At 39.3% G+C, this 288358-nt stretch overlaps 1 pseudogene; it reads left to right on the top strand.

The window, feature by feature from the left end:
* The first annotated feature begins 55715 nt into the window (after nt 1-55715).
* Nucleotides 55716-242015, top strand: LOC142855369 (non-histone chromosomal protein HMG-17 pseudogene; annotated as a pseudogene).
* Nucleotides 242016-288358: the final 46343 nt, after the last annotated feature.

The following is a 288358-nucleotide window of genomic DNA, read 5'->3' as shown; positions in this document are numbered from 1 at the left end:
ACTCCACCCACCTATGTTCTAACCAATAAAATGGGCCAAGACAGTTTCTTTATTAGCCAATGACCTTCCTCCATCATGTATAGAAGAGAGATGTGTATGTAGGAGAGATTATGTGAAGGAAGAAGCTGTGTGGAGAATATATGGAGAATGTAACTTTGTGAAAATAGATGTTAACTATGCATAGAGATGTATGTCTGTGTAGAAGAGACATGAATGTATGTAAAGAGAGATATGTAGCTGTATGTTAAGAGATGTAACCGTGTAGAGACTGTCAAGAAAGATTTTTTTTTCAATATAAAGTGAAAGAGAAGGTTACAATCAGGAAAGTGTGTGCCTTTTCCTTTTTTCTTATGTTACCATCAGAAAGTGTGTGTGTTTCCTTATTTAACCTTAGAAAGAAAAAGTCTAGCACTCAGAGCAGAAATTTTCCTAAGTCCTGCTGCTCTGAAGGCATTTCTTTCTGTAACCCTGGGTGCAGTCCTGTGAGCTGGTCTTCATGAACTTTGGTAACTTAAAGAATGTAATGTTGCACCTGGTAAAACAGACCCAAAATCTCATTTATCTGGAAGGCTGAGGAAGGAAGATCACAAAATAAAAAGTGCTGCAATTGTTGCTTACTGACAGAGCTTCTGCCTACTGTGCAGGAATCCCCAGAGTCAACCCCTAGTAGAGGACAAATGAACAGACAAGCAAGATAAAAAAATATCAACTGTAAAAATTGTTTTGGGTTAAAGTCTGTCTTAGTTAAGCTTCTTACTGCTCCAAAGAGACACCATGACGACGGCAACACTTATAAGGCAACAGTTATTATTATTATTATTATTTAAGATTTATTTATTTATTATTTATTTTGTATACAGTATTCTGCCATGCATGTGTGCCTACAGGCCAGAAGAGGGCGCCAGATATCATTAGGGACGGCTGTGAGCCACCATACAGTTTCTGGGAACTGAACTCAGGACCTTGGGAAGAACAGCCAGTGCTCTTAACCAGTGAGCCATCTCTCCAGTCCCCTAAGGGAACATTCAATTGGGGCTGGTGTACAGTTTAGAGGTTTAGCTCATTATCATCATTGCAGGAAGCATGGCGGCACACAGACAGACATGGTCCTAGAGAGCTAGCTGAGTGTTTTACATCCAGATTTGCAGGCAGCAGGAAGATAGTGAGACATTGTCTTGAGCATCTGAGACCTTAGATCCCACCCACCAGTGATGCACTTCCTCCAGTAAGGCCACACCTCCTAATAGTGCCATTCCTTATGAGCCTATGGGGGACATTTTTCAAACCATCACAAAGTCTACCTGTAAATGATATATGTTATATTCAGTAATGCACACACTATTGGCTTTTGTGTGTGTTCATATGTATTCATTCGTGTATAGGTGTGTGTGTGTGTGTGTCTGTAGATCAAAGCGTAACTTTGGGCTGCCATCCACCTCTTTTTGTGAAGCAAGATCTTCCACTGGTTTTGGCCTCACTCATAAGGCAAAACTGACTCACCAGAGAGGCTCAGGGATTTGCTGCAGTTACAAGTAAGCATATTCGGCTACATCCAGCTTTCTGGGAATCAAGCTCACATCCTCGTGTTTGTGTAGCAAGCAGTTTACTAATGAAGCTTGATCCCAAATTTTCACTTTATGTTGGACTGAAAAATAAAATAAGCTTCTTGTGTTCGATTATGATTAACAACTTGAGAATAGGAAGGCATGGGAAGAGTCAGAGGCAAGGGACTTAGTAGGAGCTGGAGGGAAGACAAGGAAGGGGAGAAGTGATATGATTGTATTTTAATTTAAAATGTAAAAATAAATAAACCATTCCTTTCTAAAATAAAATTGAATAATATTAAATTTTGTTGGCTCAACTTAAGATGGTTTCCTTTTTCTCCCCCAAATCTATCCAAAACTTTGATTATTTATAGGTTTGTAGGGAGATCTGCTTCCCTCTACACCCCCTCACTCTTACATGAGCAAATTTATGTGCTTCATTATCTTTCCAGTACCGACCATGTACACATACACACCTGCAGATGGATTCCCATGGAATATATTCATCAAATTTCAACTACAGTCCATCACTATGTGATGGATGCCTATTACTTCTCTTTTTTTGGCACAGTCTGGGGTCTGTGCACACAGTAGTTTATAGTGACAGTTCACAAGAGTTCCTTCGGTGAACCTGTCATTTATCCATGCCATCAGATTTCAGACCTGATAGCTGAAATGTAGAACAATAGCTGTCAGAAAATGAAATACACCACTCTCAACTAGACCTTGTAGAGAAACAAAGGCATATATTTAATCCTAGTGGCCAGCAGAGACCTAAGAAGAGTTTTAGGTGCTAATCATGTGGAAATATATACCTTAATCACTGCTAGGTTTAGACTTAGCACAACTTGTGACATAAAAAAAGGCTAGCAATATCCCAGAGAAAGAATCAGGTTTTCAAACTACATTATTGTGGCATAATTCATATATAAAATTTACTCATTTTAAAAATTAAGTTCAGTGCTTTAAGGGTAAGTAGCTACCATCCCCTACCAGAACCTAATTTCAAACCATTCGGTCAGCCCTGAAGAACAGTATACTATTCGTAACTACTGTCCCTGCTCCAGTGACTTCCATCATCCCCATAGCCACCAATGAATTTCAGACTCTATGAACTCTGTGTTCTGCACACCAGATTTGAGAGGGATTATAGAGCAGGCAGATTTCACAGCTGGCGTCCTCCACTGTCTTAAATCTGATCTGTATTGCCAAGTGGGATCCCTCATAACTGAGTACAGCACATTTTATATCTAAACTCATATCTGCTTTTACATTGGACCAAAAAATAAATTTAAGCCATTCGGTCACCATGAAAGAACAGTATACATTAGTATAGCTCATTTAAAGTCTTGGAATTTTTGACTGTTAATAAAATATGCTGCTTTGAGAATCCACAAAAGTTTTGTATGTATCTGTCTTGTCTATTTTGGAGCACATATCTAGAAAGAGAATCACTACATCATGTGATTATTCTATATTTAATATGCTAAACCAATTAATGTCTTTTCAAAATAATTATAATAAAATTGGTGCATTATCATAAGCAATGAGGTACACATTGCATACACTGCAATATTTTGGACTCTTACAAGCATAGTTTATTACATATACACTTTCCCCCTGACAATAGATGGATTTTATATAAGATTACTGATGATACATAACAAGGAAACAATTAGAAGAAACCAGATTTTGAGAATACAATTATAAGAAAGTATATACAAAGGTACAACAGAACTTCCAAAATTACAGGTCTCCAGAATACTACCTCTCCAATAAACTACATGTTCCTCCTAAAAGTCATGGAAAAGTTATTTTATAGGCTATTTCTGTTTTTAAATGGTCCTACTTATCCAAAGCAAAAGGATGTTCTCTCTCTCTCTCTCTCTCTCTCTCTCTCTCTCCCTCCCTCCCTCCCTCCCTCCCTCCCTCCCTCTTTTCTTTCTCTCTCTTCCTATCTCTTTGCACCCTTCCCACCCTCTTTTTCTGTCTCACTGGAGACAGGGATTCTCTATGTAGCCCTGGCTGTTCTGGAACTCATTCTGTAGACCAGGCTGGCCTGCAAACTCAAATTTCTGCCTGCCTCTGCCTCCTGAGTGCTGGAATTAAAGATGTGTGCAACCTCCCCCCACTCATAAGGATGTTTTTTATCTTAATGAAAAAGATCTCTCTCCAAGCAAACACACAGAAAATGGCCCCTTTGTTGATAACCTTTAAGAAGAACTTCTATCCCTGTGGAAGGGAATGGAAGCTCACATCCACTGCACCTGTGTAAGACAAATGAAACCCAAGACTTAGAAGGGAGAAGCCAAATTGTTATTTGCCGTAGATATGATTTCATGTACAGAAAATCCCAAACCGTGCTGATGAAACACTATGCTTAATAAGAATCTCCAGTTGGTTTTCAGGATAAAAGATTAGGAACAAAAAGTTATTAGTAATTTTTCATGAGTAGTGAATCAATGTAGCATGTAACTCTGTGTTATAACAGTATCGATACTTTTCTACTTAATCCTCAACAATGAAATCTTAATGAAAATTCAATCCTGAATCAAGACTCTCTAAAATATATCCATAAATACAGAATAAATAAAAACCTAATCTTAGTTTAAGACAGTTTTAGAAAATGGAGAATACTCAAAGATTTGTTGCAACAGGATAAATGTAATCTTAAAGGCATTAGACCTAAAATGGTGTGACATTTGCCATAGGGCTGTGGCAGTATCTGAAAGGAAAAGAATGAAGAACCAGGTAGCCAGCCCCCAGGCATTTAGGAAGGCTGTACATCACAGAGCTCAATTCAGAGATGTAGGGAAAGCCTGGACAACTCAGAGTACAATTTGAGGCTGTAGAACTACTGGCTTTGTCCTTCTTTGAACCCCCTAGAGCATCATCAGGCCTGTGCACTAAGAAAGCTATTTTTGAGCTTCATCCCTGGAAATAGAAGAAAAAGCCAGCAAGCTTACTAGGAACTTACTCATCAAGAGGGTACCAAACACAGCTTCCAGCTCTTGGTAGGATTCTTGAATTTCTCAGTATTTCATACATTTATTTCTTTTAACTTTTCTACTTCCTGTCCTTCTTTCCTCTTTTTTGTTTCCTTTTCCATTTCCCCTTCTGTATTCTCTCTCTCTCTCTCTCTCTCTCTCTCTCTCTCTCTCTCTCTCTCTCTCTCTCTCTCTCCTCCCTCTATCCTCACTCTCTCCTACCCTCTCTCTTCCCTCTCTCCTCCTTTTTTTTCCATATAGCCATTCATGCTCCGCCCCCCCCCCCCCCCCCCGTTTTGTTGTCTTGTCAGTCAACACCAGGTAAGTCCCTACAAAGAGAGTTGCAATGTACTGGCCTTAGGTGAACAACCAAAAAATACTGGATTCCTAAGAGGGAGGAGCCTTGATAGGGGAATAGTGCTGTTGCTAGCTGTGGCCACTTCTGTGCAGGAGGCCTAGATCTGTGCCCAAAGGTTAGAGCTGGGCTTTCTACCCACGTGACCCAAAGCAGCATGTAGTGCTGTGTGCTTGGGGAGGAGGCAGGGAAGCAGACCCATCATCCGCCTCTGCACTGAGCTGGTGCCATCCTGAAGGCATTCTAATGAGGACAAACAGATGGCAGCTGACAGTGTATTCTAGATGTTTCACTTATGCCTGATATCCATGCCGCATCCCTCCTGGACAGAAATCAATTTGCTTTCTGTTTACGTCAAAACTCATGTTCTCTCCTCAGAGTCTAAAAATCGCTGGGGCTGAATTTTCACACCGAGATCTCATTTTGTTTAGAGAAAGTGGAACTGCATAGAAATACCTCTCTGTTCAGGTGGCAAGCAGTTTTGATCACATCCTAGAAAGCAAAATTCTTAGGATCCAAGAGATCTCAGAGACTCGAACAGAAGACGAGCAAGATGCAGGCCCCAAACATCACGGTTCTTACTAGAATTAAACAGTATTTAGTAAATATTAGCCTGAAAATAAGTAGAACTTGTAGGTGTTTTTTTCAAATTGTCAATTTTATCTTAGAAACTGTTAGCAAAATGGAAAAAAGAGCTTCAACTGAGTCTTGATAGCAATAGTAGAAAAATATTAAGTAGATATAAAGAAGAATCAAGCACACTTAAATCCTGTGGAATTTACTGTGTAAGTTGGGCAGTTGTGGCATAAGCCTCTAATTTCAGCATTTATGAGACAGAGGCAGGCGAATCTCTGTGAGTTCGAGGCCATCCTAGTCTACAGAACAAGCTCTAGGACAGGATCCAAAGCTACAGAGAAACCCTGCCTTTCAAAACAAATAAACAAAATAGTAAAAAAAAAATGTACTGAGTTTAATCCTATAGGATAATTAATCAATCAACTGCAACAAGTGACAGGAGGCAGGTAGGACCTGGAGTTGGTACCTAAATTTGCCCCTGGACATGGGCAGAGGAAAGAATGTCAGTCTAGTGTAGCCTAAAGCAGCGACTGTTCCCATTCCTGAACAAACTGTGTGATGCTGCTGGGAGCTGCAGGGAAGCGGTCAAACTCAGAGTTTTCTCTTAAAATGAAAGAAATCGCCAAGTAGCAGCAAGGTCATGTGTGGTTGGCCTGTCTCTAATAGAAACATTGCAGCCCCTGAACCGAAGTTTTATGCTAGGCATCACAGCCTTAGATGAGAAAGTGCTGGTGGCACTCACCAAGACTGTAGAGCAAACCAGAGTATGGCAAAGCAGGTCCTCAAGTAAAGCACTCTGGGCTCAAGAATGCTGAGCTGGGGCCACTCTTTACTCTTCATACAAAGTGAACCTTGAGAAAGGCAACAGCCTACCTTAAAGACCAGGCCAGATCAAAGACAGTGTAGCTGTCACAGCAGAGAAGGAACAGTGATAGGAGATGGTTGGGCTCCAATTATGCTAGTAGAAAAATGGTGTGAGATTAGGGTGAGAGCTTTTGGGAGGAGTGAAGTGGTCCCACCGCCCAGGTCCCAAATTAATTCACAAAGAGTCTTATTCTTTCTTACGAATGCCCTGCCTTAGCTTGACTTGTTTCTAGCCAGCTTTCTTAAGTTATCCCACTTTTTGTGCCTCTATTTCTATATATATTTTCTTTCCTTCTCTTACTCTGTGGCTGGCCATATTGCTGAGTCATTGGTCCCCAGAATCCTCCTTTCTGCCTTTTACTCCTCTATCTCCCTTCTCTCTTTTTCCTCTTCCTATTTATTCTCTCTGCTTGCCAACCATACCTATCCTTTCTCCTGCCTTGCTATTGGCCATTCAGCTCTTTATTAGACCAATCATGTCTAATAGGCAGACGAAGTAACACAGCTTCACAGAGTTAAACAAATACAACATGAAAGAATGTGACACATTTTTGCATCATTGAACAAATGTTCCACAGCACAAACAAATGCAACATGTCTTTAACCTATATTCTACAACATAGGAGCCATGCAGAACTTGATGTTCAGCAGCTACATGAGGTGACCTAGTTTAGAAATGGGTAAGAGGATGCACAGCTTAACTCTAATCACATCAGTTTGATGTCTAAACAAATTCCAGGATGTGCTCAGGTCATGGGCTCATGGCCTCTGTATTGGGAAGCTGGCCAGAAGAATTTGTCCCGAGGCTCGCTTGGGTGGGATATTTCTGAAGAGATAAGGGCATTAGACCACTGGTTCTTTCAGTTGTATTATTTCTCATTGTGGGAAGGGATTAGATTCTGATCCAATGAAGTATGAAAAGAAAGGTGGAAATCTTGCGTTATCAGGACCTGGTACCAGTGACTCTTCCAGTTGTAAAAATCTAGGTCCATATCTCTTTGTTGAGCTATAATAACAAAGTTTTATCTAGTAAGACTTAAATGGAATATCAGAAACAGCCATCTTTGGCTGTACTTGTTTCAAGGTTGAATATTTTTCTATTTTATCACAACTTCCATTCTCATTGTTAACAAAATACATACATGTGTACATACATATAGGTAGACACAAAAATATATGTGTGCATTGGGTGTATGTGTGTGTTCATAATTCTTCTGTGTTTCTTAAGGATTCTGGCATAGCCTGAGAGTTATTTCTCTGTTTTAGAAACAGCATCTTTCCAGGTAGTCATTTGTTAAGGACACATTTATGCGGGCACCTATCATTAGACAATTGGTGAACTCAAAGCACATGAAAATCACAAACACCTCATCCTGCCTATACAGGACCCTTTTCTGCATTGCTTACCAGGGGAGCTGGGTTTAGAAGTTTCAGGAACACAGGGCTCTAGCCAATCAGCATTCTATGACATCTGGACCCTAGAGCCAGGTCTGATGTCAGAACTATTGGAAGCTACTGTGATAAGTTTACTTTTTAAATGAGGTCAAAAGAGCACACATACATTCATGCAGAAAAAAGATCCTGAATAATTTTTTGGCTTTTCTTTTCCTTTTAGCATATTGTCTGAGTATCATTTACTCTGTAACTAGGAGTTGAATTTTGCTTAATATTACTGTTCAGAAATAGCAATTAAAATTATTGTTTAGTTGAGAGATATATGAAGATTATGAAATAAACTAAAAACCATCAAAGTGTGTGTGTGTGTGGGAAACATTAAGCTAAAACAGAGATGAAAGCTGTAAAGGGTATTATATGCAAATAAGCTGATGTTGCCAGGCAGCAAACATCTGTACCACTTTCTGAGGTGAAGTTTTGAACCAACAACAGGATGTTTAGCCTGTGCCTTCAAAGTGAACCAAGTGGGAAGGAAGATAGTGACTCATACAATCAAGGACCAATAGGTGGAACCCAGGAGAGCCAGTGGCCTAGGAGAAGTCACATGGTTCTGTGATGACACATTCTCCTTTGCTCAAGAATGCTGGAGTTTTTGTTCTGTTAAGTGTTTGGCTGATTGGCTATAACCCAACAAAATTATAGAGGCCTGTTCAGAAACACCCTCCAAAAATATTCCTCACACTATCAATAAAACTGTCACAAGAGGAAAAAGTTAATTATTTTCAGATGATATGATTTTCTACATAGAAAATATTAAATGATCTTTAAAATTGTAGCTCATGAAAGAGCTGAGAAAGTTATAAATCAATTTTGAATTTTATACTTTTATTTTTTAAGCCTTCTAGTTGAAAAACATTAATTTATTTGCTGCTGCTATTATTGACTGCTGTTGTCGGCTAAGATAATGCTAAAATTCATGTTAGATTGATTTTGTATTCTTTATGGTAGGAGAAAACTCAAAGAGATCTTAGGTAGCTCTTGTGAAAGATGATGCATTGGTTTACCTGATAGCAAAGTGTATTTCTCTAGTGACTAATACTCTCTATTGATTTCATAATAAAATCAGCTAAGAAAGAGAATAATGAACTTACAACCAGAGCCAAATATTTATGGAAACATGATGCATCATGGGAGTTGACTTGATACTTATTTTTTTTAATGATGAAATATTCAATGAATGGTGCTTGGGGAATTAGTTCAAACAACAAAAGAAAATTAAAATTGTATTTCTGCATTTTTGATGTGGTGTGCTCACTTTATCCTCAGTAAATGTACAAATCAATTCCAGGGAGAATTAAGATTTTATTATGAAAAGGAAATCTGAAAATGTATGAAAGAACTTAAAAGAATAGATTTATAGAAGGAAGGTTTGTTTGTTAAAAGAGACATTCCTATATAGGCAAAGTAAAATAAAGATCAGTTGCTTCCCAGACAAAAACCAAACAGACAAGTTGCAACTTGAAGAAGATACATGCACACATTTAATTGGAAAATAATAATACTGCAAGTACATTTGAGAAATGTATTAACAAGGATATGACAAAAATCATATATAGATAAGATGAACAAGAGGCAAGAACAGTCTTGCCATAGGTGATACATCAATAAAATATGGGAAGACGTCCAATGTTGATGAGAGAAATACAAATTAAAGCAGCAATGATAAACTGCTGTCCTCCAATTGCATTGGTTGGTTTTTAGAAGTCTGATAGGTATCAAAGGATGCTGATGAATGTAAAGTCTCATACACATGGTCCAAAGAAGAAAAGTATATAATTGCTATGGACAGGAATTACCTACATCACAACCTTCCTCTTTTCTCCCTTCTCACTTTCCCTCCCTCCTTCCGTCCTTTACTAGTTTCTTTCCCCCTTCCTTCTTGAGGGCACCAAGCTGGAACTGACCTGAATGTTTCCATCCTGACTAGTTTTCATGGTAACACAAGGTGACATGCAAACTTCCAAAGGAGAGAAGCAACCTGTAGACCTACCCAGCTATAATACGTATCAGCTACAGCAATGGCTAGTGTGGCAAACTAACCCTAAGGGTGCAATAATGGCATACATACCTTGGTGGTAACCAAGAGCTCCCTAATTAGACTTTAGGGATTTGTCTGAATTACTTCCATCCTTAGAATTAATATTCTAACCATGTAATCAAACAAAAATTTCAAAACATTCTGAGTCTACAATCATATATTTGCATCAGAGTCACAAATATTATTTAAAAGATACTTTTTGAGAATTCTACATAACTTAAAATTTTTTTATTGAGATATATATTTTTCTCTGCTCCCTTCCCCTCCTTCCCTCTCCCCTTTTACTCTCTCCTATGATCCCCACACTCCCAATTTACTCAGGAAATCTTGTCTTTTTCTACGTGTCATGTAGATTAGATCTGTGCATGTCTCTCTTAGGGACCTCTTTGTTTTCTTGGTTCTCTGAGGTTGTGAATTGTAGGTTGGTTTTTCTTTGCTTTATGTCTAAAAGCCACTTAACAGTGACTACATATTGCATTTGTCTTCCTGGGTCTGGGTTACCTCACTCAATATGATCTTTTCTAGATACATCCATTTGCCTGCAAACTTTAAGATGTAATTTTTTTATGCTGTGTAGTACTCCATTGTGTAAATGTACCACATTTTCCTTATCCACAGTTTGGTCTAGGGGCATTTAGGTTGTTTCCAGGTTCTGGCTATAACAAACAATGCTGCTATGAACAAGTTTACTTCCCACTTTCTCTTCTATGAGGTTCAGGGTGGTTGGTTTTATGTTGAGGTCTTTGATCCATTTAGACTTGAGTTTTGTGCATGGTGATAGATATAGGTCAGTTTTCATTCTTCTACATGTTGATATCCAGTTATTCCAGCACCATTTGTTGAATATGCTTTCTTTTTTCCATTTTATATTTGTTGCTTCTTTGTCAAAAATCAGGTATGTGGATTGATATCCGGGTCTTTAACTGGGTTTCATTGGCCCTCCTGTCTGTTTTGATGCCACACAACTTTTTTTTTAAATCACATTCATTCTGATCTTCCCCTTAATTCCTCCCAGCTCCACTCCTATCTCTCTACCTCCACAACTTTGTGACAGCTTTAAAAAGTATTGAAATTTTAATTTAATATCCCAACATCTCAAATCCATTCTGTTCATATACTCTTAGATGTGAAGCCATTTGCCACAGCATGGTTGACCTACCTGAAGCCATATCCTTAAGAAAAAACCTGACTCTCCCTCCAACATAAGATATCAGCTGTCGTAGTTCTTCAGTTAGGAGTGTGGGCTCATGCATGCCTCCCTCCATGCTGGAATGGCTTGATTTTGTGTAGACTTTTTACAGGCAACCACAGCTGTTGTGTGTTTATGTGAAACAGTTCTGTCATGTTCAGAGTTGCTGTTTTGCTCTGGTCATTCCTGACCTCTTATTCTTACAATCTTTCAGTCCCATCATTTGGGATGGTCCCTGAGCCCTAGGGAAGGAAAGTGATACAAACGTCTCATTTGTATCTGACCACTCCACAACCACCGAATCTCTGCATGTGGACCAGTTTTTGTGTTTACCACCATCCACCACATAAAAAAACTTCTCTGATGGAATCTTAGAGCTGCACTAAGGATGTCTTGAGAAATAAAGATTTTCAGTGAAGTTTGATACGTTCATTTTGCAAAATAGTAGTGGTTGGTTTTCCCTTAGGCTTGGGAGTTCTTAAGCCATGGGTTCCTATCCAGATTTACCTGGCATTGATTTTTGCTATGGAGTAGACCTTACATCCAATCAGAAAATAGCTAGTTACCCCTATAACCTTTGCATCACTAGACTTTTTCACCAGAATTGTCCAAAAGACTCCCCAAAGTATTGTCATTGTTTTTGGTTGCCAACACAACTTAATGGTTAGACCTTATTGCTGCAAACACACACACACACACACACACACACACACACACACACACACACACAAGAACTTTTCTTTACATGTTCATAAAAGTCATTAAAATACTTGCTTTGGAGTTAACTGATTACATGTGACCAGAATTACAAAAATATTGTGCTAAATGTGTCACTGTTTTTTAATTTCTGTGATTACTGAAATGAAATATTAAGATTAAAATATTGTTAAAAAATCAGTATTGAGTTGACAAAAATCATACAAAAAGCCTCCCTTACTTCCTTATCTGATCCATATATATTGCTGTGGTAAAGTAGCCTTTATCACCACAAATTAGTTATTAGGGAAGTTACTTTTAAATTTTTTATTGACCTTTTTGGAGAATTTTGTGTAAGTACTACGTTTACATCACCTCCCCTGCCCCACCTCTCTCCTTTCTTGGGAAGAGAGGGAGAGAAGAATGATAAATAACTGTAAGGATGTCACTGGGAATAATATTTAATGTTTACAGAGAGAGAGAGAGAGAGAGAGAGAGAGAGAGAGAGAGTCAAATTACACCATTATACCACTTGGAGCGACAATGTTCCTCTCAAAGCTGTAGACCATCCAACAAAACTTTAGTGCCAGGCCTAAGAAACCATTTGACTTGTTTGTCAATAGAGTCCAAGAGATTCCTAAACAATACAGGTTATCACCACCACGTCTCTTGGTTGTCTTTAAGATGCTAATGCTGAGGATAGCATGCACTTTAGACAGAATAGTTAGAGGAAATGACACATTTAAAGAAAAACACCTTGCTCTGAATAGTCTCCTAAACCCTAAAATATCAATGGATAGCCTTATCCTTCTGCTGCGTGAGGGTTAGAAAGGAAGAAACTATTTGTACCACACAGAGGGACATTATTCCAGCATTACTAAACAAAATCTCACTCATCTTGGGAAAGTTACATTTCTTCACTGGTTATTTGCTTCCCTCAAACACTTCAAAGTTTTGCTAATTAGAATTTGAAGATTGAAATAAAACAGTCAATTAGATTGACCAAATCTTTCATACCTAAACTAGTAGAAGACTAATGATTTTTTTTTGTAGTTGTAAGGCAGTGGTTGAACATGGGTTTTGCTCATGCTAAATAGATGTTCTACCATGATAGTATACCCCTAGGCTTTCTGTCCTTTTTATTTTGTGACAGGATCTCACATTATTAAGCAATCTTGTCTTAAGTCACTATGTTTCCCAGGCAAACTTTGAACATGTCATGCTTCTGCCTCAGCTCTGCAGATATCTGGTCTTGCAGGTTCATGTGATGGCAGGCTTGTCTTCTCAATCAGTTTCTCAAGTATTTCTTTGCATCCAAAGTAAAGTCTAATTTTCAAGGTGATCCCTAGTGAATACTTTCAATTTCCTGGTTCCTTCTCATCTATAATGGATTGAACCATATCTATGACATATGACATTATGATATTTATCTGGAGGCCCAGTCCACTTCTCAGTTAATTCTAAAATTGACCCAATCGTCTAGGCAAGGGCAGTTTGGTTGCCCTGTTAACGTCTAACATTAGCTAAGATTTGTACTTACAACACTCCTCTGAGATTTTCCTCAAACCTGAGTGATCTATTGTTAATTGTCATTATGAGAAATTTGACATCAGTGTTGCCCCTTTTTCTTACCCAAGTGAAGGCATCATTTGATATTTCAAAAGAGCTAAACCCATCCTCTTCACAAGCATTGGTCACATCCTATCAATACTGATTACAATTAATCACTACCCGCTCTGTCCTCTGTGGATGAGGTACCATCCCTCTTTCCTCACTTTTGTCTGTCCTGCCTATTTTAAGCCCTGATGTTAGGTTATTATATAGGGAAGAGAAGAGAGAAAAGACTGGAGAAAAGATAGAAGAAAGAAATGGTACTGTATTTAAAATGCACTAGTTAATTTTTTAATATTTACAAAATTATATTAGAATGGAAGAATGGATCCAACAAGATATTCAAAGAATCTGTTGATAAACTGCCCCATGATTATTAGAGTTTTGTGAGAACCTACTCCATTAATATGCGAGTTGACAGTCAATTTATGATTGGCATATGATACTTGCTGAAATACAACAAAAGACACAGAGAACGTTGCCTGCTTTCTTGGTATGTGATCCATCGAATGAAGAAAGGACTAGTATTGGTACAAAGGCCCAAAGAATGCTTCTCTTAGGAAACAGGAAGTAACTTCAGAGAATAGCTTCAGAGAATTCATTGCCAATATTGTCACAAGTCATGAAGTTGAGACAAGTCCCTGTCTTAGTTGAGGTTATTGTTGTTGTGATGAAATACCATGACCAAAGCAACTTGGGGAAGTAAGAGTTTATTTGGCTTATGCTTCCATATTGCTGTTCATCATCAAAGGAAGTCAGGACAAGATCTCAAACAGGGCAGGAACCTGGAGGCAGGAGCTGAAGCAGAGGCCACGGAGGTGTCTTGCATTCTATCTTCCTCCTTATGGCCAACTCAGCCTGTTTTCTTATGGAAGCCAGGACCACCAGCCCAGGGATGACCACACATACAGTGGTCTGAACCTTCTGCCATCAATCACCAATAAAGAAAATGCTCAGTTTGCCTATAGCCCAGTCTTATGAAGGCGTTTTCTCAACTGGGGTTCCCTTCTCTTAGAGGATTCTAGCCTTTGTCAAATTAGCATAAAATTACCCAACACAATTGACTTCTTCTCAACTTGACACATAATGCTTTTTAAAGGTATAATCTTTCCCTTTTTTGGTTCATCCCCCAAATATCAGATTAATAAATACCACAAATAGAAAGCATTGTAAACTTAAAAGTCCCACAGTCATTACCAATTCAAACAGTTTAAAATTTACATCTCTGTTAAAATCCAAAGTCTCTTTTAAGATCCCAAATCTCTTTTATTGTTTTTTTTTTTGTTTGTTTGTTTTTTTTTGAGACGGTGTTTCTCTGTAGCTTTGGTGCCTGTCCTGGAACTAGCTGTTGTAGACCAGGCTGGCCTCGAACTCACAGAGATCCGCCTGCCTCTGCCTCCCGAGTGCTGGGATTAAAGGCGTGCGCCACCACCGCCCGGGCTCTTTTAAAAGTTTAACATCTCTCAATTGAGGACTTTAGTAAAAGAAAAATAAATTAAATATTTTCTCACTTTAAGAGGGAAGAACCAGGGCACAGTTACAATCTGAACAAAACCAAACCACCCTCCTAACATTGTAAATGATTCGTTGCTAGTTTTGTAAATGCTAAAATGATAAGGGGTGGAGAGGTATAATTAGGCCTGGGTGGGATTACCAGATGATTGCTATCATAATATGTTGTCTCTGCAGTCATTACCTGTACCTCTTAGAGCAGTTATACTCAACCTGTGGGTCTTGAGCCTTTGGTGGTCAAATGACCCTTTCACTATGTTTGCCTAAGACCACCAGAAACATTAGATATTTACATTACAATTCACAACAGTAGCAAAGTTACAGTTACAAAGTAGCAACAAAAGTAATTATGGTTGGGGAGTCACCACAATTTGGGGTCATCATAATATAAAGAGTCACAGCATAAGGAAGGTTGAGAAACATTGTCCTAGAGGGTGACAGCAGAGGCATCTGTGAAAAGCCTCCAGTGAACAAGGGCTTCAATATCTGTGTGGGTGTTCTTGAAAGACTAAAGACCTGGAAATACCAGTCAGTACTATGTGGCCACTCACATTGACTCCCAAGGACCAGAGTCACATTGGCACCATGCTATCCTGGGGAACAACGTGAGGAAAACTAACTATCAGCTGATAGAGAAGCTAAAGTGGCAATTCTAAGCTGCTTGGTGTCTGTGGTACCTTTAGCTAGAAACTGTCAGGAGCAAGGGCCATTATAAGCAGTGCTGCAGGATGTGTGTGTGTATGTGTGTGCATGTGTAGGTGTGCACACAGGCAACATCGCTGCTCAGTACCTCTTCCCTGGGTCACCAAGCTTCTAGGAAGGTGAGATAATTGCTTCTCTATGTGGGACTTGGGTAAATGTCTCTCAAGGAGCATCAGGTTTGGAGACCTTGGCAAATGATGGGAAATATGAACCAAGCTCTGAATATTGAATTATAAAAAATATCTAAGGGGATTTGTCCTGGGCCATATGGAGATTTATCATGGCACATGTTTTCCTACTTTTATGCTCTTTAGACATGCCAATGCAAAGTGCATGGCATTGAGTTTTCAAGAGAGTTAGCAGGTAACACATGCATTGTATCCTTGTAATTGGACTAGTGCCTGCCATGGACTATGCTTGCTGCCAATGTGTGTTAGTTTCGCTAACCTAAACTAAGAGCAATCTTTCTACTTGATCACACACAGTAGTAATCAGTGGGGAAGATTTAGACCAAGATACAAAAAGAACAAAAGATTAAAAAAAAACCAGAACAGACCAAAAGCTGACAGAAAAGGTAAACATCGGTGTGAAGAGGTAAGCATTGGTGAGAAGGGGCATGTGTTGGTGTGAAGAGGTAAACGTTGGTATGGAGAGGCATGTGTTGGTGTGAAGACAGCTTAAATGAAAAACATTCCATCAGCCAAGGTAAGGAATTAGAAGATGAATCAGGAGGGAGGGAAGGGTGAGGGGAAGAACCCACACAGTTGTGTGATGGTTGGGCCACTAGCACTCAGCTTACCCTTGGAGGCTGCGACCTTCACAGATGCACTACACTTGCAGGACTGGGGAATACAATCCCCATTTCACATGAGGCTCCTATCTGTAGGGATCATTAATCTCCTGGCATTTCCTGTTTGCCCCACTTATGAGGCCAATGGCTAGAGAGCTTGCTTTCTCTCTCTCCTTTTTCCCTTCCTTTCTTTTTCTTTCTTTTTTTCCTAGCCTTCCTTCCATTCTTCTTTATTTACTTCTCTTCCCCCTTCCTGTCCTTCCTCTCTCTTGCTTTCTTCCACGGGGTTGCACCATGTAGTCACAGGCTGACCCCCAGTTGTTGCTTCCTGCTTCAGCCTCTGCAGTACTGGCATTACAGGTGTGAGCCTCCGTGCTCAGCAGAGAATTCTCAATCACAAGATCTGGGGTGTTATCAAGAGAAAGTAGTTGCTTTTTAAAAGAAAGATGAGTTGGAGAAGCAGCTAAGACATCAAGCACCTGCTTCAAAAGTTTAGATTAGTCTGGTATTGACTCTAACTACAGTCTCAAGACCTGGACCCCATCATCCATATCACTTCAAGCAGTTTCCCCAACACCAACAAGGTAGAAATTCACCTCAACCTCTAAGCTCAGAGATGCTGTGTTGATCAAGCATAACAGAGAATGTAAGCTATTTCAAGGTCCTGGATACCCTGAGAAGAATTTCCTTAGGCAAATAAAAACTAAGGTAATAAATAAAGGACACAAAACTGGGTAGAAGTTAAACTTAATAATGTGTAGCAAGTTGGCCAATGGAAAGTATCTTGAGAAATGAAAAAGCTAAAGGGCTAGACTAAATTGTTATGAGATTGACATCTTGTAGCTCAGAAATAAGACATTAAGAGAGAGGATAAGAGGGAGAAATACTGAGAGTGATATTATCAACAGGAGAGGGATTGAGGGAGGATGGAAACGATAGAGGATGGGGAAGAGGAGAGACACAGGAGAAACAGAGAATGACAAAGAGACAGCAAGAGCAAAAGAGAGAGAGGGGAGGGAGAGAGTAGAGATAGGAAAGACAGAGGGACATACAGAAAATGAGAGAGGGAGAAAGAGAGAGAGAGAGAGAGAGAGAGAGAGAGAGAGAGAGAGAGAGAGAGAGAGAATCCTTTGAGTATCTTTTGGCACATATGTGTCTATCTTATGTGTACATGTGTGGGCTATACACAGATGTACACGTGTGTGCGCAGGCCTGAACTGATGTCAGGAATCTTTCCTGATCACCTCTCATTCTTTTTCATGAAGACAGGGTTCTGTGACTCTGAACTCTGCTCCCGAAACTGTGAGACACTTCATTAACTGAGCGGTTTCCATCTCCACAGTCCTGTTTTTGGTCTTTTTGCGGGGAGGGAGGAGGATGGACTGACTTGGAACTTGCTATGTAGATGACACTGGTTTCAAACTCACAGGAGTCCTCCTGACTCTGCTCCCTGTGTGTTGGAGTTACGGACATGTACCACCATGCCCAGGGACTGATTCCCAGTTGGTGCTTTCAATGCTGCTCAATAGGATATATTTACAGCGAGCAGACCTTTTCCTTCCTCCTTATTAACCAGGTGGTGTTCTGCTTCAGAGTTTCATGAAGTTATTGTGTGGGCACAATCAATCGCAGAACTTCCTTCTCTCTAAAGTCCCCGCAGAGAAGTCCCACAGCGACTGCAATTTCGGAAGCAGAGACTTTCCATCACTTCTCCCCCAAAGCGAGAATGGAAATAGTCTCAGAGCACCCATAAACCCTCCTCAAATGCTGAGACAGGGCTAACTATGAAGATTAGTGCCGAGAACAGTATTAGACATGATTTTCTTTCAGCCAGCCCTTCTTCAGGAAATGAGCTTGTTCACGCCCCCAGAAAACCAGGCCCTGCTGTCCAAGTCAGGAGTGAATTACCGAAGAAAGAGTGCAAAACTTCGCAGCCTGGAGGGAAAACCCCAGTTGCAAGGAAGTGGAACTGTGAAATGACTCCTGTATTTCAAGAATTATTTCATCTTTTTTCCCCCCTAAAGGCACTGAAATAAACAAGCACTTTGCTAGACTGTGAAAAAGAAAACAGAAAATAAACACTGGGAACACTCTTTGAATACTTGGTGCTACTTTCTGTGGGAAAATGAAGACTGCGAATAAACATCACTGCCTGGCTGCAGGATGCAAACACAACAGGGTGGTTTCCCAGTGTTGCAGACAAGAACCTGATGCGGAGGTGACTTTCCTGCGGTCACAAAGATGGAAATCTGTGATGTCTGATGGGGGTTCTTGTCTTCTAAATTTCAGTTCATAGTATGAAGTCCTTTCTGGAGATGGTGGAGAAACATTTCAGAAGCCAGTTTTCTTACTATAACTCTGAATATACTTTTCCAGAATTCTTAGTAGTTTTCTTAGATTGTTGCTATTTCTATATTAGGCACCAGAAAACTTTGACTTCGCATTTATGTGTGTGCTGCATGTATAAGTGCATCTCTCCCACTGAAGGACTCGGGGTGGGGGGCAGGATTGGAATCATATTAACATGTTGAAGACAGGTTCCACATTCAATAGTTCAGCAGCTCGCTGAGTCTCTTGTGTTCCCCTCATATATCAGCAGTGAACCATCTGTGCCTTGGATACAGTCTCTCTAGAGCGGTGGTTCTCAACCTTCGTAATACTGTGAGCCTTTAATACAGTTCCTCATATTGCAGGGTCCCTTGGTTGTTGCTATTTCATACCTCTAATTTTGCTACTATTATGAATTGTAATGGAAATATCTGATTTGTAGGATATCCTACATGTGACCCAAAAGGGGTCTTGGCCCAGAGGTTGAGAATTGCTGCTCTAGCACCTACTGAGCAGGGCACAGGCAATAAATGACAGCTGCCACTTTCATTTCTGTCCCAAATCGTGTGGCTATGCACTGTGTTTACAAAGAGTGTTTAGAACCGAGTTGCACACACAAGACAAGACACCAGAAGGAAGACAAGGGGAAGGTACTGGATAAGCTGCCACAGTCACAGTGTTGGCAAAGAGTTTACACCCAGCTTCCCGGAAGCCAAGAAGACGAACAGCCAGGATACCTTCACTGGACTAATAGCCTCATTTCCAGCATCTCAAACTCCCCTTAGCCTTCCACATGCTTGGGGTGGTGTGTGTGTGCCACCAAGATTAAAATTTTCTGAATGAATAAGAGTTCTTTAAGACTGATTTAAAAAATATTAGCAATAGAGAAGACAAGAAGATAAATGATTGACAACGAAAATTTACAAATATATCAGTAAAAACAGTGAATGAATCAGTCTACATGAATTATAATACAATATAATTGTGGCACATGGGTTACTGTAATCGTCCCCGTTCGTTATCAAAGCACACACATTTAAACAACCTCACAAAGATGGTGGTACAAATGGATGGAGTCAGCTTGAAAACCTTCCACTGATTGAGGTAGGATTTCAAATGTCCTTTGATAGATGAAGAGGTAGGATGAGCGATGTCTCAGAGGCTGAGTGCATATTGCTCCTTCAGAGGACCCAGGCTCAGTTCCAAGCAAGAACAAACACACTGACTCCTAGACACTTGTAATTCCAGTTGCAGGGGATCCGATGCCTTCTTCTGACATCTGCAGGCTCTTAAAGGCATGTGGTGTACAGAACCCCTCACAGGCAGCACAGGCACACACACACACACACACACACACACACACACACACACACACACACACGAGTAAATTTTTTTTAGAGCTGAAGAAGTGTTCCCTGAGAATATTTGGGTGACATGTTCTGCACAGTGGGAATCATTTGAAATACACGGCTTATCTAGAACAGGTGAAGATGCAGCTAGTGTTGGAATAATGTATTTGGGGCCCACGGTGAGAATGCAGCTTGTAGGATCAGTTGGAGGGAGAGTGGAGGGACTTCATCAGGCACATAGCAGTTTTGAGGTGCTCTTCTTAGGAGACAGGAACCTTCCGAGGGACCCCGATAGTGCTTTCAGCACACAGCTTTACTTGGGAAGCTAACAGTAGGGTGAAAAATGGACTGGATGGGCACTTAAATTGTTTAAAAATATTTACGTGTGTGAGGGGAGACTGGTGGTGTTGATGTGAGGAAGCCGGAAGATAGATTGCATTCCCCAGAACTGGAGTTTTAGATGTTTGTGAGCCACTAAACATGGGTGTTGTGAACTGGACTCTGGCTCTTTATAAGAACAGCAAGCACTTTTAAAGAAACGCTTACAGTGATGAATTTAGCTTGGGTGTGATGGAGGAGGTCCACTATGGTGAATAATTGAGCTGGGGTCTGATGGAGGAGGTCCACTATGGTGATTAATTTAGATGAGGTCTGATGGAGGAGGTCCACTATGGTGATTAATTTAGATGAGGTCTGATGGAGGAGGTCCACTCTGGTGATTAATTTAGATGAGGTCTGATGGAGGAGGTCCACTATGGTGATTAATTTAGATGAGGTCTGATGGAGGAGGTCCACTATGGTGATTAATTTAGATGAGGTCTGATGGAGGAGGTCCACTATGGTGATTAATTTAGATGAGGTCTGATGGAGGAGGTCCACTACGGTGATTAATTTAGATGAGGTCTGATGGAGGAGGTCCACTATGGTGATGAACTTAGCTGGGGTCTTATGGAAGAGGCCTACTATGGTGATTAATTTAGCTGCAGTCTGATGGAGGAGGTCCACTATGGTGATTAATTTAGATGAGGTCTGATGGAGGAGGTCCACTATGGTGATTAATTTAGATGAGGTCTGATGGAGGAGGTCCACTATGGTGATTAATTTAGATGAGGTCTGATGGAGGAGGTCCACTATGGTGATTAATTTAGCTGCGGTCTGATGGAGGAGGTCCACTATGGTGATTAATTTAGATAGGTCTGATGGAGGAGGTCCACTATGGTGATTAATTTAGCTGCGGTCGGATGGAGGAGGTCCACTATGGTGATTAATTTAGATGAGGTCTGATGGAGGAGGTCCACTATGGTGATTAATTTAGATGAGGTCTGATGGAGGAGGTCCACTACGGTGATTAATTTAGCTGCGGTCTGATGGAGGAGGTCCACTATGGTGATTAATTTATCTGCGGTCTGATGGAGGAGGTCCACTATGGTGATTAATTTAGATGAGGTCTGATGGAGGAGGTCCACTATGGTGATTAATTTAGATGAGGTCTGATGGAGGAGGTCCACTCTGGTGATTAATTTAGATGAGGTCTGATGGAGGAGGTCCACTATGGTGATTAATTTAGCTGCGGTCTGATGGAGGAGGTCCACTATGGTGATTAATTTAGATGAGGTCTGATGGAGGAGGTCCACTATGGTGATTAATTTAGATGAGGTCTGATGGAGGAGGTCCACTATGGTGATGAACTTAGCTGGGGTCTTATGGAAGAGGCCTACTATGGTGATTAATTTAGCTGCGGTCTGATGGAGGAGGTCCACTATGGTGATTAATTTAGATGAGGTCTGATGGAGGAGGTCCACTCTGGTGATTAATTTAGATGAGGTCTGATGGAGGAGGTCCACTATGGTGATTAATTTAGATGAGGTCTGATGGAGGAGGTCCACTATGGTGATTAATTTAGCTGCGGTCTGATGGAGGAGGTCCACTATGGTGATTAATTTAGATGAGGTCTGATGGAGGAGGTCCACTCTGGTGATTAATTTAGATGAGGTCTGATGGAGGAGGTCCACTATGGTGATTAATTTAGATGAGGTCTGATGGAGGAGGTCCACTATGGTGATTAATTTAGCTGCGGTCTGATGGAGGAGGTCCACTACGGTGATTAATTTAGATGAGGTCTGATGGAGGAGGTCCACTATGGTGAAAATTGAGCTGGGGTCGGATGGAGGAGGTCTACACTCAGAGGCTGACAAGGATAGTAGAGACAATGACAGAATTGGATAAGGAGCTTATTCTAGGTGCACTGGGGCAGGTGATAACTTCTATTAAAGGCAAAAATCAGTGAAATTTATATCTGTTTCCATAGTAGTAAGAAAAAAGGAGAAAATGCTTTGGATGAAAGCCCATACTGGCATCCCAATTTAGGAGACTTTAAAAAAGCATAACAAAAATAACATATACTCATTTTGTTTCTTAAAGGGCAGATGGAAATATACCATCTCTCAGAAAGAAAGAAAAAAATGACACTGGTCTTTTTAAGGTGGGTTTTTATTTTAGTAGAACAACTATAGCAAAAATTACCCAAGTCCTCCAACTTTTACAAGGAGTAGAGGAATTACTGATCTCAGCAGCTCCCTTATTTCAACAATCATGAACAAGTGGCAGGCAGTGAAGCCAGGTGATTTGCAGAACTTGGTTTCACATATTATAAATTCTGAGAGACAACCTACTGTTAGAACAGAGTCTCTAGGATTTGAATTAAATGATTTATATCATACAGACATCAAAAGTCAGTGCATTCTCAGCTTTGTAAAGTATTTTTTGATGTGTCTCCATCAGACTATTAATTTTCATGTTGCTTTATTTATTGAACCTGTAATTAACACTTACCATTCTCAACCTTTATTCTGGTTATGACCAGTTATTTCACGAAAGGTGGATATTGTAACATAAAAATGAGAAAAACATCCTCAATACATGAGCTGTTCATTCTGTGCCAAATACAGCAATTTACATATATCTTAATTTTTTTAATAGCTAGAAGGTAAATGGACTAATTGTAGATTAAGAAAATGAAACACAGGAAAGTGGAGTGCTGCATCTAAGATCAAAACCACAAATGGGCAGCAAATATGTTTCAATGGCAGAGTATGTACTTAGCACAGGACTGTGAATTTAACGCAATGCTGTTAAAAGCAAAACAAAACAAAACAAAAGACTACACAAGGAATTAAACTTTAAGCATAAGGTCAAAAGCTATTCCCACTATTTTCTGCTTTCTTTAGTTACTAATAATCTTCTACCACAATACTTTACGAGAGCAAGAGTCCTGAATGCCTCTAAAACATAAATGAAAATTAATTAATAACTGAGTCATTGGAAACTTCAAAAAGTGTGGACCCCATTTTATCCACATTAGATTATAGAAGCTATAGTGAAATATCCCAGAAGCCTGGAACCCATGGAATTGAATCTAAGCTCCTGCCACTTTCTCCCAGAGGCTGATATTTGGAATAGACAATATTTGCTATAGATATGGGAATATGCAGCTTTTCTTGCATCTGGGAAAGACACGAGCATAAGTATAGGATCTTAGGAAGCTAAAAAAAGATCCTAGCTTCCATCAGTTTGTTCATATACCTCAAACACAGGGAACTGAACATTCTCTCAATCTCCCTGGTTAGTTAATGAGAAGAGACTAAAGCATAGCAAGGCATGTTAGTCTGGTAGCACACACAGGACAGGGCACAACTCACGGGGTATTTATAAGAAATTATTTCTAAAAAAAAATTATTTCTTTGCTCTTAACATTCTCTTTTTTCTTCCAAACAACAACAATAACACAAAACAAAACAACAAATAACAACCAAAACCTCAGTGGGCATGAGTAGTTATTCTACAGTCAGAAACCAAGCAGATTAACTTTGTCCATATTCGCACTTAAGTTGTAGACAGAGAACACAGCTTTGACATTTGAAATAATCAAGAACTATCTGCCCTCTATCTTAGAGAGTGACAGCTCCACCCTGGGTAGGAAGTCTTAGGTACTAACAACTAAATGATTTTGATTTTACATTCCAAATACAAACACAAAATCAAAGTCTTAGTTGTATTTAGTGGCCAACAGTTGTATTCGTTGGTTGTTTGCTTTGAAATCCAAGAGGTCCCCCAAACAATGCAATCTTTTGCCATTGTGGTTGGTGGCTCGCCAGAATTTGATTCAAAGAATTTATTGTTGAAGAAATAAATCACACACTTTGGATACAGAACACAAAGTAACCATGATGGAACTTGGCTAGAAGCTTTCTTATTGCTGTTTCACTTCCATAGTACCAGAAGATGCTATGTTGCTGTGGGTAGAAAGTCATCAACTGTCTTTTCCTCCTGTGTTGCTTCTGAGCTATAATACTGACCTGCCTATGCAGGGTGTGCCCACTGGAGCAATAATGGCTTGGTTATGATGAGGGAAAATCAACTCCTTTCTGATTAGATTTGAGGTTCGTTTCATTCTAAGGAACCCATGTTTGGTACTTTAAATCTCTTCAAGAGCACATGTCTAGTGTCTTAGCTGCATTTTTAATACTGTGATAAGACACAATGACCAAGACATTTTTACAGAAGTGAAGGGGTTAAATCAGCTCCCTTTAGAGGGCGGGGTTTGCCTCAGGCGAATCCCTGCCAATAAAGGGTGCCCGGAGAGGTGGCTCGCCCCTTTTGTTCCTCGCTACCTGTGCTATGCTGGAACTTTGGTTCAGTAAGTTTAACAATAAACTGGTAAATATTCTTTGATATCTGCATTGCCTTTATTTTGTGCGGGTACATCTGGCGCCTGCCCCGTGGGGCTTTGCCGAGAACCGGCCCCGAAATCGGAGTCTCTTGCACCCCCGGTCGCTGCGGCGGTCTCTCTGGGCGCGCGCGGAAGAAGTTGAGATTCTGAGCAGTCTCTCTGGGCGCGCGCTGAAACAGCTGAGATTCTGAGCGACTCGATTTTCCCTGCTGCTTGTTAGAGTATCAAGCAGTGAGTTTGATATCGACAGAGCCTTTTTAACAGCGCCTAAGCCTCTGTTCCGAGCCGCCCCGGCCAGATTTCCCGTGCCCGCCCGCCGGCGCGCGCGCTGCCTGTGTCTGCTGCTCCCCCTCCCACCGCCGCCAGCGCTCAGGTCACGTGACAGCGGCCTGAGAGCCCCGGCAAAAAATACTTATCAGCCTGGTGTCTGTTTCAATTTTGTTTTTGAGTCGTTTTATTTCAGATTTAGGACACGTGGATTCAACTGGACTCTTTCGCCACCACTGGCAGGAACCAGTTATTACAGGTAAGAGAACTTTTTCTTTTCTAAATAATGTCTGAGAACGTGACCGCAGCCTATTTCAATAGTTCTTTTGAGTGCGCCATTTGGGAGATCTTACAAGAGGTGTCTACCACACCACATATATGGATATTCCTGGGATTCTTAATTTTCCTTAGCACTATTTGGTTTGATAATAGGAAAATGATCAAATCTCTTAAGGCAGAGGTTGAACGTTTGAAAACTATTGAGAGCGACAACAATCTTCTCAAGAATCAGTTTGAAGTTCTCCAGGAAGAAAACAAATCTTTGTTTAACATGACTCGGTTAACTGAGCAAAATCTAGAAAAAGTACAGGTTGATGTTAAGGAGAAATTCATTACTATGGAAGAAGGAACAGCTGAATTAAATCGTAAGTTTCAGCAGTCCCTTTCTGATGTTAAGGAGAAATTCATTACTATGGAAGAAGGAACAGCTGAATTAGATCGTAAGTTTCAGCAGTCCCTTTCTGTAGGAACTGAAACGTTAACTGAGAGAATCAAAACTGCTGAATGTGACAATCAAATTTTGTCTAAAGCTTATGACAGATTGGCGGAAAGATTGTCAATACAAGAAGGCACGGTTTATGCCATAAAAATTATGTCCAAAGATGACAAGTTATCTCTACTGGACAAATTTCATACTCTAGAATCCTCAATGAAGGCTTTAGAACATAATTCTGGGCAGGAGATTCAGACATTACAAAAAGCAATGGTGAATAGAATTGAAAAGATTGAGGAATTTCTAAATTCTGATGAAGAAGAGCAAAGGGTAGAAAGGCAAATTTTAACTACATCTGTGGATAAATCCCTCCGGGACAATTTTCACAAAGCTCTACCTACAGCCCTACATGCTTTTCCTGTAATAACAACAGAAAAGGTGGTTGGTTCCAGAAACCCTAGGGTCATCAAGGAAGATACATGGGAGCCTGTCCGTATGAATGATCTCAAAGAAATTAAACAGGCCATCATGTCTTTTGGGATGCACTCCCCTTTTGTTAAAGAGATGCTAAAATCTTGGGCCACAACAAGCAAAGCAACCCCCTTGGACTGGTTCCAGCTGAGCTCCGCGGTCCTTGAGAGTGGACCGCAATTAAAATGGAAATGCTTATTCAGGCAAGAGGCTAGACTTTTAGAACAGCAGGAAAAGGCGAAGGGAATTGACGTTTCCCTAGATAAAATTCTAGGTGAAGGGCTCTTTTCAGACCCTCAGGAACAAGCTAATTTGGATGAAAACATACTCTCCATGTGTACTACAGCAGCCTTAAGGGCTTGGGACAGAGTACAAGACCCAGGACAGAGAATGGAATCATTTGTCACAGTTAAACAGGGTCAGAGAGAACCCTTTAGTGACTTTTTACAAAGATTAACTAAGGCTGTACAAATGGGGATACCTGACCCAGAAGCAAGACGTATAATAATTGAGTCTTTGGCTTACGAAAATGCTAATGTGGAATGCAAAAGGATCTTGAGGCCTTTAATGTTCAGATCAGCGTCCTTGGAAGAATGGGTCTTGCATACACTAGATGTTGACACATTTGACTATGGTACTGAAGCATGGGTAGAAGAAGCAATTTCCAATGGTAAAAGGAGACACCAGAATACCAAATGTTTTAATTGCGGCAAAATGGGTCATATGAAAAGGAAAGATGAAACGGTTTTTTGATCATTACAATATCAAGCATGTTACAGGTATACCATACAATCCTACAGGTCAAGCAGTCATAGAAAGATCAAATCAAACTATAAAGGATATGTTGAACAAACAGAAAGGGGTGGAAAACACCCCTAGAAATAGGTTACATAATGCTTTGTTAACCTTGAATTTTCTCAACGCTAACGAGAAGGGAACGACGGCTGCAGAAAGACATTGGATAATGGAAAAGTCTGCTGAACTAAATAAACCAGTTTATTTCAAGGATGTACTGACCTCACAATGGAAGCCAGGAGATGTGCTGCGTTGGGGAAGGGGTTTTGCTCTTATCTCCACAGGTGAGGAAAAATTATGGATACCGTCAAAATTAATAAAGGTTCGGTTTGAGGAAGAGAAGTCACTTGGAAAAGATAAATAACAATTCATTCACAAGGATGACCGACATACAGATGGTAAGGATTACTAATAGGATGGGGGCAGGGTTCTTTTCTTATCTCCACAGGAAAATATTCATCTCCAAAGAATTTGAGGGACCCTGAATATTTAATTACTGATGGATGGAAAATAGTTACGACCCATTAAACATCAACAATAAAATTCTATACATATCGTAAGTATTGATTTTATATATATATATATATATATATATATATATATATATATATATATGTTTATATGTTTTATTGAACACTTCTTTTTTTATAAATGTGTAGAGCTGGTTTTGGAGTTGGACTATGGCTCAGTCCTTCTTCAATTCCAAGCCTGTTGATAAGAGATATTTCAAAGTTTCTGTCTCAGGTCAGGAGCCATGAAATGGGACAGAATAAGAATAATTTTATACTTGATAAACTTTCTTTGCCTTCCCTCACATCTGTGTCTTTCTTTATATGTCAGTATAAGTCCTTGTTGTTAATGTTTAAATTTCCCATAACAAGCAACATATTTTCCTACAGTAATTTTTGAAGTTTCCAGGATGAAGATGGGGCCCCACAACATCAACTCAATCTGGTTTTTATGACGTCATGAATTTTTTTTTTAAGCACTAATTTTAGACCTGTTTTTTGGTACCAACTGCAAGAGACAATTTCATATGATGCACATTTTTGACAACGCTCTGGCCGGACCTTCTCGAAACACACAGAGACTAGTTATAATTTTCTTAAGTCAAAGGTTAATTTGGGAATTTTACCATTGTTTGCTTTCACAGGGGCCCCTAAGAAGAACGTCGCCCCCATGTCAGCTAGAAGCAATCTAAGAGGACGACGTCCCCTCTCCCAACAGAGTTTGCCCACAGGGTTAGGGACATCTTTTAGTGGTTGGTTTAGGAGTGAGGGGATGGGGAGATATTGTATGTAATTAGGGATAAACAAAAAGGGGATTAACTGGGTTGATGGGATGATTGGTATTTGTGACTTACTGTTTTTAGAAAATTATGTTGGTACTGTTTCTTGTATATTGATATATTGAATATTGAATGTGAATGTTCCTACCTCTATTTTGGTATAAGAGTATGCTTATATTGTATGGATACATCTATCATATCACAATGTACATTTCTACCTCTGGTACTATTTATGTAATAACATTGTTTACATTTGATAAGTAATGACATTGTTTACAGATGAAGATCATTGTCTTCATACATTGCACAATTGTTTATTCCCTTAGTTTTCAAATTAGATAGGTATTGAGAATTACATGTTTGTCATATTATTTTTAGGTTAATCAGGTCTTTTAGATACGTAGAGATTATTTTCAGTATAGATAGTATAATCTTCAGCCTCTTTGAAGAGCTGTAGAAAATGGCCTTTAATCTAACCTAGAATTCTGTGCCATCGAGACACAATTTACTCCTGGCAACACCACTCTACTCCCAAGAGAACGTTGAGCACCAAAGACACTCCACTGGGAGCTTGTCTTCCTGGCAGAACTGGCCTTTGGGTTAAGAAAAACCCATACCTCAACTACTGACTAAGATATAAACAGGATTGTCTTATCTTGCCAAGACAGGGTAGGATAATCCTAAAAAAGTTCCTTGCATTTGAGAATGGTATGTCAGTTATGTTAGGCCTTAGCCAAAGTTGGTTGACTCAACATTGCAAACGAGATTTTGGGTGATTGCCCAGGCAGTCAGTTGTCTCTGTCATTTGTTGCACATTTTGGATATCTCTTTTTTGTTAAGTAATATTTACTCCCTTCTCAGATCTTTGATGGAGTTGAAGATTATTTAATTGTAGTTACTCTTTAGCAAAACTTTTGCTCTCAATATTGTTTGTTATATTTATCATTTGTTATTATTGTTATAGTTATATTTGGTTTAGTTGTGTCTTATTTAGACAAAGGGGGGAGATGAAGGGGTTAAATCAGCTCCCTTTAGAGGGCGGGGTTTGCCTCAGGCGAATCCCTGCCAATAAAGGGTGCACGGAGAGGCGGCTTGCCCCTTTTGTTCCTCGCTACCTGTGCTATGCTGGAACTTTGGTTCAGTAAGTTTAACAATAAACTGGTAAATATTCTTTGATATCTGCATTGCCTTTATTTTGTGCGGGTACACAGAAGAAAGCATTTATCAGGGCTTACAGCTACAGAGGGTGAGTGCACATCCACATGTGGGCACCCAGCAGTAGGCAGGCAAGCATGGCCCTGGAGAAGTACTTACAGCTGAATCACAAGTAGGAGACAGAGAGTGAGAGAGCTCACTAGGAATGGCTTGGGCTTTCAAAATCTTATAGCTTTGCTCCCTGTGAAACATCTTCTCCATCCTTCCCAAACAGTTCCACCAACTCGGGTCCAGGCATTCAAGTTTATGAGTAACAGTACCCTAGCTGGAGAGGTCAATAGCTCTAGAAGGGTACCTATTAGCAGTGTTTGCTAAATGGACACTTTATTAAACTGACTTCTAATGTTCTCCCTGCCTTCCTCAGAAAACCTTACAGAAGCACTTAGGGCAGAGTCTCAGAATGAACTAAAGTGCTAACAATACATGGTGATGGAGTGCTCATCAACCATTCCTTCCAAGGCCCAGGGAACACTAAAGAAGAAGTGGCAGAAAGAACGCAAAAGCCAGAGGACAAGAGAGTTAGCCATGGAAAGGGCTCCTGGACATGATAGAACCACTGCCCCCAAGAACTTCTACAGATGGGGATCAATACTTGCATAAGACCTGTACAGGAGTGGGTGTGTCATTTTATTGTGGATAGAGGGTCTTATAAGACCCCACCTCTCTTGGAGAGGTCATTGGCAGTTAATGTTTGCTGGGGAGGGTTGTCATTTCATCAGCTGTACAGCTACTGAAAAATTGTTTGTGTGCCAGTAAGTTATCTCTTGTCTATGATTGTGTAAGCAATATTAATTAAATTCAGTAGTTTTTGCCCCCAGACATAAAAGGTAGAGCTGGAGGAGGATTCCTTGGGGATAAGGAGGATTTCAATGGAATGGATTGTAGCTGATAGGGAAGGACATGCGAATTACTGAAACAAGTGATTAACATTCATAAAACTCAAAAAAATATTTTAAAGTTTAGTGGTAGTTATCTAATAGCTATGTTCTTGTCTCCATGTATAGATCACTTTCATTATAGTTCTTTATGATACAATCAAATAACAGTTATTTAAAATTGTATTTCAATTGAGAAGTCAGTTTGAATCCAATTTATGCCATGGTAACTTCTAGAAAAATGTCAAAATTTTCTTGCACACTAAAATAATGACTTTTTTTTCTTGAACCAAGCTTACATTTTGATCTTGTTTTCCTCCCTCATGCCTCACAATCTAATGAATTTTTAGTAGCTCATATGTTCAACTTAAGATCTTATTTAACCCTAAGCTTGCCTCTACCATGCTACTCCCTGAATACTTTCTTATTCTCTTTCTCTTTTCTTTTGACCACATGTATTTTCTCTCTCAAAGGACCAGTGAAATACACCCTCTTCCCAGAAAGTTTTTCCCCTTTCTTCAGCATCGTGTATCTGTGACAAGATACATCAGAGTCAAGCATAGGTCTCTTGCTATACTTGCCTGACTACCGGTATGTTTCTTTTCCTTCCTCAGTGTGGAGCGTAGATTACAGGAAGTGGTATTTGCTCAATAAGCATTTGCTGAAAGATGCTAAATTGCTCACTGTTGTCAGAAAACAGTGGGATATAATATAGGAAGCATCAAGCTTGAAATTGCAGGGTCTGTGTTCAGCTCTCGCCTTCATCAGAGAACACTGTAACCCAATAAGAGTCGCTGAATGTTGCTGAGACTCATTTTTCATGTGCAAAATCTGGGTAAAAGATTCAAAGACAGATTTATGGTTCAAATGAGTCAAGCTAGCACTTTCATAAAAATATGGTATAAACTGTAAAGTTCTGTGTAAATCTTTGATGTGAAAAGCTTCTAGATTTTGGGCCATGTTTGATCAAGAATGCTTATTTCGCAGGCGAATATGGAACTTTATGCTGTTATTTTGAAGTAAACAAGCTGGCTGGCTTTGCTTCCTCTGACACAGACCCCTCACACATCCCTTTCCAGCTGGATAAGCTTACTTTCTGATTCAAAGTCTTTTCATAGCCACTTTTCCTCACAAGCCAACCAAACAGAACACACTCTTCTTGCTGCGAATCAATGCCACATGTAGCACAATGAGCAATTAAGGCAAGAAAAAGGAAGAGGACATTAATAATAGAATGCTCGATCGTGTGGAGATTAGCACCTGAGATTGGGTTTGAATGCTCTGTTAGAAGGTATAATTTAATTATTTGGTGGGGAAGGTTTTAGATGTGACAGGAGACTAATCTTCTGCTTCTGCAATTTCATGTTCCCCCTTTCCTCTGAAAAGTCAGAAATACTTTCCGAATGAAGTTTATAAACACACAGATGTGCCAGTATCAACTCTGGTGAATCCTCTTCCCCCAGCATGTGTCTCCTCCAGATCAAGGGTCATGAGTAAGAACAACAGCTTTCACTCCCTCTCTGTTCTTATTTTTCTACTTGTCTTCTTAGCCAAATGCACCACAAAAGTAGACAGATCAGAGACCAAACCTTATGGAGATGTTTTGAGAACCTAAGCTTTTAAAATGTAGGCCAATAAAGAAACCCTGGAGGATTTAACTTACTTGGTGTTACCTATATTAATTGAACAATACAATACCAAGATAGTCTAATTGCAACAAGAATACTTCAACATCCCAATTCTAAGAGCATTTGTGGTATTGAATTTGGTTGTAAATAGCTAGGAGAAATTAGTTTATGAGGGATTATGAAATAAATATGAGAAAGTTGAGCTTATATTTGTGAGGATCACTTTCCTTGTTAACATGCCTGGTTTTGGAATCAGCTGGAAGACACATATCTAGGGGCCATCTTTGAGAGTGTTTTCATAGAACTTCTACTAAGTAGAGATGATGCACCCTGAATGTAGAACAAACTGTCTCATGGCTTTGAGTCCCAGAGTGAACATAAAGGGTAGAATTAAAATGTCAATTGAGTACCACCATCCCCTGCTTGTTATGTTCTGGTCTTCCCAGATACAAATAATCCTAGCAGCCTGCTCCTGTTACCGTAACTCTGCTATGTTTTCCCTGACATGATGAACCGTACCCATGTTAACTACAAAAATTTACCTTCCACCCCGAAGTTGCTTCCTGTTAGTTGTTTGATGACAGGAATTAGGAAAGTAACTATTTTAGTATTCATGTATTGGGCTCATCAACAGTGGTTATGGTGGACAGCGGCTGGGATTCCCAAACGAAATACAGAACACAGAAAGTTAATTTTGAACTTCAGATAACTGATACATATTTTAGGATAAGTATCTACAAAATGATATGTAATGTATTTATTCTAATAAAGATATTTCTTAGACCAGGTATGGTGGTGTACAGCTATATTTTCTGCCCTTGAGAGCCAGAGGCAGCCAGGCCTCTATGAGGTCAAAGCTAGATGATTCTACATAGTGAGTTTCAGACCAACCAGAGCTACTACATAGTGAGACCCTGTCTCAAAAGAAAAGTGGAATTTGTTGTTTATATGAAATTAAAATACCCCATTTTGTTATTTAAGAAATAGAGATGTCTTATTTAGAAGAATGACACTAATTTTTTTTTAAATGGAAACTCTCAAGTAGATTATATAGTCGTGCCTAAAAATGGATTTATATGTCCTGCTAATATCCTAAATCTGTGGATACAATTGTCTGGTTGTGTGACACTGAATTTCTCAACACTAGATTATAATATAATCACAGTCCAGCTGACTTCTCTATGATACAGTTTACCCATCTACAAAATAAGAACCATAATAGCCTAAATTGTCTGATTTTTTTTATTAAATGAATAAAACCATGTCATATTCTCTTATCAGGACACGGGTAAGCTCTCAGTATATACTGTGGAAAAACAGCCATTTGCCAGGCGGTGGTGGTGCATGTCTTTAATCCCAGCACTTGGGGAGGCAGAAGCAGGCAGATATCTGTGAATTCAAGGCCAGCCTGCAAGAGCTAGTGACAGGCAGGCTCCAAAACTATAGAGAAAGCCTGTCTCGAAAAACAAAACAAAGCAAAAACAAAAACAAAGAAAAGAAGAGAAAAACATCAACTTACTTATTTCATCAGCTCAGCACCAAAAGGGCCATAAGATGTCACATTGGATAGAATTTTGGAACAAAGTCAGGTCACCTTGGTAGTATAGCCTTTGAACATCATTTCACAAGGATATGGACTTCCAGTCCCAAACTGTTCCAGTTTACTAGTATGAGGACTTAACATAAGCCATGAATGTATATGGTATCTTTGCTTGGAAAACTGAGGCAGTAACTCTACCTAGTACAGGTGGAGCATCAGATCTGTACATGATAACTAAGACTGACCATGCCCATGCTGCAGAGAGTAAAAGCCTGGTGATGAGAACATTACAATATGGTAACTTTTTAATGAGCCAACTCATTAGCAATCCAAGGAGACTATGAAACAATGAAAAAATTTCCCCCTCTCTTTTCATGCAATATGAACAGATGATTCAGTGCCCTCAGTTCCAATGACCCCAGCCTGAGCTTTTTTCCCAACCTGAGGTTACAGCCTTAGCTTGCTCTCCTTTCATTTTGGCTGCCTGAATCCAGTCTGTATCCTGGACATGTAATCATTCACACATTCCTCTTTTTATCTCTGAAAATAAGTACATATGGTCTTTGTGGTTTAAAGGATTTTGAATGACTCTTTAAGAGAGCTGAATAATAGAACCATGACACCTTTATGGAATCAAATGACCACTAGAACTGACAAATACAATTTGAATCTGCTGTATTGCTTAGGACTACCAGCCCATGATATGGTACTATGTTGACCAGTTAGCCACCTTTAACTCAATTTCTCTGACTGCAAAAGAACAATAATATTCCTGGCATCTCATGGGGCTTTTGTGAAATTCTCATGAAATGATACATGTGAAACAATTATGTAAATTATTAAAAACAAGAAGCTGTTTTTATTGTTATTAACTTTCACAGTCAGTGAGAGACAGTGTTTTGCGAGAGACATTACCATATGTTTCCACACACTGGGTTTGGTTCATTATTCATTGTAAGAGGAACAGTCAAATTAAAATGTTAAATTCAAGTGTACTGCACTGTGTCTGAATCAAATATTTTTATTTCTGTGATGTGAGTGAAATTCAGGCTGTCACCCTTAAAAGAAAGTGACTTTCTCTAAGTTCTTCTGACTCATAACACTCAGGTATTACTGCCAAACAGTTGCTGAGTTCTATGAAGTGGAAAAATCCTCTCGGTACACTCTCAGTATGTGTACCGAAATAATGTTTTAATTTCATATGGACAGGACACATTCACTTTATTCTCTTTGCCAATATGACCAGGAATGCTAGAAGAACAAATAGGGCTAAATAAAAAATAATAGTAACCCAAGACAAGGCTCAACTTCAATTCAATGACCTTGGTTAGCCCAAGTCAGAAAAGCTTCCTTCCCCACAATGATTGCTTAAGAGACTCCAGAAAGACTTTTTTAAATAAGATGGACCTTTATAGATGTGTACAATGGTTAATTTAGAGTGGAGCGCATCAACTTGACTAGGCTGTGATATCCAGTTGTCTGGTCAAACATGTGTCTAGCTGTTGCTGTGGCGGTATAGTAAAAGATGTAATTAACTTTTAAGTCAGTAGACACTGAATAAAACATCATGCTTCATAATGTAAATGAGTCTCAACTGGTCAGCTAAAGGACTTTGGGAGAGAAGACTGAAGACCCACAAGAAAAAGGAATTCTACTTCCAGACTGCCTGCAGACTTAAGCTCTCAAATCAGCTCTTGCTTGGGTCTTCAGTCTGCTGATCTATCCTGGGAGTTTCAGATTTTAGGGTCCTACACTTACCTAATAAGGAATTTCTGTTGTAACCGTTTCACATTTTAGCCTTTAATATACTGATGGTTTAAATTCAGATTTTAACCCTTGGAAGACATGAAAACATGGCAGTGTACTCATATTGCTTAGATAAAATATCAACCATGTTGAGGACTTTTTTTTTCAGGTTGGTTGTCCTCCAGGGAGAAGGCACTGGCTTTAGATCCTGAAAATGCGAAGGTGTTATGGAGAAACTGGAAATGTGCGAGGCTCATGTCAAGGACACAATGATCTATTCTGGGGTTTAATATATATTTGTTTCCATAGATACCAGAGTAAAAAGACTAATTATACAAACATTACCTCCATCTCTGATTTGGTGAGCCTCCCAACATCTTATTCAATTCCTTCATTTCTCTGCTAATAACATGCAAATGCTTTATTGAGCCTGTAGCAGAGATGTTAATGAATAGAAATTTGGTATTCTCTTAGCACAGAGATGGAGATGTGCATCTACTTTTGGGCAGCCGGCAGTTTGTTTCAAACACCTAAAAATACATAAAGAAACTTTCTTGAATTTTCAGGGCTATTTATAGAAAAACATTGACGTCAGATCTAGAAATCTAAGTACCCAGAAATGCTCCACTGTGTGTTTCATAAAGGATCAAATAATATGTATAACCATAATACTATATAGATTTTATTTTAATGCTTATGGTGTGTGTGTGTGTGTGTGTGTGTGTGTGTGTGTGTGTGTACCATGCATTAGAGGAGAACATCAGGTCTGTTATTTATCCTTCTCTGGCATCACACCTGGCATCTACGTGGGCTCTGGTGACACAACCTCCAATCTTCAAGCTTATACAACAAACATTTAAAGCCATCAAGCCACCCTTCTAATCCCTACATTTTATTTCAGTGAGGAATTTATTCCTATGTTTCTCAAGCATCTCCGAGTTTGAGGCTCAAATGTGCTATGAAAGAAATAAGAAATATGTGCAGACAGATAAGCATCAAATGCACAAACACACCCTAAATTTCATCACATTTTTTCCTCTTCATTTTTACCCATTTTGAGAGCTGATTTCCCCTGGAGACACTTTTAAACATGTTACCTCAAAATAGTTTTGTCCCTTGATGATGAATATTTTAACTTCAATAATGTAAAGAGAAAGTTTTCTCCATTTCATCAATGTCAATTTCTTGTCCATTTATATATAGGACTCATACAAAATTAACAAGTAACAATTCTTTTTAGCAATTACAGTGTATTTAAACAACTATGTAATTATTTACCTATAATTGTGATTAGATAACCATAAAACACCTACATGTCAATTTTAAAACTAAACAATTTTTTAAAAATACATTTTAAAAAAAGAAAGAAAAACTAGCAAGCAAAAAGGCCTTTCTTCTTAAGATAATGCCATCTGGGAGAACTGGAAAGGGAGTCTGAGTCCAAAAGTTGTTCCATAAATCCCAATTCTGGGAGATACTAGTCAGTCAGTGCCTTTGGGGTGTAGAACAACACGTTCACAGGGGCTGCCTAAGACCATCTAGAAAATGCAGATACTTACATTATGATTCATAACAACACCAAAATTACAGTTATGAAGTAGCAATGTAAATAACTTTAAGGCTGGGGGTCATCACAATGTGAGGAACTGTACTAAAGAGTCGCAGCATTCGGAAAAGTGAGAACCACTGTTCTACAGGATGAAATAGAGAGCGAGCAGAGATAGCTGGTAGAGCCTCTATCGTTCTAGCAATTATGACCCTGGAGTTCGTATTTTCCCCTTAGTGCCCATAAATCTTTCGGGTCCCCATGTAGTGATAAGAAGTGACGTTTAACCACCTGGGAGTTGTTAAATATAAGAGTTCCTACAATATTGATTCTTCTTCACCACCATTTTAAGTGTGTGTATGTATGTATGTATGCATGTGTGCATGTTCATGCATATGAAGGCATGTATGTGGAGAACAGAGGTCAGACTCAAATGTTATCCACCTTCAGTTTTTGAGTCAGGGTTTCTTACTGTACAGAAACTCATTAATTCATCTAAGTATGGGCTGGCTGATGAATCCCAGAGATCGATTTGTCTTTCTAAATTAATCAATTCATGTTATTCTGATGGTGTAATAGTATTTAATTATACTTATATATCACACACTCTTGTCTTACCCATTGTTTACCATCTATGTTGATTTCATATCTTAGCTATCATGACAACTGAAGCAATAAGCATGAGTATATAGATGTCTGCTCCATTAATTTTCCATTAATTGTCATGCATCTAGAAGAAGGGTAACTGGATCTTAGTACAGATCTCAATAACAATAAAAATAAATGCTTTATTATATCATAGTAGGTAGCTTTAATACGACTAAGGAAAAATCAACAGAGAGAAGGAAGAATCTCTAGAATTGAAAATATGTTTTTGCAAATCATGCATCCAACAGAGACTAAAAAGGCTATACAAAAAATTTAAACATTCAATAAAAGATGTGAATTGTCTTGAATGTCTTCTACTGGCCAGTCAACAAGCTGATTGAGAAATGACACCTACCAGCCTCAAAACATCATTGATCATTTGACTTTTTGCTGCCTTCTTGCCATTCAATAACAAAACATCCTCACATAACCAAATTTAAAAAATAGACTTAGGACATGAATACGTATTCATCATCAGGGGAAATTTAATTGGCCAATGAATTTATGAAGAAACACTCCACTTCTTTAGCCACTAGAGAAATGCAAATGAGATTTCTTCTCTTTCAGTCAGAATGGTTATTACAAAAATGAATTAATAGCAAATACAGATGAGGATGTGGAGAAAGGATAACTCTTAAGCATTCCATCTTGGTAAGAAGTCACTGTAGCTGCAGGGGAGGATGGGGTGGTTTTTTCAAAGCTCTGGAAATGTGAGTTGACAGGAATTTTTTTGCCTTGGTATCTTCATATGTAAAATAGAGTTGAAAATAACACCTGTGACAAAGGGTTCCTGTGCTGACAGAATGGGTTAAGACTCAGAAAGTTTGGGATTACAGACTGGCTGCCACATTTATCCTGCTTTCACATGGTTTGGGGATCCTAAGTGGTCCCCATGTTTGTACAGCAAGCTCTGTGTCCCCTCAACTGTCTTTCCAGGCCCAAGAACCAAGATTTAAGGGGAAGAAGAAACATCAGTATGCAACTAAAACTTTTGGGTATGAATGGAGAGAAAGGGAAGGGGGGGGTAAAAAAGAAACAAAGAAGGGAGGAAATAAGGAACGGAAAATGAAACATGCTTCAATGTACAAGAACGATGGAACAAAGTATTCTGGTTTTGTTTCTGCACTAAAGATGAGGTCATCTTGATCCTGTACAAAGCCAGGTTTTATTAAACAAGCGATCTTGACAGTCTATAATGCTTGAGGAAATTGTGAGAGATAACATACAAGAATTTTGCTATATACTGGGCTTATCTTTTCTCAACTTTTTCTTATCTTCTTTGAAAAGAAACAACGTCTCCCTGTCCCCCATTTGAGTTTTATATTTTCTTGGGGCAGAAAGGCATTGCAATAGGACTTCACCATTTCCCAGGTGTCTCATTCTCTGACACTGTAACAATTCAGCATTGAATTGGTGGCTTCCTGCCAGGGCTTAAATGTTTCCCTGCTCACATCCTTTTGGGGGCTTTGAGAGCTTTCTGGATGGGAGAGGGGGAAGGACTAGTTATTGAAAGGAGTCATCCTAGCTCAATGCTTTGTCACAGGATAATGCTCTACACACAGGGTTGGGAATGGAGGCCTCAAGTCCTGTCACAATGACAGTCACCTGTTTTTGATTCACTCAGGCTGCATGACAGCTCTGTTCGCCTTACTTCCTTTCCTAGTCCCATTAGGGCAAACAATGTTTACCTCAGAATGTTCGTCTCTTAGTCAAATGTTTGCTGCTTGTCCCTCAGTCAAAACCAGGCATGTGCTATAGTGTAAGGACCCCCATCCTAAAAGCATAAACAGGAAATGTAAAGATGTCATTTCCAGCGAGAGAAGAGGTGTGCATGTGTGAGTGTTTATGTGTGTGCCCGCACGTATGTGTAGTACTGCTTTCCCCAGGGCCCGATGCCTCTGTACAGGGACAAGTTTCTGAGGGTCCATTCCTGGTATCGGGATGTTTGAGTTGACTGTTTCACATTTACATTCACCTATGTGAATCACAAATACGTAGTGAAGATAATATCTCAAACAAACCATTTCCAAGATGGGAACACTATAAAACCTCTTGGTGCTTTTTCAAGTGTCCTTTCACCACAAGATCTGCTCACATTGCTCATTTGCCTGACTTTGGGTCTTTTACAAAGTATGATCACAGTGCCCTTCGGGCCAGAATACTAGGGTCATGGTAGAAGGCCAACAGCAGGAGGTGTATTCATTTCCAGCTTTTCTCTCACTCCAGCAATTCCTGTGAAGAGAACAGCACGCCCTCTGCTTTGAAAACTCACAGGAGGCCCTCGGGAAGACAGTGTTGTCGCTGAACCTCAAGGCTTGCTTGATGTTGCTGAATGATTCTCTTTTCATCCTCTGCACTCAAGAGGTAGGATGGCATAGCTGACACTGTGTGTGCACCTTGTACACACGGTGCATCTTTGCCAAAGATCCATTGGGATTTTTAATTGTTTTCTTGCTTAGAACATCAACAAATAGAGGATTTCAGTGGATAAATATGGAAAGGATTCCTTTGCTAGGGGCATCAGCAATTCCGGAACAGGTTATACTGATATGACTTTCTTCTCTGGGATTTATCTAATTGTGCCTCAGATAGGTCACTTCACCCCTGTAAGCCTCTTCCTATAATATCCCCAGTTCTGTTCTCCCTGGAAGACACAGCTATCTGAAGATTGTGTGGTTAATTAAAAAAGTCAAAGACATAAATAGGACACAGTTCAGGAAGCAGTTTATTGCTTCTAAGAATTTGCCATATTGTTTATGATCAAGACAGTGCCATTAGGCCTAGATCTATTAGCATCAGAAATGCTCCATTTCCTAACTGTAAAAGCAGGAGAGAAACATATATGTGGTCTTTTCTGTCTCCATGTATCATTTCACAGCATCCAAATTTTCTAAACATTATAGAAATGTAAAGGCGAATGATGTGGGAGTGTCATATATCAATCTGTTGATTTCATTGGTTAAGTAATAAACAAACTGCTTGGCCTCATAGCTTAGAACATAGGTGGGTGGAATAAACAGAACAGAATGCTGGGAGGAAGAGGAAGTGAGCTCAGAGAGGCCATGCTCCCCTCTCTGGAGAGACGCGATAGCTCTGCTCTCTGAGGCACAGGCGATGAAACTCCGACCCAGGATGGACATAGGCTAGAATCTTCCTGGTAAGCTCACCTAGCGGTGCTACACAGATGATTAGAAATGGGCTAAATTAATATGTGAGAATTAGCCTAGAAGAGGCTAGATAGAAATGGGCCAAGCAGTGTTTAAATGAATACAGTTTGTCTGTTGTTATTTCGGGCATAAGCTAGCAGGCGGCCGGGGTGCTAGGGACGCTGCCTAGCCTCTCCTACTACTACAGGCGAAGATTTTATTTTCTCTCGTCTTTGGTGTGTATGTATGTGTGCATATTTATACAGGTTCGGTGCATGTATATGTGGAGGGCCAAATGTGACATTGGGTGTCTTCCTTGATCACTCTCATTTTATTATCAAGGCAGGGTCTCTTTCTGAAGCCAGAGCTCACCAATTTCAGCTAGTAGGTGATCCTGTCTCTGCCTCTCCTGTTGTGCTTTCCCGTATCTTTAAGGGACAAGCCACACCCACTCCCATTACCTCTGCTGTGTGTGTGTGTGTGTGTGTGTGTGTGCCTCTCTCTTTCCCTCCCTCCTCCTCCTCCTCCTCTTCCTCCTTCTTCTTCTTCTTCTTCTTCTTCTTCTTCTTCTTCTTCTTCTTCTTCTCTCTCTCTCTCTCTCTCTCTCTCTCTCTCTCTCTCTCTCTCTCTCTCTCTCTCTCTCCCCCTCTCTCCCTCTCTCCCTCTCTCCCTCAATAAATGTTTTATGGCTTCTTTCTTTCTTTCTTTCTTTCTTTCTTTCTTTCTTTCTTTCTTTCTTTCTTTCTTTCTTTCTTTCTTTCTTTCTTTCTTTCTTTCTTTCTTTCTTTCTTTCTTTCTTTCTTTCTTTTTTGGTTTTTCTAGACAGGGTTTCTTTGTGGCTTTGGAGCCTGTCCTGGAACTAGCTCTGTAGACCAGGCTGCTCTCGAACTCACAGAAATCCGCCACTACTTTCTGTGTCCATGGTCTGCTCACATCCGCCACGCATTGGGAATTCCGCCGCGTGGCTCCCTGCTGATGGGAACTCTGCCGTCACTGGGGTGCCGGCGTCTGGCACCGCTGGGGATCTGCAGGAGCTTGTTGCTGCTCCGTGAGCCCGCCGGGTGGGGGCAACCCCCGCATTTTAAGAATAACTTCTCCTGTGCTGGGATGATGAGCAGCTGCCACATCTGCTCTGCTTTGAGATGAGTGTCACAGATCTAAACTCTGGCACTCAAAACTGTGTGGCAAGCACTCTACCCACGGAGTCATCTCCACAACCCAGTTGACAAAAAATATCGCCTCTTCTTTGAAAGCTATCCCTGCTTCAATCTTACTGGTTGTTATAGACCTGTTTAAGTTGTTTAAAGTCTCTTGGTTTGATTTTGGGAAGTCATGTGTGTGTAGGAACTCATCTACTTTGACTAGATTTTCTAATTTTTTTAAAATAGGACTTCTCAAGTGCTTCTTAATGTTTTCTGGAATCCATCATTACTATCCCCGTTTCATTTGTAATTTTATAAATTTGTGTCTTTTCTCACTTCTTTTCAAGTTGCTTTAGTCAGAGCTTGGCCAATCTTTTATTTTTTTTTCTTCCAAAAATTCAACTCTTTGACTGATTGTATGCATTTTTCAGTCCCTCATTTCATAGATTTCTACCTAGTATTTATTAGTTCTTGCTTTCCTAGGACGTGAGGAACATCATTAGGTTATTTATGCAGGATCTTTCTGACTCTTGTTATAAACATTCCATGCCACAAATGTTTCTCTTACCACTACATTTTCTCTTTCTTAAAAGTTCTGGCTGTTACGCTATTATTTTCTATGAATGTTTCAATTTACTCCTTGGTTTATTTAATGATGGGTAGTTCAGGAATGTATTATGAAGCTTCTATAAGTTTGTGTAGTTATATAGCTTTTCTTGTTATTGATTTCATGCTTTTTTTGCACTATGACTACTATCTAATAAGACACCAGAAGTTATTATTATTATTTTTTTTAGCTATTTTGTATTTGATAAGTTTTATTTGTAATCTAGAATGTGGTCTATTTTAGATAAGATTCCATGGCTTGCTGAGAAAATTGCATATTCTTTATCTGTTGAATGAGATATTCAGTAGATACATGCACTCTACCCTTAAATCACATTGTTGACAATCCCCCAGCTATGTTATTGACTTTTCTATGTCCTGGATTAGCTTAACCTTTTGTAACCTCTGTCTTGGCACTGCTCATTTTTATCGGAAAACTTTTGGATTCCTAATCTAGTGCTTTCATTTAATCGTTAAGAAGCTGTAATTGTTTAGAGGAGTCACACTGCTTTGCCTCTTCCTGTTTCTTTGCCGTGACTTACACAGCTGTGGTTGGACAGGTCTGGACTTGCATGTGTGTGGGCTTCTTAACAAGTGGTCTACTCTGGAAGGTTTGATCTCCTCCCATGCCACAAAGCAAGGAAGAAAGCAAACTGCTTTAGAAGCTGTTTGACCATGCTGAAATGAGTATATTGGCAACAGAAATTGAACTTGGTGGGTGTTTTGGGGTGGTGCAAGAATTGGAGGGTGGACCTGAAAGGAATGGGAAGTAAGTATTATTGGAGTTTAGTTTTCCTGCCAGGGCATTGCTTAGCTTATGCTGTGTTTAATTCACTTATTTGCACTACATTTCTTTTCTTTCCCCCATCATCTCATATTCTTAAATCTTAATCCCAGAATTTAATTTAGCTTTCAGCTTTCTGTCCTCTTTACCTATATCTTAATACTCAAGGGAGAACTTCTACAGGAAAGGAAGTACTTTTTAAGTCTCATAAAACCTGAAAACAGGATTTCATTCTGGTCCACTACGCTTATGTCTGTTGAAGTTGGGCAAAGAAAATGACTTTCCATGTTGTTCTCAGGATTAACTGTGATAATCCACCATATATTTTCCATAGGAGAGATATTGCCAACTTCCTTGCTGCCCATGGTTAGCACTGTGGATACCAAAGCACAATATGAGTACTCCAGCGTCACTGTAGCTAAGAGACGGAGCCCAAGTAAAGAAAGTGTAGCGTTACAGGCAAAGGGCTCTGCAGAGCTTGTTAAGAGAATACTCGCTAATCACAAAGCAATTCTAAACCCTTCTCAATAAGCAAAAAGTGGTCCAATGTAATGGAGTAGCATTATCTACAGTGGGAGACAAAAGAAGGCATCAGACAAAGGTAATGATCACACACACCAGTCAAATATCAAAGGGTAAATACTAGTAGCAACTGCTCCTGACAAAGGGCATGTAGTCAGCACTCTGATGACATTATCTAAGCCAATACCATAGACTAGGAGTTTTTGGAGTTTCCCACCTATCCTTGAGCACAAAAGCAGGCTTGCAGGTGTTTTTGTGTAAGCTGTCCACACTGCTAATGCTCCTGGAAATAATAGCTGGTGACAATTCTGCTCAATCTTGGGATTTTTTTTGGGGGGGGGGCGTGACTGTTATATATCAGTAAATGATGGATACAGAAGTCTGTTAGTTATCAAAGGAACATCAAAATCCATAGAGCTCGTAAGTAAACTAGTCTTGGAATTTCCAACAGATGCTCCCACTTCAAGGCCTGTTACTTTAACCTCCTTGCCAGAGCAGTGGATGAATGAATATGAATAAAATTTGTCTTTGAGGCTGGATCCCAGGACAAAAATGTCAACTGGACTCCAGAGACCCAGAAAAACAGAGATTCTGTTTTCTTAGCATTTTGAACATCACAAGGAGGGCAGATGGTCTACTGCATTTATTGAGCAGCTGGCAGAAAGTCTGTTTGAGAACTGGTTCTCATCCTGTGGGTTGCAACCTCTTTGGTGGAGGGGTGTGTCATTAAAACAATTTCATATGGTCACTTAAGACCATTGAAAAACAGATACTTACATTATGACTCATCAAAATTACAATTACGAAGAAGCAAAGAAAATAATTTTATGATTGGGGGTCATCACAATTATTTTAAAGACTTGCAGCATCAGAAAGGTTGAGAATAACTGCTTAGACTAATTGTCCACTAAATGTTTGTTGGGTTTATTTAATAAATTCACCTTTCACTATATAATTTTTATTTGTTGTAGAATTTTAATGAAAATGGTCAAGTTCATTTGGTATATAGGCTTAATGAGATTCAACACAAATTACAATACAATTTTTTTATGCTAACTCATCTCCCAAGAATCTTTCAAAGAAGTTAAATGGTGTAACATCAGGCCTTGACTTCCAGCCCTGGGAGAGGAGGTAGCTCTCTCTGAGCACTTATCTGTAAACACCAAGGGGCTGCCTCAATAAATTCTAAATTATGCTTCCTAAAGCTGTTGGTAGGATATTGTACTGGACAATTCTGGAACAGATAGGAGGGGTGTTCCACATGGTCTGTGCTTCCCAGCCTCTCCTCAGACATCTTGTCCTAAGTTGTGTACTGAGTTCTAATTGGCATATTTTTGGTTTAACTTTTCACAAAAAACAAAAAGACTAAGCAAAGATGGCAATAATTTGTGATTTATTTATTTTTTCTCTCTCTCTTATATGTGCTTCCTTTGCCTTAGTCCCCCTGGGAAGTTTAAGAGTCAAAATGACTGAAAAATGTAATTGGCTTTGTTGCTAAGTAGCTGTTTGACATCAGGGCAGCCATTCAACATGCCTGTACCCCAGCTTCTTAATTTTCGGAGTGGTAAAACATTGTAGCAAAAGTTATATCCAAAATATTTTTCCTCCCCTCCCAAAAATTTTGATTCTACATCCATCCATAGATGAAGATTGCCTGGAGGCTGGGTGAGTATCCTGAGTTTATCTTTGAATAATCATGCACTCGGTACTGTGCTAGAAAAGGCAACACAAAATGCATGCAGGAGGGGCCTTCATGGACTTAGAATACATCCAAAATGGGACACGAGGACAGAACACTGCTGATTCTTTCAAGCTGAGAAGCAGCTGGATGGTATTTCTAGACCCAAATGTTCTAATGGGTCCCAGAGAGGAGGGGAAGAGGAGAACTTCATCAGTTATGTGCCTGCAAGTAGCTTGGAACAAAGGTAAGCTCAAGCTGTCTGAGCAAAAGGACAGCCATTGTCGTGGTTCAAGAATGGAAGAGGAATGATAAGCTCCATCATGAGCAATAAAGCTGTGTGGCCTAGGGACCCCTGACTCTAGTGTATTAGTTACTCTTAACCAAAGGTCTTCAGTGAGTCCAAGACTGGAGAGGATGCTGGGAGAAAATGGATCAGAACAGTCATCTGACTGACTTCATTCTTCACTATCACTTCATTCTTTTTAACTTGAACCAGCTTTCCAGTAATATGTATTATATATTAGGACAGAGGTAGCCTTTGCTACATCTCTGTAGGAACAGCGAACAAGAGTTACCAAATGTTGCCTTTGTATTTTCCTTTCCGAGTGCATTTAAGCGGACCCATGCTATCCTCTTAGGAAATAATATTTGGCCACTTGTGATGGTAATTTCCAGGCTAGTGCTATAAAGCCCATATATGACTTTTCTGCTATAGGAAGTCTTACAGCTAGCTAGTGGTTACCTGCCTACTGGGGCATGGGCTCTTATAGTATATATGCTGATGCAGAACCTACGTCTGCTCTCTTTTCTGGCCTCTCTGTTCCGGTTGCGGATTTTGGTTTCTAATCTCCGTTTGAGCAGAGAATTCTGATTTGTGAGTCTACCCCTAAATAAATAACTACCTATTTCTCAATTCTGAGTTAGCGTGGGATTTTTTTTAAGCGTCCTTCTTCACTTTTTAGTCTAGATTGATCAAGAACATAACTGAAAATTATGCCTTTTAATGTAGCTATGAAGTAGTAAAGATATCTATGGATTTGGGCCCCCAGGTAGCAACCTAGTGCAGAACTAAGTATAAGACATGAAGTAATCATTTGTTAGGCTAAACCATCAAAGCTGCACACTGCTGTAACTGCTCCTAAATAATACAGAGTGCCAACACAAAGGGATACTTTTTTATGAAATGAGAAAATATAGCTTTCTTTTCTACACTCTCTAGTTTCTCTCCCCTAACTAATCCTCATTTTATATTCCCTAAAGGTACATCTGGTATGCAGAAGTGAATTTATATTTAGTCCAGTTGTTTGTGGCCAGACTATCAAACTTATATTTTGAGGAAAGTACAATATGTGGTCATTTCTTCCACAAGAAAGGTGGTCATTTTTTCACAAGGGACCTGGGCAGTTTGAAGACTTTTTACAAAATTTTCTAGATCTCAAGAACTCAAGGCAATCATTTTTCACGGAGACATCAAATTGAGGCTTAGAAGTCACCCGTCTTGCTTTTTAAGACATTCCATCCACTCTTCAACCCAGTTTCTTGTGAAGTTTAACCCGCACAGAGGCAGTGGCAAGGGACTCAGGAATGAATCAGAAGCCTAGCAGAATAAAGACACACTAGATTTGGTAACATTTGCAAGAAGGTGGCGGAGAATTAAGTACAAGGAAATTGCCTTTGGCAGAAGGCCAGTCTTTTGGGAATGACATCTCCTTTACGGAGAATTCTGGAAACATCTCAATTCACACCTTCCTTCAGCAAATACCTAGTGTGAGCCCTTTCTATTCTCAGGTCACTTTACTGAAATAACTGCAAAAGCAACATTTCCTACTTTTTCTTCTCCATCTAGAAAGATATATCTTAAAGAATAGGCTTATGGATTTGAGCACTGCTATTTTGCAGATAGTCACGAATCCAGGCATGTGGTCAAGGCAGTGCTAGGAGAAGAATGGGTAATGATTCTACCAGACCCTGCTATGAACTCCCACCCGTCCTTCTGCAAGGAACTAATCTTAGCTCTCAGCAATGTAATATCCCAGTGAGTAGACAATGGAAAGGGAATGAAAAGTGCATTGCTGCCAACAGAAAAACACTGAAAAGAGCCCTTTGCCTCAAGGATCACTCACTGATGTCAACTTGGGCAGAATGATACTGCAGTAGTGCAGTTCTTGATGGGTACAACCCTGGCACCTCTGCCAAGGAGATGGGATGAGAGTAAATGCCCTTAGCTCTTAATATCTGAGATGGGCAATTTACCTGTTAAGTTAAAAAATAAAATTGGAGAGAATGACTTCAAATTCATCCTGAATCACAAACTGCTAAGAACTTTTAACTGAATTCTGGTGGCATAACTACTGTAATTCATCAATCAGAAGATATTCTTGGCACTAAATAAATTCCAGAGGGAAATCAACAGAAATCTTTTTCTTTAAAGGACTTATACTTGTTCTAGGGAGATAAGACTACTCTACAGAAAAATCATCAGTGAGTATAAGGAATCTAGACCCAAGTAGAATAGTGTTGACATGGAGAAGGGTTTAGTGGTCAAGAAGACAGACAGTGTAACTGAGAAGATGGGGTTCAGATTTTAGTTCCTACATTTAATAGCACCAAGCAACTTATTTACATTGTACATTTTCTTCATTTAGAATGTAGGAATAATAGCATTTAAAAGTGTTCCAAGTCGTGTGCTTACAGCAATGACAAAATGTCATAACAACTGTTGGTTATAGTAGCTATTGTTGTAGGCAACTGAGAAGTTTAGGCACATTTAATCTTGTGGCTCACTTTTTGTCACATATTCTTACTGCTTCCTATGCCCCTAGTGGAATTTGTTTCATTCGGATGGCACTGACTTTGTAAATATGACCAGTCTGGACAAATCCAGTACTATAGTCTAGAATCTAGGTAGCTACATTGCATAGCTGCCCCATAGAATCTCTATGGTCTCTCCATGATTCAGATGAATGAATCTAAATATTTGGGGTTTCCTCTAAGATAATCAATGCTTCCTCTTTAAACATCTGTATTCTTTTATATGCCATATCTTCTTTTTTTTCCTCAAAATGAAAACAATCTTTCTTCTCTTCTCTACCAACAAACTCAAATCCATAGTTTATTACATGACCATACATCAGGGTAATATGGGAGAAGGGATAGACTTATTGAGCTGTGACTTGTCTCTAGTCAGTTTCCATATGTCTGAACTTCAAGGTTTTCTCTATAAGTGAGACTTTACTTCATTTAGAAAGGGGTAATAATTGGAGTGGTCAGTTATCTTTTTTGAGCTTTTTGGTCAGATATATAAGAAAGTACTCTCCAAGGCCTTTTACATCCCTGATTTAGCCCCCAAATAACCCATTTTTCCTTTTAAGACTTTTGATTATTGACCTTTGCTGTGGTACAATGGTCTGTACCATGTCACTTGTATTTTAATAAAACACTGACTATCCAGTAGCGAGGCAGGAAGTGTAGGTGGGATGACAAGAACAGAAGAATTCTGGGAAGAGGAAAGAGTTAGTCTGCAGTCATCACCCAGACACAGAGGAAGAAAAATGAGAATACCTTGCTGGTAAAAGGTACCAAGCCACACGGCTAACACAGATAAGAATAATGGGTTAAGGTAAGTTATAAGAGTTAATAAGAAGCCTGAGCTAATAGTCCAACCAGTTTGTGATTAATGTAGACCTCTGTGTGTTTCTTTGGGACTGAAAGGCTGTGGACCGAGTGGGGACAGAAACCTCTTTCAACAGACCTTGACTCCTAAGACCAAATGTTACTCAAATAGAGAAGTTCTCTAACCATGATGTGATGGCTATGGCGGCCTTGTATCCACTGCCATATTTGTTGCCATCAACGGTAAGAACCACTGCATCCTTCATGGAAAGAAGGACATTGTGGCATATTGTGCACTGCCCTGTCTAATCAACTTAGAGCCAAACTTCAGTCCCTGCTAGTGATGTCCCAGTACCCCAGTGAAGCCATGGTCAGGGTAAAGAAGACAACAAGGGACAGGAAAATAGGTGAGATGCAAAGAAACTGGGTTTTATATTCCTTTCCACTTCTCTCTTTTTCTTTGTGTCTTCATTCAGATTTCTCCTTCTTTGCCCCGACTCTCACTGTGTCTGGTTTTTACTGAATATCTACAGCAATGCCTTGTGCTAAATCTATATGCTTTAGGAGAGAGAACTAAATTAATGGACTAGTCTCAGCTTTACCTTACTCTGATATCACTGTTCTTTCTTACATACATCATGAATTAAGGTACTTACTTGAGATATATCAAGGCTTCTTTTCTACTAGTAAACTTGGGTCTGTAGGTCTACAATATTGGTACACAAATCAAATATTTAATGTTTTAGAAAACATTTTTAAGACAATTTTTGGTATACGCATAGTTTTACCAATTGTTAAAGATAAAAGCAATTTTGAATACTAAGAAAATTGTTGGACTTGCTTGTTTTTATATAAAGAATTACATTTTGTCTGAATATTGGTAATCAACCTAGTACAGAAGATTTTTGTGTCATTTAAATATTTTGACCTTGTAACTGCTTGAATTCAAAATGCTGCTTTGAATAGATACACAGTACAAAATGATAAAAAGCATGTTTAGGGCAATTTCAGGAGTTATTGGAAATTCTGTCTGAATCTCAAGCCAAAACTCACTTATGATTCCTTATGAAACTCAAGTCAGGAACTTAATTAACTGTATTCAAAGTCAAGCAATACAATACTGACTTGATACTTATATGCCAAAGAATGGTAGTGGGAATATTAGAGTCTTTCATGTATGTGATGAAAACATATTGAAGGTATAAGAGCGGAAAACCTTGTGTGCACAAAAAAAAATTGCAATTTACAGTGTATAGCAATATAGAATCTGAGCTGAGGTGTTCAGGGAATGTATACGGCTGTCCAGGCATGACAGTGTGAGCAGAGCAAAGCTCACCTGTAGTATGCTCAGGAATAAGGGTCCAGCGAAGCCATATGATGCAATTATCCCCAACATCTTCACTTCATTATGTGGTCAGTTCTGAATTGATTTGGGTCATAGCGTGTTCAGAAACCTTTTACTGGTGCAAGATTTGTTGCTATCCCATATTCAACTATGTGACCGCAGATGGAGTTTTGAGCCATATAGTTGATTCAGCTAGGATTTAGATGATCCTTAACTACCATTCAGTTGTCACGGCTGATGGTTCAAAAAACTCACATTCTGCTCCTAAAACTAACAGGAATGTACCAGAGAAGATCTCAGCTCTCTCCTCTGTTTTCAGAACCTTGTTTATGGTGGTGACTAGTTGCTTTCCAATGTCCATTTGTTTTTACTGTTCTAATGATAAAACTCTCTAAAGTTTAATAGGGAAATCTGGAAGATTTTATAAATCAGCATTACTTACAACTCTGTGTATTTGGGGTTATATTCTGGGAGGCTGCTGTGTGACATTTCCAGGTGAAGTGAAAATCTGTTTAAAATTCAGTTCTTGTTTATCTACTGACGGCTTTAACCCTATATAACAGAGGCACATGTCAAGCAAGGCAGCCATGTATTTTCTCTGGCATTGGCCTATCCATTGTCTGCCTTTCACAAATTAATGAGGTACAACTCATTTTATGTGAACCAATGTTTAAAAAATGCCTTTTCTCATGGCAAATTAGCCTAAATTAAATTTAACATTGTCTTAGATGGTAAAATATTTTCAGATTTTGATGTTAGACTTCTAATCTACCTGTGAAATAGTTTCAACAGAGAACCATAAAGGTATCTCAAGACTCAGTACCGTAGAATTTGAATTCTGGAAACCTTTAGGCATGAAAAGATCCCTTGGGATGGGTTTCCTTCCATGGAATTGACTACTTGGTCTGACAAGAAGAAAATAAAATGTGTCCTGATTAGATAGATTGAATTTCTTTTGCTTAGGCATCCTGTCTAGACTTCTTAATTCTTTACTGTAGAGACTGGTAGTCTAGAAACCTAAGTAGGCCTGATCTAGCATAAGAACATACCTTATCTTTAGAGACTTCAATCCCTGAGAATTGTCTTCCTAGTTCTAATGACCAACTGAACTCTAATCTACCTAGTAGGTAGATACAGAATACTAGAGATTAGATAGAGATGGTACCCTGTAGATGTTTGTCTGCTCCGTATGCAAAATCTGACCTTCACCTACAATAGCCTTTCATCAGATTTCACCCACTACTGGTTTTTGCCCATTCTCAAGATCTCCATTATCAAATTGACATAAGGAGAAGAATATCATGCCACAGAATTTTATAGCATTGTTGATAGAAAGGAAAATGTACGATGTTATTTTTAAAAAATAAAGTCTATTTTTAGATAAGGTATTTTATGTACAATTTGAATCTTAAAGTACAATAGCACAGCCTCTATGGTTAGCCAGACAAAGAGAGATAAAACCTATATGTCTTTAGCTAAAGGTCTTTCTTCTTGCTGATGTCTTCAAGACCCCTGGCTACTGTTGAGAACCAATGACCTATCTCAAGTTTTCCAGTTGTTACCTGGGAAGATTAGGAAGGATTGAAAGGGATAATAGCTTGTTCAAATCTCCAGATTCCAAGACTAAGAGTTTCCCACTAATCAAGCTGTTGCCCTCCCTTTTCTCTCTATTTAATTTAATTGTACCGATAGCATAAGATTTAGGAAACTTTCTCAGGGCAAAAATACACTGGAAACAAAAGTAAGCCTTTTGATGGTTATTTTCCTCTATGACTCTTCTAAGGTCATCTGAATGCTATCCTTAAAACATAACCACTGAGTCCTCACAGTTTATTTCCATCACCAGTGAAATTATTTTAGCCGACATATATCTTCAGTGCATTCAGAAGATGTCGTGAGATGACTTTTCCACAGTGCTGGGTTAGGTGAAGTCCTAACTGAAGACTGACAACAGACGGAAGCCCTAAGTACAGGGACCTATGGTATAGAGAGAGTATAGGGTACACACTGTCTTCTCATTAAAGCTGGTGCTGTTTGAGCTCTGGTTTTTTCTTCGTTTACCTTGTTCTGCCATTGCTTGCTTTTTTAAGTTAACCACGACAAATGACTCTAGCATGATTGTCAAAGCATCACAGAGTCCTACTGACTTATCCTGGAGGCTTCCATTTTCATCTTCTAGGCCAGAGGAGGCAGTTCTTTTTAGTTCTATAATAATAGCAATTATTTTAGACATATATGTTGCATGTACCTTCTATCATACAATATTTTTTTTCTCTTAAAAAAAAGGCATACTTCTGCATGATAGCTCTCTGGGTTGCCATGTGTGGACCCAGCTTTGCCCTCTTCCCGCTCTTGCTTATGTTTGTTAGAATGGCCATGGGATGAACTGGGAATGCAGGGTCTGAGATACGGAGTGACTTCCTGGTCCTCTGAAAAAATAGAACGTCTGTGACAGAGGTAAACTGCCTGGGACAGTCTGGATTTTTGTCTTTTATCTTCCATACCTTGAAAGCAGGATCTCTTTCAAAGCTTGGCCCAATGAACCAATGGGTGCCAGGCAGGCTGCTTTAGATCCACCCCTACACAGGGCCGTGTCCTGTTAAGACCATCCACGAGTCTTTGATACTGGGAGGGAAGGTCATCACAGATCTGCACTTCCTCTCCCTTATGCCTGTGAATCAGCAATGTTCTCCCCTGATGTCATCTACTTTGTGTGAATGTGCCATGCCTTATTTCTTCACACAGTTGACAAAACTGTAGTCACAGACACAGTGGGTGGAAGTGGTTGGGCTCTGATTCGTGGTGATTGGTGTGGTAGAAATCTTAGCTTTTCTTCTGTGCCATGGGAGCTCTCTCTGGTGATTGCTAATAATGTCAAGGACTTCCTGCAGAAATCTTGGAAAAATACAAAGCATCTTTAACCCTCCATGACCCCAAAATTTGTTCAATCTGCTATGGATCACTTTTAAGAAGCCTAAAATTCTGTTGTAGCTTTGTAAGAGTTCTCTCAATTAACTTCTCATCATGTGTTTTCCTATGAAAAGCAAGAAAAAAAGGCAGCAGTTTGGACAACCCCACTGTGAAGGACCATGCATATCTTTAAAGAGTTTTGCTTATACATTGTTGCAAAAGACAATTTCATTACATTAACCCTCTCTCCACTGTAGTGGGTTATAACAAAGCAGTCCCACACTAGCCCAGAATGGAGTACAATAAAGGGTTCTTTATTTAGGGCTAAGCTCATAGATCAGCAGTCCTCTGTACAAGTGGGGAACAGGAACTGAATCCAGCAGCCAAGAGAGGGTATGTACATTTCTACATCTGTTTTTATAGTACCCAAGGCCACGCCCAAAGCAGTCCAGCATCTCAGAGGTCATTGGTTGAAGGAGTTTCCCCAACACTTCACTATTCAGAAGCTTGTTTTTTTTTCCCTCCAAAGCTCTTGTAAGTCCATTACAGAGGTCAAGTGCTCAAGGTGCTTAACCCTTTTTGTGCTGGGCTCTCCTTTAGTTTCTGCCTGCCATCTTCTCATTGCAAAGATGCTGCTATCCCCTTAGGTTTTTACTCCTATCAGCATCCCACTTTTAGTCACAAAAATGTGTGTTTATTGCCTATTCCTGAAAAATACATCACCCCAAACAGATCAGGTAGAATAATATCTGTCTATGGTCTTGTGATTACCAATGGCATAATGTATGGGGTTCTAACAGCATATCAGGCATGGTGTCTGTCTCTTGGGATGCTCAGGATCCTCTTCCAACCTCACATGGATGTTGGATAGAAAATCTTTTCCTTGAATGTGTAGAACGCATCATGAACTTGCTCCTTTGAGACAAGCAAATGAGTCTCCCTCAGGATCTTTGACTTCTTTAAGCAATTCATTTGATTTGCTGTGCTCAACTAGGAAAATCTCCCTTTTCATTAACTCAAAGCAAAAGCCAGTCAGTTGATTAGAACTGTAATTACATCTGCAAAATCCCATAGGTTTTTATCGTACGCAGTCAGCTAATCACTGCAGTTATATCACACGTCGTTCATGCCCACCTCCAAAGAGCAAGGAGTATAGTCGGGGACATCACTGGGTGGGAATGGAACTCTGAGCCACCAGAAAAATCTGTCTACAACAATCTAAAAAGATTTTCAAATGAGGTCTAATGTGTCTAGCCTTACCTCATTCTTCCTAGATTTCTTTTTTTTTTTTTTTTTTTTTTTTTTTAGTTTTTGACTTCATCATGCAGATTATAATTGGTTTGGTGTATGGACTTAATTAAGCCTCATCTGCACTATTTTAAATGTCAGACTTAATGCAGAGTCCTGATCTAGGACTCAGACTTGGGCAATTTTCATTTTAATCACAAGCTGATTCATTTTAGTTTCTGTTTCTGCTTCCATTGAGCATGCTCAACCATAGTTTCCTTTCTAAATCATTGATTCTGTAGCTACAGATCTGTGTTTCTGAGGACATAGTTCTTTGGCAGGAAGTCCTGAATGAAGACCAGAATATGTAGGTCATGATAACAAGAGCAGAGGGCCTCGAAAAATTAGAGCAAAGAATGAAGGAAGATGAGGCGAGCATCAAGTACCTGTTGTTTCCCAGGCAAAACAGGCCCTGCTTCATTTGCATTCAGGACATTTTCCCTGGAGAAGCCAGGGGAGCATGGGTGCTTACAGTCTCCATATTTGGCCTTCCAAGCCTGAGGCTGGAACCACCATCATGGGGATAGAAAATGTGCACGCCAGGTCGCTGTGCAATTTTCATGTGGTTTTATGATATAAGAAAGGCAATCCAAAAGGCTGGCAGCTTGGAAGCTAGAGGACTGCATTAATCAAATGTAAAACCAATGAAGAAACCCGTAATTCCTGCCTCCTGTGCGGTTTTCAGGAAGCAGGGTTCTTCATCGGCTATATGGTGCAGCATCTCTCACAGATACGGCAGCCGTGTTAATGGCTAAAGATTTCCTTCCAAACAGAGTCTGCCTGGCAGATGCAGCCTGCAATTCACTTTCAAGGGAGACAGAGCACTGCCCCCCCCCCCCCCAGTTAGGAGGCTGTGTGGAGGAGCTGAGGTTATTAAATGTGCCTGCTGTGGGCCTGAGGTGGAGATTACAGACCCTTTTCTGGTTTGAAAAATAACATATTTGGAATGCTAAGTAGCAGCTGGGGCTGGTTGAAGTGTTGAAGATCAGGCACACTGACTGACTCCTCCTTGCAGACAGATGTCAAAGGAAGAATCGTGAGGGTACAAAGAAATTTATGTGCTGTTAACAGATTTAACAGATTTACTGGTGTTACAGAAAAACCGGGGCTCGGGCATCTGTGTACACAGTTACACTGTTTCCTGCAGAACAGTGCCCCCTCCATTTGTACTGATGAGGCTGGAAGCAAAATCGGCATGGAAGCAATCATAATCTCTAATTTACGATGAGATCACGGAGGCAGAAGGGAGGTGACCACTCCGTTGTTTGCCGGGAGGCTGGAGGAGAAGGTAAGTGGAAGGTGGGCAGAAGCAGCATTGTAGGTGTCTGAAGAAACCTTTCCATGCATTCCCTTGAGGACACAAACCTTGTTTCTGAGCCACATCATTAGGGGGGAAACAAGGCTTCCTCCAACCCTTTCACGATAGGAGAGCCTGTGTCAAGGGCACAGCAAGCTAAGACATATGCAAGTTAAATCACAGTTGAGCTGCCAAGAAAAATCTAGCTAGTCTTTCACGTCTATGAGAGTCCCTACAATAACGAGATTTCACATTAATAAGATTGTCTGTCTCCCTGGTAATGACTATGACCCCTGTGACCTCTGACATCCAGATGTATCCATATTTCAAGATTTCTCAACAGAGACACTTGGATGCTTTGGACTGGATAAGTTTTTGCTGAAATGGGCCAGTTTGTGCATGGAATTATGTTTAAGGACATCCATAACTTTTTTCTAGAGATGCCATTAACGTGTTAGACTTGCAGTATTTGTCTCTCTGGGCTCCTTTAATTAGGTTCTTCCCAGTTCTACTCCTTTTGCTAAAATTTTCCCAATCTCGTTTTCTATATTAACAGTAAGTAAAATTACACTGTGTACAGACAGCAGCTTCATCATTTGTTCTGTGTTGATGGACATCTAGTCTGCTTCCATTGTTGTCACAAACAGAGAAGAGACAAACATAAACATTCATGTGCCTGCCTGGTAGGATACAAGATCTCTGGCTCATCTATTCTATCATGGGGATTTCAGTCATGAGTTTCTCTACACTGTAAAGAAGAAGGCTGTAGTCATATTAGAAACAAGTTGAGCAATTTCTTCATCTTCATAGCTTTCTCTTAATGTAGGCTGAGGCAGATGAGGTGACGAAAGACAGACAGCGGCGAATATGGTCGTGATGTACCTAAGGCAGAGACAGAGGTTTGTGCGGTGGGGGACTTGTCTCTTAAATCAGGTTCTCCTAGACTCTCTGAAGAGATAACAATCAAATATAATCAGAACGACTTAAAATCTCTGGCACACGGTGATCCAGTACACAGAATTCCTGGTAGTGAAACATCACAGGTTAACACTGAGATTCTTGTGTTCTAGAACAAAGAGAAATAGCAAGAAGCAAAAAGTCAGAGAGCCTGGAGAATCATAGGGGCCTGTTAGGTTAGGCGATCACATGGAGGTTGAATTGTTTCTCAGTGTTTGTAAACCTCACCAGAACATTTTACCTAAGGAAGCTGTTTGATGGGAGGAGGAAAAGATAAGAAAGGATAGTGGGGGAGAATAGAATTCAAGTTTTACACATACAAACACACATACAAATATGTATATATTCAAATTATGAAAGAATAAACAAAATAACAAAAGTTAAAAGATTGTACCACGTAAAATGGATTCTGTGGGGGGTAGTTTGAAGGTCCTTTCTAACTGCTCTTCAGAGTGGTTGGGGGTTGCTGCTGGAAATTCTTCAGCCAGTAGCCTTTAATTTACCCACCCACTTGAGTATAAATGCCAATGTAAAGTGCATGCTCCTTCTCTCTCCTGGCTGCTGGATTGGGTTGTTGTTCCCCATTCGAGCAGAGGACTTTGATCTGTGAGCCTAACTCTAAATAAATAAACTCTTTATTATACCCAATTCTGAGCTAGTGTGTGATTTCTTTTTAGCATCCGTCTTCAGGGGGTAGGTGGGTTGATGGAAATTCGCAGATAGATTTGGGGCAGGAAGATGCGTGCTGGTATGTTTCATGCCGTTTGCTAAGTATGCCTCCCAGTTCTGGACCACGGATTATGTGCAGGGTTGCTCTAGTCACTTAACCGTAGGTTGATGCTTTAGAGAAAGTCAATTTACTCATTGTCATAACACGTCTCCTACATTGAAATATTAGGTAATTATACTCTCAGAGAGAACTGCCTCCTCTGCCTGTGTTTACGCCTCAGGAAGAGAAGCTGATATCATCTTACAATATTACAGAACAATTGCACACACAGAGGCATCGGGTTTTACATCTCTACAGGGCATGGTTGAGTAGAGTGCTGTACAGGACCTCGCTCCCTTCGGGGTCCTGGTGGAGGTGGAGAGCTTGGCATACTAATTAGGGCCACTTTAACTGAGACTTAGCATCTCCTGGAGCTTCTTCAGGCTGCAGGCTTTAGAATACCTGCTGGTTTTTGTTTAGTAAACACAGCGATTAGCCCCTAGTGGCTCTAAGGCAGAACTTTACTTAATGTTCTTAGAATGTTCATCAAACAATATCAGGCTGGCTCCCTCTCCTCCACACACAGAGGTGGCAGTAAATGAAGACTCAGCTGTACTCCGAGCCTTGTTTGGCTCTATCGCTGCTCATACCTCCTGGATACTTCCTAACTTCCGAGGTCCCCAAGGATTCGAATGTCATGCCATGTTCCTTAGAGCCCACCGCAATCATCGTAGAGCTCTTCATTTCTCGGAGAAACCGAAGACACTCAGTAGTTTATTTGGGGTACCTTTTTATTATGAGATATAATAGAACACACACATGCATGTTCTCTCTCTCTCTCTCTCTCTCTCTCTCTCTCTCTCATGCACACACACACACACACACACACACACACAAACCAAAGGGTATAACCTTTTGACATTCATTCTCTCATCAAAACCCAAGTATAAAAGAGAGGTCTGGCCAATTCAGATAGCTCTGCATGGCCCATATCCCAATAAGGGCCAAGTTATTTTCCACAAAAGTTATCCATAATCCTATATTTTATAGTAGTCATCTCCCTGGTATTTTGTCACCCTTGAATACAGGCTTGCACTGTATAATTGAAGCCTCGGGTTTAAAAATAGGTTATATTTTTAAATCTCTTTTCCCCACAGATACCCCACCTCCTTTTGTTTTCTTATATTGGTTTAAGAAACTGGGTCATTTGGTTTTCAGAGCTTTTTACAATCCAAATATTGCTGATTGCTCACTAAAGGACCAATCCAATGCCTTCAGTATCTTTTCGTATTCTTTTTATCTAGGTCTACAGTTTTATTTGTTTGTTTTTAATGATCTAGTATGTAAAGTCCTTTGCAGTTCCTTAGATTCTTTCCACATGTAAGAGTTATTCATTTGTTAATTTAGGAATTATCAAGTACCCCCTTGCTATGATTTAAACATTTGTTAACTTACAAACTCATTTTCAGTCATTATGGCCATTGTAGCAATGAACATTATGAGGTGATTAGGTCTAGAAACCAATACCCTCAGGGATGGAGTTTCTACTATCCTACAAAGCTGAATGCAGCTTCATTTTTGTCTCTTGCCTTTAGACCTTCTATTGTGGGATGGCAGAGCTGGGAACACTCTGCTATAGGTTAGTCTCTAGGCCTTGGGTTTCATAGCCTCCAAAATATGGGCCAATAAAATTCTGTTTTATCACAAATTATCTCATAGCAGGCACTGTTAGTATAGCAGAAAGAAACTGAGGCACAATTTCAGCTTTGGATGTTGGATCCAGTGGCCAAGGCAAGCTCATATTCCTATGAGGGAACTTTTAAATCAGGATAAAAACTATTTCAGGCAAGATTAGTGCTGTGCTATATTCCAAATAGGAGAATGTACTTAAGAAAAATGTCTTAGACTCAAGGTTATAGACAGCCTGCCAAGGTCATTATCTTTTTCTGAGAACTCAGTAATGTGAAGGAAACAGCTATCAAAAGACGAGGCTATGGAGCTTGAGAAACAAAACGAGAACTGATTTCAATGCTTATGACTAAGGCGACTGAGCACAGAAAGCGGGCAAGTGTGGTGAGGGGTGCATGAGAGTGGGGGACTGGTAGTGAGTGCCACCACAGAGTATGGCTTTTCGTTATTATTATTATCTAAAATAACCAATTTAGGAAAGAGCCAGCTCACCTCGACTCACCATTGTGGATGTTCCTACTCATGGGTAGTTGGCCTCCCTGCTATAGCGCCTGTAACAAAGGAGTAAACCCTGGCATTTTGTAGATGGAAGAAAAAGACACTTATCTCATTGTACGTGAAAAACAAAGTGAGAGAGGAGGACATGGAGATGCCTGAGGAGGAGGCTGGAAAGGTGGCTTAGCATTTAAAGGTACTTTCTGCTCTTGTAGAAGACCCGAGTTTAGTTGCCAGTATCTAGACCAAGCAATTCGCAGCTGCCTTTAATTTAAGTGTTCCAACTCCCTGTTCTTGTATCTGCAGTCTCCTGCACCTACATGGTGCACACACATAACACTCGGGCACACATATATACACATAAAACACATAGATAAATAAGATAAATATAAGAAAAACATGGTATTAATGAAGCACACCTCTGGGCACTCTACTTAGCTGAGGGGTTGCACCCTGAAGGGAGGTGACATCAGCGCTTGGGCATGCCTTCCTCTCCATGAAGGACTGTATTCCCAAAAGGGCAAGTCAAAATAAACCCTCTCACCCTTGAGTTGCCTCTTGCCACGTATTTGATTACAGTGAAGAGAAAGGTAAATAATAGACAATTCTGCCATCCCTAAAAGGACATACAGCTTAGAGGCTCCTATTGTCTTCCAATGATGCCCATCTGAGGACCATCCTTTAGCACAAGAAGCTTTGGAACATTCTGTATCCAAACTATGTAGCAAGAGGAAACTTGGATTACAGAGCAAAGGGCTTTACATTCCAGGAGGAGTTGGATGTTTTAAAGAGAAACTAAGTATACGGTATAGCCAAACATCAGTAAAATTACTGCTAGAGTCCAGGAAAGATATGGTAAAGGAAGAGAAAAGAGGAGCTGAAAAGAGAGAAAATATAGTACTTAAAAGAAAAAGTTCAGGTTATGAATAAGGGCAAAGATAAGATACATTCTAGTGACCTAGATCCAATATAGTGAAGAACATACACTTCGATAAAGAAGGATGAAGGAACTACTGGCAGAATGCTTTGGAGATCGGACCAAGGCAGAGTTCACAGGCAATGTTTCTGTGGGATGATGTCACCAAGGACAAAGCCAAGGTTTTTGGCTAAATTGGAAAGATAGTTGGGATTTTCCTGAGTCCAAAAAGATAAGATTGGATCAAAATATTTATTTTTGGGTATGTGTGAGTGGTGCCAAAAATAATCTATAGTTTTGTTTCAAATAGGTTAATTTTTAGTGGTTCTTTCCTTATTTAAAGGGATATATCAGAGATGCCTTAGATATACAAATTGTAGTGTTTTCTGGAAGAAGCCCAAACTGAGATGTATTATGTCCTTGACACACAGCTATTACTTAGCATTAATTAATTGAATTGTAAAGATTACCCAGGGAAAGAGCATTAGAGAAGAAATATATTGATTGAATTGGGAGATGAGAAGAAACAAGAGAAAGAGGGAAGACTGAGAAAGTCAGGGCATTAACGAAGGGGGGAGATTGGTATAGTGCCCCAAAGCCAAGGGAATGCTGGATCTTTATATACTTGGACTGGCCAACATGGAATGGATCGGGGAGTTTGAGTTAGTTAAACTCCTATTAGGGTATCAGGGTGATAACAGTAGGGTAGTGCCAAAACACATGATTTTGGGTTTATGTGTGTACCCCCGTCTTTCCCTCACCATGCTCTCCCAACCACCAGGGAATGTATCATCTATTAAACATGGGCATTTGATTTGGTTTAATCTGGTCTGATTGGAGTTCTCTTTTGTTGGCAGAGAAACTCATCTTAATATTTTTCCTAACATATGGTAGGTACAATAACCTCACTGCCACCATGAATGTCCACATCTCAATTTTTTGAAACTAGAGAATGTGGCATGTAAGATAGCAAGAGTGAATTAGATGAAATTGAGTTGCTGATCACAACCTGAAATTAAAGTATTATTCTGCTTGATTCAGTGGTCCAATATAATCACAATGATGAGTGATGTCCTTCTATATATGTGTTGCTTTTATTGGTTGATGACTAAAACTCTTTCGGCCAATGACTTAGCAGAGTAAAGCCAGGTGGGAAATCCCAACAGAGATATATAGAGAGAGTTGGTGGAGTCAAAGAAACACCATGTAGCTGCCAAAGGAGAAAGATGCCAAAACCTTACTGGTAAGCCACATCCTCATGGCGATATACAGATTAATAGAAATGGGTTAATTTTAAGATATAAGAGCTAACTAGAAATATGCCTGAGTCATCAGTGAGTTTATAATTAATAAAAGCCTCTGTGCATTTCTTTGGGACTGAAGCCTTGCAGGACCAGGTAGGACAGAAACTTCCATCTATATCACAATGATTTTTTAAAGATGAGACAGGGTAGGAGAAAGGCAGAAGTATAGAAGGCATTTAAACTTCTCTATGGGTTTGAAGATGGAGAAAAACTGCAAGAGAAGAAATGAGGGTGATTTCTTGAATCAGTATAGTCAAGGACACCTTTGTCACAGCATGGTCCTCCAGTTTGGTTCCCCTTGCCCATCGATCCACATGATAAAATGCCACAGGAATGGCCCCTTCACAGGAAAGGTGGGACCACACTATTTTCTAGTATAATTTCATCATCTTTCCCAAGATGAAACATACTGGATTTGCATAAGAAGCAATTAGACTTTCACCATATTTTCCTTGTTCTACAACCCTCAGGCCTGCTTGATTTTAGTCCATGTAATTCAGACCTTTAGGGCTAAAAGACAATACTTGTGTTGTTTACCAGACTCTAAACTTATGATTATTGTTCCAAAGGCAACAGAAATTAATATAGCTCTCAGCCTAGACCTTCTTTCTCAGGCTTATAGGAGGGAACCAAATGCAGATTTGCAACACACACCCACCTTCCCTGGCTTGAGAGAGTAGAAGCCAACTAGTGGCTTTCAGAATGATGCTAGAACTTCTGCAAGGCTCTGGTTGTAGATGTTAAGAAAAATCCTAGGACGAGCTGCTCTGCTCTGCTGGCATAAAGAAATCCAATCAGGCCAAATCAAACCGAATCAAAATGCCTCTGTTTTATTAAATGTAGCACTCCAGGGTGGCTGAGAGCATGGCAGGGGAGCAGATACAAAACTCAGGACCATGTGTTCCTCCTCTGGGTGCCCACTTAAATACCCTGTGGGAGTGGTCCTGACCCTCCCCCGGGGAGGGGGTCAGGCCCTGGCATGCTGGGATTTTGAGTCCAGACCAACGCAGTTTTCAGGCCAGGGGAGTCCAGACTAATGCTACTCCCAGGCCTGGTGCCTGAGATGGGGGGGGGGGGGGGGCTGGGATGGATGCCAGGAACTGGGATGACGCTCCCAACTAAACATCACAGTGGAGTGAGGTGAGGTATTTCTACTTCATACTCAGAGGAGAAACTGGGAATATCAAAGAAGCTGTGGAGACAACAGTAAGTCATATAGGTCCATTAATTTTTGTTTAATTAAACCCTTATTATAATATAAATTTATATTCATGATTCAAAAAATTAAAACGTAAAATGCAAAGGGTGAAATTGTTTCTACACTATCTCCAAGGACCCACTTCTTACTTTCTTTGGTCAGTTACCAGTTTTTAAGAAAAATCAGCATGGGGTGCATTTACTTTGAGTAGCTGGGCCTAGGCGGTCTCTCTGATGAAGTAGGAGCTGAGCAGGGGAGTATGTAAGAGAAGTGGCAATGCAAGGAGGTTCCTAGGGAAAGGGTGGCAACAATGTCAGACACATCATGCAATGACCCAGCAAAATGAGGAACTCAAAAACAACAAACCACTATGGAGTTTCTGCTTCCTAAGGGGTCAGAAACTGTAGAAGGAATACAGTCCCTCCGTGTTCAAAGGAGATAGCATTACCTATGCAGAATAGTCTATGATCACTGAGAGGAAAAGCAGAGCCCAACTGATACTTGATGAATCATTTCTTGATGGTGAGGCATGCCTTCCTGCTGGGGCTAAGGAAAACTCTCCTGGAGAGGCTCAGGTGGGTCAAACACCAACAACTCTGAGGCTTGTGCTCCCACAGACCAAGGTTGCAAGGCTGGAAGAGATGGAAACAACAGCAACCAGATGTAGTGGAATCTGCAAGATTCGGGAATGGATTAGACTCTGCTCCTTCCACTGTTTCGGGACCAGTGTTGCTACCAACCTTTCTTGATTCCCACTCCATAGAATCAAACAATGTGCCAATGGAGAGAACAGATAAACCTACATCCTATGCAAACTCAGTGTGTCTCACTCTCGGAAAGATGATGAGATTGCTTGAAAGAACAATGTAGTCTTCTAGAAAGGAGATGTTATTTCTGGTCCATTCTTTCATGTGGATTAATGGATGAGAAGGACCACAGCTGGAGAAACAGCAGTCTGAATTTCATGATCATTATCCCTTCTGAAAATATCTTCAGGTTCTCCCTGCAGTAGAGAAAGCAGGGCCCTTCCACTGGGTTAGAATCCAGAAGTTTAAGCATCACAGCCCATGCTCAGGCTCATAGCAGCCATTCCCAAATGAGAAAGACAGTTCACACTCACCAGGCTGTCAGGGTGGGAAGCCATTAGTGGTGCAGAAATGCAAACTTATGTAAATACCGTTCTTGGAAGGAAAACAACAGGATTAGCCAAGCCCTGGCAGGGATGTTGCCAAAACCCCAGCTTGTGCAAAGAGCCACTCATTCTTTGGAAAGGCAGTGAGTTTGCAACTGGAAATCAGGGCAAATCCCGATGGGGCTTGAAATAAAGACTAGGACTTGGGGGTGCAGAAAAGAATGAAACACTTGCTTCTAATTACTGCAGTCAGCAAGGAAAGGTGACCCATTGCAGCCATTATGCCATGGGTGTCAGACAGAAAGGACAAAGAATTTCAATCCTTCTCTCAATGCACAAAAAAAGGCCTGAACGCTTGGCCAACCAAGAAAGTCTGTGTGGCTCCTTAGGGTCTACAGTGCACTGTCAAGATGCAACCTCACTGGCCTCTTTGTAGAAGTACCTGAAAGAATGGTACCTGGATTTGTCCAGGGGTTTCTACACAAGGAAGCTGTAGACTCATTAATGTCAAGCAGGTGACATATTGTCCCTTTTCACAGGCTATCACAGTGGCCTAGAACATCACGATCAGACTTGGAAGGACTTTGGCTCCAAAAAGAGGAGGTTTATATGAGACGCAAGGTGATTCTTGCAAAGAGACGCTGTCTCCATGAATGCGCAGCATGGTGCATGTCCATAGCTGCAGTAAAATCAGCAAGAATGAGCCCGTGCAGGAAAGCCATAGCCTTGTGCTTAGAGGTTGTCTGTCACACCAACTCTCCTCCACAGAGTAGTCTCCAGGGGGCCATGTCTTAAACTCAGACCAGGTCTCGGAAGTTCATTTTGTGCAGATAGTCCTAACAGATGGATTATTTCCTGGTATGAAAGTATAAATCTCAAAGAAAGGAATGTATGTGACATAGCCTGCTGGAAACGTACCTCACCCCTCTCCTGGGATCGTACTTAAGCAGGTCCTCCACACAGATCGAGCAGCCATTCCTTCCTCTTTTCAGCATTTACCTCTTCACCCTAGAAAAGGTAATTCATGAACACAAGGAGCCTAGGGACCCATTTTAAAATGCTCAATTATCTTGTGTTAGTAGAGAGGATCTTTCCATCTCGTCTGAGGACTAAAGCAGGGGGAGGAAGAACAGAAATTCTGAGATACACATCTTCAGCAGCCCTGCCCTGGGAATGGAGGCCAGGGGATCACATCTGCAGGTGTACTTGCCTTAGGTCACTTTGTGTTGTTCTAACGAAATACGCAAGACCAGTAATGGTATAACTAAGGAATTTATTTGCCCAGTGAGTCTGGTAGCCAGATATCCATACAGCATGGTGCAAGCATCCTAGCTATGTTCATAACATGGTCAGGGCATTATTATTTATAGTGTCATAATGTGGTGGAGACGAGAAAAGAAAAAGAAGAGACCAGTCAATTACATTAAAAACGACCAGAATTGATTCGAAACATTCTTTGTGCAGGACCATCCATTCCTAAGGATGGATTTTTTTTTTCCTAAAGCAAAATGAGGCTGAACTCAAATTCTCTAGCTAGTCAAGGATAATCTCTATCCCAGTTTAGTTTCCATTGCTAGAATAAAGCCCTGATCGGAAGCAATCAATGAGATTATTTGGCTAATACATCCAAATCACAGTCAGTTGTCAAGAGAAGCCAGGGCAGTTCAAGGAAAGAACTGAAATAGAGACAACGGTGGTGGGGGTGGGGGTGGGGGTGGTGGTGCTTGCTAGGCCACTCTAGGCTCCTGATATAGCACAGGTCTGTCTGCCTAGGAATGGTACCACCCACAATGGTACCTTCCTACATCAATCACAATTATGAATATTTCCACAGACAATTGGATAGAGGTAACACCTCAACTGAGATTGCCTCTTTTATGTCAAGATGATGGTTGACACCAAGTATAACAGCCTTGCACCTGTGATCTCCTGTTTCCACCTGCCAACTGGATACATGTGCCTTGGCCTAAGGATATCCACTAGGCCCTGACTCTTTATTATACCCTCATCTCTTTACTGCAGTGCTGGACACCAAGCTTCCAGCAGTTGAGTATTTGGGTGACTAACTGCATATAAACCACCGTAGCACTGAGAAAGGTAGTTGCACAGTTATGAAGAACTTGTGCATACAGGCTGAGGCCAGCATTCAACAGAAAGTTGCTGTGTCCCTCTGGGTTTCTCATTGCTCATTTGTACTTAGGTAAAGATGAACCACTTCTATGAGGATTAAAAAGCATATAAAACATTTACCACATGACCGGACATTGACAAACTAAATATCAAGTGTTTGACTTCTTATGTGAGAGTCCCTAAGGGAATTTGTTGCTATGAATTAGAAGTGATAGCAATGCCTTTCTTCAGCTAGCATGTTAGTCCATGCCTACAACCCTAATTCTGCTTCTTTGTGTTTCCTTACCTTTCATAGAGTATAGCTAACTCAAGATGCATATCTATATATCTCAAACCCTAGATGTATAAGATCCTGGAATAAGAGCTTATTCACAACATTTTTAAAGATTAGATTATATACTCATTGCTGTGGAAGCATACCAAGGAGCAAATGGTTGTCAAGCTATGGTTTTGGTATGGTGATATGGTGTTGAGAATGCCCATCATTTACTGGAAAGTGGAACTTCTTGTTGATTGTAAGAGTGCTTTATATATTCTAGATAAAAATTTACTGTTATACATATGATTTACAAATATTTTCTTCTATTCTGTATATTAGCAAAACATGTTTTATTTTATGTTATTATTTATTTATGTTTTAAAATTTATTTTTATTTATTTGTGTTTATTATTTATTTTATTATATATATTTTTATTTTATGTTTATTTCATATTTATTGTTCAGTGAGGACCAGATGAGCAGAAAGCCATATGAAATATATGCTCATATGAGATATACATACATACAATGAATACATATAACAAATCCTTAAAAGATAAGGGTAGAATTCTCAGAAGGATATATATATATATTATTCTTGTGCCACACTCTAATTATTATGGCTTTGTGGTTAAGCTTCTAAATGGAAAGCTGTGTGTCCTCCAACTTTGTACTTATTCATATTGTTCCCACTTTTTATTTCAATGAGAATGACTCTCGTCAGACCAAATCCTGCCTGGATTTCTTGAGTACATCTTGACTTGTGGATCCAACCATTCCAATGCCTGCTTTTTTTTTCCTACATTCCCAATGTGCCCAATTTCTGATTTATGAATCCAGTTATTGCCTTCTCGTGTCCTTCACATCATATTTGCTGTACTCTGTCTCAACGGTTGCCTCTGACTTCAGTGTAGACGTTGTCTCATGGTACCATAGCACATTGCATGCTGGTTGATATTCCACTGAGAGTCTTGGATTTTGCAGAGTGGAGCTACGTCCTGTATGGTCCTTATCCTGAGCTTTTAAGAGCATTTATTTTCTTTAAGCTCTTCTGAGAATTCTACCCTTAAGGATTTGTTATATGTATTCATTGTATGTATGTATGCCTCATATGAGTGCATATTTTGTATGGCTTTCTGCTCATCCAGTCCTCACTGAACAATAAATAAGAAATATTTCAAGCTGTTCCATAGAACTGTCTTTCTTTGATCATGGCCTGTGCCTTCTGGTTCCAATATTTCTCTCCCTTCAGCATCCCCATTCACACATAATATTTGTGTTACTGTACCATGCTCTGGTGTCTCTGTTCAGTACCCAGCCCCAGTCTGCCCTACCCTCAGAGATCTCTGCACTAACTTTCTCTATATTCTGCAGGGGTGCCTGAATCCAAAGCCATGCTAGGAAGAGAAACAGTTCAAAAGAATTTGATAGTTCATAGATACAGAATTGTAGGACCTGGAAAAGGACGTCAGATCCAGTCATCTGGTCTTTTTGAGCTCTGGAGCAGCTGTAGAGAATCAAAGGAACCCCAGGCTACAGCCCACTGGCTAGTTTAGAAGTGCAGGATGGTGGGGCTTCCGAGTGAGAGGGTAGGGATGTCCTAGAAAACATGGCTAAAGTAGGACATGAAAAAATCAAGATTCAGTCCATCAGATGAGGCATGGCGGGACCAGTCAAGCACACTGTTAAATGTCTGGTGGGCTCTGACTCTGGTGCCTACAAAACAGTATTTGCTTTCCGGAGACCTGAAAGAGTACTTCCCACTGGGCTTCTTCTGTGTCCTGGATACAAAGCTCCAGGCAGAGGACACTCAGATGTGCTGTTCCAGGTCCATTAGAATTTAGTGCTGTTTGGTGGCAACGAAGAATCGCCAGGACTGCCTATTCTTGATTGCTACCATTTCAAAACTTGTTGGACTTTGAGCAATGATAACCACTCAAAGTTTGAGCCTTTGATTTCTTTTGTTCCAAAGGAATCACCAGACCACTGCCCATTTTATGTTCATCCATCTGTATTTACTATATTCATGTGGTTTGTCAGAAAGGAGGGAGGAGAGAAGGACATAGTCTATAAAAGGGAACAGCTCCCAATTTCCTCTCTGCTGTCCCGTGGTAGTTTTAAATACTTCATTGGTTCTGTTCCCATTGGAGAGAATTGAGCCTGCCCAACAGACTCCGGAGTTGGGTTTGTGATGGTCTGGATTTTTTGTTGTCATATTTGTTTCAGACATTGTAATGGTCAACCAGCAAGTTCCTTTTTCATATTTGTTATGGTTCTGCAAAAACGTTTTTAAAATTTGGATTACAGTTACATCAGCAAGACAGTCAATCTGACTGGGAGCCAAATCTGATCAGCAAGGCTACAGACAGACAGACTTTCACAGCAGAAATGTTCTCACAAGATCTTAAAGAAAGGGATGAGGAACTACAATATATTTGATAGGGCCAACACTACCATTAATCATAATGTTTGCTACTTTGCCTATAATAGAAGGTAAGATGGCAAAATAACTATAGGCTTTGTCATAAGCTGCCTAAACAAAAATTGATTCAGAAAAATACATTAAACTTTAAAGAAAATAAAGGATGCATTTTTCTCTGAAGAAGGAGATTGTAGAAACTTGAGGTCAATTTTTTGAGGCTCGCCGTCAATAACTGAAAACTCAGTTGGATTTTACTTATTGATTGAGTTTAGTTTTCTTAATAAGTGAAACATTGGCATTTTCTGACTCTTTAGTTGGTTGGAGGATTTAGAAAAATTGATCTGTTCAACTGAAAACAATTTTTATAACCTAAGAACACGGGCTTTCCCCAGAGTCCTGTAGCATGATGCAATTGGGTTTGGTGAATGAGTTGTATCATTCAGATAAAAGCTCTGGTTACCTGAATTTTACCTCATTAGATACTAGAATATATATATATATATATATATATATATTTGTTTTACAAGTGCTGATCTATTTTCAGAATTGATTCCATCTTTCTTCCCTACAGTACCTTCTCTATAAATCTATTCACATGGCTTGGATTTTGAGAGTGGGTTTGGACATTACTGGCTTAAATCCACAGACACCAAAGGGTTTTGTTTTTCTTTAATTGCAGGAGTTTTCTGTATGCTGATATCTGCTAGGAATTGCTATAGCACATATAAAATGTAGGATTTCACACAGCCTTGCAAGCTGGCTCTGTGGTTAAAAGCGCTTGTTGCATAATCATAAACTTGAGTTCAGATACCAGTAACCACACAACAAATCAGACATCTTTCCCACACGTCGATAACTCTAGTACTGTGAGCATCAAAGACTGGTGCTTGCTGATAGCCAGCTTAGCAAAAAGAAAACACAAATGAAGAAATGAACAAAACCTTGAGCTCTGAGTTGGGGGAGAGACTCTGCATCAAATGAGTAAGTCAGAAAGTGATTGAGAAGATACTTGACCTGTCTCTGATCTCAATATGTACACATATTTGTGTATATCTTCACACACATGTGCATAAAACACGCACACAATCTTGTATCAGGACTCTGGCCTTGTTAGCCATTCATCTTTGATGACCTGAGAAGTCATAACACATACTTAGCCTTATATATAACCTCATTATAACCTTTCTCTACTTTCTAAATAGACTGAAAATATTTTGGGGCACGGATCCAATTTTTAATTATACTACAGTGGATAATCTTGGGTGCTGTTGAATGTGGGGTGAATTGTTCCTACATTAATATCATGTGGTGTGCACATAGGCACATGTGTGTCGTTCTTCCATTTATTTATAAGAAGAAGATGGCTGTAAAGTCTGGCCAGTGTTCACATACTTCAGAAGTGATATCTCTGTCCCTTTGAGCAGTTGTCTATGAGCAAGCTTTTTGCTATGCCTTTACCATCTGTTATTTTTTGTTTCTTAATTGCTGGCATTAGGAGGCCTAATAAAGGATAACCGGAGGGCACAACATGTCAGGAAGACAAGACAAGCAGCATCATGAAGACCTGAATTTAAGATCTGGTTCTGCCTCCCATTAGCGCTGGGCCTCTGGGCAAAGCACCATGTGTTCTAAATCTTTCTACAGTGAAAAGTAGAAGCATCTGGAAAGGTAAGAAAGCCCTATGCCTTCTTCCTTCCCAGGGAGGTGGCTGTAAGAAAGCCCATACTCTCTTCCTTCCCAGGGTTGTGCCTACTTCACCTAGGCTTTCTTGTCCCTCGAAAGGTAAAAGAATGACTTGGTCAGATGGCTCAAATCTGGTGTTCTGAGTATGCTGTATTTCATTACTGAAAGATTCAATCTGCATTTGCATAGGCACAGAGATCCTACCTGCTGCACTGCCAGACACTTGTGTCCCCCTTTCCTTTTTTCCATTAGGAGATCATGTATTTTCCTTTTCCTGCCTCCATAATTCTGTGTTTTCCCCCAAGTTCCACCTGGAATCTCAAAGGAAAGTTGTTCTGTAGAGTTGGGTGGACTTTAGACTTTGGTCAGATTCCCAGGAACTCTCATCAGCACATGGGCCCTCGTTTGCCCCTCTGGCACACTCATTGGCTTAGAGGTTCTCGTGCATCATCCGGGCAAGCTCAAGGCAGGAACCTGGAGAATGGGGCTAAAGCAGAGACTGCAGAGGATCTTTGCTTACTGACTTGCTTCTCCTGGTTTACCCAGCCTGCTTTTCTATATAGCTCAGGGCCACTTGCCCAGGGACAGCATCTTGCACAGTGGGCTGGGTCCTCTCACATCAATCGGATCAAGAAAGTGCCCATTTAGAGACGTGTCTGCAAGCAAATCTTATGGATGTGATTCCAGTTGAGGTTCCCTTTCCAGGTCTAGGTTTGCACCAAGTTGTCAAAAATGAACTGACACATTCAAATTCACCTGCTTCACTCTCTGTAGCAGTATCATAGCTAACATTAAATAAAGTAATACTACATGATTTGGGTTGTTTTTGTTTGCTTTTCTCTTTACATAGACAGAACTTCTTGTCACAACTACTTCTAAAGTAAAGATTAATGGATAAGAATAAGTTCATGGTATTTCTTCCAATAAATAAGGTACATGTGATTTCTGTGTGGACTTCACAGTGTATTTGGTTATGTAGTTGGTTATCTTTACAGACCACACTGAAACTACACCTGAATCAACAGATACTGTTATATTTACAATGTTTTTTGGTAGCCAACAAGGGTTTGCCAAAATGTCAATGGATAATGTAAATCAGAAGAAGAGATTGGATCGCATCATTAACTGCTTGCCCTGCTTAGATGACCACAATTAGAACAGCTAGAGTCACAGGCTACAATGACTGGTTGATCTTAAATAAGTCTAATTGATTCACTTACTAGCTATGTGTGGGGTGCTGTTTGTTCTCTAACCTCCCCTTGGGAGGGCTTAAGTGGTATATATTTGATCAGGAATAGTGTCTTCCCCTGAGACACAGACAAGAATAAAGAAGCCATGATAGCAGATGAATCTCATCTGTGTGTCTGGTGAAGAAATGCAGATGCGGACAGAAGGTCTGCCCTCTATGTCCCTTTATTCAGTCATGTGACAGGATTGGGACTTTTAAAAATAAGAAACACAGCAAAGAGCTAGAGATAGGGTAGGTTTTAAAAAAATGGGTTTATGTTGGCCTGTGAACTAGGAGTGACAATGCATTCTTTTCTTTGATCTAGTACTGCTTGTTAAATCTGACCTTTTCACTTGCGGGAATAAGCACTTCTTACAGAATCCACTGAAAAAATAAAGCTCTCCATAGTACCAAGAAAAGTGAGATAAATCTATGTTTTTGAAACAAAATGTTTAATGCGTATTAGCTATACATGTCAACAGGATTCTGGGTGGTGTTCCCACACATGCATGCAGTGTGTGCTGATCATGTTCTGCCACACTCCTGTGCTAGGCTCCCTAGCTTCTACCTCTGGAATCCTTTCCAGCTCATACTGACCACTGGTCTCCTCTCAGGTTAGTATTTTTAGCTTCCACATACAAGGGGAAAAATATGGCATTTGTCTTTCTATTCCTTCCTCATTTCACTGAACAAAATGTCCTCCTGTTCCATCGTCTTTGGCACAAAGGACAGGATTTCATTTTTTTTCTTTATCGCTGACTTATAGTCCTGTATACAAATATAGAATACTTTCTTTATTCATCTGTTGTTGGGATGAGTCATGTTTGAGCGTCTGTGAGTGGTGCCACAACAAACATGGGTATGCGGGGACCGCCTTTTCAGGCTGAGTGCGTTTGCTTTGGCTATTAACCAGGAGTGGGATAGCGGAATTATATAATGGCTCTATTTTTAGTAACCCCCATGCTATTCCCCACATTTCCTCATGGATGGACTAATTCACACTCCCACCTACAGAGCACACATGCCGTTTTCTTCATACCCTTGTCAGCATTTATTAGGAAATCGAAAGTTAGTACTCTAGGAAAATAAACTTAGCAGGGCTATGCTGCTGGAGCCTTTTGTCAATCACCTACCTGGAAAGTTCAATGCCTTCCTTAACGGAGGACTTTGCACCACTTTAATAATAGTGACAAGGAGCTGCGGTGAAAACCTTGTTACCCATGAACATATATTTTCCTTTAGTAGTACATTTATTCTTCTATTTATAAATCTCTATCACATGTGATCTTTAACTTTATTATAACCTTGTGTATAGCAAATTTTAATAAGCATCATTAAGTTCTGAGGGGTTAAGAATCTCGCCCGTGTCATCCAGCTATTAAGCAGTGTGAACACACACAGAAGTGGGCAGGACTTCTGAGCCTTGAATCCTTTTCTCCTCTAAGGCACGAGGATCTAAAAATATAGAAGGTAAATTGATCTCTGCAGTTCCATTTTAATATACGGGTGATAGATCAAAATCAGTTTACAAACACTACATTTGTAGTAATTTTAAGCAAGGTGGTTAAATGCACAGTACCTGGTGGTTTGAGGTGCTTGGGTAGAGCCTCATTTAGGAGCCATTAGAGTTGATGCCCTAAAAACATCTTTCCATGCAGAGCTATGTCACATAACGAAGAGGCCATGAGGAGTGCCAAGTACGTGACCCTGCAGTTACCAAGTATTGGGATGTTGGTACCTCTCTCTTCCTGAACCAACAGTGCTGCCATGGTTGCAAATTTTAGGTTCTTGTTTAGCAATCTGGGAAGGAGGCATGGGCTTTCTTGTTTCTTTCATCAAGAAGAAAGAAAGACTGAGAAGTCACCAAAAGTCTTTCTTAACTGGCTCTTGGATCCTGGCTGGCATCCAATACCCAAACCTAATCCATGCTTAAGAGAAAGAGAATTTGGGGTCAATGAACACTTGAATTAGCAGTGTCTCTTTTAGACAGTAGTGGTTGGTAAACTGAAGGAAGTTATCCAGTAAGAAGTCAGTGAAGAAGATGTTGATAATTTGAGACTGTTTCTAGCATCCATAATGGCAGGATGATGGAAGAGAAGCTGAGGAGGGGTGTTGAGGGACAGACCTAATCAAATATCAGGGTCTCGTGTTAGAGCGGCATCTGTTGGGGTCCAGGCTTGGCGGGTTCTTACGTTCCAGCGCAGGGGTATATGGATTAGAAATGTTAGGCAGAAAAATACCAGATATATAGAAGCAAAGGACAGAAACACAGAATTGTCAGGAGGGCAACCAAGTGAATACTGAATCTGTCCACATTTCTTTTCCATATGCTTTGTGTGCCCCAATCCAAAAGGGTGGGGAGAGAAGGCAAAAGACTGCTGTACCATGATACAAAGAACAAACAAAAAAATTACCTCTTTAATACCTGAAATATCAAGTAACTATACACTGATATAAATATTATGCTGTTTAGGCAGGACATGCAGTGGCCATACCATAGGCCAAGCACCCTGTAGGTAGCCATACCTTGGGTCAAAACTCCTGTCCTAACCTTGAATGAGCAAGAATAGGCTGCAACTCTGACCTTTTGTCAAGGTGGACTGGATCCACATTCATGAACTCTGACAATCAAAACAAGTTAAATGCATGCATGACATTCTCAAACAGTAATTATTTCTAATAGACCAATTCTTTTTGTTATTTTTATTTTATTTTATTGAGGTATGCATTTTTCTCTGCTCCCCTCCCTGTCTCTTCCTTTCAACCCTTTCTCATGGTTCCCATGCTCCCAATTTACTCAGGAGATCTTGTCTTTTTCTACTTTCCATGTAGATTAAATCCATCTATGTCTTCCTTAGGGTCCTCATTATTGTCTAGGTTCTCTGGGATTGTGATTTGTAGGCTGGTTTTCTTTGCTTTATGTTTAAAAAAACCACTTATGAATGAGTACATATGATAATTGTCTTTCTGGGTCTGGGTTACCTCACTCAACATGTTTTCTAGATTCATCCATTTGCCTGCAAATTTCAAGATGTCATTTTTTTTTCTGCCGTGTAGTGCTCCATTGTGTAAATGTACCATTTCCCTTATCCATTCTTTGGTAAAAGACCAATTCTTAAAAACCATCTTCACACACACACACACACACACACACACACACACACACACACACACACACACTGTAGAGTTAAATTGCATATAGGTGTTTAGAGACAGAGTAGTATTGCACTGTAGAAAAACAATGTGTGTTGTTTTCTTTGTTTGTTTTTCGAGACAGGGTTTCTCTGTGGTTTTGGAGCCTGTCCTGGAACTAGCTCTTGTAGACCAGACTGTGTGTTGTTTTCTTAATCCACTTTTCTGGCAATGGTCACTAGGTTCTTTCCACATTATACTAGTGAAATAATGTTGCATTGAATGTGATGATGAAAATATTTCTCTGCAATTTCAGCCAACCAACCTACCTTCCTTCCCTCCCTCCCTCCTTCCCTTCCTCCCTCCTACCTTCTCTCTCTCCTTCCCTTCCTCTTTCCCTTCTGCCTTCCCTCCTTTCTTTCCTCCCTCCCTCCCTCCTTCCTTCTTTCCTTCCTCTTTCTTCTTCTCTCATATAATACACACCAATGGCAGTTTCCCCTTCTTTCACTCCTCCTGGTTTCCCCTCCACTCCCCTCTTCCCCAGATCTGTTCCTTTTGCCTTCAGAAAAGAGCAGGCCTCCCAGGGATCTAAGCAAACACAGCATCACAAGGCACAAGGAGACTACAAACCTCCTCTATTATTTAAATGAGATTGGCAGGCAGATAGAGACCCTATTTCAGTTCCATTGAGGAACAAAATTATTTTCTCCAGCTGCCACATCATCTCACACCCCCACCAGCAGTGCTCAAGGGGCTCTTTTGTGTGCAACCTTACCAACATTTATCTTTTTTTGTTTTATTTTTGGATAGTAGTCATTATAATAGTGGTAAAGCTTGGAGGCATTGTGCTACATAACATAAACTAGTTGCATAATGACAAATATCAAATAATTACACTTATGTGAGATGTCTAAAATTAGATTCCTAGGAATGAAGAATGGCAACTGGCCTTGGGGGCTGTGCTGATCAATGGATGTCAAGTTTCAGCTACTCCTAATGAAGAAGTCTAAGATCCCTGATGCAATAGAGTCAGTAGTTCATAGAGCTGTGCTGTGTCCTTGAAAGATTCATAGAACAGTCTTCTTCTCACAAAAACATACTAAAACATCACACATACATGCATATACATACATACATATATATATATTTATATATATATACACACACACAGTCTTACAAAGAAACTTTCAGAAATAATGGCTGTGTTTATTAATTTGATCATTGTGTAAGTTTGTTAGGTTTTTGCAACTTTCCAAATCAATCAAATTATACATATTTAAAATATACAGGTATGTCACATGTTAAGAACAAAGCTGTGAAAAATAGCATATAACATTTACTCTTAGTGAGAAAATAAATTCTTTCCTCCTCGGTCTTAGTAAGTGTTTTATTAGTGTGAGAAGACACCATGACCAAGGTAATTCTTACAAAAGAAAATATTTAATTGGGGCTGGCTTACAGTTTCAGAGGTTTAGTCCATTATCATCATGGTAGGGAACATGGCAGAGCACAGGCAGACATAACATGGTGCTGCAGAAGTAGCTGAGAGTTCTATATCCAGATCAGCAAGCAGTAGAAAAACAGAGACTCTGGACTAGACATGGGCTTGTGAACCCTAAAAACTCATCCCATAATGACACACTTCTTCAACAAGGCTATACTTGCTAATGCTTTCAAATAGTGCCAAGTACTCACATCTGTGAGCCTACTGTGGTCATCTTCATTCAAACCACTAGACCCTCCTTCTTCCACCACACAATTTGCTTCTATAAAGTTCTTTCTGAGCATCTTTGCCACAGAGAACATGATTTCTTCTTTGGGTTCTCTTTGGAGGAGCATCAGGCAAATCATTGACAATCAGGAAAGTTCTCTACTATGTGTTGATCTCTGTGCCCAACATGTGGTTTTGTTACTTTGACTACCGACTTCTCAAGGTCCAGAATTAGGTCTCAAACTATTCTTGAACCTCTGGCACCTACAATGAGGTTAGGTTCATTGATTTTTCTCAGCTCATTTTGGCTCTTGATACAACCTAAATCTTCTCTACCAGTCTAGGATATCTGCCACTACACTTGACCAGAAGAAGAAATAAGGGAACAACGTTTCAGCTTCGGTGTTGTTGCTGCTCCTTTTGAAGCTGGAAGAAAATATCACACTCCGCAACCAGAAGATTTGCTTTTAGCCCGGCTATCTGCTTTCAAAATCTTAAGAGAAATTCTAACCTAACTTCTTACCAACTGTTTATCTTTCCTTGTTAAAGTTCTACACTTTAATGTGCAAGTCACATAAAATATGGCATTTAATTCCATTGTATTAATTTTAGGGAGTTCTTGTTTTCCTTAAGAATATGAAATCAAAGAGGACCAGAGTGATATGTGTGGTTTCATCCTAACCTTGAACACCAACAGTGAATTCCACTCTTACACAGAACTAATCCGTATTTAGAATCTACAGAGTCAAGGTTCATCCCCAAGTAAAACTGTTGGAACATGTATCAGAATTGGCAGAATTACTGCCCTCCTCTATTCAAAAAAGACAGAGAGAGGAGTATTAAAAAAAATGTCATACTTGAAATTCAATGTGAGTCCTGCTCACATTGGGATTTGGCCAGGGAAATACTGTGAAGTAGCAGCATTCTTAATTAATACACTTAACACCTTAATGATGCAAATTAATCTGTTTAATCCCATTTATACCAAAGGACCAAGAGAAATTAAATGACTCATTCTTAAAAGCCGAAGGAAACAGACTCAGGCAGAAGTCATTTGTACCTGGACCATGTGCAAGTTAAAATGCTGGATCAGTTCTCACAGCATCTGTCTCAAACCCTCCCCACTGTGATGCACTGCTCAGGGACCCTTCCTCTGTTTCTTCTGAAGAAAGAATAGAAGCCTAGACAGGAGACCTGGATCCAGCAAAGGAAGACTAGGAAAACTTTCCAATTTCATTGGAAAACAAGGGCTCAAATCTTGAGTGACCTCATACAACTGACTTTTGCCCCAAAGGAAGAAAAAAAGACTAAGGGTTCCTGATGATTCTGAGTACCTTGCTATTCCTTGATAATGTTCTTATTCCATTCAAACTTTTCAACTACCCCATGTCATAGACCCATTGACCTCATTTGCTATAGAGCCAGCATCTAAACATTGACTGAAGCTATTAAGCAGCAATATTGTGTGATTTGACCTGATTCCACATGTTATCTTTATTTTGAAATAGTGATACACCATTTCCATACAGGGATTTGGAAAAATTACTTCTCCTTTATATACCTCTACATGATCAAGTGGGCAGAACAGAACTCTATTACATGCATCTATAGGTCTGGAGGAGAGTGATTTTTTTTTCCATTTAATTCATCCCCAGGGCCAGCTCTATCAAGAATTGAGCAGCAGGTGAGATTTCACCCCTGCAACTACATCACAGTTGTTAATGGAAACTATGACACACATGGTTCAGAGGCACACACAAGGCTGTCTTACTCATAGCATGTGTGAAAGGAGGGGCTTCAAGCTTGCAGGGAGTTTCTTTTGTCCTCTGAGCTCTTGGGCAAGAAGAAGGTACTCCCATGGCTGGGCACACATATTGGGATCATATCTCTGCTGCGGACCCTTGACTTAGAGAGCCTTAGTGCTGCCAGAGACCATTGGAAAACACCCTCAAAATTTAGGAAGATACACTTTGCAATAAAGAAGTATCTTTTTATAATGGAGGAGTCTTGGAAACAATAGTGTGGAACAAAAGCTAATGAAGGATGTACCGATGCCCGGTAAGGAATCGCATGTAAGTGGGCAGTGGGCTGAGAAGGATGATGTGCTGTGGCCAGGTTTCAGCCCTGGATGTTTTCTGGCTCATTATCACACCATTTGATGTTACCTAAGACAGACTGATGGAATTCCTTTAGAAATACCAGTTCAGGAGACATTCTGTACAGTTCCCAATGGAACATGCAACAAACGAGACATTGGGTATTTTTTTCTTCATTCAAATGTCCAAAGTAGCTTTACCACATGGGTCCCAAATCCCCTTCTTTCATAACAGCTAATACCCAACATACCCAAAGTTCTAGAAGATTTTCAGAAAAAGCCATATATAAGCTATTTTTCCAGGATGAAGAAATCACATTACTGAGTAAACCTGGATATAGGTTTTTCTCCTAGTTTTGTATCCATGTTCTGTTGCTGCCACAGGAAATGTAGGGCAACTTCCCATCTTTTGCAGCATTCTTTCCTGTGTTAGACAACATTATCTCAGTTTCTCTCCCTCTATCTCTCCAATGTAGTATGTCATTAACCATCAAGGTGCTTTATTGTGCTTACTTGAGTATGTGCACAGACAGTGGAATGGGTAGAAAAGGTGAGTATGTGCACAGACAGTGGAATGGGTAGAAAAGGTGCTAGCAAACGCTGAACTCCAAATGATGTCTTCAGAGTGTAATTTTGAGTCACCGGTTAAAAATAAGGCAGAAAAAAATAAATCTCATAAAGAGTGTCTGATTTTTCACTTCTCTCCACCGAGACAGGTCTGTACAGACTGTACACGGATTCAAATTTAGTTACTCCGGCTATTTGTCTCTCAGTGGGGAATTGATAAAATGTTATCAAGCACCATTCTGTATTGCATTGTGGGAGCTGCAGCATTTATCAGCAATAAAGGGGGCAAAGTCGGAGGAAGTGAGTGCTTGATTAGCATTTGAAGACACGCACGGTGTGCTCTAGAGCTGCCAGACAGCTCCTGAGAGCAGCTCTTTGTGATCTGATAATGAGTTTATAAGTGAACTGTTGAGGCTCCTAATGCTTTTAGTGAGTCCCTTTACTTGTCACTAAAGATGGCTGATTACAGGTTCAAAATTTGAACCTATTCTCTGTTCAGCTCAGTGCCCCATTTTATAATTGGGTTGATTAGCCTTTTACGGTCTAGTTTCTTGAGTTCTTTATATATTTTGGAGATCAGACCTTTGTCAGTTGCGGGGTTGGTGAAGATGTTCTCCCAGTCAGTGGGTTGCCTTTGTGTCTTAGTGACAGTGTCCTTTTTAGTGACAGAAGCTTCTCAGTCTCAGGAGGTCCCATTTATTCAATGAGGCCCTTAATGTCTGTGCTGCTAAGGTTATACGTAGGAAGTGGTCTCCTGTGCCCATGTGTTGTAGAGTACTTCCCACTTTCTTTTCTATCAGGTTCAGTGTGTTCGGACTGATATTGAGGTCTTTAATCCATTTAGACTCGAGTTTTGTGCATGGTGATAGATATGGATCTATTTTCATTCTTCTATAGGTTGACATCCAATTTTGCCAGCACAATTTGTTGAAGATGCTCTCTTTTTTCCATTGTATACTTTTAGCTCCTTTATCTAAAATCAGGTGGTCATAGGTTTGTGGGTTAAAGTCAGGGTCCTCTATTCGATTCCATTGGTCGACTTCTCTGTTTTTATGCCAATAATTCTCAACAGAAGAAGTTCAAATAGCCAAAAGACACTTAAGGTCATGTTCAACTTCCTTAGCGATCAGGGAAATGCAAATCAAGACAACTTTAAGATACCATCTTACACCTGTCAGAATGGCTAAAATAAAAAACACCAATGATAGCCTTTGCTGGAGAGGTTGTGGAGAAAGGGGTACACTCATCCATTGCTGGTAGGAATGCAAACTTGTGCAACCACTTTGGAAAGCAGTGTGGCGGTTTCTCAGGAAATTCGGGATCAACTTACCCCTGGACCCAGCAATACCACTCTTGTGAATATACCCAAGAGAGGTCTTATCATACAACAAAAGTATATGGTCTACTATGTTCATAGCAGCATTGTTTGTTATAGCCAGAACCTGGAAACAACCTAGATGCCCTTCAATGGAAGAATGGATGAAGAAAGTTGGAATATATACACATTAGAGTACTACTCAGCAGTAAAAAACAAGGACTTCTTGAATTTTGCATGCAAATGGATGGAAATAGAAAACACTATCCTGAGTGAGGTAAGCCAGACCCAAAAAGAGGAACATGGGACGTACTCACTCATATTTGGTTTCTAGCCATAAACAAAGGACATTGAGCCTATAATTAGTGATCCTAGAGAAGCTAAATAAGGAGAACCCAAAGAAAAACATATAGACATCCTCCTGAATATTAACCTTTATCAGGCAATGAAAGGAGACAGAGACAGAGACCCACATTGGAGCACTGGACAGAAATCTCAAGGTCCAAATCAGGAGCACAAGGAGAGAGAGCACGAGCAAGCAACTCAGGACCGCGAGGGGTGAACCCACACACTGAGACAATGGGGATGTTCTATTGGGAACTCACCAAGGCCAGCTGGCCTGGATCTGAAAAAGCCTGGGATAAAACTGGACTCGCCGAACATAGCGGACAATGAGGACTACTGAGAACTCAAGAACAATGGCAATGGGTTTTTGATCCTACTGCACGTACTGGCTTTGTGGGAGCCTAGGCAGTTTGGATGCTCACCTTACTAGACCTGGATGGAGGTGGGGGTTCCTTGGACTTCCCACAGGGCAGGGAACCCTGATTGCTCTTTGGGCTGACGAGGGAGGTGGACTTGATTGGGAGAGGGGGAGGGAAATGGGAGGCGGTGGCGGGGAAGAGACAGAAATCTTTAATAAATAAATAAATTAAAAAAAAAGAACAGCAAGTGCTTTTAATGGCTAAGGCAAACAAAAAAAATTCGAACCTATTATGGCTCCCCTTTTCCAATTTCCTACAATCTTGATAGTAGATAACCCCTCTCCCCCCCAAAAAAAGACACTTGAAAATTCCTTGTAAGGGTGAAGTTTGGTCACTCCCCCTAGTGATGAAAACAATTCATTTGTCTCACTGTTGTTTTAAAGAATTAGTGCATAGAACATGCCCAGTATTTTTTTTTTGATCAAGTGTTTGAAATATTCTTCAAATGGTATCTTTTGCTACAAGCTCAATTCAAACATCATTTATCTGTGGGGTTGCTAAAAGAGCTCTCAATATAATATCTATTTCCTTTAAAGTCTTTCCCAATAACCAGAATCATGCTTTAAGTAAATTGGATTGTGTGTCTGCTTTGATGATTGTCCCTGAGTGGCTTCCCTGTGCCTCAGATTATATATAAAGGTCCAGTTGGCCAACTCCCAATCTGTCTCATTCTTAACATTGACCTTTTATCCATTAAGGAGTAGACTGGCTGCCTAGCTTTTCTTCCCCACATGTGTTGGTTCATATTCTTGTCACTCTGTCAAAAATATTTGACAGAAGCAACTTGAGGGCAGAAGGATTCATTTTGGCTCTTTGTTTCAGGGGCATCTCAATGCATGTCAAGTGGGGAATAGTTCATGGTGGCAGGACCTTACAGAGACACAATCAGAACCCAAAATGGGCATAACCTTCAAAATTCCACCCAAGTCACCTGCTTCAGTTAGCCATGATCTTCTTCTTGAAGGCTCCATAGACCTCAGAATACCACTACAGGCTAGTGGCCTGGTGTTCAAAACATGATTCTCTGGGAGACACATAAGATTCAGTCCATAACATCTTCAAATTCTAAAGGCTGACAACTCTATGATGTTCTCTCTATACTCTCTCCTTGTTCTTCTCATAATCATTTCTTACTTTATATCTTTCTTGCTCAGAGGGATGTTACCCAATGTGAGCTATGCCTAAGTTCCTGACCCTTTCACCAAAGTCACGATCAACTACATAACTCAGGAGTAAGTATGTGTTTGAGCACACACATGTTTGTGTCCTTATCTCTTTCCTACTTCCATGGAGAATATCTATATACGTAAAAAACTCATAGCTATATTGGCAGTATGTATATCATATCTTTTTGGTTAATTTTTTGAGAATTTTACATATGATTATTGAATTTACATTAGATCAGGTACCCTATCAGGGATCTCTCTTCTCTATTCTCTATCTATAGAGATTCATTGCTGTAGCTCTTGATCTGTGCATGGAGCCTTGAGAAATTTCCCCAATCCACACTGACATGTCAACTGGAGACACGTTCTTCAAAAACCCTTGGATATGTACTTTCTCTTCTGTTTTCCTTACTTTTTAAAAAGTATCTTCTAAATCTTCTTTGCGAACTGTGCTTGGTTTATTAAGTATGCTGGCCCCATGTGGGGGAGTTGCCTGCCTTTCCTTTGATGTGCCCTCTTTCTGTATATCTTCCTTTTAAGCCTGACCCAGTATCATGGCTGCAAATGCTGCCTGTCTGTGGGACACGTACACAGTTTCACTTCGTGCCTTTCTGTTCCTGTGACATGTAGATTTTTATGTTAAAATATTGATGTGCAGGCTTAAGCCTGAATGCATATGACCTTGTACAGGATCTTGTTCCTTTCCCAAATAATGCCTAGGAGTCTCAAACAAGGCTGTAGAGAAGGTGTCTTGCTTTCCTGTATGCCGTGTGCCTACGGGGCTTTCCTGTGCCCTGTGCACCCGGAGTAAGCTTGTCCAGTGCCTCTCGGGAACCACCCAGTGATAAGACAGTGGCTTTTAGCTCCACCCAAATCCTGTATATGACTTGTGAAAACAATGAGTTGTGTCTGTCCCTCGAGGGCCCGTACCCACACTTGAGCATGATTTACTTTCTCTGAGCACCTCTTTTTCTTCCAATCCTCTTGCTTAAGCCCTATATAAAAAAAAACTCTTTAGTAAACCAGGCAGTGGTGGCACAGGCGTTTAATCCCAGCACTCCGGAGGCAGAGGCAGGCGGATCTCTCTGAGTTTCAGACCAGCCTGGTCTACAAAGAGCTAGTTCCAGGACAGCCAAGGCTACACAGAGACACCCTGTCTTGAAAAACAGAAAAAAAAAAAAAAAACTTTAATAAAAGCTCCAATCTTTTGTAGTCCTCAAATTCTTTACAGTGATAAAGCAAAGAATCCTGATTCATCCTGAGTTGAGGTCCCTAAAATTTGAGGGGAACCCTTGGGGTTGGTGATGGCTGCAGTGGAGATTGTACTTCCTTTACTTGTATCCCAAAATACTGGCAGAGGGGGTGATGTTGAGGGCATCGTTGCTAGTCGGGGCGGGTAGAACCCAGCACAGCTGCAGGGGCTAAGCAGATGAATCCATGAAACCAACACAAGGGTCACATGTATGGCTTGAGCAGGCACAGGCCGTGGCCCAGAGTCTTGGGGACTCAGTAGGACTTCAGTTCAAGCCCTGGAACCCGAAGGTCTGGAGCATGGAAAAGCCCAGGCTCACAGTGCCAGATTCTCAAGAGTCAAGCTCGGGCTGGGCCAGGAGGCCATGCCAGATGGGCTTTGCTGCTGCTTAGACTGGGATTGGAAAGCAGAGCTGAGCATAGGACTCAGGCACAGGGCATCACCCTTTGGGGTGGAAAAGCAAAACGATTACCTGTTTCCTATGGGCAATAAAGGCCCAGGAGGCAGTGCTGAGTGTTAATGTGTGGAGCTGGGAGTGGAGTGGAGCCTATTGACGGGGCTGTAGGGGACAGATCTCAGACACTGCTCCACCTGGGACACCTTGACCCCAAGCTATGAAGAATCTCCACACCTATCCAGAACCCTGGAAGCTTGGAGGGCTCATCTAGTGAGGAAAAGATAACTGGTAAGGAACTCCTTCCAGGCTCTCGTAGGTGGCGGCCTCTGAGAGGACATCCCATGACTCTCTTGATCATTACATATGGTGAAGCCATGGACCCTTAACAGACAGGCTCACTCTTTAGATAATGACTCTCTTAAGCCGCAGTAGGCAATGACCACCTTCGCAATCACCCACCCCCCAGATCTAATGGCCTCTGCCGAATGTCAGGAGGGTAGATAGGCCATGGCCAGCCAGGTATACCCCGGAGCCTACCCGTCTCACTGAGGCATATCCCACCAAGTGTCTAGGCTCCCCGGTTGCAGTTAATCAGAAGGGAACACAGACTGTGACCCAGGAGTCTCTTGATGCCACCTCTCTATTTGGATAAGCCCTATCTATTTAATCACTAAAACTCAGAAAATGGGCATTTTGTCATAATCGTCTGCCACCGACTCAGGTCTTAATCTCTTATGTTTTCGTTTCTTTGCAGTTGTATAGTAACTGCCCTCTATTGTGTCCTTTCAAGAAAGACATCAAGAGGCACATCTCTCATGCTGCTCATGTTCAGTCAGTCACACATGCTCTGAACTGGCTGCTCTCTCTCTGTGGTCTGCTACTTCTAATCCAAGCTCCACTTTGAGTGAAAGCTAAAACACAAAAGATAGCATGCCAGTCTACTTCGTATCACTACCAAGCCCATCCAGTTTCACTTAGATAAACTCCCAACTGCTTATAGTTATGTTCATCAGCCATTCACATAGGTCTGAGTTTGCTTCCTACTGGGATAAGGACTGTGGGCAAAAGCAACTTGGTGAGAAAAAGGTTTATTTAACTTTCTAGCTTACAGAGCATCAAAGATAGAAAGCAAGGGCAGAAACTCAAGGCAGAAACCTGGAAGCAGGAATTGAAGCAGATCGTGGGGGAGCACTGTTTACTCCTTTCCTCCATGTCTCTTGCTTAATCTGCTTCCTTATATATACTTCTGAAAGACCCTTGGAGTGGGAAGACTCTCACTCAAGTTTCGGGATAACACCATCCCCCAGGAACTCATGAGAGACTGTTCTTGCTGTAATCACACGAGGTTTATTGACAGGATAGGAACCAGTGCACTGGGGCCGAATTCATTTCCCATGTAGGGGTAGAGTTTGACCCCAAGTAGCTAGAAGAAGGGGTATTTAAGGGAAGAAACCATAACCCAATAACCCAAAGGAGGTAGGGAGGGCGTCATTGGAAAATTCTGAAAATACTAGTGATAATCACAAGGGGCTAACTCCCTGTTTCTCATGATTATTCTCAAGATTATAATCTAACTTTATGATCAGCTAGTTCCAGAAAAAGAGTCACTGAACTGGCTAACTTAGATATATTATTGTTCTTCTCTCTCTGCTAGATTTTTTTTTTTTTGGCTCTACTCTTTCTGCTAGAGGGTTCTGAATTTATCCTGGTCTTTCACTTCCCTTATATACTCCAGGGCCACATGCCCAGAGGTGGAACTGTATAGAGTAGGCTGGGCCCTCCCACATCAGCTATTAGTTAAAGAGTCCCACTGACTTGTCAACCAGCAATCTAATGGAGTATTTTCTCAATTAAGGATCATCTTCCCAGATAACCCTAGCTTGTGTCACATGGACAAAATCAAAACTAAAGCAGGACAATATAATCAACTGTAAATAACAATTATTATGTAAAATGATAAGTTCTAAAGACAGAACAATGAAAAAGTAAAGTGTCTATCGTAGTAAGGTCTACCACTAAAGAGTCAAATGCGTATGTACAACAGTGGAAAACAGGGAGGGTGGCACAACGAGAGTGAGGAAGAATAAAAAGCCCACCATGGCAGGCATGATGCGCGGTACTCAGGGAGGCTGCCTGTAGGAAGCAGTGTTGAGAAGACACATGGATGAAAGGCGGTAGGAATGCATGGCTATCTGATGGGAAGCATTCCAGATGGAAGTAAACACAGGAACAACGTTGCTAGGTGCAAAAGTGCTTATCATGTTTGAAGGACAGCAAAAGCCAGTGCTGTGGGGTCCTGGTGGTGAGGGTACCATCCTAGCTTTGCCTTCACCCTCTGGGGTTGAGGGCTTCTATCTCCAATTTAAACACCTCAATTGCTCATATGGTCTCCTGTTCCTGTAGTCAGGTTTCCCACTGTCCTGCAGATCTTGTCCTCCCCACTACTCTAGTTGACTCTCATCCAAACTTCTAGGGTGTGAATAAACCTTGTTCAGAAGCAATTTCTCTTCTGAAAGACAGTGGGATATCCTGTGTCTGAGGTCTCCCTCTGTACTCCTCTTCATCATAATACTTAAGATAGAGTCTAGTTATTTTTTCATTTGCAAGTTCTCCTCATCAGTTCTGTGAAGTATTGAATGTTTCAGTTATATCCCTTTATAACAGAAGTAAGCAATGGAGGAAAGATGGGACAGAATGAAGAAGGCAGCCTTAGAAACAAATCATAAAATATTTTCTTGTCTACATTTTTTTCTCAAAACCCTTTTTTTTTTTACTGGTGTTTGGTTGCTTATGGAGATAAATGCAGAGGGCCCCAGTGCTGCCATAGTAAATGAGAGCATGGAAATCATCGGATCGTCTTTAGTCCCCACAGAGCGTGAATACGTGCTCGTGGGAAATCAGGCAAAAACCAGCAATGGCAGTTTGTATCGTGCAGTTCAGACTCACCTATCATCTTAGAAAGGCCATGTTAGTTGCCACAGTAACCTGATCTCTATCAGACACCAGAAACTGACTTGGAAAAAAGGAGTACACATACAGTATGGAGCGCTCAGGCTGAGTATTAGTGCAGGTATTGAATTAGTTACACTTGGGCAGGCTTGGTTCTTCACACAATTCTTGCTACTACTCAGCAAAGTTGGATTATGAATTTTGTGTGGTGACTCTGAGGATCCACAATAGGAACTTACCAAAAGTTAATATTAACTATGTCTTTATCCTATGTAGCCTTGGTTGCAAACATTTGGATTAATTTTATCTTCCCAGGTATTATTATGATGAGTTTATATAAAAACTCTCTCTTGTTTTCTCTAAATTTTATTTCTTTTGCCCATTTGCATTTTCAAAGGTTTCCATATCAACAATTTATTGATATAATTTCTCAAATGGCTCTGTATAAATTTGGTAATTTGGATAAATGATACTGCTTGGTTGATCTTATTCTATTTTTTCATTTTTTCTCAACTCATATTTATGGTTAACTCATTTTACAATAGATTTACTTTATTTATTTAGTAGATTTCTTGATTATGTCTAACATGCCAGTGTCCCCAACAGTGTCCAAATATTGTCTTTCTATATGCTACCCAATGGCGTGCCAGAGGGACACAAGTTTCCTGCGAGAATGACAACATGCTAACCCCGTTTCTCTCCCTTACCATTGTCAGTATCATCGTTTCAAGAATCTTCACTTCAGTGAAGAAACAGAAGAGGGCAAGCTTGAGCAAACTCCTATGTCATAACTGTAAGAAAGGAAATATCTAGCTCTGTAGGAGGGAACACTAACCCCATATAAGACAGAGGGCTCATCTCCAAAATACACAAAGAACTCAAGAAATTGGTCATCAAAAGAACAAGTAATCCAATAAAAAAAAATGGAATACAGACCTAAAGAGAAAACTCTCATCAGAGGAATCTAAAATGGCTGAAAGACACTTAAAGAACTGTTCAACATCAGAGAAATGCAAATCAAAACAACTCTGAGATTCCATCTTATACCTGTAAGAATGGCCAAGATCAAAAACACTGATGACAACTTAGGCTGGAGAGGTTATGGAGAAAAGGGAACACTCCTGCATTGCTGGTGGGAAGGCAAGTTGGTACAGCCCCTTTGGATGTCAGTGTGATGATTTCTCAAAAAATTAGGAAACAACCTTCCTCAAGACCAAGTCATACCACTTTTGGGTACATATTCAAAGGATGCTCAATCGTGCCACAAGGACATTGGCTCAACTATGTTCATAGCAGCATTGTTTGTCATAGCCAGAACCTGGAAACAACCTAAATGCTCCAATACTGAAGAATGGATAAGGAAAATGTGGTACATTTACACAGCAGGAAAAAAAAAACCGACATCTTGAATTTTGCAGGAAAATGGATGGAGCTAGAAAACATTATTTTAAGTGAGGTAACCCAGACACAGAAAGACAATTATCACATGTACTTACCCATAGGTGGTTTTTAAACATAAAGCAAAGAAAACCAGCCTACAAGCCACAATCCCAGAGAACTTAAACAACAATGAGGACCCTAAGAGAGACATACATGGATCTAATCTACATGGGAAAAAGAAAAAGACAAGATCTCCTGAGTAAATTGGGAGCATGTGGAATTTGGGGGAGTGTTGAAGGGAGGAGGGGAAAGACAGGGAGGGGAGTAGAGAAAAATATAGAGTTCAATAAAAATCAATTAAAAAAAACAAAAGAAAAGGCACAGTTGCAAAAGAGATCATCACATCAAACATCTCATTTGAACTCGGCTCTTTTACAAAACCAAATCAACAGCATGCATCCAGAAAACCAAAAAGTAAATGCTTCAAACCTAACAAAGAGATGACAAATAAGTCAGAAATTTAAACATTAAACACGTAAAATAACCAAGAAATAAGTTGTGACTCAGTATTGTAAGAATTGATAGGACTCATGAAAGACAATGAAGAAAAGTCAAAACAATCTCAGAAAGGAAGAACAAATTAAATGTTTGCCATTGGATAATAGATGTAAACACAGTGTGGCAGGACTGAAGAAGGATGAGAGCTAAAGAAATAGTAATAAGACAAGAATATGAACAGCGTCAAATCAAAAGTAATTGGACAGACAGTACAACGGGAATTCCTGACCAATGCTTTGGAACAGATTAATATTTCAAACTGAAATCTAGAAAACATTTCAAAATAAAAATAACATAAAGATTTTAAATATGTAAAAATAAGCAAACTGAAATTGTCCATGGGAAAGTTGACACAGATCAATTAACTCTGAGATGCCATCAAAATCATAAGCAAACAATAACTTTTTAGGACCTTAAAACCCAAGGAAAGGCAATCTAGTCCTCAGGCTCCTGAGAACAGACATAGAGCAGCAATGCAGCAGAGACTCTCTGAAGACGTTCTAGAGCATCCGATTGCACTGACACCAAAGCAACAAGGCTTAAGGGTGCTTTCTCAACATGGGAGGATCCAGGGTATGCCATACTCTCTGTTTTTAAAGTCTTTATTAAAGATCCAGAGCAGAGCTGGCTGTGGGAGATCCCTATGTTATAAACATGCATATAGTTCTTGTAGAGCCAAGAATTAAGTAAGGTTGGGCGGGGGTTGAAAGAGTGGTTTGCAAGTGTTTTAGTCAACTTCCATTATTGTGGAGAATCTTGAAAAATTAAACAACAGTTTAATGGAGATCAGTGTTACTTGAGCTTATGGTTTCAGAGTCGCTAGACCAACCCAAAGGTTATTGTTGTGCATTCATGACACAAATCACTCCTTAACAGCATCGCCATCTGGGGACAAAGTCTTCAACAAATGAGTGCCTTTGTTTTCTTATTCTTTTATTGGCAGTGGCATTTCATTTGTATTTTAATAAATAAAATTTGCCAGAAGATAAAAGAGTAAAACAGCCCCACTGGTCGGCCTTACAGACCAGGTAGTGTTAACACACATCTTTAATTCCAGTAGCCACACTAGTTGCCATAGAAACCTGGTTGTGCCTATCTTTAATCGCAGAGGTGTGCACCTTTAATCCCAGCCCTGGAGAGTATTATAAAACAGAAGAAAACAGCTCTCAGTCATGGTCTTGTTCTGAGATTTCTGGAAGCAGGATTGCCATTTCAGACTGAGGTTGAGGTAAGAGCTGACTGCTTTGCTTTTCAAATCTTCAGGTTGAACCCCAATTCCTCTCTCTGAGTTTTTATTAATCATGCTTCATTTACTTTTGTTTTTGTTTTAATCATAGTTTATATATAGCAATATAATTTAAATTTTATGTAATATTATTACAAAGATTTTATATAGTTTTAAAACAAAATTGAACATTCAGGTTACTAAACTCTCTGCATAGAACGAATTTAAAAAAATAATTAAATTTTCTAAGTGGGTCAATTCGACAAATGGATTATGGGGGCTTTTCTTATCTAATCCCAAAACAGCAGACAAACATATGATTTTGACAAAGTGGAAGATAATTGAGGGAGGTGTACAAGAAAGAGGAATAGAATTTAACACTATTATATAATCAACAGCTGAATACCAAGCTCTATAATAAAATATTATAACACTGACAGCAAATTTCCATAACAAAGAGCAACTAAAGGGAACACAACACCACTTGCTTAGTGACAAGAACAACCCCAAATTCTAAAGATGAAGCATTTTAAGATTCCCAAATACATAAAACTAAATTCATAGATACTGACTTCTAATCATAAAAATACCCTTCTACTATTACACAGCACTGTGCTTGAGGCATTAGCTGATGTAAACAGATAAATGCAAATGGCTGTGGCCTGGTAAATGCAAAAATAACAGCCAGGTTATCAGTCTTTGTCGATGACATACCATTATACTTGATAATCCTCTTGTGTCAAGGATAAAGATAATTTCAAAAGCAAATAAGGTAATGGGATAGAAATTAAAATGCAGAAGCCGCTGTTCTTCATTTGAAGCGTTAGTAACAGTTTGAAAAGCATTATGGAGTGCACCATAGCAGCAAAGATGTGCAATACTTAGGAACAAACTTAACAAGAAGTATTAAAACTTGTATTAGGAAAACAATGACAATTAGAAAGCACTCCCGAGGAACACATGTGTATACTTAAGCAAAGAGAAGGAGTCATCGATCATCGAGACACTTCAACTGAGCTGTCTGTTTTCCTAAATGCAACTTGAAATTCGATTAACCTTAATAAAAAATACACTAAGCCTTTAATTAGCCTTAATAAAAAATACACTAAGCCATTCCATCGCAACCAGGGAAATTTGTGTTAAAGTTCATATGGAGAAAGTAAACTATCATTACATAATGATAGTTATGGTAATATGGAAGGAGAGGACCTGCCTGTGAGAGGCTGAGGTCTGATTTTACTGAATGCTATCATCCTAATAAGGCTACAACATTATTGCTTACATGGATAGAATAACAGACTTGAATAGAAAGTGCATCATTACCCAGATCTGTGTAACAGAAATTGGTATATGAGGAAGTTATTATCTCGGGGGTTGAAGAGATGGTTCAATGGTTAAGAATGAGTATTGATCTTGCAGGGGACAGGAGTTGAATCTCCAGCTTCCACATTGGACTGTTCATAGCTTCCTGTAACACCAGTTCTCGGGAAATTGATGTCTCTGGCCTCTAAGGTAACCAGCACTCATATGTGCACATTTCAAGACATATAACACTTAATTAAAAACCGAAATAAATCTTTAAAATATTAACAACTCAGTTACATATATGCAATGTTTTAAAAGGTCATGAATTTGCAAGAAAGCAAGGAGGGTCTTATGGGAGGATTTAGAGAGAGGAAGGGGAAAATTATGTGACTACTTTTAAAAAGTAAAAAAATAATTTATGAATTCTAAAAACAATAATCTAAGTCAGTGAGAGACATTTTGGGAAGCTGTGTTAACTGGACAGCCATATGAAAGTAGTTCTAACAGGAATCATTTATTCCGTCATTTGTAAGAAGAAATGATCTCTGATACATTACAAAAAATCCTACATATATATTAGCTGTCCTGTCATTATCTTCATAACCTTGATCCTTTTTATAATTATTAATAATATATCTGAAGATATATTATCTTTAAAACTTAGTAGGAAAGCATACAGCTTTCTGTGTGAGCTGACATCCCTTGCCCTGCATGAAGAGGGACTACTGGGGAAGGGTCTAGAGGAAGTGATGAAGGCCAAGAGTCTGCACATCTTGATTGATGTTTCTGCTGGGCCTGATTTAGTGCCTCCTGCCCTGCTCTGTGATTGCTTGAAAAGGAGAAAAAGAGAAAAAAAAAGAAGCAAGCCCCCAGAAATGGGGCAAAAGTTCTGTTTATCAAGAAATCAATCCCTTTGAAGTTTCATGTTGGGAGAAGTCACGAAGGTTCAGCACAGGCACTCTGATCTCATTAAGGGGAAAGGAAATCCTTGAGCAATGCTGTTCACAGCTTAATCGTGTAGGTCTCAGCACTCCTCAAGGAAAGTCTTGGCCACACCAAAGAGTCATTTTTTTCTTTTTACAAAAAATCTGACATCTGTAATCTTAGACTGAGAAACACAATGATTTGTGGAAGGAAAAAAAAAAGAGTATATAGCTCCAAAAGTGCCTTTGATGGAACATTATTCCCCAGTCATACCACACAGTTTACACACACACACACACACACACACACACACACACACACACACACACACACTATGTATAATATATAATACAATATATTATATATCACATATAATGTCTAATGTGTGTGTGTTTATATGTTAGATCTTTAATTGCACTCAACCCTGAGTTTTCAACACCAAAAGCACTGTAGAGAAATTGGATAAGAATGAAGGGGCCCAAAGAAGAACATTAGAAAAGGGTGGAGGTCAATTTATAACATCTAAATGCATTCAAAGTCCATGCTCCTGACCATTGAGACAACATATATTCTATTACCAAAATCTCCTTGCACAAAAAGCTAGCTCATTCCAGGGGTCCATGGAAGAAGTAACACTGATTACAAACCACCAACAAAATGGAAAGACTTAGTAGAAAGGTGTTTAATATCGAGTCCTGTATCTTCAGGAAGAGTTTCTTGAAGTAGCTTGAAGTCTTGATAACACGGACTGCCTTTCATTGCAGGCTTTTGGGACATACCGGAGACAATATTTCACTGTAACCCAGGAGAGACTCTGGTCCTAGATAGGAAATTCACTACAAAGCATTTTCACAAGTTCTGCTCTACTCTCAGAATCACTCTCAACAGATTGACTTAGGTCATTTTAATGGGTTGTTCGCTTGTCTGGAACTGTCTCTCTGATTAGAAAGCAATTGTTTCACTGCAGCTTGAATAAAACTAAAGACTCAATTTATAGATCCATGGATGTATTATAGATCAGAAAAAAATCTGCATGTGTAAAGATGGTGAGTGACTCAAGGTTGCACAGCAACAAGGACTCAAACATCTGTGTCGGGGCAGTGGTTTTACCACAGTGGAACTCTTCAAGGTGATTCCTTAATAATCCCAAGATGAACATGGTGTTATTGAAATGCAGTAACCACTGATAGACCTTCCTCATGTACAGATGTTCTTGTTAAAATATGTGGATACATGTGGATACTTGACATGAAATATTAAGCATAATTTCCCAGTGACTAAAAAATAGAATTAAACAACAAATACTGCTCGGACATCATGAGAGTCAGGACAATTTGCTGGATGAACTTGGCCCTGGGGACAGACTGTCCAGGATTCGGGTGTGTTAATTTACTCCCTATGCCTCTGTTTTCCATTTGATAGTGGGGATATTTATGGCTCTTACAGCATATGTTATGGGGAGGAGTGAAAAGATATACCTGAAACAGTTATGAGAACATCTGGGAAAGGGAACATCCATCCAGGGCTAGTCATTAGCCTGTCAAGTTCATGGACAATGTAAGGAAGTTATGATCCAAGGACTTCCAGTCAAGTAAATCACTGCTTTTGCTTTTCAAAACCTTTCTTGAAGTCTTAGAAGGAACAGGAGGTCATGAAGAAACTACAGAATTTGGAACTAAAAGACACAATCATGAATCTGTCTTCTATTCTATCCTCAGATTATAACCTCAAACCAATTATTTCAATGCTTTCTTCTTTGTTTTACCTATAAACAGGCATGCTAGTGACATCTGCTCTCCAATTTGCTTATGGGAGTCAAACGGTGATATTTTATCACAGTGTTAGCTACTGTGGTTACTATGATGAGTTTCACTGAGTTAGAGTTGATAGCTTGTTGAAATCACAGCATCTCCAAGACCCTGCAGCTATCGGTATACCTAAGTGGGAATAATAGTGGTTGTTATCCTGGGTATGGAGGGTCCACAGACCCCAGCACAGTCACTAGCTCAAAAGTCATCTTCAAAGCAAGATGAAAAAAGAAGGACCTCACACAGGTTAGAGAAGACCTTTCAATTGCATAAAAGAAGCCCAGTCCTTGATGAAATACATCAGAGACTTGTGTGACAGACTCCCCGAACTCCCGGGGTGGATGCTGGATGATTTGCAGGCAGCAGGGGTCTCCAGTTCGTTCTCTAAGATGTAGAGTAAGATTCTTAAATGTTACTTTGATCGAGAATCACTCCAATGGCCCAATAAAACTGCACAGCATGTTCAAGTGAAGATCAAACTCTCTAAGAGGAATTTGGGAGCTATTCCACTTGATCTAGCTTCTTGAACCCCTGGCTCTGGGCCTCCAGACAGTCTGGTTTACCACTTCTTCTACCACAAGGTGCACATATTGCATTCTAACCCACTTTTCTTTGTATCTCCTGCCCTTGTCACTCCAACATAGCCACCGGATTTCAGGTAAGTCACCACTTTAAAGTATCTTCATTGTTTTCTTATATCATGTATGTTTATGTGCATTGGAGTTTTGCCATGGGTGTTGGGTCCCATAGAACTGAAGTTACAGACAATTGTGGCCTGCCATGTGGGTGCTGGGAATTGAACTCAGGCCCTCTGGAAGAGCAGTCAGTGCTCTTAACCACTGAGCCATCTCTCCAGCCCCATAACTTCATTGTTAATGTGTTAAATTCTGTAGAAGGTTTAATCTATTCTGTGCTTTCTAAACACCACAACCTCCCCCCGCCTTTGAGGCAGATGTGACAGATGGAGACTTATGTGCATTGGTGCCATGGCTCATTCACCTGGGCAATGGGAGTGCAGGGACAGTCGTGTTCTTTCTTACATCCTAGAGCAGTATCTAGGATATTGTCGGTGCTGAAAATGAAGTTGCAAGCTAATGAGACAGCACCTAAAAAAGACTTAAAAAAAACTTTTCCATTGATGGGAAGATAACCAGTGTATCATTTGAAGTAAAAACATAAGAAATGAAATATGTAAAAAATAAAAAGAAACAGTTATGTTTGAAGGGACTAAGAAATGTACTTCCCATATCAGGGAAAAAAAGATAAATTTTTAATTGAAAACAAATGACATTATTCTGAATAACTTACTCAGTATAATGAACAAAGAAATCCTTCTCCTTATAATTAAGTAGAATTCAAGCAGTCTCTCAAGAATACTGAAAGAGCTGATGCATTGGGTTTTCCCGTAACATTTACGTAAATAAGCTACGGTTCAACATTAAGAATAACTTAAAGGAAGAAAAACCATACATAATCTATAGATATTGTACTCAGTCTATTTGCATTTTAACTACCAAGGCAACATACAAAAGTTTGCTACAGGGAAGAGCTTAGGTAATATAGCTCTTTTTGAATTAAATTTTAAGCATCAAATCTGTTGGAGCTGGAGCAACGGCTTGGTGGTTAAGACTATTTGTGTCCAGAGGACCTGGTTTTGATCCACAGCACCCACACACCAGCTCACAGCTATCTGAGACTCCAGGGCCATGATATTTGATGCTCTCTTTTGACTTTCATAGGTGTGCACATGCTTCACAGACATACCCACAGGCGAACAATCTTACACATAAAAAACAAACAAACAAACAAACAAATAAAAACCCCCAAAATTATCTGCAGAGGAAATGAAGAGATTCCTCTCTGATAGAAACATCATGGCAAGAGTAACAAAGATCCCCAGACTACAACCCAAGGGGAAATATGCATTGCAAACAGAAAATGCATATCAAACCTAAAAATGTGTAATTTATCCACATTCATAGTGGGAAACTGGAAGCAGAACTGAATGCTGTGTGAAAATGGTCTTGTGAAATGGACCAATGATGTGTCCTAAAGTGAATTCCCAAATCTTAAAAAGATACCTTAGACAATTGTTTTTTTTTTAATTCCAATAACATTAGCGACATTTCTTAGGAAAGACTGTCTCTAGAAATAAAGAAGTATTTGGCTATTTTATAAAATATTTCTCCTTTTAAAGTAAATCACTGTGGAAAAATATTTTTTTCCATATTGTTAAATTTGTTCTAATTACTTTCAACACCTTTGTTAATTTACAGATGGAGATTAAACCCAGGGCCAGCACACATTAGGCAAACGTACTACCATTGGGGCTAGAGACTTGATTCAGCAGTTACAGAGCCCTGGCTGCTCTTCCAGAGGTCCTGAGTTCAATTCCCAGTAATCATATGGTTGCTCACAACCATCTGTAATAAGATTCAGTGCCCTCTTTGGCCTGTAGGCATACATGTACACAGTGTACATAATAAATGAATGAATGAATGAATAAATAAATAAATAAATAAATCTTTTTTTTAATATATAACGAGTACTACCATTGAGCTAAATCAACTTGATACACACTGTAGTTGTCAAAGACGAGGGAGCCTCATCTGAGAAAATGCCTTCTTAACATCCATCTGTATGGCATTTTTAATTAGTAATCAATGGGAGAGGGTCCAGCCTACTGAGAATGGTGCCATCCCTGGGCTGGTGATCCTGGGTTCTTTAAGAAAGCAGACCTAGCAAAGTCACGGAGTAGCAAACCGATAAGCAGTGCCCCTCCATGGCCTCTGCATCAGCTCCCGTCTCCAGGTTCCTGCCCTGTTTGAGTTCCTATTCTGACTTCTTTTGATAATGGGCAGCAATATATAAGTATAAGTCAACAATCCTTTCCTCCCCAACCTGTTTTTTGGTCATGGAGTTTTCTTGCAGCCACAGCAACCCTAATACAACCGCTACTTCATGGTATGACATTTCTGAAATTAAACTTTCCAGTCTCTGTGGTCGTCACACTTTCATGTACCATCAGTCTATTTATATCTTCATTCCAGTGATAAAATCCCATTGTGTAAGTGTCGGCGTATTCGATCGGTACATTAAATAACCAGACAAGCTCAAAACAACAGATATAATTTAATAACTGAAAAACGGGGAAACTCACGCTACTGGAGTAGAGGGTCTGAAGTCCAAACAGGTCAGTCAAGCACCTACCTGGGCTCCAGGCGGTCACACCCTAGCCAGATGTGATTGGCTGAGCTTCCTCATCATCTAGTCATTCATTAAATGTTATTTTTCCCCTTTATGGAATTGTAGGTGGGTTATAGCAATCTTATTTTGGCCTAGTACTTGAATGAAGCCATAAGCTCACCTTTTCCATGTCATAGAAGGTGTTTGTCAGACGGGGATGCAATCAAAAGATACTCACACAAGGCAATATATTAGTAAGACCTTTGAGTATTACAAACCTGATATGTTTTAACTTATAAATGTAAGGAACATCACCTGTAACCTCAAGAGATAAATTTGGAACAAAGTTGAACTTGATAAACACCAAAATATTTCATATCAGACCTTATAAGTTATCAGTAGACAACATTTGGCATGCCATTAAAAATCTACTTTGCAAAGACAGTTTGGGTTAGACACATTTCCTGTGTGTGATAGCAGGACTTCTTACTAAGTTACAAATTGAATCATCATCCCCGAGGAAAATGGTTATATAAAGAACTAATATTTTTGGAAACATGGTCTCATCTTTCTATAATATTTCAGCCTAGTCTGGTAGGATGCTCAGCAGGTAGAGGCACTTGCATGCAAGTCTGAGGACCTGGGTTCAATCCCTGAATCCTACAATATGACAGGTGTGAAGTGACTCTGGAGACTTGTCCTCTGACTCTATACATTTGAGTCTTGCTGCCTTCATGCCCACCCACTTACACTATCCCCTCCCCACCATACACTGAAGAATTTTGGTCATTACCAAGTGATTCTTTATTTTGCCATTCAAGAGTTCATTGTTGGGCTGGGGAGATAGCTCAGTGGATGGGAGCACCTACTTCTCTTCTAGTGGACCCAGGTTCAATACTTAGCACCTCCACCGCAGCTCACAATCATCCACAACTCAGGGATTGAATGTTTTCTTCTGGCTTTCATGGGCACTAGGAACTCAAGCAGTGCACAGACAGACATGCTTTACCTAAAATGCTATTGCACATAAAATAAATAAATATCAAATAAATAACTAAAAAAGAACTCATTGCCATGATGAGGCATAAGAGATATGGATAACGTATGTTGACAGCTCTGCAAATATGTACTCAAGTATTCACCTATGAAAAGATGCATAGAATTGTGTATTTATTCATTCAGTTAGTTCCTTGGCTATGTATCGCAGCACTAGGGATTAAGTTGAGGGCCTTGTGGATGCTAGGTCAGCACTGTACTATTGAGCTCCATATCCAGTGCTCTTTTTACTTTTGTTTTTGAGACAGGGTCTTACTACATTGACCAAGATGACCATGAAATCATTCATCTTTCTCTCTTCATAGTCCTGAGTAGATGAGATCATAGACCTGAAACAGAAGACCCTGCTAACTTAGAATTAATAAAAAGAGAAAAAAATGTATGGAATTTTTTTGTCAAATTCAATTCAAGGGAAAAAAAAACACTAACAAACAAAGTATTCAGACATTCTTTATTAATTAAGAGGATGAGGGACTCTGATTTCTTTCAAGAATTTAATGATTTTCAATTTGCAAACATTTTTTTCTTTTCTTTTTTTACTTTAAAATATGTTTAACTCCAATTAATAAGTGGGAGCTCCTGAAACTGAAAAGCTTTTATAAAGCAAAAGACACAGTCAACAAGACAAAGTGACAGCCTACAGAATGGGAAAAGATCTCCACCAACCCCTACAAAGGTCTGATCTCCAAAATATACAAAGAACTCAAGAAACTGGTCATCAAAAGAACAAACAATCCAATAAAAAAATGGAGTACAGATCTTAACAGAAAACTCTCAACAGAGAAATCTAAAATGGCTGAAAGACACTTAAGGAAATGCTCAACATCTTTAGCCATCAGAGAAATGCAAATCAAAATAACTCTGAGATTTCATTTTGCACCTGTAAGAATGGCCAAGATCAAAAACACTAATGACAACTTATGCTGGGAAGGTTGTAGGGAAAAGGGAATACTTCTGCATTGCTGGTGGGAATGCAAGCTGGTACAACCCCATTGGATATCAGTATGGCGATTTCTCAGAAAACTAGGAAACAACCTTCCTCAAGAACCAGCAATACCATTTTTGGGTATATATCCAAATGATGCTCAATTGTGCCACAAGGACATATGCTCAACAATATTCATAGCAGCATTGTTTGTTACAGCCAGAAACTGGAAACAACCTAAATGTCCCTCCACCCAAGAATAGATAAGGAAAATGTGGTACATTTATACAATGGAGCACTACACAACAGAAAAAATAATGTCATCTTGAAATTTGCAAGTAAATGGATAGATCTAGAAAACATCACATTGAGTAAACCCAGATCCAAAAAGACAATTATCATATGTACTCACTCATAAGTGGTTTTTAAACATAAAGCAAAGAAAACCAGCCTACAAATCACAATCCCAGAGAACTTAGACAACAATGAGGATCGTAAGAGAAACATACTTGGATCTAATCTACATAAGAAGTAGAAAAAGACAAGATCTTTTGAGTAAATTGGGAGCATGGGGACCATGGAAGAGGGTTGAAGGGGAGGGAAGAGGCAGGAAGGGGAGCAAAGAAAAATGTAGAGCTCAATAATAATCAATAAAAATTTAAAAAAATGTTTAAGTGTTTAGAAAAAGTTAATTATTAATAATAAAAGGAGTTGACTCATTAAAATTCAGCCTTTTATTATGTGTAATAAATTCAGAAGTAATCATTCATCATGATATACTTGGGGAAAAATAATCCAAACTTTAGTATTTCTGCTTCCCCAGCCTGTTAAAAGAGGGAGAAATGAAAGGAAGGGTCATGAGGTCATGCTCTGCCTCCTAGCATTTTGGCTGGACTTGTTCTTTTCTACATAAAAGAGAATCTTAACTTGACAAAAGGTCACAGAGCTGGAGAGTCAAGAGCTTGTCTTGTCATGAACAAAATTGGGAGAATTAGCTTGCATCCCATCTATTCTTTAAGCCCCTCTCGTCCCTTCCCCTCTTTGCCTCTCCTCTCTTCTCTTCCAAAGGTCTACAAAGAGGAGGGCACCACTTAAAGAATGATAGTCAAATGAGTATTTTTAAAACTCACCTCAGCTGATGGCTAAAAGAGACCACGATAGCCTATACTATCAATGCAGCAACAGCAGGAATGTGTGGATCTGTGATGGGAAAACATGATGAGAAGGAGGGTTCTGAAGTGGGAAGTACACGACCTGCATGCCACGTGTAAAGGAAGATACAGTTAGTCATACGAGGATTGTGAGTGTGGTCCATGACATGGAGGTCAAATCCCATTGTCATGGCATTACAAGACAGAGTGCTGAAATTCAAGGTCCCACCACCATTTTCAGAATGAAAAGACAGAGTGTCTTCACTCAGGAAATAGCCACTCCCTCAGTTGGAGGTTACAAAGCAGTCAGAATTAACGAGCCATCAGCATGGAGTTGGACAATGGAGGACACAGTTGAATTGATGAACCTACCCCTGGGCGCTGTCCTTCACGGACTGTGTGCTGAATAAACATGAGCGGGTAATCAATATTTGCAGTGGAGCTTATCATCTTTGCCCCATCAGACTTTCAGTTGACAGTAGTGTGATTTCATGGAAGAATCAGGAATGAATACTGTGTTAGTGACTTTTCTGAGGCTGTGAGAAGACAGCCTGAGCAAAAGCAACCTAAGGAGGGGAGGCTTTATATTAGATCACAGCTCCAGACACACTCACCATAACTGGCAAGTCAATGCAGCAGGAGCTTGAAGTGTCTGGTTGCATTGCATCTCCAGGCAGGTAGAAGAGAACAGAGAAAGCTGTGATCACCTCACTTTCCCCTTTAATTCAGTCCGGGATTCTGGGTCAGGGATTGGTGCCTCCCACACAGTGGACAGGTCTTTCTACTTTCCTCTGCAACACTTTGCACACGTGCCTTATGATGGTTGATCTTGACTGCCAATTTGAAAGGACATAGACTCACTTGAGAGACAAACCTTGGAGTCTGTGAGGACTTTCTCAGCAAGCTTTTAGAGAGGATAGAAGACCCACCCTGAGCATGGGTGGCATCATCCCATGACACCATGAGACTGAACAAACATGAGAAAGCAAGTACAACACCAGAAATGATCTCTCTTTGCTTCTTGACTCTAGGCACCTGTAACCAATCGTCTCCTACTCTTGCAACCCTGCCTGCCGTCTTTGCCATGACTATACTATCCCTTCAAAACTTGAGCCCAAATAAACCCTCTCCTCTTTATAGTGTTTTTGCCTTGCTTTTTAAATAAATGCAATAAAATAAAAGGTAATAACTTTTTATCTACTAATAAAATAAATAATGACCATATTCTGAACTTCAGCTGTTTTTCATAAAGTCACGCCCCTTAGAAAGTAACTGCATGTATAAAATAGTACAGAGGAAGTAGATATGCCCTTCATTGACTGTTATCAATATTTGATAATAACAAAAATATCTGAGCTAAATGTTTGCAGTCTGCATACAGATATGTTTCCAATTCATTTGAGTGAACTTTTAGAAGTATGATGGCTAGATGATATAATAAAAGTTTCCTTAGCATTCTAAGAAATGGCCAAACTGATTAGCAAAGTGGCTGCACCATCTTGCATTCCCACTGATCCCCTTCATGCCCAGTACTGGGTAGTGCTTCTGTAAGAACTTAGACACAGATTGGTAGTTTCATAAACCACAAGTGATCTGGCAGGTTCATCTGGTTCCTACTGTATAGTATAGTACAGTCCTAGCATCTCCAGGTAAGGCCAAGAGTGGGCATTTTTTTCTCTCTTGTTAGCTAACCAATTCCTACACAGAACTAGGAAAAGAATGCCTGCATAAGCATTGGCTCAAAGAATGGCTGGGTGGGTAGAATTGCCTTATGAATCAGAAACCCGCCTATTATTACTAGTTTCATCACTACCCCAGTAGCTTCTTCTAGTTTCAGCATCATCAGCCTTGTGCTTTGTTCCCTCTCTCTTTACTCTTGTTAGCAATCCTTAGTTTTAAGCTCTTGACTCTTTAATTGAGTTGGGGGTGGGGAAATAACTGTACTATTCTCATCCAACACAAAGGGGGTTTCTAATATTTGAAAATGGCTTAATGGAACCTTTTGATGAATGAATGCATCTATTTATTTTAGACGTTCTTTTTTGATAAGGACTCATAGCCCAGTTTTCCCTTGTTCCTGCCGGCTTTCTATTTTTTGAGGAAGAAATCAAGTTGATAACATGAAAAACAAATTCTGCAAGAGCTTCCAAACCCTTATGAACTAGATATGAAAGCTCTCTATTCTTTCTCTAGCTGGTGTAGCATATTTCTACGAAAGCCCTTCAGGTCTCAGACTAGATAAAACAGAGCAAATGTTGGAAATGTCAAACAGAGCTGTGGTTGGAGATACCGCAACACACCGAGACTGGCTTTTGAGAGCTGCTGTAGGTTGGTTTCCCTTGTAGCTGAATCTGAGACCATTGATATTATCAAATACTTAGAGCAATGCTAAAGAGCAAACAACTTGAAATTTTCAAGAACCTGGGGCAAACACAATCATCTCTGCTTTGGAAGCTGCTTCTCATCTAGCGAGGCCTTTGAAGGACACAGGTAACCACCTTGACATTCTTAGGCAGGAAATGCATTACATGAGTCAGCAGTACAGCAGGGCTTCTTTTCTACCTATTACTGCAGTGACCCATTTAACCAAACATACAAATCCCTATTATCGGAAACATGGACTTCAGAAGGAGCTGTGGTTAATTACTCTATAGCAATGGATTAGCCAAGCATATTTGTCAAATGAAAAATTTAATAGTAAGAGTGAATCTGGTCCAGTTTTACTTGAATCTCCGTGCACTATTTTGAGTGGGAAACCTATTTCTTTCCTAACATACTTCGGAAGATTTAATCCCTTGCCATCTTCAGGGACATTGATGAATCTGAGGCAGAATCAGGCAAACCACTGATGCTGACTTGAACTCAACGCCTATCCTTCTGACTCTCACCAAAGGGTATTCCTGTTCTTCCTGTAGACACAAGATGCAAAAGCTTCCCGATTCTCCTCAGTGCACAGGAGCATGAGAAGTTCACTACTCGTGGCCTGCACTGTTAATCTAGAGCAGTGGTACTCAAGCTATGGGTTACAACCTTTGGGAAATACATTTTTCTGGTGCTCTTAGGAACTCCAATCATAAGTTGATTTTTCTTGATACTCCCAACTTCATAAGTCTAATTTTGCTACTGAGTAGCGTCTTAGTTCCTAATATCATCAGAAGTATGTGTTTTCCAATAGTTGTCACCCACAGGTTGAGCACTGCTGGTTCAGAGTGTTTGGGGGTCACATGGTTTCTGAAAGGTGCCTCTATTCTAGGATGAAAGTACTGAGGCTTTCAGAATACTTTCTTGTCATCAAAAACTATCAGTTTCTCTACAACTTAAATGAGATTTTTTTCAAAGTGACTCTTGCAAAAGGAATGTTTCATGCATTCTTTTTGATATTAGGGTTAGCTCAGCCAGGGGAATGTGTTGGTTGTAGCTAGTTTATTTGAAGACTCAGGCTCATTCCAAGTGGATTCAGAGAACTTTACTATGTAAAAATAATGGAATTTAAAAATTTCAGGCAGTCTGCTTGCAACGCTAACCACTAACATGTTGAATAGACTCTCGGGGTCTCACTGGAGTTTTTGAGAGCAATACAGCTTCATTGGAGGTATCCTGCTGCCTTCACTATCCAAAGAGGAACCTGCAAGAGCTAAATTAATGAACTTCCCACATGTATTCACGGGAAATCTGGGACTCTGAAGTGGTTTTGAAATTTTCTTTTATGTTTCAGTTTACTGTCAGGACTGAAGACTGGGAAGGGTGAGAGATTCATCTAAAGTCAAAGTGTTTCCTGCATCAACATTGTTATTTCACATGTATATCAAACACACACACACACACACACACACACACACACACACACACACACACATCATTACAAACACTCTATGAGGTGGCATGCTCTCAGCTCTCCCCTCCCCACTCCTACCCAATCTAAAGCCTAAGGATGCATGAGTGTTCAGGAATCTAAGTACCTATAGAGAGTATGGTGCTTGTCTTCTCTGAGTAGTACGTCTCTAATAAACTTAGAACTGTGTTTGAATAGCTGGCTGGGTTAGCAAGACTTTAAAATGAAACTCCTCAAATCCCCTTAGCTCTCCACATTCCCCAGATCCTCTCAGATAAAAAAAACCCTCATGCCTTTGTCTCCCTCTGATAGATTTCTCTTCATCCTGCCAGCCTTATCTCACAGAAGATGTCTCCTGTGAAGAGCCTACCCACCGCAGGCAACGATTCCTTTCTTCCCTTCGCTGCACCTGAGCTTTATATGCATCTCCTTCACAGCACACTGCACATTGCTTTATACTAATTTCAAATTTGTCACTCTGGTGCTCCAAACTATGAGACTCTACAGACATCAGCCTAGTCTTCCATATCTTTGATTACCAATCCCTCAAACTCGGCAAGCAACAGAATAAATATGTGTTCCACAAATATTTGCTTGAATTTCTTTCAAAAAGCATTCATTTGTCTCTGAAACAAAGCAAGCTCAGATGTCGGTTGCTAGGCAATTTCATTTGTAGATTTCCCCTTGAGCCTTTGGAATTGTAAAAATGAGAGAGAGTGGGGACACTTATTCGGTTCACACTCCAAAGAGTTCTGTTTTTGACAAGGGAAGCTGTGCGCTCTCTATCTACCAGAAGAGACACTAACCTAGAGCCAAAATATATAGTCAAGAAGTAACAAAGACTTTTCGTATCCTCTGCCTCAGTTCCATAGCCCATCATCCAACTACTTTCTCTTAAGTCCACCGGGAATGAGAAAAAAATAGAAGAAGAGTCAAAAGGTTCCAGCCACTTTTCGAGGCATGAATTCACTGCTAAGGACCAAGAGGTTAAGGTAAGTTCATTTATTAAACAGGATTTTTCTTCTTTTACAGCACATGACACTAAGAGTCAGAGGAAAACATTCATTTGCATGATGTCTCACATCTTTTAATTGCTAGACTTGAGGATTAAAATCAATATTTGTGTCGGTTCAACACCTGTGGCTCTTTCACAGCAAACCAATAGTAATGAGTAACACAGTGACTAAAGGAGCTGGTGACTTTTAAGAGATGGTACCCTGTGCTCAGCCATCAGGTACTAGCCTGTTATGAATCATTACCTTAAGTTATAGATTAAGGTAGAGCTGAGGTTGGGTACCAGAAGGGTCATAAAAGGTTGCCCCCTAAACTCCAGAAGAGGTCTGACCAGGTCCTGGTTCTGTAATCAGTGGAAAGTACATTAAGAGTCACAGTCCTCGGTCAGAATATATCTGTACATTTGAGTCTTTGTCCAGGGTGATATGAAGGATGTGAAAACCCAGCCTCACAGAATCAAACTGTACCCTGGGAGTCCTCTGTGAGGACTAGATGTCTACAGTGCCCTTCAACCTCAGACAGTTCACAGCGTTGTCGGTGTACACTGAATGTAGGTAATCACAGGGACATGTCTGGCTTGGTAAAAAGGTGCCGGTAGACAAGATAGGTGAGCTGGGGCTGTGAAATGGTGCTGTCAACCGGCAAGTCTGTGTTATGGACCAAATGTTTGTGTCTCCCTGACATTTGTTCTGAGGGTTATGATGGTTAATCTTTACTGTCAAGTTGACTGAATTGAGAAACGCCTAAGAAATTAATAAAGCATACCTCTGAGCATATCTATGAAGGATGATTAGATCCTGGGGGCTCTGATATAGCCAGTGGTTTCTTCCCGTGAACGGTTCATATAAGACACCATTGTGGGGCATGACGGGAGGTGGGAGATTTGACCTCCTTTGAGGAAGGAAGTCAACTAGAGGGTGTGTTCTCGGAGCCTACGATTTGCTCTGGATAATGAGAGGGCAGGAAAGTGTATGGTAGAATGAGACTTCCAGTATTGGATTTGAACCTGAAGATGAGAGTGAGAACTCAGGGTTTCCACACTTTAGATGGCATTGTCTTTAGAGGATCAGCTCCTATCAGTCTCTTCAAGGTTTGCTTTCCTAAGGGTCTGAATAGGCTGCTTTGTCAGCCTGGACTTGGCCTTGGGGAGGAAGCTGAGGCTGGAGTATGGGGAAAGGAAGTGTACTCACATCTACCCCCTTGTCAAGCTCACAGCACTTTGGGCTTGGATGGATGCCTGAAGAAGGATGGCTCCCTTCTCCTTTCCCAAGGAATTTGTTTGTGGTGATCATATCCGGCTATTCTCCCTTTACAGGTAGTGGACAGAATATGGAACACCCAGATCTGGGATGCTAAAATCTGGGATGGCACATCAGAGGATCTTCCCAACTCTGATACCTCCACACATAGATTCCAGGGCTTGCAAGTCTTTGAAGTGATAAAGGCAATGAGTCCACAGGTTTCTTTCCCTGAGATGGCAATCTGACAATAACTGGGTCTGGCTTACTTTATATCTTGGCTGATATCATACATGTTTTCCAGATCCCAACATACTTCAGGAAAAATAATAAAGAAAAAAATGACTTTCAGGATCAGATGTCAGACAGGATTTTTGCATTATGGATAGTTCAGATGCACAAAATGACTAAACAAATCTGTCTCCCTTCAGGTAGGGATGTGAAATTCATTAAAAATACCATCTTTTAAGTTTCTTCCTAGAGGGATGGTGGGAGATTGAGGATGAGTTAGAAAATTTAGTAATTCCTGAACACATCAAATCTCTGCTGGTGAAATATACTGCCTTATATACTTATCGAGGCCTCATTTGTTAAAAGGCAAGGTGATATATATGTGTGTTTGTGAGTATGTGTGTATGAATCACATACACATATATTATTAATGGAGTGGGCAGAAAGATTGAGAAAGCAAATGCTGACCATGATAATGAATAAAGAAAGGGGAGGTAGGAAGGACTCTGTTTATTTAATTTAGGATGGGAAAGCACAGCAAGTTCTTGTAGGCATTTCTGTTCGTGCCTGAGGCACCTTCATTAGGAGCTGAATTTACAGTGTCAAGCTAAGCTTAAGCAGAGCTCCTAAGAAAGAGTTGTGCACTAAGGGAAGTGGGGAGAAAGGCAAATGGCTCATCTTGGATGACCTTCTTAGCAGAGGGCAAATGCAGTGGCAGAAATAAAAGAATGACATTGAAGCATGGAGTTGAGAAAGGAGATGCTGCCTGTTACTCCGCTCATAACTATATGGGGAAGTAAATGTCAATGTAATGAGTGAGAACAGGGAACTTTGCTCATAGAACCAACTTGATGATTGATGATTCTAAGGAGAAAAGCTAGAAAACAAATCCAGTCTGGATGTGAATGAGGTCCCAAGTGGCTTCATATAGGGTACATTATATTATTTCATGTCATGTTTTCAATAATAATAACAACATAAAATGCTATGTAATAAGTTTAGAATACTTCAACTTTCTTGTTCAGTGCTATATAAAGTAATAGGACATTTATAAGCAGCGATGCCTTAGATTTGAAAATTCTATGGAACAACAGCCCAAAGTCATTTGATATAACCCATTTTCTAGTAAAGATGCTAAGTAAGTTGGCTTCCAAGGACATGAATTTTCAAAACTTAGCAAGGAATATTTAAACAAATAATTAAAGTATGAAGGTAATTCTATTAAAATAAAAATAAGGCAAAAGAAAAAAGTGATACTTCTTACAAATCTCTAAAACATACACCTACATCAGTTCCTTTTTTTATTTTCCTATAGAAGCTATGACTAGAAATCTATATTTTATGTGGGAAGGCATAAAACCTACTTGAAAATTGGTTGCTGTCATAACAGCAGTATTTATAGAATTAGAAATTATGGTTGATAGTTTTGATGTTTCTAGCTATTTAAGCCAGAGAAGAAAATCAAACTAAATAATCAGTACAAATATTATGAGAAAAGTATAAATGTTTTTGAATGCTAAAAACAAACAAACAGAAAAGATACAGCCAAAAGAAATAGCCACTGACCTAACAATAGAATTCTATATAGCATGAACGATAAAAACCTAGAGACAGCTATTGGGGTTCCAGCTGAAGATCAGAAAAGCAAAGCATCCAGCCTCTACCTCTGACTAGATGAGATCCTGTCTCCATAAATCCTGAAGACTCCACACTCCACTATATTCCTGTCTCTTCTACTTTATATTCTTCTCTCTACCCAGCCATATTGCTCTGTCTTCACCACCCTAATTTTGAGATTAAAGGCCTATGATCCCAAGTGCTATCTTATCTTGGTGAGTCCTAATTTACTTCCTATCACAATTTGCTTTCTGCATCCAGTAAACAAGGAAAATTGTAACTATCTAGTCTTCAGCTCCCCAAAAGACCCAAGAAGGAAATAATATTAACTGAGTAAGAAGGAAGTGCAAGTAAGTGACTTCTAAAAAAATGTGAAAAATGACAGAAATAGTTGGTTGCCTGGACAGTCACCCAAAGTTCCTCTGCAACATTGGGACATCAGTCTTCAGCCTATAGGCCTAACATATCCAACAGACTTTTCTGTGAAGCAGGATATTCTAAAGGGCTGTTCATCCTTGTCTTGACAATGTTTGACAATCACTTTCTTTTGTGTTCTCTTTGTCCAATTAGGACAGCATATGGTTGGCAGTAGAGAAAAGGCATTTTCTTGCCTACTGGTTTACTTTTGCCACCAAGAAAGCACAGTCCATGTGAAGTTTCTTTGATGCCTATCATCTTCTATGAAGTAGATTGTTGTTACCAGGAGCAGACATATCTCATTGTCATAAAAAAAAAAAAACCTATGCTATTGTATAGGTACAATACCTTGAACAAGATAGAAATGTACAGCATGTTCTAACAAAATTAAGCACAAATTTGTATCAATATACAAAATTTGCATACAGTATGCAAATGTGTAAACCAATGTAAAACATTTAAAATTAGTAGTTGCTTTTTAAAAGTAGACCCAATAATCTTTTTATCTTATTATATTTATATCCCCCCTCTTTTATTTTCAAAGTAGATTTAATATTCTCCCCCTTATCATATCTATATCTATATCCCCTTTTTTTTCAAAACAAGAACTCTGAATCTAATTTCCTTTGTTCAACTTTCCTCCTGGCCACAACCAATAACAACTTGTAACCAAACCCCTAAACAATGACAAGTATCTATAACCCGCTGGATGATCAAAAACCACCCATCCACCTCTTAGAAATGTGGGCATCATATTATATTTACTCCCTGCTCTCTGGGACAATGGTATCATTAGGGGACCACAAAAATAAAAATTTGGGTCAATTGTCAAGTACTGGGAGACATATCTGTTGTCTAGGCTCTACACATTATGAAAGTGTAGGACTTGTCTCAAGTCATGGCTAGAGTAGTCTGTTAGGCTGGATCATCTCAGCTAGCCACTTTGAAATTTTCTATCTGATGACAGCTGGCCTGAGATGACCAGTGTTCTGCCCATCTCTAAAGGACCCATTCGGACTTTTCCCCTAGGACCAGAGTTTTCAACTATATACAACTATGCCCCTACAAGATCCTTGACAATGTTTTGATGTTGGAAAAGTACCTACAAGCACAGAAAATGTAGAGTTCAGAAATGCTAGCAAAGTATTGACTACCCATGGTCAGAATGAACTACAGCAAAAACCACCCTTCCTGTACACAACAGCTCTAAATGTGACAATCCCAATCCAGATTAAGAAGCCACAAACTGTGTAGCACTGAGTCTCTTTCCTATGCCTTAGTCCTGACAATATCCATCTTTTAAGGAGTTGCACAAAAAAAGGAGTTGCACAATTGTTTTGACTTGTTTAACTTAAATTGCTTTCAATTCTTTTAATTTTTATAACATACATTTGTTTATTCATTTATATGTATGTGTGCATATGTACATGTGTATGTGCATGCCACCGTGCATGTACAGATATGAGAAGACAAGCTTCAGGAGTTAGTTCAAGTATATGGTGTTCCAGGGATTGAACTCAGATCATCCTTCAGGCTTGGCAGTGGGTGCCTTGATTCTCTGGACTATCTCACTGGCCCCAATTATTTCCCATTGTGTTCCACTATAATTATAGCTATAGTTTTCAGATACCAAGAGAAGTTTAATTCCCCAGAAAACTTTTTGTTTTTCCTTTTTCCCCCCTAGAGAGTGATCCTTGCAGACCAAAATGATTTAACCAGTAGTTTATCCACACTTTTGTTTATGCCCCAATTGTCTCTCCAGCCAAAGTCTGACAGGAAGCCAGTGATATTAAAACACACTTTAGTAATGAAGACTTCCCACCAACTGCTGTAGACTACCTGCCCAGCTCCTTAAGCCTTATGCCCCATGAGCAGAGAAAGAACTGTGTTTCAGGGGGATGTGTCTGGCTGCCAAAGTGTGAGCACACTGGCTGCTGACAGGAAGTGTTGACAAGCCTCAGGGAACTGACTTGCTCAGCAGGACCCTGCTAAGTGCTGGCAGTAACAAGAGGCACTTTCTAAGGCTCTTTAAAGATAAATATGAAAGAGGAAAAAGGGAAAGAAAAGAGTGAAGATGGGGCCATTATTGGAGTCCCAGCTCAGAAGAGGGCAGGAAGTGTGTGTGTGTGTGTGTGTGTGTGTGTGTGTGTATGTGTGTGTGTGTGTGTGTGATTAGGGTTTTTTTCCCCTGACCACCTTATTCAGTTATTTCTGCATCTTGATAAAGCAAGATTCGATGCAGATTTTCAACCCACTCCTTTATTGCAGTTTCCTCTTAATTCACGCCTACGAACCAGAGATCTCTTTAATGGCCTATTGAGCCACTACTACACAGGTTAGCCGTGAAGGAGGGACCAGGTTCTGGCACAGGATTCCTCAGAAACCAACAGCGTGGCTAGGCAACAGGTGTAGGGGACACCTGCCTAATCTAAATGGCCAAGGTATTTCTGAATGAAAATGTATGGGAAGAGGGCATCGGCTGTTGGGATTAAACCTGCACCAACTGTGCCTGAGAGGAGGGACACTCCACCAAGTGTGGAGGGTTTGGGGCACGAGGGCATACCATAGCAGAAGCCACATTGCCTCCGATGCCTTGGCTGGGGCTGCAGGCAGAATGGAATGTCGTTTGGGGTGTGTGATAGAATTTGTGTTAACATTTGAATGTGCATTCAAGACCATGATACAATCGTCCCTTTCTCCCAGCTCCACCTTCTGACTGATGAAACTCCCTATCACTCTGTCCTTTCATCCTCCAGCCTTTTCTAATTAAATTCAGGTCATATCAGGATTTCCTTTTTCCTTATCAAGTTCACAGAACAAGAGGCTGTCTTAAACACCTGGTGTGAGCATAAAAGCCTAGAGAGATCCGTAGCATTTGCCTTAGACACAGCTGAGAGCCTCAGTCGATATTAGTTTCATAGCCTAGAGATGGTTTTGAATCTTCAGCATCTCCATGTTCTTTCTAATCAGAGATGATTCTCACTGGGTAAGGCTTTTAATTGTGATGGCTTATATGTTATTATCTATAGGCTGTCTCCCAAAAGGAAGATGGAAGGAAGAAAGGGGAATTGGGGGCAGAGAGAGGGAGGAAGGGAAGGATGGGGGAGGGAGAAAAGGGATAAAAAGGCAATATAAAAGGAAGACAAAATGAAAGAATAAAATTTCTGCTTTGTCATATTCTATGTTCGGAACCTTGAGTCTTCCAAATACTAGAACATAGCATGTTTTCAAGAAGGCAACAGTTTTTCTTGTACTAAATGAATGAGTATTCTTGAGAGGCAAAGCCTTCAGGGGCAGCTATGTTATCTCATCATCAGAGCATCATGTCTCGTTTCCTGTGGGGCAGAAAGGAGCTGGGGAGGATGGGAGGTCATCTGAAAATGGAGCTGAGAATGGGGCAAGACCAGCATGCTGAGGCCAGCTCTGCCTGACCTCTGAGAAGGTGAGAGGCAGAATCAACAGACTCCTTCTGAACATTTTCAGCCCATTCCAACCAGTTTTCCTATCCCTCCAGAAACACACAGAAAGGCAGAAATCAGTCTTCCAAGCAGGGAGGGCTTGCTGAGTAGGAAGCGCTTAAGAGGTGAAAAGCAATATTTATCAAAGCGTGGTATTTAAGTCTTAACATCTACTTGAAAAAGCAAACTGAGACCTGAACTTGCCTGATAAGTGCCAGACCCCATCACCAAGTAAATTAATAATTAATTAACTAATTAATTAAAATCAGAGTATACTGGCACTGTTTCTAAGACTCTTAATTCCCCTGTACTCAAAACAATATTGGTTCTAGTCACAGCCAACTCTACAGGGCAGAGTGGAGTCATTAATACAGTATGCTTCTCAGAGCAAAAATAACTTTAAAATCCATAATCCCAAACCAGATGATACTAATAGCACTCCAAGGAGAAACATTTTTAAAACAAACATATATATGTATATATATATAATTATAGTTATTATTTCCTCACTTAATAGTAAATATAGAACCATAATTCAGAAAGTCAACCTACATTGAGAAAGATAAAGGAAAACACAATTGTCATCAGCTTGGTTGCACCAGAGTGTGTGTTCATCCTACCATAATATATATATATATATATATATATATATATATATATATGTGTGTGTGTGTGTGTGTGTGTGTGTGTGTGTGTATATGTGTGTGTGTGTGTGTCCTAATATATATGTATATGTATATTATTTGGAAGAATCAGCTTGAGATAATAATTATGCATTGTGTATAATAATATGAGAAAAGCTATTTTACAAAGTGCAGAAAAAGTATTTCTTTTGATTGTCAATATAATCACATAGATTTTCTTCCTTTTTATTATTTTTTGTTACTTTTCTACATCGGGATGCAAAACAATGGCTTTCATTATGAGGTCCGTATACACGTGCCATCAGCTTCCTTCTCATTCTCTTCCTCCCCTTTATCAACCTCCCTCTGCCTTTCCCTCTGCCAGGTTCCCCCTTTCCCTCAAATAATGCACCCATCTGCTTTTGAATGCATAATGCCCTCTTCCCTCCCTCCATTCGATCACACACACACACACACACACACACACACACACACACACACACACACATATATATATATATATATATATATATATATATATATATATAGTTTGTAAATGAGCTACAAAATTCTGAACATCTCTCCAAGCAGAAAACAAAGTCCAAGGACAAACAAGGAAAGAAAAAAATGCAATTAAAGACAAAAGAAATCATGCAAAAGGCTCAGACAAATCCCCAAATTCTTCTGCTGATGACCCCAGGCATTCTCCAGCTGGACCAGAGGTTTGGACAGCTGCACGGATGTGCATGGCAGCTGCAGATGGATGCTCTGTGTGGCTGCACAGCCCGAGCTAAGAAAAGGCACAAAGGAAGTCTCTGTTGCTTCTTTGCCCTCTCATTCTTTAAGGAAAGTATGGGAGCAAACATGCAAACCAAAGGTGCTCTATGATATATAAAGAATTCTTATAAATCAATAAAAATACTGACAGTATGGTATTAAATGGGCAAAGGTTGTGAACGCAGAATTCATTAAAAAGGAACTGTACAAAGGGCTCTGAGATACTCAGCCATGGGAAAATCACACTGATGCTCCCTCAAGGAAGTTTGTGATTGAGAGGATTGTCTGGGGGTAAAACCTGATCAGTCATGTTACAGCACTTGGCCACCATGGGGGCAATGAGTCATAATATTATCCTCTATAATTGCATGATAAGAAGAAAGATGTTGCGGTAGTTACATATTAAGAAAAACGTCTTGGTAGTTACATATTTTCTGAGGGTTATAGAAGTCACATCATCTTAGCATATAGGAAAGCACTGAAATTGTCAATGTCTATTTTAAGGATACTTTGTTTTTAAAGGTTTATTTCATCATTTATTATGCGTCCTGTGCCTGTGTGTGTCTCTGTGTATGCACTTCCATGTGGGTGCCTGCAAAAGCAAGAAGAGGACATCAGATCCCCTGGAGCTGGAGCTATAGTGGGGTGAGCCATTCTACATGGGTGTCAGGAATCAAAATGTGGCCCTCTGAGAGAGGATCAAGAGTTATTTATTAACTGCTACACTATCTCTCTGGTTTTCCGACTTTAGGACAGGTTCTTTCACAAAGATCTGGAGCTCATAAATTGAAGTAGAGGGCTGACATTTGACTTTCTGCTGTCCAGGCATACCATGCCAAGATGTTCATGGAATTCCTTTCTAAATGCTTGCACACAAATCATGTTGCTAGCCGAGTCATTCTCCCAGCCCCTCAGTTACATATTGAATCTCCACTGTGGTAGGCCATAAGATTACCACAGACCCTACCTCCATGCCGATCGAGGAAATATTCTAAGCACTTGAGTGTAAAGTTGTTTGTGATCCTAGTCTGGAGTGCAATCCTCTAAGCTGAACCTGAATTCCACTGTCTTTCTTTGCTTTGTCTCTTTTGTCTTGTCTTTTCTTTCCGCATCCATTGCTCTTTGTCACAGCCTAGGATCCAGACAAGTGCGGGAAGTCATCACCCTGTCACCCCCTATGCAGGTTTACACACTGTTCACCATCTTATTTTCTCCAGTTGCTAGTCACTTCATTTCATCACCATTGTCCAGTGTTTGCAGGGACAATGCCTCCTGGAAGCTCTTTCTTCACCCTGCTGAAAGTCTCCACATCAGGAGTTCTCAAGCTTCCTAACACTACAACCCTTTAATACAGTTCCTCTTCTTGTGATGACCCCCAACCATAAAATTCTTTTTGTTCCTACTTCGTAACTGTAATTGTGTTACTGTTATGAATTATAATATAAATATCTGATGTCTCTGACAGTCTTACAAGACCCCTGTGAAAGGTTCGTTGGACCCCCAATGGGGTCATGGCCCACAGGTTGGGAACCACTGCTCTATTTCTTATCAGTACCAGCCTTGCTGTTCATTTTACTGCATGCGCTTAATGTGGTCTTTCATGTCCACAAAGCTTTCATTGCTCTTCTTCTGTCTTCGGTCAACAACTACTTCCTAGCTGTGTCTGCATGACCCATCACCTATAGGACATCATAATCGGACAGTGTATGATCAAAACGAAGTTAATGCAGGACCCAAAACTGCGAATAAGTAACAAAACCAACAGACGTGAAATCAGCACAGAACAGATGGTGCCATGCATTCATGTCCATCCAGGAATGACCCACCTGCAATTAACACGTGGCATCGTCCCAAGAGAACCAAAATACATCTGAAACGTGATCCATTTTAGGGAGCAGTCTAGGGAATCAGGTGGAAGCAGCAACCTTCAAATAGACCACCTCCGCCCACCTGCTAACCCTAAGTTGTAATTTTTTTAGCCATGGGGTTGTGTCTGTCAACCTGCCCATGCATTGGTTTTATTTTTAGGCATAATGAACGGTAATCCTAGTACCCATTCTAAACTAAATTAACATGTTTATTACTCTCCGATAAGAGCATTAGGCTGCACATTACCCATTTACTTCAGCTGGAATGCTAAGTATAATGTTCCCTTTCAACCAAAACCTGAAATAACTCATATTTAGAGTATGTAGCTTCACACGAGGCACCTCAATTTGATCCTGTTAGACCCGCTTGCCACCAGCTTATTTTAAACCATCAATGGCAGAGCCTCCCATGCTTCCTTGGCCTGAGACACAGTGTGTTTCCTCGGATGAAAGAGAGTCATGCTGTGAATTACAGAGTTCCTGAGCCATTTCGTGTTCTATATATCTGATAGTCACTCCCTGCTGCTTTTTCCTTCTGTATTTCCAGTTGCACATACCAGGTTTCTATTTGAAAATACAGTTGGTGTGCTGGAGAATCTGTCATTTCAAGCCACTTCCTTTATTTTTTATTTAACAAGGGTTCGACCCTAGTAACATCCCCAGTGAACTCAAGAGTGTTAGCACAACTTTGGGGAAACTTCAGAATTGGAAGTCTGATTTTGCTTATTTTCCTCTAAGCCTTTTCCTCTAAGCTGCTGTGACTATTGACTCCACTTTAAATCAATCTCTCTCTCTCTCTCTCTCTCTCTCTCTCTCTCTCTCTCTCCCTCCCTCCCTCCCTCTCCCTCTCTCTCAATCTAACTGACAAAATACAGCGAAGAGAGGACATACTAGTGAATGTTCCCAAACTGAATTCACAAAACCAAATCTGAAAGCAGATGGTATCCATGGTATCTGTTATCTCTAAAGTCATTCATGGCTGCGTATGCTCCCTGCCACACTATGCCACTAAGAGGAAGGCGTGTGTGTGTGTGTGTGTGTGTGTGTGTGTGTGTGTGTGTGTATGTGTAATACCCCTTATAATTAAGAATATATATATATATATATATATATATATATATATATATATATATATATATAGTATGTTAGTATGTGCATATATCCATGCAGTAACAATTAAAGGAAAAAAGGCCATACATTTTAAACAGAATAAAGAGGGGTATATTCAAAAGGTTTGTGTGGGTATATGTGATTTTAATCTCAATATGAATTTGAAATTTCATGCTAGAAAGTGCTAATATATATGCCTCTTTAGGTTGTTGGCCAACTAGATATCTTCTTTCACGGAATATCCCTTTGGTTAATTTGCCCAGATTTGTTAGATTTGTTAGACCATCAAACATTCTTTTATTTCTAGGAAACCTATTTAATTTTCTTTTTATCTATCTATATCTATATATCTATCTATCTATCTCTATCTATCTATCTATTTTCTATAATTCATCTATATCTATGTCTTTGTTACTCTATCTATCATATATCTATGAAGACATAGTCATTATACTCACACAAATATACACATAATGAGTGCATTATGGGATATTTGCAATCTAAATTTCTAAATACATTCTTATATTTTGTGAGTCGTCTGTACTTCCTCTTGATGTGTTTAATGGAGAACAAAATCTCTTGTTGCTATTCTAGATGACCACTCAAGTCTTCTTTTGTGCTTAAACATTTTGTACCACATTCAGGAAGGGAGTTCACTTCTACTTAGTAAATATATCATACCATATTTTCATGTAAAACCTTCATTTAGAGTTGCAATTAAATCCAGAGTTAACTCTCCAGTGTGGCTTGAAGGAAAAAGAAATTTTCTTGACTTTAATTGTCCTAGCACCACTGTATTTAATGAACTACAACAACCTCCCCATGGCAGCACAGCCTCACCTTCTTCCTGATTCATTAATGACACAGGTGGAGGCTATTTCTAAACAATTAATTAATTCCATTATTAGACTAGCTAGTCAGGTCAAACCGTCTTCATTTCTTGTCTTCTTCCTAGTAGAGAACTGGTACTTTAGTCCTTCAGCATCTTCCTGCTCTTGCTCCCTCTTTTCCAAAACAGTTTAAGATTATTTACTGCTTATTTACTGCTGTCCTCCACATTCCCACCAAAGCCAAAACCAAACACAACCTCACAAATTTCCAGGGTCTAATCTAGAATTTTGCTGGCTTTATACTTTGGGAGAAGAATTAACATCTTGAAAAAGCAATTTCTTTTTTGACTTCTGAATACAGCTTACCTCTGCTTTCAGTCAAGTCTTCTTGTCTCAGTAGGGTTCTGTAGGCTTTGTACATGTGCTAGACAAGTGTTTATAATATTTATAATCCATTAAATATTAACAATTATTTAAATGTAACATTTTTAAAAATTGTGTGTATATGTGTAAGATCTTTACGTGTATGTGTGTAGGTGGATAGGTGGATAGGTGCTGTGGATTACATACATAAGTTCAAATGCAGTTTTCAGGAGTGAATTGTTCCATCTTCTTGAGGGAGGGTCTTTCTTGTTTCGGCTATACTGTTACTCTGGGTTAGTTGGCCTTCCAGCTTCCGGAAGAGTGTCCTGTCACTGCTTCCTATTTGTCACTGCATCTGTCTTTCTAATGTGGCTTTCAGGGACTAAACTCAGGTCATCAGCTTTCAAGGCAATCAATTTTACGTGCTGAGGCATTTCACCAGCCCCCTCTGAAAACTAAATTATTCCTGATTACTGACATGACTTAGTGTCAATGTCCCTCAAAAGGTATGTATCAAAACTCCTAAATGCCTTTCCACTGTAGAGATTAGCATGATTAGAGTAGGGCCTTCATATTAATACCCATATCAAAGAGGAGTCAAGAAATTTTTATCTGCCATTTGGGGACACAAAGAGCAGCCCATCTGCAAACCCAAAAGATGACAAAGACCCACATCTGCAATTACTTTGTAAGCCTCCAGAAATGCATGTATGCTTTCTAAGACACCCAGGATATTGTACTGTTGTTATATTAGTCCAAACTGAGTTAAATAACTGCTACAAATTACTTGGTTATAGCATGTACCATATATGACCAACCAAACACAGACTTATTTACACACATCTTAATAAACAAATCTATAGAACAGATGTTAACACACTATAAAGATGTAAAAATGACTATGAAGGCTTCAAGACCCTCAGCTGCTGTACTTGTTATATCACTACTAATCTTTTTTTGTATCTGTGGAAGTTTGCTTTGTTACCGAGTATGTGGTCAATTTTCAAGAAGGTTCCATGAGATGCTGAGAAGAAGTATATTCTTTCCTATTTGGGTAGAATAATCTATACGTGTCTGTTAAATCCATTTGATTCATTACCTCCAATAATTATCTTATTTCTCTGTTAGGTTTCTGTCTGATTGACCTGTCCATTGTTGAGAGAGGAGTGTTGAAGTCTCCTACTCTTAGTGCGTGTGGTTTGATGTCTGCCTTGAGTTCTAGTAATGTTTCTTTTACATAAGTGGGTGCTTTTATATTAGGGGACTAGGAAGAAAGAGAATCATCATTCAGTTCTCAGATCACATTTCCAGTAGAGAAACTAGAGAGGTCATGCACATTTTTCATTATTTTTTTTTTTACTAATGTTGTGCTTTTATAAACACACATTTTCATTATTTTTTCTCGTGCTAATGTTTTACTTTTATAAAAACGTATTATTTAAAACCCTACCACAGTGATTTTTGAACTAATTAATTCCTTCAGCGTCTTATTTCCCTCAATGAAATTGGCTTTCAGATGCCATTGTCGCAAAAAAAAAATCTGTTTCTGACAGATTCTCTGATTGTTTTGACCTGTCATGGTTTGGAAAAGCAAGCTAGGATACCCTGGCATCAAAGCCTTTCAAAGGAAGGCACCATGTTTTTCTGGTCTCTATTTCCTATTATCCTTTGATAGCATTAAGCTGAATGTCACTCACATTAGGACATTCACTTGAAGTTTATGAGTAAACTTGTCGGGTTTTTAAAAGAAGTTAAATAAATTGGCAGTAGTCTACCTATTTACTATTTATGACATAGTTAAATAATAGATGAAAATGCATTCTGTAAAAGCTCAATAAGATCTATTGATTTGTTAAAGAAAACATATCTTTGCCTCTCTATTTTCCCCTAAAGGCTCATTATGATAGTAGTCATGTACGAAGAATAATAATGGCTCAAATTTTAGAGGATTTTTTTTTGCTAGAACCAAAATATATCTTCTAAAAAATTTAAATGCTTGATCTGAGGTTGTCAAAGGGACAATCAAGCTAAAACGTTCCTGTAACACCCACTCATATACTTGCCCTTCTCAATGACATGGTTTGTAGTGATGAGTGGCAGGCTACGTTCCTGGCATCCAGCCGCCCGCATGGCTAGCTTATGCCCCGAAATAATTACATGGAAACTGTATTTTTTTTTTTTTTTTGGTTTCCAGCACTTGGAAAACTGTATTTTTTTAAACACTGCCTGGCCTATTAGTTCCAGCCTCTTATTGGCTAGCTCTTACATATTGACCTAACCCATTTCTAATAATCTGTGTAGCCCATGAGCTGGCTTACCAGGAATGATCTTAACCTGCATCTGCCTGGAATGGGAGAATCACAGCAACTCACTGACTCAGCTTCTTTCTCCCAGCATTCTGTTCTGTTTACTCCGGCTACCTAATTTTCTGTCCTATTAAAGGGCCAGGGCAGTCTCTTTATTTAACCAATGAAATTAACACAAACAGAAGACTCTCCTCCATCATTTCCCCCTTTTCTGTTTAAACAAAAAATAAAGACTTTTACTTTAACATAGTAAGATTACATATAAAAAAACAGATATCAAGCAAGAATTACAGTTACAATATTTATATCTACTTTATCTTTTATCATAACCAAGGAAAACTATAACTATAACTATTTTTCAACTCCATCAAAGACTCCAGAAGGATATAATATTACCTAAGCAAATAGAAATCCAAAGCTCTAGAAATGACTGAGACATCTCGCTGCCTGTACAGTCACCCAAAGTTCCTCTGTACCGTTGGGGGCATCCATCTTCAGCCTTCAGGCCCATAGTATCCAGCAGACATTTCCATGAAGCAGGAAATTTCAAAGACAGTTCAGTCACTATCTGCTGTGTCCTGCAGAATGTCTCACAGACTCTTTCATGAGTCATGAACCCCAAAAGACCATCTCACCTTTAGGCAAGTTTAGCAGTCCTCTCTCTGCGGGTTCTCTGTGTCCATTTTATGCAACAGTCCAGGTAAGAGCAGTTTCTTGCCCAAATGGCTATCAAACTCCAAAAGGATCCTCTTCGATGCCCATCTTCCTCTTGAAGTAGATTGGTGCCGCCAGGAGAAGACATGTCTCATTGTCATGAAAAGTCCTAAGTTATTAAAATATTTTAAATGCCATATTCTACAGCCTTTGAGAGATATGAAGAATGCCTATCTGAAATGTATCTCTATATATCTAGAAAATCTAAGTAACATGACTACAAACTTAACTATTATTTATGATTATCCATCAACAACCTATATTTTCTAATTATACAGTACATTTTAAAAATGAACTACACACTCACAATACCTTAATCAAGATCAGAAATACATATACATAAAACAAAATTGACCTTAAAATCCATACCAATGCAAATTACTCATACCTATATCATTTCCCCCTTTAAATGTAAAAGAACATTTATAAACAATATTTTGGGAACATGGGTACAGTTTTTTCTCTCCAAACTGCTTCCTGTTGAATGGGGGCGTTGTTAATTAGGTCTTTCATGGTATAAGCTGTGTGCCAGGTTCATCTCAGTTGGCAGTTGAGTGAAGTAATTTTTTGAAGGTGTTTACAGCAACCTTTCAGGAGGGTGTGGTCTATCATACCATATTGGGATAGATGCAATCCACAGGGTCTGGTCCTCTGTGAAAACAAAAGAAGAAACTCCTTCCCAAAGCATCATGTCTTTAGACCCAAATTTTGAAGTCATAACACCCTCATGAAATCCATTTTGGTTTAGCTTGGTAGCCCATGTAATGAAATGTCTCTCTGTACTTAGCTCCCTCACAGTCAAAAAATTTAAAGAAAACACAATGTACATAATCCAGACTCCCTGTGAATTTTTCATTGTTATTTGGCTTATTTTTTCTTTATTTACTCTGTCTCTTTAAAGACTTTACCCTTTTTTTTAAACCATTAACTTTATTCTCTCTATTTTTTTCTCTCTCCCAAGCCTACGTACATCCATCCATAAAGGTCTTTTATGTGTGAAATCTGTTCTATTGTAAATCTGCAATTTTTTTACTATCCAGGAGCACTTTGTTTTGCGCCTTTAAATCACTAAACGCTTAAGAATCTAAACTGTGACATTCCTAGGTCAAAAACAGGTACTGCCTGCTTGCCTGGCCCAGTACAACATGGCGGAGCCACTTGTGACTGAATCAGTTGTGCCTCTGAGCTGCATGGTGAAGGGCTGCTTTGGATGTTGGCTCCATTTCTCTCCAATTTTAAAATGGAGGATGTACCATTTTCTACTAGCTCTGGGGCCGCCAGGTAGGAGCCACACTCAGCACTTTAACTCTGAGACTGAGGGTGCAGCACAGAAACTCTTTTTATCCAAGTTACAGCCAAATCTGACAGGCAGAGCACTGCGCAGTCTGAAAACACTTCTCTGTATGGCATTAGGAATCCACCATGCTCTTCCGCCTGCCTAAGCCTGATTTTGCTGTCTGCCCAGGTGCAGGTGGGGAGCTCTGAACCATCGGCACGGTCTCAGAGCACTCTCCTTTCCATCCCAAGCAGGAACACAAACATAAACCCAGAGTTTGCACTGATGGCACAGCCCCAGGAAGCTGCGCTTTAAAATGACGCAGCTTTTTTTCTGCTGCTGTTGCTGAATCAGGAAATCTCTCTACGGCACACTACCAACAAAGAGCAAAACTCTGCATTAAACTCTGTTTTTTCTCTGTTTAAAATTAAGCTCTCTCAGGTTTTTAAGTGGATTTAGCCCCACGTTGGGCGCCACTCTGTAGTGATGAGCGGCGGGCTACGTTCCTGGCAACCGGCTGCCCGCATGGCTAACTTATGCCCCGAAATAATTACATGGAAACTGTATTTTTTTAAACACTGCCTGGCCTATTAGTTCCAGCCTCTTACTGGCTAGCTTTTACATATTGACCTAACCCATTTCTAATAATCTGTGTAGCCCACGAGTTGGCTTACCAGGAATGATCTTAACCTGCATCTGCCTGGAGTGGGAGAATCACAGCAACTCACTGACTCAGCTTCTTTCTCCCAGCATTCTGTTCTGTTTACTCCGGCTACCTAATTTTCTGTCCTATTAAAGGGCCAGGGTAGTCTCTTTATTTAACCAATGAAATTAATACAAACAGAAGACTCTCCCCCATTAATGGTTGACAGCTCAGACCAAAGATCTATTTTCACCTGCTCTCGGCCATACTCTACAGAAGAAACATGGGTGTTTTCTCAGAAGATGTCTCAACAGGAAAGTGGTGTTGCTTTTGAACCTGTACTTTCAGGGAAAACAAATTAAATTAAATTAAAACAAAAAACCCCAAGTTTTCTTTTCAATCAGCCTCTGTCTCTAGAATCTCAGCTATATCCCTTCCTGAAAACAGCATAGAGAGACACATGTACTTCTAAACTTTATCTGGGGTAGATGGAGAGACTTCATTATTAGTAGTGATCATTTTGATTGGCCATAAAGTGAGTCTTTTTTCTAATGAGACACTTCCAAGAGACGGTTGTAGGTTGTAGAAAACTGCTTCATTAATCATAAAGTTTGTTCAGTCTGCATGAATTCTAAAAAGCCATTCATCATGGAAGAACAGACAAATACTGTATGGGGACAAATACATAAATTTTACTAAAAGAAATATACATTTAAATGATAAATTCACATTTAAACTCTCAGAATGCAAGTGGGTTTCATATGATCCCTGAATTCAGTGCTTCCTACATTAAGCTGAGAAAAGTATCAATAACCATTTCATAAAATTTTGTAAGTAGTAAGTCAGATGATACCTCCGAATCACTGTACAGATACTAATGCTAAATATTCAAGCAAAAGCTATTGGTTCCTAATTACAATGTATTCTGGTATAAAGAATATGTGCTACCATTTCTTACCCATATCATCTCATACTCTAGCAAGGTTCTTCTGAGAGAGCTTTTCCACAGTCTTGGGATTCAGTTACTCCTCATCTTGAGAGGCTCCTAACTTTAATCTGTCTCTCCAGAGAATAGCAGCCCTGGAAGGGACATTTGCAGCCTCAGAATGTTTTGAGTAGAAGCCCTGCTATGAAACCCCAGACAGATACTAAAGACAAGGCAACTGCTTCATTCCCTCCCCCCAAAAAAGCCATAGGTGCACTATTTCCTAAGTGACAGACCTCACTGAAAACACTTTTGAAAGTCTAATTATTGACTAAGTTTGCAGCAAACCTCCTTGTATGTACTCAGGTCTGACCTCCATAATTTTTTAATATAAAAGAAGTTTATATTATAATCACAGAAATACATCTCAGAATGCACCAATTAACAGAATAAACCATCAAGTTTTTAGACATGATATTCATACACTTTTTGCAGTTGTAGTACCACACAGAGAAATATGCTGAGAATGAATAGGTCTTTGAATTCTTTTTTTAGTCAATTCAATTCCAGTGTAAACACTGTCATGTCCTCACCTCATTCTGGAGAATCTATGGGCAACACCCTTAGGATATTTGCATGCTCGATGGCATATTCTATAAATGATGGTTCTAAGCAATGGACTCAACAGTGGGGAATTTACTGCAGTACCATATTGGTGAGAGTCCCCCAGTGCGATACTGGTGAGAGTCCCCCAGTGCGATACTGGTGAGAGTCCCCCAATGCGATACTGGTGAGAGTCCCCCAGTGCGATACTGGTGAGAGTGAGTCCCCCCAGGAGCCACCACGTGTGACCCGCTGACTATGGATATATCTAGTAGCACTCTCATGTTTGCCTCTTCTTACCTCATATTAAATTACAGAAATTTGGGATCCAAAAATGATCTCCTGAATTGCTCAGTTTTATCTCACTGTAATTTTGTACAGGAGACTGCAGGCTTTGACATCATTTGCAAATTGGAAAAGTATTTATAGCTTAAATACATGTGACAATAGCTTAAGGCAAAAACAAAACTTTAAAACAACACAGAAGCACCCACAATGTCTGAATAACTGTTTGTTTCCTCTTCAAAATTTGTAAACACCAATGGTAACTTCCACTCCTCTAATGAATCCTCTTTTGTTGGACAATATCACTCTACCACCCCTTCCTTGGTATCATCTTATACAATATCCCTGGAAACCTGGGTGGGTATAAACAGTTCTTGTTTCTATGAGATCTTCTGATCAAGCTAATCTTCATTCCATACTTCCCTTTCTTCATATAAAAAAAAATCAGCATGCTGCTTCTCACTGAAAAACCATCACAATCTCTCTATTTTCAAAATTTTAAACTTGACACTCAGTATCTCCAATTTGTAAATCTACATATCTTCCTTTGCAAAGAATTTACTGTTCTTACAAAAAATCAGTTTTTGTTGCCTGGAAGATGCTAGCCTAATTATTTTTCTATCTTTCTTTTTTAAGTTGCACTCAAATAATTACTTGTTCTCTCAGAATTTATGTGCTTCTTTAAAACTTAAAACATCTCTGCTATTCACAGAAACAACTAAAACTCACCATTCCTGAGAAAATGATCAGAGGGTGCTCTGTTCCTAATGTATTAAGTGCTCTTTGGATCACCCATTGATCTTGTTACTGTCGTTCTTGCTATTGTTGGCTGCATGTACATGTGTGTCTTGTATTCCACTAAGCCTAGAAGAAGAGGTGATAAAAAATATCTGTTAAAAGATGATAGGATTTAATGAAGTAGTCAGACAAATAAATTTTTACTCATGGAAATGCTGGGCAACACAAAACATGCAACAATTAAGTTAGAATATAAAAATCAAAAAAATTTTTGACAGGCAGGTAGCCACCTGAGTCACACCTTGTTATAAAATTAAACAAAAGCAGAAACCATGTATTTAGGATTTGAGATATCTACTGAGCTCTGTAGGCAAGTTCCATCAGCCCATCTCCTGAGGGTTTTGTTAAAGCCCACATTGGGTCTGTGATGGGTCTCAAAAGTCTTTTGCACAAATACTAAAGCAATATTGATGCTGCTAGCTTTCCCATGATGTGTATAGAAAGGGGACCTACTATATTTTCTCATTTTACATATATTAAAATGAGGCACAACAGCACAGAAAGGATATACAATAGGGTGAAGTTTACATAACTAAGACAATGTATATTCATATATATATATATATTCATTTTCAATTCATTGATTAATTAGACTAAAGAATTTAAAAGAGGAAAAAAGTATTATATGCTCTGATTAGCTCTGGGTAAATAATATGGATAAGCCTCTGATTTTTGCCTATAGGAGTTCACCATCCCCCTACTTAGGAGCAGACCTACAAGCTGAATGTCTTGACCTTGTGATAATACATGGAAGGGTGTTTTTGTTCATTGTCTGGTGCATGCAGGGCTCTTGACTGGCTGGACTGGCTGCTGTTTGGAGGGGCAGATTATTAGCCCTTCACCAAATGTGGTTTACACGCTTGAACATGCTTTAGATGAGCCCATCCCAGGCTTCATTATCACATGTGAATTAGGAGGCTGTCAGTGTCTGATGGAAAAAAAAACTAATCTTTTTTTGACAAGCATTCTTCAGTATCTGAGGCGACAGGGTGTCCCTTGCTCCTGGATGGTGTCCTTGTGGAATCTGCAGAAAAGGAAGGCACAACAAATGAGGTATAGCTAATATGTCTGAAGCTTTATCGACAGAGGAAGACATTTTGTGACTTTTCCTAGACAGATATGAACAAAATTTTACACATCCCCTAGATAAAGCAAGGACAAGATCAAAGAAACATCTTACATAAGTCCAAGTGGGTGAGCCTAGTTTATTGGAGTTTCTTAAAGAAATATGAATAAGGGGTTGCTGCAGAGACATGGATGACTCAGAAGCATGGCCGCATCAAAACCTCCAACCCTGTCTGGGTGACAACTGATGGATGCTGCACCACTGGAGGTCCCTGCACAACTTGCGGGCAGCTCCATTGAAGAGTCTTCATCCTCCAACAGTTCTTGACTGTTTATGTAACCTGGCAAGAGGACAGTTGAGTCTGGTTGACTTTCACTAGAACTTTCCTTCTTTCCACAAAGAAGTGTTTCAATACACAGGAAATAATTCTACAAGCTTAGACCAGGAGGGTCATGAGTAGCCTTCTAGAGACACCTGGCAAGACATACTCAGTATTTTATAGTGAATTTGTTGCTTTTTTTTGGGGGGGGGGGGAGCAGGGAGGTTACATGGAACATCTCAAGAACTAGTCATGAAGAATAAAGTAAATATGTAGCCCAAAGGGAAACCACTCTAGTTTCACTTAAACAAATCCAGTTTAGCTCTTACTGGATAACTGCTTCTTCTGTTGACAGACGTTCAAAAAATAATTTAGATATGTGTTTCATTTTGATCATAAAAAATTGTTCTGGAATATATATTAGTTTGTTTATCAGGGAGAGGGGGTTCAGGGCCTGAATCAGAATCGCACAGCACTTGCAAATCAACTGGATTCTATCTTTATGAAGGACTGAAGAAGACCTGGTTCACTCGTCCCAAGATGCTTCTCTGTCATGTGACTTTTTCTAGAGAGACTTAAACAAATTAAAACTAATGAAAAATTATATCAAATTAATGATCCTCTGAAGATCCAAGTTGGTGAACCAATGGAGTGGTTTACCGGAGGACAGTTGAGGACTCACTCAGAAGAGCATGGGACTCAAAGACAACCACTTGGTGAAAGTCCACCCCGGCCTGGGGGGTGACTCACGAGAGTTGTGACCCTGGAGCTGCCTGCAGGCCTTGCAAGTTGGACATTCTCTTTTCCTTACCAGTCCTTACAAATATAACCTTTGGGGAAGGACCTTGTGTTATTATAATTTTAAAAAACACCTTGAGACCTCCGAGTATTTTACTCCCTGAGTCCTAAGGAATCAGTCCCCAGGATAGAATGATTCAATTCAGAAAATTGCTACAGAACATTCCTGTGTCTACAAGAGACCAAGGTGGAAGCTTTCACACTGGCAGGGACATGAGAAGACATGACCCTTCTGATAGGAGATGTTTAAAATCAAGTAAACATGAAAGGAAATATGTAAACAAAGTTGAACCTGCCATACCATTTGCAGATTGAAGAATGGGATGGGCAGACCATCTGTCCCTTCAAGCAAAGCTGTAGCCATTCCCCTGATAGAGATTGATGGCCAGTTGAGAGCTATTTAAGAGCACTGCAACTCTCAAGAAAAACACAGTCTGTCATCATTTGGGCATTCATGCCATGCCCATGGTGACCTTGTCAAAGCAAAGCCTGCACCAAGCAGATTATTGGTGGGATATTAAGGGCCTCAGAGAGTGTGTATCTTTAGTCAGAGAACAAGTTCCTGTTGAATAGACACTAGTCATCTGATTAAGTAGTCTCTCATTTTGATATCAATGGTTTCAAGTAGAGGTTCAAGGCTGAATTGTCCCGACGCTAATTAGCTGGAAAACAGATTGTGGTTAGAGGGCTAAAACATGAGGGAAATATGAGACATAAGAAGCTGGTGACTAAATTGGTTTCCTAGAGAAAAGAAATTTTTTTTTTTAGAGAAAAGAAATTTTTATGAGATAGTTGTGATGGCTACAGAACTACGTATCTGATTTTTGCACACAAGAGAACTTGAAAGAGAAAGATACGAGAACTAATTACAGAACTTCCAGTAGGCTTGCTCATGGAGAGGTCACTATGATGATCAAGGTAAGGTTATATACATAGGAACACAATTCTCGCCAAATGTACTTCTTTTTTCTCCTGTGTAAACAATTCTAAACACAAATAGGTAATCAGCTTTGTTGACTAGCCACATGATATTCCAGTTACTAATGAAATGGCTAATTACTGTCTTCTATGTCATAATTATGTTGATAATTTGAATATACAGACATGGCCATGATACTTCTATACACGATATTCAGTAACGATAACTCATCTCAGATTGCAAAAACTAGGGTTATTGTCTTAACACAGATTTCCTTTATTCTCAGTCTTTTTCCAGACTGAGAAACTAATGCAAACATGACAACCTGTCCTGTAAGATCCTTTCAGGACAAACTTCAGGTTATTGTAGCAACCGAAACCAATAAGGATGCATTCTCTAGGCTTATGCACTTGACCTGCCTTCCAAGCACAGCTCCAGCACTTCCTCCTTTGCTTATAAATAGACCGAGTTCTTATTCCCAAACACACTCCTGGAATCTTCCTATGAGTTCAGCTCAGTGCACTGGAAATACAAGCTCACTTTTCATTTCCTCTAGTGCACTGAAAATTATTTTACAGCAGAAATATTGTCTTTTTATGTTTTGGGAGAAATGCATTTGATACCTTCATGCCTAGTGAATGGAAGTAATGTTCAGTGAATGTGTAGATAGAAAGGAAAACTATTAAACCCATTATGTGTCTGGATCTCACTTACCCTGAACTTTTTCAGTAAAAAAAAAATTGATCAATTTTAAGCTAATCTCATGACCTTTATCATAGATTTGTATTCTTCCCTGTTTTGACAGCAGTAACAAATATCTACTAGATAATTTGCCCTTAACTAATCTCTTCAGCCATCAACCACAGATGACCACAGCAAGCCAGAATCAAGCTCAAAGGCAAAAACAAACTCAGGTTTGGGCAGTTCCACTCTCTGATGGGATTTTCGCAGGTCATATTGAAGCACAATGGAAAATTTCGGGAACTTATGATTACTTTTGTTTTCATCTTCTTTTAGCTTTATCCTTTCCTTTTCCTCTTTTCTTAAACCCAAATTGGTTCCATAGGACAAGGGCAATGGGGTAGAGCCAGGATCTCCCCCTTGCTTTATGCTTCAACCTCACCCATTCTCTCTAGAGGAGACCTTTGGCTGCATCTTTCACTAAGGCAACAGCTAGCCCAAAACACGCATAGATATAGTCCTTAGATGTAGCCATATTGGGGAAAGGTGGCAGAAGTTTTTGATATATATAAGTCTGGTATTAATTAGTCATCTATATTAATTACAAATTTTCTTAATCTAGAAATATATAAATATTAAGTTACAAATTAAACACACATATAAGTTTAGAATCTGCAATGTGTTTGCCAAAAAGAAGCACACTGAAAACACAGTCCTTGTTCTGGGGACTGGTGGGCATTGGTATCATCAGAGAAGCTTAATAAAAACCTGAGCAAAGAATGACACTAAAAAAAAAATTCACAGACCAAAGACACTCCCAGAAATATCAAAGCACAATGAATTTTATAAAGATTCTGTCTCCTCAAAGAGTTAGTAAGATCCTGAGTTGATTAGACGTATTATTTCAAGAGGCATTTGGCATTTCTTTACATAGTTACATAGTTCATATCTCTTTTCTTTCCATCCTCCAGAATTCAACTATCATAGGTTTTTATCTGTGTAAAATATTTTCACTCCACTGATTATCACTCTGCCAGTAGATGGGCATGGACAGACTACAATAAGGTAAAATAAAACAAAAGAAGAAAACTTAAAATTTGGGCCATATAACTATTTTAAAATCTAAATCCAACCACAGAAATACATGAATCTTTGCAGAAACTCACCAAAAACAAGTTGATTGCTATATTTCTTTTCTTTTTCTCTCTATATAAATATGTTGGAGATTTCAAATAGCATTTACAACACATTAAGCTTTAACTATTCATTTTATGCTCAATTTCAATAAAAATATCTCTGGTGTTTATTTGCTTCCCAACCTGCTAATATTATGGGGACTCTTAGTTCTCAACTCCATGGAGGAATTATGCTGCTCTCGAGATTCCTAGAGTAAAATCAGGTGACATGGCCTCTAGGCTGGTTTTAAAGTGCAAAGAAAAAACTAGGCAAGTTTTGAAATACCAAACCCTATAACCAGAATATTTATTTGACTTAATTTGGAAATAAACTTTTATTGAAGTAATAGAAACGAAGTTCTTGCAGAGTTAATTGGAGAAGATGAGGTCATATTGTGGAGTTAATGCAACGATGTGCTTATGACAAGTTCAATTTTGAATCCAGAGACATAAGCACACAATGCCAAGAAAGAATGATAGTAATGAGTACGGAGGGCCGTGTTTGTGTCCCTTGGGGCCCAAGACTGCCATCAAATGTTCAGCACCAAGGACAGAGGCCCACATTTGGGAGCTCATCTGATCTCAGCCACCCAAGCTTCAAAACTGTGAGAAAATACATTGCTGTTGTTTAAGCTTCCTGAAGCATGTTCCTTGTTTACAGCAGTCCTGGCAAAAACATGACATGGCTTTTTGTCTCATCAGTCATGTGACTTTCTCTCCTTGCCATTCTATAAAAGTCTTTTTCTTTTCTTTTTGTTTTTTTTGTGGGGGGGGGTTCTTTGTTTGTTTTTTGTTTTTTTGAGACAGGGTTTCTCTGTGTATCCCTGGCTCTCATGCAACTTGCTCTGTAGACCAGGCTGGCCTCGAGCTCACAGGGATCCGCCTGCCTCTGTCTCCCGAGTGCTGGTGTGTGCTGCAACCGACAGGCTTAAAAGTCTGTTTCTTGACTTGACAGAAAGGACCTTAAAATAACCTCAAAAAAGGCTCCAATGTGCAGACCCATTGACAGCACCTTTCTTCTTCTATGTTGAGCTTCTCCTGCTTGAGGCTCTGTTGTGTCCCACCTTTGAGAAGGTGAGGAACAATCTTGACAGCGTCTCCAGAATTCCTGAAAGCTCAGTGCTTAAATTTCCAGATAAATACTGGAACTGTGATGAGGAACATGGCTGCACCGTAGAACATTTGTAATGAAGGATCATTTTCTAAAAAGAATGAAATGAAAAAGATTGGAGAAAATGACCCATAATTTGCCATTTTGGACTAGATAATCTTTTTTTTTTCAAAAGAAGAAAGTATACTTGAGTGTATATGCATGTGTGTGTGTGTTTGTGTGTCTCTGTGTATGTATTCTTATTTACACTGTAAATATTACATTGTATTAGGAGCATCCTTGAGTTCAACCCTCCAAGTGCCAATAAAGCTGCACTGCAGCTATAATAATCACAAATGTCTATTGAAGGAGGCAGAAACTGACCTGGAGGTTAAAAATAAAGTGTATCAAATCAGGTAAACAGGCTGCAGTGGACAGGCAGAAGGAGACTGCATGTAGGTAGGCAGAGGCTTTGATAGAAATCTTCTAATTAATTTATATAAATCATATGAACCTCTTCTAATACTTACGTCTTCACAGGCTTCTCCTCCAGGAAACCTGCCCTGACAATATCATAGTTAAGATATCTATCTTTCTCCACTGAGCTATACCCTTCCTCACTCTTGAGAACCTCTTTGAATCCACCAAAGGTAGTTACTTAATCATGGAGAATGTGCTCCCATTTCTTGGTTGTCCTTGGAAGATGGAGAGAGATAAGGCTTTGACATCTTTGGGGTCTTGCCTATCACAGAGGTTTCATAGAGGAAAAATGGACAGAATGATTAGGAATGGTTGGAGAAGCTTCTGGTGTACACAACCCCTTTACAGAGCCACCTTCCTTCTATATCCTGATGCCTTTTGGAGGAGAAACAAGATCTATCTCAGAAGAGCTAATGAGACTATCACTATGCAAGCCCAGCCAAAGACATTCAAGTCAAGGAATTACAATACTTCTCTTGCCTTGCTCCTTCCTCACAACAGGTCACAGCTTCATCTTTCTACGACCTTTGCATTTCTGAACAACTGAAGAACTAGGCATTGATAAGCAGTTATTTTCATGCAAAACCAAACGAACAGGATGCATAGGAATCAAGGGTCCACTTGCTTTGGCAGTTGTTGCTTTCCAACTCACACACTTTTTGCTAAACAACTAGTTTAGAATATTGTTCCACGCATTGTAAAAAGTCTCCACATTGCTGATCATATCTGGGACTCTAAAAAATGACAAACTTTGCAGCACACATTTCCTTCTGTCAACAGCACTTTGGGGATGCAATCACCCCTCAGCTAACAGCAAGTACCCAAGAGTAAACTAGATGAAGTAGCCTTCATCATTTGTCCAAATTATTAAGAAGTCATAAAAATGCCATCATCATGTATTTATTACTCGACTGCCTCTTCAGATCTACATTTTAGCACCATGCACCCCATACCCCTCTGTGTATCAAAACACTGTCTGTTCCTTAAAAGACTCATCCTATGCTTTTCACATCTTTGGAAAATTTTCCCTTTGTTTACTTTTTGGGACTGACCCCAAAGTTATTTCCCCACTTAAATTTTCTCTGAGATTTGAAAACATAGCACATCTCCCACTGCCCTAGGCTACCTGTAGCATCTCACATCTACCAACCTTGTGTTCCATTACATCCTCTTAGAACTACACATTGTCTGTAAGTTTTTGTCCATTTTATCCTTCTTGTATTCCTTCTGGCCCTCTTCTTTTTCTCAAATAGTCCCCTTCCCATATTCATGGGGTGTGTGTGTGTGTGTGTGTGTGTGTGTGTGTGTGTGTGTGTGTGTGTTCCACTGAGTTTAATCAGAGTTGTTTGTTTGAGCATGGCAGTGAGTTATTTATTTACTGGGGTTTAGTGGCTTCTAAGTGGTTACTCCACCACCCTCAGTGAACAGCCCCACAGGAAAAGATAGGGCCTCATGAGCCATTTCCCATCAATGACAGAGTGTTCACAGGCCCCATCTTGTTCAGATCTTGAGCAAATGACCATGGCTACAGTGAATTCATTAGTTAAATGGTCATGACATGTCAGAATGATAGGATTTCGTGGAATTCCTTCCTGTCCTCTGTGTAACTACTTATATTCATATGCCTCATTCTTACCATTCCTTAGTTCTTCAGTAATACTGCCCCTCTTTACATATAGAAATCATTCTATAATAAAATCCAGGTCTTCCAGGACTGGAGCAATTTCTGTTGCAACATTTATTATTGTTTCCTTCCTTCCTTCCTTCCTTCCTTCCTTCCTTCCTTCCTTCCTTCCTTCCTTCCTTCCATCCTTCCTTCATTTTTTCCTCCCTTCCTCCCTCCCTCCCTCCCTCCCTTCTTTTCTTTCTTTTTTTCTGTGTGTGTGTGTGTGTGTGTGTGTGTGAGAGAGAGAGAGAGAGAGAGAGAGAGAGAGAGAGAGAGAGAGAGAGAGAGAGAGGAGAGAGGGGAAGGAAAACACTGAGCAACATTCCCTGTCTTGCTTTATATTTAAAGTAATGATCTGCTACTGGAGAAAATCGTCCATATCCCATATCTTATAATGACCCAAACATTTTATTACTCATCACGTCTCCAATTTTCATGGCATCAATAAAGTTGCTCATGCAATTTTTAGATGTTTACTCTGAAGTGACAGATTAATAGACATTTAAACAAGTGCAGACTGCCTGAATTATCACAACAATTATTCATTTAAATGCCTGCATGACATAGTAATCTTTTCTCTGAAATAGAAGTATTTATTATACAATCAGAGGGAGTTGTCATTTAAAAGATGTGCATTTAAGCTTCAAAATACACATTTGAATATTCAAAGATTTGGCAGTTTTGTTGAAATGTTTATGCCTGTCTGGAATGTAATTTCTTTTTTTACAATTCATTTTTTCTGATCATAAAATTTGAGAAATACTTCTTAAAATTTTACGTTAATGATCCAGACTTATAATAATAACTTCCAACTTTTATTGAGCAATCCTGCCTGCATGCTATCATAAACCACTTTACTTAATTTTCAAAACAACACTTTGATGTGGGTCCTTAATCTTACAAATAAGAGATTTGCAATTCAGAGAAGGAGGTGGCTCGTTCTAGAATACCCAGCTGCAAAGACAAGAGACTGGGATTTGAAGCTGTTAGTCTGGGTACAGACCTTATACGCCAAGACCTCTACAGTCCATCTATGAATGATACTTGAACACTTGTGGCCATGTGTGTAATTTTTGTCCACTAAGTCAAGTGACTTGTCTAAAGTCAATGGACAGAAAGGCTGCCAGGCTGCAAGCTCAAAGCCAGATCGTTTGAATCCCAGTTCAGTGTTTGCATTAGTTGCTTATGTTAAAACCCTTGTGAACATGAATCTGGCAAGAAGCAACTTACAGGAAGAAGCTTACCTATATCCTTTGGTATAGCTCACCTTTTGGAGGGTTACACAGTCCATCATGGAAGGGTAGGCTTTGTGTATGGTGGCTGCTTGGAACCTTGGCATATCAGACTAGTAGTAGACTGGACTATAAACCTCAACACTCCATCTTCCTCCAGTATTCCAGTTATTCCAGTAAAGTCCTACCTCTTAAAGAATCCACAACCACCCAAATCAGCATCACCCACTGGAGGACAAGTGTTCAAACATATAAGGGAGACATTTCAGATCCAAATCATTACAGTGCAACATTCTCACCATTACCACGTATGTTTTCTACATATTTGGACATGTGTAAGAGTTGGGAAAATACATTTGATTATATTGTGATTGTTAACTATGTGGGTCAATTCAGATGGGGCCCACGTATGTAGACACTTGACTTAAAATTTCTCTGTGTGTGCCTGTGAATGTGTCTCTAAATGCAATTGGTATTTGAGTAGGGAGATATATTCAAGTAAAATGCCTTTCCCAGGCTCTGAGTGTTGTGTAATCAGTGGAAATCCTACATGGGGCAAAACTTGAGGAAAGAATCCACTCTCTCTGCCCTTCTTTTTCTTTTCCTGCCTTTGGACCAAGACTTCAACTACACAGCCCCTGTCTATCAGTCTTCAGGCTATGCTATCTGACACCTCAAACTTTGTAATTGCTTGAGCCAAAACTTCATAATAAATCTCTTATATTAATAGATGATAGGTAGACAGATAGAGAGATAGAGATAGATAAGAGATAACTAGCTAGAGAGCTAGATGATAGATAGATAGATAGATAGATAGATAGATAGATAGATAGATAGATAGATATTTCTAACAATGAGATCCTATTTGTTCTGGTTCTTGGGAAAATGATGACTAAAACACACACATACAAACACAGACAAATTTCACCTAATTGTGAGAGATCCTTTAGGGTTTTATTAAAAGAAACATAACATGATGCTCGAGTTTAACCTCCAGGCTAAATAAAACCATATAGGTAAAAACTGACATAATCTCTAAGAATCAACTTTTCTTTCCCTGGGATAAGGGGATTTTGATTTTCCTGCTGATGGATTGCTTGATTCTGTTAGACAATTTTTAAAGGATTCCCAATAACACATAAGCCTGTAATATAATGTGAAGAAAAGAACTCTCTTAGATATAAACAGACAAGCAAATGTGGCATTTTTATCATGGGCTAGCCATGGTCATGCTGAAGGGCGTCTCACAGTATAGGCAGAATGCTCACTCAGATTTACTTAGACACTCACAGTCTGTTTGCTCGTGATGAGCATGGACTGCATACAGATGACTTCACCTTTGCAGCACCGATTTGAAATCAGGCAAGCAGAAAGACAGCTAGTCACCCAAATGCATGTTAATCCGCCTGTAGAACAAGCCGGAGGCTGACTCAATATTTTGGTTACATCAGAATTCCACCATATCAAACAGCTTCAAGTAAGGGAACTGCTAAAAGCCACTGATTTTTATTGAGCTCCTCTTGCATTCTTGATGAGGACTTGCAATGTTTATCTCCTATTTATGCCTTCATTAAAGAATAATTAACACTAAAAATGTGCATATTTAAAGTGTTCAATAGGATAAATTTTCACATCAACAAAAACCTTGCACCACAATGGCAATGAAAGTGTCTATGATCTCCAAATGCCTGTTCACACTTCTTGTCCTCCCCCTCCCATCTCCGATTCCCACAATCAGACACCAACCTGCTTCCTCTCAGTATAAATTAGTTTGGATTTTGTCAAGCATCCTATAATGAAATTCATCTGTATTATTTTTGTCTGACCACTTGTACTTAGCAAAATCACATCATTACATGTACCATGATAGTCACACTGCTACATCTGTCAACAGTTTACTCATTTCTATTTTAGAAGGAAGTCACACTGTGTGGGTACAGCACATAGTTCAGCATGGCTTTCATAAATGGATGTTTCTCTCCGAGGTCTGACTCACCCAAAGAAAGCTCCAATAAACATATATGTGCTAGCCCTTCTCTGGGCAACTGAAAGGTGAGGAGGCATGGTGGATTGTATTCTACATGTTGTCTACCTTCTTATGAAGTGGCTGTCACATTGCTTCCCACAGAACTTGTGCCACTTTGTACGCCCCATAGCAGTGTAACTCTTCATTCCCTCACAGCACTTTTCAGACCCTTTACCTTTTCCTCTGTTCTATTGGGAGCACAGGGGCATTGGGTTTTAACTACACTCCTCCAGTAACTAATGGTGGCAAATGTATTTTATATGTTTATTTTGCATCCTTATTATTTTTATAGTAATCTACCTGTTCAAATCCAATATATGCTTTGCATGTATATTGTCCTCATTCTGTGGATTATATTTATACCCTCTTAAATTAATTTTCTCTGAAGAACAGATATTTTAATTTCAATGAAGCACAATATGTAAATGTATTCTTTTATATATCTGACTGTGGTAGAACCTATTTCTGTAGCACAGGAGCTAATTTTCTACTGGGTTGTGTTAGGGCTTTATCAAAATTCATTTGTTTATGTATTAATGAACCTAACTCCGGGATTTCTTTTCTGTACCACTGAACTATTTATGATGATCCTGCAATGGTTTGAATAAAAATGTCACCTACAAACTCATGTGTTTGTAATATTTTGTCCCAAGTTTTGGGGGGGATTTAGGAAACATGGATTTGCTGAAAGAAGCGTGCCACTGCTAAGGCTTTGAGAGTTTAAAGACTCAAGCCTTTTCTGGTGTGTTCTCTCTGCTTCTTCCTTGAGATCCAAGATGTGAGCTCTCAGATGGCTGCTCCAGTCACCATCCCTGCCACTTCCATGCTGTGGTGACAGAGCTTTTACCCTTGGGGAGCTATAAACCAAGATAAATCTTCCTCTCTACAAATTGCCTTGGTCATGGTGTCTCATCACAGCAATAGAAAGGTAATTATTACAATCACCCATGCAACACTGTCTTAGCCTGTGTGTCTGGTATCCAGATTGCATCATAAGTGGCTCAGTACAAATGAACAATGCAACTGTTTATACCTAACCAGAGATTCCTGCTCCAAATGTTCTTAGATACACAGTCTTGACCCTCCTTGTCTTATTGTGGGCTTATTTATAGACCAGAACCACCCAGTGTGCAAGGGTGCAACAATCCTAGTCCCTGTAAATAGTTGGGAATCACACAGCTTCAGAGTACATGCCTCAAGTGCTCTTTGTGGGTATTCCTGTGAATTCAATTCTTGGTGTACATCAGTGAAGCACCTTAGGGGTCTAAATACTGATCACATAGCATCTGTTAGAGCTCAGTTTGCTGATAACTCCAGGAAGAAGAAGAATGCAAGACAGGATGAGACAAATAAAGAGATCATGATATTCCCAGGAAGTCAAGAGGCCCTCTAGGTCAAATCCTGTTGCTAGGTCAAGAGGAAAAGACACAGGTAAGATGCAGCAAGACAACAGTGATCTAAGAGGAAGGTGCACATAATAACTTGGAAGCTCAGGGGAAGGTGCCACCTCTCAGATCAACCCCTTGATGACTATTTGTGTGGACCAGCACCTGCTCTATCTTGACAATGGAGGGATGGGAAGTTTCTGCAAAGTCACAGATGTCTTATATAAATGTACCTCTCCACTTCTAGAGCTGACTCATGTCTTTGTTCTGGCCCTGCTGCCTGTGGGTGCACCGAGTCCTTGGACTCTTTGTATTCCAGATGTATAGACCCATTTGTATATTACTTTCCTGGCTTTAGTCTGAACCAACAGGAAGATTGTTTACTCTCCATGGGTAGGATAGAGAGAATGTGCTACAAAGTACAAATCTAAGCTACATCAACTGCTTTCACCAGAAAAATATGAGGTTTGTGTCCGCGTGTGTGTATGTGTGAATGTGGGTATATATTTGTGTGTATGTACGTGCATGTGTGTGTATGCATATGTATGTAAATGTGTGTATGCATGTGTATACCATGAATATGTGTATGTGTATATTTGTATATTTGTATGCATATATGTATATGTGTGTGTGTGGATGTGTGTATATGCGTGGATTTGTACCTGTCTCTGTGTGTTGTATTTGGATTAGCTTTTAAAAATTTAGAAGCGGGTAACTGTATTGAAAAGAAACAATGGGGAAACAGTTCTGTGGAAGAGAAATGGCTCTAGATTAGTTTGTCTTAGAGTCAATTCTCTCTCAAACTATATGCCTTGTAAGGAGGATTGGACCCTTTACTCATCATGCAGGCAAGGGCCTATGCTCTATTCTTACTGTTGCTTCATGCTTTGCAAAATTTCAGTTGCAACCTCTGCTCTGCTAAGAAACACATCAAAGCACTACTTCACGACAGAGTCAAGTCCCAGTGCCCAGAAAAGATTGAAAAAGTCTTTTTTGATGAAGTTGCTGGTCTCTGCCATCTACTTCCCCCTGGGCACTAGAAATCCCTCTCATACTTTTCTGCCATCCTGGCACACAGGAATGAGAGTGTCTGGTTTGTCAGGATACAGAAAGTAGGTAAGTATTTCCTTAAGACTCAGTGTCCATTTCCCTTTTCACCCTATGAAAGGGAGGAAATGAAAATTAATTTCACTAGGAAGGCCAGTTGTCTGGTGTAAAGGTGCCATCAGGAGAGGAGGAGGGAGCTCTGCTTTGGAGAATGGGGAGGCCGGCTCTCCTCCCCTCTGCTCGTTATCTGATAGATGTGCACTCTCATCACGCTCCTGAAGGTTCTGGTAGCCTGGACAGTGGAGATGCCTCATCTCTGTCCTTTACATAAATTATTTGTGGAGGTGTCGCCTCAGTTATCTTGACATTTCAATGCTGAGCAATTTCTGCAAAACACTCACACTCTGGGGGATGAATGTCTCTCTGCGCGGGCCGGAGAACAGTGGAAGCGGGGGAACGAGAGCACAGGGCCTCGCGTGGGTGGCTCAGGTTTCAAGAATTCCGATGGTAAAGGTCAAAAGTTTCTTATTAAATTCAAATGTTTTGTGAAGCCTGAAGCTAAGCTCGAAGCTTGAGTTCACTTCTTGGCTGAACCCGAAGGAAATGTTATTAACTCATTTATTTAATATCTGTATCCTTCGAGAGTGTCATATGTGTCTACAGTGAGCTATGATCAAGTCCATGCTTCGCCTCACTCCTTTGACTCCTCCTGAAACCTCCGACAGTCCTCCTCCCAATTCCATCGCCTTCTGTCCTTTGATAATCTAAGTCGAATTAGTGTTGTTCACAGGTGCGTGGGTGTCACGTCATCTGCTCCTGCATGTGGAACCTACAAGGGGCCACACTGTGAAAGATAAACGATTCTTCCTTCCTTAGCAGCCAGTAGGTTCTCACTGAGGAGTGGGATCTGGAAAGCACTTGTTGGCAGGCTTCACCTCGTGCAGGTAACCACAGCTGTCATGAGTGCATGAGTCCAGCAGCCATATCAGAACCAGAAGAAAGCATACCTCACGTTCTTCTCCATCCTCAGGCTCTTATATTCTTTCTACCTCCTCTTCGATGATATTTCCTGAGCCCTGATAAAGGGGTAGTTGGTAAAGATGGCCCCTTTGAGGCTGAACACTGACAGTTGCTTATTTTCGGAACTGTTGACAGGTTGTAAATCTCTACATTGACTGTTACCTACACAAAGAAGTTTCTCTGACAAAAGAGGATAGCCTGGGTCTGTAAGGTCTAAACAAACATATTTAGAAGGCAAGCAGACAACATTTGGAGGCAAGGAAGGCTGACATGGAGCTCTGGCAATTACCTGCTATAGCTATAAATGGGTGGTGGAGATGAAGGAAGAAACAACCTTACCTTATGCTAGATACTGAAATGTAAACACAAACCTCAGCTTGTTTGACATCTGATCTATACACTCAGGAAGAAGATGCTGCCTTTTCTGTGGCAAACTAGAAACAATTTTATTGCTAAGAAAGAGGCAGCAATGAGACTGTTCATCAGTCTTAACTTGGACTCACACTCTACTGGAAACAGTAATAAGCCAGCCTTGATATACATTGCTCACTGACTTCTAAAATAGCTGATGTATTGGGGGAGTTTTAGAGAAGAGAGAAGGCGTTGTTTTTGGAGTAGAGCTATGCTGGGCTATGCAATACTGGGACTTTGGACTACTTGCCACCACCACCATCACTACATCATGACCACCACCACCATCACCACCCCACACACCATCACCACCACCACCCACCATCACCACCAGCAGCAGTACCATCACCATCATCTCCAAGCTCATGAGTAAAGGGACTCGGTGACATGTAGGATTGCAATAGTATGGTATCTATGGCCAGCTGCCCTCTGAATTAAAAAAAGTCATTTAACAGAACCAGAGTTCCAGCAAATGGGTCTGCTGGAGAGCGTGGCAGGCATAGAGGGCATTGCACTGGCTATGGCTATGGTCTGGAAATTTCCTGTCCAAGTTTGGTAACTCCCCTGAAAGAAGACAATGATCAGGCTCAGATCTCATTGCCAGACTTGTTTGGAAAATCAAATTGGACTTGGATGGAATTTTTCAGAAGTTCCTTCTATTTATCCATGCAATGCAAACTTGCCCGAGAATTTTTTGCTGGAAAACTGTTATATTCCTCTCTGTTAATTTCAATGATTATTTCATAGTCTGATGCCTTGTGATTTGATCAATGGCCTTATAAAGAAAGCAAACAGAAGGGCAAATAAGTCCTATTATTTTCCCCAAGGAGCTTCGAATGATTTAGTTGGTAAAGATTTAAAGCAATTACTCAGCAGAAGACTAGACTCGGAAATCACAGCAGTGACCAACACTCTGACCACCTGTGTTGATATCAGACAAGTGGTGAGAGAAGAAAACACACAGCCCCAAGGTGCTATCTGGGTACATGTGGTTTTACAGGCAGTGTCAGAGAGATGGACGCTGCACTGTGTAAGCTGTTGCTGATGGAGTGAATCGTCTTTGCAAAGGGTATATGGGAGAAAGATTGATTACACAGAGGAGGAATGTGAATTGGACCTGGAAGTCAAAAAGCCTGGTGTTCAGTAGAAATTCTACACATAGAGATGCAATATGCAAAAATAAAATGAACTTAAACACTAATATTTATGTGAGCAAATTGATAGGGAATGATCACCACAGAAATGGGCTAGACAAAGAATGGCTGTGGAGCCAGATCAGACAGAATATTTTGAATTGAAATTCATTGAGTACCAAGTCTAGAGGCCATCTGCTTCAGCCCTGCTAGCTCTCCAGTGTCTGGATTACCTTTTGAGCAGCATCAAGGACAGTAGAGAAGGCAAAAGCCCAAACATATCACATGTAGAACTGGTGACATTTCAGAGGGTCACATGTGCTATTTTTCTTTTGCGAATCTGTTAGACTAAAATGGATCTCTTATGGACAACAGAGATGGGAATGAGATAAAAACAAAATGAAATTGGCATTCTTGTAAGCCACAAAGCTGTGGTTGAAAGCAGAGGGTCCAGCTGGAAATGAAATTGGAAATACAAGCAAAACCCAGATTAAGGTTGCATGATCTATGCCAGGGAACCTGGACTTAACGCTGCACGCCTGAGAGCCTTGGAGGATTTTTAAGCAGAAGCTAGGCATTGCTGCATTTGTTTTGTAGAAAGATTACCTTGGCTTTAGTGCACATAGGTGGATAGGAGGGCAAAGGCTGGGATCAGTGAAATGAGACTGCACCGACATCTTCCTACAGAGGACAGATAGCTAGTAGACAAAATGAATCTCAAGGACACCTGAAAGCTAAAATCTGATCCCTGCTTGGCTGTTTGGGGTGAATTCATATTTGGGATGGCATAGGGGATGGGTAGTTTCAGACCTGAGTTGTGCCATGACAGCTCATTTCATTTGCTGAGCAAGAGGAAGGTGGGTCCGGGCAGGACACTGTGGGAATGAATGATTCCATGTTGACAGGAGATGTCTTTGTGTTAGCCAGATAGGGAATGGATAGGTGTCTGGGGTTCAGAAGAGAAATAGGATCTGAAAATAGGGATTCAGGAAATATCAGACAAAAGGGCAGATGGAAAAAGAGAAGACCTCATCCCAACAAGAAAAGCAGGGATGGACTCAAAGAAAGTGTGTAGTGATATTTCATGTATCTTAATAAATAAAGCTTGCTGAAGTTCAGAACATAAAACAGACACACTGCCTTACAGACCTGGTGAAATACACCTTTAATCCCAGTAGCCACACTAGTTTGCCTTAGAAACCAGGTGGTAGTGGTGCATGCTTTTAATTCCAGCCCTTGAGAGGATTATAAAACAGGAGGAGACAGCTCTCACACACAGTCTCATGCTGAGATTCCCAGAGGCAAAATTGCCATTTCGGACTGAGGTAGAGGTAATAGCCTGTTGCTGGCTGTTTTCTTTTCAGACCTTCAGGTTGGACCCCAATTTCTGTCTCTGGGTTTTTATTAATCATGCTGCAAAGGTGGTGCCCAAAAGCAAAGTAAAGAGTGGTTTGTAATTGGGTATGCAGTCATGTATACCAAGAACAGCAGCAAAGGAAAAGATAGCCATGCGCACTTGTGGATAAGTTCAACAGAGTACGAGATAAAAGCTAAGGGATTCCAAGCTTGATTTCCTCTACTTTCTATACTAATAAAAATGTTGATCACAAAAGAAAAACCTTCTATTTTCATTAATATTTTACTTTTAACATTTATTAATAACTTTTCTTTTTAAATTTAAAATTCGTACTTTATATATACCATATATATATATATATATATATATATATATATATATATATCACCTGAACAATACCATGATAGTATGTTTGATATATTTGCCAAGAAGGCAAAGGGATATCTTTCATGTTATACAACCCCCTCCTCCCAGAACAATTTTTAAAATTCACTTTTTCTAAATGGGCCATGTGATAAATGTATTAATTATAAATAAAAATTATTTTTAAATTATTATAAATGCTGATTTGTTCTCCTAATTACAGCTGAGGAGACTTCAAGAAGACCAGGTAGTTGAGGGTAAATAAAAAAATACTTTATTCAGGAAAACAAAAAAAAATCAAACCAGCACAGAGCTTCATCCCTACCAGCTAACCTTCATGATGCTTAAAGGTGTTTTACATACCTCTCAGGAAGAAAGATAATCAATAGGTGTGAACTCTGCAGGCTAATGTGACAACTGGCCTGGTGAGATACCACCACTGGTGAGATAGTGGCATGGATGTTATAGAAGTCACTAACCATTTTATGATTGGATTTAAGACTGCACCACAAGATGGAATTCATAGCTGGTACTGATACCTAGACTCAGAACCCATGGTTGTCTAGGTCATAATGATTATATTATTGTAATAAATAGATATAATAATAACCTATCCTCTAGGTTCTTATCTTTTATAGCTACAGATAAATGCATCTATGAATCGTCATTGGATAACTAATGTCTACTGTACAGAACAATAATACGGAGATACACAGATAGTCATCATGCAGAAAATATGAGATCTACATGTTACAGATATATCACACTAGCTATCCCTGAAGCTCAAGGTTCAAAGATCATCTTGGAAGAGGGGAAGTGGAAAGATTTTAAGAGCCAGAAGAAAAAGGCTTCTGCAGTAAAACATTTGCTGGGCATACGTTGTCATAGCAATATGAACTCATGGTAGCTGTGACTGCAAACAGGAGATCTGCACAAGGTCAAGCCAACCAAGCGCCCAGCATGAGTCAGTAAGGGGCTCATTATGTTCCACCGCCTGCTGAGGCCTTGTTCATAAATGACGACTTCTGGGGAAGTTTTCTTTAGGGTTACAACCCCTGAGATGTCACCCATGTGACAGTAGGTTGTCCTACACTCATGCACACTAAGTGGACTCTGAGGTTTTTCTGTTGTTGTTGTTTTCTTTTGTTTTAAATCACATGAAACAGGGAAGGTAGAGTGGTGAGGGAAAGGGGAAGAAATGTGGAGAAAGAGAAGAGGGGTTGATTTGATCAAAACGTATCCTATACATGTATCAAATTCTCAAATAAAAATAAGAACCATTTTAGATATTTGGTAAAATAGAATAAGCAAAAAGATGTAAATATATTAAAATAAAAATATTTCAGATATTAGGTAAAAGCAAAACTCTCCATATAGCCATATATAAAACACTAATACAAATAATACCAAGCAAGCATGTTCATTGTTTGCACACATACCTAACTCTTAGATAATAGAAACTACAAGAATCATACTGAAAATTTGTGAACAAATACTTTTATTGAGAACAAGAACTAAGAATATAGTTTATTGGTAAAGCACTTGCTTAGCTTGTGTCAGGCCTGGAGAGAAAGAGAGGGGTGGAAGAAGAAAAGGGGGAAGGAGAGAAGGAAAAAGAAAGAAGGAGGGGAAGAGGAAAGGAAGATTAAGAGAGAAGATTAATTAACTTGATTAAGTCAATGCAGAACCTAACTCAACTAAGACTTAGTCTATAGCCTTCTCCAAATCCTTTTCCTTGGTAACTAAAAAAGGATGATCAGAAGCCTTCCATAAACTACAAAGAATAACAACAATGATATAATACTAGGCTTTTTCTCTAGGGTTGACTGTGACAAACTATGATGAGGTCTATACAAGTGTAAACATGCTCACAGATTTCAGAAGCCTTAAAAAGCACTCAGAAGGAACTGAGCCTGGGGCAAGCTCAGAGTGACAACATATCTTACTGAGCAGCAGGTCAGGTGAGATTCCCACAGCCCCCATAATTTCCAGTAGACATACAATAACCTTGATCCTTGTTGAGTGAGTGGGCTCTTTGTGTGTCTCGATCAAGCTAAGGCAACTTTGAGGCCCCAAATGTGCCTCTACCACTGGATATGATCTTTTAGGAAATTAATTTAATTTAGCATCTTGCCAGAACATTTCATCAAAGGGTAACCTGAGTGAGATTGCTCAAAGGAGTGTGTGCACATGGCAGGAACTTCTTTCAATGAATAAACGCATTAGCTTATCATTAACATTAGGTCTAGTTTAATTATATTTCAAAGTCAGATAAAATAAAAAGGAATTTTGAGTATCTTCTGCTTTGGTTATCTATGTTACTAAACAAGATTTGTTTTATGTTTTGTTTCTGTTCCTGTTGCTGGAGCTAAGTATCCTGACAAAGATAACTCTAAGGGAGAAAGGATGCATTTGTCTTACAATTCCAGATTACAGTCCATTATTGCAGAGACTCCAAGAAGTCAGGAACTTCAATTAACACATCCCCACACAGCAGGGAGACAATAAAATTCACATATGTCTGTACAGAGTTCTTACTCCTCATCTTCTGTAGTCCAGGGCCCAATTATACACATGCCACATACAGAATTTAATTACTAAATGATAACTTGTGTATATTATAGATGTAGACATTCCATATACAGTGTTTTATATACAATATATATTTATATATACTATATTCTAATTTATTGTGCCCCTTCCATAAAATTGCATACCCGTGGAGTAGAAGCTCTCTTAGACAGACCACACTCTTGTCTATCATTCATTGAAGATTTATTGGATGGTGAGTGCATGAATGAACGAAATCACATTTTTTTCACCTTGCCAGTGTGGGGTCTTCCACTTTCTTTCTGTATCCTAGCTGAAAATCAGACTGCCTGTACACACACACACACACACACACACACGCATGCATACACACAGACATATGTATTTATAGGCTCAAATTGAGGTAAAGTCTACACATTAACTCACATCCTTAACATTGTTCTTCAGTGATTACCCTAAAATTCTACTCCTAGCTCGGTTCTTACAATGGCATAACATAAAGCAGGTGGACAGCTTTTAAGTCATTCTCCTAGGGTATGATCAAAGACATACTATTTTCCCTGGGACTGTACACACTATTCATTTAAGTGGGCTCCAGACAATCTGTTCACATAGAGAGCTTTTCCCCATGACTAAGTTTGACATGGCTGTGGCTAGACACCAAACACGGTCTGGACAGTGTTGAGTGCCTTCCTAGATATGGGGAGCCATGTTCAGAGAGTTTGATTTTGGTGTGGCTTGGTTTGTGGAAGCAGAAGCTATCTAAGCTCAGAGCAGTGAAGCTGCCGTCTCCATAGATAGTCAGGAGAGAGAGAGAGGGAGAGAGAGAGAGAGAGAGAGAGAGAGAGAGAGAGAGAGACAGAGAGAGAGACAGAGAGAGAGAGAGCGAGCTGAGAAAGGCAAGCATAGGCTGGCTGGGTGACTTGTAGGTACCAGACATTTATTTCTTAGAATCTAGCAAACTCCATGTCTGGTGAAGGTACCTTCCTAACTCATAAGTGGCCCCCTTTTCATTTGTTCTTTCATGACAGAGAGTTTTAAAAAGGTTACTAGTCCCATTTGTGTGGGCTTTGCCTCCATGACTCAATGAACTCCCCAAAGTCCACCTATAACTACCTCACACTGGGGATGGGACTTCCAACATATGGAATGGGGAGTGATGCGCGTTTGGTCTAGAGCAGGATTGCTGATACACTCAAATGCAGTGGCATTTAATTTGTATTTTTAATAAATAAAGCTTGCCTGAGGATCAGAAAAGCCACACTGGCCAGCCTTACAGACCAGGCAACAATGATACACCCCTTTAATCCCAGTAGCCATACTAGCTTGCCTTAAAATCCAGGCATGCTCACCTTTAATTCCAGAACCAGAGAGGTTTATAAAATGAGAGGAGACAGCTCTCACACACAGTCTCCTTTTGAGATTCCTGGAGGCAGGATCACCATTTCGGACTGAGGGTGAGGTAAGAACCAGTGGCTAGCTGCTTTGCTTTTCTGGTCTTCAGGCTGAATCCCAATATCCATCTCTGAGTTTTTATTAATCGCGCTTCAGTTGAACATGTGTGCTATGTTACTCACGAAATGCAAAGAAGTATCAGTGTTGATACCCAGGAAGTCAATATGAACCTTTTGGAAATGGAGGTTTGTTAACATCAACATGCTTCTCATGTCCTTAAGGGAATCAGCATCCCCCTTTCAACATCTTCTAACCAACCTATCTAGAAATACTAAAGAATGAAGACAATGGATTTTTACAAATTTATGACTGAATGTACTATCAAAACTACCTCGAGTCAAGGACAAGAAAACAATCACTCCATAAATTAGTGATTGGCCCATGTTTTAATTTGTTGTGTTACCTCTATTAGCTGGACTGTGCCGATGTCTGTCTTTCATTGGAGATTTACCAGATGGTGAAAGCATGAATGAATGAAATCATGCTTTTCTCTTTGCCACTGTGGGGTCTCCCACTTTCTGTGTCCCAGCTGGAAATCAGACTGCCTTGACATCTTTGTGACCAGCCAGCTGCAGATTTTTCCCAGTAGGGGTTGAACTCAAGTTGACACCTTGAACATCCCCAGTCGCTGATAAAACTGGTTTATGTTGTTGCTCAAAATAGTGAATGTAATTAGCCTTGGCCCTGGCCTTCACCCTACATTCCTTAGACCTTCTATTCCCAGACCTCTGGCTATAGACATAGTTTGATGTCCATCCTGAGACAACACAGCCATGCTCTTGATGTCAGTTACCCTAATAAGTGCTTTCTCCTGACTTCTGTTATTTAGGGCTTCCTTTTTAGAATTCCATCGAACCCAATGTCAGGATGGCAGAGAAGCAGTGCCTTGTGGGGATTTCTTTCTCTCTCCTGTTAGAGTAACTTAAACTTAAGTTCAGTCAATTTCTAAATTTATACAAAGTGGACCGGTCCCTTGTCTTGGAAGTCCACAGGAATTGAGAATACACGTCACAGTGTTAGAGTGTAGAACTCCATGCTGGGCCAGTGTCTAGAGCATGAAGCATGAAGTCAATACCCTCAGGAGACGCAAGGCAGAGAGTAAGCCCTTTTCCAGGAAGGGTGTTTAGTTCCATTAAAATCACCTTTCTAGGTTCAGTAAGTTCTACCTACATCATCAGCTCATCCAATTCACAGCGATGTTAATAGGCATGTGTTACTTTGTCCACGTTACAGATATGAAACAAAGGTCGTAAGATTACACATCCCTCTCATATCAATTGATTTCTTTTATTAAGAGAAATAGGATTGTTGTATATTGTACGGTGACATGAGCAGCCTTTGATGAAGACAGTCAAATGTCTATCTTCCTGAATGAAGTCATTAGGTCTTCATATACTGCCTCGTCTTCTGTTCCCTTCCATCCATTTGTGGTTCAGCTTATGCAAGAAAGACGGTAAATTTTTTAGTTTAGAGGAGAACTCTGTCCTTTGCAGGTCACTTCCAGCCTAGGCTACAAAGTCATTTCTATCCCTTTAGGACATCATTGTTAAATCACTTCCCATGGCCCCTTTTCTATAAAACCTTTACATTGTTATCATCATATGCTTACGACATAGTCCTGTTAATGGACCGCTACTAGAAATAAGGTAACCTAGGTATGTCTCACTAATATTTTAATTCAAAGACAAGGTAGTATCATAAATATTGCTAAAAGTGAGGGACTGTGGATGAATACAGTTCCTTGATACACAAAATAAAGAATGATTTGGGCACTTAACTCCCCTCATGTTGCACACAGTAGAAACAAAACAAAAAGGCCAGTGGGCTCAGACAAGTCTCTCTAACCTGTTTGTCTTTAGCTAGTTTGTATTTTGAAAGAACCACAACTTATCATATTTAATAGAATAAAGTATGTAATATCTTTGACCAAGCATGTCTGCTGACACTTGGATTATCATTATGTTTCTGTTTCTACATCTGTGAAACCCACAGTGCACAGACAGTTCAGGGTGGAGGCAGGGGACATTTCAGAATGAATTTGAGAGTAGTATTTTATATAAATCCGTATCATAATTCTAGCTGTATCCTTGCGATCAAAAATGCTACTGGCATTCAAAATTCCAGCATCTTCATCTAGTGTCATGCCATGATATCATGTTGAATGACATTTAAAGTATTAAATGAGATAACAGATGTATGCTTTATCAAAACAGTATATACATGTGTGCAAGCAAGCACACATGTGTGAGAGAAAAAAACAGTCATTAAATGTCAGCTACAAATATTTTGGCCTTTTTAGCTTTTGAAATGAAAAAGTGGGGGCAATTTTCAGAAAGCAGGTAAAATGTTTACTCCCCATCGGTCAGTGGAGTTCAGTGAGTATCAAACAACACACACACACGCCCTTCCTAAAAGAGACTCTAAAATTCCTTAAGCATCCTTTCCATGTTGCAAGGATCTCCTCCATGTGGTAACAATGAGGAGATTCTCTTTGTCCTCCAGTCCTGAGAATCAACAAAGAGCTTTGTGAGGAACCAGTCCAGCATTAATGACAAACTTGTGGATACTTTGCTAAGTGCCAGCATTTGATTTATGTAAAGTCGCTTCTTCTGGAAATATGTCTAGATTTTTGGTGACACTGCATGGGCACACACTTTGTTTTCCATGAACGAACTGGTGCCCATGCAGGGTCAGCTGCCCCTGTGAGAGTTTGGTGGGTTGTAACTCTTCCTCTTACCTAATCTTCAGTGTACGTCTGTCTCCGTGTTCTTCTGTGTATTGTTTCATTGCCCTAGGAATGAACTAGTGGACACTCAAAAAGGCCTTGTTGAACAGGTGTCTTATCTCCACAACATCATGATGAAAAGCAATTCAATTCATCTTGGTTTGAAACAAGTTTCAATGATGCCTAAGACCACAGACTTATTTTTTATAGTTTCCTTTTTATTGTTTTCACTGAGCTATATATATTTCTCCACTACTCTGCCTTTCTCTGCCCCCCACTTCTACCCTCTCCCATGATCCCCATGCTCCCAATTTACTCAGGAGATCTTGTCTTTTTCTACTTCCCATGTAGATTAGATCCATGTATGTCTCTCTTAGGATTCTCTTTGTTTTCTAGGTTTTGTGGGGTTGTAAATTTTAGGCTATTTTTTCTTTGCTTTATGTCTAAAAGCCACTTATGAGTGAGTACATATTATATTTGTCTTTCTGGGTCTAGGTTATCTCACTCAATATGTTTTCTAGATCCATCCATTTGCCCACATATTCAAGATGTCATTATTTTCTGCTGTGTAGTACTCCATTGTGTAAATGTACCACATTTTACTTATCCATTCTTTGGTCAAGAGGCATTTAGGTTGTTTCCAGGTTCTGGCTATGACAAACAATGCTGCTGTGAACATAGTTGAGAACATGTCCTTGTGGTACAATTGAGCATCCTTTGGATATATTCCCAAAAGTGTTGCTGGGTCTTGAGGAAAGTTGTTTCCTAATTTTCTGACATATCATCATACTGATTTCCAAAGTGGCTGCACCAGTTTGTACTTCCACCAGCAATTGAAAAGTGTTCCCTTACCTCACATCCTCTCCAGCATAAAATATCATCAGTGTTTTTGATTTTGACCATTCTTATAGGTGTAAGATGAAATCTAAGAGTTGTTTTGATTTGCATTTCTTTGATAGCTAAGGATGTTGATCATTTCCTTAAGTGTCTTTTGGCCATTCAAGATTCTTCTGTTGAGAGTTCTCTGTGTCGGTCTGCACCCTATATATTTTTTTATTTCTTCTTTTGATGACAAATTTCTTGAGTTCTTTGTATATTTTTGAGATCAGACCTTTGTATGATGTGGGGTTGGTAAAGATCTTTCCCAATTCAGTAGGCTGTTGTTTCATCTTGTTGACCATGTCCTTTGCTTTATAGAAGCTTCTCAGTTTCAGGAGGTCTTATTTATTAATTGTTTCTCTCAGTGTCTGTGCTACCAGAGTTATATTTAGGAAGTCATCTCCTGTGCAAATGCATTCAAGTGTACTTCCCACTTTCTCTTCTATGAGGATTTTGTTGAGGTCTTTGATCCATTTAGACTCGAGTTTTGTGCATGGCAACAGATATAGATTAATTTTCATTCTTCTACATGTTGATATCCAATTATTCTAGCACTATTTGTTGAACATGCTTTCTTTTTTCCATTTTATTTTTATTTTTTGCTTATTTGTCAAAAATCAGGTATTCATAAGTGTGTGAACTGATATCCAGGTCTTTAATTCAGTTCCATTGGTCTTCCTGTCTGTTCTTATGCCAATATCAGGCTATTTTCAGTACTGTAGCTCTGTAGAAGAGTTTGAAGTCAAGGATTGTGATGCTTCCAGAAATTCCTTTATTATATATAATTGTTTTGGCTATCCTGGGCTTTTTGATTTTCCATATGAAGTTGAGATTTGTTCTTTCAAGATCTGTGAAGAATTTTGCTGGAATATTGATGGGCATTGCATTGTGTCTGGCCTTGGTAAGCTCCCATTAGATCAGTCCCACCGTCTCAGTGGGTAGACGTATCTCTCGCAGTCCTGACTTCCTTGCTCATGTTCTCCCTCCTTCTGCTCTTCATTTGGACCTTGGGAGCTCAGTCTAGTGCTCCAATGTGGGTTTCTGTCTCTATCTCCATCCATCACCGGATGAAGGTTCTATGGTGATATGTAAGATATTCCTGATGATTCTTTGGATTTCCTCCATGGCTGTAGTTATGTTCCCCCTTTCATTTTTAATTTTGTTAATTTGGATATTCTCTCTCTGCCTTTTGATTAGTTTAGATAAAGATTTGTCTATTTTCTTGATTTTTCTCAAAGAATCAACTCCTGTGTCATTGATTCTTTGTACTGTTTTCCTGGTTTCTATTTTGTTGATTTCAGCTCTCAACTTGATTATTTCCTGTTGTCTAGTCCTCCTGGGTGAGTTTGCTTCTTTTTGTTCTAGAGTTTTCAAATGTTCTGTTAACTCACTAGTTGAGATTTTCCCATCTTCTTTATGTAGGCATTTAGTGCTATGAACAAAAAAACATATGATCATTTCATTAGATGCTGAAAAAGTATTCAACAAAATTTAACACCCCTTGTATGCAGCAGAAGAATAGATTCTGTTTTTGTATCCAATCTGTTAACCTATGTCTTTTTATATGTGAGTTGAGTCCATTTACATTAAGGGATATCAGTGACCAGTGATTGCTAGTTTCTGTTATTTTAGTTTTCATTGTTGGTGATGTTATTGTGTGTGTCTTCCCCTTTTTGGGGTTTTGCTGCTGCGAGATCATCTATTGTCTGTGTTTGTTTGGATGTAGATAGCTTCCTTGAGTTGGAGTTTTCCTTCTAGTACTTTGTGTAGGGCTGGATTTGTGGCTAGATATTAGTTAAATTTGGCTCTGTCATGGAATATCATGTTTTGTCCATCTATGGTGATTGAAAGTTTTGCTGGGTATAGTAGTCTGGGCTGGCATCTTTGATCTCTTAATGTCTGCATAACACTTGACCAGGACCTTCTAACTTTCATTGTTTCCTTTGAGAAGTCAAGTCTAATTCTGATAGGTCTGTCTTTATGTTACTTGGCCTTTTTCCTTTGCTGTTTTTAATATTCTTTCTGTATTCTGCAGGTTTTGTGCTTTGATTCATATGTGGCGAGGGGATTTTTTTTTTTTTTAGGTTGGGGAAGTTTTTATTCTGTGGTTTTGCTGAATATATTTTCTGTGCTTTTAAGTTGGACTTCTCCTTCTTCTATCCCTATTATTTTTAGATTTGGTCTTTTCATGGTATCCCTATTTCCTGGATATTTTGTGTTACACTTTTGTTTGATTTAATGTTTTCTTTGACTAATGAGTCTATTTCCTCGATTATATCTCCAGCGCTTGAGATTCTCTCTTCAATCTCCTGTATACTGATGTTCATGCTTGCATTTGTGGTTCCTGATCATTTTCCCAAATTTTCTGTTTCCAGAATTCCCTTGGTTTCTGTTTACTTTATTGTCTCTATTTCGATTTTCAAGTCTTGAATAATTTCTTTCACCTGTTTGATTGGGGTTTTATTTGGTTTTTTAAAATGCATTTGTTGATTTCTTCCAATTTTTTGTTTTCTTTTTCTCCAGTTTGTTGAGAGAATTTTTCACTTCCTCTTTAAGGGTCTCAAACATTTTCCTAAAGTTATTTTTTAGGTCATTTTCTTTTGCTTCATCTATATTTGGTCTTTTTGTTAAGTTAAGTCTTTTTGTTTTAGAGCCACTAGTTTTTATTGGTGTTGTGTTGTTCTTTGTGGTATTGAGTGTGTTTTTACCTTGTCTACCCATCTTTTCCTCTGATTGGTGTCATTAGGACTGTGTCTCTGGTGATCACTCTTCCGGGTTCCAGTGGATCCAAGGCTCTAATGGTTACTCTTCATGGTAGAGCACGGGCATGGTTCCAGTCACCCCAGAGGTTATTCAGCATTCTCGTAGGTCACTCAGTGTTCTCAGAGGTTGCTTTGCAATCCTAGAGGTTGTTTATGCCTGTTGTCATGGAGGTTGCTTGCTTGACCTACTCCTGCTGAGGTTGCTGGCCCAGGCCTGGTCACTAGGAGGTTGTTGGGTCAAGTCTGTTCTGGGGAATGACACTGGCTCAGGCCTGCTCCCAGGGATGTCCCTGGCTCAGGCCTGCTCTGGAGGATTTTGCTTGCTTGGGATTGCTCTTGCGGGTGTCCCTTGCTTGGGCCTGCTCCTGCAGAGGTTGTTAGCTCAGGCCTGCTTCCGTGGATATCTCTGACTCAGTCCTGCTCCAGAGGAGGTCACTGAATTGGACCTGCTTCTGAGGGTGTCCCTGGCTTGGGCCTGCTCTCATGGAGGTCAGGTTGCTGGCCTGGGCCTAGTCCCACAGAAGTCAGTGACTCAGGCCTGGCTTGTGCCTGCTCCAGTGAAGATCACTGGCCTGGGCCTGGTCCAGTATAGGTCTCTGCCATGGGTCAACTCTTGTGGTTGTTGGCTTGGAACTGCTACCATGGAGGTTGCTTTTCAGGCTTGGTCCAGCAGGTGTTGCTGGCTCAGGCCTGGTCCTGTGGAGGTGGTTGGCTCGGGCCTGGCCCTGCCTTAGTAACTCAGCCTGCTCAGTCACTGGCTCAGGCCTGCTCTGGTAGAGGTCACAGGCCTGGGACTTAAGCCTTATTAGCAGCATTCTTTTATTATCAAAGATACACATATTCATTCTTCCCAGAGATAAATATGCCCTATGCATTATTGGTGTCCCCAAACACCAACTGAAGTTGCCTGGTTGAAGCAAACATAGGTAACGTTCTATTAAGCAGTCTAAGAAGGTATTCTTGTTTGTTTCTGCTGCCTTTCAGATCTTCCCAGATTGGCATATTCTTTTTCTAAAGCTATCATTTTTTTTGCATGTCCTTAATAATGCTTCCGCCATCCTTAACTAATTGATAGGTTTAAAAATACCAGTTAATAGAAACTCAGGGATGTGCAGGGTGTGGTGGGAAACAGACTGTTTAGGTAGAAAATGCAATTTGCTGCCTTATGAACTACATAAACCTCCTTACTGGGGCTTATCAGTGTTTTTTTTCCCTACTAGAGTTCTCATTTCCGTTATCCCCAGAGGTCATCAATCTCTCCCACTTGACTGACCTCAACAGTTTTATTCAAGGAGGATACAGAGTTTCTTATGAACCCTGGTTCTATGATAAACTTGTGCTGGGAGAGTCAAGGTAGGTAAAGCTGACTGTCTCTGCAAGGCAGGTAAGAATGTCACCCAAAAGAATGGAAGGAGGAAGAGAAAAAGGAACCAGAGAACACTGATCTGTGTTTTCAGCCACATCTAAGTGGGTGACAGGGAACCTCGCTGGCAAAGCCACTCCTCGGTAATGTGTCAGAGGAATACCAATCATAGGTAATTTCATTGTGTCACATATATCAAGATGTTGGTTTAAAATCTGTTATTCAGAATAAGGATACAATTTTCATTAACATAACAAGATCATTGCTTGTTATGTTAAGATAATTTAGTCCAATATTCATAGTCCTTGATTGTAAGTGCTTTTCTCCTAGGCAAGCTTTTGTAGTGTCTAGGGATATTTTTTGCATGCCACAACTGGGCTTGATAAAAGGGGTTCAGTTGACATCTGGGAGTCAGATCTAATAAAGGCTCCTGAATATCCTAAAGCACAAAACATCCCCTGCCACAAGAGATCATTAAGAAGTAAATGGCCATAGCATTACTGTTAAGAAACCCGAGTCTTTTATCAGTTAAGAAATGCAGTGTGAAAATGAAAAGCAATTCAAATTTATATTCATTCCCAGCTACTAATAAATTATGCAGTCCAAAGTTTGTCCTAGATCCTGAGGTTAGAGGACATTAAACACAGTTCTAGGAGAAACTGTCCTGGCAATTTGATAATGGCCTAGAAATCCCAAAAGCAAGCTGCAAGACAAAAATGTGAAAATCCCTAATGTACAACTGAAATCCTCTTATGAAAGAGAGGATGAGGCTGTAAGGGAAAAAAGCAAAAGAGATGGCATGGGCAAAAAAATCAAGACACTAAAATTAGAGATGGGCACTTACTAAATCACCCCTAACCTTTGTGAGTATGGGGGTTCTGTGGACTGATGCTTCAAAGTGGAGAATGAGGATAACAAAATATGGGCTAGGGTTCGAGCAAGAGACAAAAATCTGATGTGCAGAAAGTCTGTGTTAGTGTGTATGCATGAGTGTATGAGAATGTGTGTGTATGTGTGTGTGTGTGTGTAAGAGGGAGTAGAGATGAGGGTATATAAATGGTGAGACAGACAATAGATTATTTTTCTTTTCCCATCTGCATTTGACTGTGTTGAGTCTTTCTATTAACTTGCTAAGTGTGTCTATGCCGCAGATTTCCTGTGAGTACTGCCTTGGGCCACAGAATGAATTCTTTCAGTGAATCTTATTTGTGAAGAAGCCTTAACAAAAACATTTAGCAAAATGCCAGACTGATAATTTAAATGACTACATAAACAAATGTATTCATTTTCTGACTGTTCAGTTAAGCAGCTCTTTCCAGTCATCTCTACTTCTTGTGCCATCTACATATAGATTAAAAAATCAATAACAATGCAGCTTTAAACCAATATCCACAGGGCTCTCTCACCCTACTACTTAATGGAGGACATTCATGTGCTCTCTGCCTACCTCCTGTAGGTTTTGTTTTAGAATTTAATATCTCACTAATTTTCACACACTTTTGCCAGACCTGCCTTGGAGGAATACAGGAATAGGGGTGTGTCCCCGAATCTACTTGTCTTCTCTATTTAACATCTTCTCCTTGATTATCTTGACATTAGATCTTGCCTTGCTTTGAAATTTTTCTGTGATACTCTGATTTGCACAGTGATTTAACCCTGTCTATCTTGCATGTTTAAGAATAAAACTCTGGGCTGGGGAGCTGGCTCAGCAATTGAGAGCACTGCTGCTCTTCCAGAGTACTCAGTTCAGTTCCAAGAACCAATATGTTGCTTTATAACCATCTGTAACTCCAGTTTCAGGGGATCCAATCCTTTCTTCTGGCATGTGATGCCCAGACATACATATAGGCAAAATATCCATTTCAAACTCATCAATGTATATAACTAACCTTTGCTTATTCGCAGCTTGCCAGTGACCATTTTTATTCATATCTTCCTATGGCCAATGCAATGCAATTTGCAGGTGCATTGTGGATACATCTCTGATTAATATACTGCGATACTCTTTGGTAATGATTCTATGCAAAACAATACAGATACTTTAAGGTTTTATCTGTACTCTTAATACTTTCTTTAAAGGTTCTGCCTACTGCAACAACAGCAATTAAATACAATTTGTCTATTTTTAAATTGGTAACCTTGTCTTGTATCATTTCATTAAATGCATCTATAACAGTTGTATTCATTAACAATGTTTATTCTCCATAAATTATTCTTCAAAATTTTGTTCTAACTTCACTGCTTTTACTTTTGGCATATAAGAATACTTCACAAAGAATATGTATCCATTTATTGTTATAAATATATTTGTACTTGCTACAAATATTATTAATGTATTGAGTTTTGAATTGTGATCTAGTCAGATGTATCAGTGTTGAACTTGTGGTTTTTTATTTTTATTTGCATCCAGTTTCTCACAAGACTAATTGTATTATATAAGTTCTATAATTTATAGTTTAATTTTTCTCAGATATGTTAAATGCCTGAATGCATTTCAAAGACCCAAAATTTTGATGTTTTCTTGATAATTTTTCTTTAAATACAATTTGTATTTCTTTAAATACAAATAAACACATAGGATGATAATTTGTGATTCCAAATAGGTCCTATAGTGGCAATTCAATTGTATTTTAATAAATAAAGACTGCATGAAGATCTGAGACTAAAATATCCCCACTGGTCAGCCTTACAGACCAGATTATGGTAACACAAGTCTTTAATCTTGGTAACCATGACATACACCTTTAATACCAGTAGCCACAATGACACGCACCTTTAATCTCAGTAGCCACCCTAGTTGCCATAGAAACTGGGTGGTGCATGCCTTTACTGACAGTGGTGCATGTCTTTAATCTCAACCCTAGAGAGGATATAAAATGTGAGAAAACAGCTCTCAAAGGACATTCTCATCCTGAGATTTCAGGAGGCAGGATCGCCATTTCAGACTGAGGTCTAGGTAAGAGCCAGTGGCTGGCTGATTTGATTTTCAGATCTTCAGGTAGAACCCTAATATCTGACTCTGGACTTTTATTAATTGTATTTTACTTAATTGTGCTTCAAGGTCCCAGGAGAAAAGTTCAATGTACACATGCATACTACCTCAATCTACATACATATTAGAATGGATTGTTGAGTGCTTTAGTGTGGTCTTACCTGAGGATTACTGTTATTTCCAAAGCTTACTATTCTATAAACCAGAACTATTGTTTCTAAAGCCCTGTTTTCCATTATAACTCAGAAAAAAGAAATTTACAAGGAAAGTGTTCTATTTTCCCCAAACTCTCTCTAAATATGGGAATTTCAACAAATATTCTTAAATTCTTCTTTCTCCATTCTCCCCCTAAGATCTGGTATTTTACTTTAACTTTTATTATAAAAAATATAAATAAAATAAGATCTTGCATTTTGTAAATTTTGAGTGTCAAATGACTAAATGATTTATTATAATAACTTCGTGGATATCTCCAGAGGGACAAGATACCCACAATCCACTTGATTATTATAACAACTTATATACCTAGAGGCAGGATAATCCCACAATGGCTGTCTGCATGTCTGAGGGTCAGAGAAACCATTTACTGTTTAGGCCATGTATACAGTGGGCTTAGAATAAGGGACCAAAGAAGCTGGTCCAAGGCTGGAAGGTCCCCGGAGAAGGCTGTGAGTGTCCACATTAGTGAGTGAATATGGTAGAGTCAGATGCCCATAGTTGACAACAGCAGCCAGTAAGTAGTCTAGCTTATGAGTAACTGAGCTTATATAAACAGGATTGTTCTCTTCTTTTTTTAAAAAAAATTATTATTTTATGTGGACACCTTTATGGCTGGAGAGGACATCAGATTCCACTATAGATGGTTGTGAACCACCATGTGGTTGCTGGAAATTGGACTCAAGATCTCTGGAAGAGCAGCACATGCTCTTAACTGCTGAGCCTTCTATCCAGTTACTGCTCTCTCCTTCCTCCACCTTTATTCCATGTAGGCCCTCAATCTTTTAAATCATCCTATCTATGTCCAAGGCAGCTCTTCCCCTTCAGTGGCTGTCCTACCTGCCGCTCATACTGAAACCACACTATCAGACACTGAGAATTGTGCTTTCCTAAGCCCTCCAGCATCTCTTAACTTGATCAAGATACTGTTAAGCACCACAATGACTTTATGACTTTAGTTTCTCCAGTTTTCTTTATATAAAATAAAGGTAGCAATTTCTCTCTTTGTAATTAAAATTCACAACAATCAACCAAATTTGTTTTCAGGATCTCTCTTCTAAACTCTTTTCTATGCTACCCTCTGAGAAATAACGTATTATATCAAAAGATCCAAATAATGATATAACCTGAACCACACATAGACTCCATCCAAGCCTCACTCACACCTAGTGTTCATCAACAAATGAGAGAAATCCCTGATTTGTTATCAGAAAACTGTTCCATTATTTCTAGGTACATATATTAAGCAAAGCTTTCTATATGTGAGTTATAAGACATATGTAATAAAAGTTTAAAAGTAATGCAAAGTAAATTACAAATGGGCACTCATTCTAGATTAAATTCCCTAGTTCTGATTTCTAAGATTGATTGACAGAACATATTTAGACAAAGTCCATTTGCCACAAAAATATAATGATGTTGGTTTGTTTAAAATGTATTTTAGCTGGGCAGTGCTGGTGTTCGCCTTTAATCCCAGGACTCGGGAGGTAGAGGCAGGCAGATCTCTGTGAGTTTGAGGCCAGTCTGGTCTACAGAGCTAGTTCCAGGACAGCTAGCACTACACAGGGAAATTCGACATTATTCTTTCACTACATGGTACCACGTATACTCAAGAGCATTCCCAAGCCTCAAGTTGTTTTATGAAGGAATGTCATAAAGGAAATTCTGCATCCACAAGGACATCTATCCCACCACTTATAACAACATCCAATGGCTTTCTGGGGAAAAGATGCAATTTAAGTTTTAGGATGGATCCCTTCACATTTTATTCCTTGTCCTGCTGTCATTGTAGGAGCTTCTCAGTGGATCCCACTCCCGGCCTGTTAGTTTTGTAGTCTGATTAATTGTTAAGCTGTTTTTCTCAGGTTTCAGAGAGCAGAAGGCATCTCTCACACCACAGCATCCTCCCCAACAAGATGAAGCATCGGCGCCCACACTGGTGCCATCATTGCTCTGCCTTTGAGAACTCCTTCCATCTTATAGACTGGTCATCCGATAAAAACATGTGTGTGCAAGATAGGAATAAAGCCAAAGAATAGCACAGAACCTCTGGATTCCAGATTTTTAAGGACACATCAATGGGAAGATAGACTGGCCAAGGGATAGCCTTCTTCCCAGTACATGCTAATGCTGGAGAAGGAGGAGAGTCATGTCAGCCTGAGTTTTGTATAATGCTTCAGTCTCTCCACATATAGAGCCGGGCTGTGTTTCAGGACTTTCACTCACTTCCTCTGTCTCCTCGCAGCCTGTGTCCTGATCTATAAACTCCGACAGAACTGGCAACTCAATTCAATTCTAGATCGCAACCTTCGCTGCTGTCAGGGTTACAACTTATGTGACTCTGCCCAGGACTCTCTTTGTTCACTATGCCAAATCTTTCTAAGATGATTCCGTTCACTGAATCAGGGTGGAATTCTACCTCCAACAGAATCTATTATGGACAATAAAACAGCAGAGACTGAGCCTGCCAACATCCATGTTGAGAACTTCTGCTAGAGCAGCCAGTGTTGCCTTCAGTCTCCTCATTTTCATTAAACTGAGGAAGATAGGGCAGATCAACTCATGAACACTCTTCAAAACTGTTTTATAAGGAGGAGAAATGTCCCCCCAAGGAAACAGTTGGGAGAAGTTAACAGGATCCACAAGAAAGGGGCAAAGGAACAATGTCCCTGCTTTCTTGGGCTGTACCTGAAAGGAAAAAAAAAGTTGTGGGGGGGGGAGTAGAAAAAGTCCAGGAAACAAGGCTGGTGAATCTGCAACTTGTGAGTCCAAATCATACAATTTAAAGGCATAAATCTAGACGAAAAAGTTGAGCTGACTCAAACATAATTCAAGAGATCATAATTGATCCTTTGTGTCCCCACAAAACCCTTAGAAAATAAAGCCATTCCTGTATTCAAGCAGATGTGTTAGATAACTCTCCCTTATCAAAGTTACTGGTCTGGGCACCAAAGAACTGTTTCTCGCTTTAGAATTTACAATCAATATGACTTTGGGCAGCTCAGAGGATCCAAATGTTTTGGCCCAAAGGTTAACAGCCATTTCTGCCCCATAAAGTTATTTGAGAATTGGATCAAAAATGCATCTAGAATGTTTAATAGAGTGTGTTACATACATACACACAGAGAATGATACACTTGCGACAATTAGGTAAATATATGATCACTGAAACGTTAAGGGCCAAGTTAAGCTCTCAATTTTACTAGCAGGAAGGAATGATGAGGCTGTGCCATTAGAGAGAATTAAGAGAATGATTTTAAAAACTGTCCTCTTGAAGCTCACAATCTAGAGAAGAAAAATCAAAGATAAAAGAAGGAATTAATCCCAACGACAGAGGTATATTTCTGGATGTTGTGTAACTCCAAGGGAGTGTCAGGGACTCCCTAAATCTATGTTGCAGTGTAAGAGAAGGCTTCCCTGACAACGTGACACTTTGATCAGGCCTAGAACAGTGAACAGGAAATCTGCAAGGGGTGAATGGTGCTGAAGTATTTGGAGAACCAGAACAACGTATGCTCTTTGGTAAAACAGAAGTAAAAGAACTAGTGTTAGGACGCATTCAGTAGGGTGTAAGTGGGTTTTGGGAAGACGCACATTTCCCACAAGACAAAAGCAAATGGGAACATTGTTCTAGGGAAGTATGGGTCTCCAGGGGCAATCAAGCGCAGCCAGAATTCTGCAGTGGCATGGATGCACCATGTGTTCCTCCAGGTCCAGAAAAATCCCACAAGAAGTTTCCCACAGGAGAGTTAAATGTTTCAGCATGAGCATGGGCCATTCAAACTGCTGTTCTGAAAATAAAGGAAGGACAAGCTACTTCCCTGGAGGTCATTTTGTCTGATGTGCATTCGGGAAGCTTCCAGATAAGAAGTCATGTATGGTAAGAAGCTGTGTATGGTGAAGAAGTCATGTATTGCAGGAGACCACTTCCTAAATATAACCCCAGTAACACAGACACTGAGAGCAACAATAAATAAATGGGACCTCCTGAAACTGAGAAGCTTTTGTAAAGCAAAGGACACAGTCAATAAGACAAAAAGGCAGCCTACTGAATGGGAAAAGATCTTCACTGACCCCACATCAGACAAGGGACTGATCTCCAAAACATATAAAGAACTCGAGAAATTAGACATCAAAATTCTAAATAACTATATTTAAAAAAAATGGGGTACAGAACTAAACAGAATTCTCAATAGAAGACTCTCAGATGGCCAAAAGATACTTAAGGACATGTTCAACTTCCTTAGCCATCAGGGAAATGCAAATCAAAACAACTCTGAGATACAATCTTACACCTGTCAGAATGGCTAATACTAAAAATACCAATGATGGTTCATGCTGGAAAGGATGTGGAGTAAGGGGAACAGTCCTCCATTGCTGGTGGGAATGCAAACTTGGACAAACACTTTAGAAATCAGTATGGTGGTTTCTAAGACAATTGGGAATCAACCTACCTCAGGATCCAGTAATACCACTTTTGGGCATATACCCAAAAGATGCTTAATCATACTACAAAGGCATTTGTTCAGCTATGTTCATAGCAGTATTATTTGTAATAGACAGAACCTGAAAACAACCTAGATGATCCTCAATTGAAGAACGGATAAAGAAAATGTGGCACATTTACATATTAGAGTACTACTCGGTGGTAAAAAGAAATGGCATCTTGAATTTCACATGCAAATGAATGGAATTAGAAAACACTATCATGAGTGAGGTAACCCAGACCCAAAAAGATGAATATGGTATATATTCACTCATAAGTGGATACTAGCTATAAACAAAGGATATTGAGCCTATAGTTTATGATCCTAGAGAAGCTAAGTAATAAGTAAGGTGAACCCTAAAAAAATATATAGACCTACCTGGAAAGTGGAAACAGACAAGATCACCTGATAAAATTGAGAGCATGGGGGTGGGGGAAGAAGGGAGGGTGGAAGGGGAAGAAGAGGGGAGAAGGTGAGGGAATGGGATAGTAGAGAAGAAGGAAGGACAGAGATGAGAGCAAGGAAAGAGATATCTTGATTGAGGGAGCCAATATAGGGTTAGCAAGAAACCTGGCTCTAGAGAAATTCCAAGGAATGCACAAGGATGACCCCAGCTAAGACACTAAGCAATAGAGGAGAGAGGGCCCAATCTTGACTTGCCCTGATAAATACCTTAAATATCACCATGGAACCTTCATCCAGCAACTGATGGAAACAGAGGCAGAGACCTGCATTGGAACACTGGACTGAGCTCACAAAATCAAGTTGAAAGGTGGGAGGAATGAGAATATAAGCAAAGAGGCCAGGACCATGATAGGTACACTCACTGAAACAGTTTACCTGAGCTAATGGAAGCTCACCAACTCCAACCAAACTAGAAAGGAACAAGCATAGTACTGAACTAACTATTCCCTTTGAATGTGGTTGACAGTTGCATGGCTGGGGCAGACTGGGGGGGCACTGCCAGTGGCACCAAGTTTTATTCCTACTGCATGTACTGACTTTTTGGGAACCTATTTTCTTTGGATGATACCTTGCTTAGCTTATATATAGTGGAGAGGACCTTGGACCTTTCCTAAAGTAATGTACCTTACCCTCTCTGAGGATTGGATGGGGGTGGGGTTGGAGGGTGTGTGGAGGGAATGTGAAGAGGGGAGAGAGTGGGAACTTGGATTGGTATGTATAATGAAAAAAGAAAGCTTGTTTTCTTTAAAAAAATTAATAAGTCATATATCGCTGGCTTCCTGATGCTGTGATCATGACAAATATCTAGGATGTGTTTTCAGGGCTCACAAGCCCTGTCCTCTGTGAGATGGATAGGAAGATGGAAGGTAGGTCTGAAGGTCTTTCCTCTTGAGGAAAAAACTGCACAGAAGTATCTCGGGAAGGAAATAGAGTTATCTGAAGGGCTGCTTTGACACCCAAGGGAAGACTTCTTCTAAGAAAAGCACACAGGGAATGATTCTTCCAGGACACAGTGGCCGAACAAACTTTCTCTGCCAACATGAAACCGAGAAAGAATTCCAACTCCACGGTGAAACTGGATACCTCAAGTATATGATAGACTTGAGTTTGAGAACATACGCCATCAGGCTATCATGACAAAGATAACTCACTCTCAATGCTGGTTCCTCCCTACCCTTTGTGTCCCCTGGACCAGAAGCCAGTTTGCTTCGAACCCATTCACTTCTGTAGCTGCATCACTGCCGTCTGCAGTCCCTGCAAGTGTGAGAGAAGCTGCTGAGTCATCCAGCAAAGGCCACTACACTTGGTCTGGTTTTCATCGTCCTGGTGTGTATTATGCACCACACAATAAGCCTCATGTTGTAATGAGTTGTTGGTACCCAATCCTCTTATTGAGAGGATCTTATAGGGAACACTCCTGGATCTCCCAAAGCCTGGTTTTTCATTAGCCCCTACCAGGGCCTCTTGTTTTACTGCTATTGTCTATAGCATTAGAAGAGACTCTATCACTGGTGGAGAAATTGGGAGTTGTTATAGTACAGTTATTTTCTGAGGACCATTTCATTCCATGATGCTCATTTTAGTATGACTATAAGGGACCAAAGTACAGATTTAAAAATAACACTTCAGATGGTTTCCACAAAGAATAGAGGTACCTGATTGCTGCAGGGTTTCATTGCTAAATTCTTGAAGACAGGTTCAAACAAGTATATAAATCAATTTGTTTTAGCCAACAGGAATTAGAAATTTGAAGCATCATTTCAAATCAATTGGAAAACTAAAATTTGCTACTATCTTTTCTGAGCTCCAAATGGCATTAGTAATAAGAGATTATGAGTTTTCCACCCCCTCTATATCTTGATTTTCTATTACTAGTCCTGAATGATACGAAGTTTCTCATCATCTGAACTTTTAAAGTTTATATTATACTCTTTGGAAAACAGGCATAAAACTTTATGAAGAATTGTAAATTAATAATTGTAAATTATTAAAACCAAGTGCCAGTCATGCCCTATTTTTCTCACTGAATGTATAAAAGAGAGCTCTCCATTATTTAGGGTCCTAAAAATTGGACAGTATGATTAGCCAGCTAAGGGGTGTGTGACCAAGGACTCTGTGTTGGCTTCTCTGAGATCTCAAGCAGGTCATTTCATCCTCTTTTGTCTCAGTTTATCCATAAATAAAAAATGGTATGATAGTTTCTCTGGTCTTGAGAATACAGTTTTTCAATGCTAACTGAAAAATAGAATATATAATATGAGAGTCAACTATAATTTTGGCATTCAAAATGCTGTGATTCATGCTGCATTTTAAACTGTCAGTTCATGAAAGACTGGTTTTTAGCACTTGCCTCACTGATGCCTGAGTTTTTCTAAAAATAATCACCAATTTCAGTAAAATGTAGATCTTTTTCTCGGCTTCATTTCAGTAATGACCATGGATGAGCTTGAAAGAAATACCATTTAGATATGGTGAACATAAACCAGGAAATTCTTCATAACTAGTCTTGCTAAGTAAAGGAAAAAAAACTCCGTAGAAACATACCATGTCAACAGTATCTCCCTGGGACAGGAAAGGCCTTTATTCTAAACAGGAGGATTTACTTGAAGAAAGTCTTATAACATTTAAACTTTCTGAAACGCAAGTTATTACCACTTTATAGTTTATAGCAAATGCTATGATAAGGATTGCCCAAATTGTCCCCCAATCCCTTATAATTGTTTTTAAATTAAATTCCCTCATTCATCAGTTAACTAAACATAGTATATTTAGCCTATACCTGCCTAAACTTATCATGATCCATGCCCAAACTGGTTCTTTTTGTTCAAGTCCAAAATCTCCCCCATAAATGAGGCAAACACACACATTATGAAGGGTCTGTAAGCCCTATGAACACCAAATTCCCATTTGCCGTCTCCTTGTGTATCTCCTGGCTCCAGGCCACATCCCTGCTCTCCCAAAGCTAACTCTGTACCATCACTTCCATGCTTCATTAACTACTAGACACAGAGGACAGATGATGGGCTTTGATTCTAGTACTAAGAATTAATGACAGACCTATCTAGAGATAATGATTGGTTTTGGTGGGGTTGAATGGGGAAACTTTAAGTTTGGTTAAAATCCTGTTGTCTATGACCTTGTGAAAAATAATTCAGTATATATGGCCTCAGTTATGACATAAATATATTAATAACTATTATTCTCCTTTCTCACATAATTGTAATTGGGTTAAAGAAGAGAGAATAGAGATATATAGATAGATACTAGAGAGATAGATAGATTAGATGAATGAATATGATGGATGATAGGTGATAGAGAGATGATATATAGATGTTGATAGATACACACACACAATGTTTTAGATAGCATGAATGCCACAATGCTTACATGAAAATTCCATTCCAGCATTCGTGTCTATGCCTACATCCCTCGGTTCTTTGTGTGTCGGGCATACACATGGTATACACGGTCATACATGCAGGCAAAAATACTCATATTCATAGCATAAATCTCATAAATAATTTACTGTTCTGCAGATTTGACAAATGCACAGGGTCTTATCACTATCAATACAACCAAACTAACATAGCCCAATTTCATCTCTCCAAAGAGCTTCTGTGTCTAGCACTGTCACTTGCTCCCCAGTCCCCTGCTCTGAGGAACCATTGATTTACTTTCCAGGTCTGGACTTTTGCTTTTTCCTTAATGCCAAATAAATGTAGTAATACAACAGGCAGGGTGTTGATCACTTTCCTTGTTACTGTGGCCAAATACTTGACAAGTAGCAACTTAAGGTTCATGCTGGCTTATAGTTTAAAATAACATAGTTCATCATGGCAGGGAAGACTTGGAAACATGAACCTGGGTGGCTGGTCACACTGCATCTCATTAGGAAACAATGAGGGAGCATGTAGCAGGCCAGGCTCTAAAGCAACATGCCCACCTTAAATAGTCCCACTTCCTCTGCTGAGTCTCTACTTCCAGCTGTGTCAGTAACTTTGCAAAACATAACTATAGTTTGGGGAAAAGTGTTCAAATGTATGAGGCTATGAGGGTCCTTTCACTTTCAAACTCTGTGCAGCCTCTTGAACCCAGCTTTTACTTTGAGCATAATGTTTTAAAATGACTATGTTATATTTTAAGCCATTTGTTTCTTTTTATTACTGAATATTGTACTTTGTATGGATTTATTACTTCTGCTTATTTCTTCATCAGCTATGACTAACCACAGTTTAAAAGAGTCTACCTTTTGGGCTAGGAACCTGTGAATATATAACTTAAAACAGCTAAGGGAATGTTCACTAATCTAATTTAAACGTGCAGATCCTGAGATGAGAAGGGACTCTTGGTTCACTTGAGAAGGCCAAACATAAGCTCAAAAATCAGATGGGTGGAACATCAAAAAGACCCAAAGTTCAATTAACTGTTGCTGATGTAGGAGGCTGACTACAGGCAAGAACGAGAGGAGAGGCTCATATATAACGCTAGCATACAGTCCAGTCACCAGTAGCAAATGGCCAGATCCCAACATCACCTCACAAAGCAAGGACACTGATTTTTCTGTAGAGTCTCCAGAAAGGGAGGCAGTTCTGATTTCAGTGTAATGAATTCTCTTCTAGACACCTGCCCACTAGAAACATAACGTAATAAAGTGTGTGGTTGGAAGCCAGAGAGATTATGTGGAATTATAACAGCAGCCATGAAAATCTAATGGACCAGTTTGAAGGCAATTATTTGTTTCTAGTTTGAGATAATTATAAAGAGATCTCCATTTCAGTCAGACTTCTTGATGCTGCGACAAGTGCACGACTGAGATAATTTTGGCAAAGGAAAGATGAGTCAGAGCTCAGTTTCAGTGTTCTTGATCCATGTTTGGCTCGTCGCATAGTGAGACATAACATCATGGGAGAAGAGCATGGAACACAGCTGTTCATACAAGATGGACAAGACATGAGAGAAGAGCAGAGAAACGGGGGGTAGAACCAAATATAGTCACAGTGATATTTTCTCCAATATGGGTCCTCATCTCCAGAAGTATCCAAGATCAGACAAGAATGCTATCAAATAACAAGCCCATTTAAAGATTAAGCCATTGTTATAGGTACAGTCTTCATGGTTCAATCTCCAGTCCTCATGACTGACATCACTAACTAGGTACTGAATTTCAACATAAGAGCCTGTAAGTAACATTTTATTCACAAATCTTAATTTAAGTCACTAGCACATGTAGAGGATGCCTTTCCTTGTGAACTTGAAGCTTGGTATCCATTAACTGAAAGTGTTGAAGTGTTTAAGAATACATTTAATTCATTTGAAATGACAAAAAGGGAATGGTTCCCCCAAAGTGAAAACTTCACCATTTTCCACTTTCATAGTCGATACATGAGAATCCCATTTATTCTAAGCATTCATCAGCACTTGGTATTAACAGGGAATTTTTCAATCATTGATTTTATTCTAAGTACCTGTTAGTTTATGTTTTGTTTATGTTTTCATAATTACTAATGATTTTTCTTCTGTGAAGCTGATATGGGATATCCTTCTGTATATGTGTTGCTGTTATTAGTTAATGAATAAAGCTGCTTTGGCCTATGGAAGGGCAGAATATAGCCAGACTAATATATATATATATATATATATATATATATATATATAGAGAGAGAGAGAGAGAGAGAGAGAGAGAGAGAGAGAGAATGAATAGGTGGAGTCAAAGAGATGCCATGTAGCTGCTGAAGAAGAAAGATGCCATACCTTACCAATAGGACACAGCCTCGTGATGATACTAGAAATAGGTTAATTTAAGATGTAAGACTTAGTTAATAAGAAGCCTGAGCTAATAGGCCAAAGAGTGTTGCAATTAATATAGTTTCTGTTTTATTACTTGGGTCTGGGCAGCCTGGAAATGAATGAGTAGCCTCTGACTACAAAACGGCACCTACCGTCTGGGGCCTGAATCCGCATAAGACCCAAAAAAGCTGAAGAAGAAGAAGGAAATAAAGGGGTTTCTAGACCCACAAAAGCAGGGGCCAAGCACAGGATCTAGGTAGCCGCATTGTTTTTTCCAGATAGGCTTTGTTTGCTGGTGGCAAGTAGAGGCACGGCTCCTTTAAGCGAAGGCTTTCTGACTCTGTATTATCAGTATTAGCAGCAAAAATGTCGTAGCTTAGTTAAGAAATGATGGTTGTCTGATTCCTGCTGGCAGGATTAACTCTGGCTATTTGTGAAGGTCCTGCACTTAAATGGGGTTTGTGAGCAGCAGTGTGCTGTGCTGCTAATTGCTTAATGAAAACATAAACTCACTGCATTTCTGGAGCTGGGGCAGTAAGCATGGCTTACTGAGGTGGTTTATATACCTCTGCCATGTTGAACTGGGCAGAGTAAATAGGCAGAGCCATGGAGTTGGTCTTAGCCATGCCCACTTAGCATTTGATAAAAAAGAGGTATCCTGGTCAGAAAAGGATTTCAGATACATAGTAGGACAGATTCAGATATAAAAGACCTCTAAATGAGATACATTGTGTTTAAAATTTTACACAGGCTTGGGAGAGAGGGAAAAGAGAGAGTATAGACAGTTATAAAAAAAAGTAAAGTTTTTAAGGAGACAGTAAAAATAATATAAAAGAATACAGGCAGACATAGATTAAAAGAATAAAGAAAAATAAGTCACATAAAGATGGAAAATACACTGTCTGGATTATGCATATTGTGTTTTCTTTGAAATTTTTGACTGTGAATGAGCTAAGTACAGAGAGACATTCCATTGTATTAGTTGCTAAACCAAACCAATATATTTATTTTAAAGGTATCTTGATCTCAAAATTTGAGTCTAAGGATATATTACTTTGGAACAGAGGTTCTGCTTTTGTTTCCACAGAGGATAAGACCCTGTGGATTCCTTCCAGGCAAATGTGGTTTCATGGAACAAGACCTCCAAAAAGGTCTCCATGAATCCTAAAAATACTTTGCCAAACAAACAGTAGGAGGCTGTTTGGAGAGCACTATATCCAAAGTCCCAAAATGATTGTTTATAAATGTTTGTTTTCATTTAAAGGGGAGTATGATATAGAAATGAATAATTGTATTGGTATGGACTTTAAACTATTGATACAAATTTAAGGTCGATTTATACACTATGTATATGTATTTCTGCTCTTGTTTAAGGTATTATATTTATACCGCTCATTTTAAAATGTAATATATAATTAAAAATTACAGATTAATAGTCATTTATAATAGTCAAACTAGTAGTCATGTTAGTTATGTTTTCTAGATATACAGAGATATATTTCACTTAGATAGATAATCATTAACACTTCAAGGGCTACAGAATATGGCATTTGAAATGTTTTAAGAACTTATAGTTTTCATGACAATGAGACATATCTCCTGGCAGCACCATTTTACTTCAAGAGAATGATGGGCATTGAAGAGGCAACTTATGGAGTTTGTTAGCCATTTGGGCAAGAAACTGCTCTTGTCTGAACTGCTTGGTGGTATGATGTATGAACTAGACATGTAGGACTTACAGTATAAAAACTGCTGAACTTGCCTAAAGAAGGTGATACAATCCTTCAGGGTTCTTGCTTCACAGAAAAGGCTGACAGAAATTCTGTAGGACACAGAAGAAAACAACTGATGAACTTTGCCATTATAAGGCAGAACAGTTCTTCAAATTTCTTGCTTCATGAAAATGTCTGCTGGATACTGTGGGCCTGTAGGCTGAAGATGGATGCCCCATTGTTACAGAACTTTGGATGAATGTCCAGGCAGTAAGATGTCTCTGTCAATTCTAGAACTTTGGAAGTTGCTTACAATGCACTTCCTGTTTACTTAGGTAATATTATATTCATCTAGCTTTGCTGAAGAGTTGAATACTAGGTATAGTTTTCCTTAGTTATGATAAAAGATAAATTAGATATAAATATTGTAACTATAATTCTTGCTTGATAACTTTACTGTGTTAAAGTTAAAACTTTATATTTTACTATGTTAAAGTTAAAACCTTCATTTATTTAGATGGAAAAGGGGAAATGATGTGGGATATTCTTTTGCATATGTGTTGCTCTTATTGTTTAATGAATAAAGCTGCTTTGTCCTATGACAGGGAAGAATATAACCAGGTTGGAAGAGATATATATATAGAGAGAGAGTAAGTGGAGTCAAAGAGATACCATGTAGCTGCTGAAGGGAAAAGACGCTAGACCTTACTGGTAGGCCATAGCCTTGTGGTGATACAAAGATTAATAGAAATGGGTTAATTTAAGATGTAAGAGTTAGTTAACAAAAAGTCTGAGTTAATAGGTCAAAGAGTGTTGTAATTAATATAGTTTCTGTGCTATTATTCAGGTCTGAGTGGCTGGGAAATAAATGATTGGCCTTTGACTACATGAAGTAGCTATTCATTTTAATTTTTTACAAATTTGAATTAGGTCATTTATTTTCTTAGTGTCAGATTTGGAATGTGTATTATTTTGGGATGTTTATTCCCTACCGCTGTGCATATTAACACTAATTCAGTGACTTGCAACAACACCCATTTATTATCACAGTTTGTGTGTCAGAAGCCTGGCCTCAACACCCCTGAATTCCCCTCACAGGGTCCTAGATGATTAATCTGAGATGTCATCAAGTCACATTCTCATCTGGCCTCACCTGGAGCTCAGCAATCATTTCTAGATTTATTGGCGTTGTTGGAAGAACTCAGTGCCTTGTGACAGAAAGACTAAGGTCAAAATTTTCTAGTTGTCTGTTGGGCAGATTTTGGTCTCAGCTCCTAGAGGCCACACTCAGGTCACAAGCAGATGTAGCTCTCACAATAGTGCTGTTTTCCCTTTAAAACAAAGAAGACTTTTTCCAATCCAAGATGGATTTTTAACACACCAGTGACTACAGCCTTATTTTCCATGGAATGAAATCCAATCAAGGAAGTCACTGTCCTGTAAATGCCAGAAAGTTCTATCAGCATTCAATGAGAAAGGGTTACATATGGTTTATGTGCCAATACATGAAAACTCTAAGAGCCACCTTAAAATTCTCTACCATATCTGTTTACAAGTTCACTGTCAAAAAGGAGTGTCGCAAATGCATTCCTATAGTTTTTCTTTTCATCGTCTTAGGCAAAACATTCAAAGTAGTGAAATGTTTAATTTTGAATTCTACATGCTTTCTCTTATGGGTCATGATTTGGGAGTTATAGCTAAGAAATTTTTTTCACATCCAAAGGGTACAAAAATTTTCTTCTGTAGCTCTCATAGTCTGGTTTTATAATTAAATAATTATCTATTTTAAATTAAGTTTAGAGTATAGCACAGGAGCAGAGATGGAAGTTTTGTGTTTGCTCTTTGGTAATAGACACTTGAATGTTATTGCATTTGATTTTACAAGTTTTTGATAAAATTTTTTGGAACATGGTCAAAAGAATGACCCATAGTGAATAATGCCTGGGGGAACTGTGGGAGAGGCTCCAGGAAAAAGGCAGAGGGTCTTTGCCACAGGTGCATTTTGTTCCCTGAGTTGCTTTATGCCTTCTATGACAAACATTTACATTTACCTTAATAAGCTATGTTTATTCTTGTTGGATGTCAGGACATAGCTCTAGAGCCCAATCTGGTCAGTGTACCCTGGATCTGGATATGGCCTACTGCCTTCTTTCCTGCTTTCCCAGACAGAATCTATAGTACATGTGCCAGGCAATTGTGTTTTAATTGCTCTGTCCTGGGAAAGAGTGCTGTGTTAATATTTAGCATGTGCTTATTGATGCATATTTAATTTTTTTCTGAATTCAAGCGACCTTCCTTAGGTCTTCCTTTTCTTTGTTACATTTGTGTACAAAAGCACGTGAAACTGAAAATAAGGTTGTCTACAGCATTCGACTGTAGTCTGTTCCGTCCTTACAGGTCCTTGTTTCCCAGGTCCAATAGATAAGATCTGCATAGGTCAGCTAAAAAGTCAACAAGAATATTATTCTTTTTTTGTTTTGTACTGATTCCTAACTTTGTCAATTATCACCTTTTTCAATATACAGGCCTGAATTCCACTCCTTTGATCTGTGTGTTCATTCTCCTGGTACTGTTGGAACAACTGCAGCCCTATATGATAGTTTTATGTTATATTTACATTTCTAATGACTACCAAATATATGTTAATATGAAATTGCTAACTTCAACAAGAAATATTTCCTAGGCTTTGGATTTGGCTTGTATTGAATCTATAGACAAGTTTGAGGAAGTTCAATATATTTACAACAATAAACTTTATGACCTATAAATATTATACAGCTTACCAATTAGTTTTAATATCTTTGGGTTTTTTACTTAACAATCCACAGTTCATGCACATACCTGTAACATTTTCCCCACATATTTAATGTTTCTTGGTGCTATTGCAAATAATGCTTTTATTACAATATCTACTTGTTCGTTGCTAGTGTATAGGAAGTACCATCAATGTTTATATATTGGTTTTATCAACTTTGTATATTTTGCATTCTACATAAATCTTATAGACTTTTAAAGATTCTTCAGGGGTTTTTGGCACAGATAAGCATAGCATTTAAAAATAGTAATAGCTTTATTACTAGATTATATTCTATGTTCTTTGTACTTCATTTACTTTTTATCCTTCATTCAACTGTGTAGAACTTTCTACTAGTTATGTGTCTGTTGGTCTACCAAAATACCCAACAATAGCTTATAGAAGGAAGGATTTATTTCTCATCACAGTTTCATGGTACAGTGCATTATGGTAGGAAACATACGGAGTCAAGAGATGAGGCAGTTGGTCATATTATAACCACAGTCAGGAAGTAGACGGGTATGCTGCTATAGGGTGGGTCTCTAAAATGACTACATCACAATAGTTGGCATTAATAGAAACCATCACGGATCTCTAGGATGCTGTCTAATGGGAGAGGGCTTATTGTTACTTTATCCTAATAACAGATGATAATTTCACATCATCGCCACTGGTACCACATTAGCAATAGGTACTGTGTAGATGGTATATTAGACTAAGAAGGTCACCTTCTATTTTTAGATTGCTGAGCAAATTTTACAATTAAAGGATGTTGGGTAGTGACAAATATACTTTGTGCCTCTGCTAAGAGGATTACAAGATTTTTCATTATTATTCTGTTGTTACGATGGATTATATGGATGAATTTTTTGAATAATGAATTAAGTCAGCATTTCTGGGATAAACCCAAAAGAGATCATTGTTAGCAATACATTATTGTCATAGGTAAGCTAAAATGTTAATAATTTTATTCCTCACTACACAAAGTTTGTTTAGCTCTTGTTTTCTCATGAAGATGTATATATATATATGTATATATATATATATACATATATATATATATATGCTAGCCTTTATCTTATAATTTGAGAAGTGTTCTTTCTAATTTTTCTTCTGAAAAGAGAATAATAGGACTGACACCGTTTCTTCTTTAAATTCTAGCCCAATTTACCAATGATAACACTAAATCTGGAAACTTTTTGTCATTTTGATTTTCCTGTCATTTCTAATGTCGAATCCTATTTATTTAAAAGTTGGTGACCTTTAGAAGCTTCACTTTCAAGGAATTTCCTAGTGTCTACATTTCATGGGCACACAACTTACAGTGTATTTCGACTACTGACATAGTGCCTCCTTATGTCTCATTCCCTGATGGTGATTATATGTGTTTTTCTTCACTTTTTTTTTTTTTCTGGTCTACCAAATTTACTGATCTTTTCTTAAGAGCCAATTTTCAATTTCACAGATTATTTTTTTGTTATTTTTTTGGAAATTTTTCTGTTTTCAATTTCATTAAATTTTGCTTTCAATGTTACATTTTTCCTTCTAATAGGTTTGGCTTACTTGTTTTATTTTCTGACTCTTAAGGAGAAACTTAAAAGAAATATTTCCTCTTTTCTGATAAGAAATTTATTTTTGTAATTCTCCCTAACCATTGCTTTAAACAAATAACAGAAATTTCGATATTTTTATTTCTACTTATATTAGAATACATTTTTTATTTCTTTTTTAATTTATATATTTAGAATTGTAGTTTTAATTTTATAATATTTAGAAGTTTCCCCAAATAATTGGTGTCAGTGACTTGTACTTAAATCCATATATATGGTCAAATTATAAAAATGTATTGTTTCAGTTCTATCCAATGTGCTATCATTTATTTTACAATTCATTTTGTGAATGTGACATTTTCAGTTGAGAATAATAAGTCTCCTGATGATGTTTGAATACTGAATTTTTCATGTCTTCTCGAGCATATTGACTGATAGCATCATTCAAGTGTACTGTAGTGTAACTAATTCTCTTTCCACTTGGTTTGTGGAGAAATTGTTGCTGACATCTCTAATTTAAATGGTGGGCTTTTCTTTCAGCTACTTAATTTTGCATTTTGTACTCCATGTGGATAAGTCTACACTCAGAGAATGCCTTCTAGATCAACTGACACCTTTATTGACATGTCACGTCTCTAGCCCAGGTGTCCTGAGTGCGTTTCCCTCTCTCTCTCTCTCTCTCTGTGTGTGTGTGTGTGTGTGTGAGAGAGAGAGAGAGAGAGAGAGAGAGAGAGAGAGAGAGAGAGAGAGAGAGAGAGGAGAGAGAGAGAGAGAGAGAGAGAGAGAGAGAGAGGAGGAGAGAGAGAGAGAGAGAGAGAGAGAGAGAGAGGAGAGAGAGAGAGAGAGAGGAGAGGGTATCCTAAATGCAGGGCTTTATATGCATACCAGGGAAGTGTTCTACCATTGAGCTATATCTGGCCTCACCTTAACTTTCTTTTGTTTGATGTTAGCATGCTATCTTTTTTCATAATTTTAAAATTTAGCCTACCTCCATATTTATACCTAAAATAACAATTATTTTTACAGACATTAATAATTGGGTCTTACTTTTGCTATTTCTCCTTCTAGTTTCTGTCATAAGTTGTAACTTTCAGCTTTGTCTATTGAAATGACACAACTGTCATCCCCAAATTGATTTTTTTTCTCATGTTCTCTTTTTTCCCATTAGTTTTCTGACATCCTCTAGGCTAGATATTCATTTTTGGTAACTCTGTATAATCTCCACTACACTTCATCTCTCACTTGTGCTGGTCAGCTTTGCACTACTGCAAGAAAGCAGCTAAAGCATCTAAAATTATAGGGAAAAAGATTTATTTTGTGCACAGGTTGAGAGGTTTAAAGTTCAAGGTATGAAAAGGTAAAAGACTTGGAGGTCATACTACTTTGGCCTCTGGTGGGGACAATGAATGGTAGCATGGCATGTCACACCAGAAAAATCTGTAGGGGAGTCTTGCAGCAACACAGGAAGTCAGAGAGAAAGCCTGGTTTCCAGCAGGTTGATCATGTCTGTGCACATGTGCACACACGTACGTTCATAAATGTGTACATATGCATATGTACATGTATGAGCATTTTTATTTTATCCTTCTAGAAGTCCTTGAGTTGTTTGTATGCATGGATTTTTACCATTTGTTATTTTGGAAAAATTATCAGTCTTTGTCCCCAAGTACTCTAAGGACCCATTTTTGTTCCTTTGTCTTCATGGTAGAAATTATACAAATCACATAAAGGTTAGACTCCTGGGTGCTATTTTCCAGTATTTTGATGCTTTGTTTAGTTTTATTTTTGTATTTCCTCTTCTGGCTGTTTTTTAGTTCAAGTAATTTAAATTGGGTAATTTATGAATTTTCTAGCTCTGAAGTTTGGTGCTTACTGATGAATTATTTAATGTCATGCCTTATTCCCGTTGCTGTATTTAATTCCTCCCTTCCATTTGACATTTTCTTACAGTTTTCATCTCTTGGATAAGATTCCTCAGGTATTTACACATGAGTTCTATTTTTCCACAGAGTCCTTTAATGTTTTAATTAGAATAATCTTAACTCTTTGCCTTATGGTTATGATAACTGCTCAGAGTCTGTTTAGCATTGGCTCTTTTGCTTTGGGGCCTTGGGGTGCATTGCTTTTGTTTATTGGAAAATTTGGGTATAAGCTATATAACAGTAGACACAAAGGGAAAGGGCCCTCTGTAGAACTATCTAAGCACCTTGTACGGTGAATGGTCATTGGTGAAGATATGCAAACCTTCTTAGACTACATTTCAAAGAATGCTTTCTACAATCTGTAATCAAACTACCAATTTTACTTCATAGAGGGAATACATGTAGACTAGCCTACATATGGTTGTAAACTCCCTTTGTATGCAAGAAACCAGGGAGTTCACTCCATTTCCTATTAAACTGGTAAAAAAAATAAACATTTTATCTGATGTTTTCCTCTCTAAAATATAGAACCTGTGTTCTTCTGCTTGACCTAAGTTCATATATGTTCATTTTTCTTTCTCTATATTTTAAGCTATTCGATGGTTTTGCAACCTCATCTCCATGAAAACTTGGAGTGCACAACCTTTCAAAGATGAGGGAAGCAAAGTCTGCTTCGCTATATATACTAATGAAGCCAACTCAAAATTTGTGAGATACTTAGCCATAGAAAGTGAACTCAGTATTAATGTTTTCAGAAGTTATACTACATACCTACATACATAATTTCAAGGAGGATTTAGAGTTCATTCCTGTTCTTAAGGAGTTTTTAATCTACTTTGAAAAAAAAAAGAACTAAAGGAGAAATCCACCATAAGTCAGTGCCTGGTTCTGTTATTACCTGGTATCAGATTTAAATAAGAAAAATAAGCAGAATTTCTGCAAGAAAGACACTGCCTGGAGATTGGTTTTACAGAGATTCAGGTAGTGTCTTTGAGAGGCACTTTCTACAATTCCATCACCAATGTGTAGAAATTTTATTTTAACAAATCACTATATGACTAATAAGCTGCAAAATAACTTAGATAATATATCAATAAAATTCAGAATTAAATACAGCTTAAAAATGGTTCTGTGAGCTGGAAACTTTCTCTATGCTGGTTAGCTCTCAAACTACTGGTTGGTGCTATGCAAAATGCTGTAGTAGCAAAGACATCAATGGTGTAAACGAAATGCGAATCCTATAAACTTTAAAGTCAACCAACCTTGAGACAAGATGTGCTCACCTATGCATTATTGGCACTACTGTTAGGGGTAACCACCCATACTCGCATTTGTGGGCTGCTCATAGGAGGAAACCTGTGTGTGGTATTCAAGCCCAGTCACCAACCCAGTCCTGGAAGGACATTTTTACTACCCTCTCCAGGGCCCAGGAAATATTTCAGGAAAGAAGGCTAGAAGTAAGAAAGTGCCAGAAGAGAGGGAGAAGGCTTCCAAAATACCACCATCTAGGCATGACACAGTCATTGCATTCATGCTCGTTAGTGTCTATAGTTACTTGTAGAAGAATGGTCCTGAAGCATTTATCTAATTAATCTTTATCAATAAAACTCAGGAGTCAGATATTGGGGTAAGAACCTGAATGATCAGAGAAGCAACCAATAACATCCTATCTTCTCATTTTTTTTTTTTATCCAAAAGGAATGAGGTCTTCTCTCAGCCCTACCTACTACTTCCTGCCTCTCTATCTGTCCTTAGTCCTCCAAATCCTCTCTGGTTAGTTTTGGTCAGTAAGTAGCTAGTTCCACCCTCTGATTCAAAGCAAACCTTATTGTCAGAATACGATCAAAATATCACACAGCATAGCCCTGGAAACAACCTTTCATTGATGGAAAACCGTAGCTCTTATTGATCATTGATAGATTCTGTGAGACAGGGAGTCATTGTCTTTAGTTGTATACTCTCCCGCCTCTGAAGAATAGCTCTAAACTCACAGTTATAAAGGCAAGACTGTTTAAGCTCAGTGGTTCATGACATAAAATAAACATATATAAATATGGGAACATGGCTTGTAGGGAAGGGAGGGATCAGACAGGGCCTGGAACGAGGTAGAAAGGATGAGAGGGGAGTCCTGAGAAAGCATTATATAGTGTAGGAAATGTCAAAGAACACATCTGAATAATGAAAACAATACTCAATGTTCTTTGATAAATATTGGAATACATTTTCAGCAATTATATTCTTCTCTTCTCTGATCATTCTATGGATGGAGAAATTAAAAGTGTAGCTGCAAGAATATATGGTGAAGTCAAAGCCTTGGAATACAAGATCCCGCGAGATGCTTACCATGTTGGACAGAGAGCAATAGAGCTTTAATATTCTCTATAAACCCAGACATAATCTTATGTTACAATAGAATATGGACTACGGGTAAAATTGGCTCTTTAGTCAGGAACTAAAGAGAATAGCACCGACCAGATGCTCAGATAAATGACTGAGGCCCCCAGCAGTTTTACTTAATCCCACTCTGTCATTGCTTTCAGTAAAATCTAAGAGGGAAAGCATAGCCAGACTGACAAATACATTTGTTCAAGACCTCATTCATTATAATTCCATTAGTATCTCTGGGCGCAGAGCCAGACAGAAACATCTGGGATGGATTATGTTTTTGAAGAGATAAACATGCAGATGTTCAGAAATTATTTTAAGGAAAATTTATCCATAAAATGTTGTGATGACCAAAAAAAAAATCAAATGGCAAATACGTAGTGTGGAAGGATATAGATGTACTGTGAAGAAGGGATTCTTAAACATTTAAACATAATAAAGCAATGTTTTCATGATTATAAATTAATCAATAAAGAAAGATAGAAGCAAAATTAAAGTATATCACCCCAGTTCTTTATGTGTTCATTTTATTTGCCATTCAATTTATCTTAGAATTGTTTGAAAAACTTTAACAGTCTTGAGCATCCAACCCAGGCCCTTGTACATGCCAGGCAAAGACTCTGTCACTGCAGTACTTTAGCTAGCCAAGGATTTAATAACGTTTCCCACATTTCCAAAATAGAAACTCATGGCTCAAGTTTTTAGCTATACATATTGTTTAAGTATTAGCTCCCTGTATTCAATTTAAATGCTGGCTAATTTAATGGTTTTTTTTTCCTTCAGGCAATTTACTCATTCTGGTATTAATTGTTCTGTTATTGTTTTATAGTTTAAAATAACACATGCAACCCAATGCTTTATCTATTCAATGATTTATTAATTTCATATCTCACCACTGCAGAAAACGAGAAGTAGGATTCTCAGAACTCTCTGTCAAGCACCAGCTTCCCTTAGAGATAGTTGTCAGTACTGGCCCTGTTTTCTCATTCCCAAGGTTGTAACATTTAAATTCGGATTCAAAATTCTGTTTAAGATATTCCCAGGACTATCAACAGGGAGATAATGCAACTGAAAACCAAGTAAGATAACATCTCCTGATCAAGCAGGATTTATTCCAGGAACAAGGAAGTGCTGGATAACATTTAGAAAGGGCAGTGGATGCAAATTAAGTTATTTTTATAAAAAGAAAGAAAATGCATATTCTGATATCTGGAGAGTTATCATTTGGCAATATTTCCCATTGTTATATTATTTAAATAAAAATAAAAGCATCAGCTTGAACTGAATAGGATGCCATGTTGACTGTGGCCACAGACATAAATGCAAACCTGCAGATGTAGACACGTGATATGGTGAGGAACTAAACATGTTTACATCCAGGAACAAGGAATGAATGCTCATGGTTCTCACTACCGAGAATGTGACTGTTGACCTGACATCTCAAGATGGAACAAAATATTTTAGCAATTCTGAGTCAATTTACATCATTTAAAAGACAGAAAATAAAGTGAAGAAAAAATGAAGTTGGATTTCTGTACTCAAGCATCAGATTTTTGAAGAGTGAATGGAAAAAATAAAAAGTCAAGCATGATAATTTGAGTTCAATGCCCAAGACCCACATGGTGGAAACAAAAGGCTGATTCTGGTAAATTTCCTCTGGCCTTCATACGTGCACCATGGAACAGACATCCCATGTGCCCCCCCACAATACTCACACTACTCAAATATATAAATTAATATACATAAATATATTCATAAATGTAATTTATTAAAAAATTGATAATAGCACCCAAGACTAGTGTAGAGGTAGGTAAAGGAAGAGGAGGATAATATGACAGTATAAAAATGAAATTTGGTTTCTGTATGATATACATGTATAAGAATATATATTTTGTATTGTATGCTTATATATGTATATAAATATATATAATACATGTTTTAATTAATAATATTTGTGCATGCCTAACACAGTTATGCTGGACTTTTCCATACTTAGCAATTCTTTAGTTTCTAAGATCCCATAATTAAACCAGCTGTGATCTAGATAGAACCTTTTCTATTTTTTCTGGTGCCTTCCAATGACTCAGCAGGTAACTGAACTCAGTCATCGTCTAATGAGTCAGCGTTTGTTCCTGATCCCTCCTTGTCCAGCATGTGCATCATGGCCTTTCACCTCATTCATCTTTGAAAGTAGCCTGTTTCTGTCTTTGTCACATTTACAGAAAAATTAGCAATATGAATAAATTTACAAGTTCAACATCTTTGTATCATGGCCTTTTTTTGTTTCATTTGGTTTGGTTTGGTTATTGGTTTTTCGAGACAGGGTTTCCTCTGTAGCTTTGGAGCCTGTCCTGGAAATTGCTCTGGAGACCAGGCTGGCCTCAAACTCACTGAGCTCCACCTGCCTCTGCCTCTGCCTCTGCCTCTCCAGTGCTGGGATTAAAGGAGTGCACCGCCACTGCCCGGCTATGTACCAGGGCCTTTTACATTTCCATTTTCCATACATTGCTGAAGCAGAGTTCAGCTACAAAGCCTAGTGCTATGTCTAGTTTAGGTCCCCAATGTGAACTACAACCCGAGGGACTCTGCAAATGCACATGCTCTATATAGCAGTAACCCTTGTTATATAGTATATATAGTATAGCTTAAAGTTCACAGCTCTTAAGGCATTAGTTCCCTTCCAACACTATGAGCAGATGGCCTCTTGCCTTACTTTCTCCTCCCTCTTTCTCTCCATCCCTTTATTTCTCCCGCCATCTCAATTCCCTTGGACTCATACACCTTAAAAAACTAACTGTGGATGCTTTCTTTCCCTGTTATTGTTTCTCATCCTTAGGCTTTCTGCAATCTATTAATCATACTCGTATATTGTCCCTCTCACAAGACAAACAACCTTTATACTTTACCCCTGTGTCCCTTGGCCACAGAGTTTTCCTTGCTCTTCTTGATAAACTTATAAAAGCTGCTCAAAACTGGTTTTGTCTTTTCTCCTCTTCATGGCTTAAGCTACTGAATTCTTCTCCTGCCTAATCACAGCAATGAAATCTTTTCTTCACTCCCTTCCAGAGGACCTTCTTCCTCTCAGACTCCAGTTCGGCCCCTGTCTTTATGATTATACATTCTGCACCCAGGACAAGGTGGGTCAGCCACTCAGCCTTGTGGTAAACATGTTTGTCCCCTATCTCTGTAGATGAAAATCCCATTCTGTGCGATCTTTCCCGGTTTCCTACCACCGACCCCTATCAATCCCAGACCAATTCCTTGGATTCTGTCCTAGTTTCCTACTCTGCTACAAACACACCATATACACCCTTCACATCACCCATCATTCTCTGCGCAGATCCGAATAAACCAGCGGGTCACTATCTTTCCATTGCCTTCAGGATAAAATCAAATCTCCTTAAATGTAACTGCAACTGGAACTGATAAAGGTTTTATAAAGATCACCAAAGAAGATATAAAAATGATTTCAAATAATGTCTTTAGTGAAGTGGAAAAGAGTAAAATTGGGCCAAAGGAATAGAAATAGAGAAGAAAGCAACAGGGTGGTTCTTTTAGTTAGTCACAGGCAAAAGGAATGTTGCTAGTATGTCCTCCAGAGCATAGTAAGTCTAAAGGACAGAGGACAAGGCTGGAGAGATGGCTCAGTGGTTAAGAACATTGACTTCTCTTCCAGAGGTCCTGAGTTCAATTCCCAGCAACTGCATGGTGGCTCACAACCATCTGTAATGAGATCTGATGCCCCCTTCCGGCCTGTAGGTGAACATGTAGATAGAGCACTTATATACATAAAAATATGTAAGTAAACCTTTTTTAAAAAAGAAACATGTTAAAAAAAAAGAACACAGGACAGAGGGGTAATGAACAGCAAGTGAACCAACTGCAGAGGTGTGAACATATTTATTCCTCCATACTCATGATGGTGTGTTTATTTCTCAGCAGCTGAATGCACATATAGCTAGATGTTTACAAACATATTTGTGAGATGTCTCTGGATTCAACTAGCAGGCTCTGTGACAGCATACATGTGAAATGGTATTGTCATTAAATCTGATTTGAGAAAAGTCACTGAACGTTTACATCGTGGTTGTGACAGTTTCCACAGTTTGCTCTCTATCTCCAGAAACTGTCTGCAATCTGAAAACTGACGAAGAGGTGGCTTTAAAATGAATAAAGATGTTTGCAGCAGGAAACGAAATAATAAAAGAGCTCCTGGGTAGGAGAGACAGAGTTGGCCCATAATTAATATGAACATCAATCTTTTTGAAATGTTAGGGTGAAAGCTTGTACTTGCCGAAATAATGTGATTTGCTGCCTCTCAAAATAGCTCAGGGGAGAAGACAGAGGGAGCCATGACAAGGAAGAAGATTGTGAAAACAGTGGGGGCTGGCTTCTCCCTGTGTGTGCTGAAGTCCTGCAAGAGGAGAAAGGCTGCTTATGCTACACCCTGGGTCAACGTATGTCTGACATGTACCCCCTGGGAGAAGCAGTCACTGGTTCAGCAGCAGTAGAGATATTTCTGAAAGACAGGAAGGAAGCTCCTTGATCAGTACACACAACAGGATCAGTTCTTTTTCAGAGGCAGATGAGCAGGAAGTACTACCATACTTCATAATATGACCTTGAAACATCCTTGACATAAAGTGCTGCCCATAATATCAATATGACACCTCATGCTACAATGCTAGAAATACTTTTGGTTGGGGTGGGGGCGCTGCTATGTGGCAAGCTTGTGCCTTCCACATAAGACTTGCATTAGTGTTTACATCAGTCTCATGAGGCAAAGCTGATGCCCATTTTTGGAAAGAGGAAACTAAAAACTCGGAGAAGCTGTTGCTCTCTCTTCCTTCTGTGGAAAAGGCTTACAAAAAGATATGACAAGCTGCTCAGTTCACAGCAATACAATCCTTTTTTCTTTTCTGTTCAGTGCCTTGGTGATCAAGGATCATAATCGAGACCCCAGACTCGAGTAACAGATCAGTGCTGTCTTTTACTTCCACATGTGAACTAAAATCTGTCTCAGAATGAATACTAGAGGGGGAGAAAAGGACAAATTTCCCAAGGCTGAAAGAGGGCCAATGTGTCATTTCGATGGTCACCCCTTTGGTAGCACTGTTTGGAGGATTTTAGGAGGTAGGGATATTCCCGGAGATGGGTTTTGAAAGATAAAAGACTCCATATCACTTCATTTACTTTCATTGCTTTATGCTTGTAGTTCAAAATGTGTTCTTGGGTAGTGGTACGATATGGGCTTCCTCTCTGTATGCTATAAATATGTTTTATTTCCATTGGTTAATAAAGAAGCTGCTTTTGGCCAATGACTTAACAGAGTAAAGTCAGGTGGTAAATCCAAGCAGAGATGTAGAGGGAGAGTAGGTGGAGTCTGAGAGATGCTATGTAGCTACTGAAGGAGTACAATGCCCACAGGAGCCTGCTGGAAACTTGCTGATAGACCATGGCCTCATGGTAATGCACAGATTAACAGAGATGGGTTAATTTAAGATATAAGCACTAGCTAGAAATATGCATAAACTAACAGGCCAAGCAGTGTTTTAATTAATACAGTTGTGTGTGATTATTTTAGGTCTGGGTGGCTTAGAATGAACAAGCAACCTCTGACTACAAATTGCTGCACTAACATGGGCAAACTATGTCCACATATAGCCTGAGAGAGCTTGAAAAGAAATTCTAGACACAAAAGAACAGGTTAAGCATGACTTCTTGGTAGCTGTATTTTTTTTCAGATTTTCTTTGTTAGAAGCAAACAGAGGCACAATTTCTTTAAGAAAAGGCTTCCTCACTCAGCAATAGCAGCAAAAACTGTGTGGTTCTTTTAAAAAGGCTTCCTCATTTGTGCTAGCTGCACGAACAGTCCTGGCTCTTTCAGGAGACTGAGTATTTGAATAGGGTTTGTGAGCAAAGTGCTACAACTTCTGTAGTGATATGGGGGCTAGCTGCCTTCCCACCCAGCTCCTGCATGGTTAGCTTTACACCCGAAATAACAACACACAAATTGTATTCACTTAAACACTACCTGGCCCATTAGCTCTAGCCTCTTACTGGCTAACTCTCATATCTTGATTAACCCATTTCTAATAACATGTGTAGCATCACGAGGTGGTGGCTTACTGGGAAAGATTCTAGCCTACATCCACCCCAGGTCGAAGAATCATGGTGTCTGCCTCACTGCCTTCTTCCTCCCAGCATTCTGTTCTGTCTTCCCCACCTACCTATGTTCTGACTTATCGGGCCAAGCAGTTTTCTTTATTAATTAACCAATAAAAGCACCAGATAGATAGAATGTCCTCCTACATCAAACTTCCTTAATGGCAACATACACCCACGGTGTGCGTGGAAATGAGCTGTGAGCATGACTCACAAGGCTGGTGCTGAATGGACATCCACCATATTGAACTGGGCAGAGCCAAAAGCAAAGCAGCCTTAGTCCCAGCCATGCCACTTAAGTGCTCCTGAACAGAAAAGTTGTGCAAATACACAATAGGACAGATTCAGAGATAAAGAACCCTAAATGAGACACAGTGCGTTCAAAAAATGTACATGGGCTTGGGAGAGAGAAGAAAAAGAGTACGGAGAGTTATAAAAGTCTCTAAAGTCTTTGCTAAAGAAGCAAAATCTCTAAAGAGACAATAAAAGTAATATAAAAGAGTACAAACAATCAAAGATTAAAGGAGAAAAGAAAAATAAGCTACATGAAGATGGAAAATACACAGAGTCTGGATTATGTATGTTACTATGTTTTCATTTCATTGTATGGGCTGCTAAGCTAAATCAACATTATTCAGAAAATATTTTGACTTCAAAATTTGCGTCTAAGGATATGTTGCTTCGGAAAAGAGGTTCCTCTTTTGTTTCCACAGAGGATGAGAGCCTGTGGATTCCTTCCAGACTAAACTGGTTTGGTCTCTACAAACCTCAAAATAACTTTACCTAATAAAAAGCAGGAAGCAGTTTGGAGTGGAGATAACTATGCCCAAATTCTTAAATATTGTTTATAAATGTCTTTTTACAAACATTAAAGGGGGATATGATATAGAGATGAATACTTTACCTTGGTTTATTGATTCAAATTTAAGGTCAATTTTGTTATATGTATATTTCTAGTCTTTATTAAGGTATTGTGTTTGTGCAATTATTTAAAAATGTTATATATAATTAAGAAATACAAGTTAATAGATAGTCATCTATAGTAGTCAAGCTTGTAGTCATGTTAGTTAGATTTTCTAGATGTATAGAGATACATTTCAGATGGACAGTTATTCTTCACACCTTTCAAAGACTTCAGAATATGGCATTTAAAATGCTTAAGAACTTAGAACTTTTCATGACAATGAGACACATTTGCTCCTGGAAGCCCCAATTACTTCAAGAGGATAATGGGCATTGAAGAGGCTTCTTATGGAATGAACAAGCAGCCTCCAACTATAGTAGTGGGTGCATGTGATTAATCCCAGCACTTGGGAGGCAGAGACAGGCAGATATTTCTGTGGGTTTGAAACCAGCCTGGTCTACAAAGCAAGTTGCAGGACAGGTTCCAAAGCTACAGAGAAACCCTGTCTCAAAAAAATATGTTTTCTGAGCCTCCTACTCCTACTATCATGGCTGCCACTTGCTGACATGCCTCTGTTTTGTCATCCTGGATTCAACCCACTGAAGCCATAGCTAAAATAAACTCTCTCTTCCTTAAGATGCTTTTGACTGTAGTATTTTATCAAACCAACAGAAAGTAACAAAGAGTACGAGGACCAGACAACAGAAGAACTAGGTAATGCTAGCTCTAGGCATGACGAAGTTCAGTTATCTAATTTTATTTTTAACATTTTGTATTAAAAATTTTTAACTAGAATAAGAACAAAATCTACTTGCATGTTATTCTTGATTTCCAAAATATTGTCTTCTCTTTCCAGGGTTCCTTTGGTACTTTTGCCTGAGGCTAAGTGCTATCAATTGCGCATTACACTCCCCCATGAGCAACAGAAGTTCTGGTTAGTACAGGTAAGGTATCTTTATTTCAATTTTCCTCATTGAAATTTAAGTTCTGTTGACATTGGTGTTTAGATGCTTCCCACAAATCCCTGTAGTTCTTTTTCTTTGTCCTTGGTTTCTGCTGAGGGGCTGCTGTGACTAGGCACATGCACGGAGTGCTAATTGGACTTAGTCTGTTAAAAAAAAATAATAAAAAAAGAAAGTATTAATTTGGGAGGAAGATGTGGAGGACATCTAGAAAGAGTTGGATGGGAAAATTGGTGGTAGGCATAATCCACATACATTGTATGTATATAGGAAATTCTTTTAAAAATAAAAACCATTGATGGAGAGAGAGACAAAGAGAAGAGAAAGAAAGGAAGAGATGAAGGGTGAGAAGGAGAGAGAGAGAGAGAAAGCAACTGCAGGTGAAACCTATGTGTTCTGCATAAAATGGAGTGAGCTTGTAAAGGGGATTATGCCAAACAATGGGACTTTTTATTCCACGACTTCCTTGGAAGCCAGCCAACAACTTCTTATATCTCAGAGGACTATGCCCCCAAAACCATTAACAAGAGACCCCACCATCCCACTGGAATAAGGGAGAATGACTTCTGCACGGGAAAATGTCAATCTCTTCAAAACCACAGACATTCATTTTAGGAGCCTGCCTTGCATTAGTGTGCTAAGACATTGATAAGTTAGTATATTGATCAATTCTTTTGCAGCAAGAGGAAAAGCAACTGTATATGATCAGCTCAACTGCCTGTGTCAAGGGAATATTTATGACTCAAAGACCCACATATAGAAAGACAACTGATGTATTGTTGGATCAATTTGTAGTCAATAGCTTCAATGTATGAACCTGAAATGACTACTTCATCCTAGTCATGGTTTAATAATTTTGTGTTGGTATGTTTAAACACTGGTTCTTGTGCTATGTTTGTTTCTTTTAAAAGAAATGTAAGGATGGAAAAGAAGAAGGCATACATTTTTCTGCTTTGGTGCATTGAGTATTAAGTAGAGAGAAAATAATACCATGAAGATGAAGTGTATTATTGTATTATTGGTCTATCAGTATCAGTGAGCAAAGCAACATAATGACTTAGAACATGCACCTTTCTTAAAGGCAACTAGCATATGTGTGTGTGTTTAGATACCTGAGCACATCTCTGTATGTATATATTTACAATGTAAGCATATGTTGTGTGTACATACACTAACATCTCATGATTTTGTAGCCCAAATCATCATTCTTTTTTTGCAGAAATAGGTACTCTATGTTCCCCTCCATTAGTTTACTACTGTTAAAAAACAAAAGCTCCTTCAGATGAATCCTTCCTTTGTCTGCTCAATGTTTCATGTAGGGAAAATCTCAAAATGCTTCTTAATGCAAGGGGTAAATAAGTGGATTGGCTTCCTTCATTTGAGAACAATCTGACAACATATTTAGTCCCATATAATATGTTTCATACCTCAACAATTCAAATACTTGAATTCAATAACCTCTTAGTAACTATCATGTTGGGGAATAGTATATAACTATAAAATGTATTACTAAATTAAATATGTTCCCGTTGATAATAATTATCAATGAATGCCTATTTTATACAGCTGTAAATAAATGGTGGGGAGCTCATTTACCTGTATTGTGAACCAGGTCCTCTGCAGTAACTTGAAGCTTCAGTGGGAACACATACATGTGACCTTAGTGTTATCTGTAGTAGACAATTAATTATAATATCATAAAATAAGTTCTGCAGTAGAAGTATATGATCTCAAAAGTGGTTTTCACAATATGGTTTGGGAAGACTGGGGAGAAATATTCAACCACAACCCAAATAAATTGTTTGTCATTGGTACGAAATAATATTAAATTGTAAGATTATAATAATGTAGTGTAGCATCACATGGATTGGAATTGATTTTTGTCTTAAGAGGTACATTTCTATATGTCTTAGTGGAACATACAAGAGTTACACTCATTCTTAATTTGGGATTGAAACATCATGTTTTTTTTCATAATTCTTCAAACTTTTAATTTTGTTTGGATAAAACATTTTTAGAAATTGACAGTTTTAATTTTATTAAAGTTGACAGTCTTGCTGGCATTTTAAATCTGAGAGCTAAAGAACACTTAATTTTAAATAAACTAAACATAGTTTAGTTTTTCTGACTTTTAAAGAGCAATCAGATCCTTTATAAAACTAATACTCTGTGAATTCTCACACTAAAGTGTGTGTGTGTGTGTGTGTGTGTGTGAGAGAGAGAGAGAGAGAGAGAGAGAGAGAGAGAGAGAGAGAGAAACAAAGGGGAGTGGGAGGGAGAGAGAGAGGGAGAAAGGAGGGAGGGAGAGAGAGAGAAGGAAGAAGGGGGGCTATAGGAGAGTTTTATATTTTCTCCTGCTTTTAAAATATTAGTTTTCAAATGCGGTATAGACGAGGTGTAAAAGCTGTTGATGCTCTTTGCCTTTCTCATCTAGAAGGACTATGAGTTCCTCCCAGCCAGTAGAAACCAGGCTCAGGAAATGATCTGTTAATGACTGTAGATGCTTCCCTGGCTTTCCATTTCCAGGAGGCAATGTCTTCGGAGGATACCCACACAGGCTGCGTGTATGGAGGAACAGTCCTCCGCTGGATGACTTGGGCAGTGTGCTCTTCTGTAAAAATGAGACCTCACCACTGAACTGATTAGGGTGTGCTAAGAAATAACAAACTCTCTGTGAAGGACTCATCCCAGTACACAGGGTGTACCATGATTGGCTGCTATCATTAGTATTTAGCCAACTAAAAACACCATCTTGGGTACTCTTCTTTCATTAAAGGGGATTGTTCAAAATCAGCTGAAACATAAAAAGAAAGAACCCGAAGTGAGAACCCACAAAAGTCTGTTTACCAATTTATTAAAGGGTACAAAGAAAGACTCGTGAATACAGAACAAAGCAGACTCTGTGGCTGATCTAGTTGCGTTGGTTCCACGGTTCTGTCCAAGGGTCAAGAGCACCAACCACAAACTGCTTCTTTGCAATTTACTAGGACTCCAAACACGCCAGTTTACTGAGGCTACCATCTCGGTTTATCTGGTTTGTACTTAGAGAAAGCCACACCCATAGGGCAAGTCACCCCCAAATGTCACTGGCTAATAGGATCGAGCTCCCACAACAATAACCATCCAACCATTCTGCACGCACAGACTCCTACCATCGCAGGAAGCCTTTTCTACAATATTATTTACCAATGTGTCTTAAGTGCCTTGCACAGAATTCCATTCAACAAATAATAAATGGATAATAGGTAGAACTGCCAAAATATTAACTGTATGATTTAAGACCAGATTAGTGGGGTAAATATTTTCAAACTATTTCACGTATTCATTCTTTGAGAAAAGAAATATTTTGAGTTTCTCTAATTGAAATGTCTGTAAAATTATGCTTCCTGTCAAGCTGTCTAAAAACATATTTTTGCTTTCTGCTATCTCTTTGAAGTAAAACGCACACAGAGAAAGATAGAATATTCATGAATAAAACTAATAAGACTCAAACAGGACCCAAATAAAGTGCAAATTCTTAATTGAAAGCAAAAAATCAGAAAAATGAACAAGTGTGTATATGAAAACATATATCAAACGTCTATAGGAAAAGTTCAGTGCCATGTAGTTAATTCTCAATAGTAAATACATCAAGCCCAACAAAAATTTCCTGTTTTTACTAATTACCTAAAAGCTTGTACAGGTTCATCTAACATAAGTATTTTTGCAAAAATTATGGGACATCATCCTAGAATCCTTTTGGTGAGGGGACCCGTGTCAGTACCTCATGTAGCCCAGGCTATCCTCCAACTCAGTAACTGAGGATAATTCTGAACATCTGATCTTTCTGCTCTTCCCATGCTGGTATTACATGCTTACCTTTTACCTTGAAAGGTAACCAGGTAACTGACATTAATGAGTGCTTAAATTGGCACCATAGAGGATGAGTTCTAGCAACACTGTTAGGTTTCAAAGCAAAACAAAGGGCTATGCTAACTATTTAACATACACAAGGGGACCTGACTGCCAGGTTCTCGCAGCTTGCAGCAATCCCTATCTGTTACAGGGTATGACTGGCATATCCTACCCTGTACCCTGAACTTCTCCAGCTCAGGGACTGGGCTACTCTTCCCTATAAAATCAACCATTTTGGTTACCTGGTCTTTTTTGTTTACTCTGGGCCACCTGGTTGCTGCATTTGGTTCCCCTTTAGCCCTTCTTCCCTCCTCTGCCCCTCTTCTCACATGGCACAGCTTCATCTGGTCATGCCCACTCTTCCAGATGCTCCTGCCTCTGGGGTGTGCTTTCCCACATATTGTTTGAAATATTTAGTCCGGGGCCTCATCCCAGCCCCCTGGCATCCATGTTTGGAATGTTGGGCAGGAGGCCCTAAGAAATATTTCTAATATTTGGAGGTCCCACGGGGGTGGGAGTGTCTGTTTTTCCCATGGGCCTGGGGTTGAGTGCTGGAAAACGCCCTTCTCATGCATCCTCTTCACCAGGCTAAGATGGGCTTTGTCTTGGTGAGTCCCCCTTTTTCACTTTATGCCACTAGGGCTATGGTACCCATTTGATTTTCAGGCTTTTCCTTAAGAGTCATGATTATGCCAAAAGCCTGATCCAAACACCTAAGCCAGGCTTCCTTGAGGTAAGATTGCATGGACCAGAGTCCACTCATTTTTCACGACCCCCCGTTTTTGACTCAAGATTTCTGTCCTGGTGGACACACTGTGACAGACTTGAGCCCCACACACAATTTGGCATAGACTTTTAAATGGGTTCTTAAGATTCAAAGCTGAATCCTGGAATGCCCTTGGGCTGCCTTTTACAAAAATCCTTTTAAATTGAAGCTAACATCTCACTAAAAACAAACAAGGCTCCAAAAGCCCATGGTTTCTAGATGCATGCTCCCACCCCACCTCCCCTGCTACCCTTCCCCCCCTCCCTTCCCTGCTTCTCTAGTTGTTTGCTGTTTGTCTCACTCTGGGACTCTCTACAATGGATCCAAATCTGTTTCCCCTATCCTTCCACACTAAAACTGTATAGTTATTATGTCCTTTTGTTCTTGTTCCCCCTTGCAGCATCTGCTAATCTGGTCTTTAATGGGACCACCTTTGTGCTTCCCTGGCTTCTGCCACCTGCCTACAACAGGATTTTTAAGTTGGTCAGCTGACACAGGTTCCTAAAAGTGTGTTATTTGTCTCTCTGTTAGAATAATGTGGCCACAGTATGTCTGTGTATGTGGGTACATTTTCTAGTATACTTGCTATATGTCTTTATGTGTGTATGTGTGCATGTTTTAAGAACTGTAAAACATAACTCCAGATTGGGTAAGAGTACCCGTGTGTACTAGTATTATTTGACTTATTAAAATATTCTTTGGTGTAGGAAGTCCTTTTGTCTATGTGCTGCTTTCATTGGTTGAATAAAGAAACTGCCTTGGCCTTTTGATAGGGCCGAACTTAGATAGGTGGAGGAGACCGAAGTGAATGCTGGGAACAAGGGCAGTGTGGCAGATGCCATGAATCTCCTGCCTGAGACAGACGTAGGTTAGAATCTTGCTGGTAAGCCACAATCACATGGTGATACACAGATTTAATAGAAATGGATTATTCAAGATGTGAGAGTTAGCCAATAAGAGGCTAGAGCTAATGGGCCAGGCAGTGATTTAAATAATACAATTTCTGTGTGATTATTTCAGGTGTAAGCTAGCCAGGTGGGAAGATCGAAAGGACCCATTCCTCCTGTAACAATTCTTTTTAATTTTCTTATATTTTGCATTGGTAAGCTGTAACTAATTGGGTAAAATGCATGTCTAAATTTAGCTTATATGTTCAGTTTAAATAACAGGTAATGGTACCTAGTTCTCAAGTGTCTTTATAGATCTGAGAGTATGGCATTTAACAAAAGTGCTTCTAACACAGAGGAAGCTCCCGCAGCATCCTACAGCTCCTCCAAGAAGATAAGTGGCTGCAAAAGACCTTCTGCCTCCAGGCTTGCCTTTGGGTTTGGCAAGGCCACCCACACAGCAAAAAGCAGCCTTTCACCTCTTTAGCTTCCTGGATGCCACCTGGGGAATCCATCTTCTCATCCTGCCAAGAAAGGTAGACTAAATCTTCCCCCCACAGGAAAATCTTCAAGCTTCTTATACTCAGCCCCTAACAGCAAAATCTGCTTCTAGGCTGGGGTTCTCCAAGGACTAAGGAGAAACTTGGGATTGCCTGTGTAACTAAAAAGATGTCTCATTTCTGCTCATTTATCCCCCTTAAATCTGTCTGATGGCATTTGATGATTTAAGGTACTGGTAGCTCATTATTTCATTTGTTAAGTTTCCTGCTAAAATACAGACAAGTGTGCCTCTACAACATGCTTCATAGTACAGGACTAACAGGTTTCAGATGTATCTTCAGAGGTTCAGAGTTTCCAACTCCCTTTAATTGTCTTCTAAAATGTTCATACCTTTTAACCTAAAGAAATCACCTTTTGCTATGACACCAAGATGTAAATTTGTTCTAGTTCTCTTACAGATAACTACAGGTTCCTGGAAAAAGTTCTGCTGCTCTAACAAAAAAATCAGGTCTGGGAAATAACAAAAACAAAAACAAAAAAACCTAACAGTCTCCAGAGCCTATTTTAACCCCACCCAGTTTCAAGCATATTTTGTAGGTCACTCCTGCTGTCCAAGCCAAGCCCAACTTACAAAGCACTCTCCAGACAATGCTAAACACTAGCACCAGCTTCTGGGACTTCACTATTGGTACCAACTCTCCTGGATCAAGGACACCTACCAACTAAAATCTGTTTTTATCTGCTATTGTGTCCAAGTTATAAACCTGAGCATTATCTTATCATCAAAGGAAGTCAGGACAGGAACTCAAACAGGGTAGGACCCTCGAGGCAGGAGCTGATAGAGAGGCCATTGAGGGGTGCTGTTTACTGGCTTGCTTCCCACGGCTTGCTCAGCATACTTTCTGTTAGTAAAAATCTTAAGACAAGCAGCTCCTCTGACAAAAGAACTCTAATCAGACCAGATAAGCCAAATTAAATGCCTGTGTTTAATAGCGGTACACTCCCAGGTGGCCGGGAGAGCATGGTGAGGCAAAGACAGAGCACACACACAAACCCCAAAACATGTTCCTTGTTCAGGTGCGACTCTAAATACCCTGTGATAGTGGTCAGCGCTTGGCAGGCTGGGAGTTGGAGTCCAAGTGCAAAGTGCTTGACAGGCTGAGAGTGACACTTCCAACTCAATATTACACTGTATTATAGAATTCAGGACCACCAGTCCAGGGACTGCACCACCCACAATGGACTGGATCCTTCCCCATCAATAACTAATTAAGGCAATGCCCCATATGGAGGCATTTTCTCAATGGAGGTTCCCTCCTCACTATCTGGTGTCAAATTGACATAAAACTATGTAGCACCTGCACCATTTTCTTCACAAGTATTTTCTAGAATCAGGTAAGGAACTTGTAGCTGGTCTGCACTCAGATGGACACATGAATAAAGAGAATAAAGAGCTGGATATTTGAAAGAATCATAATCTGAGGGAAGGACAGCTGGAAAAATTTGTAAAACATACACAGAAGACCATTATCTTCCAGATTTCCTATCTTACGGAGTCTAGAATCATCAGTCAACTGGCATGAGCTCACAGAACTTGTAGATTTAATGAAATTTAATACTTCTGTTTCATGATTTTCTAAATCTACTTGAATTCTAAATGCAATGGGTGTTGTAACTACAGACCTGATAATTTTTTAAAAAAATATGTTATCACTATAAAAAATGATATGAACTCCATAGCAGCATTGTTTGTCATAGCCAGAACCTGGAAACAACCTAAATGCCCCTCAACTGAAGAACTGATAAGGAAAATGTCGTACATTTACACAGTGGAGTACTACACAGTGGAAAAAAGTGACATCTTGAAATTTGCAGGCAAATGGATGGATTTAGAAAACATCATATTGAGTGAGGTAACCCATACCCAAAAAGACAAATGTCATACATTCTCACCCATAAGTGGCTTTTAGACATAAATCAAAGTAAAACCAGTCTACAATTCACAATTGCAGAGAACCTAAACACACACACACACACACACACACACACACACACACACACACACACACACAATAACCCTAAGAGAGACATACATGGATCTAATCTACATGGGAATTAGAAAAAGATAAGATCTCTTGAGTAAATTGGGAGCATGGGAACTATGGGAGAGGGTAGAAGAGGAGGGGAGAGGAAGGGAAGGAAACAGAGAAAATTGTATAGCTCAATAAGAACAATAAAAAACAATAATATGAACTCCATAAACCAGGCAAAGGGGAAAGCTGAGAAAAATGCATTCTGTTTGTAGATTAGAGAGAATCTAGGTATTTTCCTGAACTTTCTACAGTTGCTTGTGCAACACTAGGATGTGAAAGAAAATATTTTTCATAACTTTTTTAACTAGGGGCTCACTTCTTCTGAGTTCATATATAATGTCCTTTTTTTTATACCTTTACACTGGCCTGAACATTTCTTACTAAAACCCAAGTTTCATGAAATAGAAAGCAGAACACAGCAGCACTCAATTTTAAGAACAAGGAGAAAAAAAAAACATAATAATAAAATACAATATTTATTTTACCAAAATTTATCCTACCAGGACTAGGTTTATTAATCAGGTACTAAATGAAGATTTAAAGCAAGGTTCAAGATGAATAAGCCAGAAGTTAAGCCTGTCCTCACAGAGCTTATTATTTAGGGAAAAAGAGCCAATAATGACATGATGATTGGACTCAAGAGAAATCTTGATATTCTTAGGAGTCAGTCCTATTAGGGTAAAAATGTGACCACACATCTGAGCTCCTCAGGTCAACTAAAAGGAATCTGGACTGCTCTTCACTCTCAAGAGGGAGGGGGAATGGAGTGTGGGGGAGGGGGAGAAGGGTAGGGGAGTGGGGGGAAGTGGTGTGCGAGGAGGGGGAGGGAAATGGGAAACGGGGAGGAGGCAGAAATTTTTTTTGCAACAACTAAAAAAATAAATAAATAAAAAATAAAAAAGTTGGGAATTTTTTACAAACAGAAATAAATAATGATCCGTAAGAATTTATGTTTATATTACCAACCCAATAGCATTTCACCATTTTCTATCTATAAACTTTGACTATTAACTATGTGTCTAAGATAATATTTTTAATTTATCTGTCATATTAGCCTCATTAGGACCTGTGCGTAGTTGCCCATGATAACTTTGTTAAATAACAGATATCTGATAAGAAAACAAAAAGAGACACTCAGAAAAGATGGAAATAGAAATTCTTTGAAAATTTCTAAAAGTGATTAGCACCCTGAAGTCTGTCAGTTGTAGACCCAGATGTGTATAAATACACAGCTAAACTTTTCAGAGTGTTTTGTATCGCTAGCTCCTTGGGACTCCAGTATCTGACACTTGAGAAGTTGGATATCACTGTAGGATGGTAATAGAGAAATGATTTTCTTAAAGTCTCCTACTGAACAGGAAATTATTTTGCACAGCAAGATGAGTTGACCTTGATATCTGCAGTCTTTCCTGGGATGCATAAATAATATAGGGAGAGGACAAACATGAGAACCATCTCCTGTTGGTACTTCATTAAAATGAGTCCTGGCGAGGCTGGGAATTTTTGATTAGCAATATTATCTACTTGGAAACTCTTTTCTTTAAAAATAAGAATTATTTATTTTTATTTTTATGTGTTCAAGTGTGTTTTGCCTGCAAATATGTAAGCACACTGTGTGGGTACAGTACCCATGGAGGCTGAAAGATGGTGTTGGATCTCCGGAAGCTGGATTTACATGTGACTGTGAGTCACCATCTGGGTGCTGGGGACTGAACCTGGTCCTCTGCAAGAGCAGCCAGTGCTCTTAACCATTGAACCTGTGTTTCCTTAAACTGTAGAACCATGGGGACCTGAGTTTAAAGGATCCATGTCATGTTAGACCAGTCTTTACAGACTGTGTATTTATAATGAAGGAATGGTAGCAAGCCAATGAGGGGAGGAAGGAAGCTTCCAGAAAGTCAGACACCAACAAGGACTTAGGAAAATACACAGAAATCTATTCTGCTGTCAAGAGAATTGCTTGAGATTTTCTAATTATATTAATTTATATATAATATTTGCTCATAGTTTTAAAGTTTAGTATACCCTAGATACCATGATTAGTGATTTTATTCCTTCTTCATCATAACCTCAGAATCCAATGGGTTCAACTTCTTACCTATTCTACCATTGACAATTTGACCCTTTGAGATAACCTCAAGCTACACACACACACACACACACACACACACACACACACACACAGTTACTCAGGATGGCCTAGTGCCCACTATCCTTTCCCCTCAGGCTCCCAAGTACTGTGATTAAGGCCTTTACCATAATTCTTAGCTTCTAGATATTTCTCAGTGGTATGGATCTCCTTTTCAATTTGTTACTTTTTTCACATTTAAACAAAATGATTACTTCCTTGGTAAATCCATCCTCTATTTGAGGGTTTTTCTTTTCTTTCTTTCTTTTTTTAGAAGTACAAATGAAATATCAATTCTTCTCTTCTAAAAGTGAAGAGATGTGGTATTCACTCAAATAAATGTTTTGCAATAGGCTTTATGTTTGCACGGGTGAATAAAAACTTGGAATAACCTTGGAAGGGAGTGAAGGTCTTACCCTTTCCTTTGTAATCATCAAAGATCTTGTGACTTGGCTGCACAGAACAGCCAGCAAAGAAAGCTCAGAAGCAGGAGCTATAATGTTTGATGAGGGAGAAATCAATGACTCCTGAACTTGTTTCTTTGTTTTTACAGTTTCCACAGACGTGTAAGGCAGCTGTACTCATCAATCGATCCAGACAAGAGCAACTGCTCTCATTGTGCAGCCACTGAGATCAAGGAAGCCATGGGAAAGTTACCTAGGAGTGCAGGTATTGACTGTGACATTACAACAGTGTTAAGCATCACAGCAGGCATGAGAGGGGGAAGGGGAGATCTTCAGAGTCACCAAACAGCAATAAAAGGGGAAGGAAAATGGTGCAATTCTAGTTCTTTTCTGCATCATTATCATCATCATCATGTGTATATGTGTACATGTAAACAAGCATGTGTGTACATACATGTAGGCAGGTTTACCCATACCATGTCACATCAGTTAAGGAGGTCATAAGGTATTTGGGAGTCACTTCCTTAATTAGTTCCGAAGGTTGAAACTCTATATATGACCAGGCTTGTGCTCTTACCGGACTGAGCCATCTTCCTGACCCCGCTACAGTAAGTCTAAGTGGTTATTTTGGCCATATTCCTGACTAGGAACAGAAAAGAAAATAGGCACCTGTCGTTTATATTGACAGTGTCTCCAGTGTCTCCATGTTGTATGCCAGGCACATATCTATGCCTGTGCCCACCTGTGTCTCCGTGAATGTGCTAACTGCCTAACTGTGCCTATGAGCCACCTGCTCTGAACAAACTCTGTGTATTGTTGTCATAACAGGCAGGCTGGCAGGAAAACCTCAGACATGAGCATCTGTTTGTTTCATGTTTAAACCTGAGACCCTTGGTGGTCTTCTTCCTCTGATGGCTTCCTGTCTTGCCCTACCCCTGATATGGGTATCAGGAAGGGTAGTCTTGTTTGTTTTTTCTCTCTTCTCACCGGGAGGAGCTGGACCCACCTGGAGGAGTTGTTGGATGTCTGAAGAGAAAATGTTTTGCATAATCTGAAGAGGGTTGAGGTAAGCGAACAAGAATTCCTGGAATGGCTGAACACCTGGATTTACACATCACAGCACAGAGACTGTTGATCTTATGTATTTAAAAACCCAATTCCCTGCTTTGCTGGAATCCTCATCTACTTCCAAGCCTCTGTGTGCACACACCTCTATTTGATACAAATGCTGCCCTGAAGATATTAGTAGGTCCTGACATTTAATTAGGAATCCCAGTGCTGCAGGGGACTCTAGAGTCAGGAGCACCTGCAAAAAGGAACTGGAAAAGAATGAATACAAACTGCTCCACGCTGAGGGCAGAGATAAACTTATGACTAATGGGAAATCATTTAGTTTCTGTTTTGTTTAAGCTTGAGACATTAGCACATTTCCAATGCTTCTGTCTTTGTGATTAAATTGACTACAAATTATGATTTTTAATGGGAAATGTGATGAAGCATTCAACTAGCGCCCAGTTACTCAGCTCAAATACCCTTTTCCATTATTTCCTTGTTATTTTAATAGGCCAGACTTTAGAAAGAAGAAAACTATTCTTAAACAAACTCTTGTCCAGGAAAGTTTGCTAAAAATCGAAACAAAATGAAAAATCACAATTATGTCTCATGTCCCTTAATGTTTCCACTGGGTACATTTATACTTATTCTGAAGGTGATAATGATCACATATCATAGCTTATTGGCTTTCAACACAACTGCCTTTGTTACTTTTTGATTTCTCCTTCTCCACTGTGCTATGAGGATCCCATCTCCTAATGGGCAGCCTCTCCCCTGAGAACATGCTGGTCTGTTTTCTTTACCTTTTAGTCACTCTAAGTTACTAGGGGCATCTTATTCTCATCTGCATTCTTGAACTCTTCGAAGCTGTGATTTCTTGCACAAGATTGGGCCTATAAACATTCCAAAATCATGGGAGGAGAGGGAGGCTCATGGAATGGTAATGTCTGTCCTACAGGCTATCCATATCATTTGAATGGCTCCTTGGAACATGATCACCATATTTGTTTACAGAGGGCTATATCATCCATCTAAAGGTAATTTCTTTGTTTCTGTTTAGCCCCCATATTGGTTTGAAAGTGAGCATATTGTTGGAATGCTCATGCTAGGTTAGTTTTGCCACCTGTCATTCATCTTCCAGAAATATGGGTGGCTTAGCTGATGGTGGTAGGTTGAACTTAAAAGAGAGGCAATTAGCACCTTTCATTCTCATTTGGACACCCACTATATGTCAGACAAGACAGGAAAGAACCTTAATTAACATCATCATATAATTAAGTCACAATCTATAGTGCTGTCTCTGTGATGCAGAGAAGAGCCCTGATTAGATAGGCAAAGTATTTGCACATTCCACAACCGGCAGTTTCAAGCTGACTGTTCTACCCTCTATTTTGAAAGACTTATTCTTATTGTTTTTAAGTGTGTTCTCATGCACATGAGCACATAATCAAAGGTGCCTACAGAGGTAGGATCTGGAGTTACAAAAAGTTATAAGCCACCCAACATGGGTGCCAAGAACCAAACATATGTCCTCTAGAAGAGCAGTACATGTTCTTAGTCACCCACTGATAGAGCTCCCATTCCCTGTTAATCTACACTTAAGGAAAGACTCGGTGCACCTTCAAGTTAGACTAGATGTTTCTTGGAGACTGGAATTATGGCTAAAGAAACTTTTGTTTTCTTGTTCCTAAAGGTGATTAGCCATCACTTTGGTTTGGGGCATCACTTGGCGCCCACCCAATGTACCTGATTTACACCCACAAGCTCTCTTTTTCATCTAGTTGCTCTTTCTGCAGTGGGATGGGATTACTTAAGCTTTGGTAAATCCCCATGACTTATTTTTGATGTACAAACTTGTCCTCACATAACCCTAAATACTGTTTGCCCTAGAATATTTTCTCATCAAGAAAGTTGATCATTAATCTTTCCTTTATGCACAAAAGGAGAGGAGCGCCTGGCCCTGTTGCTGATTGTCCCACTCACCTCTTGGCTTCCTCTTCCATCTTTTTTCCTTCCACTGTGTGGTGATGCATAATGCATAATGCAGGGATTTGCCTGTGCATTATTCAGAGGTGTGGATTCTTTGGACTATTCAAGATAAATTTTTGACTCAAGAAGCAAGCCTGGAGCCTGGCATTCACACTAAAATCATCCACAAATGTCTGCCCCTCAGAACTCTTATGGTTAGGATGACTGTACATGAAGTAGAATTAATCCACCAAAAAGCCCTATGCTATATTACATTTACATCATCTCAGGTACCATATAGAATCAGATTATATAAACATAATACACGAATTAACTCTAACCCAAGTATTTACTTTCATTGAGCTAGATTAAACCTTTTCAGCGTTTGGTACTTAAAGAGCTCATAATTTCACTCTAGGAAAAGGAAAATTTATAAACAATATTTCACTATCACTCCCAAGGAGGATATGCAAGCATCTATGCAAGTACTTTGAGTTAATGGCAAAACAGTTGTAGAGATAAAGGTTTGAGGGGCAAGAGTGGAGCCACTGGGTAGACCCATGAAGGAAACTACTATCATGTTGGGTCTTATAGAATTAGCAAGGTAGTCAGGGCAGAAAAAATGGCAACCCTGAAAGGGGGCTTGAGACACAGACAGGAAACACAGAACTCCAGATGCCTTTCTAAAGCAGTAATTAGCCCAGTGGGTCTGGGGACTGAGAATTTAGGGGAAATAACCCATGTGAGGGAAAGAGATCTTTAAGGACAGATTTAGTTGGGACTTAATTATATAAGAACAAAAAATGAATTGATTAACACTCCTAGAGCGTAAATGATGGTTAGGCACAGGTACATTCAATGTATTCATATAATCACGTTTGATTAGCACAACAGCCTGATGAGACAGGTACTGCCTCATCCTTGTCATACTGATGAGCAATTAAATCACTTGTCAAGGATTCCCATGGCTACCGACATTCCAAGGAGAACAAGTATCCAGAGCTTATGATTATTCTCAAAGCCCCGGGCTCAGAAAGGATGTGCAGGTTTCTAGAATGGGCTCAGCTTAGCGCACACCTTAAAGAGATGGTCAACTAATGACTGGGGAATGTGTAACCTTACTAAAGGCAGAGAGGCCACGCTGTGTCACAGCATTAGCTCTGTCCTCTTTCTTGTGGGATAGACGCAAAAGCACTGGGTCCCAGAGTAGTCACAGCAAAGCAAAATGACGTATGAAAGAAGGGGAAAAGTCCTTTCTGTTATAGAAAATAGAAAGCTTCATGACCAGAGCACAACTATACTGAAGTCGTTTCTGACTTATCACTGGATGCCTCTAAAGCCCCAAGTGTTTAGCACACAATATATGTTCAATACTCGCTGATGACAGCTGGAGTCTTGGAAAAACCCAACCAGCTCCATGACATCATCCACTCTAAGGGCCTGGGCCAGCATTCATGTCCATAGTCCTTTGATGTGAGAGTTCTTTCACTTTCCTACCTAGGAAAGAACAGGATGCATTCTGTCCAGTCCACAGCCCTGGGAATTTATTAAGAACTCCAGACTACTACCTTCCTCCCACCTTCATCCACATCTGTTTAGTCACTGGGAAGCCTCTATATCACTATAGGACTCCTTATCCTTGACTTACGTGTGGGGCCACTGTGCATTTCAACATCAAACGTCCTTGTACATTTTCTCACGTACTCCCTGGAGTTAGAACAAATCTCAGCTTTAGAAAAATTCTCTTCTGTTCTCACCAATGAAGAAAGGAATGAGCTCGGAGACATGGACTGTCCTACTTCCCACTGTAACTAACAAGTGTCCTTGTTTTATAATAATCATCTCTGACATCCTGGAGTCATCTGACTTTATTTGGGGCTATCTCAGAAAAGATTGCCCCAAAGTAAAAACACTTCAGACTAGCTAAAAATCTCTCAAACCTACTTTTAGTTTTTATACATTTGTTTGCTTCTTTGATACTATCCTAATGTTTTGTTTTGTTTTTTTTTTCCTAGCCACAACCACTTCTTTTGTGTTCCTTGCCTTTGGTCTGAGCTACTCTGACTTTTTCAGTGTCCTGAGGTGTGAGACTAGGTTATTATTTAGGGACTTGTTTCTAGCATAGACATTTATAGCTACAGATTTCTCTCTGAGGAATCTAATAACTGAATCTCATTTGTTTTGGTTTGTTGAGGTTGGGGTTTTATGAATATCAAAATATTACTAATTTTCCTGTGACTTTTTTAATTCATTGAAGTTTGTGTGCTTAATATTCATTCCCATAAGATTTTCAAATCTTCTTGCCATTTAGGTAATATGGTTACGCATACGCATGCATGCCCATGGGTGGTAGCATGTGGGGGCTAGATGACAATGTTGGCTGTCATTCTTCAGGTGCCATCTATCCTGTTTGTGAAGATCGGGTTTCTCACTAGCCTGGGACTCACTGATTAGGCTAAAATGGCTAGCCAAGGAGTCTCAAGGGTCCATCTATTTCTACCTTGCCAGCGCTAGGATTACAAGTGAATACTAATAGCTACCTCAACTAGATTTTCAACATGAATTCTGGGGATTGACCCCAGGGCCTCATGCTTACATGACAAACACTTTACCGAATACTTCGGTCCCCAAGCTCCTTTACTGTGTTGTTGATTCCTAATCCTATTCTATTGTACTCATAATATATTATCTATAATCAAATCACTTTGTGATCAAAGATATTGTTTGTTTTGAGTATTTATTCCCTACAGAAAATTGTATAAGCTGCTTATTTGGGTGAGTAATTCTGTAGCTGTTGAGTGGAGTTCTGGTTGGTGTATGTTTTCCAAGCCTTCTATTTTTTTTTTTTTTGCTCAGTTCTATCAGTATTGATCTCTTCGACTCTTTATTGATCTACAATTAACCTGACATAGAAAGAATATAATTCAATAGTTCTTAGTGTAATCTTTGCTAAGTTGTGGAACCATCACTACCACTTTATTTCACAATTTTTCAAAATCTCCAGTAGAATCTCCATAGCCACTCATCACACTTGTCACATACCATCTCTTCATAAAGCACCCTTTTGCAGTAGAGGCCAAATAGACAGACATTCAGGGTGATGTCTAAGAGATGAGAGGTAGACCACCATCAATGAGCTGGAGTATCATCCTTCAGTTCTAGGCTCGTTCTTTTTTAAATCCTTAAGATGTTGACAAGCCAAGAATAACACATGGGCTATAACTTAGAACTCAGAAGTTCATTTGAATGGGAAACAGAAGTCCTGGGCACAGATTAAAAGCTACCATTGGACACTCATGTAGAGCAGGTACCCCCTCTTGTCATTTTCTATCAAGTAGAAGGGATTAATAATGATCTCTAATTGAAAAGCAGAGAAGACAAAGTATTAGTATTGGTAAGGAAAAGTATATAAAGGTTTTATTGTCTCTACTACTCGACCCTACAAAGAGCTTTAAATATACCAAAAGAAAAAGGAGATAATATTAATAGGGGTGAGACTCTGCAGCCAATTTTTATCATAAACCTTTCAAGAGGTCTCAATATCAGTTTAAGTGACATTTCTTTAGAGGTGTGAGAACTTTCAGCCCCTCCCTTCACTCTCACAGTCTCTAGCCCGTCGACCATCAATCATATCTCTCTGGCAAAACGTTGCTGTCAGGATTGCAGTACATGAGCGACTGGCTCACAAGAAAGCAATCTCTGCTGCCATGGCAACTTCTCTCAAGCTGGTTCAGCACTCCTATTCTTCTGGTAGCTACAGGGTTAAACACTGCTCAAAATCCATGAAATGACACTTTAGGGAACAAAACCTCTGGGACTGACCACAAACGATAGTAACTCGGACCTCATCTTCTAGGTCCAGCCGTTCTTCAGTATTGGAATAGCTAAATTTTTAATTATATGACTATAAAACAACCAAGGCTGGAAAATGTCCTAACTGGTTACTCTTTTTTTTTTTTTTTTTTTTTGTCTAACATGCCAAAACAACAGTGTGTTTTCTAAAAGAAGAAAATGAGTACCTTGTTCAAGACCACTTGCTTAGTTAGGCAGGTTTAAACCTCTTAAGAGAGGGAGTACTGGTTCTAATCGACTGCAAATGCAACTCTCCTGGAGTATATTTAAAATTTCTGAAAAAAAAATAAAAAAAAATTCTGATGTTCAAACAGACTCCATAGTATTGTTACATCAGCATCTCTCAGAGGCAGGACTAGAAATCAGCACATTTTTAAAGTTCCCAACGAGAGTCCAGAGTGCAACCAAAACAACATCAATGATTTAGATGGATGCTTCCCAAACTATAATGTTTGAGTGTGAGAAAAGGCTCAGTTTCTCTTTTGCTAAAAGATTCTAGGGGCTGCCAATGCTATTGGCCCATGGGACATAACTCAAACACCAAGGTTGTGAGCAGCATCAATCAATCATTAAGTGTTTTTGTTTGTTCCAATTTACCAGGGAGCTTATAGAATGCTTGGTGGTTGTTCAGTGAGCTATCACTCAAATCAGGCTTCTTGAGAATGGGGCTCATGTAGCTGTATTTTTTAAAGTTCATTAGGTGAATCCGGTGGGATGTACACTTGTGAGACAGTAACTGAGAATATCAGCTCTTTTTAGTCTGCATGCTCATGTATACATGGTTGGGGAGCATGCATGTGTTCGCATGTGTGTAGGCACATATTTGTACATGAATTTGTGCATATAGAAGCCAGATTGCCTGTTCTTCTTTACACATGTTCCATCTTACATATTGAGGCAATGTCTCTTGCTTTAATGTAGATCTTGCCAGTTCAGTTAGCCTAGTTAGCTTGTACAGGGATGCCCCTTCCACCTCCTGGGAGCTGTGATGACAGGTTGACCACAATGCTCACCAGGCATTTACTTGGGTGCTTGGGATCCCAACTCAGATCTTCCAGTTTGCATGAAAAGTGCTCTACCCAATAAACCACCTCCTTCAGCCTTGAGATTTGGTATTTTCAGATTTGCTCTCATCCAGTGGTCAGAAAGAAATGATTTTAAGAGGTTATAATTCATATAACAAGGTTGGTTCAAGAGTCAAGTCATACCTAATATAAAAAGATTACGTGACCACCCATCAAGTCTTAGGAGAAGGCAAATTTGTGTGAATGAGGGAATTTATCATCTCTAGCTTACATTTGGGAGAGACATTGGAAAAAAGAGGCAGTAGACTTAATTTTTTGTCTTATGTATTTTTCCACTGCTATGATAAAGCATCATGACCAAGGCAACTTTAAAAAAATGAATTTGGGGTTCACAGTTCCATCAGGTAGTAGAGTCTTTGACCATGATGTTGGGGAGCATGGTAGCAGGCAGGCATGACCCTCAACAGAAACTGAGAGCTTGGCTCTAATCCACACATGAGGCAGAGGGAGAGATAGAAACAGAGACAGAGACTGAGAGACACACAGAGACAAGAGTACTAACTAAAAATGACACAGACTTTTGAAGCCTCCAAGACAGCTCTCAATGACACACCTACTCCAAGAGAGCCACACCTCCTAATGCTTCCCAAAGAGCTCCACCAACTAGGAACAAAGCATTCAAATATATGAGCCTGTTGGGACCATTTTCATCCCAACCACCATATCTGTGTAATTTTAACAGCCAAGCCAGTCTTTAGATAAGTGAATAAAATCGCAAGAAAAGATTGAAGCACAGCAAATGAAAATTCTCTCTAAGCTAGTTGTCAAAAGTTGACTATTGCAGTCACCCCTTTCCATATATCATAAAGGGTTGGCAAGAAGGGACCCTTGATTTCTTCCCTACCTCACCCTGCCTCTAGCCACCACCTTGTTTACAGTCAAGTTTGTAATTTCTACCTTAATAATATCTATCAATTGCACTCTCTCTTACAAAACTATCACCATTTCTTGCATTGAGTAGAGAAATAATCTTCCAACTAGAATATTCTCCCTACTGAAAAAGCCTATGCAGTGAGAATGGCCTCCTAAGCAGGATATTCTTCCAGACTGAATAATCTCCCTAATAGAAATAGCATCCCAGTTTGAGTAACTGAGGGTTGTTTTTTTCCATTATTGTACCCCTATAACTTCTTATAGAATGAACATTTTGCAGTCTTAAATCATACTAGTTTTTTTTCTGAATTTTCACAATTTTCACTGCCAATCTTCCATTGCAGTTAAATAAATCTCTGACCATGATAAACAAGCCTTGCCAAGCCGACCTCTCAATAATCTCCATCTCTTTTTACTACCCTCTTAGGCCAGTCCTCACCAGTCTCTCAAACCACAGGGTCCCTTGTTGAGCCTTGAGTGTGCCAAGACAACCTACCTTAAGGCCTTCCTCTCACCAATCCCTCTGTCTGAAAAGTCAAAATGACATGGTCAGTTCCTTTGTTCATGCCGTTCTCAGTTCAAATCCCTCAGAGGATTCTTTGCTTCCTCTTCTGCAATACTCACTCTCCTCTTCCATATTCCTTGAGTCATTCTGCCTAATTCTATGCTAGCTTTAAATAACTCTTAAGAGATGTGATTTATTTTTCAACGCATGTGTATTAAGTACTTACCACGTTGCAGATGAGATTTTGCTCTTTTAGGATACAGAGACTGAGGTCAAAGCCCTGTTGGAAGTCACATCCTGGCCAACAAAGTTCAAATCAACATATTAACTTATCTGTGTGTTTTGTGTTGCCTATCTTCCTACACTAGGCTTTCAAACCAACAGAGATTTTTTACAACATTTGTTTCTCATCATAAATAATGTCTAGAAGAATATCAACAATATAATCATAATTCAGTAAATATTAAAAAAATCTAATAAATGAATGTAAACTTTAAAACATTAAAAAACCTGAGATTTATTCATTCTGTCCTTCAGAAGATTCCCTAATCCTTCGTTTAACCTCATTCCATGTGCTTCTGAGGCCCTTCCTCTCAAAGAACCCTGGGCCATCATAACTCTGAACAACAGTCCTCTGGTACTTAGAAACTATGGACAAAGGCAAATTCTGAAGTTTTCTGAGTGATTCTGAGAGGCTGAAATTCCTAGGTGACTCCTAAGCATGGTAAACTGTGAGGGTAACATAACAGCCCCCACCCCATTTCTTAGAGACAGCAAAAGGAGGCCAAAAGCACATGTGAGGAGCCCTAGAACAGGACCAATTCTTCTAACCACTCTTAGCATGATGCTTCACAGGTGCTGCGGATGAATCCTCAGAGGACCATAACACGAGTTTTGCAGCCTGAGAACCGACCCCAGTCATAAATATCCACTAAATACCAGCCTCAGATACCTCTAAAATCTGCTGGACATGTGCCTACCACCCTTGCATCTTACTCTGTCTGGTACCCACCACTGTATGACTTCTGGGTGATTAGATTCTCTACGAGGGCATTTACTGGTGTCCATCAGGGTCCTTGATTTTCTACACTAATTACATCTCACTGTGTCATCAGTCACCAGGCAATGTTTGTCTGAAATTTTCTGTGGAGAGGGTTCTTTCCTGTCCACCCTATTAGAGGCTGTAGATGTCCTCAGGCAGCCTAGAATTCTACTTCCTGTCTCTGTGTGGCTGGCTACTGCAGCTGAGCTTCACCGCTCTACCAGCAGAGTCTGAAAAGCACGTGCCTGTTGTTTTCCTTGAAGGACAACTCTGCAATGCAGTAGATGTTTCCCTGTTGCCTGAGGTTTACCAGCTGCTACACTGTGGCAGTCTCACCCAGCTCTCAGTCTATCCTCTGAAGAAAAGCCAATGCTGAGGTCGTTCCCTTCCTGAAGGATTATAACATACCTTCAGTAGATCTAATTTCTTTGACTTAACAAGAAACAGGAAAAAGGGCATTTCAAAAAAATAAAAAGCTCCATTTTGGGATCCTGGCTTGGGCTGTACCTGATAATGTTTGCACCCCTGTGTGGATTGGCCTTGGTTCCTTCTATGTTATATCAAATTTCAAAGGACTGAAAGGATACAAAGAATTTAAAGTAATAAAAGCAACAATCTCTTACATTTTTATCCACACAGAGTAAAATTTATTTTTTCTCAAGAAAAAAAGGCATTTGAAAAATATCATTTACTCTTTCCTTCATTGTTTTGGAAAGAACAACAAGTTTGGAAACACACAGATCTGAGGTTGAACTATATAGCTCTGCAGATTACTAAATCCATGGTCGTCCCTTAATCTTTCTGAGCCAAGGATTCTATATTGTTGCATAAGACTATTCTACCACAAAGGGAAACTTCAGAACCTGCCTTAGAGCCCCTGGAATGTGGCAGACATTTATGGACATAGCATCGCTACAGTCAACATCATCATATCATCTGCCATATACATGTATGATGAATGACCAGCCAGCAGTAACTACTAAATTTCTTAAGTATGGTTCTAGAGCTCCTGGAATGTGACAGACATTGATGGACATAATATAGCTATCTATACTCATTACCGCCGGAAGCCCTTGCTAGTAGTAATAGGAGCACTGTACACACACGTATCATCTGCCATATGCACGTACAAGATGAACGATCACTCAATAGTAATTCCTAAATTTCGTAAGCATGGCTCTACTCCACCAATTATCTACTGGTTCCAAAGGCCATGCAGCTACTTCAATGTTAGTATTAACTGTTGACTTGACAGACTGCAGAATTACCCAGGAGATAGGTATCTAGCTATGCATGTGGGAAATTGTGATAGTCTGAATGTAATTGTCCCCATCAGCTAATAGGCAGTGGCACTACTAAGGAGATGCGGCATTGCTGGAGTAGGTGTGGCCTTGTTGTAGAAAGTGTGTCACTGTAGAGGTGGGCGTTGAGGTCTCATACATGCTCAGGCCATACCTAGTGTCTCAGACCACTTACTGTAGCCTGCAGGTCAATATGTACTTTATAGGTCAAGATGCTCCTTCTCTAGCATCATGTCTGTCTGCAGGCCATCATGTCACACCACGATAATGGACTAAACCTTACTAGAATGTAAGCCACCACAATTTAATATCTTTCCTTTATAAGAGTTGCCGTGGTTATGGTGCTTCTTCACAGCAATTGAAACCCTAACTAGGACAGGAATTATCGAGGAGGAAGACCCATTCACTGTGGTGTTCTCATTCTCTCCGTCTGGGATCCTGGACCTTATAAATGGGAACGGGAACTGACCAGAAGCACACATTCATCTACCTCTGCATCCTTGACTATGGATGCAGCATGACCCTTGAACTGTGAACTAGAATCAATTCTGACTCCCTTAAGATGGCTTTGTCAGAGTATGTCGTTTCAACAGCAGGGGTAAAACTAAGACCATTACTGACAACAATGATCTCCAGAGGGCAGGATAGGCTGAGATGGCCTCCTGTGAGCTAACATGCTTCCGGGCCCCAGTATGAGGCAAGCATTGCTAGGATTATGTCTGCGAGCTGAAGCTGTGATGTGGATAAAAATCTCAGCATAGCTATCTGCAGACACAAATAGGACCTAAGTTCTGACTCAAAAACATGCCAACCATTAAAATTCTGAGCATGACAAAATTGGAAACTATTTGGTTCAAGTGTGCCTCCCATCAGCCTTCTGGGAAGAAAATCTTAATCAAAATAATTTTACAGTAAAGTGGTTAAATATGACGCAAAGGGCCTCCAATATCTTTCCCCCTTTTATAGATGTAATGCGCTATCAATTTGTTGGCAACACATACAAGATTAAATGCTTTCTAAAGTGTCCTGAAATTGCATAGTTCTTTCATGACTGCACTTTATCTGTGCTTTCATCTTATCAAGTTACAGTAAATCATACACAGTCCATAAAATATTCTATAAAAATTCTTATACCTGAGTGCTAAGTTGGGCTTTCCTCTCTCCACTCCATATTTGCCCTTTTTGTTCATTTTTGGTTGTCGGCTTAAGCTCAGTCTCATTTTGTGCACTGCCTGGTCTGGAACCTACTATGTAGACCAGGCTGGCCTCCAAGTCACAGAGATTCACCTGCCTCTGGCTCCTAGATGCTGGGGTTAAAGACTTCTGTCTTCATACCCAGGTCCAATGCATACTTTCAAACATCAGGAGTTTTCTGTTGGTGAATTACCAAGAAGTTACCATGTATCAGTCCCTGCCAGGTGCTTGGAAGAGCCAAGCTAGTTCCCAGATTTTACAAAAAGTATGGAAAGAATGGCTAAAATGTAAAATAACACTGGCTTACAACTGGAAACAAAAACACTCAAAAACAGTAACTAATTGCATGTTCTGAGTGCCTCCTACCTATCAGGGACCACACTAAGAATTTGTTTAAATAATACCTGATCAAGCAAGAAAGGGATGGCTTCATTTCATTAAACATTAAAAAAAAGAAGGAACCATAGAGGTAAGGAAACTTGTTCAAGGGCATAAGGAACACAAAGGAAGGCTGGAATACTAACTAAATATTATCTGTATCATCAAATTCAAAGTATATTCTAAAAATAAGTATTATTTTCTGTATTATTAAATTCGAAGAAACCCAGCATGGATTCTGATAAATTGTCAATACATCTTATTGCTGGTGAGAAAAGTAAGATTGACAACTTGGTCAAGTCTGTGGGGCTGATGATTCACACCTAAACTTTGACGCATGAACCCTTTGAGTCAGTGTATTTAATGTCACTTGCTTGTATTGAATATTCCTCTAACTATGACTCAGCAGTTTATACCTATGCTTCTCTTCCCTTCCTTTCTCCCTTATTCCTTTCATCTCCCTCTCCATCTATCCTTCTTTCCTCTCTTCTTCTATCTCCCATTCCCTCTACCTTCACCTCTATCTCACTACACCTTTTAACTTGTCTCAGAATGAATGGTATCTGATAGAGCCACATGAGTCTGGGCTGTTTTTAGTCCACAAACTGCTCTATCTAGCAGGCATGTGTTTCCATTCTTTTGTGTGCTTCATTGGCAACTCACTACTTAAAAGGTCCACCCTCTCTGCTTCATTTATTGACCTCTCAGTTACCAATATCCCCCCATCCTTGTGCAGTGTGTCCATACCAGGTTGTTTATTCTATTATCTATAATGTCAGAGCTCCTGATACCTTGCTGCATCAAAACACAAGGCTGAATTCCCGGCAAGATGAAAGTCATCTTGATTCACCCTTTATTCACAGCTTCTCTTACAAGATAAAGAATTAGCATGCTCTAAAAAGTTTTAGATAATTAAGAAGTTGAAAGTCTGGTTTCCTTGCAGCTTGTAAAAGGTCTTATAGAAATAATCTATGGGTTCAATCTGTATCTCCGCTGATCTCTAGGCTCCAGGACCCCAAAAGGCTATCTCTCATAAGAATTCAGAAACCCCAAGGACCCATGAGGGACCGTACAGATCCTGTTAGCTGAGAGAGTTCTATGGATAGGGAACAGTAGAGACCACTTGTGACATGGAGAATTAGACACCCTGCAGGCTTCCTGGGTAGAATTCTTCAGGAAGCAGGAGTGTTTTCAAACATCCCAATGTCTTTCCACTACCGTCAATGAAAGCCTCTCAGCTTCTGTGTTTGACATTCTCTTCCTCCCCCACGCCCTCCCACACTCTGTGGTGTTCCTTTCTTTTTTGGGGATCATTCTTTTGTTTGCTCTCTTTGATAAGAGATCTCAGCATAGAACGTTATTTTCACCAGCTTAGCCTGGTTTGGATGAACTCATTTCTCTGAGTAACTCAGAGAGTTCATAATATGAGTAGAGCAACGTTTAGTCTTTAAAGAACTCATAATCAGCCTTGGAGAATTTTGTCATGCAGTTCTGAAAAACAAGGCATTTTGTCTCAGGAGAGGGGTTCAGGCAGGGAAAGGGAAAAAAATGAGAAAATCCTTGAAGCATCTCAAGGTGTCTGAGGGGACACTAATATAATATTAACGTTCTCTGGTGTGACCAGTGGTAACTATAACCTGCTAAGCTAATCTGTTATCTTTATAGAAACCCCACAAGGAAATGCATCTTGCCAGTCCTTTCTGCCTCAACATCATGATGGAGGAGGGTCACTTGTCTATCTGTTGTTTTCATTGGTTAATTAATAAAGAAAACTGCTTGGCCTGATAGGGCAGAATTTAGATAGTTGGAGTAGACCAAACAGAATGCTGGGAAGAAGGGACGTAAGGCAGACACTATAGCTCTCCTTTCCTAGAAGGACACAGGTTAAGATCCTTTCTGGTAAGTCACCACCTCGTGGTGCTACACAGATTAATAGAAATAGGTTAATCAAGATATGAGAGTTAGCCAGTAAGAGGCTAGAGCTAATGGGCCAAGCAGTGTTTAAAAGAATACAGTTTTAGTGTAATTATTTTGGATAAAGCTAGCCGGTGGCTGGGAGCCCTCCCGGGCGATGGGAAGCGGCCTGCAGCTCCTTCTACAACATCAGAGTATCTTAATTTCCCAGATTACTCTGGAACCATCTTCAAACATCTTGTGTTGTTGCTTCTTGCTCCTCAGTCTCCCCCGAATTGCATGCTTATTTGCACAAGGCTGCTTTCTTCCTGAAACCTCAAGCCCATAAAGATGATGTCTGTGTCTAATTTATTTATTCTTGGATCTTCTCCCAGCAACCAGGACAATACATACCTCCCAATCATGAATGATTGATATTGGTGTCTTTCATATAACTTCAAAATATCTACTTTATAAATGAAGAAATTAAGGCTCGGAAGCTGAGATCAACTCAAGGTCAAGATCAAGTCTGAGGAGCTAGAGATGAACTGAGCCAATTTTCTAGGTGTCTTTGAGCTCACATATTTCCTAGAGTATATCTCAGCTTCAGGAACTGCAGGCGTCTATTTATATTACTTTCCCTAATCCTTCTGCATAAGCATATAGATAAATACATTTGACCTTCTCCTTCCAATATTCCTCATATATTTTTGAATAAACCTTGCACTATTATCACATTAAGAGTCAAACAGTGACATACACAAAGGCACACACACACACACACACACACACACACACACACACACACGTTAATCTAGAACAGATGCTTATTTTCTGGCTCAGAAACCTTAACCAAACTTTAAATTCAAATGGGATCAAGGTAACAACAATTTTATCAAACATTATCAAAGAGATGCAATAAAAATTTAAAATGATTATATGGCTAGAAGATGAAGTATTGCACACATAACTATTAATCATTAAGAATGTTCTAGAAGGTTCAGAAGAAACATCTGACCTCATGGAGGTTGTGTATCTAAGTTTTGGGAGACTCACACTAAAAGTAAATATATGAAGGTGTAAGCTACAGAGTTCTCCTTGGACATGAAAATACAGCACACTAAGCATTATTGTGTTTAAAACCAAACAATGTGATGCTAGGGAAAGGCTTGTAAAAGACCCCATAAATGTAAAAAATTGAGAGATGACAAGTAAAGCCTGAGAAATGGTCATCTCATTTCCACAGGCTTTCCTATATCACAAGAAGTGTGCAGAATGTTTGAACTCTGAGTTCCTAAGACCAGTGAAGCCATACATCTCTACCTAAGAACCATTTCAGACTTTCTGCACACTTTAGGATTCATTCATTCTAGAAGAGAACCCTCTCAGAATCCATCAACCTCACTTTCAGCTCAAAGCGCAGCATCTAGAGCTATTGGTATCATTTTGCAGTACAAACTTCATTTAAGTAATTTATAGGCAGAAGAGAATGTCTAATTTGCCCATAACTGACAGCAGGGAAATGAAAGACGAGCTCAGTAAATATTTCAGATGACTCGGCAATACAGCTCAGAGGCTTTTTCAAATTCCTTCCAATATTCAGACAAACAGATATACAGATGTAATACCTCCACAGCCTAAGGATTAGACTCTGCCCTGTGCTCAAAGCCCTTGTGCTGACATTCCAGCATTATCCATGTCTACCAATTTAATCACTGTCAAAGGATGCTCTATGCCCACTGTTTCTTCCAAGCTTATGGCATTCTTGTTTGTTAAATTCATTAATGTTTTTTAATTATTCTATAAATTAACCTCTCTTAGGTTCTAAGGTGGGTGTATGTTGGTGAATGTGACATTATCCTGCGTGCAAATCCTTTAAAGACAGACTAAGTGCCTCTATCCACAGTTTCCATCAGTCCTATCCTACCCCCTTTATTAAATGCTCCTTCCTATTTCCGAGTATTTCTCTGAACCCTCAGGTGCCTTTCCTCCTCACTCCATACTTCGCTCTGACATTTCATAGGTGCCATCTATGAGGTACACTGTGGCATTTTTTGAGGTCAATGTTGTGGACAGGTCATCCGGATTAAGTTTCTAAATAACATCATGACGTCCAGCATCATTAAACTGTGGTGTACAGACAAGAGACAGCATGCCCAAGCTCTAAGCATCAAGTCCGGCTTCCAGCTCAGAGAGCCCCACGACTATGTTCTGGCCCCAAACTTTACCATCATCATTTTTCTTATTTCCCCCCACATCCTCTATCTTTTCTTCTGAGAGTTTCCTGAAAGTGAGTTTGGGTCTCTTTTTCCTCCTCTTCTCACCTGGCCACCACACTCTCACTTCTTGCCAGTGTGTTTCCATGGATCTAGACAGTGAGTCAATATTTGTTGGATTTAATTGAATTCTATGGGTAACCAATTTAAATTCTATGAGCTCTCCTTGGACCATCTACATATGACCTTTTGAGCTCTTCCAACACACCAAACTCACTTTGTCCTTCAATATTTTTGTAGCTTAATTTGCATAGACTCCCGGGTATTTCTGTCACCAGCTATTTACCGTGCAGGGCAAGCTGGTTGGGCTTGCTGATATTCATTCAGCCGCTGTTATAGGAAGCAGGGAGGGAACAGAATGTGTCTAAAAGGCAGGAAAGTATTGTAAAGGATGGATGGGTCTACACAGAAAGCTGCTGGGGCTTGCAGGAGGGCACAGCTCAGGAAATGCCTTAAACAGAGGTCCCTGCAGACCCATCATTCTCCCTGTCAGGCTTACCAGGCGTGGCTGCCACCATTACCACTTTAGTAGTCTCAGGCAGCGCATTTCAACACAGAAATACAGCCACATTTTCTCCTAGCAAATCCAGCAGGAATTATTTGTGAGGAGTTGTAGGTCTGAATGTAGGAGAGAAACTTGAACATTGGTTTTAGTGGAATAACTCTGTCAGAAGAGGTGTGCCTTCCAATAATCACAGAACAAAGAGGTGTGGTGGCACAGGAAACTGTGATATTAATATGGGTTTAAGATTTCCACAGAATTGTGAAAAGACAGCTGCTTCATCCACAACTTTGATGTTATAGTTTGGATATTCAATGTAGCCAAAAAGGACAATATATTAAAAGATTTGGTCCCAAGGTGGCAAATTGGAAGCATCTTTGAGAAGTGGAGCCTAATAGCAGATCTGTAGGTTACTAAAGGCAAACCATAGAAAGGGACTATAGGAGTTGGGAGGTGGCAGCACACGTCTTTAGTACTAGCATTCCACAGGCAGAGACAGACAAATCTCTGTGTGTTTGATGCCAGAGTTTTAGGACTGGTCTACAGAGTGAGATTCAGGATAGCCAAGGCTACACAAAGAAACGTAGTCTCAAAAAAAAAAAATCGAAAATTAAATAAAATAAAAGGGGGGGGGGGTGGATTGTAGGATACAGATTCCTTTCTTTTATTTCTTTTCATTCCTGGGGATGTGGTGAGGTTTGATCCACTGCTCCCTCACTGCAAAAGCACAAGCAGCAGAGCCAGCCAACCACAGATCGCAATCTCCAGCACTGCGCACAGAAAGAAACCTTCACCCATTTTGAGTTGATTAGTTCAGGTATTTTGTTATCGTAATGGCCAGCTAGCGCATTGGTTCTAATATAAACACACAGAGACACTCTGGATTTCCTAGAATATGGCAACAAAACTCTTAAAGATGCAAAATTTATTTGGTTGTTACTAATATGCATGCATAGGCAGTGCTAGCATAGAAATTATTATCATATATTATATCATCTATGTCACAATAGTTGTTAGGGTCAGAGAAATGATAGTGAAATTGGAGCATGGTTTTCCATATTCCTAGTCTTGTATTCTCTCTGGCAAGAAACAACTTCTCCGGAGGTGTGTGAGGTCTGGGAGGGAAACAAATGTAAGCTAGTTAATTCAGGAAAGGGAAATGTTTCTAATGTAAACACCCAATACCAGGAAAATGAGTGAACAAATTTCAATACACACAATAATAATATATAGTGTAACTACTACACGTGATAGCAAGACCTCAGAGGCAAAATGATAAGTAAACAGAGTAATCAAAGAGCATAAACTGATAAGAGATTCATCTGTGTAAGAGCTGTGCAGGAGAAAGATAAAAATTTTCCCATTAGAACAAACATTGAACCTGTGGGTTTGCTGTGTTACTATGGCAACCGTAGTTCACTATTCCACATGCTTTTCCTCCACATTTCTCCCTCTCTTGTCAGCCTGGTTGGCACCTGTTTATCTTACAGGTCAAGGTTCAGGTAAAGTATTCATCAAAACTTTCCTTACTCTCTATTATAATATCTCTTGGAACCAGTTACCAGAAATCAATAATACACATTCATTCTTGCAGAAAGGATTCATGAATAAAGTGGGTCATAAAGAGCTGTACTGTACATATTTTTATTTTATGGGTTATACATTTTTTTTATGTACTGTGTGAAGATATTTTTTCTTTTCTTTTTTTCTTTTTTTTATTGAGAAAAGGAAAAAAAGTATCCGCTTCCTCCCAGCCTCCCCTTTCCCTCCCCTTCCTCCCACCCCTCTCCCCCTCCCCCAAACTCCTCTCCCCCTCCCTCTCCAGTCCATAGAGCAGTCAGGTTTCCCTGCCCTGTGGAAAGTCCAAGGTCCGCCCCACTCCGTCCATGTCTAGGAAGGTGAACAACCAGACTGGCTAGGCTCCCACAAAGCCAGAACATGAAGTAGGGTCAAAACCCCTAAAACTTACAGCTAAAATAAAAAAAAGGGAAAGACAAAAGTTAGGATTCTGAGCTTTCAATTTCTCCTAAGTCTGTAATAAAGAGGCCTGGGCCATTCTTCTCCCGGGAAGCTACCTTCCTCTTAGTTACCATATGAAGAAAGGGTAGATTTTCTTGTACAATAAAACATTAAACAAAACTACATTAGCGTATGCAGTATCAAATCAAGAAGGGGTTCTTCCAAAACTTCTATAGGTTGATCATTATAGAGTTATCATGTTAACTTCTTATGTAACAGATCTTATGGGATATAAAAAGTATGAAGAACAGAATGTACCTAGCACACTGGGGGCCACAGATCCCCAGACTGAATCCCCATCCCTGCATTCTGGGATCTCAAATATGTCCCATATGACAGGGCATTTCTCTAGATGGATGTAGAATGACATGCTTTACACTTAGAATTAAAGGATATGTTTTTCCTTGGGTTCACCTTCTTACTTAGCTTCTTTAGGTTTGCCGGGGAGAAAATTGGGATCTTGGGGGTGGGGTGGGATGGGGGTAAGGGGAGATGGGGAGAGAAAAGGTAGAAGGGAAGGAGGGGGGGACTTGGGGAAACAGGAGGATCTGGATAAAGGAAGGTTGGATAGGGGAGCACGGAACCACAATTCTTAGTTAAGGGAGCCACTTTAGGGTGGGCAAGAGACTTGACCCTAGAGGGGCTCCCAGGTGCCCAAGCTGAGGTCCCCAGTTAGTTCCTTGGGCAGCTGAGGATAGGGAACCTGAAATGACCCTATCCTAGAGCAATACTGACGAATATCTTGCATATTCGTCATCTGGTGATGGATGGAGATAGAGACAGAGACCCACACTGGAACACTGGACTGAGCTCCCAAGGTCCCAATGAGGAGCAGAAGGAGGGAGAACATGAGCAAAGAAGTCGGGACCACGAGGGGTGCACCCACCCACTGAGACAGTGGAGCTGATCTACTGGGAGCTCACCAAAGCCAGCTGGACTGTTGCCGAAAAAGCATGGGATAAAACTGGACTCTCTGAACATGGCGAACAATGAGGGCTTATGAGACGCCAAGGACAATGGCACGGGGTTTTGATCCTACTTAATGTGCTGGCTCCCTTTGGACTGGAGAGGGAGGGGGAGAGGAGTGGGGGGAAGGGGAGAGGGGTGGGAGGAGGGGGAGAAGAGTGGGAGGAGGGGGAGGGAAATGGGAGGCTGGGAGGAGGTGGAAATTTGTTTTTTTTTTATTCTCCTTTTATCAATAAAACAAAAGAAAAGAAAAAAAAGAATTAAAGGATATGACTTTGGAAAGATTGGACAGCTTTTCTGGACAAGGATCCATGACTGCTCCTGGGTAGCATAAGTTTGATGTTATTGTAAACTGCAAGCCCCAGCTAAGACGATCCCTTCGAGAATTCTAAAATCCTCCACTGCAATCTTGTTTCCCTGATAATAAGAGAAACAAACTTCATCCAAACTTGCAATTGATCTTAATTAAATAGTTGTTGTAATAAGGGCGGCGGCGGGGCTGTGTCCCCAAAACCCCAGCCGCTTGCCCGGCTCGGCTAGCTTATGCCCCAAATAATTACACGGACACTGTATTCTTTTAAACACTGCTCTGGCCCATTTCTAATAATCTATGTAGCGCCCCTAGGTGCGCTTACCGGGAAGATTCTAGCCTAAGTCCATCCTGGGTCGGAGCTGGGGCATGGTGTGCGTCTTCCCTGGAGCAGGCAGCATGGCGTCTCTCCTGCGTCTCTCTGAAGGCGTCTGCTCTGGAGAGGAGAGCTGTCGAGTCTGCCCTCACTTCCTCTTCCTCCCGGCATTCTGTTCTGTTTACTCCACCCACCTAAGGGTGGGCCTATCCAATGGGCCTAGCAGTTTCTTTATTGCTTAGCCAATGAAATCAACAGATTGATATATGACACTCCCACATCAAATAGTCACTGTCTGCAAAGCATAAAAATAATGTGTAGCTTGAGTTCTACATGATTCTGTTCTAGGAGGAAACTAAAATTACATTTCTTCTCTGAGAATTTCATTCATGTATATGTTGCATCCCGATTGTGCTCACTGCATCCTTTCTCCTCCCTCTACCCTCTGTCTATCCATCCCCTATTCCCTTCCAATCTCTGTCCAAAATGTTTATCTTTTGATTTGCTGTGTCTCTTTGGATTTGACCAGGGTTGTCTACATAGCCTTGGGGTTTGAATTACCCACTGAAGCATAATAGGTACACAATAGAAGACAAATTCTCCCTCTCTTCCAAAGTCCACCAGACCCTATAGTTCAGGAATGAGCCTAATGTTGTTCCATGAGCCTAACCCCATCCATCACTAACTGCTGACAGCGCCAGGCTTATGCAGCCCTGGTGCAAAAAATCACAGCAAGTATGAATTTGTAATTCCATTGGCTGTAGCATGTCAAGAGGACGGATTCCACTGCTCTTCTCCCTGCCTCCTGGCTCTCACGTTCTTTCCACTCCCACTCTGCACTATTCCCTGAGCCCTAGAAAGTATCATGTAGTTGAGTTGTTTAGGACCCACATTTATTTCTTATTCTTGCCATTGCAGGCTGAGTCTCTTGCCTTCACTGTCGTTCACTGCAAGTAGAAACTTCTCTGACTATGGTTGTAAGTATCCTTTGTCTAAAGGTATAATCAGAAATTTAGAAAATAGTTTGACATTATACCTGTTTAGCTAAATATCAGTAGTAATTCCCCACTTAGGGCCTGTGTCCTCCCACGGCATGGATTTTTAATTTTTTTATTACATTTATTTATCTGTGTATACGTGTGTCGGCCTACATGTCACAGAGTGCATGAGGAGGTCAGGAGATAACATTCAGAACTCAATTCTTTTTCTCTATTACATGGGTCATACCCAGGAATTGAACTCAGATTGCCAGGCTCGACAGTAAACACCTTTACCATTGAACCATCTTGCTGCCTAATGGAGACATGGACTTTTGGCCAGGCTTAGACATCAGACACAGGGGTCATTCTATCTGGAAGGCCTCGAATACAGGCTGGCTATCCCTGTAATAGTGGTACCATTTTATGTTAGTACATCTTGCCTGACATGTTGCTACTGAAATTCATACAGTTCACTGCTGCTTAAGGTTATCAATGCCTTTCTTTCCTCAAGACCTTCACAGCATTTTCTAGTGTTTTCAAAGCTATTTACCAGGGAAGGTCCCTGAAGATCATTTATAAAGCAAATATATCCACTGTGTCAAGGAGGGGATACCTCCATAGATTTGATCATCAAGGAGGTCCATGAGGTCCCCCTGACAATGCAAAATCTTGCTTCTCTGCTTGGTTGAACTTGACACATTCAATAAGGGTTCTGGTTCAGGTCTATGATGTTTTAAAACAATACTCCCCGTAGACCTTTATTTCTTCAAAAGCGAGAAAACATTGGAAAGGATTTTTAAGAACCTTGCAAGGAAGAGCTTAATAACAGGTTGTTTCTCTTTTGTGCATCTTCCCTTTGTATCCCCTGAAAGTGTACCCATACATCCCTTCTTATCCACCAAAATTACAAACACAGAGAACCAGAAAGTATGTGCATGATGTAAGTTTAAAGATTTGGGTGGGGAAAAATGGCAATTAAAATATCCTCGGTTTTTTTCTTCTTGGCTTGGGAGAAATTATCTGTTACCATAAGTTTTAGTTTTGTTTGTAGAAATAGATAAATTAACTATTTTTCTAACAAATTAACATTTGTGTCTCCTTAAAAATTCAGATGCTGAAGTTCTATATGCTAATATGGATAAGTACAGCATTTTTGAGGTGAAACCTTCACTAAAGAAGAGGCTTCATGATAAGACTGGCTCTGTGTTGTATTTTCATCCTTTTAAATCTATTTTAAGTTATGGTTAAAAGATCTGGGCATCGTCATGGCATTTTCATATATAACTATATTTATGCTCACTCCAAGATATATCTCTCTTTCCCTCTTGAAACTGGTACATTTTTTACAGATTCAGATGACCCATTCTCGATTGATTTCTATCCTGTGAGGCTGCAAAAAGTTAATAATGAACCAATGGAATAGAGGCCTCACAAGAACCTGACCATGTTGCCAGTCTGCCCTCAGTATCTTGCCTTCCAAGGTAAGAGCAAGATTTACAAGTCATCTGATCTATTGTTACAGGTCACTTAACATGCGAAGCACAGCTTTAAGAGCCCTAACAGTCTGAGACATTTCTAATGGGATGAAATGCTAGCCTTGGCTACATGTTATTTTAAACAATAACTAAATAATCATGAGCTCTTTTCCTTTTCCTTAAAATATGTATATTTTAGCAAAAGTAATAATTAACAAAGTGAAAGGACAATCTACAGAAAGGAAGAAATTATTTTCATCAGTCAGATTAATACTAAAATAACTTACAGAGAAGTCAAATATAAGACAAGTAATATAATTGGGAAATGACATGAATAAAAACTCAAAAGAAGAAATACAAATGACCAACAAATGCATAAAAAGTCCCATATGAGCAGCCATCAGGAAAATAAATGTCAAAGCTACATTGATCTACAACATCTATAACTCTACAATATCCATCTTATTACAATTGTCATAGCTACTGTCGTCAAAAGAGTAAATCAATTAAAGGGCCAGAGAGATGACTCAGTGGGTATCTTAGCTGCTCCTCTGGTGCTAGTGCTATGATGAAATGCCTTGACCCAAAGCAACCTGAGGAAGAATTTATTCCGGCTTCCAGTTCCAGAGGGTTAAATTCCATAATGCTGGAGAAAGTATGGTAGTAGAAGTAAGCTGAAAGACCACATTTCAATTACACACAGGAATCAGAGGCAGGGAGGAAGGGAGAAAGGGAGGGAGAGAGAGAGAGAGAACAGGGCATAGAAGAGACTATAAGTTCTCAAAAGCCCACCCCTAGTGATGTTATTTCTCTAGCAAGACTGTACTTCCTAAAGATTCCATAACCTCCCAGAGAGTGCCAACAATTAGCGACCAAATATCTAAATATATAAGCCTTTGGGGAACATTTCTCAATCACACTTTGACCTCAGTGGGTAAAGGCATCTGTCACCAAGCCTGATAACCTGAGTTTCATCCCTGTGTTAGAAGGAGAGAACCAAATCCTGCATATTGTTTTTTACTCTCCATGTGTGTGGCATGGAATATGCATACAAACACACATATAAATAAATGACAAATGCTGGTGAGAATATAGAGAAAAAAAGAATCTTTAGACACCCTGAGGGAGTGTGTGATTCCTGTAAAAGCTAATTATTGAATTTCTGCACAATACACCTGTCCACTCATGTATATGCATATGTATGTATATATGACTTAAATTTGGCATTTAGAATAAATGCCTGTATCTCATGTTTATGGTGATACCCATAATTATTAAGATATGAAATCAACTTATGTGACTAGCAACAAAGAAAATATAATATCTGTCTACAATAGGGTATATTTTTTCATAATGAAAAATGAAATCCTCTCAATTTTTTCTGAAAGTATTGTAGAGAATGAGAAAGGCATCAGGACTAGTTGGCAGGGGCAAATGATAAAGAAGAATAGGTGGATATGATCATTGCATTCATGATCATAAAATCACATGAACCCTTGGTCAACAAAATTAATATGATATTAGCAATAATTTTAAAAGGATTACCATAAAACAGATGTCTACCATGGAAGCCCCATACAGTCAAATAACCCTGGCTTATAGGGGCTAATAGAGATTGAACTGACAACCAAGGAGCCTGCATGAAACTGACCCAGGCACTCTGCATATCTGTTAGAGATGTGTAGCTTGGTTCTCTTATGGAACTCCTAACAGAGGGAACAGGGCCTGTCTGACTCTTTTTACTGGCTTTTGGAACCCTACTTTTCATACTGGGCCACCTTGCCCAGCCTTAATACATGTATATGCTTAGTTTTACTGAAACTTGATATGCCATGCTTTATTGATACACATAGAAGACCTACCCTTAGTTGCATAAAGACAGAAGAGGAGGAGATTAGGGGGATTGGGGGAGAGGGACTGGGAAGAAAGGATGTGGGGAGAGCTGCAGCTGGGATGTAAAATAAATAGATGAATAAAAATGAAAAAACAAGTCTTTTTTATTCTTCTTTTTAAAATTTTAATTTACTTGTCTCTCGTGTAATATATCAAAACCACAGCTTCCCCTCTGTCTACTATTTCCCCTCTCTGTATCACCCCTCAACCCCCAGACCTACTCCTTCTCTGACTTCTTCCAGAAAAGGGCAGGCTCCTAGGGACATCAACTGAATATGGCACAACATAATACAAAAAGACCAAGCACAAACACATCAGTGATGGATGAGGCAAACCAGTAGGAGGAAAAGGGTCCCAAGAGCAAGCAAAACAAGGTTCTGCAATTATTGAGATAGTTTGAGCAGTTATCAGAAGAAGGAATTTCCTTTAGACAGGGTTTCTATTGCTATGAAGAGACCCCATGACTACTACAACTTTTATAAAGGAAAACATTTAATTAGGGCTGGCTTAGAGTTCAGAGATTTAGTCCAGTATCCTCATGCAGGAAGTAGGGCAGCACATAGGCAGATATGATGCAGGAGAGGTAGCTGAGAGTTCTCCAACTGGAGCTGCAGGCAACAGGCAGTGAACTGTGCCACATACTGGGTATAACTTGAGCACATCCTCAAATCCCACCCTCACAGTGGCACAATTCCTCCAACAAGGCCACACTTTGTAATAATGCCACTTCCTATTGGCCAAGCATTCAAAACATGAGTCTATAGGGGCCATTCTACAGAAAGTAAAGTAATAAAAAATGAAAGCATGAGTTCCTTTACATTTTTTCTAAAGCAAAATTTCACCACCAAGTCCCAACTGAGAAGAGTTCCCTGTGTTTTTCTGATGACTAGACAGTTGCCAAATATTAAAATGCCAATTATGCTAGTCCTCAATACTATATGGAATTCCATGTGAAACATGATTTTCCCACTCTTTCCTCTAGTGGATTTCTTCAGTGATGACAAGACAGTGCTCCAACATCCCATTGGAGATTAGCTGCTGTTTTTCAGAACATAAGCACAGCCCTGTCTCTGACTTCATATTTTTAATTCATATGGGCTTCAGGCTAGCTCCATGCATTTTCTGTATCCTCTGCAACTAACCTAGAAACTCATGCTTTAGTAGCTATTGAAGGGAAATTGCCAGGTATGTATCCTAAGAAATGTATTCAAGAAGGTTCATAGCTATAAATCAATTCTGTCCCTTCAGAAATGTATACAGTGATGCCCTAAAACTCATAATCCTATGTTGGAAAGAATGTGCCTTTTTCCTGAATATAGTTGTTCTATACAGAAATAGTTAGAATATGATCATGCTGAGGTAAGATGTATTTGACCTTAGGCTAGCCTTCTCCAACCAGTTACCCCAAATTTGATAACAATACATATAGTATGGGAACCTGAAACCCTTGGGGTGTGACTGGGTCTTAATGGTGGAGCCCTTGGGAGTAAAAACAGTGACTTTGTAAGAAGAGGGGGGACACACTTCTCCTCCTGGTATTTCTCCTCCCCTGTATGAAGATATAAACAAAGCCCATTCATCTATAATCTAGACAACACCTCAGAGGCATCAGATTGGCCACTACCTTGACAGCCTTTCTGACCTTGAAGCTGTATGTATTGTTACTGTTGTATATAACAACTGTATGGGTGCTAGAATTTCAAGATAGGAATTTTGAAAGGCATAAGCAACTCCTAGTGCAATAGGATGAAAATTCTTATAAAGCATGCAATGCGAGAGGCATGCAAATGGGAACACTATGATGGTCAGTCAGAGATATGCTGCCCCTAGTCAATGAACTATCAGAAATTAGAGTCTAACACTCAGTTTCTCAAACTGTGGGGCTTAACACCTTTGGTAAACCTCCATCTCCAAAAATATTTATAGTTTGATTTATAACAGCATAAAAATTACAGTTATGAAGTAGCAATGAAAGAATTTTATGGTTGGGGGGTCACTACCACATGAAGAACTGTTTTGAAGGGTCATAGCATAGGAAGACTGAGAACTACTGGTCTAAAGAGAAACACAACCCTGGCGACACATGGAATTTGAATGTTGGCTTTGAGAACACTGGGATGCACGTTTCCATTGAGTTAAAACCCCTGGCTTTATTGAGCCATCACAGAAGACACAGCAAACCGAAACTGGATGAAATTCAGCCCATGTGCACTGAGTTAGCCACCAGCTCTCACACAGTGGCATCATTACTTCCGATTGGTACGTAGATTCTGCTTCACGCTCCTGAAAATTTCAAATCTTCTGGTCTCTCCAACTGAATTGTCTTTCTTCGGACCCACAGAGAAGCCTCTAATGTGGAAACTAAAAATCTAAGGTCTTGTGGACTTAGAAGGCAGTGTCTCTGCAATTCAGCCTCCTAATCAGGTTTCATCACCTTCCTCTTATAAGGAAGAATGGAGACCGTGCCCATTCACTTAGTGCCCCATTTTGTCAGTACATCCTAAGGCCACATCACCTTCACACTGTAAAGTGTTTATCACTCAGCTCCTTGGAGAAGATGATGAATGATTACATTTGAAGACCAGTAGGGTCACAATCTAAGGGGCAGCAGATTTGGTATCTAGCAAAGGACTTCTTCCTACTTTTCAATTTGATGGATGATAGAACCAGATATCCATGCCAGGTTGTACTAATAACGCCCACCTGAGAGGAAGCAGATGTGAGCTACCTTTTTAATATGAACCCTGACTTTCTAGGGAAATTAAGTGTCAGAGCCTAGATTCCTACATTGTTTTTGCCATGATATAAGCAGTCATGTGGGTACAGAGTCAGGTTTTAAAATAGGCAGTAAAAGGAAATTTGGGATTAGAGAAGACCCCAGTGGATGCCTAAGGGATAATAATAGACCCTGTGCTGTTACTCCAGTTACTTACTGGATGAGTTCATATGATCTACCTTTATTGACTTAACATCCATCATTTTGCATTTGTTTCATGCAGGGATGAATAAATGGTTTCTTGAATGGATATTTAGGTAGGGTTTTTGCATGTGAGTTTCTTGTTACTAACATGAAGGGATGCCAGAAAGAATGAAGCATGGGCTGGGGAGATGGTTCAGCTGGTAATGCTTGCAGGGCAGACATTTTACCCTGCATAGTCATGAGTGTCTGTGTCCCTGCTACTTGGAGCATCGAGATAGGATGATCTCCAGAGCCTGATGGCCAGCTAGCAAAGTTAATCTGGAACTAACATTCTGATTTCAGTGAAAGAAAGCATCATTAAAGATCTTGGATAAATCCCTTGGGAATATAGTGGCATACTCATAGCTGCCAGCAGCCCAGACACTGAGAATGCCATCAAACTGCACCTGAAGCCTAAAGCAGAGATTTTTTTCTTACTTGTTACAACCAACCTACTTGATGCTTCCAGCAGTGTACTTGAAGCTGCCATGATTTAGAGCTCTCCTCCTTTGTTCTGTTAGTATAAGAACTCTGTGAAATTGTTATCACGTCAGACTGTGGTATTGAGGCCCACCTGAAGCTGTGCTCCTGAGTCATGCACACTCGTGCCCACTCATATTGGGCTCAAGAATAAATGACTGGCTGTACTTTATGAAGTGCGTATTCTGAAGCTGTGGCTGGGGCCCAGGAGGGGGTGCAGATTTCAACCTTGGGTACCATTCTTCCAGAGATATCTTGTTTTGAAATAGGATCTCTCCCTGAGTTTTGGGACTCATGGCTTAAGCTAAGCTAGCTGGTAGCAAGCATCCAGGATCTGCCTGTCTCTGCGCATGTCACTATCCCTGTCGATTTGTTTCATAGGTGCTGGGAACCAAACTCAGGCTTCATATTTATACAGCAGGTGCGTCAATGACTGAGCAATATTCTTGGCTCGTGAGAGCTGTATTTTCACATGGTCACAATGGATATGATAATTAGCTTAAAATGTTATACAACTGATATTTATACCAAAACATCATGTTTTATACCTCAGCTATATATAATGAAAACCGAAGTATACATATAACGCCGAATAAAGGCCTTTAGTGTGAAGAAGGGCAGGGGCTAAGAACCACAAGTGATAGGTTTTGGTATTCCTTATTTCTTACATATTTCTGCAAAGATACCCAAAAAGCACAAACATAGGCAACATTAATTTCACACACAATGAAGTCATCGCTGCCAGTATCTGGCTCCCCCTCAAAGAAAAACAGAGCTATACCTGACCTCTATTCCCTACTACATTTTAACACATCTGAGAGCTTGTCTCACCCCAATCTGCTGTTTAGTCTCTGGAAATTGATTTATCTATTCCAGCTTTCAGAGCCCAGGTTCCCTTTGAAATTCAAATGAAACTCTGTGTAAATGCATCATCCTTCTCCTAGGAACCTCAGACAGGAGTCTTCAAAGAGTGAGGATGGCACCTGGGAGGCTCGGTTCCTGCTCTGCCCTCCCGATTTCGTGGGGCTTTATATGATAAAAAGCCACATATGCTAAATGCTGCCACAGCTAAGCAATCAATCAGCAGTGGCTGCTATTGTTATTTTTAACTACTTAGAGTTCCTCCTTGAATTGTGCAATAACAGCTCATTTGAGAAAATTCTTGATTTCAAAATAATTACATAGCTCTCTTCTTCAGTTAAAACCTTGATTCATTTCTCAAGTTATAATGATGCCCTGAAAGGGCGTTTGGCTTCTGCAATAACAAGGCATACTGCCTACACGCAGATTGGCTGCGAGATTGCATCGTCTAAACTCTCATTTGCCTGGGTCCCCTAAGGCTCTAAAAGAGGTAAACAATGTATTCCAGGGGTTATGTGAGTTCATAAAATTTGCTGAATAAATGTGCTTGAGCAATAGACAGTGAAGGCCATTGGCTTGGCACTCTGTCTTCTCACTGCTCTGCCGGGTGGAGATGGGAACTAGATTTGAAAAACAATTTGGGTTTAAAGAAGAGGATTGATGAGATTCCCTGTTGCTCCTACGTATGTTCAAGGTAGACCACACCTTTGTGAGGGCATATCCCAGGGACAGTATGTGAACTGATCTTATGGCTATGACTGTGAGTCAAAAAGACTATGTTCTATGTCACCCAGTACTATAATTAAAGGAGGCACAGCAAGAGTGAGCTACACACAGCTATAAATTAGCCTGCAGAAAAACCTCATCAAACCTCATTACTTAGAAGGAAAACAGATGATAAACATTTTCTAAACCCAAAAATTATCTCAAAAATTTAGGTGACATTACTAAAATTATTTACCATCAATTTAATAATAACTGTGAATTGAGAATAAATGTTAATAATCATTATAAAAATCATTTAGTTAAGCTCTTTAATATGTGTGACACTTCATGATGCTATGCATTATAATACCTAAATATTTCTGTTCTTTGATTTTCAAAAAACTTAGGATAAGTACAAAAAAATAAAGTCAAGTGAGTATTTCATAATTTTAACACTTTAAAAACAGTTGAAATCAGTAACAATTTTGCTGTGACTTAGTAATAAATATGGAGAGGATCTGGGGAGAATTGGGGGGGAAGATGATTAAAAATTATATGAAAATGTTTTCAATTCAAAAACTAAACAATGGGAGCTTTTAATTTTGTATATGCTTCCAGGGTTCAGCTTGCAATAAATATTGGATGCAATAATTATTCTTATGTATAAAATATCCTACACAAAAAAATAATCAAATAGTATTTAACTACATAAAGAAAATATTATACTAGACATATAGTAATTAATTAGTAATAAATATGACAGATTTCAAATCTTTTATGATTTCATATAAATTTACCTGAGTTCTTTGAGAATGACACACAATGTGTTTTCATTAGGTTCATCCCCTAACTCTTCCTAGATATAGACTCTTTCTCCACAACCTTTCAACTTTGTATGGTCTTTAATAACCCATCAATTCTAACTTATTCTATCCATGGACTTGTCCTATAGACTTAATCTATAGATTTAGAGACACAGATTTAGAAAACAGTTTGATACTATGTCCATTCATGAGAATAATAGTAGAGTGTCACCACTCAAACTAGACTATGTGTTCTTGGCTGTATTTAGTATCAAGCATTAGTTTTCCCCCATGGAACTGGCCTTAAACCCAACCAGATAGTGATTTGATGATGTGGGATGTTCTTCTGTATGTGTGTTGCTTTATCAGTTGATGAATAAAGCAGTTTTGGCCAATGACTTAGCAGAGCAAAGCCAGGTGGGAAATTCTAACAGAGATATAGAGTGTAGGTGGAGTCAAAGAGATGCCATGTAGCTGCTGAAGGACAAAGACACCACAGCTGAAAGCTTACTGGTAGGTCACAGCCTCATGGCAATTAATAGAAATGGGTTAATTTAAGATGCAAGAGTTAGTTAATAAGAAGCCTGAGCTAATAGGCCAAACAGTGTTGCAATTAATATAGTTTAAACAAATGAGCAATCTCCTACTACAATTTGTTATCTCTGTAACATCTGTGTCACTGTTGAACCCATGGATAGACTTGCCACACTGGTCATTATTACATTTCGAAGGGTTCTAAGTTATGAAAGTCTCTTGATGACTCATACCCCCTAGTAGCCTATATAGCATACTGTGGTGCCATGTAACTAATTAATAGGGCGCTTCCTATACCAACTTGGTTTCTCCATGTCCCATGATAAAGCATGTGGTCTCTCAGCAACATGGTCTTTCCATTAAAAGTAATGGCATTATATTACAAAATTTAGAATAAGTATTTAATCTATATTTTCTTTATGAATTATTATTTATGTTCTTAACTCATTTTATATAAAATTCTGAAGGAAGATCACCAAATAGTTAAGTTTTGGGCCCCATAAAACCTTCATCAGCTAGTCCCATCACCTTGGTCTCTCAGTGAATATACACATAGATTTGGGTGCATCTGACAATTAGCTATAAAGCTGGTCTACAATATCCATCATGGGAGAAAGAACACTGGGAATAAAATGAGGACTAAATATCATTTTAAATAATGAATGAAGACTCACTCTTCAATTATGAAGCTCCAAAGTATAGAATTGAAACCTGAGACCAACCTGGAAGGAACATGACTCATCCAAAAATCAAAGCTAGACATAGTAGACAATAATCAGTTTCCTGCACAAGTTAGAAATCTATATCATGGGCTCACTACATACAAACTGTAAGCTCTTTATTATAGTTTGAGTGTTCCCAAGGCTTCGTGTATTGAAATTTATTATCTAATAAGATGTGTTAACTTGATGGAAAATTAGCCTACAGTGTATAGAGATAGGGCCTTTAGAAGTGATTAAGAATATATAAAGTAATTAGAGTGGAAGCATATGCACAGAAAGACCTAGCTTCCTGTCTGTACATGTAATGCCCTGCATATCCTAGGGACTCTGCCAGCAAGGACACCATTAGCAGAAGCAACCCCTTAACTTTCTGCTCCTAGATTTGTTGGACAAAATACACCTGTCATTGTTAAATCACCAAGTCATAAGTATTCATTTATTAGCATCTGAAGAAATAAAAGTAACATCTTTCCCTATCAATGACATGGCTGCCTGGAGTTCAAATTCAACTATATTGCCACAGTGTCATTGGATTCCCTGGAGTTGAAGTCACAGGAGTTTGTAAGTTGCCTAACTTGGGTGTTAGGAACTAAACTCAGGTCTCCTGAAAGAGTAGTCAGTGCTCTTAACCTCACTTCTAGCCTGAAAATAGCTGGTATTGTCAAATAGAAAGACAGGAACGCTTAAAAGAGATGGAATGATCCAGGCAAGATATAGCAAATCCTAGAGAAACCAATACTAGTGGAAATGGGAAGATTAAAACAATCAGCTCTCAGTAGCAAATACCTGGAACTGGGCCTATATTGACTGTAAAAAGGAAAGGTTCAGTAGAAATAAACTTGTGTTTCTGAGGTTTGTAAAACCTAGAAAGATGATAGAACCAATCCCCAAGCAAAGATCAGCACAACATGAAATTGGAAATAGACCTTAGCTGGAAGACTGCCCGCCTAGTAGACACAAAGCCTGGGTTTTATTTCCAGTACAGCAAAAGACAGACATGAATGTGTACATCTCTAATTCCAGCACCCAGGATATGGAAGGAGGAAGATCAGAGGTAAAAGTCTGAGGTCGTCCTGGACTACATGAGATCCTGTCTTGCAACTTGTTATTATATCTTATGATCCAAGTATAATTTTCATATGTGTGTGTGTGTGTGTGTGTGTGTGTAATATATATGTATCTAAGTGCAGAATAGAATATACAACCCCTGCTATAATCCCCAGATAATAGTTGTTAAGAACAGAAGTGACAGTAACTGGTAACATTATCTGATTATTTAATTTATGCTAGGAGTTTTAGACAAATTATCTTATTCAAGTTGCATACAAATCCTATGAGTAAATAACACTGCTATTAAACAGCAGAAGAATGTAGTTATGAACCTATGGCGCTGAGCTACCTGTATTTCAATCTTGACTCAGTTGTTTACTGCTTGTTTGGGCCACAGTATTTAACCTTTCTGTGTTTAAACATCCTGATAATAATCACTTAAGGCTTTGACAGGAAGTGGCCTGATGACGCGGTGTTTGTAACTCTGTCTGGGACATAACAAGTGTTGGATAAATATGAGCAATTTTTTTTCTTCAAAAACAACTACAAAAACTTCACTTACAAAAAAACTAAGTTATAGAGACAATAACTTCTAGATGGAAGTATCTGTCATGCCTGGTCCACAGCCATTCAGTCCCAAAGAAACACACAGGAAATAATCAAATTGAGAACTGAAATCAATAAAAATCGAAACAAAGAGAACAATACAAAGAATCAATGAAACAAAAAGTTGGTTCTTCGAGAAAATCAACAAAATAGACAAACCTTTATCTAAACTAATCAAAAGGCACAGATGGAATATCCAAATTAACAAAATAAGAAATGAAAATGGGGCTATAACAACAAACACTGAGGAAATGTAAAGAACTATTAGGTCATACTTCAAAAACCTGTATTCCACAAAATTGAAAATGTAAAAGAAATGAACAATTTTCTGGATAAATATCACATACCAAAATTAAATCAAAACCAGATAAACAATTTAAATAAATCTGTAACCCCTATGGAATTAGAAGTAGCCATCAAAAGTCTACCAACCAAAAAAAGCCCAATGTCAGATGGTTTCAGCACAGAATTATACAAGAATTTCTAAGAGGAGCTAATACCAATACTCCTCAAACTGTTCCACACAATAGAAACAAAGGGAACATTGCCAAGCTCCTTTTTTGAAGCTACAGTTATCCTGATATCCCAACTACACAAAAATACAACTAAGATAATTTCAGACCAATCTCCCTCATGAACAAAGATTGATGTAAAAGTACTCAATAAAAATACTGGCAAACTGAATCCAAGAACACATCAGAAAATCCATCCACTATGATCAAGTGGGCTTCATCCCAGAGATGTGAGGATGGTCCAACATATGAAAATTAGTCATTGTAATCCACCATATAAACAAAATGAAAGAAAAAAAGCTCACCTGAGAATCTCTTTAGTTTTCTGAAAAAGCTTTTGACAAAATTCAGCACCCTTTCATTATAAAAGTCTGGTGAGAGATCAGATATACAAAGAACATACTTAAACATAAAAAAGGCAATATACAGCAAAACAATAGCCAACATCAAATTAAATGGAGAAGAACTCAAAGCAATTCCATTGAAATCGGGAACAAGACAAGGTTGTCCACTCTCTCCATAGCTATTCAATATAGTAGTTGATGTTCTAGCTTGAGCAATAAGACAACAAAAGGAGATCAAGGGAGTACAAATCAGAAAAGAAGAAGTCAAACTTTTGCTATTTGCAGATGATATGATAGTATACATAAGTGACTCCAAAACTTCTACCTGAGAACTCCTAAAGCTGATAAATACCTTCAGAAATGTGGCAAGATACAGGATTAACTTAAAAATATCAGTAGCCCACCTATATACAAATGATAAACAGTGGAAGGAAGAAATCAGACAAATAACACCGTTTACAGTAATCACAAATAATATAAAATATCTGGAGGAAACTCTAACCAAATAAGAGAAATATCTGTATGATAAGAACTTCAAGTCTTTAAGGAAAGAAATTGAAGAATATATCAAAAAATTGGAAGATCTCCCATGTTCAAGGATAGATAGGATTAATATAGTAAAAATGGCAATTTTACCAAAAGCAATCTACAGATTTAATTCAATATCATTAAAATCCCAGCCAAACTCTTCAAAGACCTTGAAAGAGCAATACTCAACTTCATATGAAAAAGCAAAAAACTCAGGATAACCAAAGTAATTCTGTACAATAGAGGAACTTCTAGATGTATCACCATCTGTAACTTCAAGCTCTATTATAGAGCTACAGTAATGAAAAGATCAAGGGCCTCAAAACAAACCCACTTGCACTGAACCTGATAGAAAATAAAGTGAAAGGAGCCTTGAATGCAGAGGTACAGGAGACTACTTCCTAAATAAAACACCAGTAGCACAGACACTGAGAGAATCGATCAATAAATGGGACATCCTGAAACTTAGAAACTTTTGTAAGGCAAAGAACATGGTCAGTAAGACAAAATGGCAGCCTACAGGATGGGAAAAGATCTTCACCAAGTCCACATCTGACAGAAGGCTGATCTCCAAAATATATAAAGAACTCAAAATCTAGACATCAAAATACCAAATAAATGGGGTACAGATCTAAACAGAGAATTCTCAGAAGAATAATCTCAAATGGTCAAAAGACATTTAAGGAATTGCTCCTCATCCTTGGTCATCAGGGAAATGAAAATTAAAACAACTCTGATATACCATCTTATATCACCTTAAACTCATCAGAATGGCTAAGATAAAAAACACTGATGACACCGTATGCTCGAGAGGATATGGAGTAAGGGGATCACTCCTCCATTGCTGGTGGGAACGCAAACTTGTTCAGCCACCTTGGAAATCAGTATGGCAGTTTCTCTGAAAACTGAAGTCAATATATCTCAAGACCCAGTAAGACCACTCTTGGGCATAAATCCAAAGGATGCACAATCATACCACAAAGACATTCGCTCTACTATGTTCATAGCAGCATTGTTTGTAATAGCCAGAACCTAAAAACAACCTAGATGCCCCTCAACCAGAGAATGGATAAAGAGAATGTGGTACATTTACACACTGGAGTACTACTCAGAGGGAAAAAAATCAATGACATCTTAAAATTTGCAGGCAAATAGATGGAACTAGAAAAACCATCCTGAGTGAGGTAAACTAGACCCAGAAAGACAAACATGGTATGTCCTCACTCATAAGTGGATATTAAATGTAAAGCAAAGACTTTATATATATTTACATATATAACCAGGTTAATAATCCACAATCACAGACAACCTAGGTAAAATGGTGAACCTTAAGAGGCACACACATGGAGGGTCCCAGGAAATGGAAATAGTTAAGAGTTCCTGGGTAAACTGGGAAAGAGAATAGAAGGAAGGGGATGGAGGATGAGAACATGAGGGCTCAAGATGGCCAAGCTGGGGAGGGATGGTGAGGGGAGCAATGAAAGAAATATCTTGGTAGAGGGAGTCATTATGTGATTAGGGAGAAAGCAGGTGCTAGGGAAATTCTCAGGGATCCACAAGGATGACCCTAGCTAAGACTCCTAGCAATAATGGAGAGGGTTTCTGAGCTGGCCTTTCTCTATAATCAGATTAGTGACTATCCTAATCGTCATCATAGAATCTACATTCACTAATTGATGGAAACAGAGGCAGTGATCCACAGCCAAGAACTGGGCTGAGCTCCTGGAGCTTATTTAAAGAGAGGGAGCAGGGATCATATGAGCAAAGGAGGGGAGAATATGTCAAGATCTTGATTGGGAAAACCACTGAGATGGCTGACCTGAGCTAGTGGGAGCTCACAGACTCTGGACTGACAACTAGGGATTCTGCATAACTGAAGTAAGCCCTTTGAATATTGATAATAGTTATGTGGCTTGATCTGTTTCAGGGGCCCTGGCAGTGGGACCAGAATTTAACCTGAATGTATAAACTGTCTTTTTGGAACCCATTTCTTATGGTAGGATACCTTGCTCATCCTTGATATAGGCAGGGAGAGTTTTGGCCTGCCTTAACTTGGTATACCAGACTTTGTTGACTCCCCAGGGGAGGCCCTACCTTTCCTGAAAAGTGGATTGGGGCAGGATGGGGAAAGTGGGAGAAGGAGAAGGTGGGGAAGCTGGAGCTAGTATGGAAATTTAAAAAAATTTTAAAAAGAAGTTGTGTTTATGACATCATTTCATGACCATGTCTTCTATTAGTCTCACTATCCTGTCCATAGAAAAGTAAACCAATTTATAAGTCTTAACAATTCCATTTGTGTTGAGAAATATGATTCACAGTGTTATTGATGAATAATTTTATCTGTCTGAAAAGCCTCCCCGGCTAAGGCATATTCCCAGGCACAAATGCATTTATAAACAGTTTTCTCATCTTTGACTGAAGTTTGGGCATCGACAGCACCTTTGGGTAAATGAGCCCTCACTCTTAATGTGAAATTGTAATGAGAAATTCCATTTACTCTGGGAGATAAATGAACTGGTGTCAGAAAATGAACCCTCATCAGCACAAATAAATCAGAAATGTTCATTCAGAAATGCTAGTCTGGAAAAATGATGCAACGTGTAACAAAATAAAGCAACCACATTAAGTATGTAAAAGAGATTTATTGGAAGTCACATCAGCTTTACAGTAAAACTATGATAATCAGGAAAAAAAGCACTGATTTTTACATGTAAGTTCTGTTTTAAGATGGAATAATAATTTTCTTGTTGTTGAACACCAGAGAACCTACACAGACGATTAGGCCCTGTGATTAAAAAGTGATCAAACTCACTATCAGTATGATAGCCTACTGTCAAAGCAAGCCATTTTTTAATGCCACATGAAAACACATTACTAAAACTTCTATTATAGTCCCACTTATGAATAAATTTATTCACTAAGGCGTCTTTTCATGTGTCTATATTTCAAGCAATGCAACATCATTTGAGAATGATTGAGTTGCATAGCAAGTTTTTCAATATTGGGACATTTCATCCTGAAGCAAAGCTTCTGAGACTCAGGGAGTAAATAGGCTTCACAAGCCTGGGAAAGCTGAAGTGTACAAGAATCACAGAGTGAAGCCAGAATTACAAGACCTGGCCACACAGCTCCAGAGGCAGTAAACAACCCCTTGAGTAGACTCTGACCAGCTGAGCTGCCAGAAGGAGATTGTACACAGTTAGTGCAGAGAACTCCAGGGCTGCTCCTTCTGTGAGTCACCTATTTTGGGATGAACTTTTCTATACTGTAGATAATTTTGACTTAGCCCTGCTCCAGTAAAAAACCTTTCCTGCAATAAGCAGCTCCATCAAAATTATTGGTTCACTAAGATGAACTTTAATGCAATTGCTACTTTGGTCTGTCATGAGTTCCCTGGATGGGGGAATGTGGCTATGTGCATCATGTCTCCCCAGGAAAAGTCTCTAAAGATAGATGCCAGAATACACCCTAAATTATGAATCTTAGGAATGATTTAACAACAAACAGAATAAAATTCTTGCTTGCGACTTGACACTTCCCCCTCACGCTGTTGCTAGGAGACTACTATGAGTTCAAACATCTTGGATCTTCAAAATATTATCTCACACTTGAATATGAATAAAAACAAATTATATTGCTTTCCAAATTTGTCCTATACAAAAAAATAATAATTCAGTTTCCACATGAAAGCATAGTCAGGTACAAGTTTCCTTATTGTTGATCTCACTTATATATTCCGGTAGAAATAGAGTTACATGTATCTTCTTTACTCGCCCTGTCTCTAGGTTTTGTTAATGGATTTTCTTATCTGAATCTTCCTTCTTTATGTATCTACCCATAGAAAGTCTATGCAGTCTATCCAGTCATATGAATCCTTGTGTGTGTGTGTGTTTTGAGAATATTTGTGTGGAAATATTCTCATATCATGAACCCCACAGTGTATCATATTTCTGTGATTGGCTGATTCTTATTGACTGGTCACCTTCCAGACTCATGGGATTTTGTCTATAGCCTTGAATGATTGACAGCACAGTGGTGAAAACAGAGTTATTGGAACGCTTATCTCCTTATTCTACCAAAACCTTCTTGAAGCAGGCACTGACTTTCTTCCTATTATTTGAGTATTTTCAGTCTCCTTTATTTTAGACATGGGACAAGTATTCAGATGAGTGAATTAAAAATGCTTGGGAAAACAACCTCTATAGAGTGATGAATTCGGGGATAATTCTTTAATCTTATTGGAGGTTCCAGTTTATCTCATAATGTCTGTACAAGTGTTCATCAGATCTAACTAGCTTTATAATTCTTAGATAATCTGAAAGTGGCTCTACTCGCTGTATGAAAATATTCTACTGTGTGCAGACATGCTGAGCATCCCTGATACAAACCCATATGTGTATCCATTTGAGTATTTTATTTCAATCACCAGAAGAAAACCATTTTCACAACCTGTGGAAATTTAGGACTTCATATCCTATTATGATAAAGACAGATCATATAAAATTGGAAAATATAGACAGGCATAAGAAATATAATTTTAATGCGCTGGGCTTATAAATGTTAAGTTGAAATGTCTTTTGTCATTGGACCTTCTCTCCTGCACTTACTTTTAATGTAAGAGTTTCTGGTCTAAGGACCAGGTGAGGCTCATTTGCTCTACATATCTATGTATCTCTCTATATGTACAGTAATCCATTTATAGGGACTGTTGCAGGTTCATTAATCTACAAAAGGATATCATCAATACAGTGACAGTAAAACTGGGGGAATATTTTATAGTTCATGCAGCCACATAGACCTATATTTCATATCAAGCTCTTCACCACCTTGAGTCTAATAGGAATACTTACCTTGAAGAGTCAGAGGATTAAACAGTTTGGGACTCACATAGAAAAATCTGGGCTCTCCCAAGAATGTTTTCTAAAAGTATACCTAACACTAAATATTTAACAATACAAAATTGAAAAGAGTGCCTAGTTGTTTAATATAATTCATAAATTATACGAATTATATATAATTCATAAATATATATAATTATAAAGCTAAATAAAATATCTTGAATTTCAGACATTTCAGATACCATTTGTAAAGTGCTGACCACATCCCGTCATTAAGCCTAGGACTGAGTGATGCTGTATCATCCTGGTCCTCTTGCTGGCACTGAAACTTATACTACTTCCCCATCTACAGTCTGTACACTCTGGTTCTGTTGTGGAAAAGAGCTATAATGCTCATCTGGTTAAGAAAGTTACTGACCTCTGTTGTAGTACGGAAAGAAAACTAGTCTTGATTTGGACAGCAACTTGGCAATTACTGAGAACACTATTTCCAGGAATATTTCAGGACGCCTCCTGAGGTCATGTGGCCTACAGGCTCACTGAACAGGAAACTGAGCACCCAGTAACTAATGTTTAAATGATCATCTCATTGACATTCACCTGTGTCCCCAGACAGATGGGTCACAGATGACTTTAGTGGTGCTCTCTGACTCCATCCCACTCAAGCTGGTTTAGATAAATGAACATAATTTAGGAAGAGAAGCAAACATATGTAAATAGAAATATGTTCATTCCAGAGCATTCCGTGACTCCTTGAAGGATTGTATCAGATGAAGAAATGAGTTGACATCCTGTCCATGCATCTCTGACATTTTCTGATGGGTTTTCTCAGCTGTGGATGTAATTGGGAGCTTCTGAACTTGGTCTGGTGTACCTATTTGGTAATTAATAATTTCTGAAAGTCAGGGTGCTTCCTTTCTCCAGCACTGCAGATTACAAGCTTTACCTATCAACCATTGACACCACCTACCACAGAGGGATGGAGCCATGGCTATCAGCCATCATCACCACCACCACAGAGATATTGATGACCAAAACTCTGGAGATCGAACCTTGTCTGACATATTTAACTAATTATGGTTGTAAATTCCTATCTCATGTCTGGTTTTTAAGTGACAGAAGGTACAGGGTCTGCACATTAGTTACTTTGTACTTTGACAAAAATAACTGAAGGGAGAGTTTGATTTGATTTTCTAATCAAAGGTACAGCACACAGGAAACCACCGTGGGGGGAGAATGGGGCAACAGCTAAGCCCGCAACTGTAGAAAGGAGGTAGAGAGATGAGTGCTAACTTCCCTTTCTTCTGTCCTCTTTCCATCCTCTCCAGGACCCCATCCATGGACCAGCTCCACTCCTGTTAAGGGTGTATCTTCCCATCATAATTAACCTCGTCTAGAAACTTCTTACTGATACGGCCAGAGGGTTGTTTCCATGGTGATTACAATTTCCATTGAGTTGACAAGACCTGTCATTAGTTTGTTAACTTATTAAGTCATTATAAAAAGATTAGCATTGAAGAATATTTTACAAAAAAGGAAGGTAAAGTTCTCAAATATGTGCAAGTCTTCTGAGTATGACATACGTCTTTCTCATCACCAGTGCTTCAAGTTTAGCAAATTCTCTGTGAAAATGGGTCCGCTAAATGAAATAATGGATTGCCATGATGTCAGGACTTGCTTGAAAATGTTCAAAACTGGATGAGAACTTAAAAAGTGCCCACTAATAATTGTTTGACAAAACTGAATTGATATGGGATTCCCCTCTGTATGCTATGAATACCATTGGTTAATAAAGAAGCTGTTTTGAGCCTGTGATAGGATAGAGTAGAGGTATATGGGCAAAACTAAACTGAATGCTGGGAGAAAGGAGACAAAGTCAAAGAGAAGCCATGTAGCCCCACCAGAGACAGACACTGAAACTTTACCCGGTAAGTCACAGCCTCATGGTGATACACAGATTAATGGAGATGGGCTAATTTAAGATACAAGTTAGCCAGAAATACACTTAAGCTATTGGCCAAACAGTATTGCAAATAATATCGTTTCTGTGTGATTATTTTGGGGCTGAGCAGCCAGGAACAAACAAGCTACCTTTCTACAACACTGAATCAATGAATTTTTTTCTTTCTAAAAATAACTTTATGCAGTGTGAAGAAGCAGCGAGAACGACTCCCCCACACACACAGACCCGAGCCACGCCCAGCCGCAGCCCCGCGTTCAGCGCGCCAACGTCTGTCCCCCCCCTCCGTCCCAACACCCCCACCCCCACCCCACCTCCCCCACCCCCTACCTCCCGGCCATTCCCAAAAGAAAGGCTGAAGGGGATACTAAAAGAGATAAAGCCAAGGTAAAGGATGAGCCACAGAGAAGATCGGCAAGGTTGTCTGCTAAACCTGCTCCTCCAAAGCCAGAGCCCAAGCCTAAAAAGGCCCCCACAAAGAAGGGAGAGAAGGTACCCAAGGGGAAGAAGGGGAAGGCGGATGCTGGTAAGGATGCCAATAATCCTGCAGAGAATGGAGACGCCAAAACAGACTAGGCACAAAAAACTGAAGGTGCTGGAGACGCCAAGTGAAATGTTCAGGGTCGGCTTGTGAAGAGTTGTGAAACAACATCCTCGATGTGAAATGTCAGCCCTCACTCTAAACTTCTCCCCCTTTGCAGAGCATCCAATGAAGACTCACCGGGTTTTACAGTGGCTTTCTGATTTTGGTAGTCGATACAAGAAGGGAGTTTGGAAGTTCTTGTATACTGTTACTGATTGTCTGCCCATGTTCTGCCTGGAAAACCATGATTGTTTATGGAAAGTGTCTTTAATAAAGCTGGATACAGTTTGGCTTGGAAAAAAATAAAATAAAATAAAAATAACTTTATTACAGCAATAATGTTTCAATGAATAGAACTTAAGATGTCATCAGTTTGTCAAAGATATTCCCCGAGACTCTGCCTGGCCCTGTGGGACAAAACATGACTACTTAAACATAACCACTGTCTTTGGAATCAACTTTTTTTTTTTTTGTCCTGAAAAACAAACACAGGCACAAAACGGAGAAGTTTAAAACAAGTCTTGCCCTAATGGAGTCCTCAAATGAACAAGGTAGAAATATTACTTTTTCTTTAAGTTACACTATGAAGTCACTGCTCCCCGTTCTGTCTGCAGGTCTACACTTCCCACTCTTATTTTTCTCCTGCACAATCATTTCTTAAATTGTGCTTGGTATTTGCCCTGAGCATTCTGTCTCATGAGTCTCTTACATGCCCTTTGAAAGTTTCCCAGGCCTCACTCCAAGAAAATCTATGGGGCCTTAAACACTCTAAAATGAGGCATTTGTTTTGCCTGCTGCAGCAATTAGAAGTTGAAGTTAAAATCGATGCAGCAGCCACTGGAGCAATCTGCAGCCATGGGGCTGCAGTTTCTTACAGTCATTGATTTCCCTTGGTTTTGAGCTTGGGTTCAGCTCACTCCTACCACCTCAGTCCCAGTGTGCCTCTAAGGTATCAGTCACTGCTGCCTTAACTATACGCCAGAGTCATCGTTTGGTTTGAAATCTGCAAAGGGCGCATGAGGGGGGAAAGATACCAAAAGGTTTCCCAGCAACTATTAATCATTCCTTTATTGTTGGCCATACATAATTGAATTAGTCCTAGAGAAATCAAGTTCACTCTTGTTTCTAAACCCAAAGCTTCACATTGAAGATAACCCCAAGCCATTTTCTTACCACATTATCCTATTCCTCCTCCTTACTTCCACAAACTGCCATAGAAGTCTATTTTACTAAATATTTTACATATTCACTAGACTATAGAATTCCACTCAGGACTTTCTTTCTCTATAGAAGATACGCATATATGTATGTATGTATGTATGTATGTATATAATGAATGTCTTTCTCTATGCATCTTTATATGTATTTCTTTATACATAATTATAAATATCCTCCTCTATATGCCTTTATATATTTTTATGCATAATTCTCTCTATATATCTTTATATTTCTCTATACATAAGTTCTTTAACATCTTGCTCGTGAGCTACCTGTCCATGTCACCATCCACATTATTTCCCTTTCCTTTTTCCCTTAGTCTTTACACCCTCACCATGGGATAATAGGTTTTATTAGTTTCTAGAGAGTCCTTCACAGGTTATCCAGTACCATTCCTTCTGATTGTGATGCACTGGGTAGTTAGCTGGAAATACATTGATTAGCAATAACAATGTAAAGAAAGAAGTTATCTATCTGAACCTGATCAAGTTATGGCCCCAATAGAAAGGCTAGATTACTTATTTCTTTTTTTGTTTTGTTTTTTTCTTTTTCCTCCATTTCTTTTTTTTCATTTTTATTTATTTATTTTTATTGAGAAAAAAACAATTTCCGCCTCCTTCCAGCCTCCCACTCCCCCCCCACTCCTCTCCCTCTCTCCCCACTCCTCTCCCTCTCCCCCCACTCCTCTCCCCCTCCCTCTCAAGTCTGAAGAACAGTCAGGGTTCCCTGCCCTGTGGAAAGTCCAAAGTCCTCCCCCCTCCATCCTGGTCTAGGAAAGTGAACATCCAAACTGGTTAGGCTCCCACGAAGCCAGAACATGAAGTAGGATCAAAACCCAGTGCCATTGTCCTTGGCTTCTCAGCAGCCCTCATTGTCCCCATATTCAGAGAGTCCGGTTTTATCCCCTGCTTTTTCAGTCACAGTCCAGCTGGCCTTGGTGAGCTCCAAAAAGATGAACATGGGATGGACTCACTCATAATTGGTTTCTAGCCTTAAATAAAGGTCAATGAGTCTATAATTGGATATCCTAAAGAAGCTAAATAAGAAGGTGAACCCAAAGAAAAACATATAGCTATCCTCCTGGGTAGGGGAAGTAGACAAGATTGCCAGGCAAAAAATCGGGATCTTAAGGGTGGGGTGGGAGGGGGGTAAGGGGAGATGGGGAGAGAAAAGTGAGAAGGGTAGGATGGGGAGAACTTGGGACAACGGGATGATTGGGATAAAGGAATGTTGGATAGGGGAGCAGGGAAGCACATATCTTAATTAAGGGAGCCATCTTAGGGTTGGGAAGAGACTTGGACCTAGAGGGGCTTCCAGGTGCCCAAGGCGAGGTCTCCAGTTAGTTCCTGGGGCAGCTGAAGATAGGGAATCTGAAATGATCCTATCCTATAACCATACTGATGAATATTTTGCATATCACCATAGAACCTTCATCTGGCGATGGATGGAGATAGAGACAGAGACCCACACTGGAGTACTGGACTGAGCTCCCAAAGTCCCAATGAGGAACAGAAGGAGGGAGAAGATGAGCAAGGAAGTTAGCTTACTTATTTCTAATTATACCTAGAAGAAGTCCTTAGGTTGGGTTTGAGGTGAAAAAATGAACTGACTGTGGAAGCTCCAAGTTGTCTAGAATGAGACTTGCAGAGCATGCTCCATGCTTCCAGACAATAAAAGGACCATGCTATGTTGCTGAACTCAGGCTCCAGGGCTCAACCAAGAGGAAAAATGATCAGGACTGGAACACCTATTATGTTACATCATCATACATCTCTTAATGACCATCTTAGCCATACCTAGATTTCAAATCTCAATTCAGTGATGGGCTAAGGGGCTTCAAATGGCTCTATGTGTTTTAATGAAATCTCTTGAAGATGCTGACTTGCCTCTGTTGATTAACAGAGAGTTAACAGATGAAGTGCAACAGAAGGGCATGACTTCCTCCCCCAGAGCTGAGGTAATAGAAATCCCTTGTAAAGACAATGCCCTGAAAAATCTGGGGACTCTAAAGGGAGTGCAAGTGGCTGTGGTGCTTATGGCATGCACCATGCAGGACTCTACGAACACCCTTTGGGCTTCATTAAAGGGTTTGAAGGATAACAAGTCTATTTTGACCTTGTGATATAATTTGGTTTACATAAAACAACACAAATAAAAGCTCAGAGTGAATAAGTAACTTGCCAAACAGAATATAAGATCTAATTCCTTTACTTCAGCAGGATGAGCATCTTAAAGAATTTGTTCTCCCCAGACACTGTATTTAATAAATCCTGGTGATTTTAGATCTTAAATATAGTAACTCCTCACAAATCAAGGAGCCTCCACTCTGTCAAGATGGCTTTAAATCCAAATAATGAAAAGCATTAAGTTTGATCTCTGAGGTCCCTGTCTACTCTGTGTTCCAAGGATAGGATGCAATTTTCCATGGACAAGGCTGAGCTGATGCCCAGGAGGAGAACAGTGAGGTCTAAGCAGATGCAGCTAAAATTGGGAAAAATGAAGGCTAAAGGGAGATAGTCTTTGGTCTTCCTTTGGGAAGGAAACTGTGTGTACTTTAGTTCAGGTTACAATGAATGAATTTCTTGTCTATTTCAACATTTCCTTAGATACTCTAGATCTAACATAGGTTAAATAAAGATGCCCTTTATTTCCAAGGACATCTCTACCTGTCATTAATATGGAAGGAAGCATAAACAAGAAGCTTGATGTGAGATAAAAATACTGTGATATGAGCCAGAGAGATTGCTTATTGGGTAAAATCACTTGCTGCCAAGCCTGAAGACCTGAGGTGGATCCCTATAACCAGCATAGTGGAACTAAAGAATTGACCTCAGCAGGCTGTTCTCTGACATCGTCACTCATGTTGTGGCATCCTCATGCGTGAATGCATGCATATACACATGTGTGCAAATAAGTCTAATAATTTTTTAAAAATTGGTAGTAGCATAAGTATAGAAAACCTATTAAGCCTGAGAGAAGCACTCTTACTACCATCTCTGTAATTGGAACATTTGGTGGGGAGAGGGGGAATAGATTTCACTTTACACTGAAATTAACTAAAAGTCAGGTAAAGAAAAAAAGCAATCCATGAAGGTGTCACTGAACAAACAAATCCTAGCAAAAGGAGACAACATAATGTGCTTATAAGAACATAAACCCTTCTCTGATTCTGCCAAGGGTATTGTTGAGGAAGCTGGAGAGGGAGAGCTGACTTTCCTCATGGTATTGGGAGAAAGAGAGTCACTGAGAAAAACACATTAGACAAATTACACAGGGACCTCTGATTTGGAAATCAGCTACCAGACGATACTGTGAGGTTCAGCAAGGGACTCATCATCACCCATAGACACTCAAAGGTATGTGTACAAATACATGAATAAACACGATAACATGTTTGCATGCTTTAAAAAAAAGAAGGAAACCCACCTCTCCCAGATAGACATTACTGTTACGTGCCTTTTACGCTTCAGTTAGAAAATCCTATAGAAGAAGAGCACCATCTTGGATTTTTGCTAAACCCAGTTTCTAGATTTCCATTTCTAGCCTAAGTGTCTAAGACCATGATCATCTTGTCTAGTCAGTCTGATGTGTTATGCATCAAAAGAACTGCAGAGCAACCATGAACTTTTGCAAACCACACATTCCTTCCACTCTACCAGCAAGACCTCAAAGTTCTAATGCCATTTCTAGGCTTCTTGGATTCAGCTAATGTTAATTAGCTAACAAGTTAATTAATTAATAAGTTAGTTAAGAAATATGTTAATTAATTAATAAGGTAGTCCACTAAAGTGACATCATCAGAACATTACCAATTCCTTTGATGTAAAGATATAAAATCTATACAGAAGCAAAACAGAAGCACGTATCATGGGGTCTTCAGATTGCTTAAAATATAAAATATTTATCTGTAAGAAAGTTTGGATAAAACCAAGCTTTAGACCAGACTAAGCAAGATGAGTCTCCTATGGCTTAGCTATTTGAGATTGACTTGGTGATGTCACCCATTGATTTATGCCAACATAATGATTTCTCTATTTCCCAGTTTATACTATGACCACTTACATTTTTAATTACAGATGTTCCCCTCATTTTAACAAGCAGTTCTGTTTGCCACCGACTGGGAGACTATAAGGGAAATTAATGTCCCTATACTTCTGCAGGCTCTGCAGAATTATCTCAGATCTCAAGAGTACCCAACCTTGCAGAGTTGCAAATATGTTTGGAGAAGTGGATGGACAGATGGAGAGTCTGGCTGCCATGTGTTGTTTTGAATGAGAAAGAAGATAATGGGAAAGGGGGTTCAAAAATGAAAAAGGTTGAGTCAAAGAGGAATATGAATGGCAAATATCAAAGAGTTGGGATATTTGAAGAAAGCTCATGAGATAACCATAAATTTGTAGCTATTTGTATAAACTCATTCCATGTAGTTTTCTATGAATGCCCTTCCTTTATTTGATAATAAAGCAATAAATTTTTGGCTCACACTTTTGATGCCAACCTGATTTGTCCTAATGGTGGAGAATCCCTCAGAATCTGAGATTCACAAATATTTCTTTTCTTTAAATATATGCATTTTCAATGATATAAAAAGAGAAGGGGTTGGCAAATATTAGTATTTTAGTCTGAGCTACAGACCATATATTGAGCATGTGCACATGAAAATTTTACTTCTAACAATAACAACATTGTTTCTAAGGCAACCAAAAAATGGCGGAGTTATAGTGACAGGCTATTGTTTTGTAATGATGACTGTGTGTAGGAAGTTGAGAGTGTATGATCACTCAGTGTCTACTCAGTAGTCAGAAACCGTGATTAATGGAGAGGTGATGCTGTGAGGGTGTCACAGCTCTCTGGAGTTGTTCTTCTCCACACGTTTTGTATTTTCCACATTAGGTCCCATTATAAGCTCATCAAAATTCCAACTCTTATTTCTAAGAGTCTGGTGTTTGTGCTCCATGCTACACCCACTTTTGCTCATTTAAAGTCCAGCAGAAGGGGGCCTTACTAAATTTGTCATATAACAGTTTAATTGGACATCTTACTTTGAATCTCAAGATTCAATTCAACTTATGTTCTTGTCATTTGTAAGCTTGGCAATTCTTGAAAATGGATGAAATCAGATTGGGGAAAAAAATTCCATGTAGTCTTCCTGTTCTGTTAGGAACCCAATCACATACCTTCTGAAACAACTGCTTATCTGGAAAGCTAGCCTTTTGTCTATGTATAAATGATATCTATGATTTACACATCCACTACCCAAAAGAAAGTTTGAGGTCATTGTCCAAGGAGGGACTGTAGATGTAGTGTCAATATGAGTTCACTGGCCAGTTGTTACCTTAGCCATCTCCCTCCTCTATGGAGGCAAGCCTGTTTGTTGTCTGCCAGCTACCTTAATGCATAAAATCCAAAACACCCTACTTCCTTTTGAAGCACCAGTTTTACTTTATTTCTAAGACATTACATATTTAATTTATAAATATTAAAAATATCACTGTTTCAAGATGCACAATCCCTGTGTTTTGGATCTCAGAATACTAGGCTCAGCAAACGTGCCATATCCAAAACACTGAGAAGTTAAAACCCAGTAAGAAGAGCAGAGTCCCATCACATATGTACATGCCAATGACTACCTATTTAATCTTCCCGTGCCTTGAAATTCTTATTGTTAAAATGAATATTCAGCAGGAGAAATTTATCTTCAACCTCTGGGAAGCCACCAAGGGCAACAGCAATAAACTATAATGTTTTAGAAATCTTTTGGACTCCCTCTGTGGTCATCCCTGAAATTATGTATATCCAAGTAAAATTAGATGAAATGAGCAGATTGAATATATATGTATATATATATGTACATATATATATATATATATATATATATATATATATATATACTAATTAAAGAAAAGGAGTCGAGATATATTGAATTTGAGAGATGGTGATGGTGGGCAATACGTGTAAGGAATTAGGGGAAAGAAAAAGAAAGGGTAATAGGATATAATTTTAATTGTGAATAACTTAATTTTAATAATAAAATTAATTTTAATTTAAAAAATCAATGAGTAGTGTAACATGAGGACCTGCTTGTTGGGGTTTCTGTCCTGCCCAGTTCCCACAGCTGGTATGACCCAAAGAAATCACACAGAGTTCTACATTAACTATAGAATGATTGGCCCATTAGCTCAGACTTCTTACTAAGTCTTATAACTTATATTAGCCCATTATTCTAGCATATGTTAGCCACATGGCTCAGTACATTTTTTGGTGGGGCAGGTCACATCTTCCTTCTTTGGTGTCTGGACAGGGCTGAGGAGGAATGGGCTTCCTCCTTCCCAGAATTTTCCTGATCTCATTGGCCCGCCTCCACTTCCTGTCTGGTTGTCCTGCCTACACTTCTTGCCTGGCTACTAGCCAATCAGCATCTATTTAAAACATAATTGATAGAATACAGAATTGTCCCACATCAGAGTAGTATAAAATTTTCTTTCCTACAGAGCCTCTGAGCTCTGTTACCACCACCACCCCCGTTTGCTCCCATTCTTATATAACATTAAAGATGGAGGGGATTTGCAGAGGTAACTAAAGTTACTAATCAGCTGACCTTAAAATAACAGCACTGCCCATGTTACTTGACTGGGCTTGGAGTAACAGCATGACCAATAGAGTCAGACTAATAATGCCCAGGAGAAACCAGAAATGCAGTGCATAGGAAGGACTAGATCAGTGGCTTGGGAAATAGGATGCCAGCTTGATAGAGGAGACAAAGGAATGAAGCCACCCAGTGACCAGTGTAGATGGGACTGTAAGGTCTAAATGAGACCTACATCCAAAGTGTACATGTTTATCACAGTAAGACCCACTCAGAGAGCCCACCACAGCACTTTCACTTCTGAACTGCAAAACTACCAGATTAAAAAGAGCTCTTTTTGAACAGCTAGGTGTAGGTGTAAGTTTCTGACCCACCTGGTCCCACAGCCATTCAGTACCAAAGAAATAGCCCAGGCTTATTACTGTCTAGCTCTTAATACTTAAATTAACCCATAATTCTTATCTATGTTTAGCCATGTGGCTTGGTGTCTTTTCTCAGTGTAGCATTTTCATGTAGCTTCTTCTTCATCTGGGTGGCGAATGCAGACTAAGCCTTTCCTCTTCCCAGAATTCTCCTACTCTGGTCACCCTGTCTATATTTCCTTCCTGGCTACTGGCCAATCAGCATTTTATTAAACTAATACAAATGACAAATCTTTACAGGGTATGAGAGCATTATCCCACAGCAGCTAAGTTGCTGACAATTTCTTTAATTTGTTGCAGGACATCACCCACTGGAGGCAGAAACATTCTGATAACAAGTTCTCAGACTATCCTCCTGAAAAAGAGACAGTTTGACAAATACCCCTTTTTGGTACCTATCTCACTGTTTCCTTCAACACTAATTTCCTGCAAGCTGCTGGTTTCTGGCCTTTGTTTTTATTTCATTAAAAAACACACACACAAGAATAACCTTTAAGAAAATGACCTTTTGGGATAGCCTTTCCATCTTTGGAAAGTCTATTAAGCATCCTATTAGAGGAGTCTGCCAATAGATGATCAGGCTCCATGCTGGGCTCACTCATCCTGGGTCCATATCCTACATTCAGGCACTTCTGAGACTCTTCTATAGTCCTCTTATAGATAGCATTCCCTTTAGCATTCTTCATCTTCCTGGTTGTAATTACTCAGCAGATGAGATATGTTTACCAGACTGTAACATTAGCTTGGTTCTGGGTCTAGCTAAACCCTAGTGCCTCATTTCCAGCCCGGCAGGATAATACTGCCAGGTCACCCCATTATCCTTCCTCTCTGAGGGCTCCTGAGAGCTTATCATTTTCTGTGGCTATATGAGTCTGTGGATTGCATTGCAGATACTCATTCAGTCAACTGAAACAGAAATTAAAATAGTCTAATTTTCAGTTAAAACCAAAAACAAACAAACAACCAAAAAATAAAAAGGAAGGATAAAAGAAGAAAGAAAGAAGGAAGGAAGGAAAGAAGGAAGGAAGGAAAGAAGGAAGGAAGGAAGGAAGGAAGGAAGGAAGGAAGGAAGGAAGGAAGGAAGGAAGGAGCGAGAAAGAAAAACAGATATCCGTTCTTCCATTGTGCATCAGTCCGTGCATACCTCCATCCTTAGAGTACACCATGGTTCAAAAGCATGCTGCTTTATAAAGTGGGGCAGGACAGCAGCTGCTATCCCTCACTACCGTTCATACTTTCATTTTTAAAGAAGCTTAGTCCTATTTCTATACCATTTTCACCTCAAGTTTTGTTCAGAAATAAAAAGGCTGTCTCACTGAGAGCTGAGCGCTTCACCATCATTTACTCTCAGCCCAATTTGACCAACTATGTGTTTCTGCATTAACCACCATCCACTCTGTGGATGAAGGCTAGCACAGTACCAATCTATGGGAATAAACACAAGTATTTAGAAGGTAGTTTGAGAAGACGCCCATCTAGCAAAACAATAGTATGGGTTCCTCATAGAGTCCATGACCTCCCCAGACATGGGTTCTTGATCAGATTTATATAACCAGTTCCTTTGTGGGGACGCGTTGCCTTTACTCCTGTGAATCACCTCAGCTATGCTCAGACAAGAAACTCTAATTAAACCCCATGAGTCACACACAAAAGATGACATGAAGGCACAGCACTGGAGGCTCCGTAAGTAAAAGGATTCCAACAAGAGAGGGAGTAACTAAAATCATTATGCAATATATGAAACTGTCACGCAACAACAACAAAAATTAAATTTCTAAATTAAGAAATAAAAAGAAAGCCTTAAAAATGGCTGATTTCATCTCCTTCTGACTTTTAAGAGCTTAAACATGACAATTCTTGCTGAGGGAAACATGACAGAAATAGTCATTTAAAACTGAAAGTTTCCCAATTGCCATTAGGAGTATTCTTGGCTACAAAATAGATTTGGATTGTAAACACTGCCAGAGTAATTTTGAATATTGTCTGGGTAAACAAAAGATATAGAGCACATAGGACTGGAAGCACATAGAAAATGTCCTCAATCTGAATCTTAGCTCTGAATTTTACTACCCAGGATCCTTTTGCAAGTTGTTTTCCATCAGTAAAATGGATTCTAATATTACACAAAATTATTTAGCACCTGCCATTCCTTACCAGGAATAAGGAATATTTTCTTTTGATGCATCTAAATAATACTAGTGACTCATATAAGTTCATTTAGACAAGAGAGCAAGAGAAATAAAGGAAAACAAAATAATAAAAAAGATAAAAGTATTTAAATTCATTCACATAAACAGAAACCATCCCTACTTACAGATGGTATGATCTCACTTCCAGACAATCCTAGAGAACCATGTCTTTAATCCTACTAAAACATAAAACTTACTTTATTTCTATATACTTGAAATGATTGAGAAAAATATAATCAAAAAAGAAAACAATCCCCCTGGAAGGAGATGGAAGAGGAGGGGATTGGGAGGTTGGAACAGGGTTGATACGGGAGCGGTGAGGCACTGTGAGCTGAGGAGTGGGTAAGACTGTGGCCAGAATGTAAAATAAATAGATGAATAAATTTTTTTTGAAAAAACAGTTCCACTTACAATAATATACAAAGGAATACAATACCGTAAGAATAGCCAGAAGCATAGTGTTGATTTTCTGCAACAAAAATAGTATACAAGAGAAAAACACAAAGATACAAATCATTAAATGATAATCCACAATCAGCTCATGGTTTGTGTGACTTGAGATTATTAAACAGGCAAAATACAATATTCAATATATAAAACTATATCTACTGATGCTCTGTCATGTCTATCCATACAAACAACATTATACTCTGTGTGTGTGTTATTACAGCAGTTAAAACATAAGAGACTGAATTTTAAAGAGAGCAACAGGGGCAGAGAGGGATAGGGAAGGTTTGAGAGGGAGGAAAAGGGGGAAGCAATGTCATTATATTATGATCTCAAAAAGATAAAAATCTACAGTTTTTCTTTAAAAATGTATCAACATCACTAATTAGCAGAGAAATGCCACAAAGAACCAAGAGATATCAACTCACATCTGTTGGAAAGGCAATTATAAAATATACAAGTAAATGGTTTTTAAAAATGCCAATTGCAACACTTGGGAGAGTGGGCCCTGCATCTCTCCCAAGTAGCACAACAGAACCAACCCCATTGACAGAGTTGCTGGCAACTTAGCCCCAATATCATGAGTATAGAAGAGTGGTCCCCATTACTCACCTGTGGTGGTAGCATAGGCAGGAGAAAGATGTGGCCCCCCTCACCTCCCACAACTCATAGATGCCTGAGGCAGGTAGAAGAGCTGGCTCTGAGATCTTAAGAATAGGAGAGCTAATGCCTCCAGAAGTTCCTTTATTGTATAGGATTGTTTTTGGCTATCCTGGGTTTTTTGTTTTTCCATATAAAGTTGATTATTGCAGAAAGAAGGGAAGGATTGGGAAGAGTTTGAGGGAGTGGGATGGTTGAGATGGAAGAAGCGCAGATATGGGAGCAGAGAAGAAGATATCTTAATTAAGGGAGCCGTTTTAGGGTTGGCAAGAGACTTGGCTCTAGAGGGGATCTCATATAGGGATGTCCCTAGCTGGGTCGCTGGGCAGCAGAGGAGAGGGTGCCTGAAATGACCCTATCCTATAGCAATACTGACGAATATCTTGCATATCACCATAGAACCTTCATCCGGCGATGGATGGAGATAGAGACAGAGACTCACATTCGAGCACTGGACTGAGCTCCCAAGATCCAGTTGAAGAGCAGAAAGAGGGAGAAGATGAGCAAGGAAGTCAGGACCGTGAGGGGTTGGTCCACCCACAGAGACAGTGTGCCTGATCTAATGGGAGCTCACCAAATCTAGCTAGGCTGGGACTGAACGAGCATGTGATCAAACTGGACTCTCTGAATGTGGCTAACAATGAGGGCTGACTGAAAAGCCAATGATAATGGCACTGGGACTTGCTCCTACTGCATGTACTGGCTTTTTGGGACCCTAGTCTATTTGGATGCATACTTTCCTAGGCCTGGATGGAGGGGGGAAGCCCTTGGACTTCCTACAGGGCAGGGTACCCTGCCCTCTCTTAGAACTAGAGGGGCAAAGGGGAATGGAGGGGGGAGTGGGAAGAGGGGAGGAAGCAGAAATTTTGAGTGGTATTATTTATAAAGCAATAAAAAAAAGAATAAAAGAGCTAGCCCTGTCCCCCGTCTGCTGCAGCACTCTGGAGAGTAGCCCCTACTCCACATCTGGGTAGTAGCAGAGCTGGCCCTGAAGGAGTAGATGTGGGAGATCTAATCCTGAGGACATGAAAGCAGGAGAGCGGGTCCTGTCCCCTGCTCATGGGTGCAAAGGTTGAGTTCACCATGGCATTGCAGGAGAGCTTACCCTGATGGTGAGGACAAGGGTGTGCTGGTGGTCTAGACAACCCTGCAACTACCCAGGCCCAGAACTAGGGTTATGAGTTGGCTATTATCCATACCATCTGTGATCTGCTGGAGTCCGCGAAGGGACCGGTCCTGCATAGCCAAAGCTGTAGGATCTCTACAACACAGGACAACAGAAGGATAACTAAGAGGAGTTCCAGTGAGGGCCCAGCATTGATAGTGTACAGAAACCAGAGGCCTCGAACCAGACCAATGACTCTGCATTAACACTTGCAAGTAAAGATGTATGGACAAAATGGTTTACTGTGGGACTCACTCTCGCTGTGTCGCACGGCAGCTTGCACGATGAGGTTCCCAACTCCTTTCTTTCTTCTCTTTTTCTTTAAACTTTATCTGGAGGAGGCTGCCGGAGCAGAGGGTGGATACACAGGGATGGGAAATGAATGGGATCGAGATGCATGATGTGAAAAGCACAAAGAATAAATTTTTTAAAAGTTTTTTAAAAATGTCAATTTCCTTTTTGAGAAATGGACAAATCAAATGGAGTACAAAAGATCAGAAATAAGATCCCTGGTAAAGAAAAATAGTATAAATCTCCTTAAAATCATAAATGTACTACAAGCCTACAGGATAATTGGGACAGCCTGTCAGTCACAACCTGATATACAAAGAGACCCACATAAATACTACTTGAAATCTAGAACTAAGTTTTACAGTTGGTTTTTCAAGTTTACTGATGTATGAATTTAAAATGAAAAATGTATATTCAAAGTGTATAACACAATGACTTGATAAATGTCTGCATTGTGAAATGATTACTGCAATCAAAATAATTAGCATTTCTATCCTTTGACAGTATTTTCAGTGTGCCTGTGACGGGAATACATAAAATAATTTCTCTTACAGAATACCAAGTATACAGATTTTGTTGTACCTTTGGCACCCAGGACTTACTCATATTTTAAGTACATATTTATTGACTTTACCTAATATCTCAACATTTCAACTATTCCCATTCCTAATCACTATCAGCCTACTCTCTATGATCTTGACTTTTGTTGATTCTCCACATGAAATCCTATGGCATTTATCTGTTCCTGGGTTATTTTACTTAGCATTATGTACTCCAGTTTTATTTATGTTGACGGAAATGATGAATTTTCTTGGATTTCTCAGGCTGTTTGTTCTCTATGTGTGTTCATATATCATATTCCATAATATATTTAACCAACAAGATATTAGATTGTTTCCTTAGTGCAGTAAGTTTAAACATGCTACAGTGACTGTGAGGTTCATCTGCTCCTCAGAGATGCTGGCTTCATTTCCTCTAGCTATGTGCTTTTGTGGGTTTGGTGTGATCTGGTTGTATTCCTGCAGGATCCAAGCACTGAGAACTGTGTCTTCAGTGTGGAGTTGTTGTAGTATGGGGACACATGAATGGAGATGTCGTGAAAGGTCCATAAGGGTTCTGATCTCAGCTAGTGCTAAGGTCGTTTCCATGGGATCCTGACTCGGCTCCAGAGCACATGACGGCTGAGCATGACTGAGTCAGACTATGGCTACACATCCTGCTATCTGACTCCTCTCTCTTACACAGGCATCCACCATGTGATACCACCATAGGATGCGTACCAGAACCAAGTTGATGCTGATGTCAAACCCTTCAATGTCAGAGCTTTGAACCAAGCAAACATTTTTATGAAGTTACTTAGTTTTAGGGGTTTTTTTTGTAAAAAAAAGTTGATGTACACCCAAAAGTTGAAATTTTTGTATCACATAATAATTCTATTTGATTTCTTTAGAAAACTTATATAATATTTTTCTATAAGGTCGTACCTATTTGCATTCCTGCAACAATATGTGAGGTGTGCCATCTTTCAATACTTGAGTTTGTATCCTCTTCAAAGTTTGATAATTCTTAAGTGTCAGTTGATATTTGATGTGATTATAACTGGCATTTTTGTAGAATAATCATATTGAGCACTTCTTCATACTTGTTGCAAGAAAATGTCTATTCAAGTTCTTGCCTTTCCCTTTTATGCTATTGAATTGTATGAACTCATATATTCTATTGTATGCATTGGTCCTCTTGTGAAGAACTTCTTTCTTTAATTTGATGTAGTCCCATTAAATTTTCCTTTTGTTCAATGATGCTGATGTCATATACAATAATATCTTTGTCCTTTGTCATGACCAAGAAAATAGAAATTTTCTACTCTGCTTTAGAATTTTTACATTTTTAGAGTATCAGATTTAATGTTTAATATATTTTTGTTAAACTTTATGTATTGCATAAGATAAATATACAGTGTCATATTTCTTTTTTTCTTTATTATTATTATTAAAAATTTCCACCTCCTCCCATTTCCCTCCCCCCTCCCCCTTCCCCCACTCCCCTTCCCCCCTCCCTCTCCAGTCCAAAGAGCAGTCAGGGTTCCCTGCCCTGTGGGAAGTCCAGGTCCTCCCCCTTCCATCCAGGTCTAGGAAGGTGAGCATCCAAACAGACTAGGCTCCCACAAAGCCAATACATGCAGTAGGATCAAAACCCCATGCCATTGTCCTTGGTTTCTCAGTCAGTCCTCATTGTCTGCCACGTACAGAGAGTCAGTTTGATCACATGCTCCATCAGTCCCAGTTCAGCTGGCCTTGGTGAGCTCCCATTAGATCAGCCCCATTCACGGTCCTGACTTCCTTGCTCATGTTCTCCCTCCTTCTGCAGCATCATATTTCTATGTGAATAAGCATTATTTGCTGAAGAGATTCCTCTTTGCTCACTGTGTGTTCTTTGAACTTTGGTCAGAGTAGTCTACCACATCTACACAGCTTATTTCTCGTGTCTGCTCTGTTTCATTAATCTATGTGTTATTTTTTTCCCATGACACAGTTTTAATAACTACAGGTTAGTAATGAATATAATATGGAATCAGAAAATTCAATAGCTTTATCTTTTACTTGAATAAGATTATTCTAACCACTATTAGGATCTTATGTAGCTTCAAGGCAGTTTTAATATAGTTTCTTATTCCTTTAAAAAATGCCACCAGACCTTTGATAAGGATTGCATTGTGTCTATAGAGTGTGGTGGGTCCTATAGACTTCTCTATACCTATCATATACTTTGTGTAATAAATAATAATACCATTACCAGATTCATGTATGCTAATATCATTTTATTCTGTTGTCAATTTCCATACCTCATTGCTCTAGTCTTATTAGAATTTTAGTTTTGGAAAAACATAGTTCCCTCATGGTAATCATTTGTCTTCTGGTCATACCTGCCTTTAATATATCTTGGTCACCAGATTCTCCAACTCTGCTCCAGAAAACTCAATAGTGCCTCAAACAAGACCAAGAGATGTGGATGATTTCTGGTTTCACTATAAGAATATAAGTAGCACCGCTACAGTCCTCCTTTTTCAACACTCTCCAATTCCCATTCTTGACTCGATCTTACTTAAGGGTGTGGAATACTTTGTCAAATATCTACCACATTATGTAATTCTGGCTATTTCCATGGAGACACCTATTGCAAATGAGTAACGTATAGCAGATACCATTTCTCTTTAAAGAACAAAACAAAACAAAGGAACATGAATTTACATGCTGTTGAGAATTTTAAAAAGTATTTTTTATTAGCTTCTAGTTTGATAATAATGTGGACTAAAATATGCTTGATGTGATCTAAATCTTCTCAGATCTGTTTATACTTATTTTGTGACATTTATATAGCCCATGCAGAAGAGCATTCTAAGTACACTTGAGAATGTAGGCTCTACAATTGTATGGCAAAGCGTTCTACTTATGTTTCCTTGGTCCATTTGGTCTAGACTGAAGTTTGAGTTCAATGTTTGCTGTTGATTTTCCATCTGGATGTTCTATCCACTGTTGAAAGTATAATATGAAAGTTACCTGGTGCTATTAGTCTGTGGTCTGTCCCTTTACAAGGGAAATGTTAGCTTTATGCATTCAGATGCCATGATATTGAATACCTATGTACATACATACAGATATATTACAATATTTATCTGCTTGATGATTTTATTTCTTTCTCGTTGTATAATGGCTTTGTTTCTAGTCTCATATTTAGACAGATAATTTATTCTATTCAGTAAAAGTGTATCTACCAATATACCGTGGCATAGCTTCACTATTTAAAACCAAAGTGAGTCTTCTGCAGTCAACATCAAATCATGTCTTTTCTTTTAAATCTATTTATTTAGCTATTAAGTAATTTATTGGACAGTTCAATTACCTTGAAATTAAGATGATGGTTGGTAAGTGAAGGCTCACTTTTTAGTCACTACCTTATAGACATTTCCCCTTCTATTCCTTTCATCCTGTATTTCTTAGCATTGATGATCTTCCACACAGTAGTGCTTTGATCCTTCATCTTTATCTTTTCTAGATGCTCCATAGGATTCTGCTTATATGGTTACCTTGATGTTGTAATATAACGCAGAGCTATAAAGGCCTACCCTAAGCTAATAGATTAATCTGTATTCCTTTAAAAATGCCTCACTTTATTCTCTTCTTCCCATATTTAGGTTTTTATACCACAGTTTTATATTTTTAGATTGTGTGCTCATCAATAAATTATGTGTGTATTCAAGTTTACATGTTCATGTGACTAGGTCAATGTATCTATGGAGGCCAGATGTGAGTGCAAAGAGTCTTCCTCGCTGGCTTTTCACTCTATGTCTGTCTATCTATCTATCTATCTATCTATCTATCTATCTATCTATCTATCTATCCATCCATCCATCTATCCATCATCATCATCATCTATCATCAACCTGTCTTTCATTTATCATCTATCTATCTATCTATCTATCTATCTATCTATCTATCTATCTATCTATCATTTATCAATTTTTGAGGTATGACCCCTCACTGAACCTAGAGCTTCTCAACTCCATTCACTCCTCAGCCAGCCCCAAGGATCCTCTTTTCCTCCCTAGTACTTGGATTATACATGTACATCAGCACCAAGCTTTCATGGGTGCTGGGGGATTTGAACTCAAGGCCTCATACTAGCATAACCGATTCTTCTCTCCAGACCTTCTAATAATTGTAGTAGTGGTCTTCATAGTTTTTTCTTCTATTCTCCATAGTAGAGATATATATGACTTAAGTATTCAGCACTCTGAATTTGAATACATCCTGAGTTTTGTACTTCTAAATATCTTCATTATGAAGTAGTGTCCTTTCATTTTGAAGGAAGAGTAATCCCTTTAGTGTTTCTTACAAGTCAAATGCAACTGTGGAGAACTCCCTCAACTTCTGTTCATGTGGGAAAAGACTCTATATCTTCTTCATCATTAAGTAACGTTTTGCTGGGTATGATAGTCTTTGCTGTAACTTAAAGGAATTTAGCATGCTATCACCTGCACTACAAATCCTGTGCTTGAGAAAACTACTTAGAGGCTACATGCAAGGAATATTTTCTATTTTTCCATTCAAGAGTCTTTGATTTTCAGCAGTCTATTTATAATAAGCCTTGAGATATTCAAAAAGCTTAACTTTCTTGGAAAGCATTGAGTTTCACATGCAGCCATATCCTCAACTTACACTAGGGTTGTATTGCATCTCAACTAACTGTAAATTGAGAATATAGTAAGTGAAAAATACCTACAAGAAACCTGGACTACTGAATACCATTGCTTACCGACAAAATGTACTGCAGAGTATCAATCATTCTCCCTTAGTGCTGCATAGCTAAATGTGATGTGCTTATCAGTGTTGCTGCCTAGCACAAGACGCTGTTATCCTAGGAAGAGACCAAAAGTTAAGGTTTCCCCTCATGTCTATTATATTAGCACCATCACAAAATTAAAAGCTCTTAAGTTGATGTACAATAAGTCAAAAACTTCCTGTAACTTAATACTAATGCTTGTTCAAATATTGGGAACTTTCTCCCATGCTTACTGAAGTAAACTTCATTTTCTTTTCTTTGGTCATCTTAAAGTTCCTAAAACTATAATGTTTTAATTTTATTAGTAACGTGTGATGAGTCTGAAAGACTTTTCTGCATTCTTTTCTCTCTTCTGATAGAAAAACCTGCTCTGCTGATTTTTTTTTTTTTTTTTTTTTTTTTTGCTGATTCTCTTATTTGCATGTTTCACTTCATTCATTGTGTCTTGCAGCCAGCATTTCTGTCTGGTCCTCTTGGTTTTCACGAACATCCAGCATGTTCAGGGCTGCACGTCCATATATGCGGCTGAATTTTGTTTTACTTTGCTTTGCATTGTAGTGTTCGTAATCTAACTCTCAGCTGTGTGCATGCTAAACACGTGACTCATTCTTGGCTTGTTCTCTCCTCTCCTCTCCTCTCCTCTCCTCTCCTCTCCTCTCCTCTCCTCTCCTCTCCTCTCCTCCTCCTCTTCTTCTTTTCTCTCTCTCTCTCTCTCTCTCTCTCTCTCTCTCTCTCTCTCTCTCTACCAATTTAATATATCTTGTGAACTTTTGCTTTCTTTGTGTATTGTGTTCCTGGTTCTGTCGTTATCCACCACTGTTCTCTAATACCTTACTTCCTTAGAGGAATTCTTTTGAATTCTTTGTCAGGGAATTCATAAATCACTATTTGATAAATGTCAGTTACTAAAAAAAATTATTGTATCCCTTTGGTGGTGTCCTATTCTGTTGCTGGGTTTTTGTTGTTGCCTTTGGGATTTGATTGTGTTTTTCTTTTGTCCTCAGGATCCTGGTTGCTTTGTATTGATTCTCTGTTTTGATGGAGCTGTAAATTCTTCTACAATTTGCAGCCTGAACTCTGGGAAAGAGCAACAGTTATGGCGGCAGGGAGAACACATAGCAGCATAAATTCTGTACAATTATTTCAACAGAGGTTAGTATGAGCCAAAAAAACACAGTGGTCCTCGGCTTCAAAAGGAGGAGCTGGTTATACAGCTTTGGTGGAAATTCAGTAATAAAAAGATACTGGTGGGCTCTGAATTTTTGTCTCTGAGTGGGGAACTCATTATGAAAGTCATCCCTCTTTACTCTGGTTTAAGCTAAAAGGTGGCACTGGTGTTGACAGTGACAGGGTGTCTCAGCCTTGTCACCCCTAGTACAGCATAGAACATGAGTTTAGATCATAGACATCTGTGGGGCGACAGAGACTCTATACAGGTTAGTTTGTTTTGACAAAGCCCTGATGTCTAAATCACACTTAATTTACCTGTGGAACATTAGAGAAAGTGGGTTCCAGAACACAGTTGCTCTGAACTCAGAATGATGTTCCCCTGAATTAGCAATGACTCCCACATCTGAGGTTTGAGTTGACATCTGCAGTGCAGGCATGAAGGGAGAAACCATGATTTGGTCTCAGTGAGCATATAAGCATAGAGGTCTTAATGGTTGTATCCCAGGGTTGTGTGACAATGACCTTCTGACTCTGAGAGCAAGAGACAGAGCACAACAGTATATACAAAATATATAGCAGTGTATCCACGAATCTGTGGTTGCTATGGATACCAACTATTTCAGAGAACAATGTTTTCGGTACCTTCTGCAGAGCAGGACCCTGGAGACTATAGAGACACCTACTACATGGCCAACACTGGTACTGCCTTCCTCTCGTCTCTTGCTTCCATCTTTGTTCTTATGCATCTCCAAATGTCTCATGTATTCAGGTCTCCAACGAGTTATTTTTGTGTAACTACTTCTTTTATCCTCCACTGTATAGCTGAAGTTCTTAATTGAACCCTTGAGGCCTCCTGAGGCTAGTTTAATTCTTGTATAACAATCTAATTGTAGTTTTGTGAAAAAATAAAGACTGCTATTTTCTACCTTACCACTTTGCTGATGTCACAATGTTCAACAAAGGTGGCAAGATAATTCATTGTGGGAAGAACAATACTTTCAGCAAATAGGACTTTGCCACCCAGATATCGATATCTTCACATAAAAGAATGAGATTCGCCCCTTGGTTGTTCCAAATTCAAGCATCCAAAATGCATCACTAATCTAAATGGACCAGCTAAAGCTATAACAGTCTTGTGAGAAAATACAGTAGTAAATATGCAGATAGCACACATCATCTTATATTCTGCCTGCTGTAAAATCAGAATTATAGTGATGTCAATCCTTCCAGTGAAAGTGACAGAAGCATGCCCTGCTATTAAGATTGTTTCCTATCCTCAACCAGACACATCATCCATGGTGGCACCAGGGAACACTCTGTAGCTTTGTTTACATTGATTTTACACTAGAGATTCTAACCTATAGATCTTTGCCAAGCTAACAAAATTATGACCTGAAATCATAGGGCTGACTATTTTACATGACTTTCTTATTACAAAGGAATGACTTAATAAGAAGAGAAATTGGTGGGAAACTTCATCCACTTATTCATTCTTTGCACATGAACCTTTAGTAGCACATGGAACATGCCTTCCATCAAAGAGTAGACACCTAAGCTAGACCCAAGTCAAACTGTCGAAGCTGTGTTTCACATTTCCTGAAGTCCTCGATTGCACTTAACCCTTCCAGATCAGAATTGTGAGCCTGTCGAGGGGTGTGCTGGCTAATGTTAATGGCCAGTTTAATAGACTCTAACACCATCTGGAAGACAGGACTCTGGGCATACCTGTAGGGGACTATCTTCACTACACTTACGGATGCCATAATACCCAGCTTAATTATGAGTGAGATGATCTTCTGGGCAGCAGACCCTGGAATACATAGATGGAGAAATGGAACTGAGCAGGAGTACGGTTCTTGCTTCTGGCTGGAAATGTGATATGACAAGCCGCTTTGGGCTCTGCCTCTCATGACTCTGCTGTCGCAGTGGATGTCACAGGTGCCTTTACCTGTGAGCCAAAACAAATCCTCCTCTTCTCAGATTGCTTTTATCAACATATTTTATGGCAGCAACAGAAAAGAGAGCTAAAACAAAGACACCGTGTGATTTATCTCCCAGTCCTTTGACCCAACAATTTTAGAGATCACATAAAATGATCTTAATAAATACTTGTTAAAAGTGTCAGCTTAGTCAGCCAGAGTATACTTTCCTTCCCTGTGGAAATTTAGAAGCCTTTCTGTACCACACAGCTTTCAAAATTTAGCTACACACAAAGGAAGATTAATGTGAAGAGGAATTAGATCCTAGCTCGCACTGAGTGAAAGGGACTGGGATTTCTGTGCTAAGGAGGCTTCAGAGTACCTAACTGTAAGCCTTGGAGACTTAAATACTGGCTCTAAATCCTATAAGCAAGGGAGGCGGTGGCAGGGAGGAGGCAGAAATCCTTAATAAATAAATAAATTAAAATAAATAAATAAATAAATTCTGCCCTAAAAAATATTGTTCACAAGTTTAAGTAAAACATATATTAACAAGAAATATCAATAATAATTACTGCATCGCTACTAAATTAAGAACATTGTCTGGTTTCTTCATCTTTCACCCATTTCTTGCAATAACTTGTGAGATAGGGGCCTACTACTATTTTTCTCATGTTATTGATAGAGCACAGAGGCAGGAAGAAATTTAGTAACACATCTCACTAGACAAAATGTAGAGCCAGAAGCAAAAACAAGGCTTTGTGGTACCATTATTAATGAATCTACCCTCCAGATCGTGTCTTTTGGTGGTGGTAGCAGTGGTGGTGGTGATGTTGATGATGGTTCAATATATAAAATCGTTCTTTTGGTGGCTTGACATATTTATGGGCAGTTCCTTCTAAAAGTGATCTCTGATTTTCACAGCAATCCATGAATTCAATATTTTCATGTCTATTTTACAAATAGAGAAATTGGGGGCCTGGAGAGGTGACTCAGTGGTTAAGAGCATATAGTAATCATGCAGTGGACCAGAGCTCAGTTCCCAGTGCCCATGCAGGGATCTTATAACTATCTGTAACTTCAGTTCTAGGCATGTTCAATATCTCTAGTCTCAATGTACATTCATATGCATGTGTACATGCATATACACACAATATACCCACACATAAATGCATAATTCAAAATAATACAAATAAATATTTTTTAAAGTTAAGGAAAAAAATTATGAACAGCATGAGTAGCACAGTATTACAACACATGCACATGGCATAAACAGAGGTAAGGTCAAATAACATGTCAATCCCACCAAATGCCATGCTTTCTATACCACAGGCATCCTTGGTTATTTTCTATATCTCCCCATTGGGCATGATGGTATTATATGGTATTATTCTCATAGCCAGCTGGTCTCTCTCTCTCTCTCTCTCTCTCTCTCTCTCTCTCTCTCTCTCTCTCTCTCTCTCTCTCCTATTTAGTTGTAGCTTCAGCCCCAACCACAAAGACAAGCTTGCTTTCCCCTGAGTTCATTATAATGATAATCCCTCATGCCTCCTCCCTATCCTTATGGGTAATACAGCTTGCATAACTCTCTTTCCCAGATTAACTATATCAAGGGAAGCCTTATTGGAGAACATTCCAGAGTTTTTAACATGTAGAAATATCCCCCATTGCCTGCTTCTCCTGCGACTCTGCACAGTAGAAGATACTAAAGACAGTAACACTCTGAGCCAATGGCATCTTACTCCACACATTACCGTGAATCGTTTTGTCAGGACCAGTAGCCAACACATCCTTTCAATACAAGGTTCCATTTGAAGTGTTTAGGGTAAAGACCCCATGAAGATGGTCAGCAGGTCAAAGAGGGTGAGCGTTCTGGCATCACAATAACAATAGCCTAGGAATGAGCTACTGAGTTTCCAAACTCTTGAGAACAGAGAATGAGTCTAATTTTCTTAGCTCTCCATATATTTCTTTAGGTTGAATAACATAAAATTCAATAAGAAGAATCCCATTTTTTCCATACCTTTTAACATTGCTATAGCATCCAGTTGTTCTGCTTGTTACTTGTCAGGGAAGACACCAACGTTGTGTGGAGTTGGATCATTACATATGAGCATTTGAGGAGACACTATGCTTTTCATAGTTTTTGACAAGACATTACAATGAACTTTTATATAAAGTCAAGATAATTCTCAATATTATTAGAACTGGAAAAAACCCTAAGACATAGCTAAGATACCTAGGGAGTGATGCAACCATATGGAAAAAGTCAACCCACAATGGATGAGATACACCCCAGGGTGGAGTGGGTCTAGGGAGAAATAGTTTGTGACTATCTAATTTATGAATTTAGTCGCTAGAATAAATACACCCCAGGGTGGAGTGGGTCTATGGAGAAATAGTTTGTGACTATCTAATTTATGAATTTAGTCGCTAGAATAATCTGGAATATAGCATTCGATAAGAAGAAATGCCCATCTTTTCCTTCTTTCTGAACCTTATATTCCAATCAAGAAAACAATATAAAAAATTTGCTCTCCCCCCCACAGCAGCATGATAAGAAGAAAATAAAAGGCAGAGTAGCCAGTAAGTTGTTATCAAATGCTGCTCTTAGCACATTGAAACAATGAGAGAAACACAGGGTGTTGTTTTCCAGGTCTGGCAGGAAGGGTAGGAGTTGATTGCAGAGATCTACTCGTCTTCTTCTTCATAGGCATTGCCATCTGTTCACGGAGATGCTCACAAGCACTTTTCATTGTTAAGAGACAACTATACAATCCTTTCTCATAAAAAAAGAAACCAAAGATTGCCAAGGACCCACACATAATTCAGCACACAGCGAGGCATTTTTCAACCCTCTTCTGCAATGTCGTTTCACTTATAAACAGTTCAGAGGAAAAATATTTATGGTCCTATGACCTCTCCCACTGGCCTTAAGAAGAAATTGAATTTCCAATCAAATCCATTTACAAGGAAAAAGCGATCCATTCTAATAAAACTACATGGTAAGCACATTAAGTACATGGGGAAATGTCCTCTGATGAATGGGAGTAGTAGCAGCCTTAGTCAAAGTTAAGGTTGGCTGCCTCTGGTTTCATTTGAAAATTTCCCAGCTGTCAAAGCATGATGAGACTACAAAGAGATTGCTTTACAGTTAGACACATTCGCTTAGCCAATGAACCCAATTTCAGTTTTGCACTAAAGATATGAAGCAATACATGAAGAAGAAAAATGGCCAAGATAATTTAGAACACTCTTCAACTTCTAATTTACATATATATGTAATTTATATATAATTTACATATATAATTTATAATATATATGATTTATATATAATATATGTAAATTATATATGATTTATTTATATATAATTTACACACATATAACTTATATATAATATATGTAAATTATATATATCCCTATCACCAGAATTAATATCAAGGGTATACCAAAGATTAGTAATATGATATTTATCTCTAAGAAATATTGTCTCTATTTTGAGAGAAAGACCATCTTATACGCACGGTGTAGAATATTACGAAACACAAGTAATGAGAAGTTAAAAATAGACAGCCACCTATAGGACTAAACTTGCCAAGTTCATATGAGCATCCAAATGGCATTAGAATGTAAAAATGTGAATTAAATTATTTTCGGAGAAATAAAGAATAAACTTGAAAATTGAAAATGGGTAGGGAGCAATGAGGCACTAACAACTATGTCTTTGTTCTTGACTTGAGTCAAGGGATATTGGAGACAGGCATGGAGACGCAGAATAAAGTGAGAATCAGTAGAAAGTATGACTTGAACTGTGAAGGATGACTTTCCTATAAAATATTCAAAGTGGCAAAGCCAAACAGCATACCCACACACATGGAGTCATGCCTGAGTGTATGCACTAAACACAAAGGACATGCATTGTCTGTAACTGTAGCAGTATGATTAGCCAGGATACCTTTTCTCTCTGTTTTCCTTCTGAAAAAGCCAGCTAATAATCCTTACTATTATACCAAACTCTGTAGCGAGCTGTGTGGTGTCACACCTGATGGAGATGTATAATCAACTCCTGAGATGGCTAAGGCCTGACCTATGCTATGATCACGCAATGATTATCAGCTGCCTGCGTATGCGTGAACCTATGGGCAGTGCCCACCTGGAAGTTCAGGGTTGGCAGCCCATGCCTACTTAAGGGCTGGGTCGCGTCATCCTTGTGGGATGAGGGTGGCCGTGACAAAACTCTAATCTTGTTCTGTAAGAAGAATATGGTACATTTTTCAATGTATAGAGTAAAAACAGCAATAATTCAAATACACGATGACTTCGAAAAAAAGTAGCCTTAACTTATACCTAATTGTTAGATCAATTGCAGCTGGCTTATCATATTTATTTTCAGTTGTCACAGATGTCAACTCTGGAATATAGACCATAAAAAGGGTTCAATTGGATGATGATAGATGGGTAGATAGACAGACAAATAGATTGAGCTAGATGATAGATTATGATAGAAGAGTAATAGAATAATAGATAGGTAGATAGATGGATAGATAGATGATGATAGATAGATAGATAGATAGATAGATAGATAGATAGATAGATAGATAGATAGATAGATAGATAGATAGATAGATAGATGAATAGATAGATAAGTAGATAGATAGATGAATAGATAGGTAGGTAGATAGACAGGTACATGCATACATACACATGCATACCCTTTATTTTATATGTGCTTGTGTATATAAATACACACTCTCTTTTCAGAAAGAGTCAGTTTATCTCGCCTGCTGAGTGGAGTGTTACACACTGCTCTATGTTCATTAGTCCAAAAGCTCATCAGTGATGGTGCATCTGGGTGAGCCACAGCCAGCAGAAAAACAAAGAAAATTTAGTTTGATAAACATGTTGACTAAAAAAATAAAATATAAATAAAAGAGACACACACAGAACACATATACATGAAAATATCAACCCCCAAATTATGAATTATGAATAAGGTTATGAATTGATGTTCTGTGACATAGTAAACAACCAACTTAGAGAAGACAAGAAAAGGGTTTATCCATCAGGTAGAAAGCATGTCTCCAAAAAGAAGACAGCAAGTAGTTGCTTCTTTTTCTTACACACAAGTGCCCTGGCTTCTCGAGATGTTAGAAACTAAATTCCTTCTACATCAGTGAAAAGAAAAAGTATGTCTATGTGTATCCTGGCAACAAAGAAAGATAAATTTCTCTAATAAACATAGGCAGGTGACAAGTAGAGTAGGCAGAATTTGTCAAGGAAAAAAATTCAAGTATCAGGAGAAACCTAAACAAACAAGAAATAAAGAAGATGCCCATAAGAACATTCTAGAAGGAGGCAAAATTTTAATAAAATTAGAAATCTAAATTGTTGCATAATAAGAAACCTAAGGGGGCCTGTTCCTAATGGATAGATATGTGTTGTATGGTTAAATTGTTATTTGAACATAATTAACCAATATTGCTATAATTCAGAGCATAATAGAGAAGATGAGCTTGGGGAATTCAGAATGCAGTTGGTAACTCAATGAGGACAGGAACAAATGCTAGACCAAATGACACAATGGCCAAATGTTATAAGAGTAAATCATAGAAATCAGAAATCCTCTATCCCTCTGGGAATATTCGATAAAAGCCTTTTTGATTTGGGTAATTAACTGTAAATAAAATTTAAATAGCTAATCTTTATTAGCAATTCATAAATAATCTTTTATGCCAGTGCCTCTTGAAGGTAGTCTATATGACAGAAGATAAGGAATATTAGCGTTGCCTTGGCAGATCTGGGAGAGAAGAACTCACCATGAGTAAGACCTGTGAAATGAACAGGAGCCTTGCCAGTACTAAAGATGGATCTCTACCCCCTTCCTAATGGAGAGATAAAGAGGAAATTTGGGAAACGAACATTCATACAGTGTCAATACATTATCTCTCAAGACTAATTATATTACCATAACCCTGTCTTCTGCAAAAGTGATAATCATCAAATTAGATATTCATTTTGGTTCCCACTCAATAATATCACACAGACTATAGGAAATAAAAGGACCCGTGGGTAAGAATGGTGTGCAAAACATCCATAGCCAGCAATCGATGAACCTCTACCAACTTGAAAGAAGGAACAAAAAAATAACTAAGCTATAAATGTTGCAACCTTAGCAGCTAGCTGCAGAAGAATTTCTACCCTGAGATAAATCTTCTCTCCAAATTATCATTATCAGATAGAGTCCTGAAAATCTTGTAGCTTGTTCCTAAGGAACCCAGTAAACCCTGATTCCATACCATATACCATACCAATATTCTTCATGAACCTCTTTTTGAGATGATATAAAGCTAGCATTAATCTCAGCTCAAAGACATAAGCCTACACACAAGTGCTGCCAAATCTATTTGTAAAACTTTCAGTTACACTGACTTCACCCACAGTACTACTTTCCATAATATCCAATTGATTTTTCTTCCTTTGTTTTTTTTAAACATGTATCCTCTTTCATGTATCCTCTGCACTGTCCCCAGATAGAACTGACAAAAGTATTAGTACATTGCATAAAAGAAATAATGGCTGCAAATAAGATACACATTTCTCCATAAAACACTCAAAGCTTATGAGAAGTTGATCTCAAACTTCGTCTTCCTATCCTTTATGTCATTCCTACTAGCTGCGTTGTTTCCCAACTGAGACAAGTGGTCAAGTTCCCCTATCCATACTACTTTGAGTAGGCATTTGTGCCGTGTTAAGGCTAGTTGTGTCGCCTGGCTCTCTGGTACCGTAGACCCTTGGTTTTAGTTCTTTGTTACTCATTACACTATATTCTAAGAGGTTTATGCTTTTTCTGCCACACGGGCTTTGGGCTGGACTGTGTGACTCTTTTGGCCAATGAAACATAAGCAAAGGCAGCATTTCCTTACAGAAAAAGTCCAAGAGTTAGGACTTCATCATCCTTTTGCTATGAGAACAGCATGTCTCAACTAGGGGCTGCCTCCTCAGCTTGGATAATACACTGAAGCTGTGTGGTGCAGTGCTACCAAAATCTGCACCTGACTCAAAGATGAGCTAGGTGACATCGCCTACGTATCTTAGCAAACTCACACTGCTATAGCGGCCTGGGTGAATGAATTCCAGAGGAAAACTGCAGAGCACCATCAATTCCAGTTCAGTCTATAAATGTCACATTCCTTACATCCCTTACTATCACTTTAATAGCTTACCTGGGTTCTGAATACATCTTCCTAATTCTCTCAAGGATATCTGCTTGCTCAATAGCTCATGTGTTTAGCAACATCAGGAGAAATACGAATAGTCTGGAGGTTCGATCACAACTTATCGTACCCAGTCTTTCATTAACACTTATTTTCTCACACGTCCTTCACCCCCAAAGCGTTGACCTTCCCCACCAAATGTGAATACTCAAGACCTCTATGGCATATAACAGCCTCACCGAGGCAAAGTGTTTGTTGTAAAAGTCCTACCATTTATATTTTGCCCAAAATTTTACTTTTTATGAAATCATTTTTATAATGCTATTATAACTGTTGTTCAATCTCAGGAGATTATACCTCATATATTCTGCGAACTTTTGACTTGATGTCAAGGCTTTTGATGTCTTTTATCTTGTTCTTTACCCTTTATTTTGTCTTTAATCTCTAGAAATAAAAGTGCCACGTTCATCAAATACTAAGTCTATATAGCTCATAGCACAGTGCCCTACACACAGTGGATATTCAACAATGACTGTGGGTGAGAGAGAACATGAATAAATGAGCACAGTTATCAACTAATGTGTTATGAATCACAAATCATAAAAAAAATAAACCAGAATTTTAGCCCTTGTCTCAAGATTCCAGTTCCCATGATCCACCTGAACTTCTACCCATTTGTGCCATGGTCCTTCGGCTATGGCAAGATGTAAACAGAGGCAGAACGAGTAGCAATAATTTTAAAGACAAGTTAAACAGCCAGGCATTCAGCCCCTTTCCTGAATTTCTCTCAGTGTAAAATTTTACTGAAGCAGCCAATGATAGCCTGACACAAACCCTGTCACTCTCAAAGTACAATTTATGCCGGAACATATTTTGCTTGTATATATAAAACTGCAGATCATACAGATTTTGTAAACCTACAGGTTCCAGGGACTGCAATATTAACTGATGCTTCAAAGTAAGAAACTTAGCCAGCCAATTGGATCTTCCTTATCTGCAATGATAGATGACAAGTTGTTTCTGTCTGATAAACAATGCAACCTCTTTAGTGTTTACAAATGCAAGAGCAATTATGCCTTTACCGCCATGTCAAGTACTCCATTTCAAAACCTTTCGGTCAACCTTTATGGATGCACAGGTTGATTGTTCTGTAGTTGCTGTTGTCAGTGGCTGGAAAGACTCTTTATTCTCCCCTGACAGCACAAGGTTTAGGATCAGGTGGACTGTATAGATGTTTTGGGCCCAATCACTTATTAATTGTGTGAACTGGAGCAAGGCACACATATTTCAAACTCACAATCTCTAAGGTAATGGTTAATATTAAACATGAGCATGGGATTGGAAAGATAGCTGTCCATAAGGTGCTTGCCATGCAAGCATAAAGACTTGAGTTGGGGTTCCAAGCCTCCACAAAATAAGTCATGTAAGGCAAGGCACATGTCTAGTCCCAGAATAGTGGAGGCAAAATGACAGGAATACACGCCAGAGCTAACCCAGGGAGCCTATCTTAATCAGCAACACCCAATGAGAGACTCCTGTCTCAAAAAATAACATGGAGAACAATAGAGACACTGAACATGGACTTCTAGCCAATAAGCAAATGTGTACACGCACACCCACACATACATGAACACGTACACAAACACATGCCCATCTATACATATATGTGTATGTAAGCAAGCATGTGTATACTCAAATAAAAAAACTGAGTGAGCAAATGAGGCTAGGATGAGATGACTATAGCTTTTCAGCTCTATTTTATGACACCTCTGCAGTAGTCAAGTAGAGGAAGCCCCACCCCCTCCCTGTTAACCACAGAAAGTCAGCTTTTAAAGTTGCAGATCCCAGACTGAGGACCAAAATTCTCAACTCAACTATCCATCCTTCAGCAATGCAGTTCTTCCTTTACAATCATCCAGTGCTCCAGCAGAAGCCATCTGGAGACAGATTCTTTCAGCTAATCCCTTCCATCATATAAGAAAATTATCTTTCCTTCCCAACACTTGGAAATTGAGGCCCTCAAAGTTGAGAGGAGCCACAGTAAGGCCTAAGAAGAATGCCCCCCCCCTTCCAGAGAGACACACCTCTCCTGCCAAGCTAGGCACTCTTCACAATCTTGTTTTCTCCAATATATGAGATATCATCTTTAATTTAAAAACTGTTTCCGTTCCAGATTACCTATGTTCTCACAATAAACATGCCGCATTCTTATTTTTCTCCAAAGATTGAAACTTGTGGCTCAAGATGAAAGTGCAGATTTGAAGTCTTATCGGATTTTCAACAGAACCCATGTTCCTGTTCCTAAGACTGCAGGGAGCACATTGCCCTAAGACAGCAGAGACAGTCGCCCTGACCCCAGTAGAAGAAGCTAGAAGGAACAATTGACCTTCCCTGAAAGCACTGAATATGTTAACAAGCATTGCTTCCTTTTCTACTATCAGAACTGAATTTCCTCCCATTTGAGAGCTATCTGAAATTCTCACTATTGATAACATGATTCTTTGTCTCTTCTAGGCTCTGGTCAAGAAGGCATTGAGATATTCTCTAGATTTAGTGAATTCATTAAGCTATTCACTTATTTTTGTTTTGTTTTTAAAAAAGAAAACTGTCGTTTTCATTTTACATACCAATTCCAATTACCACCCCTCCCCCACCATCCACTCCTCGGAGAGGGTAAAGCACATTGTTTGGGGGAAGGTCCAAGACCCTCCTTACTGTATCTAGATTGAGCAAGGTATCCATTCAGAGAATGAGTTCCCCCAAATCCAGTACAAGCAGTAGAGATAAATCCTTGTCCCACTACCAGTGGCTCCTCAGTCTGCCTCAGCCATACAATTATTATCCACATTCAGAGGGTCTAGTTTGGTCTTATGCTGGTTCCTTCCCTGTCTGGCTAGAGTTGGTGAGCTCCCATTAGCTCAGGTAAACTGTTTCAGTGAGTATCCCCATCATGTCCTTGACCTCTTTGCTCATATTTTCTTTCACTCCTCCCACTCTTCAACTGGACTTTGGGAGCTCAGCCCAGTGCTCTGCTGAGGGTCTCTGCCTCTGATTCCATCAGTTGTTGGATGACGGTTCTATGGTAGGTGTCATTAATATATTCATCACTCTGACTACAGAGCAAGGCCAGTTCAGGCAGACTCTCCTCTTTCGCTTGGGTCTTAAGCTATTCACTTATTAAGTGGGCAGTAAGCACCTATGGTTACAGACATTAGAAAAGGATTGTCTTATCAAGATAGAGATTCACTTTGATACAGAAGTTGCAGCGGCATTGTAAGGTTACCTGTTAGAATAGATGAACATAGCACCACCAGTTCATCGAAGCCTTAGCTGGTCAAGCAGCCAGGCTTTGATACTTAACTAGGTAGGTGGAATGACTTCCTTTTATTTTCTTTTTTCCTTTCTCTCTCTCTCTCTCTCTTTCTCTCTCTCTCTCTATCTATCTATCTCTATCTATCTTTTTTCCTTCACTCTTCTCTTTCTCTTCTGTCATTACTCATTGCCTTTCCACAAACTATGAAAATTGCCAAAATGTTCATTTTTTTTTCCAGAATGAGTAGTCTGGATATTCTCCACATTATTCCAATTTCTCAATATTCTCTACAGCTACTTTGTTTCTCAGGTAAACTTGAACAGAAGGGAGGGTTCACTTTGAAATGCATTGTTATTCCCAAGACATTCACACAGGAAATGAGGTTTAATTACACAAACAGAACTCTTGTAAGGACCTTAGGAACCAATTAAGACTGAGACTGTTAAAAAGAAACAAAAATGATCTTCCAACGACTTAGAAGACTAATAGTAAGTTATTTTTTCTTAAAGGGACCAGAAATAGAAAGAAAAATATCCCTCCCAGGGTGAATTTGTTCCATTGTAGTGTTGCTTTCTTCTCCTTAATTCTGCAAATGGGACAAGGAGGACAGGAGTTTCAGGAGAACAAACCACGGATGTGTCTGCATTTCTGGAAATTGGCTACCACAATGGTGCAGCATCGGTGTGGGAAATCCCTCACAAGCAATAAAAATGATATTCTCAAAGGTAAAATGCTGCATAATATGCCCTTATTATTATTATTCTACTTCAGATGTTTTATTCAACAGCTAGTCTCAAATACTCCCCAGCTGTCACCAAGATGGGCCACAGATGTTCCTGTCCCTAGGTTCCAAGGTCCTCTTGTGCCTGAAATCTTCCATACTCCGCTAAACACAGACATGAGCTAAATGCCCAGGCAATATCTACATTTTTATTGCACTTTGCATCTTTTTATTGCAAGGACCCTGCTCCAGTGGATCAGTGATCCATCTCCTTCCCTTCATATGGATTACTCTCAACACAGTGAGGAAGAGCACATTCTCCTGTGAGTTCTTCATTCAAAGGATAGTTTCATGTATTCATGAGGTGCATTACCCATTTCAATGCATGCAACCCAAGTAATTAATATTTTTATGGACTTTAATTTACTTTTGTATTAGAATTTTATACCAGGCTTTCTTTTGGGCTATCAACCAGCTCCTAAATCATGACACAGAGACTTAATGTTAGTTATGAATGCTCAACTTTACCTTATGCTTGTTTTTTGCTAGCTCTTATAATATAACCTGTTTCTCTTCATCTATGTTTTGCTTCAGGGGTTTTTACCTTTCTTTCCTTCTGTATATCTTACTTTTACTGCTTCTCCTGTCTGACTGGCTGATAGCTGCCTGGCTTCTGCCCCCTGGCGTGTCCCTCTCTTTCTCCCTCATTCTCTCCCCCTTCTCTCTTCTCTTTCTTCTCAAGCCTAGATTTCTACTCCTATTTATTTTCTCTGTTTGCCAACCTGCCTATCTCTCTCCTGCCTAGCTCTTTGTCAGTCAACTTTTATTTGACCAATCAGGTGCCTTAGGCAGGCAAGGCAAAACAAATGCAATATGACTTTACATAATTAAACAAATGCAGCATAACAAAATGTAACACATCTTTACATCAATAACAAAGGCAACATAAAATGTAACCCATCTTCACATTGTTAAAGTAATATTCCACAGCATAAACATAACACATCTTTACAAAGGTAAATATTCCACAACAGGATTTATCTTACAATAAAGTTATAAATTATCACCATTCTTCACAGTAGAATATACAAGTAAATTCAAATTAAAACTACTTGGAGATTTCATCACGTCCCAGCCATGTTCTTACTGGCGTGTTCTCCATGACTTGCTCAGCTTGTTTTCCTATAACACCCCACACGACTTGCTCTGGCTGCCACCACCAAGAGTGGGCTGGCCTTCTCTCATTAATCATTAATAGAAAGAAAAATGCCTGCAGTTAACTCTGATGGAGGCAGTTCCTCAATTGGGCTCCCCCTTCCCAAGTGACCCTAGTTTGTGTGCAGATGATAGAGACTAGCCAACACACATCCGTGGGCATGTGGGCCTGTGCTCTATAAAAATAGGTGAAAGAGAGGCTGAGACAAAGACAGTAAGAAGCACTCCTCCATGTATTTGTTTTGAGTTCCTGCCTGAGTCTCTGCCTTTGCTCCTCCACTTGTTGGACTACAACCTGTGAAATGAAATAAATTCTATCCTCCCTAAGTTGGCTGTGGCCAGTATTTTATCCCAGCAACAAAAATTAAATTAGGACATTGTTTTAGGTGGGAGGGAAGGGAAAGAAAGGAAGGATGGAAGAAAAAACAAGAGAAAGGGAGAGAGAGAGAGAGAGAGAGAGAGAGAGAGAGAGAGAGAGAGAGAGAGAAGTCATGGAAAAACTCAGAAATAAAAATTTTAAAACCATGAAAGTGGGATCGATGTCAAAAGATAGAGAAATCTCAATAAATATAGGAGGAGAGAACCTTGATGCTATCACATATTTCTTATAGAAAGCGCTCAATAAACTTGCATACAAATTCAAATTAAGTCAAGTGAAAATTAGAGAAGAATCCATTTATTGATAGGCAGGTATTAATTCTACATCATCTAAAATAAAAATTGAAACACAATAAGTATTGTAATTACCTTAAAATAAACTTTTGACCTGTAGTAATTCAAACAGTACTGTAATGATGTTGGAATAGTAAAATGAAATACACCAGGAGATGCAGTCAAAACTCAAGAAACAGGTCTATCTATCTATATAAAATATGAGAAATCAAGTCCAAAGAGAAAAAAGTAGATGTACAAAAAATGAGCTGCTAAACACTGCCCTGGTCAACAGAAGGGACAATTCTTTACACAAAGCCCAACTATGTGTCACATGACCAGTGCTTCAACAGTTCAACCAATTGGGCCAAATATTAAGTTCTGTCTCGTCCTCCAGTAGCCAACTGTCCTCTTGCCAACTCACTACCACTTCCATCACCCCAAAACACTGTGCAGGGAAATGCTTTCCCAGTCATCAGTATGCACAAAACGTTTGTCAAGAACTCATCAAATCCCAAAGCACAGATATATTTTTGTACTCAGAGGATAAACGTACTTATTTCTTGTTGGCAACAAGGTGTTGATTGTAATTGTTATTTTTTTAAAAGTCTACCCCATTATTTAAACATATGAAGCAGTTCCCAAATAACAGTTTCAGTACATAGATACACGAGACTGTAATTGTCCTTACCCTGATTGATTATCTGTTAGAGATTAGTAATAATAATTTAAAATTCATGGTCCAAAATTTCAATTCCTTAGTTACCAATATGGATATGTGTCATATATCATATTTCTATTGTATGTTTAGAGTAAATCAGTGAAACAAAATGTAATCCAATTGGAAAATGGAAAATCCATTAAAACAAGTAAGTTATAGTGAAGAAATAAAGATAATTTATATTTAAAGATTAATTTTTATTTATGCTTATATGGCCCTCCCTCTCCTTCCTGTTTTACTCTCCTTTGTTTTCTCTCTCTCTCTCTCTCTCTCTCTCTCTCTCTCTCTCTCTCTCTCTCTCTCTCTCTCTAATTTTGTCTACCAGAGGAGGATCTTTGATCCCCTGGAGTTGCTGTTATAGGGAGTTATAAATCACAATAAGTGAATGCTTAGAATCCAACTCAGATTCTCCAGTAGAGCACAGTGAGTCCTTACCTGATGAGCCTGCTCTATGAAAACTTTTTTCAAATTTTTTCTATTATAATTAGAACTGTTAAAAATATTGATTGTAAGTTACATATGTCTTTATTTTTGAGATTGTAATTTAATTACATTTCTCCCTTCCCTTTCCTCACTCCAAAAATTTTCATGTACACCTTCTGGTCTCCTTCACTTTTGAGGACTCTTTTTTCAGTAATTGTAACTGCATGTATATAGTTGTTTTAGAAAAGCTTTATTTTTATTTCATCTATGTTTATGTGTATGTGTGTGTACCTGTGGGAATGTGAGCCACCTGCTACCCAGACAATGTATATATTAATAAAGGAGGTGGAAGAGAAAATTGAAGTGTTTTTGTCTTTCAACCCCATATCTTAAAATCAAAACAGAAAGCAATATGTATCCCAGGATGTTAAGAAATATTTAGAGTTTCTATTACTAATTACTCACAAAAACTTTATGATGACAATTTGTAAAGTGTAGTATATGTGAATTTTGGAACCATGTTTTCTCTTATAGAACACGTTCCATTGATATACGTGCTCAGAGTAAAACCATGTTATGTGCAGTAAATATATTTGCTTTGTCATTAAAGTAGACAAATTAGACCTAAATGACTGTGTACAACAGAGGAATGTGCGAATAAAGCTCATAAGGGAGACAGACTTAGTTTGTCCATAGCATAAGTAAGCCAGTTCAATAACACAGCATCATTATTCAGGGTTCCTAGAGCAAGGCTGCACACTGGAGACTCTCCTCAGATTTTCCCATCAACCCCAGGCTAAATATGCTCCTCTCTTTGTTGTCATTCCGTTTCCTAACAGGTGGCCAGCACCCTCCATTTCTGTGCCTCTGTGGTGGCCATTTTCTGAACACAGGAGCAAATCACCAAGAGGTTACACGTTTCATATACATCTTATTATTTATTCTAAAAGCAATTGGGAAAGACTATACTACAACCGTTTTAGAATTCTCAACTGCTCTCCAAGGGGATTAAGCATTTTGCTAGTACCGAATAAGCAGCAAAGCTAAGGTGGGGGAGAGACAATGATCTGCCTTGTGGCAAAGTTCAGTGTATTCTGAAATTTACTTTAAAAAGCTTTATGAGTCACGAGGCGTGGAGATGGTCTTTAAAAGTGGTTAGTTCTCATAACCTCTAGCTTTTCTTAAATGCCCCTTTCTATTCTGAACTGAATAGATTTAAATAATAAAAGTCATTAAAATCAGAGGGCCTTTGCTCCCATTTCATCTAGCTACAAGGCGTCTCTCTGCTATACGTTGCCCTCTAAATAGAAAGCGCTTTAGATAAAAAATTAATAGCTGAAATAATTATACAGCTTCTAGGTGAGTCATTCTGCAACTTTTAGTCCTTGGGAAGATTCCACATTTCTAGTCATTTTCTATGCAATGATTTCCAGCTACCCACTTACATCCTTTTTAAAATCCCATCTCGCTATTAAGCACTTTTATGCAATATGGCTGATTTATATTTGCGTCAAACCTATATTTAAAATTCACACTAATACCAAAGATGCATATTAAAAAGTTTGCACTTGAGCCTTGCAATAATTTCATCACGGATATTACCATGTTTAGCCAAATAGTACCCTGGAGACAGACTGAATTTGAAGCAAAAGACATGTTGAGTCAATTAAATTAAACAAATATTTATTGCCTCTTCTTTCTTTTATCTCAAGTTCTGACTTGACTTCAAGGACATAAGTGACTACTGCCTGTATCTGAGTGAACTGCCTACTTAAAAGGTTTTTCAGCTGATAAATCGAAACGTAGTGTAAGAAATACCAGTAGAGATGTGCATTGCTCACCGAGGCAGCAGAGTTCTCGAAGACATTCAGAAGGTGAGGAATGGTACTAAGCAGACTGCTCAGACATGATGCTTTAGCTAGATTTTGAAGGATGAGAGGGGAGAAGTTGGCCTGTGAAGATGGCCAGGATGGATTCCCATTGATTTGTGATCTCTCCACTTGACCGCCAGCTTTGATTGGTCCCAGTGGTCACAGATGTCCCACATGCAGCTCCCTCCCCTCCTTTGTAACTTTTCTCCTTGTTCAAGTCAGAAGCATGTGCAGACATCTCCTTTGCTGGTGCTGTATGGGTCCTCTTATGTCACTTCCAAATGCTGTTACTTTGTGGTTACTTCCTCTCCCTCAACTGTGCGTGAGTCTCTGCTCCACTCTGCTTTTCTGTTCTTTTATACTTTGAACTACTTTTTCTTCAGTTACAGGAATGGTTACACTCTCCTCCTTAATACACGCTAACCCCTCTAAAAGTACAATGGGGAGTTTATTTGTATCAGCGTTCCCTTCTTCATCCCACCCCTCCACAGATGCTAACTGCAACATGAGCCAATTAATGACCACAGTGTAGAGTTTTCAGAAACACATCCCAGGAAGGAAACTTGAAAACATCTTGGGAGAGATGCTCACTTCTTCACTCCTGCAATGTACCTCTTCTTGATGAGAGTTAGAGCTCAACTTGTAAACAGTCTGTTATGATTTGGATCATGTCACTCAAAAGTTCTCACACTCAAAGTTTAATGCCCAGGGTGTCAAGAGGTGGAAGGTGGAACCTAATGGGATGTCTTAGGGTCAAAAGGCCCCTTCTTCTGTGGATGATGAGAGCAGTGAGTTCAGCTTCCTGACTCTTCCTTATGCGCTTGCTTGTGCCTTTCCACATATAATGAGATCACAAGACCCTCACTGAATGTTGTAGACGTGGACTCCTGCTTGCTGACTTCTGAGACTCCACACCCAGAGCTACACAAACTTCTTTTGCTTAGAACTTTCACAGTTTGAGGCCTTCTTCCATAAGAGTGGAAAACGAATTCAGACAAACCCCAAAGGGCTATGTGCTGAGACAGCAACCTTTAATTGAACTCTCTCATAAGGAATTGTCCAATAGTGTTTAGTTTCGGACTTTCAGAGATGGGGAAAAGGAATAAAGGTCCTTTCATGATTTGTCCCCAAGGCTCACACTTGTACCAGTAGCCTTATCTCAAGTTCGACAATAAAGAAACTCCCGACTCTGCCTGGAGTCTGATGAGGGGAAATAAAGAGACCGGAGCTATTAAAAAAAATCCATGGAAAAAATGATCCAAAACAAACAAACAACAGTAAAAGGAGGAGTGTTAAATGCTTCTGAGTGAGAAAGAAGAGAAGTAACTGAGGAAGGACATCAGATTTTGGGAGAAGCAGAAACTTTGGGAAAATACACTACACAAAAGAACAAATGGTTCCCCTTTTCCAGCAAGGAAAAGAAAAGGCATAGCCATGAGTTTAGAAGCATAAAGAAGTTTGGAAGATGTCAGCTAATGAAGTCAGACTGGATGTTAACCCAGAAAAGAACTTCTAAATAACCAAGTATCTCCAAGGACCCTGTAAATGAGCCTTCTCCCTAAAACACTAAAGTCTCTGTTTCTTCTCAGAATTCCCACGGTGAAGAAAGGTGGTTTTCCCTTGCCTTGCCTTACATAGTCATTGTCAGTGAAATGTGGTAATGCAGTCCATTCCTAATTTTTCTTTTACTATGATGCAGAGTCTGCAACTCTATTTTAAAAGTCTTAGCAATCTGCTAGAAACTAAAACAAAAATAAATAAATAAATGCTACCAGAATTTAAGGAATTTAAAATTATTCATTCTTTTCTCATGCATTGAATAGCTTTTGCATAATTAAACACATCATGACTGCTAAGAAGGGAGGCCCATTAATGCAGCAAAGTGGTACGTTAAAGGCCATCCCTTACTCGGTCTTTTCACTTCCAAGTCCAGGTTGACTTTTCAATTCTGTGTGTGGAAACTCACAGAGGAAAGATCCATGTGTGGGCTGTAGTGAAATCACATTAAACTTCTGCCTACTGGAAAATAGAAGATGGCCCAGAGAATCCCTTGTGGAACCTCTGAAAGAAGATAGTAAAAGTCATTAAAAAACAAAGCAAAAAAACAAAAACAGGAGGGCAGCATCTGACAGGATGTAGTGATAGGAGCATCGGGCTGTGTCCTGCCACCCGGTTAGCTTTACCTGAAATAATTACACGGAAACTGTATTCTTTTAAACATGGCTTGGCTCATTAGTTTCAGCCTCTTGCTGGCTAACTCTCACATCTTGCTTTAACCCATTTCTAATAATCTGTGTAGTACCACGAGCTGGTGGCTTACCAGGGAGATTCTTTTTTTTTTTTTTTTTTTTTTTGGTTTTCAGAGACAGGGTTTCTCTGTGGTTTTGGAGCCTGTCCTGGAACTAGCTCTTCTAGACCAGGCTGGTCTCGAACTCACAGAGATCCGCCTGCCTCTGCCTCCCGAGTGCTGGGATTAAAGGCATGTGCCACCACCGCCGGGCTACCAGGGAGATTCTTAACCTGCGTCTGTGTCAGGTGGGAGAATCATGGCGACTGTCTGACTCGGCTTTCTTTCTCCCAGCATTCTGTTCTGTCTACTCCACCCACCTAATTTTCTGTCCTATTAAAGGGCCAAGGCAGTTTCTTTATTTAACCAATGAAATCAACACAAAACAGAAGACTCCCACATCACTGTCAGTAATATTCAGTGTGAGGCTGAAGTTTTATTCATCTTCCTCTTCATATGAAGTAACACATAATGTTGTGCTCCAAGCTAGGAAAATATTGAAAAAGTAAGCTGTCAAAATGTCTAGGCAACAAATAAACCCAAAAGTAAATACTAACTTGATTAGAAGAGAAGCTTGTGACAGCCCTAAGCTATTAGACTGGTCAGTGGAGTGGCTCCCATAGCTACCCTTCAAGAAGCCACACTGTCAAAGGATATTCTGTCTCAAGCATATGGTTTCTAAGATCGATGTGGGATCCCTTTCTGTATGCTGTGCATACCATTGGTTAATAAAGAAGCTGTTTCGGCCAATGGCTTAGCAGAATAGAGCTAGTTGGGAAAAAACTAAGCTGAATGCTGTGAGAAAGAAGGTGGAGTCAGAGAGAAGCCATGTGGGAGACAGATGCTGGAAATTTACTGGGTAGCCACAGCCTTGTAGTGATCCACACATTAATGGAGATGGGTTAAATTAATACATACATATATATGTATATATGAGGTATCCAATAAGAAGCTAGAGCTATAGAGCTAATGGGCCAAGCAGTGATTTAAATAATATAGTTTCTGAGTAATTATTTCAGAGCTGAGCAGCTAGAAACAAAAGTGACCTCCCACAACATTAAGGTCACCCTCTCTAGGCAACCAGAAGAAAGAGCATGAAGGAGCTCATTGTTTACACACTGAGTCTAGAAATGACAGATTACACTTGCTCATCTTTGCCAGTCACATGGCCGTACATGGGACTGAGTGTGAGCTGCCTGACCTATAATTACAGAACAGTTAGCCATGTTCCAGAAGCTACTCAATGATACTAAAAAGGGAAAGCAAACACTTGAAAGAACTTACCATCCCCGTTCCCCTAGACCAACTCCAGTAAAACTTGCTATGCCTGCTCCCTCAATTTATCCCTGGGTCTTCCCATCCCCACTACAGTCCCATAAGTGCTTGTAGGTAGTGGCATGTATAATTAGATTTAACAATATGTTTGTGACCCAATGGGCGTGGAGGGTTCTGGGGTCAGAACATCCTCTCCTCTCTATTATTTGTGGAAAAAAAAGAAGTGATTCTTGAAAAATAAATCTACTCATCTACTTGAAGATATGGAAAGTGTTCAGCAAATTTCCAATAGAATGAACACAACCAGGCTCACTCACACAAGCAAAATTTATTCATTGAGGATAAAAGATAGTGATATGAACACAGCCTTTACTTAGTCTAATTCAAACGTCAGGAGTAAAAAAAAATAAAGGGTTAAATACTTGAATCTGGCTAGGCAATGTTCAGAGGTCAAAGACTTAGAAAATACACTAGAACTATTGTTCATGGTAACCATCTCCCACCCAGTAGCCATTCAAATAACACTGGGCAGGCTCAGCTTAACTGTGACAACAGCTTCTTATGCGGCTTTCCCTTGACCTCTCTGAATGTTACTGGTCTGCAGAAAACACTTAAGACTTTGAAGAGCTTATGAAATAACTTTCCTAATACAAAAACCTGCCTTGGTTCTGCTTCCTGACTCTTGGGGAGGTTCAAGTCTGTTATAAAAACTGCATTTCAAGAATTCTTTTGTGCTCTTCTTCTCTACCACAAAGTTGGAAAGGCAAAAGTAATATATTTTAAGATACATTTTTATTTTTAAGTCTCTCTCTCTCTGTATGCATGTGTGCATGTGTGCATGTGTGTATGAGAGGGTATGCATGTATGTGTGTATGAGAGGGTATGCATGTATGTGTGAGTGTGTATGCATGTGTGAGTGAGTGTGTGTATGTATGTGTGTGTGTGTGTGTGTGTGTGTGTGTGTGTGTGTGTGTGCATAGACATCAGTACAGGTACCTGAATAGGTCATAAGAAGATTGTACTGGCTAGTTTCGTACAAACTTGAAAGAGGCTAAAATCACCTAAGAGGAGGGAATCTTAATTAAGAAATTGTCTCCATAAGATCAGGTCATAGGTAGGTCTACCTATAAGGAGTTTTCTTAATTATTGATTGAATGGGGAGTGCCCAAACCATTGCTGGTAGCATCATCCCTGAGCTTTTGGTCCTGGGCTCTAAAAGAAAGCAGGCTGAGCAAGCCTTAGTGACCAAACATATAAACAGCACCCCAACATGGCCTTTACATCAGTTCCTGTGTCCAGGTTCATGCTCTGCTTGAGTTCCTGTCTTGACTTCCTTCAGTAATAGACTATAATGCAAAAGTCTAAGCCAAATAAACCCCTTCATATCCAACTTGGTTTCATCACAGCAATTTTAACCCTAACTCAGACATAGATGCAGTGTTCATTGGAGCCAGAGTCACAAGCAATCTGTGAGCCACCTGACATGGTGCTGGGACTCAAACTCAGGTCCTCTTTAAGAAAAGCAAGTGCTCTTGACCACTAAGCCAATCCATGAAAAAAACAATTTAAATCATCACATTGTGTAAGTGGGGGAACCCCCCCATATGACTCATCCTGTACTATAGTTTGCAATTTCTTGCTGCCCTCAAGAAAATACTTCCACATGATCTATGCCTCAATGCATAAACACACCAAGGTGCAGGACTGATGTTCTGCACAGCACACAGAGCACTGTTTTAAAGCCCTCTTCTGGAGCATGAATGTGAAATACTAAAAAAAAAAAATTCAAATTTTTGATTTTTTTTTTTTTTAGAAATGAAGACAAACAAAAGCACCGATTATGCTCAATGGACTTTAAGAGTGCTTTTTTTTATACTAATGGTGAACATTTCTATTGCATTAGGGGCCTAAACAGTTTGTCTATAACCTTCCTTCCATCTGCCTAGAAATTAGGTATTACTGTATCCACCAAAAGAGATATTCACAGTCAGGCAACCATTCAATTTCCAAGTCGAAGTCCTTGGTGTTTTGATTATTACAAGCATCCTTGTTTGTTTCCTGTCTCTTAATAGCAAGGAGCCCAGTTAGTGTAGCACATGAGCCTCTCAGTGTTTGGGTAAGACCATAAATGAGGATGCTGTGTCACACATTAGATTCTGATGTGGTGAATACAAAACAACAACAGCAAAGCCACTAGCAAATGTTTACATTGTAAAACATCCTGAGGAAGAAAAGACATCAGGAGAGACACATAAAAGAAAACTGAGTGTCTCAACCAACATTTAGTGAGTGTCTATTTATGATAAGCCTCATGGGACATGGTAGAAAGGACAGGTCACAGGCCCAGCATCTCAGGAGGAGATGAGGTAATTGCAAACACCCAGGACTGAAACATAAAATCTGACAAGTCTGCTCACAGGAGAGATAGATGCTACTCATTTGCAGGGATGACAACATCCTTATGGAGAAAGTGACCTTTGAGGTGGGCCTAGAGGTTTCACGCAATGCTTAGGACACTGCTAGCGGGATGAGTAGATGTTGCTTTCATCTCAGGGAGCACGGGGGTCCATTTTGCATGAGAGAACATCCACAGAGGTGAAAGAGTCCTGTACATAAATATGCATATGGGCATGTATTGGTCATATATGTGTATTTACACACACACACATACACACACATCACTATGATTTTTTTACATTAGAGAATTTTTATAGACTCTACTTTTCAGTTAGGTTACTATATAATTTATATATATATATATATGTTATATATAAGATGTTATATCCATCTTCCAAGAGAAATTCAGTAATCAGTGAAGTTAGGCACTAAGTAAGTCAATGTGACCAAGACCCAGCTGGAGACTCAGGTGCCTCCAAATGACACCTCCGAGTACTTCAAAACTTTCAGAAAGGCCTGTGGGAGGTTACAGCATGCTTATGTAATTCTCACTAGAAAAGAATCCCATTTGGGAATGGGTTAATTGAAGGCACAGTGGGGATTAATCTTTCACATATTTAAACTCTGAGGATGCGTGGGATTAGGATTGAGCACTCTACATTCTGAATTTATATAAATCCAAATTATTAGCACCATTCAACAGATAGTAATTAGTGTTCATGCGCTTAGGGGCACAATTTGACCCCCAAAATGGCAGCAAAGCTACACAGGGGATTAATAGAGTGAGTTATGCCATGATCCTGCTCATGGTTAAATAGTACATCTTCCATTTTCCTACCTGGGACAAGTTACTTGACATCTTTGTTTCAGATTCCTGGTTTGTAAAACTTCAGTGATAGTAGCAGTACTGACATTACAAGGCCCTTGCAAAGATTGTAAACCTCTTATACATAATAACTAGAAAAATGCCAATCATTAGAGATGCCCAACAAATGTTGACAGTAATGCTTACAAATCCTGGAGCATACAAACATGCAAACCTTTCTTAAAGAGTAAGAAACAGCTTGTGTAATTCATTTTGAACTCACTATGATTTCCAACATAGTATGATGGGCACCTATGAAAGAAAGATCTGTAAACACAACACTTTTACTCAAATATAAAAGTATCTTATTCTTAGACTCATATTGTGCCAAAGATATCAAAGTGCTGAACAGTCTTCAGCTCCTAGAAACATAGGCTTTGGGTTAACTGTTTCCTCATCTTACACACTGTAAGTAAACAGGTAGATGTCATTGTGCCTTTTTTAATGTTAATGTAAGAATTCGTCTTGGAGAAAAGTATAACTTGTGTGGAATATCTTTCCTCCTACACTTGTCTATAAACACTGGTGTGCTTTGGTGGGGTAACTAAATAGAGATCTAATGATATAGATAAGGCATTTCCTCAAAAGGCAACCATCAATCAGCAGTCACCATGTGCAACATTCCAGATCTAGCAATAAGCAGAGATTATGGTTAATCATAAAGGCCACTAGAAAAAGGGCATCATGTTAGGGATCAGAAGACCTAGATACAAGAACATCCAGGATTCACAAATGCCATTATTGTTTGGCAGCATCTTGTACACTGCAGGTATTTAGTCCATGTGAGTAATACACAAACCCAAACCTGATTAGCAAATATGTGAGAGCCAGCCAATATTAATAATGAAAAAAAGCAGACACAATGGCAGAATGTTACACAACTTAGAGGCAAACACCAGAAGAAGAGTCACCAACTAGTGCAAGAGACAGAGAGGAAAACTTGCCTTCAGATGCAAGTTTCCTTAGCCCAGAACTCAAAACTAATAAAAGTTAAGTCCTCAGCTGCGCAGGGCAAACTTGGCATACACACCACTGCAGGGTTTTGTTTGGTTTTGCTTTTTGATTTTGTTTTTATAGTCAATGTTTTCAGTAAAGCTTTCAGCATCTAGAAACAGACGGTGCCAGGAAGGTTGATTAAGAGGTGGAATTTTTGTTGTTATTGTGCCATCCATAACCAGATACGACCACAGCTTAGCAGCTTCCATGAGCTGTCAGAGATCTTGCCCTTTGTACATTCTTCACCAGGAACATTATCTCCTGAGACTAATTAGCACCTTTAAAGCCACATCCTTACCTAGGTGGGAAAAACATGGCTGCAGTCCAAGAATCTCACAATAACACACCGTCAGCTTCCCTCAACATCAATGAGTCCTTGGTAATAACACATTACACATTGAAACCTCTTTTAGTGCCCACTTCCTAAAGGACCAAGCTCGTATTTGCTTTTCACAGCTACATATTTGTTATTGATCCACTTAGAAACACTTGCTAACCAAGTTCTGAGTCCTACGCATTATGTTAAGCACCGCACAGATACAAGACCAACCCCTGACTCCAAAGCTCCACAAGATATAACAGGAAAAAACAAATAAATATTTATAGCACAGTAGTAAGTGCTTTGATGGCTAAAAACATACATGCCTTTGATGAGAAATTTGGAAGGAAGAGGAGGTTTCATGCAGGTTTCTCAGCTGGATACCAAGTAAAAAAGACATGCAATGTTTGGTCTCCTTTATTAATTGAGCACCTGAAGTAGATTCTCTTGTTGCATAGTTTGACAGCCACCTTTAAAAGATAGATCTGTAAACACAGCAAGTGGAAGATGAGGCTTTGGTTTGTAAATTACATTTATCTTTAGAAAACAACCTGGCTTTTAAAATCCCTAACATGCCGGGCGGTGGTGGCGCACGCCTTTAATCCCAGCACTCGGGAGGCAGAGGCAGGCGGATCTCTGGGAGTTCGAGGCCAGCCTGGTCTACAAGAGCTAGTTCCGGGATGAGCATCAAAGCTAC

This window comes from Microtus pennsylvanicus, chromosome 8, assembly GCF_037038515.1.
Source record: "Microtus pennsylvanicus isolate mMicPen1 chromosome 8, mMicPen1.hap1, whole genome shotgun sequence".
NCBI classification, from domain to species: domain Eukaryota; kingdom Metazoa; phylum Chordata; class Mammalia; order Rodentia; family Cricetidae; genus Microtus; species Microtus pennsylvanicus.
Note: the sequence above shows the minus strand (reverse complement) of the source record. Positions and strands in the feature narration are given on the sequence as shown.